Source organism: Eptesicus fuscus, chromosome 19 (assembly GCF_027574615.1).
Source record: "Eptesicus fuscus isolate TK198812 chromosome 19, DD_ASM_mEF_20220401, whole genome shotgun sequence".
NCBI classification, from domain to species: domain Eukaryota; kingdom Metazoa; phylum Chordata; class Mammalia; order Chiroptera; family Vespertilionidae; genus Eptesicus; species Eptesicus fuscus.
Genome location: NC_072491.1, coordinates 50,821,407 through 51,049,640, shown reverse-complemented (window position 1 = coordinate 51,049,640; position 228,234 = coordinate 50,821,407). Strand labels below are relative to the sequence as shown.

The 228,234-nt window shown below is 52.5% G+C and overlaps 1 protein-coding gene and 1 long non-coding RNA gene across 2 annotated transcripts; one reads left to right on the top strand and one right to left on the bottom strand.

Annotated features, from left to right (window-relative positions):
• Positions 1-28,720: 28,720 nt before the first annotated feature.
• PAG1 (phosphoprotein membrane anchor with glycosphingolipid microdomains 1) lies at positions 28,721-147,971 on the bottom strand. Its single transcript, XM_054708668.1, has 8 exons — positions 147,578-147,971; positions 78,727-78,816; positions 44,861-45,076; positions 44,075-44,126; positions 41,534-41,630; positions 35,448-36,034; positions 33,722-33,781; positions 28,721-29,628 (listed from the first exon to the last, which is right to left on the bottom strand). Exons 3-8 carry the CDS (start codon positions 44,980-44,982, stop codon positions 29,284-29,286), a joined length of 1,263 nt encoding a protein of 420 aa, XP_054564643.1. The 5' UTR covers positions 44,983-45,076; positions 78,727-78,816; positions 147,578-147,971; the 3' UTR covers positions 28,721-29,283.
• A 36,683-nt stretch (positions 147,972-184,654) lies between these two features.
• Positions 184,655-189,726, top strand: LOC129147199 (uncharacterized). Its single transcript, XR_008554534.1, has 3 exons — positions 184,655-184,675; positions 189,423-189,503; positions 189,594-189,726. It is a non-coding gene; the product is annotated as an uncharacterized LOC129147199 (long non-coding RNA).
• The last annotated feature ends 38,508 nt before the right edge of the window (positions 189,727-228,234 follow it).

The window sequence follows — 228,234 nt, the reverse complement described above, 5'->3', positions numbered from 1 at the left end:
AATTGGGGCAGTGGGACCCGGGACAGTGGTGCAGGTCGCTAAGCATTGTGGACTCTGTGCTCAAGGAGCTGGCATATGGGCCAGGGTACCCCGCAGAAACCATCCGGCGTAAGGGGTGGAGTGTGGGGGCCCTGACCAGAGTATGCAGGCAGTTCAAGGCCTACAGGCCATACGCACGAGTGCAGGAGAGGACACAGCGCTGTTACTGTGTGAAAGGCCCCTTTGCCCTACGCATGCGCGAGGCAATGACTCCGCAGTAGCAATATGCGTACTGCACTAGCGCACCGTTCTGGAACCTGCTTATGGTAATGTAGCATGAGCGTCGCGAATGGCACGAGGCCCCATTTATTTGAGCGTGTATAGAAGTTGCCACTGACCAGCCAGTTTTTGGCTGCTCTGTTCGTAATAACATGTCCCACCTACCTGCGGTCACCCGTGTGTTCTTCCAGTTTCCACGCTATGCTTTGAAGTGAGCTCATTCTCCCCCTCAGGCTGCCTCGCAGAGCCCAGGCCCGGCCCCACTCCCTGGCCGCTGGGCCCGAGAGGCTGTGCTCTGAAAAGGAGCAAGACTGGCCTCGATCAGGACCATTACGTGAAGGCCCGTGTCCCCGAGGAGGTTTGGCTGAGCGGGGCTGGGAGGGGTGAGAGGGACCTGGAAGGGCAGGGACCTGCAGGCTGCTGAGGACCCACCTCATGCCCTCAGGGGACACCAGTGGGAAGTAAAATCAAATAAACTGGTTCATCAGGAACCTAGCAATGTCTCCTGAGAGGGGCTCAGGACACAGCGTGCTCACAATATGGGCTCTGAAGTCGAACAATAGCTCTCAGTGTCAAGTCGGTGGGGAGGAGTTATTGCTGCTTCCCCGATGCTCCCTAAACATCACACATTGTTACCTCCCAAACCAGGGCCCCTCCACGGATGGTCCAATGTAACACCTCATCCCTGAAAACATCCGTCACTCATCCGATCCGTACCTGTCAGCCCGCCCCGTGCCTGGTTTTCGGCACTGGTGTGCAGCTGTGAGCAAAATGAACAACACTCGCCTCGGAGGGGAGGCGACCAGAACCCAAGAAAACAGGCCCCTCGCGGTGCCACAGAGGCAGTGGGTGCTGGGGTCTAGGGGCTGCCGTCCCAGCGCAAGGCCAAGAGGCGAAGGGTGAGTCCTCATCTCCCAAGCAGCCCTCAGGACGAAGCCGTGCAAGTCAGTCCCGCATCAGCCGCACCCCGAGGGGCGTTTCCTCCGAGAGCAGCGAGCTTCCCCTCTAACACGCACTGCCCTCTCTAACACGCACTGCCCTCTCTAACACGCACTGCCCTCTCTAACACGCACTGCCCTCTCTAACACGCACTGCCCTCTCTAACACGCACTGCCCTCTCTAACACACACTGCCCTCTCTAACACACACTGCCCTCTCTAACACACACTGCCTCTCTAACACGCACTGCCCTCTCTAACACACACTGCCCTCTCTAACACACACTGCCCTCTCTAACACGCACTGCCCTCTCTAACACGCACTGCCCTCTCTAACACGCACTGCCCTCTCTAACACGCACTGCCCTCTCTAACACGCACTGCCCTCTCTAACACGCACTGCCCTCTAACACGCACTGCCCTCTAACACACACTGCCCTCTCTAACACACACTGCCCTCTCTAACACACACTGCCCTCTCTAACACGCTCTGCCCTCTCTAACACGCACTGCCCTCTCTAACACGCACTGCCCTCTCTAACACGCACTGCCCTCTCTAACACACTCTGCCCTCTCTAACACACACTGCCCTCTCTAACACACACTGCCCTCTCTAACACGCACTGCCCTCTCTAACACACTCTGCCCTCTCTAACACGCACTGCCCTCTCTAACACGCACTGCCCTCTCTAACACACACTGCCCTCTCTAACACACACTGCCCTCTCTAACACGCACTGCCCTCTCTAACACGCACTGCCCTCTCTAACACACTCTGCCCTCTCTAACACACACTGCCCTCTCTAACACGCACTGCCCTCTCTAACACGCACTGCCCTCTCTAACACACACTGCCCTCTCTAACACACACTGCCTCTCTAACACTCACTGCCCTCTAACACACACTGCCCTCTCTAACACACACTGCCCTCTCTAACACACACTGCCCTCTCTAACACACACTGCCCTCTCTAACACGCACTGCCCTCTCTAACACGCACTGCCCTCTCTAACACGCACTGCCCTCTCTAACACGCACTGCCCTCTCTAACACGCACTGCCCTCTCTAACACGCACTGCCCTCTCTAACACACACTGCCCTCTCTAACACACACTGCCCTCTCTAACACACACTGCCCTCTCTAACACACACTGCCCTCTCTAACACACTCTGCCCTCTCTAACACACTCTGCCCTCTCTAACACGCACTGCCCTCTCTAACACGCACTGCCCTCTCTAACACACTCTGCCCTCTCTAACACACACTGCCCTCTCTAACACACACTGCCCTCTCTAACACGCACTGCCCTCTCTAACACACTCTGCCCTCTCTAACACGCACTGCCCTCTCTAACACACACTGCCCTCTCTAACACACACTGCCCTCTCTAACACGCACTGCCCTCTCTAACACGCACTGCCCTCTCTAACACACTCTGCCCTCTCTAACACACACTGCCCTCTCTAACACGCACTGCCCTCTCTAACACGCACTGCCCTCTCTAACACACACTGCCCTCTCTAACACGCACTGCCCTCTCTAACACACACTGCCCTCTCTAACACGCACTGCCCTCTCTAACACGCACTGCCCTCTCTAACACGCACTGCCCTCTCTAACACGCACTGCCCTCTCTAACACGCACTGCCCTCTCTAACACACACTGCCCTCTCTAACACACTCTGCCCTCTCTAACACACACTGCCCTCTCTAACACACACTGCCCTCTCTAACACGCACTGCCCTCTCTAACACGCACTGCCCTCTAACACACACTGCCCTCTCTAACACACACTGCCCTCTAACACGCACTGCCCTCTCTAACACACACTGCCCTCTCTAACACGCACTGCCCTCTCTAACACGCACTGCCCTCTCTAACACACTCTGCCCTCTCTAACACGCACTGCCCTCTCTAACACGCACTGCCCTCTCTAACACACACTGCCCTCTCTAACACGCACTGCCCTCTCTAACACGCACTGCCCTCTCTAACACGCACTGCCCTCTCTAACACACACTGCCCTCTCTAACACGCACTGCCCTCTCTAACACGCACTGCCCTCTCTAACACGCACTGCCCTCTCTAACACGCACTGCCCTCTCTAACACACTCTGCCCTCTCTAACACACACTGCCCTCTCTAACACACACTGCCCTCTCTAACACACACTGCCCTCTCTAACACGCACTGCCCTCTCTAACACGCACTGCCCTCTCTAACACGCACTGCCCTCTCTAACACGCACTGCCCTCTCTAACACGCACTGCCCTCTCTAACGCCCACTGCCCTCTCTAACACGCACTGCCCTCTCTAACACGCACTGCCCTCTCTAACACGCACTGCCCTCTCTAACACACTCTGCCCTCTCTAACACACTCTGCCCTCTCTAACACACACTGCCCTCTCTAACACACTCTGCCCTCTCTAACACGCACTGCCCTCTCTAACACGCACTGCCCTCTCTAACACGCACTGCCCTCTCTAACACGCACTGCCCTCTCTAACACGCACTGCCCTCTCTAACACGCACTGCCCTCTCTAACACGCACTGCCCTCTCTAACACACACTGCCCTCAGTACACATCCTCGGAATACTTGCCCGAGGGCGCGAGTTTGTGTGTGTGAGTAAAAAAATGACTACACTTTCTTTTTTAGGGAACACATATTTGCTATTTTGGGGGGTGTGTGTGTGTGCATAGGAGAGAGATTTTTGCCTTGTTGTTCCCTGGTCACTTTAATCTCATATTGGCTGATGGGGACACGGTCGCTGCTGCTTTGTCGCCCTGTAATCTCGGAGACTGTGTGCAGGAAGTCAGAAGTAACTTGCCGGGAAATTTCCTGCAGGAGCTGAGCAGACACATGCACAGCCTGGTGCCCTTTCCCTTTTCTCCCTGGGCGCCCGCCCACTCCGAGCACTCCACCTCCGGATTTTGCGGTGCCTGCCGCGGGCAAGTGCGATTGGCGGAGCACACCCCCCTCTCCCGGCCGCTACCCGCCCTCTCTCCCTCCCCCCCCGCCCTCCCCCCCCCCCATTTCCCCAGGCCTGAGCTGTGGGAGACCTTAAGTGGGAGCCAGATTTGGGCGCCACAGCTGGGAGTGAGGCTTTTGTTCCTCAACAAAAACAAGTGCCTGGGTGGCCGCCAGCGCCCAGCCGCCTGGCAGGCATCACGGAGCCCTCCGGGGGCATTTGTGACCTGTTACCAGAGACGCTCCTTCTGCTTCCAGATGATCCCAGGGAGACCGTGTGGCCACTCCTGTGCGCCAGCCGACCCTGCTCTGGCGAGGAGGAGGAGGTGCGCAGGGGCTGTTAGCTGCTAACCACGGATCCTCGCCTGCGCTGTCTGTCTTCTCTGTCCCAGAACTTCTGTTTGTCCTCTGCGACCACAGGCTGTCTTTCTGGCTGAAGCAAGTTAAAGGGTGGATTCATTTACTCCAGGAAGGAGAGCGAGGCGCTAACTGGCCTAAGGCAGCTCCTGTGATGTGTGGTGTCTGGTGATAAAGGCTTAGGAACCTTCTGCTGCAGGACTTGTTTGATTTTTGCTAAATTAGAACTCAGCAGCTCCAGGCCCTTATATACCCCAAGAAGACTCACAGGAGCAAACCAGTCACAAGCCAGGTAGATTAGGCATGCCTAGTCTCATTTCAGAAAGGACTATGCGCAGTTCAAAAACCTCAGAAGATTTAAATACTCCCCGATCCGTCCTGGAAAAACCACTTCCGTCTGGTGCTGGTGTCTAAGGGCCACGATTAAAAACGTGTCCCTTCCGCGTTAGGCTCAGGCCTGTTGGCATGCAGATGCTTTTGAGGAAATGGTGAGGTTCAAAGACAGTCGTGTCCACCTGAGTGTGAGTGAGTTTAATTACTTTCCTGAGAGCAGGTTTCCAAGAAGGAAAGAGACCAGTTGCAACTGAATTCCTGAAAAGAGCTGCAGAGCAACATGAGTGGCAGTGAATGCAGAAAAAAGAGAGTCCAAAAATAGAGGCTTGTTGCCTCATCATCCGGGGAAAGCCAGCTTTGGAAAGAGAGGGGGTTTGTTTGTTTTGTTTTTGCAGTTCTGTTCAAAGTTTCCGTGGCGATGGAAATGTTCGCCGTCCTCACTGTCCAGCGTGGCAGCCAAGAGCCGCGGTGCTGACGGAGCCCTTGAAAGGGGGGGTTAGTGTGACGGAGGCGCGGAATTTTCATCTTATTTCCTTTCAGTCGCCCGTGTGGCTAACGGCTCCTGTGCCGCAGTAGAGCACAGAATGCTTTGTTTCTCTCTGCTTTTCTTTTGATTGTACTCTCTCCTACTCCGGGCACATTAAAAGTAGCCACTGTGTAAAAATAACTTGGACATTAAAATAAAACGTCATATGCAATTAAAAACTCTGTCATAGCCCCATCAAAAAGGAGGGAGGGAGGGAGGGAGGGAGGGAGAGAGAGAGAGAGAGAGAGAGAGAAAGAGAGAGAGAGAGAAAGAGAGAGAGAGAGAGAGAGAGAGAGAGAGAGAGAGAGAGAGAGAGAGAGAGATTCTCAAATCTCAATCTTCTATCCAGCCTGGCTGGTTATATGCCACCTGATTAAAGGGAGTGATACTCATTTGTAAATGCATTTGGCAAATTTACCCTGTGATTGTTTCTATTATTTTACAAATTACAGACATTGAGACGAAGCCCTGTCATTTCCTAGCTTTCCTTTTATTCCTGCCCGGAGACTGGGCGGCCTGGCACCCTTCCACTGGGCTGTTTCCTTTGAATGCGGCATCTTCGTTATCGTGATTAACAAAGGCGTCTGCTGGGTCCCGTGATTACCGTCTGCTCCGAGAGGAGCTGATTTCAGCCCTGCTGTCTCTGAATCCCTCTGCTTTGCTGATCTCAAAGAAGTTCTCGACAGCAGACACCCAGCTATTCCTAAATGACATGTTTTTTTGTGTGTTCTTCCTTTGAATGTGTTATATGTTTAGTAATTTTATCATCGTCTGCAACTTTTTTCTCTTCTTTCAATTGTCTGATTCTAAATGCCTCCTTCACTCATTACTTAGAAGCCTGAATATATGCATGCCACTGGGTTTGGTAATTTGCTATTTTTAAGCTTCTTTCTGTTTTAATATTTCAGTGTTTCTTTTCCCTCGTGCTTATATCTCTTGAGGATTTACAACATTTTGTAAGCAGCCTTGATACTGTTACCAGCGAGATGATGAGACCTCGGTTCTTGTCTCCTTGAAGGAAAGATTTCCATCAAGAGACAAAGTGTAACGAAGTAAGAATTTATTGGCCGAAGCAAAAATACACTTAGGACAGTGAAACAAGGAAGGGCTCAGCATAGAAGAAGCAACGGGATGGCCAGGCCGGGCTGCTCTGGCTCACTGGGAGGTCAGAGAAAAGGGGGCCGTGGAGACAGGTTCAGGGGTGAGCCTGGGACGAGCTGCCGCTGCCCACTGCTCCCCTGGTTGCAAGTCTCAGGGAGTCCCTTAGAGGGAAGAAGGGGGAGGGGAACGGTGTGGGTGTGCTCCCCTCGGGGAGAGCGTGAGTGGGGTCCTTCGTCCTGAGTCTGTTTCTCTCTCTTGCAGGTGGAAATCTTTGGGGAGCTCTCAGGGGAGCGTCTTAATAGAATATTTATCAGCTTTGAGGCCTGGCACTGAGGGCTTAGGAGGGGTCGCAGGGATGTGGGGGCCTGGGAGAGGGTATGGGTGCTGAAGTGCAGACCTGTGCACCCTAATGACAGGGTGAGAGAATCTTCCGTGCGGCTCTCAGCAATGGCCTGGTCTCCACAAACCGCCCGGAGGTCAGTGAGCTGTTCGTATTTGTGGGGAGAAGAAAGTCAATGATTTCCTCCACACGCAGCTTTGCAACCTGCCCTGTGAAGTAACCCAGTGTCAGTGTGGACGAAAGGGGCCGCATGCTGACCTGACAAGCTCAGGGAAGGTCTGAAATTAAACTTCAACTAAACGCAGCGATGGTGGGTAGATACATTCTAGGCGGGTATCTTCCCTGACAAGGTCAACCTTTACCTTAACCGAGCCTATCTGTCTTTTTGCATCTATGATAACACACCCTTGAAATGCCCGGGTAACTTGTAACTTCCCTTTCTCTGGACCCCTTGGGGCACAACCTAATGTGCCTGGGCGCCAGGACAGATACCACAAATTCCTTCATTATCATGTTAATTGTTCCTGCACCCACCTAAGTATGTGTCCATCATTTTACTTTTTATCCAATCCCAGGGGTTTCCCCCACTTTGCTTTCTCCCGCCTCTCTAGTCAAGCGTCCTCAAACTACGGCCCGCGGGCCACATGCGGGTGTTTTTGCCATTTTGTTTTTTTACTTCAAAATAAGATATGTGCAGTGTGCATAGGAATTTGTTCATAGTTTTTTTTTTTTAAAACTATAGTCCGGCCCTCCGACGGTCTGAGGGACAGTGAACTGGCCCCCTGTTTAAAAAGTTTGAGGACCCTTGCATCTATCACCAATGGATTGCATGTAACCCACCTACGTCCCTTCCTTTGATGGCAATGTATAAACAGATGTAACCCGCCATTCTCCGGGGCATTATCCCAATCCATTGAGGTTCTGCTTCCCGGCAGTTGTTGACAGATGGGCTCAAATAAACTCACAAAAATTCTTTACAGGTTTGAATGTTCTTGTGTTAGCATCAGTTTCAGAGAGAACGTTCCCATCTCTGGGCCTCGTGTTTTCACACGTGGTGGGGCACTGTGGTGAGGAAACATTTGTTAGAAAGCGAGACTTCAGCACAAGAGGCTGGGGTATGTGGCCCAGCTCCGTCGAGCTCCGATTCTAGAGACTTCTCTGAATAAGCACCTCCCCAGTGAGACTCGGGCAGGGAAGGGTGACAACCAGAGGGGCCTGTGGCTCTTTTAATGAGAAGACACCTCCCTCCCACTTCCACACCCCAAAACCCTCCTGCTCCCGTGGCCCTCGCGCTAGGCTGGCTGTGGGTGACAGGCAATCCTGGGCAGGAAAGGGCTGTCATTCTCAGGCCCAGACAGAGAAGGGAGAAGAGGGTGGGGAGTGAGGTCCTGGGACTCAGGGCTGCTTTGCTCCCTGCCCCTGCCCAGGCCTGATGCTCAGAACTTCCTGGCAGCATCCCTGGCGGGAGGCCAAGGCAGACATGCTGGGGCTCCCGAGGCCTCAGGGGCCTGCGATCTGGGCAAGTGTGGGATTCTGACTTGCCGGCTGTGTGGGCCCCGCTGTGTGGGTGACCCTGTCCAGCTCCCTCCCTCCCGGGCCTTCACCCACCCCTTCCAAGGACTGAATGGGAACACAGCTGGGTTCCCCAAAAGTTCAGGTGTCAGGTCCAGCCTGACGATTGAACCGGGCTGAGGTAGGGAGGTGGGATTTGAGAAGAGAAAGAAAGACAGGACAGCGGGATTCGGGAGGTCCACAGCTCTCGAGAAGCTCTGGCAACTTTTATTAGTAATACAGTGCTTTTTATACATAAGACACTAAGCAGAGAATCACTCACAAGGAAAACATTCTTCGTTTCTCTAAAATCACTACTGGAGGGATAAGTTGAAGGACAGGTTTCTTGTTACAATAAATCTCACTAGTTGGATACATATTTCTTGGTAAGCCATGAAAGTAGCTCTTATCCTACTGATAGCAGTCATATAAACAAACCCTGGGAAAGCTCTGTAGGCAGGGGCTGCTCTCGTTATACTGATCAGTTGCCATCCAAACAGGCCTGGGAAATCTGTGCGGGTAGGTGCCAGCCTTGCTAGCCCCTACAGGTGCAAGGACCGTGTCAGCTTACAGCCCGTTCCCCACAGATCCCCCTTCTCTGTCTTTTAAGAGAAGTTCATGTAGTCCTATTTGCAGGGACCGGATGCTGGATCCAATGGTTCGGAAGCAGACTGGAATTAAACAGAGAATAACGAGAGCAAGGATAACAATAATTAACAGAGACCAGATAAATGACTGCAATCCATGAAAAGACATAAGGCTTAGGATTTTATCAAAAATATTCTGTGCCACTTCTCTAGGAGGCAACAGAGCAGAACCTGTATCATTAATAGCTTGAATCTCTCTATGTAATCTACTGATATCTGTTTTTTAGGCTACTAATAATAAAAGTAAAATTTAAATATCAATAACAAAGCTCTAATATTAAAACAATGCCAATGCAAAATTAAATTATATACATGTTATCATTTTTAAAACTTGAATGTTAAGAGCAAAACTATGGCTATTAAATAATAATAAAACAATAAGAGAGAAATCAAAACTATGGACATATTAATATTTTTAGCTACTAAATGAAAGAAAGTCTCTTTTGCTGCTGGTGTTCCTGGTGTATATTTACTTAGCGTCTTTTGTTTGCCTGCGTAAAACTTTGCAGAAGACTGGCAGCTAATAGATGCTAGCATGAGCAGGAACATGGTTGAAGAAGTAGCTTCAACTTCTTGCTTTTCCATAATCTGCTGCACTTCAGTTGTTAACTTCTTCAGATGACTCTATGTTGGTACCTCAGTCCCTTGCGTAGCTTTCAGTTTTTCTTCTTCCTCTGCTTTGCTGTTATTAGGGCAGTACTTAGTCCTTTCGAGTGAAGGGACACAGGAGCTTGTCTGAGTCCATTGTGGTGACACATGTAACGCTCTGGCACCCAAATTGGCTGCATTGCTCCTTCTGGAAAGATATAAAACACAACCTCTTCCCCTTTTTTGTTTTTTAGTAAATGATTGTAAGAGTATGAATGGTTCTTTCTACAATTGAGTGACATTCTTCTGCTAGATATGATTAGGTTTAAGTCCTTGGGGATTTACCCCTAAAGTTGGTATAGGAAGGTGGATAATATACTGAGAATATTGCTTCTAATAAAATATGGAAATTGTTATTGTTAAATAATATTTTAAAGGCTGAAAATTAAATGAAAAATTCTTGTAAATTAGTGTGCCTTATAGTAGCCGTTTTAATAATTTTTGCTATACTTACTATATAAGTACTATTACTATATGTTGATGGGCTTCGTAGTAAAATCTGTTAAGGTATAAATAAGAGCTTGTATTTCTACTGAAATATAAGGGGTTTGAAGGACCTTTGTTTTTTGCTCTGTGTTTTCTGCTGTAGTTTGAAGGTTGAGCCTATAGGCGACTAGCTAGCTATATTATAAGTACTTTTATAGTAAGTCTGACTACTAATTTACTTTTAAATTTAATATTTTAATAACAATCTTAGTTTACCCTGTAAATATTAATGGAAAGGATTATTTGTATCCCTGAGAAAGCCCTGAGCATTCCTGGTGTTAGGCTGGATTTAGATATAGGGCAGCTGCTGTTAGCCATGTCTCTGTTATCTGGATGCTGGGAGCTGGGCCAAGTCTCTGTTTGCTGCCTGGGTCCCAATCTGGGCTGGGCGTGGGAAGTGCGAAGCAGCCATGGGGCAGGAGACCTCCCTCAGAAGGGGCTAGAGTTCAGGCCCCTGCAATGTTGGGGGAGTGAGGTTCTGTGCCCCACCTCTGTTGACCCCCAAGTTCTCTCCTGATGGCCCCTCTGCGACTGTACCTGTCTTAGGTTGTTCCTCCCTTGAGGAATCTTACCCGTCATTGGCTAACCAGCCATCCTCCGGGGCCAAGCAGGGTGACGTGAGGTTCAGTTTTGTCTCCTTGGTAGCCTATGCCCCTATGGCCTCCATGCCCAGCACCTGCCTTGGGATCCCCTCGCCTGCTGGCGGGGCCCCGGCATTGATCATATATCTTGGGGAACCCAGGTTTCTTCTCTAGAGAGGGCCAAGCTCACGCCATTGGGAAAGAGACAGATCTATGGTACCAGCCACCATGAGGCTTCAACCTCATTATGAATAGAGAGCTCAGGCAACAGCTGAGGGCAATTACATTGTGAGAAGAGGGTCCCTCTTGGTAAAAAGAGCAAGAAGGGCCAATATAGAATGCTCAGGTGCCTTCCCAGGGGGCCCTCCACATAGTGGAAGGGATTAAATCCTTTTATGTCCTTTTAAATTGCTGCCAAACATTTAAAAAATTAGTTTGTAAATTTGTTTGGGATAAATGTATAATATGCTGTTGTAAAATATTAAAAAATTATAATGACAGCCCTACCTGGTTTAGCTCAGTGGATAGAGCGTTGGCCTGTGGACTAAAGGGTCCCAGGTTCAATTCCAGTCAAGGGCATGTACCTTGGTTGTGGGCACATCCCCAGTAGGGGGTGTGCAAGAGGCAGCTGATCAATGCTTCTCTCTCATCAATGTTTCTAACTCTCTATCCCTCTCCCTTAAAAAAAAAAAAAAAAAAAAAAAAAAAAAAAAAAAAAAATTATAATGACATTGTAGAATAATATGTAAGGATATACTTTGTTCTAGGTATGGTAATTTAATTTTAAATTGGCTGTTAATTTTTTTTTGTATAGACAAGGTCTTAGTAACTTTCTTAGAATACATAATTAAATTGCTTATAAAGACATTGGCTTTTCTTTAAGCTGAAACCCTTGATTATAATTTAATAAGCTAATATATTTAAGTAATTAAAGTAGGTATCTTTATTTAAAATAAAGTAAATTATATCTGATTTTATAAATTGTAAATGTTGCCCCGCCTCTAGCTTAATGTAGGTGGCTATATGAAGTTAGGTAGTAAATGGTGGCTTTTATTCTGTTTCTAGATTTTATTTGTATTTAATTATTTAAACACTAGATTCTTATGAAACTTAATTTATATGAGATCTTGATTATATTTTAAAAAGCTAATTTATAAAGTCTGATACTTTATTGGTCTGATCTAAAAGTATGGCTATATTTAAGAAATATATTGTTTTTGCCCTTCTTATAGGCGAAAACCTTTAAAATATTTAATATATATGTATAAGTAAAATATATTAATTTATATTTGATAAAGCTTTCTATGTGACTTTAAGTATCAATTGGCTTAATTAAATAAAAAAAAATTTCTTTTAAGAGAGAACAGACTTTTGAACATATCGGGGCCCTATGAGATGCTCAAAAGTCACTCTCAGTCTTGAAATAACTTGGAAAGATTAAACACATATATGTATATATTTATATATATGCTTTAAAAATTATATACCTAAATTATCTTAAAGAATATCAATTATATTTAAACTGGATTATAGAATAATCCTCTTTTTAAAATCAGACCAATAACTAATATATTTTAAATTCTTAATTATTAGAGAAAACATAGCATTTTATTTTCTCAAAAATATATTTTTATATATTAGGTAATATAATTACTATATTTATAATTTCTCCTAATTTAATCTGTACTTTGAACTTTTAGAGCTTGTAAATCAAATATTTTTAGTAGTTCTTAGATTGATGACACTTTTATATTTCTAAGAGAAATACAAGACATAATCAATTAATGGCTTTAATTCTGTCCTCTAGATTTTTCTTAAGAGGTAAATTTAAATTTTACTTTTTATTTGCTAGTAACTCTGCTGGGGGAAGGTCATCTACCCCTTCCTCTATTAATAAAGGGTATAGTTAGTTATCTGGGCTACTTAGATCTTTATAATTAATATATTATTTATATTTTAATAATTTCTGAGATTCAAATCCAATTCTAATTATTTTAAAGCATTTATTTTGAATAGATTCTATGACAGAGATAAATTTACTTATATTCTTGAAGGCTTTAAAAGTCAACCTTTTAACAAACTTTATTAGTATTTTAAAAACAGCTCTTTATTATGGAAATGCGAATCTTGTTGCTGGAATTAGCTTGAATTTCTTTTAAGAAGACTTTTTCGCCGTTTCTCTTAGGAAAAATAACCAGTTCTGGGTTTTTAATTTTCTATAGCTTTTGCAGAGAGATTCCAGCTGAAGACAATCTAAATGTCTGAAATCAGACTATGCGCGCATTCTGTCTTACAGCTAAGTTCTCTCCCCACCAGCACAGAAATTCCAGACACATTTCTAAATTTTTAAGGTTTTTTCATGGCGAGAAAGGAAACTTCAAATTTGTATACTGGGAGAGTGGGCATCCATATTGGATCGTCATGTGTCTCTCCCTTCCCCCACATCCTGCTTACTTTAGGGGAAGCATTAGTAACAGATCTGGCCGAATTTCTTTTTATGCTTAAAAGAAAGATAGATCTCAAATTTTTTCTTTCTTTTTGGCTTTCTGAAGTAATAACTCATACCTAATTTAGCCAAGATTCGCATTTCCCTGTAAGTTCTTTTATAATTCTTAAATGTAACTTTAAGTAATCTTATTGTAAGTAATCTTATTGCGGGAGAGCAGAAGCCTTGCCCTCTCCTGCCACTCCTGGTGTAATCCTTTTATAGTTAAACTGCTTCTACCTAGTAAAAGGCCAAACATCCCTTCAGGAGTAGGTCTATATACCCCTGTAGGGATGGCTTGTGGTCCCAATTCTGGAGTTAATACATATCGCTTTATGGATCCAAGGTCCACGCCGGCACTTCCAGGGGTTGCTCGGAATAACTCCTGTATCCGTTTTGCTCCTGGGGCAGGCTGGATGCTGCGCAGCCAGCTGGCCTTGAGGCGGCACAGGGGCAGGAGGGTAAACAGATAGTGCCTCCATTATTTGCTGGGGCTGAGCTGGCCCCTTTCTGGAGTTTCCTGACTGCTGCTGAGGCAAGGGATTTCCCTGGATATCTGTCTTAGATTTACACTCATTTGCCCAATGTTTTCCTCTTTTACATTTAGGGCACAGTCCAGGTTGTTTGAAACCTCTGCTATTTCCTTTATTAACCCTTTTATTAGAGGGACACTGCTTTGCCATGTGTCCTGTTCCTCCACAAGTGAAACACTTGTGTGTTTGACTTTTCCCTGTGCTGAACTGTTGCTGAAGAATTCCTTCAATGGTGGTTCCCTTTAATGCGGCCGCGATGGCAACTCCTTGTATATACGAGGGACCAATATCTGCACAAATGTGGATATAATCTGAGAGAGTCCCCTTTCTTTGATAGGGCCGTAATGCAGCTTGACAGGCAGTGTTAGCATTTTCATACGCCAACTGTTTGACTATTAACATGCCAGCCTCTCCATCCACCACTACTCGGCCAACAGCCTGTAATAGCCGAGAGACAAAATCCTGATACTTTTCATCTGGCCCTTGAATAATCTTTGAGAGCTCCTCTGTTTTCTGACCAGAGGTGGGAAGCTTTTTCCAGGCTCTGATCCCAGCTCTATTAATTTGCCCATAAGCTTCCAGGGGGCATTGAATTTGATTATGGGTATCAGCATAGGCTCCTTCTCCTACTAGCATTTTATAAGAAATATTAATCTGGGCTGCTCGATTACGAGCAGCTTGCTCCTTAGCCTTTTCATCATATTCTGATTTCCACAAGAGATAATCCCCTCCTGATAAACAAGCCTTGGCAATAGCTCTCCAATCATTAGGTGGGAGAGCCTCTGAGGCTATAGTTTCCAAGATGGTTAAAGCATAAGGAGAAGTGGGCCCATACTGAGCACAGGCTGTTTTTAACTCCTTCAGGGTTTTAAAAGGAAGCGGGTCATAAGTACGCTCACGCTGTCCCGTGTTAGGGTTCACCCGTTCCATAACGGGGAAGGTGTGAATGCCCAAATCCTCACCAGCCTTTCGTGCCTCCTGCAAAGCCATCTGGAGAGGGGAGAGTGGAACTGGCGCTGCACAGGGCAGCGGAGAGCGGCGGGAACGGCCCCCGCGGCTTCTCTTTTTCTTGCCAAGACACTAATCCTTTTAAAAATTGTTCTAACACATCCTCCATATCACTACCCTCTTCAGTTCCAGCAGAAAAATAATCTTCCTCCTCTTTTGCCTGAACAACACCTGTATCATCATCTTTTTTAGACCCCCTTTTTGTGCCAGTACAATGCTTCTCTTTCTTTCCTGGCTTAAGAGATGGTTGATTATGTTCATGCCTGGGATCTAAACAATCACGTATCAAATTCCATAAGGAAAATGCATCCTGAATGAATTTTAAAATATTTTTTATTTGCTTGTCATTAACTTTAGTTCCTTTACTGTTGAGCATAGACTTTAACATTTGCCCATAAAGGGCATTTTCTCTAGATTCTAACTGTCCCATGCTTTACTCCCGACTATCAAAAAAATGCTCCTCCCTTACCTTATCGAGTGCACTCTTTATCCGGAGGAGTTCCTCACCGTCTGCTTCCCAAGTCCTCAGGTCCCTGGTCGGGCGCCAATTTGTCAGGTCCAGCCTGACAATTGAACTGGGCTGAGGTAGGGAGGTGGGATTTGAGAAGAGAAAGAAAGACAGGACAGCGGGATTCGGGAGGTCCACAGCTCTCGAGAAGCTCTGGCAACTTTTATTAGTAATACAGTGCTTTTTATACATAAGACACTAAGCAGGGAATCACTCACAAGGAAAACATTCTTCGTTTCTCTAAAATCACTACTGGAGGGATAAGTTGAAGGACAGGTTTCTTGTTACAATAAATCTCACTAGTTGGATACATATTTCTTGGTAAGCCATGAAAGTAGCTCTTATCCTACTGATAGCAGTCATATAAACAAACCCTGGGAAAGCTCTGTAGGCAGGGGCTGCTCTCGTTATACTGATCAGTTGCCATCCAAACAGGCCTGGGAAATCTGTGCGGGTAGGTGCCAGCCTTGCTAGCCCCTACAGGTGCAAGGACCGTGTCAGCTTACAGCCCGTTCCCCACATTCAGGCAAAACTGGGAGATGGGAAGAGGGAAGGCTGGCGAAATGGAAAGAGGGTGGCACGAGAGACGCCTGGTGCGGCAGCGAGGAGGCAAAGGGCTGGCGCGGGCGAGGAGCAGGGGACAGGCGGGCGGGGCAGGAACCCAGTGGACGCGCTGCAGGGGTTGGGACTCGGCCTGGGAGAGGCTCTCCGGGTGGGAAGACGGGCTGTTGGGGCCTCTTAACTAGACCCTTGAAGATGAAGATGAGGGTGCAAGTCCGGCCAGGCCGCTTTCACAGCCGCATGCAGAATGGGGGGGTGAGACCAGAGGAGAGGACAGTGCAGACGCGAAAGCCTCAGAACGGGGACGGGGGACAGGGACGGGCGAAGGGGTCAGAGGCCCAGCCTCCCCGTGGTAAACAAACAAGTGCTGGGTGGCAGGGACAGCCTGGCGGCCTTAGTTACTGCCCCATTGTACACGTGAGAGGAACATGCAATAACCCGGCCTGGCACTGAAAGCCCTCAGCCTCCCTCTCCCCTCCTGCCGTGAACTCTGAAGGGCCTGATCAAGCCAGAGCTAAACGGGCTGTGAGCTCCTTTCCGGTTCACAAGTTCCAGGTCAGAGGGAACAGCTGAAAAGGCTTTACCCCAACAAACCTGCTCCTGCCCCCAGGAGGAGCGGGGGGGGGGTGGGGGGGTGGGGGGGGGTGGAGGGCTGCGGGTGGGCGGGGGGGGGCACTTATCTCCCCTCACCGTCTGCCCTGCTGACCCGGCAGGGTCCGCGCCCCGGGTCCTTCCGTGCTGCCCAGCCCAGCAGCAGGTCTGACAGCGGAACAGTAGTCCCGGCCTCTGGAGACGCTCCAGGGACAGAAAATTGGCAGGTTCCTCGCCGCGATTCCTCCTGCTCTTGGGCGAGAGGGCTCTGCTCAGGACCTGGCTGAGCTCTTGGCTAGGCGCCCGGGCAGTTACTGAGTTCAGGGAGCTTGCCAGACAGAGGCCGTTTGTCCGGCCAGAGACGTGAAGGGGCCGGTGAGCCGCCGTGTCACCCAGGCGCCTTCTGTCCATCCTGGGGGCCTCCTTTCTGACCGCTCACGGGTGTGCTCCATGTGGGAGCCTGGCCCCCCAAGGGTGGCCTGGGACCTGCCTCTCCCCCGTGTCCCATAGGCGCAAGGACAGTGTGCGTCTGTGTGTGCACACCTGTGCGCGTGTGCGTGCATGTGTGTGTGTGTGTGTGTGTGTGTGTGTGTGTGTGTGTGTGTGTGTCTTACTCAAACAGTTAAAAAACAAGAGGCAGAGGCTGAGGCAGGTTTCCAGGAAACAGACCGTTAGTCTAGACAGAGAACCCAGCCAACATAACTTATGAAATTGTGATTATCATTTTGTATTCAACCCCCCTTAAAAAAGAGCAAAACTGTGGGAAAAGCTATGAATAGGCACTAAGCTTTCAAATGACCAGCCAGTTTCAACTGCAGTGTTCTCATGGCATCAAGAGAGTTAAACGCCAAGGACTAGAGATGATTCTTTCTATTTAAAAAAACCTTTGTGCCAGTCTTTTAAAAAACCTACTTTTTTTACAATAGCAAAATCCACACACGCCACGCACCCTCCCCGTCCCAGCACTCTCCCCGTCCCAGCACCCTCCCCCGTCCCAGCACCCTCCCCGTCCCAGCACCCTCCCCGTCCCAGCACCCTCCCTGTCCCAGCACCCTCCCCGTCCCAGCACCCTCCCCGTCCCAGCACCCTCCCCCGTCCCAGCACCCTCCCCGTCGCAGCACCCTCCCCGTCGCAGCACCCTCCCTGTCCCAGCACCCTCCCCCGTCCCAGCACCCTCCCCCGTCCCAGCACCCTCCCCGTCCCAGCACCCTCCCCGTCCCAGCACTCTCCCCGTCCCAGCACTCTCCCCGTCCCAGCACCCTCCCCGTCCCAGCACTCTCCCCGTCCCAGCACCCTCCCCGTCCCAGCACCCTCCCCGTCCCAGCACCCTCCCCGTCCCAGCACCCTCCCCCGTCCCAGCACCCTCCCCCGTCCCAGCACCCTCCCCGTCCCAGCACCCTCCCCCGTCCCAGCACCCTCCCCGTCGCAGCACCCTCCCCGTCGCAGCACCCTCCCTGTCCCAGCACCCTCCCCCGTCCCAGCACTCTCCCCGTCCCAGCACTCTCCCCGTCCCAGCACCCTCCCCGTCCCAGCACTCTCCCCGTCCCAGCACTCTCCCCGTCCCAGCACTCTCCCCGTCCCAGCACCCTCCCCGTCCCAGCACCCTCCCCCGTCCCAGCACCCTCCCCGTCCCAGCACCCTCCCCCGTCCCAGCACCCTCCCCGTCGCAGCACCCTCCCCCGTCCCAGCACCCTCCCTGTCCCAGCACCCTCCCCGTCCCAGCACTCTCCCCGTCCCAGCACTCTCCCCGTCCCAGCACCCTCCCCGTCCCAGCACTCTCCCCGTCCCAGCACCCTCCCCGTCCCAGCACCCTCCCCGTCCCAGCACCCTCCCCGTCCCAGCACTCTCCCCGTCCCAGCACCCTCCCCGTCCCAGCACTCTCCCCGTCCCAGCACTCTCCCCATCCCAGCACCCTCCCCGTCCCAACACCCTCCCCGTCCCAGCACCCTCCCCGTCCCAGCACCCTCCCCCGTCCCAGCACCCTCCCCCATCCCAGCACCCACCCCGTCCCAGCACCCTCCCCCGTCCCAGCACCCTCCCCGTCGCAGCACCCTCCCCGTCGCAGCACCCTCCCTGTCCCAGCACCCTCCCCGTCCCAGCACTCTCCCCGTCCCAGCACTCTCCCCGTCCCAGCACCCTCCCCGTCCCAGCACTCTCCCCCGTCCCAGCACCCTCCCCCGTCCCAGCACTCTCCCCCGTCCCAGCACCCTCCCCGTCGCAGCACCCTCCCTGTCCCAGCACCCTCCCCCGTCCCAGCACCCTCCCCGTCCCAACACAGGCCATGTCTGCAGCACGGAGGCGGAGGCGGGACCGGACAGGACTGCGGGGTGCAAACAAGTCCCCCTTTCTCCGGGCAGCCGAGGGGCTGGGCATTGGCGGTTCCTCCTAATTCCATGGCGCTGGGCACAGGGGCGGGGCTGAGCAAACCCCGTGATCACCCACGTTTGAGGGGGCTTCCTCTTGGCTGGGGCTCCAGGGGTCCCTGAAGATCCTTGGTTTCTGTGGTTCCTACAAAGCCACCTTTGTCATCTGGGGAGTTAAACAAACTCTCAGTGTCCAGACCACACCCAACCCAACTCAGTCGGAACCTGCAGAGGTTGGACCTGGGCATCAGGACTCTTTTTGAGATTGGTTCCCAGGTGGTAAAATATACCCTAACATTTACCATTTTTTTTTTTTAGGGGACAGTTCAGGGTCATTAGGTACATGCACGAGTGCGCGACCATCCCCGCCATCCCTCCCCAGCACCTTTTCATTCTCCAGACAGAGACTTGGTCCCCACGGAGCCTCACCCCCTGCTCCTCCCCCGCCCGGGCCAGCACGCCCTGCCCTGCTTCCAGGGGTGTGCCTCTCCTGGGCCCCGCCCCGCCCCGCGGGGAGTCACACGGCGTGTCCTTTTGTGCCCGCCTGCTCGCTCTGCACCGGTCCTCGGGGTTTGCTCACCTGCTGCACATGTAAGAATCTGCTGCCTTCAGGGTGAGTAACGGTGTGTGGGTCACCCCGAACGCTCCTGCCGGGTCCCTGGAGAAGGGGCTCCTCTCACCCCTGTCGCTCGTGGGAGGTGAACACACTCGGAGCTGAATGGAGAGCCCGGGGTGCAGCCACGGCACCGTGAGGGGGAGACAGCGGAAGACATCGCTTCAAGCGAAACAAGGAGCCGATGCCAGCCAGACAGGAAGTGTCTCCAGGGCGGTGTCTGCATGGCACCGCCTCGGCCTGCAGGTGCCACCAGCCGGGTGCAGTGCGGCGGGTGTTGGTGGGAACCTGAGCCAGACCTTGAAGTGAGCAGACAACCCCTCGTGGGGTCCACGGTGAGGACCGCCATCAGTGCTGGTGAGCGGGCTGGTGGCCCCGCCACAGGGAAGGAGTCAATGTCAGGTGTGCGTGTGCTTGTGTTCAAGTGTGGATGTGTGCATGTATGCGTGTGCGTGTGCATGCATGTGTGCAAGTGTGTGTGCGTGTGTATTTAGATTTGTGCATGCATGTGCGCACAAGTGTGTATCTGTGCGTGTATACATGTGTGTATGTGCGTGCAAGCGTGCATTATGTAAGTATGTGTGTGCGTGTGTGCATGTGCCAGCACTTGTGTAGGGCCTGGCCAGGGGGAGGGGGGGAAGGACTTCAGAAGAGTCATGATGGTGATGACCCGGCATCTTTTCTGTTCCCACGAGAAGGCTCGGGGTCTCTGACGAAAGGAACAAAGAGAAGTGAGGGTGTTGCGGAGGCGGGGGCTAAGAGGTTGGGCACTTTCCTGTCTGTTATTTCATGTAATCCTTGGTCCCACTTTTTCAGGTGAGTAGGCGGAGGCAGACAGAGTTCTCTTGGCCTGACAAAGGCTGCGCGGTGGGTAAGTGCCACTGGGATCTGATTTCTGTCTTTGACCCAAAGCAAGCCGTGGACACCCGTTCCCCACGCCGCCGGGCCTCCCCAGGCCCTGCCTGCACCACAGACCGGCGCCTCACTCACTGACCGACCTCAGGAAACTCTCCCGGCCCTGGTGCACCTGCTCGGAGGCGGATGGATTAGCTGGACCTTCTGTTCATGGAGCATGACGGATTTTGTGGGGGCAGGTGGGGTAACCCAGACTCTGGACTGAGCTGGTTGGTGGGAACCTTCCCTCATCAGCCCCGGCACACCTAACGGCATGTCCTTTCCGAAGGCTGCGTGGAAAACTGCTCTCCCAGCGGCGGTTTCAGAGGGAGGAGGGGTCCCTGGCTTGGTGGTCAGTACTGCCGGGGAGCGGATGAAGATGCCGGCACCCAGCGCTCCCTGGCTCCCTGCTGTGGGTGGGGAGTGGAGCACCTGTGCTGGGGACCCAGAGAAGCAGCTGCACCGCCCTGATTTACACAGACATCTACTCTAGGGCCACGGGGGGGGGGGGGGGGGGGGGGGGGGCTGGGTTTTCCTCTTAAGGAACAGGGATCAGCCTGGGGGTGGGGCGTTGGTTAAATGACTCACTTTGATGTGGAGCTTTGCAGACTGAAGGAGACGCGCAGCCACGAGAAGAGAAGGAACCGGGCAGGCTCCAAGCTGCTGCCCTGCCGGCTTCTCTTGGCTGCAGAGGGCAGCCCCGAGGGCAGGCTCTCTCAGGCCTGGAAGCCCATTGATCTGTCCCACACAGTGTCAGGGAAGGTCCTGGACTCGGTGCGAGCAGAGCACGGATTTCACGGGCGCTCGCGTGCGGACCCTGGGAGGCCTGTGTCCGGAGAAGCAGTCGGGTGGAGCCTGCAGCTCCCGACATGCGGGGTTCGGTTCTGACTGCCTGTCAGTGGACGGTTACCTTCCTGAGGGCTGGCGGGAATGACTGCGGGGGGAACTGGAAAGACGGGGTGTGGGTCGTGGTTGGAGGGAAGAGAACGCTGCGGCGCTGAGACAGGAGGCGGAGGCCCTGGGCAGCCGTGGGCGTTCCACTCCACGTGGCGGCGTCTGCTGTGAACTTCAGCGAGGCCTGGCCTCAGCGGAGGCCCCCACGTGTGAGGGGACATGTGGTTTAGGAAGCGCGTGAAGGCCGGGCCCGGGATGCACCGGCTGCCGTGGTCCAGGGCGCAGTGGGACCCCTGGTGCCAAGGGATAGAAATCTTTGTACCAAGATGTAGATGGTCAGCATGTGGAAGTCACTGGATCCAAGCAGTTATGAAAGGAAAGAAGTGAGAGGCATCCAGGGATTAAAAACTATTTAGAAAAACAACACAAAACACTAACAGTGATTGCAATGGACAACAAAAATCTCAGAACCGAAAAGACTTCATTTTTAAAAGCTTCCCAGTAATTAATGAGGATGAGTAAGAGGAGAGAGTAAGGGATATATTTTTAGTGAGAAAAATTATTTTTACCTCAATTTAAAAGATGTGAATTGGTTTTTCTGGCCTGATCCGTTTCATTCCTGGCGTTCTTCCTTCCTGCTGGCTCCTGGGCTCTCTCCACATCACCGTGTCCACCCAGGACCCACTGGTCTCGCCACGCCACTGTGGAGGCTGATCACAGTGCACCCTCCCTCGCCCACGGGCGGGCGAAGGGAGCTAAGTCAGTGGGCGAGACGCTGCACTTTGGGGCGACCCTCCACGTCCAAGGAGCCCCTGATTTGGCTCACGTCAGGTTAGTCGTGTTTCCGTGGAAACGCCAGTTTTCCAATTTAGTATAATTGCTGAGTTCACTTCTCCTCCTGATTTGCAGCCGGTGGGAAGAAAGAATGCATCGGAATTAAACGGATCAGGCCCGCCAAACCCAACTCACGTTTTCTGAGCCTTGAACAGTGTGGAGCTGGGACCATCCGCTGGGGAAAGTTTGTGTGGAAACTGGCCACACGGTGGGAAAGGAAGCAGGGGCTTGAGGCCAAGGTGCCATGGCCTGGCCGTCCCAAGAGGCCCGGTGGGGTCTGCACGGTGACCCCTCACTTCCTGCGTGGACACAGCCCAGGGCAGCCCAGCAGCCTCCTCAGGCTCCGGAGCTGGCCTCCAGCTCAGCGCCTTCTCTGCGGAGTGTGGGAGCCCCGCCAGCACGCCTGGCCCGGCCAGGCCACCGGCACATCCTCCTGGCGTGGCGGCGAGTTGGTGGCTGAAATTCCAGACCCAGGTTATACACTACGGGCATATAAATGAGCCACTTAAAAAAATATATTTTTATTGATTTTAGAGAGGAAGGGAAAGGGAGAGAGAGAAACATCAATGATGAGAGAGAATCATTGATTGGCTGCCTCCTGCACGTCCCAAGCTGGGGATCAAGCCCTGACTGGGAATCGAACCGGGACCTCCTGGTTCACAGGTCGTGCGTGGCTCAACCACTGAGCCGTGCTGGCTGGGCTGCATGAGCCACCCTTGATCTTCTCAAAGACCAAATGAGTTTTAACAAGCTTTTTATATAAAACTGACCTTTATTGAAACAAAAAGAACAAAGGCAATTTGATAAGTGCCTTAATTACAATGTACCTGCTATTTACCTGTAATTATTCTTTATACACAGCGCGCATAAGGTCCATTACTTGTAAACAATAAGATATTAGGAGTTAACCCCAGCTTCTGGGGAACGTTCAGAATAAAACACTACAGGCAGAAACACAGGAAACAAACAACACTCAGTCCTCAGGTACCGTGATTGGCTGGATGGCCAGGCCTGGCCCAGAAGAGAGCTGTGAATATGCATGACATTGACACTCACTCCCAACATGACTAACAGTATTGCTATTGTTTAAGCCCTAAACAGAATACTTGGGTCAGTAAAAACAATACAACGTCAATTCCTGTAGCACCTTCTTCCAGAGTTCAAAGCATTGGCGTTCCTCCAGATTATCCCATCTGTCCCCATAACATCCCTATGAGGTAGGCAGTGGTTGGTAGCATTATCTCCATTTTGTACATGGAGAAACGGAGGCACAGAGAAGTTAATTCACTTGTTCAAGGTCACACAGTAAAGTCGATGCTGGAACAGAAACCATAGAGCCAAGAGCTCATCTCCAAAGCCAATGCTTCCCTCTCAATGATCCCCTCTGAGAATTTAATTCAACACCCCGATTCACTTTTCCAGGAAATAAAAAATGTGCATTTTTTTCTCCCATAAAAATTGTTGAAATAACATCGACAAGAAACACATGCTCTGGGGGTAGACGCTGACTGATGTACACTCTTCTAGAAAGAGTTTATGGAAGTCTTTTGTGAGGTCAGTTTTCCCGTTAGGAGGGGTTTCTCTTCCCAGCTAAAACAGTCAGAAGCCTTTAAATGAAACCGTTGAAAGTCTGTGTCCAGTGACCTACACGTTGTAGTTTAATTAGCCATATTATGCTACCCACAAGCCAGGCTGATTCCTGAGTTGATAAAGAAGAAAATACCTCCACAATAATGAAGTCTTTGAGCTGCCTCTCCTCTCTACCTGCTATGGCTCCCTCCGTAAGGGACTCCGTGGTGGACAGGGAGTCGGGATAATGCATTGTCCAGACACAGAAACACCAAGGGGGACGGGCGGGCAGCCTTGGCCGTGTCCGTTCAGTTTTTACTTCTGACCCTTGCCCTGCCCACCCCCAGAAGCAAGGATGTGGTTGCGACTCAGAAAAAAAAAATTAGAAAAAAATGTCAAAGTCAGACAAACTCTCTCAAATGCTTGTTGATGTTCACAAAGCTCGGCTTTCCTGCCGTTCTCTCTGCTCCTCGCCGAGCCCCAAGCCCTGCGGCAGCCCCACCCCGGGCCAGGGCGCTGCGGGAGCGGAGCGGGAGGGGCGTGTGCAAACAGGGCTGTAAGGGTGAGCGCGCTGCGGCGCCTGCAGTGCGGCAGGCTCGTCCGAACACAGACAGACTTGTCCAGGAATGTCCAAAGTCCTCAGGCAGACTCCGCCTGGGGTCAGCCTCCCCTACCTCTGTGAGGACCTGAAGTAAAAAAAATGCTCTTTAAGCTCAAGAAAGAGAAAAGAGTTTGTTTTAAACTCACGGTTTCTAACTTGTTGAGTTAAAAAACAACAACCAACCGAAGGACTTGTGTGCATGCATATAAGCACAACCAATGGACACAAGACACTGGGGGGTGGGGTGAGGGCATGTGACAGGGGTAGGGGAGGCTGCGGGAAGGTCAATGGGGGAAAAAAAGGAGATATATGTGCTACTATATGTAATACTTTAAACAATAAAATCAAATTAAAAACAAAAAACAAAAAAACAACAACAAACAAAAGCAGACATTGTGACCGGCAGTCAGAGCGCAGACCCCAGGGGCCAGGGCTGGTCTCTTTTCACCTTGTCTTATTCAGGGTGCTGAACTGGTATAGTGGTGGGCTTTTAAAGGTAAATATATAACGAGAACGAGCAGCTATCTGTTCTGTTAATTTGGGGAAAATTGCACTCCTGATTATCCATTTGGATAATTAACTATGGTGTTAAGTTCACTTAGAGTGAACTTCAAAAAATCAACACTAAACAGAACTATCCAAACTAAAGGTGGTGGATCTTAGGTGTCCAGACCCTCAGCCCCCGTGTCACCATTCACCTGGGCTTGGCCTGAGCCAGGCAATGCCAGTTTGCCTGGAAATGGCCGGGAACTCCAGTGTGATGCTGGGACGGGAGGGGAGCTCAAACTGGGTAGAACTGACAAAACACACAGGGTACACTCAGTTTGTTTTTAAAAATGATTACTCCTTACAAAAGCGGGTTTTTCCCCTTAAAATAGCCAGCGTCCCACCTTACAGGAACCTACTGGTCCACCACAGAGCTCGAGCTTCACGGGAACCCTGGAGACAGGCCTGTCCCAGTGCATTGTGGGGGCCGAGCTCACCAGGAGAGCACGGTCAGGGGAGCGTGTGTCTGCATTTGCGAGTTCAGGTTCACAAGAGACTGCAAAGGTTCCTCTCCGTGGCCCCTCAGTGCCAACCCGCTCAAGAGAGATGCGGGCAAGCGACCACCAGCATCTGCTTCCCCAGGTGCATCTGGGCGTTACCTGGCAGCCTGCGGGGCAGGAGACTGAGCTGGGGGGCTGTCTGCTATTGAAAATAGCTTCCCCGCTCATTTGTGAATTGAACAATTTGACCACGGCAGATACCTGTTGAGTAAGAGGAGGATTATGAAACCCATCGGGACCACCTAACAGACACTAAGTCACTTTTTGGGAAACTATTTTTATGAGGAAAAAAATGCATGAACAGTGAAATGCAAATTCCTATTTGTTCAGCTATATTTCAAAATTCTCCTGAACATAGGAGGCATATCAATACCACACCATTATTTAAAAGGTAACATCAAAAAATTTACTGTTGCCACTTTAACATACAGAAGTCTGAGGAATAACAATTACCAGCCTTTATAATCCAGTACACAAGGTGATCTGAGAGATGCAGAGCCCAATACATCAAAAAAAAAAAAAAAATAGCCATGTATATGTAAGTGGTGAGCGGGGGGGAAAAAGTAATCTAACTCATTAAGATAAATGATCACCAAATTAAAAGATTTGAAAAAATTGCCTTTTTAACAAAAATTGCATTTGTCATTTCATCTGGCATGACGAGGAGTCTGAACTACCATTTCCTGGTTAAATGAAAGAAAAGTCTGGAAAACCAACGAAATCCTTTTAAATATGGAGACGGGATGTAAACAGAGAGCAGTGGGAATATCTGTTCTCTCCGGGGCCATGATTTCATTTAGTTTCCTTTGGTCATTCCGGATGAAGACTCCATCATGGTTTTTATCATGGTTTCTGGACTGATCTCTTCGTCAAACGCTTTCTAAGTGTGAACACCTGCCCAGCGCCTTGGTCAGAAGCAGCCTAGCGAAGAAAAGGTACAACTCAGAGCGGAAGACGCCGCCGCAGGCCCAGGGAGGTCCAGGCCGCTGTGAATGCAGCCTCATGTGACATCACAGACACAGGTTCCCATTTTCACATCGATCGTTTATCAACAGCACACGTGACACGTTAACGCTGCCCGATCACACAGCGCAGTGAGCTTGCCAGGACTTCCGGGAAGTTACCACCGTACCCATGGCTTCCCGCCGAAGCTGGCCGGGCACCATCAGGGCCTGGCATCCCCGGGTCCTGCAGAGTCACGTTGACACAAGAAGCACTGAAAGCTGTCGCCAACTCCTTTACAAAGTCCTGGTGCAGTCTTGCACCGCAGCTGGGGTTCCAGCCCGGCCGTCAGCTCAGAGCAGTCGCCTCCCACAGCTCATGCACTGCGCCTGCGGATCCTGTGGTTTCTGAGGAAAGTGCAGGAAATGGCCCCCTGGAGCGGCTCTGCCCTGCGACCTGTGGGCCCCCTCACTGTGCCCGTCCTGGCTCTTGGAGCTTTGGGCCAAATCTCTTCTCCAACCCCTGTCTGAGTCACATGGACAATAGAACTACTTAAAGGACCACTGCTGTACAGCTGGAGGAACTATGGACTTGATTTAAAATCTGAATTCATTCATTAGAAAAATTAAATGAGGGCAACTTGAGAAGGTTTTCCTACTGTTATCAAGTGAAAGCTATTGGGGAATTGTTTCTGTCCTGCTTCTATGATGATAGTCTTCACACTGTAAAATAAACATTCAAAACACTAAATAGGATAATAGGATGTATCCTGATTAATTAAGCACCAGAACATATATATGAGATCTATATCTATATCTATATGTAGGTGTATATACATATATAGATATAGATATAGATATAGATCTCATATATATATAGATATAGATATATATCTCACATATATATGGTTTGTTACTGGTTAAAGTCAGTAAATGCTCCAATTAAAAAAATGAAAATCCACTATGAGAAACAGAGGTTGTGTTTTATGTCTTTGTGTTGACTACCTATTGCTAACTAGCTCTCAAGTCAAATGAACTCTTGGATTTTGAGAGCAAATAAATCAGTAATTTGCTTTTTCCCCCGAAGGAGAGCAGCACCTTCCAGAGTGTGCTAGAACAGTGCGATGTGGGGCGGGCAGGGGACACGGCATGTGGACACACCTACAGCACGGACCCAAACGTTTCACATCCAACAGGTGACACTTTCTGCTCACTGTATCTGAGAAATAGTCAAAGCAGCGGAAAAATTATTTTAAATGTAACAAATATCTGAACAAAGACAAAGATCCTATTTTTAGGCAAGATAAGTTTATAATTCTGATTTAGGAGATGAAAAGGTTTTCCTAAAAATTATTTTTATCTTTTTGTATAATTTTAACATAACCCAAGTTATTGTAATGCAATGCCTAATATGGATGCCAAAGTTGAATTTTAACGATACAGCAAATTTTTTTTGAGGATTGCCTTTCATACATTTAAACTGTAGCCTTTAAATATGAAAACCCTTTTGAAAGAAGTCATGGCTTTTGTCCAATTCAAAGGCTGTAGCACAGATTTTGCAACAAATACAGTAAGAGTGATGGGATTTATGAAATACTGAACTGTAAGGTGTAAGCAGTGACGACACACCAGTGACGAGCCCTCCCAGGTGCCCGCGGCCGCTGGACAGCCACCCCGTCGCTGTGCCCGGCCCACACTGTACGTCAGCGGGGTTCCTTTTAGAATGAAAAGGGAGCAAGTCCCACCGTTGGCCTCATAACCTCTACAGAGACGGTTACCTTCAAACCAGGCTGATCTCTCAACCTGAGTTACTGCAAACACCGAGCTTTGTAAAGCGAAGGGGAGAGAATCGGGCAGACACTGCTCCCCGGTGACAGCTCACCACGCCGCCTTCCCCGGGCCCGCCGCGGAGCAGCCCTGGGGAAGCGGCCCAGGCGCCCTCAGTCAGGCTTTGTTCTTCTTCCCCGTTTCACCATCTCAAATTTTTACACATTTCCCATCACAAACCACTGAAAACGACCATTTATGGTTATCCCACTGATTTCTGCGAGAGCTAGATGATTTTGACCAAGGGCTCCAAGTACCATTTGAAAAGTCTGAGTCTTTAAAAACCTTCAATGTTTTAAATACTTAGTTAGAAAAACGATAATGACGACAGTAAGTACCTAGCTTATGTGCTTTGTGGTGATTTTTCAAAATGAGAGTATAAATCATTGTACATAAAATCAAAATAGTTAATATACATTTTTTTCTGACACTTTCTAGAAATTAGGCATTAAACATAAAACATCTTATAAATTTAGATAACAAAAATAAATGTTTACATTTTAATCTCAGTTAGATTACCTTAGGGTGGCCGTGAACGTAAGGCCCGGCGCAGCTGGTGTGGCCGCACAGATCCTCAGAGACCCACGGTCAAGTCCACAGCCCTGCCAGGCGGCATCACGGCATCCAGCCGTGTGCGGAGGAATGGGCTCTGGGCTCCAACAAGTATGGAAGTACCACAGCATTCACCGCAAATACTGCAAAGGTTCTGAAGTTTCAAACACTGGGGGGTGGGGGGGGGAGAGGGGGGACATTTTGGCTAGAAAAATAAAATAAAGCATCTAAAAGTGACTTCAAGTCCTTTGGGAGAAGCTGCTGACGTGGCGTGCCCGGGTCAGAAGGCACGGAGACCCAAGACCCTTGAGGGCGTCCCCAGAAGACGCTGGGTGATCGTCGGTAGCAGTGACCACAGATCTGAAAACACCACCTGAAAACACCTGCATTGAAGGCAAAGGCCGAGCCCTGTGGGCGGTTTCCTTGGAAGGAGCCAGTAGAAAGGGGGAGATTTCAAGGGGACCAGAGCAGACGCCACAAGAGCAGAAGGGAACCTGGTTCTTCCGAACGGCGTATCCCCTGACGCTGGGACCCGTCAGGGTGTGGGAACAGGGGGACTTGTGCTGGGTGTGGCCGTGCCAGGCAGGCGGGTGCACCGGGCGCAGCCAGGTGTGCGCCTTCCTGTTCCGTCCTGGAGTCTTCACTGCCTTCGGCCAGGGAAGCAGCACGTGAGGCGGAGGGGACAGTGCCTGGTCGCCTGTCCCGGATCCGCGGACCGGGGCTGCTAGAGCCTGGTGACGTCCCGGCACTGCTGCAAGTCCCCGATGCTCTCGTAGTCGTTCTCCTTCGGGAAGGGGCCGCGCAGGCCGCTGGTCTCCAGGGGGGCCTTCTCGTCCTCTCTGCTCAGAGCCTGGATGGCCTCGTAGTCGGGCTCGGGCTCCTGGGGCCTCGCGGCCGGGCCCAGTGTGCCCGCGCCGCTGGGAGGCTGCTCGAAGTCTTTGACGGTCGCGTAGAGGTCATTGCAGGACGACGGGGACCTCCGGGCAGCTCCTGGGCTGCAGGTGTCGCTGGACTCGGGCACTTTGAGCGACTGCCCAGGTTTATTGACAGATGAGTACATGGCCGAGATCTAGAAGACAGAGGGCCAGTCAAATAGAAACCCTTCAAGCCGGACCGCCCCTCCCCGCTTTAGTGACAAACTGGAGACTGAGCACCCAGTGTGTGTGTCCCTTTAAGAACCGGTGTGGAGAGCCCGGATCAGATTCCCACCCCCAGCTCATTGAGATGTAACCGACATACAACGTGTGTCAGGTTAAGGGATACGACCCGACAATCTGATACACATCTATGTTGTGAAATGATTGCCACAATAAGGTTAGGGAATACCGCCATTACATGTCACCATTTTCTGGGTGTGGTGGTAACATTTAAGCTCTATTCTCTGAACAGTTCTGAGCACAGAACACACAGGAGGACAGACACAGCGTCCCAGGCTGGGCACCGCCTCCCAGCACTTGTTCATCTTGCAGTCAGTCAGACGTGTGTAGCCTTTCACCAATATCTCCCCACTTCCCATCTCTCCAGCCCCTGGCCACCACCAGCCCACTCTATTTCTGTGAGGTCAGCTTTCTTAGATGCCACATGTATTTGAGAACATAAAATATTTGCCTTTCCCTGTCTGGTAACTCCAGTTAGCAGATGCCCTCAAGGTCACAACTGGCAGGACTTCCTTCTTTTATGGCTGAACTAGAGGCCTGTTGCACGAAGATTTGTGCAAGAATAGGCCTTCCTTCCCCTGGCTTCGCTCCCCGGCCACCCGGGAGCCTGCAGTCTTCGCTCCCAGCCGGAGCACCGCTCCTGTAGCTCCCTCCGCCCCCTGTCCTCCCCCTCATAGCAGGTGTCCCACCCTGCCTGGCCGCTCCACACCTGTGTATGCAAATTAACCTGCCATCTTTGTTGGGTTAATTTGCATACTCACTCCTGATTGGCTGATGGGCTTCGCTGAGGTACGGTCAATTTGCATATTTCTCTTTTATTAGTATAGATAATATCCACTGTGTATGCCTACTTGGATATTCCACTTGAACACTTGACATGTATATCAAATCCACTTTTTCTTGTCCATTTGTCCGTAGATTGACACTGAGGTTGCTCCCAGGTCTCGGCTGTGTGACCAGCGCTGCAGGTCATGTGGGTGCAGATGCCTCCTGAGACAGTGATTTTACTTCCTTCAGACAAATGCCCAGAAATGGGTTCTTCAGTGTCTGGCACGCATTGCTAGAGAACAATTACACAGACTACCTTCAGGCAGACCAGCCACGTCAGCACAAGCCCATGAAGACCCGGCTCTCTTGGTCTGTGGCAGGCAGGAGAGGGTGTGGGCAGCCCGAGGCCCCTGGAGGGACGCAGTCTTTCTACATCGGAAGGCTCTCTCAGCTGAAAAGGGGCTCTACTGCTTTACAAAAAAGGCAGGAAGCACGCATGAGACGAGTGATTCTCACTCTGTGGGCACTGAACCAGCAGCCGCAGGATCCAGAAATTTACAAGAAAGGCAACTTCTGTGCCCAGAACCACGGAGGCAGAGACCTGGGGCCGGCCGGCCTGTCGCCCTAAGTGTGAGAGCCAGGAAGTGGGCCTGGCTCGCCTGGCCTGCACAGCGTGGCTGGAGTCGGGTCCCGGGCTCTGCTGGGCAGTGCACACACGTGTGTGTAAGAGTCTGGCCCATTCCTTTGGGTTTCACCACGTGCTGCTGGTTAAGCAAACACTCACAGAAACTTCAGTGAGAAATTCATTCTCATTTCCAACCAGCTAACCGAGGAACGGAGCTGGAGGTAATCAGTGATGGGAACTCTTTCCTATGTGAGGATCGGGCTGTCTTCCAAGCTGCTCAGTGTCCCTAACGTACCCACAGAGGCTCCAACAGTGAGAGCGACTTAGTTTGCATTGGTGATGGGAGCGCAGATGTGCAGATTAAGAGACGGTCTGGGCTATTATTTTGTGTTAGAAATTGTGGTTGGAAATAGAGATCCTTCCTTGGCCCCGTGACTGATTTATCCAAACACCCAGGAATAAGGAACATGCTTCCTGATTCCTGACAGGCGCTCGGCCTGCGCGTGCCGAGGGCTCTGCCGCCTCCACAGGGCCCCCGCGGGGGGATGGGGGTAGGGGGGAGCTCTGCAGGCCACGGGCCTCCGGGATGACCACGTCCTGCCTGGTCATCTGCTGAGGACAGCCCCACAGGCCTGGACGACCCGAAGGTTTAGGCACAGGAGCAGTCTTGGGTGGTCTGACTATTCTGACGACTGTTCACTGAACATTCTCACCTTAGAGGTTCTAATGGAAAAAGGACTCTCAGAATGAAGACACAATTTCTTTGAGTTTAGGAAGAATGAATACTAGTAAATCGTCTGCTTTTCATAGTGACTGCTAACACATGGAACTCTTCATCCAGAAAGTAGTCCCAGCCGGAATGTGGACAGCTTACAAAGGTGTAAGTCATGGGTGCCGGTGATGGGGGGCCAGCAAGCTCACCTTCATCTTCAGGGGTCACACAGGACAGACACAGCCTCTCCTGCGCTGTAAAGGCGACACCGACCCCTCCCCTCCAGCCCTGCTCCTCTCCTCCAGGTCCTTCCCCTGGAAGAAACTCTTCTAACCAATCACAGGCTCCTCCACTGACTTGGAACCTGATATCATCCCTGGACAGGAGCAGAGCATGCAGAGTGTCACTGTGAACTTCCTTATAAGAGTTTCTCACGTCTCCTAATATTCCTCTTGAATATCTGTCTTCTGTGACTATGGTTTCTATTTTGCATACTGGTTTCTCTTCGAGGCCTTAGCTTTGATTATTTTTCTCTTTAAAATGTATCTAGCTTTGCAATTTTTCTCTTTAAAATCTTTCATTTTCATTACTCAGTCTGTAGATTATGTTCTCATAATTTAAAATTTCACATGGTCTTGGTTTATTTTAATAGGATTCGCTTCCAGGTCTCTCCTACATTCTATTCTCTTGTCCCAAAGGGGGGCTCTGGCACAGGGTGGGAGATGCCGGAGGGAGGCCAGGGACCGCCCGCCCAGGCAGGAGGGGGCTGTGGGAGGGAGGCGGGACACGAAAGAACCGTTTGGAGGAGGCATGGAGGGACGTGGCTATTGGCTGCATCTGAGGACGATGAGGAGAAGGTATCAAGGATGACGCCCAGGTGTGGCTTGTGCAACCAGGTGGCCAGATGGCAGGTGCCTCCCCGGGGAGGGCCCTGAGGGTGGGCGGCATCACCCGGGCAAGCCTCTGATCCTGTCCCCGGGCCGCAGTGGCGGTGGCCCCATCCTCACGCAGACCGCTCAGGAGGCGCTGCCGGCGCTCGCCGCCACCCACACATGCAGACGGGACTCCCTGCGCCGGGTCCGAGGGCAGCCACCTGCGGCCGACGGACCGCGGAGGGCGCCCAGCTCTGAGCCAGGCGAGCTGGCCGTTACCACTCACGCTCCCCGCACCTTCAACCAGCGCGTCCTCGGCCGGAGCGGGGAGAACCTGCGAGCTGCCCTTGTTGGCGGCACCCCTGGCGCAGCCGGCCCGGAACTCACGCCAGAAGGGCCCTGCTCTCTGCCTGCAGCCCCCTCGCCGAGGCGGCTACCTCAGTCTCCCTGCTGGTCAACCCCCTCCACACCCCACCCCGTTCCAATTTCCTGTTTTTTCCAACTCACGATGGCCTTCCTCCTCGTGAGGACGTCGGAATGCCGACTAAACTCTCGTTCCTAAGTTCCTCTCTCGTTCCTCTTTCCTCCCCGCCCCCCGGTTTTCCTGACCCTCCTTTCCCACTCGGTCTCCTCTACTCAGGGACCTGCCCACCCACCTGCCAGTCCCTCCATCTGAGCCACTGCCAAGCCAGCACCCGGACCCAGCTCCCGCGGGTCGGAGAGCGCTCAGCCCCTCACGCGAAGGGTCAGCGACGTGGGTGCACCCAGGAGGGACTCTGGTCTGACTACAGGGGCTTCCTGGTGACTCAAGAGCTGTAACACTCCCCTGGCCTGTGTGACTCATCCCCTCACCAAGAGGTTCGATTCCGGGTCACGGCACATGCCCGGGCTGTGGGCTCGATCCCCAGAAGGGCGAGTGCAGGAGGCAGCGGATCGATGCACTCAGACCAATGATTTTTTCTTTCTCTCTCCCTCTCCCTTTCTCTCTAAACATCAATAAACTCTCTTTAGAAAGCTACAACACTCACCTCTTCGTCTGTGAGAGTCGGGTCTTCCTCGCGGGACTTGTACGACAGGGCACTGAACCTCTGTGAGAAAAACAGAAACGGGGGCGGTGGGTGGTGTGAGGTCGATGCCCGGCTTCCTCCTGTGTGCGCCGACGCCTCTTTCTATAAGAATGCTTTCAGATGACTTTTAGGAAATAAAGGAAAGTATGCAAAGCTCCAGAGGAATACACACATAAGAAGCCCATTTTGTGATGTTTCTGGATAGACAGTAGCAGATATTTCTTCCACTTTTGTATTGGAATCGGTGTCCGTGGAGGACTGGTCATCAGTGAAGAATTGATAATAAAAACACTGTTTCTTTATGGCATGCCTGGATTCTGAGTTCCTAAGTTTGCAGGCGTCACAGAAACATCCCCGCGCCGTCGGGACATCAGAGCCAGCGGAGAGGCAGCTGCGCCTGCGGCAGGCTCCCTCCCGGCTCCTCTCACACACACGTCCCCTCTCACGCACATTCTCCCCGATTTCAACAAACAGCCTTCAGTTCCCCGCCCTCCCCCACCGCCCTCCTCCACACGGCCTCACCGCTCATGTCCCAGCCCCCACAGCCCGGACCTCCTCGTACCCTGAACCACAGCCCACAGCCGCTCCACCCTCCCGACTCCTCCGGGGCCCCTCCCAGCGTCCGCCTCTCCGGGGCCCTTCCTCTCTGCTCCCCTGGCTCAGGCTCCAGAGCCAGCCTCCAGTCCCACCGGACCCTCAGCGCTCCCTGGTCCCGGGAACCCCACCCTCACGGACAAACACTTTACATTCGCGTCGTTCTCTTTGACCACGCAAAGGGCAAACGTGAGACTGTTTGTATTTCACGACTATGATCACTTCCGTAGGTGCTCTGACAGCGGGTTTCGTGGAAAACCTGCAAAGTGCAAACACTGCGGGGAATGACTTAGAGCCAGAGGTCACCTCTGACCATGAACTCCAGACGGGTCTAAAGCTACTCCTGACGGACTGACCCCTACGTGGCCTTCCTGCCAAAACCTACGAAGCAAGCTTGCTTTTTTCTGGGCAGAAAATAGTAATTAGATACCAGCTGCCTACGGAAGACCACGCCTGGTGAAATCCCACGGAAACAGGCGCATGCCCGCGGACCGTGCTCACACGCCAGGCCACAGAAGCACAGAAGCCGGCGGGCCGTGGCACTCAGAGCTCTGCTGAATAGCTGAACGGGAGGGGCGGGCCATTGTTCAGAAATTTTCACAGAACCTCTCTTACGGGGTTTTTATAAAAGCACAAAGTGAGTCGGACAGAACCAGCGGCGCCAGGAGTGGTCTCCCGTGCCTGCTCCTTGCTTTGAGGACTGGGACCCGAGAGGACAGAGGCCGCCTGGCCGCCGGAGGAGACGGCAGGCAGAGGGCGCGGACTGCGTGGCCAGGAGCGGGCCTCTCTCCTTCTTTCCCGGGTTCAAAAGGGAGAAAGCAGCACGCGGCCCCGATTCCACACGACGCAAACACGGGAAGACATTCAGGAGAGGGGCCCGGTGCTGGGGGAGAGAGCTCTTTCGTGAGCTTGCGTGTTCGGTGTTTCACCACCTGGAGGGAAGAGGGCCGACACAGCTCCCACCAACACAGCGCCCGTCCCTCCCTGCCCCGCACACGCGTGTGTGTGTGTGTGTGTGTGTGTGTGTGTGTGTGTGTCTCCCCGAACACGGCAGGAGGAGCCCAGCCCGACCCCGGCGGCCACAGGCGCTCACCTTGTCCGTCTCGCGGCTCCCCTCGGCGGCGCTCCGGTCCTGCGCCTGCAGGTTCTCGTTCTCATCCAGGAGTTTCGCGGGCACCGGCGGCGGGGCCTCCTCCTCCGCGTCCCGGGCGGGGCCCAGAGCGCTGTCTGCGTCCACACTCTGCCGACCCTTCTTGTTCCTGTCCACCGAGGCGTACTCCGCGAAGTCCGCTCTGCCCGGGGCCGGGGGCGCCCGCGGCTCCCTGGGCGCGGGGGCCGCCCTGGACCGGCCGCCGCCGCTGGGGGCTTTGCCCGGGGGCGCGGCCGCCTCCTTGATCTCCTTCACGGTCTCATACAGACAGTCCTCCACCATGTTCTCCTGGGACGAGCTGTCCTTGAGCACCTCGTAGGGCCCCTCGGCCCCCGCCCCCGGGTCCCCGTCCACGCCCCCGGCGCTGGCCAGCGTGTCCACGGAGCTGTCGGGGGGAATCTGGGGCAGCTCCCGGCTCTGGTGGCCCTTGGGCTTCCCCGAGCCGTCCTGGGCGTCCGGCGGGTCGGAGGCCGGGGCCAGCACCTCCTCGTAATGCTGCGCGCAGGTCCCGGCACTGCCTTCCGAGGCGACTGCAGCGGACGGAAAGGGGAGAAAGACGCCCCGAAATTACTATTATCTCAGGGAATCGCTGCCGTGCTTACTGGTGTGCGACTCGGGGCTGCAAGGCCCAGGCGCCCGCCTGTCAGTCCGCTGTCTTAGTTCACCACGTCCTCCCGACAACAGTCAGAGTCTGGGCTACCCACCTGGGTCTCCGGGACCTCCACCCCCTGGGTTACCCCTGGGGGACCCCGTAGGCAGAGGTCCTGTGCCAGAGGGTGACAGTGATGGTCACGGGCCACACTCTGAACGGTGGGCGCCCCAACGGCGGGCAGGTCTGGTGCCCGCTCTCCCTGGCCCTCCTGGCGCCCCCTTTTGTTCGGCAGAAGCGATGGGAATAACGGGGAAAAACACGCCATACACCAGTGTCACAGAGCGGCCTGCACACCAGGTCTCCTTCCCTCGCCCCATTTCCACCTCCACCTGGAAAACCCGGATGGGAACCTCGGAGGGAGGGCCCCAGGAGGGCCAGGAGCGGCGAGGTGCCACCCTCGGCACTGACCCAGCCGGGAAGGTCCCCAAATGCCACGTGTCCAGGGCAGTCTTGGTACACAGGCCTGAGGTGTGAGGGTTTGCACGTGGAAACACACACTCCCCTATGCATTCATACCCCACACCCATGCGTACTTATCGTGCGTGACTTCACCATCTCCCTTGCCATGTGCTTTATGTGATGTGTAGCCTTTTCACAGGTGCATGAGTGTGTGACTGACAATGTTAGCCTGTTTTTCTTTATGACGAGGCTGGGTGCTCTAGCTGGGCCCAGGGAGGCTCGGGCACGTGGCAGGCACCTCGCTATGCTGTCGCCTGAAACACTAGGTGAGAGAAGGAATGAATACAGCGCTCAGCTCATCTTGGAAAGAACACCCGTCTCTCGGGGGTTAGAAAGCATCCCTGTGGGGCTCCAGGGAAGTGAGGACGGACCCCAACCCTTGGACTCCCCACCCCCGTTCTAAAGGCTCTGCCGTCACCAGGGAGTTTCTGCCGTCCGGTGCAGGCGTCCGTGTCACGGGACGGATGGGCCTGGAGTGTGGCCTTGGTCAGTCCTGAGCGCCCAGGGAGTCCTGAGTGCCCGTGAGCCAGCACACTGGCCGCCACCCTCCGAGCTGGGCACTCTGCACCCGGGGCGCAAGACAGACAGACAGACACGCACACACACACACATGTGCACACACACGCACACATGTGCACACACATGTGCATTAACACACGCACACACACACACACGCACACACACAGTGGCTCTTGTCCATGAGAGGCAGGGGCGGGACAGTGGTCCCAAGGATGTGCCCAAGACTCAGATGCCAAGTTCAAACACAGCCCCTCAGTGCACTGACTGAGACCTCAGGGAAATGCCCAACCTGTGCAGGCAGAACAAAGGTCCCAAAGGGTCCTCGTCCCCATCCCTGCAGCCTGTGAGCAAGAGGGGTGATGGGGGAGGGGCTGAGCGAGAGGGGTGATGGGGGAGGGGCTGTGAGAGAGAGGGGTGATGGGGGAGGGGCTGTGAGGGAGAGGGGTGATGGGAAGGGGCTGAGAGAGAGGGGTGATGGGGGAGGGGCTGTGACGGAGAGAGGTGATGGGGGAGGGGCTGTGAGGGAGAGAGGTGATGGGGGAGGGGCTGTGAGGGAGAGGGGTGATGGGGGAGGGGCTGTGAGGGAGAGAGGTGATGAGGGAGGGGCTGTGAGGGAGAGAGGTGATGGGGGAGGGGCTGTGAGTGAGAGGGGTGATGGGGGAGGGGCTGTGAGGGAGAGGGGTGATGGGGGAGCGGCTGTGAGGGAGAGGGGTGATGGGGGAGGGGCTGTGAGGGAGAGGGGTGATGGGGGAGGGGCTGTGAGGGAGAGGGGCGATGGGGGAGGGGCTGTGAGGGAGAGGGGTGATGGGAAGGGGCTGAGAGAGAGGGGTGATGGGGGAGGGGCTGTGACGGAGAGAGGTGATGGGGGAGGGGCTGTGAGGGAGAGAGGTGATGGGGGAGGGGCTGTGAGGGAGAGGGGTGATGGGGGAGGGGCTGTGAGGGAGAGAGGTGATGGGGGAGGGGCTGTGAGGGAGAGAGGTGATGGGGGAGGGGCTGTGAGTGAGAGGGGTGATGGGGGAGGGGCTGTGAGGGAGAGGGGTGATGGGGGAGGGGCTGTGAGGGAGAGGGGTGATGGGGGAGGGGCTGTGAGGGAGAGGGGTGATAGGGGAGGGGCTGTGAGGGAGAGGGGTGATGGGGGAGGGGCTGTGAGGGAGAGAGGTGATGGGGGAGGGGCTGTGAGTGAGAGGGGTGATGGGGGAGGGGCTGTGAGGGAGAGGGGTGATGGGGGAGGGGCTGTGAGAGAGAGAGGTGATGGGGGAGGGGCTGTGAGGGAGAGAGGTGATGGGGGAGGGGCTGTGAGTGAGAGGGGTGATGGGGGAGGGGCTGTGAGGGAGAGGGGTGATGGGGGAGGGGCTGTGAGTGAGAGGGGTGATGGGGGAGGGGCTGTGAGGGAGAGAGGTGATGGGGGAGGGGCTGTGAGGGAGAGAGGTGATGGGGGAGGGGCTGTGAGTGAGAGGGGTGATGGGGGAGGGGCTGTGAGGGAGAGGGGTGATGGGGGAGGGGCTGTGAGGGAGAGGGGTGATGGGGGAGGGGCTGTGAGGGAGAGGGGTGATGGGGGAGGGGCTGTGAGGGAGAGGGGTGATGTGGGAGGGGCTGTGAGGGAGAGAGGTGATGGGGGAGGGGCTGTGAGAGAGAGGGGTGATGGGGGAGGGGCTGTGAGGGAGAGGGGTGATGGGGGAGGGGCAGTGAGAGAGAGAGAGGTGATGGGGGAGGGGCTGTGAGGGAGAGAGAGGTGATGGGGGAGGGGCTATGAGGGAGAGAGGTGATGGGGGAGGGGCTGTGAGGGAGAGAGGTGATGGGGGAGGGGCTGTGAGTGAGAGGGGTGATGGGGGAGGGGCTGTGAGGGAGAGGGGTGAGGGGGGAGGGGCTGTGAGGGAAAGGGGTGATGGGGGAGGGGCTGTGAGGGAGAGGGGTGATGGGGGAGGGGCTGAGAGAGAGAGGTGATGGGAGAGGGGCTGTGAGGGAGAGGGGTGATGGGGGAGGGGCTGTGAGGGAGAGAGGTGATGGGGGAGGGGCTGTGAGGGAGAGAGGTGATGGGGGAGGGGCTGTGAGGGAGAGGGGTGAGGGGGGAGGGGCTGTGAGGGAGAGGGGTGATGGGGGAGGGGCTGTGAGGGAGAGGGGTGATGGGGGAGGGGCTGAGAGAGAGGGGTGATGGGGGAGGGGCTGTGAGGGAGAGGGGTGATGGGGGAGGGGCTGTGAGGGAGAGAGGTGATGGGGGAGGGGCTGTGAGGGAGAGAGGTGATGGGGGAGGGGCTGTGAGGGAGAGAGGTGATGGGGGAGGGGCTGTGAGTGAGAGGGGTGATGGGGGAGGGGCTGTGAGGGAGAGGGGTGATGGGGGAGGGGCTGTGAGGGAGAGAGGTGATGGGGGAGGGGCAGTTAGGGAGAGGGGTGATGGGGGAGGGGCAGTGAGAGAGAGAGAGGTGATGGGGGAGGGGTTGTGAGGGAGAGGGGTGATGGGAGAGGGGCTGAGAGGGAGAGGGGTGATGGGGGAGGGGCAGTGTGAGAGAGAGAGAGGTGATGGGGGAGGGGCTGTGAGGGAGAGGGGTGATGGGGGAGGGGCTGTGAGGGAGAGGGGTGATGGGGGAGGGGCTGTGAGGGAGAGGGGTGATGGGGGAGGGGCTGTGAGGGAGAGGGGTGATGGGGGAGGGGCTGTGAGGGAGAGGGGTGAGGGGGGAGGGGCTGTGAGGGAAAGGGGTGATGGGGGAGGGGCTGTGAGGGAGAGGGGTGATGGGGGAGGGGCTGTGAGGGAGAGAGGTGATGGGGGAGGGGCTGTGAGGGAGAGAGGTGATGGGGGAGGGGCTGTGAGGGAGAGAGGTGATGGGGGAGGGGCTGTGAGGGAGAGGTGATGGGGGAGGGGCTGTGAGGGAGAGGGGTGATGGGGGAGGGGCTGTGACGGAGAGGGGTGAGGGGGAGGGGAGGTGAGAGAGAGGTGATGGGGGAGGGGCTGAGAGAGAGAGGTGATGGGGGAGGGGCTGTGAGGGAGAGAGGTGATGGGGGAGGGGCTGTGAGGGAGAGAGGTGATGGGGGAGGGGCTGTGAGGGAGAGGGGTGATGGGGGAGGGGCTGTGAGGGAGAGGGGTGATGGGGGAGGGGCTGTGACGGAGGGGGTGATGGGTGAGGGGCTGTGAGGGAGAGGGGTGAGGGGGAGGGGCTGTGAGGGAGAGGGGTGAGGGGGAGGGGCTGTGAGGGAGAGGGGTGATGGGGGAGGGGCTGTGAGGGAGAGGTGATGGGGGAGGGGCTGTGAGGGAGAGGGGTGATGGGGGAGGGGCTGTGACGGAGAGGGGTGATGGGGGAGGGGCTGAGAGAGAGGGGTGATGGGGGAGGGGCTGTGAGGGAGAGAGGTGATGGGGGAGGGGCTGAGAGAGAGGGGTGATGGGGGAGGGGCTGTGAGGGAGAGAGGTGATGGGGGAGGGGCTGTGAGGGAGAGAGGTGATGGGGGAGGGGCTGTGAGGGAGAGGTGATGGGGGAGGGGCTGTGAGGGAGAGGGGTGATGGGGGAGGGGCTGTGACGGAGAGGGGTGAGGGGGAGGGGAGGTGAGAGAGAGGTGATGGGGGAGGGGCTGAGAGAGAGAGGTGATGGGGGAGGGGCTGTGAGGGAGAGAGGTGATGGGGGAGGGGCTGTGAGGGAGAGAGGTGATGGGGGAGGGGCTGTGAGGGAGAGGGGTGATGGGGGAGGGGCTGTGAGGGAGAGGGGTGATGGGGGAGGGGCTGTGACGGAGGGGGTGATGGGTGAGGGGCTGTGAGGGAGAGGTGATGGGGGAGGGGCTGTGAGGGAGAGGTGATGGGGGAGGGGCTGTGAGGGAGAGAGGTGATGGGGGAGGGGCAGTGAGGGAGAGGTGATGGGGGAGGGGCTGTGAGGGAGAGGGGTGATGGGGGAGGGGCTGTGAGGGAGAGGGGTGATGGGGGAGGGGCTGTGAAGGGGAGGGGTGCGGGCACGGGTGGACCTAGGGACAGTGGAAGTAGCAGCTCAGCTGAGCGGGACAGAGCAGCCTGGGGTAGGCGGGCAGTGACATGACCAGGTCCCAGTGAGAGAGGCAGGCGGGACAGTGGGAACAGAGCCGTGGCCGAGGGAGAGGCAGGGAGGAGGAGCCCGCGGCCCCTCACCGTGCTGAGGATCTAAGTTACGGAAACCTGCGGTGCGGCCACCTGCTGCTCTGTGGGTGACCCTGCTGACGGCAAGGCTGCTCTCCCGGGAGCAGGAGGGCGCTGGGAGCAGCGACCTGCCAGCGGTGTTAGGGTGAGCGAGGCAGCAGTGCCGCCCCAGCCATCGGCACGCCCGAGCTTTCCATCCCTGTGAGACGACTTTTGCTAAAACTGGTGCAAAAAGTGAGCCTGTGAGCTACGCCTCTGGAGCCCTAGATCTTGGGGGATGGGTCCTGTGTGGCGGGTGTGAGGACTTACTGTCCCCGTTGGTGAGCGCGCCGTTCTGGTCGCTGCTGAGGGGCGCGTCCGTGGCCAGGCTGGTCACCGAGCGGCTGAACACCTCCTTGTCCGAAGGCTGCAAGAGAGACGCACCGCGGTCAGACCGCCCGGCCGAGGGGAGTCCCGCCCTTTTTCTAAAAACTGAAACATCAACAAAAGCCCCACCCACTACCTTGTTTAAATGAAGGGAAATTAAATAGACGTCAGTTGCTCATGTACTCGGCACACGTCTGGCGAGGGGCTCCCGGCCCCGCGTCCTGGTGGGAAATGCTGCTGGACGGGCTGGCCCAGCATCGCGGGGGTCCGGGGACCCTCCCACCTGCGGGTCTGCAGATGGGCCCAGGTGGGCGGTGAGGGGTCAGCGCCCTCGCTCCAGGTGAGGTGGGACCAGAAGCCCCCGCTGCCCGTCACAGTGGAGTCAGCACAGCCGCCCCCGGGCCCAGGGGCTATGAACACTGTTCTTCTGGGAGGCGAGCCCAGCCACGCAAAACACGGGAAAGCGCGCCCGCTGCCGTCACCTGAGGGCAGAGACCCCAGTTGCCTGGCAATGATCGCTAACGCCCTCAACCTCCGAGACTGCGCACACCCCGCCAGGTCCGCAGCCTCCCTGAGTCTCACTCTCGCCCTGGGAGGGAGGATGGTGTGGGGAGCGAAGGCTTTCTGCGGGGCTCGGCTGTGGAGGTGCACAGACCAACAGGCAGGCCGAGCAACGGCGATGGGTGGCCATCAAGTTGGGAGTTCACACATTTCTACAAATACCCAGCTGGCCTCACGTGGCGCCTGAGCCACGGCTCTCAGGTCTGCCCCTGCCCGTCACGGGACGTGTGGCCTGTGGGGGCCAGGAGGCCGCCCGGACCCGCTCCGGTCCCACCTGGAGCGCACTGGTGCGGAGGGCACCGGGAGCTGGCCCGCTGGCCTCGCACATCCGACTCCGACTGGGAGCCACACAACAGTGGAGTGCGAGTCGCTCACGCTGCGTCATGACCCCCAAGCCCGTGGGACTCAGCGTTCCACGCGGTGGAGGTGCCCAGGGGACGGGCACTGTGTGAGGTGGCCGGGACCGCGAACAGATGCCAGTGTCACAGGAGGGAGGTGCGCCTGAGCAGGTGTCAGGTGTGAGGGAGGGAGCCTCCCGGTAACAATCCACCCGGCGGAATGACCACCCCGGGGCTCTGCCCACCCCCCGCCTCTACTCTTCGCTGCCGGGAGAAAGGCCCACGGGAGCCGGACAACCAGAGGCGGAGAAGGGGTGGGACAAAGGCTGGGGTGTGCTGCGAACCCCAGGATGGCAGCGGGTGCACCAGGGCTCCCTGGAGGAGAGGGTCCCAGCAGCTCTGTGTCTGCCTGGGCGTTTGCCGGGCCGGCGGCAGAGCCTCGGTGAGCGCGGAGCCGCGTGCTGCCTGCAGGCCTTACGCCCTCTCCCCACCAGGCTGACTCCATGCGTGCTGCCTGCCGGTGAGGCCACGCCGGGACTGGGAGTGGGCTCTGCGTGGGCACCGCGTGGGGCTCAGGCAGGGCCTCTGCGAACACGAGGGTGGCCCGGCCCCCGCTGCTGGAATGACTCAGCGGGTCAAGAGCGCGGAACCCTCCTCTCTCTCTACAAGGACCAGGCCGCTCAGCCGCTCAGGCGGCTCCTCCCCAGGTCCGGAGCGCCTTCAGGGCTGGTCAGGACCCGAAAGACACCGAGGGCTGCCGCACCCCAGCGAGGCCAGGCCACGCCTGCAGTGCTGGGGCCCCCAGGCCCTCGTTAGCTTGGTGGCCAGCTGTTAGGGGGTGAACTGTATCCTCCCCAAATTCCTGTGGAGTCCCAGCCCCGATACCTTAGGAGTGACCCTATTTGGGAGCAGGGTCATTGCAGATGAAACCAGGTAAGAGGAGGTCTCACTGGAGTCTGTGCAAAGGGGGGCCTTGGACAGACAGGCGCACAGGGCAGGGAGGCACCATGTGATGAGGGAGGCCCCGCAAATGTCACGGACGGCCAGCAAGCCACCAGTGACATCCCCTCGGAGCCAACCGCTGACACCTTCTCCCCGGATCCCGGCCTCCGGAGCTCTGAGGCAGCAGACTTGACAGTTAAGCCACTCCATTTGTGGTCCTTCGTCACGACAGCCCTAGCGAACGACTGCGGCGGCTAGAGCGGGGCGGACGCAACAAAGAGACATCCCTGCCGCGGTCCCTGGCTCCCTCAGGACCTCTCCCCCAGGCCCCGCACAACTGCACCCGTGTCAGAACCCCCCGCAGCCTGGCCGCTTGCACAGGCCCCCGGCCGTGGTGGGTCTGCACCGGCAGGAAGGACCCGCCCCGGCAGCTGGAACTCAGGCTGTTCTTTCCGGAAGGAAATTGTAAGCTTGTAGGAACACGCTTAGATGAGCGGCTGGTGTTTGAAAACATGCACGTGTAGACCACACATGCATGGAGACACACATGCATGGAGACACACATAAAGATGCGATTACACACACATGTAGACACATGGGTGCACATGTGCACACACGCGCACACACATGCACTGGGGCTCACCACGTTCATCAGGTTCTCATGGTCTCCACTGTACTGTCTCGGCTTCTTTTCTCTGAAATGAAAAATAAGATGTCTCTGTGATATCAAACTCGCCATCTAAAATCAAACATGCACCCCCTTCCCATCCTAATGTCAGAACCAGTTTAACTGCCAAGGAAGCAAAGCCGGACAGGCGGGGGCGCGAGGGGGCGAAGGGGCGAGTCCCAGCAGGGTCCCCACGAGAGGACCGAGGCAGGATGCTGAGGAGAAACTGATCGTATCTGGAACGCTGGGTGCGCGATGCCTTAAAAAAAGAACCCCGACATCTCTCCTGTTCGCTCCGCGTGGAGGCTTTGCAGGCTCACACTGCAGTGGCCTCAGAAAGTAATCAAACAAAAGACACCCTTTGGCAGGTCAGGAAGGGCATGCTCTCAGGATGAGTCATGTGTACTTCCTTCCAGTCTGTGGAAAAGTCCGTAGAGTAAAAATAGAAGTTGTTTTTACTGGGACAGGCTAGGAAGCCATCAGTTCTAGCGCGCGTTTCCCACGGGTGTATAAGGCAACAGCGCCCTCTAGTGGGAGACTCAACAACTACAGAGGCCTGGGAGCAAAGGCCCACTTGGTCCTGGTCACCCTGTCCCAGCCCCGCAGGCCTGGGTCCCACTGGGCAGGCAGGAGGGGCTCCCGGGTTCGGAGAGTCCAGCTTTGCTTCTCTTGACAGAGCCACCAGGGTAGGAAGCCATGTCCAGACTCTTAAATGACTGGGTTGGGTCTCTTCTGAGGCTGTTGGAAGGGCGCGGCTCTCACCTGTGACAGCTGGAGCACAGGAAGACGAGGAAGGTGATGAGGAAGAACGTGGCGGCAGCTGCCAAACTTCCCCACAGGACAACCTGCAGGTGTCCGCCCAGCAGGCTCCCGGAGGGCCCCATGGCGGGAGCCGGAGGTGGCGCCGGCTGGCGAGTCGGTCAGTCCTCCAGACCTGGTGGCATCGGGCCGAGGGCGGTGCCCGCCGCAGAGACCGACCTGTTTGAAACAAGGTCTCAGGTGACGAGGCGCCAGCACCTGCTAACTAACCAGTCCTGCCGAGGAAGGCTTTGCAGAGTCAGGGTCAGGGAGGCGAGTGCTCTGGGCGCGGGACCTCCGTCCCCCTCTGTCCAGGCCTTCGTCTCCTCTCCTGCACATGCAGGCTGGGACCGTCCGCGCCTGCACGGGTGTGTGGCGTGGTGTCTGATCACGCCGGCACGCTGGCGGGTAGATTCCTTGGTGCCTTCATGTGCAGTAGGACCCAGTGCCCACAGCAAGCACACGTGTGCTGGATTCTCTGACTCCCCAGGCAAAGCATTCGTTCCATGGCGTTCCCCAACGTCTCCCCCCCCCCCGTCCCCCCAGCTCCTCTAACCTGCTTTTCTTCCAGAGGTTTGAGGCCAGTTCTGTCAAGGCCATAGGAGGTCTCTCATTCACCTCGAAAACAGTTGTCTATCTGTGTAGGTGGCTGCCTATGTTCAGGGCCAGCTCTCCCTGCGCTTCCCCAAACACCCCTACGCACAGCTCAGGTGAACGGGGGTCTGTGCTGAGGAACGCACCAGCGGGAAACAAGGCCATGAACATCTGGCCCAGCACAGGAGCCACGCCTCCGCGAAATGCATTCTTCATTAATCACTGCCGCTCCCCGCCCCCCCCCCCCCGCCCCGCTCCCCTAGCCCCCGCACGCCCCGCTCTGCTAGCCTCGCTCCGCACGCACTGCACACCCCGCTCCCCTAGGGCCCGCCCCCCCCCCCCCCCCCCCCCCCCCCCCCCCCCCCGCGCACGCCCCGCTCTGCTAGCCTCGCTCCGCACGCACTGCACACCCCGCTCCACTAGCCCCGTTTCCAGCCGAGGCAGGTGAGGGGCAGAGACGCTGAGTTCCCCTCCAGGTGTCAGGTGCTAACTGGCAGGTGAGGCGGAGGCCAGGCCTCTGACTCCAAAGCCTGGGTCCCAGCCACCTTGCTTCAAGTGCACATGATCAGAATCGTTTTCCCAGCTCTTGTCACAGGTTTTGGAAAAGCCTAGTATAATCAGATGAATGGTGCTCTCTCATCAGAGAGGTCTTATTTAAAGAACATTTGCTTTGCTCAATTCTAGAATACTCTCACAAGGAACAGCCTCTAACTTAATCTCAAGTTTCATGAATAAGGTAAACAGATATATATTTTTATCTTATAACTAGGGGCCCGGTGCACGAAATTCGTGCACTGAGGGGGCGGGGAGAGGGTCCCTCAGCTCAGCCTGCCCCATCTCACAGACTGGGAGCCCTCAGGGGATGTCCTGAGCCACAGTCTGGCCTCCCTCTGTGGGAGGTGACCGGGCTGATCAGGGGAAGGCGCCAGCCCCATCACCGCGCTGCTGCAGCCACTGCCAGTCACCACAGCCACTAAGGTGTTTTCATCAACACGGACTCCAGTCCCTTCACCACAAAAAAATGACAACTTTCTTAGGCATTTTCAAGATGTGTCTTTCATAGGATATGACATTTCTTTCTTTCTTTTTTTAAATCCTCACCTGAGGATATGTTTCCATTGATTTTTAGAGAGTGTGGAAGAGAGAGGGAGAGACAGAGAGAAACATCAATGTGAGAGGGACACTTAGATTGGTTGCCTCCTGCATGAGCCCTGACCTGGGCCCCAGTCAGGGAGGAGCCTGCAACCTAGGTACATGCCCTTGATCAGAATCGAACCCGGACCCTGTGGTCTGCAGGCCAAGGCTCTATCCACTGAGCCAAACCGGCTAGGACAGGATATGACATTACTTAGCCCTCCAGCAGCGGACCTTCATTTTTTTCCTCCAGGAGTGAGGTGGAAAAACCCTAGATCACCTTCTTGGATTCTTATTACCCAAGTTACCAAGAACACTGCAAGTGGCGGCGTACAGGGAGCTTAGCCAATGCGCGGTCAGAAAAGGTGTTTACGCTCAAACCGGTTTGGCTCAGTGGATAGAGTGTCGGCCTGCAGACTGAAGGGTCCCAGGTTTGATTCCTGTTAAGGGCATGTACCTTAGTTGGGGGCACATCCCCAGTGGGGGAGTGTGTAGGAGGCAGCTGATAGATGTTTCTCTCTCATTGATGTTTCTCACTGTCTATCCCTCTCTCCCCTCTTCTCTGTAAAAAATCAATAAGATATATTAAAAAAATAAAAGAAAAGAAAAGGTGTTTCCTCTGCAGCTCATGCGCAGAGGACCCCCTGCGTTGTGTCCACTGGGCTAGGGAGTGTGTCCCCACAGCCCGGGGGGGCACACCCCCCAGGCCAGCAGCCCTGCCTTGTGGGCAGCAGGCTGGGGGGTGTGGACCCGGGCCGCTGCTTGGCGCTGGAGCATGCACTAGCGGCCGCGGGGCAGGAACATCCGATTGGCACCTGCGCCCATAGGCCCGGAGTGGCGGGGGCGTTCTGGGACCCCGGCTGCTCAGGGCCTACGCGCAGGCCTACAGGCTAGGAGCGGCCTGGGTCCCGAGGATGTTCCTGGGACCCAGGCCACTCTGCGCCTGTGTATGCAAATCAACCCGCCATCTTTGTCAGGTTAATTTGCATACTCACTCCTGATTGGCTGGTGAGCGTAGCGGAGGCACGGTCAATTTGCATGTTTCTCTTTTATTATATAGGATAATGAGTCAAAAAACATATTTTCTTGAAAAAGACTGGCTGTTTCCGTTCTCACTGGCTTTGCTGGAGGAGCTGTCACCTATCTCGCCATCACTGGTGACCCCAGCAGCCAGCACTCGGCGGCCTGTGGCCACAGGAGCGCACAGAGAAACGGGAACTAAAGTCGTTTCCGCAAAGGCGGTTCAACGGGGCCAAATCTTCTCCAGGTGAACTATTTCCCACATATATATAAGGTTGAGGGTTAATAACAAAAAGCTGGAGAAAAAGAAAAAAAAAAAAACCCTCACTGCGTACACCTGCCATGTACACAGACAATTCTAGAAGACAAGGTGGCCGTGCTCCGCAGTCCTTGAATCAACAGGAACTCTCCCCGCCTCTCAGTACATAAACGCACCCTGTCCGGAGTAGGAGGGACTTCCTTCGACCCAGGTGGTTTGTAAACAATCCACACACGGTCACGGTCAGGTCACAGGTCATGGTCAGGTCACAGGCGGCCACAGAGCCCCGGCTCGGCTGCCCCGGGCAGCTCTAACGAATGGACATCCCCGCCCCGTCTCTTAGGATTTGTTGAAACAATGAACCAGTCACTTTAAACTCAGACTACAAATTGGCACCACAGTGAGTTACTAAGACACACTCAAGCAAGCACATGTCGCGGCAACCTAGGGATCCATGTGGGATAGTTCTACGCGTGGCTGAAAGCACGGCACAGGTGACCTGTATGCAGGCATGTGCTTGCTTCCTCCATCGCACGGCAGCGTTCACCGGTGTCTGCTAAGGAAGCGCAGGTTCTGAGAAAACAGTTGCTGTGTGAGTTAATGCAAAGCCAGGCATGGGTCCCGTGACAGCTGTGGGCCTCTAGCACCCGCTCACCTCTGTTCGATTCTCTCTTCTGTCGAGCTCTCTCCCCCAGGGGAGGCCGACGGAGTACAATGAAATGTGTGAGGTGCCGATGAGAACAGTGTAGGGAGGAGGAGGATCAAAGCTAGTAGAACGGGCTCCTGAATAAAGGTTGTAACTCAGAAAAAATGTGTCTGAGCTCCTGGCTACTCCCCTTCAACTAGAATTGGCTGCAAAGCTACCGACAGACACACTTTCCCCCCAAAAGTTCTCATTGTGGACAAAAATTTCAGTGAGGAGAATGATCATCATCTGATGCACGTTTCCTGGTCAGATACACTGTGATCGCCAAGGCCAACGTGCCTCCAGCTCCCAGGAGCCTCCCGCGCAGCTGGACAGGCCAGAGCTACACAGTCCAGGGGGTAGGAGTGGGGCGGGGCCAGCTGCCCTGGGAGGGGCCACACACAGGTGGCTCTGACCTCAGCACACCTCCAGGGGGATCATACTCTCTGGTCAGCGCCGCCGTAAATGTTGGAGGCTGACCTCCCACTGAGACAGACTGCCCTCCCCCAGGTGTGCAGATGCACTGACCCCCACCGTGCAGCTGGACTGACCCCCACGGTGTAGATGCACACGTGACTTCCTTGTTCTTCCTTCTTGGCGAGGAGGAGACTGAGGCCTCCTGTGAGTGGTCCAGGGCTCGTCCTAGAAGGCTCTGGCCTTTTCTCCACGGCTGGACCCCGTGTGTGTGTGTGTGTGTGTGTGTGTGTGTGGGAGGGGGGGTCGGGAGAGGGGAGACTCATGAGCTGAACGCAGCGCTCAGGGTCCTGCTTTTGGTTTGATCTGAGCCGTGCCGGGAACACTGTCCTTCCCACGCTGAAGGCTCTCCCAGGCTGAGCGGTAGAGGGAAGCGTAAGGAAACAGGAGGCGCGGTGTCCGGGGGGTCAGTTACCCGATAGGAAGGGCCTGCCCCAGGCCACACACTGTGCCCTTATCGACCAGGAGCCTCGTGGGAAAGACACTCCAAGGCCCGAGTCCGTGATACCCTTACTGCCCCAGGACCACGCTGTTTCCTGCCGGTGCCTCTACCAGGAAGGTACTTTCTGAGTCCCAGAACGAGTCCATCCCAGCAGAAATGTGCGAAGATTTGGGGCTCTCCCTCCTGATGTGCTCATGGTGATACTTCAGCCTGTCTCCCGTCTCATTCAATTACAGGCCATCATCTCCTCAAAGTACAAACACATCTGCGGTCAGACCACGTGTGTACACAGTCGCCAGGTGGGCACCGAGGCGGGAGTGTCAGGAAACAGAGGGCCAGTTTCCCAACTGTGCACAGCTCTCCTTGTTCTAGAACAGGCTCCCCATCGGCTCATCGCTGGACAGTCACGGCCGAGGCTACCATTTCACGCTAACGTGACATTGCTGTGAAGGAGGCAGCTCGCCCCCAACCCAGTTTTATGTAATCTCAGGCTACGGTGGGAACTCCTATTTGACCCCCGAGGTCAGTGCATTAAGTTGTAGGACTTCTGTGGGGGATCCTTTCAAAAACTGGCCTGGATAATGATTTTGGACTAAAATATTTTGGATGAAATTATTTTGGTCCGTACTTTATTATTCTTTCGTATCCATTCACTTTGTGATTTTAATCAATATGTGATTCAATCTGTAGAAAAACCGATGCCTTTTACTTTACAAGCAGGTTCATTTTAACCACAAGGTGGCGGTGTAACGCCATCCTCGGCCGGATCCTCAGGCTCCTGGGGAGACCTGGTTCTTGCTTGTTCTTGCTGCCTGTGCTGTATTGTATGCTTGTCTTTTTAATTGTCTCCATCAGCCTGGGCTGTCAGCCTCCAAAATCCACTTCTTCAGGAAGGAAAACAGACACCGGACAGAATTAAGGAGAGGTGCAGACCAACTGCAGCGACCTGCTTTTTAGCCAACCACTCTTGCAGGCAGGTGCTCTGACCCCAGGAATTCTGGGAGTGAATTTGGCGGAGTGGCGGTGGGAGCCGACACTCGGCTCCTTTGAAGCAGGTTTGGGCAGCCGTGACTCACTCCCCTGGCACAGCTGACCTGGTGGACCTGTAATTAGCGAGACAGAAACCGCCTCCACGGAGGCCTGGCGGATGGGCCCGGCCCCACGGGCACGCCTCCTTCCTGGTCCTCTCCGGGGTGGGTCCACGCGGTAAGATGACACGGAGCCACGGTTACCAAACACGTTTAGTGTGGCAAGGAGCAAGGTGCTGCTGAGCTCTGTCCTGGAGGCACACGGCCGCGCCCCAGGCCACGGCTCCACTGCCTCCCAACAGCACCCCCCCCCGCCCCCCCTCCCGCCCCCTCACAAGGGGCTCAGCTAGTATTTACATTCAGGCAGATTGCTCTTCCGATTAAGGCAAGCCTGCACACTGAACTTGGTGGCCAGGGCTGCTGTCAACATGGGAATCAGTCAAGCAAATGTCTACAACCCCCCTCGCCCCTCCCCCTCAAGGCACAAGATTTCCTGCCAAATAAGGTTGTTGAAATGTTCTCCCAACCCCCTCCTTCCCTGAGTGTGTGCGTGTGTGTGTGTGTGGGGGGGGGGGGGGCGTGGGGTGGTAGGGGGGGGGAATACCCGAGGAGGGGAGGGAGGTCAGGAGCCAGGGTCAGAGCTTCTCCTTCAGAGCTGCTTGCATCACTTACAACACCCCTGGGAGCCAGGCCCTGAGGCTTCTTTCTGCAGCAGCTTCAGGGAAACCGAGGCAGGACCTGCAGGCTCCCCGCCCCCAGGCCGGGCCTGCGCGGCAGCTGGAGGCAGAGGGCGCCGGCCTCTGTCCTGGGAGCAGGACATAAATCCTGCAGCCCTGTCAGCGTCCCCTGATGCTGCACAGACCCCACCACGGATCCACACAGGAAACGGCCCCTGGCCTGGGCGGGGGGAGGGGCCTGCGTGGCTGTCACTCGTCTTCAAAACCAGTGAACCGGCACCCAGACGCCACACAGTTGATCGCTGCCACGGCGTTCCCGCCTCAGAAAAGCTAATGGGTCAGCGACTTTGATGGGCAAGAGAGACTTCCCAGAGCGCTTTCCTCCTGTCCTGACCTAAAAACAACCCAAGTTTCCTATTTTGTTTTAATGGTAATCTCGATGGGGGGGGGGGGGGGGGGGTTAGGAAAAGGGAGGGTGGATTCCGAGGATCCCAGTTAAGGGGCTTCGTTCTGCCGAGGCAGGTCTAGCCCATGTCTCAGAGGCTGCGATGGGCTCCCGGCCCTCCTTCCTGCCCTGCCTGTCTTTCCTCTAAATGGAGGGCCCTCCGGGGCCGGGACGTGTCCACCCACGTCCCACCGGAGTCCCAGCACCCACGTCCCACCGGAGTCCCCGCACCCACGTCCCACCGGAGTCCCCGCACCCACGTGAGTGGGGAATTTTTGTTGAGCGAATACTTGTTTTTGTGGGAAGAATGACGAGTAGATTCCCAAGCTGCCTCTCAAAAGACAAGTTTAGTTAATAATTTAAAGGTAAGGGAGACAAGGAGAACACGAGAGATGAGACGTCAGGTTCAGGACTCAACCATAAGCCACGTGTGTCTGGAGGCCGACCGTGCTCTGGAACGGACACAGCGCCTGGCCTCTGCGTCCCGCGCCCAAAGCCACTGCCATCTCCCGGGAGGGTCAGCCCTCGGCATGTCCTTCTGTACGGGATCCCCCCAGCCTCAGGCTCCCAGCACTGGCCACCCGGGCCCCAAGCTGTGTTCCCCTGACTTCCCACAGGCCGTCTCAGGCCGTCTCCAGCCCCTGGGAGCCCCCACCCCCCCCCGCCCCGCCCCCGCCCCCAGGTCTTCAGAGATGGGAAGAATGAGAAGAAGCTCCTCCTTTCTCAGATGACGTTGAATCGCACAGGGACACGGCTGTAGACAGACCTCCATGGCCCCGCCTCCGGCCTGCCCGGGGCCCCTGCCTGCCTCCACTGCGTTCTCCCAGGGACCTGAGCAGGCCGCTGCACACAGTTCCGACTCAAAGGCTTGGAATTAGAAACACCGAGAAAACCTAAGTGAGTGGATACTGTGTGTCCGCTGCTCTCCCACCAGCCATGCTGCCTAATCCTCAGCCCCTCTGAGCGAGGTGCTGCTGCATCTATTTATGGATGAAGCTCACGGTCAAGTGCATTGTCTGGGGCCACCAGCCACAGGTGTCCTGACGCTTCTCTCTCCAGCAAACTGCCCGGCCCCCATGGAGGGATGGGGCCAGCCCAGCGTGCCCATAACCACCAGGTGCCCGGCCTGTGTGGGCCGCTCTCTCTCAGCCCACGTCCACCGTGGACCCCCCTTGAAGGGATGCCGATGCTCGGAGCCCTCGCCCCGTCGGCTTGGCGGGAGCCTGTGGGGTGTGGCGTGGTTACGGGGGTCGGCTTGGCGGGCGTCTGTGGGGTGTGGCGTGGTTACGGGGGTCGGCTTGGCGGGAGCCTGTGGGGTGTGGCGTGGTTACGGGGACAGGGCCGGATAGCCCCGCGGGGAAGCAATGCTTGGCACTGCGTTCACGTGGCTTCTGACTCGTGCGATTCAGCCGCCTTGTTTTCATAGCAGCAAAGACTTAACCCAGGACAAAGCAAACTTGCTTCTTTGCTGAGAAGTTCAGAAATGTACCATTTGGCGTAAATGCCTGTCAAATCCTTTACTCGTGGCTCATGATTCATCAAAGACCAGGTTTGTTTTAACACTCGGGTGGACTGCGGTCGGGTGGCCGGTGTCTGTGGCACCCCAGTTCGTTCTCCAAGCCCCTTCCCTCCCCACTGAGACTGCACATCCGAGGGGCTCATTCTGGGAAAAGGGAACTTGGACGGAGAGCGAGGTGGTGATTTAACCATCTGAGAGGAATGCTAGTGAGCAAGCCCTGGTCTCACGCCAGCGCCGAGGAGGCCAGTGCGCTGCAGGCCCCCGATGCCCACACAGAGGGCTGCACGCTGGCCACTCTCATTACCTGGCACTGAACCCTCCATGGCCATCTTTACGTCACATCTTTGCTGTGTCTTAAAAACATTATGAATTCTTTATACTCTAAAAGCGACAAAATGCTTTTCATTGGTTCCTAAAAACAGGATGGAAATGGTCAGAGAGCTTGGATGCTGGTGTTATTGGGGACAGCCTGGGGCTGGGAGAGGCCAGGGTGACCGCTGGCCAGACTAAGTCAGAACCTGAATTTGCAAGTAGGTTCTCAGGCTCACCCCGGGCTTTCTGCTGGGAGGGGTGCCGATCACTCACGGGGGACTCTCAGGGGTGACTCTCCAGCCTGCACAGCGAGGTCTGGAAGGTGTGCTGCGCGACCTCCGTAAAAATCAATGGAAAAATATCCTCGGGTGAGGATTAGCAACAACAACAAAAATGGGACATGGGAACTCAAGGAAATTTGGCCCAGGGAGTCAGGAGTGGGCGTTGAGTAGCTCTGGTTCTGAGAGCAGACTGTGACCTGTGTGTGGTGCCCCTAGAGGACGGGGTGTGTACTGCAGAGAAGCAATAGACGCACACTGTGGGAAACACAACTGGGGGAAACAACAGTGGGGTCTGGTCTTGAAAGGGTCACTTTAGTTATTTCTCAGGCCTCTAATACAGGAAAAGTTCAAGAAAAATATGCTTATGGAATGGAACAAGAAGGTGTGTTTTCAGGACCAAAAATTAATTTACTAAAATCTTGCTTCAATTCATTGGATTAAATAATCTAAGCCCAGTGGCTTCATTCCAGCTTCTTGTGAGCCATCCTATCTAATAAAAGTAATATGCAATTTGACCATTACTCCAACACAAGATGGTTGCCCCATGTGGTTAAAGATGGCTGCCCCCATGTGGACACAAGATGGCCGCCACAAGATGGCCAGCAGGGAAGGGTAGTTGGGAGGGATCAGGCCTGCAGGGGAGGGCAGTTAGGAGGGACCAGGCCTGCAGGGGAGGGCAGTTGTGGGCGATCAGTCCAGCAGGGGAGGGCAGTTGGGAGGGACCAGGCCTGCAAAGGAGGGCAGTTGGGAGGGACCAGGCCTGAAAAGGAGGGCAGTTGGGGGTGATCAAGCCTGCAAGGGAGGGCAGTTAGGGGTGACCAGGCCAGCAGAGGAGGGAAGTTGGGGGTGATCAAGCCTGCAGGGGAGGGCAGTTGCGGGGGGAACCAGGCTTGCAGGGGAGGGCAGTTAGGGGCAATTAGGCTGGCAGGGGAGCAGTTAGTCATCAATCAGGCTGGCAGGGGAGTGGTTTGGGGGTGATCAGGCTGCAGGCAGAAGTGGTTAGGGGCAATCAGCAAGGCAGGCAGGCAGGCGAGCAGTTGGGAGCCAGCAGTCCTCGATTGTGAGAGGGCAGTTGGACATCCCTCGAGGGGTTCCAGATTGGAGAGGGTGCAGGCTGGGCTGAGGGACACCCCCACCCGTGCACAAATTTCGTGCACTGGACCTCTAGTTATTTATAATGGTTATGTGATTCCTCAACATTAACTGTAGAAAATTACATTATTATACCTTAATTTAAAAGTGACCCAGTCTCTCTTACATTACTTTCCTTAGGCCTGTGCCCAAGCACTCGAAACCCTACTTCACCTTCCTGGGACCCTGCGCAGTGTGCCAGGAACACGCCAGGCTGGGAACGTGGTCCGTCAGCAGTCCTGATGCGCTGAGAGATGCGTAAGAACCATCTCACATGTTCTGTAACATCACTGATCTGTCCTTGATTCTGTTGCCAGGACCCATCTAGACACCAGTGAGGAAGGCTTCAGTCCCCCAAGATTTTGGTACAGTCTAGCTAATGCTCCCCAAGGACTGCACCCTACCACCGCGGTCATTCGAGAGGGCAGGTGTAGGGTGAAAGGTCAAGTCCCAACCTTTCATATTTCTCACAGAGCTGTGATCTGGCACCTTCCCCCCATTGGAGACTGGGCGTGGCTCTCAGATGCACTGAGGGGTGCCCTTCTCCCACTGCCAACAGGGACACTGTTCCCTCTGCACGTGGCTGACATGGTCCTGTTGTCATGAGTGAGGGGCTATCTATTTTTTTAATTTCTTTTTTACAAATATATTGATGAGATAGAGAGATACATAAATTTGCCGTTCCACCCACTTATACACTCATTGGTTGATTCTTGTATGTGCCCTGCCCGGGGATAGAACACAAAACCTTGGCGTATCAGGACCATGACTAGCCAGCCGAGCCAGGGTGAGACGCTGCGTTAGGCAGCAGCTGGACCCACTGACAAATGCCTGTCACAGAAAGGTGGCTGTTATAAAATACTAATAAGTAAACTGTCATGATGTGTTCACTTGCATTTTTTGGTAAAACTGTTAGTGGCATTGTTCTGTTGTGCAGTGCATAAAGCTGTGTGTGTCCGAGGGGTAAACTCGGAGATTTTAGTGCTTGGAAGGAGGTTTTTTTAAATCCCGACAAATTAGTTTGCTTTTTTAAAAAAATAGCAACTAAATTGTACATACAAAAATCATATTTTCTTTTCTCCTTCCTGCTCATATGCCGGGCTGGAAGCTCAAAGCTGTAATTATCCTTCAATTATAGCAATTACTGTAGTCTACATCTTTCTTCCTCTCTCTGCACCAACCCCAATTACAAGTGTTTGATTTCGTACATTTTGAAGAACCTTTCATAGAAGTCTTCATCATGGCAACATCGACGCTTCTTAGAATCAGGTTTTAGCCTCTCAGGACGCCTACCCTAACCTTCACCGCTCATTCCCGTGGGCTGGTCCTTCACAGATTTAAAAAGTTCTCCATGTGCTGATTAGGCTTCAGAGGAAGATACGATTTTCAAACAAGGAAAGGATGAGAAAAGGAAAAAGGAAGGCAGGCAGGAAAGTAAAGGATTTCCCACTGAATTGACCTTTGGGAGCAGATGTTCTGACGGCTCAGGGAACAATGAAAGAAGAATCCAGATGACGTGAGGCGAGTGCAAGGACTGAGATGATTAAAACCAAACCAACCTGCCTGGCTGGTGCGGCTCAGTGGTTGCATGTAAGCCCATGAACCAGGAGGTCACAGTTAGATTCCTGGTCAGGGAACATGCCCGGGGTTGCGGGCTTAATCCCCAGCAGGGGGCATGCAGGAGGCAGCTGATCCATGATTCTCTCTCATCATTGATGTTTCTATTCCTCTCTCCCTCTCCCTTCCTCTCTCTGAAATCAATAAAAAGAGATTAAAACAAACAAACCATACCCCAAAAAAACTTTATCATGAAGGCAGTGGAGAATTATTAAACTCCTTGGCATCAGACTAGGGTTTTCAAGCCTGGCTGAATGTTAGAGTCGCTTGGGAGACTTTTGACGATACACCGATGCCCAGGCCTAACCCCAGAAGTTGGCTGAATTGGGCCGGGTGGGGGGGGTCTGAACATGGATATTTGTAAAGTGTCTGCAGAGCATCTGAATAGATTGTGAGGGCTGGGAATCCCTCGGCTAGACTCTTCATTCATGCTTTAAACTCATCACTGGCCAATGCTGCTTATTTCTTACCAGAGGCCTGGTGCACAAAATTCATGTCAGGTAGGGTCCCTAGGCCTGGCTGGCGATCAGGGCGGATCAGGGCCTTCCGGCTGCCGGCTAGGACCTTCCTTCATTCTGTGCCGCCCCCTGGTGGTCAGCACATGTCATAGTGAGCGATCGGTCTCCCGGTCGAACTCCCATGGGGACAATTTGCATATTAGGCTTTTATATATATAGATAGTAACTGGAACACAGCATGGTCAGGATGTAACAGCATCAGATAGACACAACTCATTGTTCCTCTTGCTACACATATGGACGCTGGGAACCATGAAGCCAGGCTCTGTGCACAGGCTTATCCTTGGACCCTGGTCAACCAGGCATGTGTGGAGTCTATGTAAGAAGGCAGTCTGGGCTGGCGACAGCATGACTCAGTCTCAGAGCACGAGTTCTCTCACTGCCTGTGATATTATGCCGATGGATTTTTCTGTATTCCTCAAAATGTTATCTGAAAGATGTATGGGTAAACATAATTGATTATTTAAACTAAAATAGCATTACTTTAAAGTATTTTCAAATATAAAAATGTCAACACGAAGTGCAAAACAATCTCAGGTCTGTTATTGGTTCCCACGTCCCATGGTCTTTAGGTTGCATGTCAAAGCTGATCTAAAAATACATTCCTGTGTCTCCAAGTGTGTGGTGCTGAGTCAGGACAAGGCCCCCGAGCCCACTCAGGAAGCTAAGTCCCGTGAAAGGGTCATAGTCGTGGGGTTGTGTGATGCAGGAGGAGGTGCCAACTGGGAAACCTTCTTGTAAAAAATGGGAACTTGTAAAGAATGTTCTACAAATGAGCACACTTTTCTCTACGCTTTAGGCTTCTTAAGCTTCTCTCTTGATCTCCATTGCTTACATGGACACAATGCACTTTGTTCAGCTACATTTGACAAACATTATTATTTTTCACTTTTTAAAATATATTTTTATTGATTTCAGAAAGAAAGGGAAAGGGAGAGAGAAACAGCAATGATGAGAGAGAACCATTGACCAGCTGCCTCCTGCATGCCCCACACTGGGGATCAAGCCCGCAACCCAGGCATGTGCACTTGACCAGAATCGAACCCGGGACCCTTCAGTCCGAAGGCCAATGCTCTATCCACTGAGCCAAACCAGTTAGGGCAACAAACATTCATTGAAGGACTGCCATGGGCCTGGCGGGCCCAACCCCTCCAGCCTCTGCTGGTTCCATGGTCTCCTTGGCAATGACCTTTCAAACCCACGGGAGTCTTCTCTCTGCTCCTGAGCATATCCAGTGTGTCCTCACCTGTGTCTTTTATGCTGTGTATCTTCAGCTTATCACACAGCGGGTTCCTCTTTCCTTTTTTCTGTCCTCTTCAGACATCATGTTCCCAGAGAAGCTTTCACTGACCAACCACGCTAAGTCCTCCTGTCCACAGCCACACACCCTGAGTGTGTCTAGTCTCCTTAAAAGCCCTCCTGTCTGTCCCCAGCCCAGCCTGATCCCAGGACCCCTCTTCCTTTCTGTTCTCCCTACACGACAGCGTCTTAGTTAGCGGTCTACGGGTTTATGCAAGATGCCCTCTAGAATGTAACTTCTAGAATATAACTGAGTGAATGAATGCATTATTTTTGCAGTCTTACCAAGAATAGTTATGAATACAGTGTTGTGTTCTTTTTTAAAATTAATTTTTAGAGAGAGAGGAAAGGAGATGGAGAGAGAAACATCTATCACCTGCCTCCTGCATGCCCCCTACAGGGGATTGAGCCCATAATCCAGGCATGTGCCCTGACCAGGAATTGAACCAGCAACCTTTTTATTGGGACAATGCACAACCAACTGAGCCACACTGACCAGGGCATATAGTCTTGTATTATTAAGGTTGAAACTATAATGTTAATCTATATAAATAAAAATGTAAATGTTCGTTTGATCAAAATTTTAAATCTCCGAAAGTTCTTCACCGATTGCTTTGAAATTTTGATACAACGTTGCATTCAAATACGCACGTGTTTTTATATACCTTATACCTACTATTATATAAATGTCACACCTGTGACAGGTAAAAACATGCTTTTTTTGAAAAACAGCGCCATGTGTTGGACGTAAAAGCAACACACGCTATACTAAATATTTTCCGATTCCATTTCAATGTTGATAATGATTGAAGATTTGTGCTTAGAAATTGCGAACACAGTTCTCAATCAATTGGGAATGCCATCACCGAATCAATCTGCTGCTGCTTTGTTCGATGTAGAATTGCGTCGTGAACAAAATTATAACACGGGTGATCTTTTGTCGTATGTGCAATAAAATATTCCTAAGCTAACACTTGAGCAAAAAGGCATTTACGATCAAATAATGCAAACTGTCAATAACGGGGTTGGAGAAATCTTCTTCTTAGATGCACCAGGAGGAACTGGTAAAATGTTCCTAATTAGGTTGATTCTGGCAGCAATTCGATCCCAAAATGACATAGCCTTAGCTCTAGTGTCATCCGGAATAGCTGCGACATTGCTACCAGGTGGAAGAACTGCTCATTCCGCTTTGAAATTGCCATTGAACATACAAGTCATTGAAACTCCCACGTGCAACATTTCCAAAGCATCCGGCATGGCAAAAGTATTGCAGAAATGCAAACTTATTGTTTGGGATGAATGCACAATGGCGCACAAAAAATCACTCGAAGCTCTTGATCGATCATTGCAAGATTTGTGTGGAAACATCAGACCATTTGGGAATGCATTAATATTGCTTGCAGGAGATTTCAGGCAAACATTACCTGTAATTCCTCAATCGACACCAGCAGATGGAATAAATGCTTGCCTGAAATACTCTACTTTGTGGTGACGCGTAAAGACGTTAAAATTAACTACAAATATGCATGTCCAGCTGTAAAACGATTGATCAGCTGAGATATTCTCACATCAATTGCTGGAAATTGGGAACGGAAAGGTGCCGGTTGATCTGACCTCAGGATGAATTTCATTGCCTCATAACTTCTGCAATTTAGTGATGTCAAAAGAAGAATTGGGAAATCAAGATGGTGGCATAGGTTAAGCACCTAACCTGCAGCCTGGCACAACAATTTCAAGAATACAACTAAAGGTCAAAACGGACATCATCCAGAACCACAGGAAAGCTGGCTGACTGAAATGCCCACAACTAGAAGGAAAGAGAAAACCACAGGGAAAATCAGAGGAACCGTAGGAGCCTGAGGTATGGAGACATGGGCGGAGATATGGGCTCGCGCGCGAGCGAGGAGGACGGAACCGCAGAAGACAGTCACATACAAGTCCATCGACACTGTTGTGGAAGCAGATGAAGCGGTTAATTATCCAACAGAATTTTTGAATTCACTCGATCTGCCAGGGATGCCACCACACGTACTGCAATTGAAAATCGGCGTGCCAATTATCATGTTGTGAAATATCAACCAGCCAACGCTTTGCAACGGCACACGGCTTGCAGTACAAAAATTAATGAGCAACGTCATAGAAGCAACAATCTTCATAGGACCTTTCAAAGGTGAAGATGTCCTCATTCCTCACATTCCTATGATTCCAATGGATATGCCATTTCAATTTAAGAAATTGCAATTCCCAATTCGATTGGCGTTTGCAATCACCATCAACAAAGCTCAGGGCCAATCTTTAGAATTATGCGGTTTAGATCTAGACACGGATTGCTTCTCACATGGACAATTATATGTTGCGTGTTCTAGAGTGGGCAAACCAGACAATCTCTATATCTGCACAGACAATGGAACAACAAAAAATATTGTATACCCACAAGCATTGTGAAATTAAACATATTAGAAACGTGCGCTTTCTCTTTTCTTTCTTTTCCATTTAACCAGACTGAGCCACAGCAACGCGTGGCCGGGTACAGCTAGTAGATAATAAATGAGTATCTACATTGTAATTTTAACCTATATGCATGTGTTAGGATTTTAATTAGACCCACAGAGCCAGCCACTTTGGGGAGAAGCGATTTGCACGGCGTACCTCGCTGACCTCTGGCTGGCTGTCGGCTTCTGCCAGAAGCTTCTCTATTTGCAAATCTTGCAATCCTGGCTGTTCCTCTTGGCTCCCAGCAGGAAGCAGCTAGACATCACTGTCTGACTTTGCACTTCCAACCTTCTGTTGAGGTTTCTGTAGGTCACTTTATTGGGGGGGGGGGAGGGCGTTAGCACCATGTTTGTCGGCATAGGGTCCTCAGTGCACGTGGAAAAGGTTGAGGGTCTCTCGCACCCTTCATTCCATGCACGTCTGGCTTGGGACAGGTGTTATATTGCAAAGAGCAGCCACTCAGCGTTGCAGGATTTATTGCAGCCTGGGCGCTTGGTCAGTAATCCGACCCTGGCATCGTCATCACCCGATACCAACAGTGCTGGCTGCGAAGGCAGCTGTGATGTCTTGGGGACAAATCTGACTGACTGACAGACGGGATCGACAGTTGGACACGACCTCTATTTCCAGCTCTTCGAACCATGTTGACACCACACTCGGCCGGCCTCCCGGCTGTGTGTCTGTCTGCACGTTGGCTCTGCAGTGGCCCCAGGATTCCAGGGACCCATTCAGTGTGTGAAAGGATAGCTGATATCACCGTCAACATCCGCTACCTTCGTGTCATGTGAAACACGCATAGTTTAGTGCCCTGGCCCAGAAAAGGCACCCAAACACACTTAGTCCTTCTTTGCTTTCCTTGCTATTGTAAATATGTGTGTGTGTGTGTGTGTGTGTGTGTGTGTGTGTGTGTGTGTGTGTTTAAATTGATTTCAGAGAGAGGAAGGGAGAGGGAGAGAGAAATAGAAATATCAATGATATGGAGAGAAAATCATAGATAGACTGCCTCCTGCACACCCCCTCCTAGAGATAGAGCCCACAACCCGGGCATGTGCCCTTGACCGGAATCAAACCGTGACCTGGTTCATAGGTCGATGCTCAACCATTGAGCCACACAAGCAGGGCCCTTGCTGTGTGAACAAAACTTACTTTATTCAAACTTAAAGACGAGTCTGCACCTTTTAAAAACGCAATGTAGCCGAAGCATTCGAATGCACAGTGAATACCTGATGACTTCCAGTTCATTAGCGCTGTGCTGAATGCGGACGGTGACATGCCATCCCTCTCCGTCTCAGAATCGGCTGCTTCAAATGCCGGGAGCCCAGGACATACGGGGTTCTGCGCGACGGTGGATCTTGCTTTAACCAAATCCAGTATATATAAATCCGTATTTATAAAAGAGTGGTATTGTGAAATAATAGAAATGTTTTATGAAAAATGCTATTTTAAAAGGTGATTAATTCAAATTTGTTTAAAATGTATTCAAGTTCAAGTAAAAGTCTATTTGAAATTTCCAGGAATCTAAGTCATGCACAGTAGACAGTGACAAAGTAGACAGTCACAAAACCAACTCAGAACCAACAGGCACTTCTCAGCAAGGACCATCCGAGGCTGTTCCAACTCTCAGGTTGGGGCAAAGGGCCAGTGGGTGGTGGTGAGCCAGGTCGGGGCCCCCGAGCCACTCAGGACGCTCAGCGCGTGACCGGGGCACAGACCTGGGCTGTGTGACGCAGGAGGCGGCGCCCACTGTGACACCTTCTTCCCAAACATGGGATTCCGCCTCTCGATGTAACCACGGGCTTTATTTAACCTCTGCCCCTCGGCCTGCCCAGGCCCTGAGCTGCGTTCTCAGCACCGGGAGCTTGTGTGTGTCTGTGTGTCTGTCTGGACAGAAGACACAGCAGAGCCCATCTCTGTGTTCGGTGTGCATAACTGTCCATCTGGCGCCAATGAACCGTCACCGTGCCTACGTGAGGAGTGGAAGGGACAGGCCGTGGGGGGTCCACACGTCCGGGAAGACACCCAGGGCTCCCCTCTTCCCGGTGAGGTGACGGGATTTCTGTTCTCGGGTCAGTTTTCGGCCCTTTCTTACAGCGCAGCACGTTTCCTTGCTGGCGTCTTCTTTACATGCCGGGGCCCTTCTGCATGTGCTGCCCGAGCCTCTTCCCTGCACAGAGGCCTCCCCAGGGCTCCGCTCTGTGTGGATGGGGCCCTTCACTAACTGCACCAGCTCACATCCGGGTCCTCCCATGTACCTCCCTCTCAGCCCCGCCCCCACCCTCTCATCCGACACCCCAGCCTCTTGGCTCACTTTCAAACCCACCCTTAGCTGGTCCTTATCTCTGCACCCGAGACAGCCGCTAGTCCAAATCCCCAACATCTCCTGTCTTGGCGCCCTATTCACATGCTGCCCGCCGATCCCTTCTTCCTACCCCAGCCGGACGGGTCTTCTCAAAACAGTCTGATCACACCACGCCCTCTGCTTACAACCCTCTCATGGCTTCCCACTGCTGGAAGGACGCAGGAAGTGAGGTCAGATAAAGCAGCTGCTGCTTCCTTCAAGGTCTCCCTCATCCCTGCTCCATCCCACTCACCTCCTCCGCTCAGGGACCTCGCCCCCTTGCTGGTCCTGCCCCCACCGACCAGGGGCCTTCAGGGCAGTGTGTTTCTCTCCTCATCTTGCCACGTCCACTTAGCGTGAAGGCTTGACTCAAGCCTGCCATCCCTATGAGACTGTGTGAAAACCGAGCATAACACCACACCAGAGCTGGAAGCCGGAAGCCGGCAGACACTCCACTCGGCCATGGGCGGTCGTGTTTGGGTGGCCTCGCGGGATCCGGACAGGCTGCCTGGATCGGCTGTGCTGTTTTGTTGCCGTGGTCCGTTGTGAGGTCTGAGGTCCGATTTAAAGGAGGCCCATCTGCATTCTTTGTCTCTACAAAAGCCCGTTACTACAAATCATCACAGACTGTTTCAGTTGTCTAGCGTAACACCACTTAATCACTTTATGAACTTTCAAGTTCACAGTTATGCAAATCTAGAATAGCACAAAATACGAACGAATATGGACGTAAAGGAGCATGCTGTGTCATCTGATGTAGCCCTTTGATGGCAGACGGAAGAAAGACACTGATCGCAGCACACTAATCCCACAGCAGACGCACCCGGCTCAGAGCCCGGGCGCCCGGGACGGACCCGCCCTGTGGTTCGTCACCCGCATCCGCTGACCTCCACCCACTCGTCCACACACCTGGGAGCCTTCTCCACGTCCCGCACCCACGGCTCACACCAGCTGTTGTTATTACCGTATTTTTGTGTGATGCTTCTGAGGTTATCAAACATGTTCACAGCTTTTGCTTTTTGAGTAGCTACACCATCTCGTGAGAAACTCAAGGCAGGGCTCTTCTATTTGATGCATTTGAAATGACTACTGGTGTTTTACAAATGAGAGATGAAGTGGCTGCCCGAGACCCAGCCCAGCCAGGAACGCCTCCTACTCTAGATCTTACATTCTGTCCTCACTACACAGCGTGTTAGAAAGATGTGGTTCCACACGCAGTGAGGGCCTCGCCACGCCAGGAAGGCGGAGCCCACCGCGGCCACGGTCAGGGCTCGGCCACAGGGCCTGGCGGGGACTGCTCCGCCTCAGGCGGCCAGCTGGGCACCAACCACAGGGAAAGGGTTTCTCTTTCTCGGAGAAACACCACGTTTCTCATTTCCCCTAAAGACACGACCTGTTCAATGTGTCTTCTGATTTTCCTTACTCCGCCCGAAGCAAACCAGAGCAGAAAGCCAGGAGAAGTGATCGCCGCTCAGCGTGCTGGCTGTGGGGACAGCGCGGGGTGGGACTGTGGCAAACTACCATTCTCACCCCCCAATTCTCTTACAAGACGTGGCATTGCCTACAAGAAACAAAGTCCTAAGGTCTGAGAAGGTGAGGGGACAGGGGTCCATTAGTCAGTCAGCCTGTGAGTACGCGAGTGAATACTTCCTTTGTGTGACAGACACAGAACCGGTATTTATAGTGAACGAATCATCTAAAGTGTGAGGGATGAGAGGGTTATGCTCACTGAGTTTGTGGATTGGTTTCCTTTGAGCAGGGTTTCCAACCATGTTGAAGACGTGCTCAATATACAATGTGCAATATACTTTGCAGAAACAATATTAAAAATCTTAGAACGTCTAGGGATCTTTGAGATCTTGTCCAACACACTCATGCTTCATTTTTATTTGTTAAAAAAAAATCTTGGCAGTAATATAAGATACGTTGCAAGGATAAAACTCTCTTATCTTGGGTCCAGAAACCTGTATACAACTTCTAGTGTGGCAAACAAATGTAGAAAAGTATGGAATTCCCCCCTAAAGACGTCAGCCATAAATAGAGTCATCCCATTTAGAAAAGCAAGCCCAGATGGCCCACCAGTCTCAACAAACCCCGCTTCCCCTGCCAACACGCCTGCGTGCCGCAGAACCCTCTCGGCGCAGACAGACTCACCACGTCGGCAGCGCTGGCCACCATATGCTCAGACCGGGCTGGGGTGTTTCCCTGGCCCATAAAGCGTCACTTTAAAAACAAACGCCGAGTGTTCACAGACAGGGGCTCTTCAGGGGAAGGGGGACCCGCATGTGTGTGCTGGAGTGAACTAGGCCGTGATTATGGATGTGACCCCGGGCTGTGGGAACACAAGCGAGGCCACCGGCAGGCCTGGCTGCGATGGGCCGCCCAGAACGTTGTAACTCACAGGCCCTTTTCTTCCCGGAACCTACATTTCTGGGATTCGGTATTTGTGTGGTTGTTAATAAATAACGTGATGACTGCAAAGGTGATGGGACTGCCCTGTAGTTCCACGTGACTTTGTGTTATTACCGATGAAATCAGGCACTGAGGCTCACAGCGTTTCAGCAGCTACCGCCAGCCTTCCTTCCTCCTCCCCTGAGCCCTTCTCCCCCCTCCCCCCAGAGAGGAAGAAAGTGACAGCGATGGTCTCCACCACTCCTCCACGAGGCCCTTCTGTGCTCATGAACGGGACTGCGGGATAATGGGAAGTAAGCAGGTGGCCTCAGTTTTGGGGGGCCTTGGGGCTTCACAGGCTGGGGTGGGGACGCAGAGGTCCATCCCTTAAGGAGCGTCGAGGTTCACAGTTGTTGGAAGTGGTCACATCTTCAGTGCGGATCTGCAGGTTTCTGTACCACACATCCTCCAATAACCTCCGATGTTCTATTCATTCCAAAGAAGGTAGATTTCTTTGGACTCACCTCACACCGCCGATAGAGGTATCCTAGCTGCCAGATAAAGAAATCTCCACTGAACCCAACGTATGGGCTCCAAGAGCAATTTATGGGTTAACCTGGAACTACATGGGGCTTTGGCGGGTTTGGTGAAAATACTTATAACACGAGAGCGAAAGAAACCAATAAAGATTTATTAAGGCTTTCATTCTTTGTATAGGTTTAAAACAGGTTCTGCCCCATGAACAAGGCCTCTCGTATTTGTGGAGCTGCAGTATTGCCCTTTCTGGTCTCGGGGGCCCGTGTTGAGCTGACCCTTCACATTAATTAAGCGGTCTCTCTCCTGGACGGCCGTGAGGAGGGCGGGCGCCCTGCCGCACCCCTTCAGCCCGCCAGGCGATGCCTGGATTCTGTGCCCAGGTCCCCGGGCACGCCCGGCAGGAGCTTCCTGTCCCAGGACCCCTCGCCGCAGGGAAAGAACGTGAGCAGCACTCAGGGGACCATCTGCTGCTCCTTAAAAGTAGGCGACTAAGGACTGTGGCTGCAAATCTGATTTCTAACGGGAGGAAACCGAGCGTTTTTACTTACTGACCCCACTCTTTGCCAGGTCCCTTTTACCCGGAGCCTCACGGGGAAAGATCAAGTCACCCTTCACTTCCTCCTCGTAAAGTCGTTGTGAGGTCCAGGCAGGTGTGGAGGGTCACACCCTCGTACCCTCGCTCCTCGCACCCTGACCCTGCGGCCCTGCAGCAGGAGATGCCGTGTCTCTGCCCTGAGCGCTCCGCTGGCCTCGGGCTCACTGTCCCGGGCACCTGCTGACGGCCAGCTGACCACAGACACACACGCGAGGGCACCCGAGCCACAGGTGCGGGGCTGGGCCAGCCCACAGCACCGGGACCCACCGCACGGCTGTTGTTTTAAGCGGTGAAGCGGTGGGTGGGGCGGCTTGTTGGGCGGCCAAAGCTCCTGACACAAAGGCCTATCTTCCCGGACTGGAGAGGCGGGAAAGGGCGGCGCCCTGCCCGAGGTCACGCGGCAAAGCCACCGGGCTGTGGCAGCTCCCGTGGGCCATGCTGGTCGTCGCCACGGTGCCGGCTACTTTCGACATAAATGAAAAGGCTTGTGCGCGGTGCCGCCGCGCTCTGCTGGGTGTGGCGTTTCTCCTACATTCAGGAGAGTCACGGTTTCCATATTGTTTTTCACTAAGGAAACTGCATGTGACTGCTTTCATCTAAAAATGTGAAAAATGCATTTTTATTTTCTCCTTTGAAACCTTCCTCAATGTCCTAAGACAGAAGTAGTTTCCCACGTGTGGTGGATGGCAAAAATAACCACAGTAATTCCCTCCTCCCGTTACCCTGTGTACGTGGCCTCCCTGCACCATGTGTCCAGGGAGGAAGTCTAGTTCCTCACCCTGGAGTCCAGGCTGGACTTGACTTGCTCGGGCCCAGAGGCGTGGCAGGAGGGCGGGGAGCCGGGGCCCAGAGGCGTGGCAGGAGGGCGGGGCCCAGAGGCGTGGCAGGAGGGCGGGGAGCCAGTTCGGAGCTGAGCCTCAGGCTGTGGCCCGCCTCCGCTTCCCTGGGTAACCCAGCTCCCCACAGGCACCGCAAGGCCAGCCCCGTGAAGGGTGGAGACCACGTGACGACAGCTCCATCAGGGCCGTCCCAGCGAAGCCCCCGCCAGGTGAGAGCCCAGCCAAGGTCAGCAACGCCAAGTCCCTGCCGAGCTCTGTGGCACGTGGAGGCCTGGTTGACACCAGAGGGAATGCCCAGAGGAGTGCAGCCTAAATTGCCAACTACAAAGTCATGAGCTAAATAAATGGTCATGTTAGACCACCAAGCCTGTCAGGGAGCAAAAGATAATGGATACAGCCCTGGCGTGTTCTCAGTGGTGAGAGCATCGGCCCACACACAGAAGGGTTGCAGGTTCGATCCCCACCCCAGTCCAGGTGCAAGTGGAAGGCAACCACCAATGTGTCTCTCTCACCTCTCTCTCTTTCTCTCTCTCTCATTCTCTCTCCCCTCCCTCCCTGCCACTCTCTTTAAAAATCAATAGAAAAATTGTTCTTGGGTGAGGATTAATGAAAACAACTCTTCTGGCATTTTACAACCATCTTTGGAGTAGTATGCATATTTGCTAAGTGTTTATTGAATGAATGAATGAATAAAATATTAAATATCCAATTACAGTGAGATAGAATTGCCCTAACAGACCAGAACTCTGGCTTTTATTCTGAAGTGAATACATTCTATCTTTCCTGGCTGAGACGTGGCGTTAGCATAGAGCGGATGCTTACCTGGTGTGCTCCATACATGTAGCTCCCACTGATCCTGAGCGTGAACTAAAATATCCCCCAATTCCCAAGACAGAAGCCAAGCAAGCACTGGGGCACCGAGGCATGCGGGAGACTTTCCCTAAATCTTTTCAGAATCCAAAGTCTCCTGGCATCTGTGGCGTGGAGATGCAGGGTAAGGGACAGGCTTTTTTCTTTCTTAATATTGGCGAACTTCTTTCACTTTGAAGGTCTGCCCTCTTTAACTGCCCACAGCCACTCAAGCCACCCAGTCTCAGAGTGGGAGGATCCTGCCACAGAAGACTGCCCTGGGCATTCCCCGCCGTCCGCCAGGCTGCCAGGTCTCAGCCTAGCGGCACTGCAAGAGCCCCCAGGGAGGTTTAAAAAGCACCCCCAGAAACGGGCTTCATCAGTTTAGGGTACAACCTGCACATGGGGACTTTTAAAAGTCCTCGGAGTGACTTCATGGATAGTCAAACTTGAGAAGCACCATTCACCGCCCCCGCCTCCCCCAGTTTCCACCATCAAGTGGTTATTATTGAGGCTGATGTTCAGGCAGCCCTAAGGCAGGCTTCTTTCTTCTATGCCTCTCAGCAAAGCACAGCACCCAGATACTACAGCTAGGAAATACAAGAAATATAAACATAATCCAGAAAATAGCTTCTTATAATGGACAATGGCTGGCTCAAAAGGAATCAAAAAGGACCCCTGAAACTCATAAAATATTGCATGTCAATGGTAACTTAAAAATTTAAAAAAGAAATTAAGAAATAATTTTCAGATGAGTAACTTTTTCTGATGATTAACTCAGGAAGCATACTATAAACACGTGGTGGGGTCTTAGATGTCACAAGAACCTTAAACATAATTAGGTGTTCAAAATTTTATTGTCCTAAATTAAAATAACACTTAACACTATAAATTATCCTATCTAATAAAAGAGCAATATGCAAATTGACTGTCACTCCAACACACAAGATGGCTGCCCATGTGGTCAAAGATGGCTGCCCCCATGTGGACACAAGATGGCCGCCACAAGATGGCCAGCAGGGGAGGGCCGTTGGGAGGGATCAGGCCAGCAGGGGAGGGCAGTTGTGAGCGATCAGGCCAGCAGGGGAGGGCAGTTGGGAGGGACCAGGCCTGCAAGGGAAGGCAGTTGGGGGTGACCAGGCCAGCAGTGGAGGGAAGTTGGGGCAACCGGGCCTGCAGGGAAGGGCGGTTGAGGGGGACCCAGGCCTGCAGGGGAGAGCAGTTGTGGGGGGGGGGAGACCAGGCCTGTAGGGGAGGGCAGTTAGGCGTGACCAGGCCTGCAGGGGAGGGCAGTTAGGGGCAAACAGGCTGGCAGGGGAGCAGTTAGGCATCAATCAGGCTGGCAGGGGAGTGGTTAGGGGGTGATCAGGCTGTCAGGCAGAAGCGATTAGGGGCAATCAGGAAGGCAGGCAGGCGAGCAGTTGGGAGCCAGCAGTCCTGGATTGTGAGAGGGATCCCAGATTGGAGAGGGTACATGCTGGGCTGAGGGACACCTCCCGCCCCCCCCCCCCCACATGAATTTCGTGCACTGGGCCTCTAGTCCTATCTAATAATAGAGTAACATGTAAATTACCATCACTCCGCTACGCCCACGATTGGGCGGCAGGAGGCTGGGGGGCGGGACTCGGGGTGGCCTATCCGGCCATTGAGAGGCACGGATCCGCTGCCACTGAGGGGGCTACCCTGTGCCTCTGACCGGCCAGATCCGCGGCCGCTGAGGGGGCCTGCCGCAGACACCCAGCTGCGCCTCTCAACGGCAGGGTAGCCAGGTGTCCGCGGCAGCCCCCCTCAGTGGCCGTTGAGAGGCGCAGGGGGCGGGAGTCCCTCCCCCTGCGCCTCTCAACAGCAGGGTAGCCCCCTCAGCGGCCGCGGACCATCAAAAGTGGGGGAGTTGGGTGCCTGTCTGCTCCGGCACCAGGCCTTTCAGAAGCCTCCGGCTAGCCGGAGGCTTCTGAAAGGCCTGGTGCACCAGCAGACAGGCACCCAGCTCCACCGCGAAAAGCGAAAGCGTGTAGGGGACCCTGCATGTGCATGATTCAGTCATGCACTGGGCCTCTAGTATTAAATAAAAATTCAAACTAAATTGCATTTAAGCCTATCTAAAAGCATATTAACCTAAAACCTTTGTTTGAAAATGTACCTCATATGAACAATAACACTATCACAAATTAGGGGATAATTTAATACGATTTTGAGTTCAGATTCAGTGTGGATAATTTAAAAAATTATGGTCTTGTCTTCATGCATAAATGACTCTCACATGTCAACAATGTTATTTTCAGGGACTATTCTTTTTTGGCAGAGTTCACAAGTGCTGAGAAACGACTACCCTTATGCTATAAACTATGTAATCACGTAAAATGCGTTCGTGCCAAGGTTTCATCTTCAATGAATTCCATAGCTGCAATCACAAGCAGACCTCCCACGCATATTCGGAGTCAGAATTTTCCAAACCACAGAGTCCCCGAGGGAAAAATGTGGTTTGACCCCGATTTCACAGAAACGGAACGTGAAGCTTGTGGAGGTTCAACAGGTCAAGCAGGGCTCCCGACATCGATGGCCTGGGAACGGAGCCCGGGCCTCGGCGCCTGCGGCCTCGCCTCTCTGGATGGGCATGGGGGAGGGAGGGAGGGGGGTGGGGGGAGACGGACGCGGCTGGTGGTCTGCCCGGGCTCTGCCAGCCTCTGCTGCAGATGGCAGTGTTCACAGGTGACTGACTTCGGCATCAGCAGAAATCGTTATCGCTTTCTACTCCAATTCTTATTCCCAGACAGGCTGGAATCCATTTAATACTTTAGTTATAAATACAGTTACTGTGTTTTTTCTAGTCTGATATTAACTTTTACATGAGCATGGTACCTTTGTTAGAATTAGTGAACCAATATTGGTACATTTGTTATTCAGATTTCAAATTAATTCAGACTTCCTTCATTTTTGCCTGATGTCATTTTGCGGGGGGTGGGGGGTGGGTTGTTTCAGGAAGCCATTCAGGGCACCACATCATGTATAGTTCAGACTGTGTGTGTGTGTGTGTGTGTGAGAGAGAGAGAGAGAGAGAGAGAGAGAGAGAGAGAGAAAGAAAGAGAGAGAGAGAGAGAGAGAGAGAGAGAGAGAGGATATAAATATCTCAAATATGTTTCTTTTTTCCAGCCAATGAAGAGAAAAATCCTACACGTTACTGTTCTCATTTTCTCTAATACAAAACAAAAGGGCCTATGTGAATGAAGTGATCTGGAATTTCAATTATGAGTAAAACACTATGGATAAGAGGAAGGTTAGGTTTTTAAAAACTGACATTTGGAGGGACCTAGAAACAGGCCTCTGACGTGCGGATTAACAAGCACAGCATGAGGCAGAGCCGTGTGAGAATTCAGGGTAGTCAAAGGCAGTGACCACAGAACTACAGCAATGCAGAAGAAAGAAGTAATCTTGTGCAATTTGTCATCATTTACATTAGGCGAGTCAGCATTTTTAAAATCCATAGAAATGCAGTTAAGAGTTTTCTTGCCAATCCTATATAATAAAAGAGTAATATGCAAATTGACCCTAACGGTGGAACAACCGGTCGCTATGATGTGCACTGACCACCAGGGACAAGCTCCTGTGTTGAGCGTCTGCCCCCTGGTGGTCATTGCACTCCCACAGGGGGAGCGCCGCTCAGCCACAAGCTCCGTTGACGGTGCGCGTGCAGTGGTGGGGGTGGCGGGAGCCTCTCCCGCCTCCTCGGCAACGCTAAGGATGTCCAACATCCCCCGAGGGCTCCCGGGCTGCCAGAGGGATGTCTGACTGCCAGCTTAGGCCTGTTCCCCTGGGGAGTGGGCCTAAGCTGGCAGGTGGACATCCCCTGAGGGCTCCCGGACTGTGAGAGGGTGCAGGCTGGGCTGAGGAATGCCCCCCCACCAGTGCACAAATTTTTATGCACCAGGCCTCTAGTATTTGTATAAAACATTTTCCAAATGAGACTGATTCCTCTTACCCTGAAATAAATTGTTAGATTACAACAGAGAATGTTGAAGCGTTGCCTTCCCTCACAGACGTGCCAACGCCTGACTGCGTGCCGCTGTACTGTAAATAGGGAAATTCAAACGCTAAAACGTTCTCCAAGTTGCCAAACACAGTTCCCGGGCACCTCCTTGCTGATGAAAGTGAAAGCTAATTCACGAGTAGCGCTGCGCGCACACCAAGTAGCTTCGTGGAAAGACGTCCATTCATATGTTCCTTTGCCCTGAGTTCACACCCACTGAAACGCTTCCCTGGACCTCCCCTGACGTTTCACTGAAGACGCTGGATGGAGCTGAAGGCCTCAGTGGCAGCGCGCCAGTGGCCGCACCCCCACCGCCAGCCCCGGTGGGCTCCCCCGTCGCTTTGTCTGACTGCCCATCCCCAGGACATTTCTTCCGCCTCGAGGGACCCGACATTCTGCATCTGGCTTTGGGGAGTCACAGGAACATTCTGAGAAACCTGCCACAAGCAAATCCATTTGATTCTGTGTAACCTCTGTCTCCCAACATGCTTGGCCATAAGTGAGCCCTCTGTCCTCCTGTGGGGCATGCGGGGAGCTGCACCATGAACACGCGAGCACCCTGCGTGCTGGCTAAGGGCGCCCCGGGAGGCTGTGTCCACCCCCAGCGGGGGAGGGAGCACGGCACACGTGCATTCACGGACACGTCCCTGCAGTCGGACCACCACCGGCTCAGACCTTCGCAGGACCAGGATGGGAGGTCCAGGACCCGCCCCTGAAAAGGGTGTTGGAAAGGGCCAGCGACCTCCCTGGCCCCCGAGAGCTGCGGGTGCCCCACGCAGGCACGTGACGCAGCACAGCTCGCCCTGCGGCCTGGGCTGTGGTGAGCAGGCCCGGGGGCAGCACGCAGCCGGAACCTGCACCCACTCCGAGTGCACCACGCGTGTCCTGTGTGGGGACGGCAGGGTGTTCTAGACCCTGAAGGGACGTGCGCGTCAGGCAGATCTGGTGCGGTGCAGGGGGTGCCTGCGGTGGGACGCACAGAGCCCCGGCCCGACTCTGGCGCAGACGACCCAGTGCCGGTGTGTCCACGCGCACCAGCTGGGGGGCCCTCGCCCCAGAGCCCTCTCTGAGTGGCTGAACATTCGCCGAGGGCCCAGGCAGTGTTCGCCTTGAAGTCAGTGCCGTCTCAGGGTCCGTCCAACGGACCGGCGTCAGCAGTGGCCACTCGTTTCCCCTGTCGCTACACGTTCCTTTCATAACAGACACAGACGGCACATGACACTCGCTCCCCACTCCCAGACGCCAGGCCTGATGGCTACAGGATCCATGCCCCGATGTGAGAGGCACACGCTGGCTCAGCTGCCTGCGCGCTCCCCGCCGTGCTTCTGGGCGCACCACGGCCACGCGCTGTGGGAGCCAGGATGTCACCAACACAAGCGAAGGACTGGGCAGGGCCCAGTGGTCACTGTGGGCTCCAGCAGAAAGGAACAAGGCAGGACGGGCCGGCAGCCACTGCAAACTCACCAGGCCCCCGGAGCCCCGGCGCAGCGGCAAACACGCCCGGCTCCCCACCCCCCTCACCAGCCCTTAACCCGGGTGTTAAAAATCCTATCTAATAATAGACAAATATGCAAATTGACCGCACCTTCGCTACACACAAACCACGCCCACCAGCCAAGCCACGCCTACCAGCCAATCAGGACGAGTATGCAAATTACCCCAACAAAGATGGTGGCTAATTTGCATATCAAGACAGCGTCGAAAGAAGCCAAGAGCTGCAGAAGGGAGTAAAGCTTCGAAGAAGCAAGCAAGCCGGGGGGGGTGGGAGGAGAAGGGAGGAGCTAAGTCAGGGCCCGGGGGAAGGGAAAAGCAGGCGGGCTGGCGGAGAAGGCAGGGCGGGCGACAAGGGAGGAGCGGAGGCGGGGTAGAGTGCAGCAGGAAATCCTATTGCAGGATTTTTCCTGCAACGGGAACGCTAGTAATCAAATAAAAGCTGCTTCTAAGCCAGACCAGATAAATAATGAAACAGACTGGAACAATAAAGGGAAAGGTTCGGTAACACCTTGGTTAATTTTCCTTTGTGTGTGTGTGTGTTGTGTGTGTGTGTGTGTTTACTTGAAAATATCATCATGCAAATGTACTTTAAACATTTTTAAAGGGTTGTACAAGAACATCCTTAAGAAGTTGTCCAACACATGGTAAAAGCCTGAGCGTCGGACACACAGAGCAGCAGGTCTGACACAACTGGCACCGTGACGCAGCAATGACCCCCTTCGGGCAGGAGACATGGCTGACAGGTGTGGCCTGTGGCCCACGGTACCTGACAGCATCACACCGGGAATTATAGAAAAGTCACCATTTATGTGAATAATTCTTGTAAACATATGCAAGCAGGCTTTCCGAATGCAGTGAGACTGGGCGATGACACCCCTTTGAGCTTAGGGAGCCAGGCCTGGAGCGAGGCTGGGCTGGGCTGGGCTGGTGCACCTGCTCTGCAGTCCCACCTCTCCTGCCCGCTGGCTATGAGCATGGAGCCTGCGGCCCGACAGCAGCCTTTTCTGCTCCACTAAGCAACACACACGTGTGCACGTGCACACACATGCACAGGAGTCCCCAGGAACCTGGAGCCACCAGGCACTTCGGCGTCCTGTCCGCAGTTCCTGTGCTGGGAGGCGGGGGTGAAGGGCCAGCCGTGGTCTCCACTCCTGCTGGGGCAGTTTTCAGGCTGCGCAGGCTCTGAGCCTTCCAGGCCCCACTGGCTGTCTTTCATGTGCTAACCTCCTGGGCGTGGCACCCCCCACAGGGCGGGCCTCACCTGAAGGCAGTGCCTGGCTGGGAGTTTATAAAGTACTAGAGGCCTGGTGAACGAAATTCCTGCACTGGAGGGGGGGCTCCCTCAGCCCAGCCTGCCCCCTCTCACAATCTGGGAGCCCTCAGGGGATGTCCTACTGACGGCTTAGGCCTGCTCCCCATGGCCTCTGCGGGAGGCAACTGGGCTGATCAGGGGAAGGCGCCAGCCCCATCACCCCGCTGCTGCAGCCACTGCCAGACACCACAGCCGCCAAGGTGTTTTCATCAACACGAACTCCAGTCCCTTCACCGTGAAAAAATGACAACTTTCCTTAGGCATTTTCAAGATGTGTCTTTCATAGGATATGACATTTCTTTCTTTCTTTTTTTTATTCTCCCCTGAGGATATTTTTCCATTGATTTTTAGAGAGTGTGGAAGAGAGAGGGAGAGACAGAGAGAAACATCAATGTGAGAGGGACACTTCGATTGGTTGCCTCCTGCATGAGCCCTGACCTGGGCCCCAGCCAGGGAGGAGCTGGCAACCTAGGTACATGCCCTTGATCAGAATCAAACCCGGACCCTGCAGTCAGCAGGCTGAGGCTCTATCCACTGAGCAAAACCGGCTAGGGCAGGATATGACATTTCTTAGCCCTCCAGCAGCAGACCTTCGTTTTTTTCCTCTAGATCACCTTCTTGGATTCTTATTACCCAAGTTACCAAGAACACTGTGAGTGGCGTGCTGGGAGCTTTAGCCAATGAGCAGTCAGAAAAGGTGTTTCCTCTGCAGCTCATGCGCAGACGTGGGACTGCTGGAACGCCGCGGTGTGTCTGCTCTGGGCCTGCTCCAGCCGTGCCGTGGCAGTTTGGCCAGGCCCCCCTGTGTGTGTGTCCGCTCCGGGCCTGCGCCATCCATGGCTTGCCTCACCATACACGCAGTCCCCTCCCACCCATCTGCACGTGCAGTCTCCTCCTGAGCCGGTCGTAACTGTTACAGTGTCCCGGCTAATTTGCATATTACCTCTTTTTATATATAAATATTTCTTTTATATATATATATTTATATATATATATATATTTATATATATTAAATATTTATATATATATTTCTTTTTTTCTTTATTGATTAAGGTTTTACATATGTGTCCTTATCCCCCCATTGTCCCCCCACCCCTGCTCATGTCCTCACCCCCCTAATGTCTGTGTCCATTGGTTATGCTTATATATGCATGCATATAAGTCCTTTGGTTGAACTTTTACTCCCCACCCCATACCCTGCCTTCCTTCTGAGGTTTGACAGTCTGACCAATACTTCTCTGCCTCTGGATCTGTTTTTATTCATCAGTTTATGTTGTTCATTAGTTCATTATATTCCACAAATGAGTGAGATCATCTGTTATTTATCTTTCTCTGACTGGCTTATTTCGCTTAGCCTAATGCTCTACATCAAAGTAAAAAGCTTCTGCACAGCAAAAGAAACCATCAAAAAAACAACAAGAAAGCCCACTGCATGGGAGAGCATATTTGCCAATGTTATCTCTGACAAGGGTTTAATCTTCAACATTTACAGGGAACTTATACAACTAATAAAAGGAAGATAAACAATCCAAACAAAAAATGGGCAACGGACCTAAAGAGATACTTTTCAAAAGAAGACAGAAGAAAGGCCAAGAGACGCATGAAAACATGCTCAAAGTCACTAATCATCTGAGAGATGCAAATCAAAATGACAATGCGGTACCATCTCACACCTGTCAGAATGGCAATCAACAAACGACAAGTGTTGGCGAGGATGCGGAGAAAAAGGAACCCTCGTGCACTGCTGGTGGGAATGCAGACGGGTGCAGCCACTGTGGAGAACAGTATGGAGTTTCCTCAAAAAACTGAAAATGGAACTCCCATTTGACCCAGTGATCCCACTTCTAGGAATATATCCCAAGAAACTAGAAACACCAATTAGAAAGAATATATGCACCCCTATGTTAATAGCAGCACAATTCACCATAGCTAAGATTTGGGAACAGCCTAAGTGCGCATCAGCAGATGAGTGGATTAGAAAACTGTGGTACATCTACACAATGGAATACTGCGCTGCTGTAAAAAGGAAGAAACTCCTACCATGTGCAACAGCATGGATGGACCTGGAGAGCATTATGTAGTATCTCCACACGCCATGGTCGAATTCCCGCCACTGCAGGATTAAAGCAGGCACACTGCTACTACCTCGCAGACTTTTCTCAGGTTACTCAGTATAATGCAATGTGAAGAAAACGTCTCTTCAAGGAAACAATTTCCCCAAATCGGGACCCGCGTCTACACAATGAGAAGCTGGCAAAGGGTCTTTTTTAACCCTCTCAGCTGGCACACAGCTGCGGCGCCTGCGCCTTCTCCCTGCTCTGCTCTGGCCCGTGCAGTGTGCACAGAGCTGCCAGCCCTGTCAGCGAACAATGTCCTCTCTGTCAGAACAGAGGAGCCAGCCGCACGGCAAAACCCCCTCCGACGCCCCCCCTCTGCTCCCCGGGAAAGGACAGCCAGGCTGGAAGGATCCCCCTCCCCCATCTGAACTCCCTTCCAGCAAGCTAGGGACCCAGACATGGCAACGGTATGTCGACTGCCAACAGGGAAAGTCGACAAGTTTCCTTTCTTTTAAACTGGAGCATATATTTCTGTGTGTGTGTGAGTGTGTGTGTGTGTGTGTGCGCGCGCGCGCACACGCGCGTGCCTGGATAGCTTTATCAGGAGGAAGGAGGCGTTTCATCAGACATAATTCAGGGCTGAGCAAAAGCAGCTTTTAGCTCCAGACGGAGCAGCCCCAGGGGATGTCACAGAAATGACACAGCAATTTGTGCGAGAATATTGGCAGCTAACTCAGGATCGCTGGAGCTGACTCCGAATCCAGCTGCTTCTGCCCAGCCTTTATTCCCGCTGAGCTCACGATTCGTGAAGGAAGCGCCTGCAGTTACTGCTCCAAAAGTACAGTGTGACGCTCTCAGACTTCTCTTTGTGCATCTGCCTGTCTGCCGTCTGACACACACACACACACACACACACACACACACACACACACCTCCCCCTCCCCCCAAAAGCAGCATTAAAATATGATTTTCCCAGCCATTCACTGCATGGAGCAATTGTTAGTGACCGACGAAAGGCATTTTCATTAAAGAAGAGCATGGCTCTCTCACGTCTGTCAGAGTCACAAGTCTTAGTTGGTGTAAAACATTCGGGTGCGCGTTTCCCCCCCCCCTGTGACGTGACTACGGTCTGCATTTCATCTTAACCTCTGGAGGGAACCACCTAACTCTTGGCTCATAAAAGATCAAGTGCTATTTGTGTAGTCGAACCACACTGGCATTGGTTTGCATGGATCTCTAAGAACCGTCCCCTCCGCTCCCTTTTCCCACACAGGATGAGCCCAGCTCAGCGAGCCCCAGATTCTGACGGGTGCTCCTGGAAACAGTGCCGGCGGGCAGCCGCCCCCTGTGCCTCCTCTGCCTCCCACCCCAGGCGCCTCGCAGACTAAACAACAGGCCTTTGTGCGATCCCCCCGCGGCTGGCCAACGCTAACGGCGGCCGCTGCCTGGTACAGGGTGATGTTTACCTTGGAGAAAACTGTGTCCCTGCAACTCTTCGCAGCGCCGGCAGCGCCGTGGCCCTGAAATGCTGTGAGGGCTCCCTCTTCCTTGCTGGCCTGCAACCAAAGAGGGAGAGAGAGTCAGGGTAAGGCAGATGGCTCAAGAAGGGGGAAGACTCTTGTCCTGTTCACTGTAAATCTATGCCAAATGCTGGGCTTTCTATTCCTTCCTGCAAAGCGAGGAAAAGCTACGGGAGGAAATCAAAAGTCTTTTCCAAAATCACAGCCAAGTCAGTCTCTTCAAATACACACTCGCTCCCTCCATATGCCTCCCAGTTTCACGGCCTCTGTGCTACTGTAGTGACATCACATTCAGGTAACTTATCTGAGACCCAAGTCAGGGGCTTTATGCTTTGGGGGGAGGCGAGCTGGGCTTTCCTGGCAAAATGTCTTATTAAAAGGCGCGGCATGAGCCGTGGGACCCGAAGGACACGCAGGCCTCTTAGTCCCGAGTCGTTCCCCCGCCCTCCCACGGAGGACACGGGGAACAGGCGACAAGTGGACACCCCCAGGGGTGCCCTCCTTCACTGCCCTCCCGGCTCGTCGGGCCCCTCGGTCCACCTGCCATTGCGGCCCTGCTCTGTTCCCGGCGCCCAGCCTGTCCTCTGAGCCCCTCTCCTCTCCAGCTCTCGGCCTGTCCTCCAGCAAATGCCTGGCATGGAACGTGTGTTTCAGGTAAGACGCCATGATAGGTGCTGAGAAGGGAGCGGGGGGTGGGGGGGGGGGAGGGAGAGGGCGGAGATGGCAGAATGAATGAATGAATGAATGAATGGAAGTGTTTATATTCTAGAAGCATCTGGCCATTGACTCAGGCTCAGGACGTTTCCGTTATGTTAGCAGACTGAGGTGCAGCTCCTGAGTCGCAGTATCAAACACGGAGCCTTCTGGGCGCGCACCTGCGGCGCCTTTGTCCCGGGACCACAGGTGGCCGTGGCCCGCGGCCGGCCTCTCCCGTGCCGCTCAGCACCGCGTGGACCTGCGACTCTGCTGCTTCCCTGACGGCTACCAAGTGAGGGACGACCGCCTTCTGTGGGCCGATGCAGGCAGCTACTCGTTCTTTTCTGTTTTAATGCATCTAAATGCCAGACAAAACAGCTCCTCCCACCGCCAGCCATGCTCATTCAGAGGGCAGGGTCCTCACCAGCTCTCGGTGTGAAGAGCTTGCCAGACACAGGTCTTTCCCAAGTCATCTTTCATCTTCCCTTAGGTTACAAGTCACTCTCCTCAACCCCCTAACACACAGACGCTGACAGGTCAGCCTCCCTGAACCCCTAACACAGACGCTGACAGGTCAGCCTCCCCGAACCCCTAACACACAGACGCTGACAGGTCAGCTTCCCCGAACCCCTAACACACAGATACTGACAGGTCAGCTTCCTTGACCCCCAAACACACAGATACTGACAGGTCAGCCTCCCCAACCCCCAAACACACAGACGCTGACAGGTCAGCTTCCCCGACCCCCAAACACACAGATACTGACAGGTCAGCCTCCCCGACCCCCAAACACACAGACGCTGACAGGTCACCCTCCCCGAACCCCTAACACACAGACGCTGACAGGAGGATTCCATCTGAACACCTCCCTACTCCCCATGTCATCACGGTCAGTCCCAGAGAACTCTCCTGAATTCATTAGAAACATGAGCAACATTTGGTTACCTAGCCCGGTCAGTTTTTCCCAGTGGTTGGAGCATCAGCCCTCTGACTGAAGGGTCTCAGGTTTGATTCTCCAGACAAGGGCACATACCTCAGTTGCAGGCTTAATCCCTGGTTCCGGTCTGGGCACGTGCAGGAGGCAACCAATCGATGTGTCTCACATTAATGTTTTTTTCTATCTCTTTCTCTCCCGTTCTCTCCCCTGCCCCTCCCTCCCCTCCACTTTCTCTAAAGAAATCAATGGAAAAAAATATCCTAGGGTGAGGATAAAAAAAAAAAAAAAGATTTGGTTACCTAAATCAAGTTGCTGCAGCAGAAAAATAAAAAAATAAGAAGTTTTTTTAAAAAAAATGCCAAATCTTATTACTATGCATCAGCAATATGTTCACCTATGCTTTTGCTATTACTAGATAGGAATAGAGCCTGATTTAAGAATTGAATACATGATGGGACAGTTAATTTAGTAACATAAAAGTGGTATATAATTTTGCATTTTCAAAATTGCATTTCATAAATTAAAAATATTAATAGGAAACAAGGTAATGAAGACGTGTGGTACTGGCCTAGCATAGACATACGGATCGATGGAATGGAAAACAGCTTCCAGAAATAAGCCCATATACCTATGGCCAACGGATTTTTGACAAAGGTGCCAAGACTATTCAATGAGGAAAAATAGTCTTTTCAACAGAAGGTTCTGGGAGAAAGTTCTTCTGCCATTTGCAAAAGAATGAATTTGGACTCTTAAAAAAGTTACATAAAAATTTAATAAATTTGAGAACATTTAATCACAAAGGTATATGTGCTCCTATGTCCTTGCACCATTATTCACAGTAGCCAAGATATGAAAACAACTGAAGTGTCCTTTGATGGATGATTAAAGAAGATGTGGTACATACTAGTATATGGTATGGAATACTGCTCGGCTGTAAGAAAAGATGAAATACTGCCATTTGTGACAACATGGATGGACTTTGAGAATATCATGCTAAGAGAAATAAGTCAGTCAGAAAAAGTTAAGAACCATATGATTTCACTCCCATGTGGGATATAAAACTGAAACTCACGGACAGAGACAATAGTGTGGTGGTTACCAGAGGGAGGGGTGGGGAGGTAGTGAAGGGTAACATGGTGATGGAAGATGATCTGACTTTGGGTGCTGGGCACACAATGCAGTACACAGATGATGGATTACAGAAACGTACACTGAAACCGACATAACTTAAACCGATGCCACCCCAATAAACTTAATGTTTAAAAGTTAATATAAAGACCATATAAAGTAGAGACCATATAAAAATGTTACTCAAAATGGATCAAATAAGTTTAAGAGCTAAAACTAAAAACTCTTAGAAGAAAACATATGAGTAAATTTCATGAGCTCAGATTTGGAGTTTCGGATATGACACCAAAAGCACAAGCAACAAAAGGGAAACAGATACGCTGGACTTCATCAGAATCGAAAAGGCGTGTGCTCTAAAGCAGCGGTCGCCAACCTTTCAGACCTCAGGGACCACCAGCGGTCCGAGGACCACCGGCTGGCGACCGCTGCTCTAAAGGACACGGTGAGGAAAGTGCACACACAGGCGAGATCGTGAGGAAATATGGGAAGTCATGCCCAACAAAGGACGTTTATCTATAATACATAAAGAATTCTTGTAATAACAAGACAATCCAACCAAAAATAGGCAAAGGGTCAGAACAGACACTCCCCAGATATACAATGGCCAATAAGTACACGAAAAGATGCTCAGCATCATTAGTCCTCAAGGAAACGCCGACCAAAATCACAGCGAGATACCACTTCCTATGCACTAGGATGGCTGGAATAAAAAAGTCCAAGATGGTGACAAGTGTTGGTGAGGACGTGGGGAGATCAGAACCCTCATGCCCTGCTGATGGGAACTTGAAAACAGCCTGGTTGTTCCTCAAACAGTTCAACGTAGGAGTCACCTTTGGACCCTGTATTCCCACTCCTACCTGTATACCAAGAGAATGAAAGACATGTCCATACAAAAACGTAGACATGGATTCATAGCAGCACTATTCATAACAGCCCCAAAGTGCAAACAATACAAGTACCCACCAACTGGTGAACGGATAAATGAAATGTGGTATATCCACAGAAAAGAGTACCATTTCGCCATAAAATGAAGCATTCATACATGTCATAACAGCCCTAGCTGGTTTGGCTCAGTAGGTAGAGTGTCGGCCTGCGGACCAAAGGGTCTGGGTTCGATTCCGGTCAAGGGCACATATCTTGGTTGCAGACTCCTCCCTGGCCTAAAGGTGTGTGCTCGTGCAGGAGGCAACCAATTGATGTGTTTCTCTCACATCCATGTTTCTCTCTGTCTTTTCCTCTCTCTTCCACTCTCTAAAAATCAATGGAAAAATATCCTTGGGTAAGGATTAAAAACACACACACACAAAAAAACCCCAACAATATACATGTCATAACATGAACAACCCTTGAAAACATGCTGGGTGAAAGAATCCAGTCACAACCCCTACACACACGACAGGATCACATTCACTTGACATGTACCAGGGTGTTCCTGCCCCGTGACCAAGCTCAAGGGCCTCTCTGCCGATGCAGCAGCTCCTTGGGGAGAGCAGAGCGGACGTGTTCTCCCGGCCAGAAAGCCTGAGATCACAGCAGCGTTCCCCACCGGCTGCGTCACCTGCTGCCACCCAGGGGTCTCACATGCAACGAAGGCAAATCCAATTCCTTCCAGATGCTCCCCGCCTGCGTTTCTGCGATTTGATTGGTGGTGGCGCTCACACCCTCTCTGTCTCCGGCCATTGCAAGAATGCTGAGATGCTTTTGAAAGTTCCTCTCGGGGCTGGCACAGCTGCCCCCTCCCAGCCTCAGCCGCGATGTCCTGCCCAGGGAGGCCCAGCGCCGACGGGACAGGACTAGGGCCAGCAGTGGAGCCTTCTTCCAGGAAGCGAGCAGTTATGGACCGGTCCCTCTGGACACACTTACCAGCCAGTTATTAATCCAGCTCATTGTGCACATGTCCGCTTTGTCCAAATGACTGATGTTAGCAATTTAACACCCATAGGGTAAAAGAAGTCGAACACACCTATACACAAACGCACACGATTTCTTGTTAATTCTACGATGGGTTTAATAAATTGTCAACGCAATAGAGATGAACCTCAAAGCAGAGACATTTCCTTCCATTAAAATTTCAATACGCAGCCCTTCTGAGAATCGTGCAGGAAAATGACACTAAGCATGCTCACGGCACTGCCTTTAAAGGGGTGGTGGGACAGCGGGGTGGGCTGCGATGGGCCAGGAACCATTGGTTTCCTTCCCTCTCCTGCCTTCTCAACCCTCGGCTGCACTTCTCTGCGGCTGAGCTCCCGCCCCAGCTGCCGTCCTCACGGCCCAGCCTTCCGGCATTTCCTGTTAACAGTGCTTCCTGCGCCACCTCCTGCTTCATCTCTCTCAGCCCTGACAGCTGCAACCCTGACGCGTGCAAAGCAACAGTCCATTAAGAAAGAAGCGTTTTCCGGGGTTTCGCTTTTTCCTTATTGAGAACAGAAAAATGGAAGAAACGAGAAAGGACAGCCCGTGCGTGGGGTGCAAGGAGAGGCCACCATGGAGGTAAAATGAAGAAGGAAAAGGATTAAGCATCACAGTCATGGCACTGGCAACTAGCTGCCTGGAGTCCCTTTCAACGTGCGGCGAGGGAGAGACCCCTTCCAAGGAGACCCCTGCAGAACTAGTCCTTTCTGTCTGCCCTCAACAGGTGTTGCCATGGTAACTGGAGGTGAGAAAATTTATACAAAAGCACCATGGGAGGGGGGGAGGGGTAAGACAGGTGCAAAACTAACGTCAGACCGAAGAGGACCAGCAACCCAAGGCCTGCGGGCCACTGGTCAGGTGTTGGCGTGTGAACATGATGCTGCAGGGACAGGCGGCAGGAGTGACAGGAGCGTGGTCCCGACCCCTGTGAACAGTTTGGCTTTTGGGTGACTTTGGGGAGAGCTGCCGTTGTGTACTTTTCTGTCTGAAAAGTCTAGAAAGTGCAGGTCGAGCGGTGAATGCCTCCACTGCGCTTCTCCCTCCGGCAGGTGGTGACTTTGGTGACAATTTCTCTGATTTCTTCCTTCAGACGAGACGTGAGCCTCGCCTGCTGTGGATCAGTGAGCGGCGGATGGATGGCTCTCTCTTCCTGTGAACAATCAGCCGCACCTGCGGGCCTGGCGCGGGACAGCTTCGGAGCCGGCCGGGACCAGACCCCCTTCCGGGCCTCTGTCCACTGCTCAGGCTTAGTGCAGTAGGTAGGCCACAGAGTTAGCATCCCCACATATTCGCCTCATGAGTAACGACATAACAATGACCACTCCTGAAATGAAATTCTGCATGTTCGCACTGTAAGCTAGTCATTGGTGCCCCTCCTCACCGAAGGGCTCTCCCCCCCTCATTTATCCAGCTTTCCATTGACGTTCAAAGGACCCTCCACTCAGTCAGCAGCACAGGTTAGTTTATTAGGGAAACAAGTGTTTGAAGGACAGTGTGAAGGCTCAGTCTGAGACACATCGGTGTCCCCGGGGATGTGCGGCTTGGGCCAGCAGACGTCAGAGTGTTTGTGCAGATGAACTCACCTCCTCCCTAGGATCCGGAATCACCGGTTCCCCTTCAAAGGGTCGGCCTGAGGCTCAAACACGCTAATGAGTAAGACTGCGTTTTGTCCACAAACAGTAAAACACTAGCTGCTGTTGGAACTACTGCTGCCACTTGTCTTGCGAGCTTTCTGCTGTGTTCATGTTCCCGGCTGCACATGTCTGATGACATGTAGGCCACGGACTGTCACATGATGTCGCTGGCTCTGTCCTCGCCATCGTTTGAAGGTGCTTATCTGATTTGGACGCCGTTGTTTCCTGTTAGTTCCTTTTCTTGACACTGTTGTCTTCAGGTTGGCAGGTTAGTATCACAGGAGTGTGTGTGTGTGAGTGTGTGTGTGTGTGTGCACATGTGCAGAGAGGCTAAGGGAGGGAAGAGAGAGAGAAGGTCGCCAAGAAGGGAAAGGAGAGGAGAGGGCCTGGCAGGTGGAAGGAAGTCTCTCTCCGTTGCAGATGTCCTGCCCCTGAGAGCTCTTCTTCGAGCGCTGGATGGAGGTCCGGGGAGGAAGTTATGTGGCCTCCAACACTCTCCCGCCGGAGCCAGGGTCCCCGCACGGGGCTCCCTTTCTCCAATGATCAGGCCGCAGGGTCTGCCGATTGTGGCCGAAGAGGCGCAAGTCCTCTGATTCTCAAACCAAAACTCACAGACCGCTGGTCCAGGAAACACATACCCGTCTTTTTGGTCGGCTCCCTCTTTAAAACGCTGCTCTGTGCTTGTGAGAGTCCGCATTCCTGTGTCCCCACTTCACCCTGTCGCTCAGCCCTTTCCCTTCCTCCCCACGCTCTGCTCATCACCTTCCCTTGGTGGCCACGCCCCAGGTGCCGCCTCCTGACATCTGTTACAGCAAATGCCCGGTCCTGTTACAATGCACGCTTACTGAGCAGGTCACAGAACACAGGCAGGTATGTTATATTGAAAAGGGGCCCTCACCTTACTGCCCAACCCCTTCTCCCCTACAGGTGAACAGGGTGAGAGGTGAGTAAACACTTTTTTTAAAGGTCTGGGAAGATACAAAGATGAAGAGGCAATAGTTTTCTTTCTTTGTTATATATACACTAGAGGCACTCAGGGGGTCTCTTAGCCCAGCCTGCATGCTCTCACAATCCGGGACCCCTCGGGTAGGGTCCAGTCCCATCACAGCATGGCTCTGGTTCCCCGGGCCTGCGGGCTGGGGGCGCAGGGAGGGACCAAGAGGCCAGTCCAATCACAGCATGGCTCCGTTCCCATAGCTTCCTTCCACCGCTGCACTGTGGGCAGCCGGGACCCAGGACTGACTCCCGCCACGGGCCGCTGGGACCCAGGACTGACTTCCGCCGTGCTGGCTGGGACCCAGGACTGACTTACGCCGTGCTGGCTGGGACCCTAGCCTGGTGTTCGGTCCCAGCCAGCACGTCTGGACATTTAGGTTGTGACGGACCCTAGCTCTTTATATATTATAGAGGCCTGGTGCACGAAATTTGTGCACGGGGGTGGGAGGGTGTCCCTCACCCAGCCTGCACCCTCTCCAATCTGGGACCCCTCGAGGGATGTCCGACGGGCAGTCAGACATCCCTCTCACAATCCAGGACTGCTGGCTCCCAACTACTCGCCTGCCTGCCTTCCTGATTGCCCCTAACCGCTTCTGCCTGCCAGCCTGATCACCCTCTAACCACTCCCCTGCCAGCCTGATTGATGCCTAACTGCTCCCCTGGCAGCCTGTTTGCCCCCAACTTCCCTCCTCTGCTGGCCTGGTCACCCCTAACTGCCCTCTCCTGCAGGGTTGATCACCTCCAACTGCCCTCCCTTGCAGGCCTGATGCCTCCGAACTGCCCTCCCCTGCTGGCCATCTTGTGGTGGCCATCTTATGTCCACATGGGGGCAGGATCTTTGACCACATGGGGGCAGCTATATTGTGTATTGGAGTGATGGTCAATCTGCATATTACTCTTTTATTAGATAGGATAGAAGCCTGGTGCACGGGTGGGGGCTGGCTGGTTTGCCCTGAAGGGTGTCCTGGATCAGGGTGGGGGTTTCCTTCGGGTGTGGGGCGGCCTGAACGAGGGGCCTGTGGTGGTTTGCAGGCCAGCCACGCCCCTTGGCGACCCAAGCAGAGGCCCTCGTATCTGGAATTTATTTACCTTCTACAATTGAAACTTTGTATCCTGGAGCGGAGCCAAGCCTGCTGCTCCCTCTGGGGCAGCAGCCATTTCTGTTTGGATTTGTTTACCTTCTATAATTGAAACTTTGTAGCCTTGAGTGGAGGCTTAGGCCAGCCAGGGAAGGCGGAAAGCTTGGCTTCTTCTATCGCCTTGGAAACCCAAGCCTCCCTCCTACTTTCTCCGTGCCTGTAGCCATCTTGGTTGGGTTAATTTGCATACTCGCTCTGATTGGCTGGTGGGTGTGGCTTGTGGGCGTAGCAGAGTTAGGGTCAATTTGCATATTACTCTTTTATTAGGTAGGACTAGTGACCCAGAGTGCGAAATTGCACAAGACCCAGACCCATGGGAAATTGTGCAAGACCCGGGACTCCAGACCCCGCTACGCTGCGGGACTCCCCCGAGTCCCACTGGTGCCACAGGATGCAGCCCCTCCCACCCACGCGTGCCTTGCCTCGCACGCAGCCTCCTGGTGACCGGTCTTTGGTCGTTACAGCATTAGGGCCACTGGGTTTTTATAATATAGGTGATAGGCCCTGCCCTAGGCATTCTTCAGCACTTTCTTTGTATTCATTTCCTGCATCTTAGAGAACTTTCCATGCTAGCACATATGTGGAGGGCTGTCTTATTCCTTTTAACCACAGCGCGTTCAATGGTATGAATATACTAGACACCTGGGCATTTCCACGCCAGTGCAGACTTAGAGGGGGTGGTTTTCCTCTATTAGAAACAATGTTACAATGGCTACACTTGTATGCCTATCTCTGCTGCCCAAGCCAAGACCACGTGGAGCTACCAGAACTGGAAGACCCTTCCGACAGGTCCCGGAGGGACGGTGGCCCTGCCCACACCTCGGCCCGGAGTTCTAGCTCCAGAACTGAGACAATCAATGTCGGTGGTTCTCAGCCACAGCGTGTGGTCCTCTGTCACAGCAGCCACAGGAAACTGCCACAGGGGTGGGGTCCCACCTCTCAGCACCGCACCCGGCACCCCTCACCCAGCGGCCCCGCCCTCAGAATCCTCTACCTGTCCTAGGAGCACTACTGTCATCTCTCCAGTCCAAAGGCTCTCAGAGGCTTCCTACCTCCTTGCTTTTGAACACACTGGTTGCTCTACCTAAATCTACCCCCCGTCCCCCCAAGCTTTATCACTGCACGTAGCTCACGCCGGTACCTCCTTTAGGAGTGCTTTCTGGCATTCTCCTTCCCCATTTGCCTCCCCATGTAACTGACTGTCTTCATGCGTCCCTTCTGCGCACACGGAGAGTATCTACTGTTTATGCTCATTCGTGCCCTCTGCTCCGTGGTGACATGGCTGAGGGTAGAGCCGTTCCTTGTATCCTAGCAGCGTCCCTGCACGCAGAACGTCCAGACTGTCCGAAGCGCAGGGCTATGAGCCATAAGCGAGTCCCCGCAGGCTTTAGTCAGCGCCTCCTGCACAGCGAGGGGAAGCGTAGGGGGCCGGCTGGCTGCACGGGCCCAGGCTCACGCCTGACAGCGGCTGAGCGGGCCCGTCCACACGGGACTGCGGCTATTTGCAGTTTGTCGTTATTTTTATGCGATTCACATCAGGTACTGTCAAGTCTGGCAGACTGGAGGCGTGGAAGGGGGGCCAGGGGGAGGGGGTGACAGCTAAGGTGGGAGGGGTTTCCTATAAGAATGTTTTAAAATGGACTGTGATGATGGCTGCCAAACTGTGAACACGGGGAGCCACTGAGCTGAACACTTCCAGAGACTGACCTATAACTCAAGAAAGCTGTTTAAGAAAAAACATCACCGTTCACTCAGCCCAGCCCAGTCCGCCAGAATTGCGGTGAAAACACGTCTGCTTTTCAGGAGCCAAGCATCCACACAGGAAAGAAAATGAGCTGTGCACGAGTGAAAAGCAAGCCAGCAAAGGCCCACCCACCCCCGGCCAGTGCGGCAGCCCTCAGCAAGCGGCGGGCCGGCCCTCAGCAAGCGGCGGGCCGGGTGTGGCGTCGGCCCGGACTCTGCCGGCCCGAGGCCCAGACACAGCGCAGGAGTAGACCCAGAACGTGCCCTCTTGTCTCGAAGAACAGATTCTCTTCTCTGCGGGTCCTGTTCGAGATACACTTAGTTCAAAAACTGGGAGCACTAGGAGGGAACCGAGATAAAATGACAGCCCAGGAGGGAACTCTTACAATCTCCGAAGTTCAGGTGCTGGAGGGGTGTCAGTAAACAACTCTCTAGGGGTGCAGGATACACCCTGCTTTACTCCTTGCGCTGAGAGGTGTGCTCCCTTTTTACTGACGCCGTTTAGGAACAAACCTGATGCAATGGCGGGAATAACACAGCCCACGCGGCAAACCCTTCCCGACTGATGGCGCTGCCCCAGCCCCTTTGTGAGGACCCTGCTCTGGAGACAGGGTGCTGAGCTCACTGCGACCGCAGCCGCTGCCCATCACCCGGCCACGGGCTGTGAACCATCGGAGCGGGCGGCGGGCGGCGGGCGGCGGGCGGCGTCTGCGGGCCCTCCCCAGCGGGCACATGCGTAAGCTTCAGTTTTGAAAACGATCTCAGGGCTCAGTGTTTCTAGAGGGAGATTCACTGTAACCACACACAAGACTTTATCACGGGAGGGAGGAGGGAGTCCTCTCTGCAGCCTGCTCTCCCGGAGGCCCCACTCCAAAAATGAGACTCTGCCACTGAAATCTGATGACTAGCCAGAGTTCAACACATACTATAATTAAATGTAATTAGCCAAGATAAATTATAGACGGAACCATGCAAATATATGAAAAAAATACTCCCAGAATTCAATATGCAAGGATGCAATAAAGGAAGCCCACGTCTCTTACACACATTCACAGAGAAATATGCCAGGTGCTGCTTCTGAACGTGCAGGGGCCAGATGGCCTGCCTGGCCCCTGCACAGGGACCCCAGCCTCCGTGGCCAGGCCCTAGCCCCAGCCCTTGGCCCAGGCTCAGCTTCTGCCTGGGAGCGTCCCTCCCGGCTCCCCTGACCCCCCACTCCCCGTCCGTCCCGGCTCCCCTGCCCCCGTCCCTCCTGGCTCCCCTGGCCTCTGTCCCTCCTGGCTCTCCTGCCCCCGTCCCTCCCAACTCCTGGCTCCCCTGGCCCGTCCCTCCCGGCTCCCCTGGCCCCCGTCCCTCCCGGCTCCCCTGCCCTCTGTTCCTCCCGGCTCCCCTGCCCCCGTCCCTCCCGGCTCCCCTGGCCTCCGTCCCTCCCGGCTCCCCTGGCCCCCGTCCCTCCCGGCTCCCCTGGCCTCCATCCCTCCCGGCTCCCCTGGCCTCCATCCCTCCCGGCTCCCCTGGCCTCTGTAAGTCCCGAGAGTCCTTCTTTGTAAGGCTCGCTCTTTGCCTTTTGCCCAGTCCCTGACATCAAACACCACCAGCCTGCCCTACGTGGGGGTGAACCTTTTTTTCCTGACAGGGTTCAGCCAGATCACACTCTGGCCGCCCACCTCTTCATTTATTCCACTCAAGGGGGGACTCCCTGCTGGGCAGTGTGGGTGTGTGAGCTAGCCTCCAGGGCGCAGTTCCTCTGCTCTCTCTGGGCCATGAGTTCTTCCCTGACCCTCCGTCACCTGAGCTGACCCTCGGCCACAGAGAGGACCGTCCCCGCAGTGTGACCGCTTCACTCTGGGGTCCGTACCAGAGCAACCAGCCAACCTGCCCCAACCTGGCCCTCGCTAGGAATCAGGTGATATTGGGAGCCTCAACTGCCAATCCTTTTATCGTCTCTCATTTTTTTTCCAAACTGGGGAAGGTCCTGGGGGTATCATTACGGTGGTTTCATCGAAGACGCCAGCATCACTCACACATGCAAGTGTCCTTATGCTGACCAGGTGGCCTTCAAAGCGGATGTGAGCCTGTGCCTCCTCTCTCTGCCCGGCGTCGGGCCAGGTCTCGCAAGCCTTTGTCCCCCAGGTCTTCACTGCAGTGCCCAGCATATAGTAAAAGAAACTCAATAGTTTCAATCAGGAAGACATCATAATTTACCTAATAAAAGAGCGACATGCTAATTGACTGTACCTTCGTGACACCCACCAGCCAATCAGGAGTGAGTATGCAAATTAACCCAACAAAGATGGCGGGTTAATGTGCATGCACAGGCACCAAGTGGCTGGGGGCAGGGTTGGATGCTTGCCTTGTTGCCATGGCGATGACGCAGGCCTTCAGCACCACCCCAGCCACTCCTGGCCTCTGGGCAGCATGGGAAGGCAGAAAGGCAGCTCCGGGCTGGAGTGGAAAGGCTGCTCCGGCCAGAGCGAAGGCGGTGCCAGCAGCCAGGGAACGAAGGCCCATTCTTGTATGAATCTTCATTCGTGCATCAGGCCTCTAGTCCAATTATATGAAATGAAAACCAAAACAAAACAGGACTATGGCACTTGTGATCCCAGACACTGGTTGTGATTTTAACAATGCATTTTTGCTATAAAAATACATCCTCACCCAAGGATATGTTTTTATTGATTTTTTAGAGAGAGAAGAAAGGAGGGAGGGAGGGGGGGAGGGGGAGAGAGAGAGAGAGAGAGAGAGAGACAGAGAGAGAGAGAGAGAGAGAGAAGCACCCATGTGAGTGAGAAACATCGACTGCCTGCCTCCCGTATGCACCCTGACTGGGATTGAACCTGCACCCTTTTGGTGTATGGGACGATGCTCCAACCACCTGAGCCCCTGGTCAGGGCTGTCAAGGCGTTTTGGGGGTCACTTAGCAGCAGCGTTGGCATAAAGTTAACACAGGTGGGTGACCTGCAGCGTGAAGTAACTGCACGCTGAGCAAAAAGAATGAATAAACGATACCTTGAGGCTGACTGGTTTCCTCATCTGAACCCACAAGACCTCACTTCAGCCAACCCATCCTCACATTCCCAGCGCACGCAACGTCCTCACATTCCCAGCGCGGAACGTCCCAACATTCCCAGCGCTCAACGTCCCCACATTCACAGCGCGGAACGTCCCCACATTCCCAGCGCAGAACGTCCTCACATTCCCAGCGCTCAACGTCCCCACATTCACAGCGCGGAACGTCCCCACATTCACAGCGCTCAACGTCCCCACATTCACAGCGCTCAACGTCCCCACATTCACAGCGCGGAACGTCCCCACATTCACAGCGCGGAACGTCCCCACATTCACAGCGCGGAACGTCCCCACATTCACAGCGCGGAACGTCCCCACATTCACAGCGCGGAACGTCCCCACATTCACAGCGCGGAACGTCCCCACATTCACAGCGCTCAACGTCCCCACATTCACAGCGCGGAACGTCCCCACATTCACAGCGCGGAACGTCCCCACATTCACAGCGCGGAACGTCCCCACATTCACAGCGCGGAACGTCCCCACATTCACAGCGCGGAACGTCCCCACATTCACAGCGCGGAACGTCCCCACATTCACAGCGCGGAACGTCCCCGCATTCACAGCGCGGAACGTCCCCGCATTCACAGCGCTCAACGTCCCCGCATTCACAGCGCTCAACGTCCCCGCATTCACAGCGCTCAACGTCCCCACATTCACAGCGCTCAACGTCCCCACATTCACAGCGCTCAACGTCCCCACATTCACAGCGCGGAACGTCCCCACATTCACAGCGCTCAACGTCCCCACATTCACAGCGCTCAACGTCCCCACATTCACAGCGCTCAACGTCCCCACATTCACAGCGCAGAACTTCCCCACATTCACAGCGCGGAACGTCCCCACATTCACAGCGCGGAACGTCCCCACATTCACAGCGCTCAACGTCCCCACATTCACAGCGCAGAACGTCCCCACATTCACAGCGCGGAAAGTCCCCACATTCACAGCGCGGAACGTCCCCACATTCACAGCGCGGAACGTCCCCACATTCACAGCGCTCAACGTCCCCACATTCACAACACGGAACGTCCCCACATTCACAGCGCTCAACGTCCCCACATTCACAACACGGAACGTCCCCACATTCACAGCGCTCAACGTCCCCACATTCACAGCGCGGAACGTCCCCACATTCACAGCGCTCAACGTCCCCACATTCACAGCGCGGAACGTCCCCACATTCACAGCGCGGAACGTCCCCACATTCACAGCGCGGAACGTCCCCACATTCACAGCGCGGAACGTCCCCACATTCACAGCGCGGAACGTCCCCACATTCACAGCGCGGAACGTCCCCGCATTCACAGCGCGGAACGTCACCACATTCACAGCGCGGAACGTCCCCACATTCACAGCGCGGAACGTCCCCACATTCACAGCGCTCAACGTCCCCACATTCACAGCGCAGAACGTCCCCACATTCACAGCGCTCAACGTCCCCACATTCACAGCGCAGAACGTCCCCACATTCACAGCGCGGAACGTCCCCACATTCACAGCGCGGAACGTCCCCACATTCACAGCGCTCAACGTCCCCACATTCACAGCGCTCAACGTCCCCACATTCACAGCGCAGAACGTCCCCACATTCACAGCGCTCAACGTCCCCACATTCACAGCGCAGAACGTCCCCACATTCACAGCGCGGAACGTCCCCTCATTCACAGCGCGGAACGTCCCCACATTCACAGCGCTCAACGTCCCCACATTCACAGCGCGGAACGTCCCCACATTCACAGCGCTCAACGTCCCCACATTCACAGCGCGGAACGTCCCCACATTCACAGCGCTCAACGTCCCCACATTCACCGCGCTCAACGTCCCCACATTCACAGCGCGGAGCGTCCCCACATTCACAGCGCTCAACGTCCCCGCATTCACAGCGCGGAACGTCACCACATTCACAGCGCGGAACGTCCCCTCATTCACAGCGCGGAACGTCCCCACATTCACAGCGCGGAACGTCCCCACATTCACAGAGCGGAACGTCCCCACATTCACAGCGCTCAACGTCCCCACATTCACAGCGCGGAACGTCCCCACATTCACAGCGCTCAACGTCCCCGCATTCACAGCACTCAACGTCCCCACATTCACAGCGCGGAACGTCCCCACATTCACAGCGCGGAACGTCCCCACATTCACAGCGCGGAACGTCCCCGCATTCACAGCGCTCAACGTCCCCACATTCACAGCGCGGAACGTCACCACATTCACAGCGCTCAACGTCACTACAATCACAGCGCTCAACGTCACCGCATTCACAGCGCGGAACGTGCTTGCATTCACAGCGCGGAACGTCCTCACAATCACAGCGCTCAACGTCACCACATTCATAGCGCGGAACGTCCCCACATTCACAGCGCTCAACGTCCCCGCATTCACAGCACCCAACGTCCCCACATTCACAGCGCGGAACGTCCCCACATTCACAGAGCGGAACGTCCCCACATTCACACCGCGGAACGTCCCCACATTCACAGCGCTCAACGTCACCACATTCACAGCGCGGAACATCACCACATTCACAGCGCTCAACGTCACTACAATCACAGCGCTCAACGTCACCGCATTCACAGCGCGGAACGTGCTTGCATTCACAGCGCGGAACGTCCTCACAATCACAGCGCTCAACGTCCCCACATTCACAGCGCGGAACGTCTCCACATTCACAGCGCTCAACGTCACCACAATCACAGCGCTCAACGTCCCCACATTCACAGCGCTCAACGTCCCCACAATCAGCGCATGCAACATCACTACATTCATAGTGCGCGGAAGAGTGAATTACGTGGTGTATCCAGGTCTCATCCCCAGCGCAGATGGTAATTCATTCTGAGCCAAGTTCTTACCTACACCTTAAACCTAAATCATACATGCCACCTTAGCCTCTGCTCACATTTCCATGAAACAGCTCTGCATGAGCATAAAAAGCCACTCATGGGAAATGTTGCTGAGAAACAAGGATCCACTCATCTACGTATACGTCTGAGTGCCTTCCCATGAGAAGACAAAAGTAAGGTAAACGCAGAAAGATTACAATGACGTCAAAATAAGCACAGTGATGCAAAAGCTTTAGAGGCCAATTAATATGATAAACTACTAACTACTAATTTCCCTCCAATTTGATTGTTGGCTATCTTTTTTTTAACTTAAATATGCATTTATTGAGCGTTAACTGAATAACGATAGCAACAAACACGTGGCACAGACAAGCAGCAGGAACCACGCAGCAGCAATGCTGGTGACCATTGCTTCTCCAACGCCCTTCCCAGTTTCCAATGCGGTCACGCACTCTCTGTCTCCCATTAATGCGCCTGAGCAAACACTGTCAGACCCACTCCAGACTGGAGAAACGGAGGCTCAGAGAGGTCCGGTGATGTTCCTGAGGACCGCAGGGCTGGTCCAGACTGATGGCTGATGCCTGGCCGTGACTCATCCCTTTGGGGTTCAGGACACAGTTAGGGGGCACCTGGGAGGTAGCGGGCGGGGCTGCCTTGTGCCCTCTCCCGCGGGCCGTCCTATTTGACGAAGAGCCAGTCACCAACAAGCGGATGGCACGCTCAGTGGACTGCCTTTGTTTTACAGGTGGAGAAAAACAGAAATAAGTCTACGAATATTTTTCCTATAAAAGCAAAACTAGGGAAGACCACCTTAAATTAATACAGCTCAATCCTTTACTTTAGAAATTTTAAAAAATGTTTCACTGTTACTCTTCAATGCTCAAATCAGAATGACAGTGTTTCAATTAAAATTGAGACTCCAAATTAAAAACAGCCGTGGGCATTTTTCAATGAAGCCTTTAATCTTCTATCAGATAAATGAGAATTTAATCACATAAATGAGTCCACCTCACTCATGCACCAAGATGTCAGCATTCATCTCACGGAACAAGCTTAGACGTCAACATCCACAGCAGTTGTGACGAGAAGGCTGCTGGGAAAGAACCTTCTGGAAGGTCGTGCACCTGTGGTCACCCGGGTCTGAGGCCCCAGCACCACTCCGCAGTCCTCACCGCACATGTGAACCTGAGTCTGCCCTGTGGGAAGCGCACTGCCTCACGTGTCATGAAACCCAGGAGAGAGGAGCCGCGATCCTGAAGTGAAAAAGAGGGGCTCTCCCCTCAGCCTGGCCCTCACGCCGACTCCTGCGCAGTCAGTCCATGGAGGGAAGGCACTTTCCTTGCAGGAGGAAAACAGGACAGACTGGCAGGCGTGAGGTAGAGGAGCCGTGAGAAAAGCAGGTGCTGGTGTCCAACCTGCCAGTGGGCGCCTGGCCCCAGCCTCCCACGCCAGAACGTGACGGTACTTGTGCTCATTACAGACTTACACCCCCCACATCCACCTCCGAGGGCCCTCAGTCACCGGAGGTGAGTGAGGAGAGGAGAGATACAAAGAGCAGGTCACCCCCCTCTCCTTTGCCACCCCTTCTTTCCTGCACTAGGGCTCCCCATTCACCTCACCCTCACCTGGGACTTCCCATTCACCTCACCCTCACCTGGGACTTCCCATTCATCTCACACTCACCTGGGCCTTCCCATTCATCTCACACTCACCTGGGACTTCCCATTCATCTCACACTCACCTGGGCCTTCCCATTCATCTCACACTCACCTGGGACTTCCCATTCACCTCACACTCACCTGGGCCTTCCCATTCACCTCACACTCACCTGGGACTTCCCATTCACCTGACACTCACCTGGGCCTTCCCATTCACCTCACCCTCACCTGGGACTTCCCATTCACCTCACCCTCACCTGGGCCTTCCCATTCATCTCACACTCACCTGGCCTTCCCATTCATCTCACACTCACCTGGCCTTCCCATTCATCTCACACTCACCTGGGCCTTCCCATTCATCTCACACTCACCTGGGCCTTCCCATTCATCTCACACTCACCTGGGACTTCCCATTCACCCCACACTCACCTGGGCCTTCCCATTCACCTCACACTCACCTGGGACTTCCCATTCATCTCACACTCACCTGGGCCTTCCCATTCATCTCACACTCACCTGGGCCTTCCCATTCATCTCACACTCACCTGGGCCTTCCCATTCACCTCACACTCACCTGGGCCTTCCCATTCATCTCACACTCACTGGGCCTTCCCATTCACCTCACACTCACCTGGGCCTTCCCATTCATCTCACACTCACTGGGCCTTCCCATTCACCTCAAGACTTTTCTGGAGATAGGTCTATGCATACATTTGAAAACCTTACATTTTTTCCCGAAAAGTGTAAGTCACGGTGCCAATCTTAAGCTGGGTCTGATATTGGTGGATGCCGGGGTTTACTAACGCCCCCGTGAAGCATCATCCACAGCTTGACGACATTCTTCTCCAAAGTGAGTGCTGAGGGGTTGGATCCCTGAGAGATGCGATAGAGGAAATAGAAAAAGGAGAGTACAGAGAAGTCCTGATCTATACAAATCACTGTCAGGTACCCCTTAAAACGACCTGAACTTTTTTAAACCATCAGGACCCCAATTGCCATGCAAATGACTGGACGGGTTCATCTACTTATGCATTTCTCTGTGTCGGGTTAATTGAAAGTCTAAATTTTCTCTTCAACCCTCGACCTTCTTTGTTTTATTGTAGCTACACAAGATTTTGGCAACCCAGAAAAAAAAAAAAAAAAAAAAAAAACACAGAAGAGGCCTAATTTACAAAATAAGTTTATCCCAAAAGTCCATCTTCAAGGCTGACTTTACGCCACGGAACCCACTTTTTCACCAGAAAGAGAAAATGAAGGTGACTACATTCTTACGACAGATAGGTCATAACAGTTCCTACCAAGTTGACCAACTCTGTGGAAAACAGAGAAAGCGTCAATGTTAATGTTTGCTGCAGTGAGAAGTTTCCTTTCACCTTCCATTTCACAGAAACATTCCCAAAGTTGCCATCGGCGAAGCAATACTGTTTGTACCATTTTCAGTTATTATGTCAAATATGCATTTCCATGTTTCAAAACAGACTGCGAAACATGTCATTTAAAAAATGACACAGTAGTATATATTTTTATAGCCTTAGTCGCTTTCTCATTATTGAGGCAAATGGTTCCCAAATTTTCACTTTCAAAAAAATGTGCTGTCATGATTACTTGCATGGTGACTGCTGCCCCCTTTTCTCAATGCCGCCAAGTCACCGTCGCATCTGACAGGAAACATGGCATCTGAAGAAGAGCCCCTCATGGACCGAGCCCGAGGCCACTCTTCCCACACCTGGCAGGCGCGGCACCTGTGAGTGCCAAGGACAACCTCAGAACTCCCAACAGACAGTGACCACACGACCAGCGTCATGCCTCAAACATGGCGGTTATTATTACCATTACATCAAGGATCACTGCCACCACAATTTCATAGGCATCTACCGCCGGCCAGATGCTTCGCAAATATTATTTCTATTCGTTACAACTTCTACAAATTAGGGGTTATCGTCCCCATGGTAAACATGAAGGGGGCTGGAACACATGTTTTCCACACGGTCTCACCAGGGCCACACTTCTACACGAGTCTCCCCCTCCTCGTTCTGCCCCAAACTGCCGAGTCATTGGAAAAAGGTCGTTGGCTGAGGCTATCCACCTACAGGAATCTATTCATTGAAACGTGAACGTAATTTGTATGTGAGTCTGTGTAGTGGGACTTCACATGCCGCCCCCCAGCTCAGGTGGGAGGTCTGCTGCCCCCCGCCCCCAGCAGCCAGGACAGTGAAATAAACGCTGAGAGCAGCAGCTGCCTCCGCCGCAAGAGCAAGCCGAGCAGCGGGACACCGAGCCGATGACTTAGCTGAACGCCCATCACCGCTGACCTCCCCGCTCTCAGCATTTCAGCTATTCTGAAGTCGGATGGTGGGTGGCATTTTACTCTAAGTCAGAAAGTAAAAAGCCTCCTTAATTTGACATTAATTGAGCTACATCACTTCCTTACATGTCTGATCAAAATATAGCTTTGAAAGCCTACAGATAATCTAAATCTCAGGGAGAAGGCGGAGAAGCTTATTAGTGTGTTACATAATCATTAACCGAAGGAAAATATTAATCTTTCATGATCACTGTTGAGCGAGCATCGGGAACTATTATTCTTTGGATTATTTTGTATGAACAAACCCAAATCCTTATGTTACACAAAGGCTAATGTCTTTGCTCAGAAGATTAGAATTAATTTATGGCATCTGCTTTTGACTTAAGTACTATAAACATTGCCTTGTGGGCTGCTCCCACATAACTTTCCAGATAGAGAAACTGAAATTAAAGTACGATGCAAATATTTACTGGATAAAGCAAGCACCAAGAACAAAAGTACTCTGACACAGTGTCTTCTCATCCTCACTAATCCTTCTGTATTTCAAAGTTTATTTATTTTTACTGTGCTCGTGTGGGACTGTCATCAGTTACTATAACATAATTTTAAATTCATAAGAGAGAATTCAGAGCTAATAATGTCATGAACTTTAAAATAATATTCAAATAATACTGATGACATGAAAATGCATTTATCTGAGTATGTTCTTTGGATGAACCAGAAAAAAACGGAAATCTAATGTTACAGTTTTAACTCCCCAGCCCCTGCCAATGAGGCCCTGCAGAAGGACAGAGATTTAATTTTAAAACCTCAATGATGAATATTTTACAGTGGCAACTCAATCAATCACGTAGTTATGCTGTCGTCAGTGTATCCAAAAGAGCGGAAGCACAAATCTGACAATATTCTGACTCCTTAGCATTCCTACATTCCTGCTTGGAGGCAGGATCTAAAGGTGAGAAATGGACCCATCTCTCCGTGGCCCACTATGGAGACACAGCACGTCATTCCTCGCTGAATGTACTTATGGCAACTTCTGCGGGACTGTGAAAGCAGCTTCTGGCCCGCGTGCAGGGGGCGGAGAATAGGAGTGGTGAGCACCGGCTGTGTAAAAGCCTAGACTGCCGTCTTCATGATGTCCGTGTCCTCTGGGCGGTCAGGGGCCCACCCTGGGGCTGGGGACAGTCAGGCAGGAGGAATACGAAGAAAAGAGGCACCTTGGGCACAGGGGGTGCCATTAACGGGGAGGGACACTCAGCCGGCGGAGTCCAGTAGGGTGGGGAATAGACCCAGGAAGCACTTAGTTTGGTAAATATGGATTTCCAGGTGGGTGCGGGCATGGAGGTAAGACTTCTGGTGGGTGGCTAAATTCAGGAGTCAAGGTCTCAGGAGAAAGGTCGCAAGAAACGAGTAAGACCAGGGCATGCAAGCACTTTCTGTAACAAGCGAGAGGGTGACTATTTTGGGTTCCGAGGGCCCTATGATCCATCACAGCTAGTCCTTCCCGCCATTGTAGCGAACAGCAGCCACGTTCAACAGCAGCCACGCTCAACAGCTGGAGAACGAGCGTGCCTGGGTCCCAGTAGCACGTTATTGTCAAAGCAGGCGTCCGCGTGGGTCTGCGCGCAGGCCGCAGTCTGCCCCCGCAAGGACCACTGAAGCCGAGGGGGGCACAGGATCTCCGGGAAGGACATGTGGAAGGCAAATGAGAAGTTTGAAAACGTGGAATTCTGAATTTCTGTTCCGTTCAGTTAAACTCACACACTTTATACAAGGTTTGCAGTCAGAAAGGTGGTTCAAAACCCTGGCTCTGGTCTCACTGTGCGTGGAACGGGGCAAGTAGGTCACCTGTGAGCTCAGTCCGCTTGACCGCAACATGACAATCAGCTCTCAGAGGCCTGGTGCTACAGAGCAGTCATCTGGCGACCCGCCTCAGGTCAGGTGCTCCTCTCGCTCCTTTCCTACCCCGGCTCTCAGTCCTGCCCACACCCCGAGGTCAGGCTGAGGGCTGGGGGAGAGAGCGAGGCATTTTCCTGCACGTGGTGCACAGGAGGAGCCCGCTCGTGGTGGCCATTGTTACCATCGTCACCCCGAGGGCGGTCACACAGGTGACTGGGCTGAGGTTGGTCTCATCCCAGACACTTACCTTCGCTGAATCCCACCCCAGCTTTAAAACGGCTGCCAGATTCAGCAAAGTCAGCTATGCCCAGGGAGCTATGTTAGCGCCAGGGATGGAAAGACCAGGATGTACAGCCCAAGAAGTTATGCGTGGCCCCTGCTGCAGGGGTAAGTCAGGGTCCTTTCCTGGGGGCTACAGATACACACCAAAGCGTCCAGGACCCACTGGGGGAGGGGGCGGGTGCAGCTACCTGCAGTCCCAGGCACAGCTGTCCAAGCATGTGGCCTTCTGAGGGCATCTAGAACTGTGCTTACCTCTCCAAAGGCGCCTGCGGGCTGCCAACAGGCCTCACTACAGCACACTGACGCCCTTAAAAAGCCTTAGTACAGCCCTGGCTGGTGTCGCTCAGTGGATAGAGCCCCGGCCTGCAAACTGAAGGGTCCTCAATTCAGTTCCGGTCAAAGGTACATGCCTGGGTTGCGGGCTTGATCCCCAGTGGGGGCATGCAGGAGGCAGCCAATCAATGATTCCCTCTCATCTTTGATGTTTCTATCTCTCCCTCTCCCTTCCTCTCTGAAATCAATAAAAAAATTATGTATTTTCAAAAAGCCTTAGTATTTTTATAACCGCCCATTTTTTAAAAGAATAAAGGACTCGATCGTTAGTCTGAATTCAATGAGTAAATATCTGTGTTTCTGCCCCGAGCCCTGGCATTAGATCTGAACTCAAATTGCTGCTCATTAGCAGGAAGCCACGCTCCTCTCCCGCCGCTGCCCCAGGAGAACTCATCCTCCACTCAGACGTTCTGAACAGGTGGGGCCAGGGCCCTGCACGCCCAGCCCCGCTGAGCGCGGCGAGGAGCTGTGTCTTCGGTAGGTGGCGCTCACCCTACCCAACGGGTCTGCGACGGAGCAGCAGTGTTCCTCTCGGGGCTGATTATGTTTTAAGTGAATCACAGCAAGTTGATGGCAAAAGTAAAGAAGTGAGAATTCCTGCGGTTCCATTCAAGGACTACAATCCATCTTATATATAAAAAAAAAAAACACTTTAGAAGTTCTTGGGAGAGAAACCTACGGAACAAAATAACTTTCTCTTCAGAACTAGAGTTTGAGCGACTTCATAGACCTTAAAAAGACTTTTTCTTGTTGTTAATCCCCTCCCGAGGATATTTTTTTCCCCATTGATTTTAGAGAGAGTGGAAGGGAAGGAGGGAGGGGGAGAGAGAGAAACATCGATGTGAGAGAGACACATCGATTGGTTGCCTCCCCCCACACATGCCACCTGGGCCTGGGGGTCGAAACTGCAACCCAGGTACGTGCCCTGGACCAGGAATGGCACCTGCAACCCTTCGGTGAGAGGGCGGCGCTCTAACCACTGAGAACACCAGCCAGGGCCACAAAGCGCGTTGACGCACCCCCTGCTCACGTGACTTTCTGCCTTGCCCCGCTGGCGGCCAGGCCGGCTGGGCGGCTTCCCCACGTTGTCGGAACCCAGCACACAGGAGGTCCTTAACGCTTCCAGGCCACGGGCACACAAGAGGCTGCACCTCAAAGGTGAAATGAAAGACAACCAACACGAGCTGGCCTTCCTCCTGAAGGCGACTCCCGTCCACCTAACCAAGAGCTCGGGAGAGGAGCCAGCCGGATCCCGGCGTGCACCCCGGTCCTACGTGCCTCGTGTCCACACAGCCACGTGGGTAATTCTTAAATGCGTCCCTGTTCCTCTCTCAAAATCCCTCGTAAGCCATCGCTGGTGGGAAACCAGAGGGGAGCCCCGTGCCCAGTCACCCATCACGGTAACACGCAGAGCTGTGCCATCGCCGAGCCCGAGGTGCCGCCCCGGGAAGTGAGGGCGCCGCTGGGCCAGGCAGACATGCAGAGCGCGAAGCCCGGGGCCTCCACGGCGGCGGGGGTGGGGTGGGAGTGAGGGGGTGGAGAGGGGGGGCAGGAAAGGAAAGCGGGTTCCAGGCCGTGATGACGAAACGGCCTCCGCATGGGCACGAGGGGAAGATGCAGAGAACGGGACGGTGAGTCCTCCGGGACCCAGGCTGCTCCATCCCTGGGGGCACGGGAGGAGGCGGCTGAGGAGGGACCAAGGCCTGGAAGAGTAAATGACAAGAGGAGAGAAGACACAGTAGAGAGAGAGCCGGAGGGGTCCCTGAGCCCCCGGGAGGCCTTTCTGGGGAGGGGCACTGGGAGGGGCGCTGATGCCCAGCTCGAGTGCGGCCATGGGCACTCTGGTGGGAAGGATGACAGACGACCAAGCGAGAAGCGATTTAGTCTCATCACTTCAAAATGAGTTTATTTGATTCATTCACTTAAAAAGTAATTTATCTTAAAAGGAGACAGGAAACATGCACACATACACCACCAGAGAGAATACTGTGGAATCAGAGCGAGCTGGACCCGCTGCCCGGGGAGCTACTCAGCATACCTGAGCTCTCCCCAGGGTGCCCTCAGAGCGGGAAGCACCCGAGGGAGCACTCGTGCCCACTGCCCCGGGAAGAAAAGCCCCCCCCCCCCCCCCCGCCACCCCCGGGCTCCCTGCGAGGCGAGGCAAAGCCACACACAGGGCTTCGGTCCCAGGACCAGGCGTCCTCCGTGAGCAGCGGCGGGTCTCAGCGCTGGCCGCTGGCTGGAGCCGCCCCACGCTCCCCTCGCGCCACACTGCACGGAGGCCCGCGTGGAACGGCGCCTGGAGCCCAGAGTGACGCGGTGACCGCCGCTGGGACTGCCCTGCGTCTCAGGCAAGCACAGCAAGGCCCGCTTCCCGGCTCAGGAGGTTCCTCCGCCTCGGGACACGGACCGCTGGGCCCCAGGCAGCTTGGCCCACTGCGCCCGCACCACAGGCGCACGCTGCTCTGACTCCAGCCAGACGTGATCTTCGTTTATGAATAAATAAAACCCGCTCCTGGGAATCATTGACTGGAGAGGGAAAATCGATACCCATCCAGCAGGCGATGGGCTTGGGCTTTAAGGCTCTTTGTCCCCAGAGCGCACGGCAATCCGAGGAGTAAGCCCTCCTTTCTGCTTCCCACTAAAAGCTAAGTGAGGCCTTGTCCTCGGGTTATCAGGCCCCCTGCTCCTTTAGTAGCTGATACTTCCCGGGGAAGGAAAAGGAGAAGAGAGAAATGGGATGGATGGACCGATGGCGGCAAAACCTTGATCCTCTGTGAATACAGATCGTGAGCAATGAGAACTGACTGCGTAATTTACTCTCTTGTGTGTGCGAAACGTCATAACGAACGGTTTACAGGTGTGCATGCTTCCGGAAAACTCTATAGGCTAATGTCAACCGAGATGCCGGCAACGGCTCCCTTTTGGCAACGACGTCTTTGGGAAGCTTTTAGTCTTGCTTGGGAGTTTTGTATTTTCCAACTTTCTGCAGGGAATATGTCTATTGCTTTTGTAATCCAGAAAGCACACATAAAATAAATGAAGGGAGGATAGCAAAAAAAAAAAAAAAAAAAAAAAAGATAAAGGCAAAGATTCATCAGACTGATTACAATGATTCTGTTGACTATTGGCCTAGAGATAGCTAGGATTTACATCATCATGCTCATTAATATTCAACTCCTTCTTGCTACTCTTGGGCGTTTTTTCAGGGCACAAGCAGGTGGCTACCAGAATGTACTGGTTAAAAAATGCCAACAGCGTAGGCTGAAATCCGCACACGGAGCTCTGGATCTCCTTTCCACCTGGGCCTGTGCCCGTGCAGACAGGTGTCCGGAGCTCTGACAGGGCGGCACCTCTGATGACGGGGCCGCTCTGGAAAGCCATGGCGCTTCCTGCTCAGAACGGGTTGGAATTAAAAACCAATCCCAGCTCTGGCCAGAGTGGATCAGTGGTTAGAGTGTCAGCCCAAGCACCAAAGGGTCTCAGGTCCGATTCCCGGTCAAGGGAGTGTGGATTGCAGGTTTGATCCCCAGCCCCGGATGGGGTGCATTTGGGAGGCAACCAATCAATGTCTCTCTCTCACATCGATGTTTCTCTCTCTCGCCCCCGCCACCTCCTTCCACTCTCTCTAGAAATCAATAGAAAAAATATCCTTGGGTGAGGATTAACAATAAAAAAAGAATCCCATTATTTTCCTCTAGCTCCTCAAAGACAGGGCTCACTGCTAATTGTGTCAACTGTGGCCTCTCGGGAAACACTGTGTGTTGATGGGGATGGAGGTCCTGCCTCCCCAGATGTTCCTGATGCTGTCTGTCCTCAGTCATCGCGTGTCTTTCTGAAAAGTGCAACGAACAACCCTGGGAATTTGGAACTCACTTCCAAGACAGGCGCGCTAGGAGCCTGGAAATGGGTGGGTGGGTGATTTCAGTGCTGAGAACATCCTAAAAGTAGCTGCTGTCATCACCAAAGTTGGTGAGGATCCTGGCCGAATCTGTCTCCCGGTGGCGGTGAGTCACAGCCTGCAGCACCGGAGCGGCACTGACATCGGGGAAAGGCGAAGGGCCACCACTGGTTTTCGTGGCAAAACATTACTGTTGAGAGAAAAGCTCGTATATAAAACAGAGAGAAGCCCTAGCCGGTTTGGCTCAGTGGACAGAGTGTCGGCCTGAGGACTGAAGGGTCCCAGGTTCGATTCCGGTCAAGGGCACATGCCTGGGTTGCGGGCTTGATCCCCAGGAGGGAGTGTGCAGGAGGCAGCCGATAAATGATTCTCTATCATCATTGATGTTTCTATCTCTCTCTCCCTCTCCCTTCCTCCCTGAAAACAATAATAAATATATTAAAAATAAATAAATAAATACATAAATATCAGAGAGAACCCAGCTTGAGACCCCTCTTCACAAATGCTACCCTGTTTTCATTACAGTTTCGGAGATACACTCACTGAAGGACAGGCGAGCACCCTCGTGTTACTGCGTGCCAGGCAAGCATTGGATGTTGTAGGTGCAAAACCAGTCAGGTCTGAGAATCACCCTCCAGGCGGCGTGTGGAGGAGGGTCAGGCAGCCAGCGGGCAGTTAACTGCGGTGATCAGAGGCACAACCGATGACTGGGGAGGCAGCTGGATGGAGGGGGCTCTCGGGACCCATGGGAACGGACAGACCTTGAAGGGTGCACTGAGTTTATAAGAAAGCAGGGGCGAGAGCACTCTCGGGTGAGGACGGCACGTGCACAGACGGGAGGTGTTGGAAACCCACGCCACGTTCGTGCTAGTGAGACACGATGGAGGAGGGGCAGGAGGCAGGGCCCTGGGGGCGGCTCACACCCTGAAAGTGTGCACCGGAGTGGGCTGTCTGCGGGGAAGAGCTGTCTATCCGTACGAGTCCCTCCTGCCACAGACCCGGGAGCCGGGAAGGCCAGGACCACGCCGCACCGGGGGCGGAGGAGAGGAGGAGCGCGAAGGCCCACACTTTGAGCTGCAGTGAACGTCTGACCCCGCCACGGCCAGGCGCCTGGACGTTCGCACATCACCTTAACCCCAGAGGCTGCCGTGGACTGCAGGCAGAGGGCGCAAGGCTGGGTGGAGATTTCTGCTTGAGCGATGGGTCGCAGTGGGGCCGTTCGTTAACTGAGGCACTGACTCGGGGAGGAGGGGTTGGGGGTAAGGAGGGGACGGGGAGCGTGGGGAGAAGGCGGGTTCACTGTGCACATATTAATTCTGAGAGCTGCTTGGGAGCCACAAGTGAACATAATCAAATGTTTGGCAGAGAGCAAACTGAAAATTCCGGGTTAAATTATTTTTTAAGGCAGAAAAATATCCTCAGTAAAATGTAAGCAATCAGCCGTGCACAGAAAAGTAGCAGAGAATACAGGATTTGCAGACATTCCAGAGCGCGGGGCTTCCAGGACAGAATGCCCGAGGCCTGTTCCGAAACACGCGGACTCCAGTTCCCGCCTAACCCGGACTACGAGCCCATGAGGGACGCGGGAGGCGGGCAGCTGCGGCGGAGAGGGAAGCGCATGGAAACAGTGTTCAATCCGGGGATCGAGGCTCTTGCCTAAGGTGGGGAGGTCAGGGAAGGCGCTTCACGCGCTGACCGGAAGCCTGAGCTAGCTGCGAGCACAGGCTGTGCGTGGAGTCGGGTTCACTCTAGAAAGTCCTCTCGGATGGAATCCAAAATGACCGCGGGAGCTCCCTGCTCCCCCGAGGGGAAAGGGCTGCTCTGCGGAGAGAAGGAGCTCCTCAGCTCGGGGAAGGTTCACTCAGAAGACGGGCCTGTTGACGAGATTCCTTCTGGGAAGAGTGGGGACCCTCAGGCCAGATGCCCGCCTTCCCGTCCACGGGGGGAGTGGGTGACGCCGGACCGGGGACGGGCAGCAGGTCACGGTGCCGGAGGCCGGCACGTCGTTTAAAGCGGTGGCACAGTGCCTCAGAGTCTAGGGTTCCTCCTGCAGATCCACAGCCACGTAGTGAGCGAGTCGCTAAAATCAAACGCAGGGCGTCTCCGTGTGGACTTGTTCCTGTAGGTGGGATGAGTGTTTTCTGGATTTGGTTCTGCTCACAGATGACCCCAGGGGATTAGGAAATGTTGACACGAGTGCATTCTCAGCACCGATGAGGTCGCTAGCATCACTGACAGTCACAGGGAAACGCAGCCTCGTGAGTTTTGGTTGGTGGCGGCGGGGTGAGCACCGTTTGGAGCTGGAAATCCACGAGGCTACCCAGTTGTCGTCTCTGTCTCAAAGCCGAGGAAGGAGGCCGAGAGGGCGGGCACTTGGCCCGATTCCACGCGGGTGTTAGCAGTCCGAGACCGTGCCCATCGCTGACCGCCGGACACCGCGGTGCGGGCAGCGGGCCCGCGGGCATCTCGGTCTTGGTGGCAGAAGACACAGCACAAACTCAACACCGGACCACGGGTAGGTCCGTGAGACGTGTTGCTTTCCAAGCTGTGTGTCCGCAGTCCGACAGCTCGGAGTCCCGGTAAAGCACCGTACAAGGCGGCCAGGAGCACTTTCACACGCGGCTGGGCTGAGAGAGAACGGCCTCGCGGTGCGGGCAGACGGGACGGGGGACAACTTCAACACCGCGCCAGATGAAAACGGCCATCACTAGGGGCGGAATGATTCTCTTTTCATTTACTTACTGAAGTTCTGAGCAGTAAAGAAAGCAACTCACAGACAATTATTTAGTTAATGTTTTGCACTTGAATACTATAAAAGAAGAATGGTGGAAAACCACAGTTAGAACTTGCTCTTAAAACACTCACAGACTGTGTCTGACCCCCAGGTCCCCGCATGCAGGAACGCAGGACCATGGCATGGACCGCGTGCCCTCGATGGTTAGTAATTGTGCCCAAGCCTGGTCCTGACCCGCTGCCTCGTCCCTCCTCCTTCTCAGAGACCCTGACGGCAACTAAGGATGAACATGCCGCAAACACGGGCCCTCCGAGTTGTACAAGTGACACGGCTGAGAACAAAAGCAGCCGCCTGCGGGGGGAAGACGACAGCCCTGTCGGAGAAAGGGACCAGGCCCAGTGCCGCGAGCTGTGTGGTAGCCGTCACAGCAGATGGAGCCACGCTATGTTGTGTCTTCATCCTGAAACATGCTATGCTTTTGTGAGCATGGCTTCCTGTGCTCAAGATAACCCGTGTCACCTGCAGAACACTTCCTCCCAGAGGATGTGAGAGCCACGCCCGAGAAGCGTAATCTCAGACCTCAAGTCCGACTCTGTGGCCCATGGATCTAAGGCGCCTCCTCCAATATGCGAAGTGGGGGCACCAGGCATTGGGAGCACCCAGGCTGAACAGTCTCAGAAAAACAGCTGCTGTGGCAAGCAATACGTGTTCTTTCTTTTCTGGGTAAAGTTCAAAGGGGGAAAGGACCTATTTCATAGGAAGAAAGAAAAAGCAAAGTAATGCTAGATAGAAAGACCGAAGGGAGCCCTAGCTGGTTTGGCTCAATGGATAGAGCATCGGCCTGAGGACTGAAGGGTCCCAGCTTCTATTCTGGTCAAAGGCACATGCCTGGGTTGCAGGCTCAACCCCCAGTAGGGGGCGTGCCGGAGGCAGCCAATCAATGATTCTCTCTCATCATTGATGTTGCTATCTCTCCTTTTCCCTTCCTCTCTGAAATCAATAAAATATATTAAGAAGAAAAAAAAAAAAAGAAAGACCGAAGGGAGAGAGTGACGCTCACAGGAAGGTGCAACCCCTGCTTGACCTGCCACGTCGCCCTCTCCAGGGCTCCCACCACATCCCCTGACGCCTGCCCAGGTGGCCAGAGCCTGCGGGAGAAGCGAGGGAGATGACAGGCCAGGAGAGGAGGAAAGGGGTAAACGCCACATTCCCCACGGGTCCACTTGCTACAAAGAAAGGCAACGGAGATCCTCTCCTCTTTGCCTTTTTCAGGACCCCCCACCCCAACCCCACCAGGCAGAGCAATGAAGATCACACATGGAGGGTTCTGAGAGGTCTCCACCCCACCTGCACACCCACCACTTAGAAGCCAGGAAGACGCACTTCTAGCTCTGAACGAGGTCACCAGAAACCCGCGTGTGAGAACAGCACCTGGCCAAGGCGGAGAAACACGCTGAGATGCTGCAATGTTGCTAACGCTGTCTCCTGAACACTGACAGCCCCCCGGGCTGTCCAAACTTACAGACGGTGGGGAGCCGTTCAGGAGACCAAGGCCCCAGCAGACACAGTGCAGAGACGCGGGCCGTCCTCAATGTGTACAGCAGGGGGTAGAACAGAACGGAAGAGGCGGGGCCCTGCGCGGCGCCCTCCCTGCCCCAGCTCTCCTCGCCTCTCCCAGTGTGTGTTTGCTTGCTTTGTTAATGGGCTACACAACTCACACAGACATGGGTGCGGCACAAACCACTGGGTTTTCAACGGGGACGTGTGCTTATTAAGGGGAGTGGGTCCTGGGAGCTGGGTCCTCCCACGTGTCCCGGCTGGTCCTCCGCCCGTCGCATCCTTCTCAGTCTCTCTTTCCCGTGGCATCCGGTGGAGAAGCCGGCGGTAACCAGTGCTGAGCGCAGAGCTCCGGCACCGGGCTGGGAGTCTCGGTTTGAGGGCATTCCCTGACCTCCAGCTCACAACCACAACCGTCTCCAGACTTGACAGATGTCCCTTAGAGGGTAGCACCGCTCTCCAGGTGAGAATCACGGGCCTAACATGAATGGCGACTTAAATGTAAACTTTCGAATTGTGGAAAAAGACAGCCGTTTTGATGGGACTGTCAGAAAGGGCCCAGGGGGGAGGGACAGGTACCGAGCACCTGCTTCTTCTCGGGCCTGAGTGATGTCAATCATCCGATTTAATACTCAGACTCCCCGGGGACCCGCTGAAATCTGCATTTTAACAGATGATTCACACACATTGCAGGAAGAACGAACTGGCTTACCAAGCTGGTTCAACCCCACGTGACCAGGAGCCACAGGCGCCCCGTGGAAAGGTGCACTGACTCGCCTGGTGAGGCCCGGGGCTTCCCTGGCCTCTGCCTCCCCGCTCCGCTGGCCGTGCTGGCTTCCTGGGTCCCATCCAGCGGCCTCACACCTGGCTCCGCCCCCTGCAGTGCGGCTGGAGGCTGCAGACTCCACTTCGCAGGGACACTGCCACTCGGAGCCTAGCTCCCACCCCCACCCCCACCCCCACCTGCGTGCAGGCCAACGCAGCCTGCTTCCGAGAGCCCCTCCCTCCCACCTGCCTTGGGGGGCACCGAGGGCCCTCGACCAGCCTGCACAAGCCCACGTGCCCCCCAGGTCTATGCGGGTCACCAATGCAGAATGGAGACCCCTGCCCCTGCGGCTTTTAAGAAGGCTTAGCTTCCTGCTGCCACACACACTCGGGGTTTTACGTCTCTGTACCGCAGCAGCCGCCTTCCCTCCTGATAGCTGGTTTTATAAAGCAAGGGAACACCTTGGTATCCAACACCCCAGGATGAAGGCGGAGGCTGAGCCTAATGCACGCAGGTGTTGCTTCAATAACAGCTTTATTCCTAATTAACAGAGCGTGACATCTCCATCAACCTAGACACAAACTCCTGCCCCAGTAGTCACACATGAAATAACACAAAATACCCCGTTGGGACGCTCTGGTTCTTCTCTTTTAAGACCCGAATGGTTTGGAGGCTGTGGCCCGTCACCGTTCACCGTGATGACTGAGCCACCAGCAGTGAGCCGCCCGGCGTGCAGACCTCACACGCCCTCACGTCAGGGATGCTCACGAGAGTTCGTGGCGTCTGGGCTACCTGATGCTGGTGCTACAGATGGGGAGACTGAGGCTTGGAAAGGTTACGCTAACGCAGCCCAAGCATTCCTGACTCCTAACCCACCTCACTCACACACACCGTTTTGCATAACACACAGCTGTCGCCTAAGGGTGTGGCCATGTACAGTCCTCAGTGTATCTTGGCACACCTCCCCCCCCACACACACACGCACTCCCAAATCTTACATGTGTCTACTGAATCACGAGTGTGTAAACAAATGGTCTCCAACCCCATCTCTCACACAGACACCCTGGGTTAGATGTGACCATTTTCTAGAGCTGCGATCATTCTTTTAGCTGTTTCTCAGCTGAAGAAATCAATGAACGGAGCCCACCTGACATCGCTCTGCTAAACGGCGATGGCCATAACAAACCCGCCATCGGCCTGGGCACCTGAGAGCAACCTCTGGTGGGTGGGTGACCGGCCCCAGTCAGGAGAAGACGCTGGCAGTGACCACTCGCCTGGCCCCTTCCTTGGCCGAGGCCACAGCCCTCGGGTCAGGTGAGCACGTGTCCAAGGAAAGAGAACTGAACACAACCCTCCTCGCGTGGGCTCATTGCCGCGAGATATGAACAGACCAGCTTCCTTCTCTGCATCCCTTAACCCCACGATCCAGAGATAATGGCCCTGCCTCCTCCGCTCCCCCAGGACTCTATGGACACAGCGGTGTGTGCAGTGCGCCCTGCCAGGGGAGACACAGCGGTGTGTGCACTGGATCACACTGCTCGGTGGAGATCTGGATCCCACGTGTTTGCACATCTCAGGCCCGAGGTGCAGCCACGGCTGCCGCTCACCAGCCATCCCTGCAGCCTCCTCCTCTGAATGCTCCTTTGTGCTGGCTCCTGTGCTCAAACCTGGAGGGCACGTACTCCAAGCAGAAGGAAGAACAGCACTCTGAAAACTCTTCGACACTGTGAGTTGCCGCTGCTCTGCTGGCTCTTCCCTGCTGCTTTGAACTCGGCTACCTCCATGCGGCCCCCCGTCTGGCCACATTACAGACTTCCGATCAGGCTGGAGCCGTGCCTTTCGCGTGGGGAATTTTATTGTGGGGTTCCCCTGAGCAGACCACAGAAGGTGGTTAGGAAAGAGTATTCGATAACATTCAAATTCTACCACTTGCACCCCTCATATTTTCCAAAGGCTAGACTGACGGCGTGCCTTCCGTCAGACTGCACGGGGCAGGCATCTGTTTGACTCAGATCTGAATGCCAACTGGCATCCAGCCAACACGGGGTGACTTTTCTGGAAAAAAGATTAACTTCTCCAGGTATGAAATGACGAGCTCCATATTTTTCCACAACTGTTTATGTTTTTTATGCCTATTTAGAAGCCAGAAAGGAATGTGTTGGCTATTTTTTTAAAAGCACTATGATGAAGGCATGTTTTAAAAACATAAAAGTTGAGTTGAATCAATAACTCAAGTTTGGGAGTAAAGGTTTAAAAGAATGTGAAAATGTTGCTGAAAGCCAAACATTTAGATTAGCTGGAGACAGACAGGCCAGCGTGCCGGTGCCACTTCTCCATCAACCTCCAGGGAGGCCACCAAACCAGAGAGGGCGAGGTGGAGGCCCAAACCAGAGAGCGCCGAGGTGGAGGCCCAAACCAGAGAGCACTGAGGTGGAGGCCCAAACCAGAGAGCGCCGAGGGAGGAGGCCCAAACCAGAGAGCGTGGAGGGTGGAGGCCCAAACCAGAGAGCGCCGAGGTGGAGGCCCAAACCAGAGAGCGCCGAGGTGGAGGCCCAAACCAGAGAGCGTGGAGGGTGGAGGCCCAAACCAGAGAGCGCCGAGGTGGAGGCCCAAACCACAGAGCGTGGAGGGTGGAGGCCCAAACCAGAGAGCGCGGAGGGTGGAGGCCCAAACCAGAGAGTGGGGAGGGTGGAGGCCACCAAACCAGAGAGTGCGGAGGGTGGATGCCACCAAACCAGAGAGCGCCGAGGTGGAGGCCCAAACCAGAGAATGCCGAGGTGGAGGCCCAAACCAGAGAGCGCGGAGGGTGGAGGCCACCAAACCAGAGAGTGCGGAGGGTGGATGCCACCAAACCAGAGAGCGCCGAGGTGGAGGCCCAAACCAGAGAGCGTGGAGGGTGGAGGCCACCAAACCAGAGAGCGCGGAGGGTGGAGGCCACCAAACCAGAGAGCGCCGAGGTGGAGGCCCAAACCAGAGAGTGCGGAGGGTGGAGGCCCAAACCAGAGAGCGCGGAGGGTGGAGGCCCAAACCAGAGAGCGCGGAGGGTGGAGGCCCAAACCAGAGAGTGCGGAGGGTGGAGGCCCAAACCAGAGAGCGCGGAGGGTGGAGGCCCAAACCAGAGAGTGCGGAGGGTGGAGGCCCAAACCAGAGAGCGCCGAGGTGGAGGCCCAAACCAGAGAGCGCCGAGGGTGGAGGCCCAAACCAGAGAGCGCCGAGGTGGAGGCCCAAACCAGAGAGCGCCGAGGTGGAGGCCCAAACCAGAGAGCGCGGAGGGTGGAGGCCCAAACCAGAGAGCGCCGAGGTGGAGGCCCAAACCAGAGAGTGCGGAGGGTGGAGGCCCAAACCAGAGAGCGCCGAGGTGGAGGCCCAAACCAGAGAGCGCCGAGGTGGAGGCCCAAACCAGAGAGCGCGGAGGTGGAGGCCCAAACCAGAGAGCGCCGAGGTGGAGGCCCAAACCACAGAGCGTGGAGGGTGGAGGCCCAAACCAGAGAGCGCCGAGGGCGGAGGCCCAAACCAGAGAGCGCCGAGGTGGAGGCCCAAACCAGAGAGCGCGGAGGGCGGAGGCCCAAACCACAGAGCGCGGAGGGTGGAGGCCCAAACCAGAGAGCGCCGAGGTGGAGGCCCAAACCAGAGAGCGCCGAGGTGGAGGCCCAAACCACAGAGCGCGGAGGGTGGAGGCCCAAACCAGAGAGCGCGGAGGGTGGAGGCCCAAACCACAGAGCGCCGAGGTGGAGGCCCAAACCAGAGAGCGCCGAGGTGGAGGCCCAAACCAGAGAGCGCCGAGGTGGAGGCCCAAACCAGAGAGCGCGGAGGGTGGAGGCCCAAACCAGAGAGCGCCGAGGTGGAGGCCCAAACCAGAGAGCGCCGAGGTGGAGGCCCAAACCAGAGAGCGCGGAGGGTGGAGGCCCAAACCACAGAGCGCCGAGGTGGAGGCCCAAACCAGAGAGCGCGGAGGTGGAGGCCCAAACCAGAGAGCGCCGAGGGTGGAGGCCCAAACCAGAGAGCGCGGAGGGTGGAGGCCCAAACCAGAGAGCGCCAAGGTGGAGGCCCAAACCAGAGAGTGCGGAGGGTGGAGGCCCAAACCAGAGAGCGCGGAGGGTGGAGGCCCAAACCAGAGAGCGCCGAGGTGGAGGCCCAAACCAGAGAGCGCCGAGGTGAAGGCCCAAACCACAGAGCGCCAAGGTGGAGGCCCAAACCAGAGAGCGTGGAGGGTGGAGGCCCAAACCACAGAGCGCCGAGGGTGGAGGCCCAAACCAGAGAGCGCGGAGGGTGGAGGCCACACCCTCCAGAGAGAACACCGTCCTGTCATCTGGGTGCAAAGGGCGCCAGGAAAGACCAGGAAGATGAAGGAAGATACCGGTGCCCGCACCTGCCTGTCATGAGTTGGGTGAAGTGTCGGGTTTGAGGGAACCTGCACTGAGTCTGTGGGGTTGTTTGACATCAGCGTGTGAAGCCCTGAGAACAGAGCCGAGTGTGGTAAGTGAGATGCAAACTCTACCAGCACCACCTCGTGATTCCAAATCCTCAAAGAGCAGCGACTGAAGGAACCCATTCAACAGTCGCCCTGTGTGCCCCCGTTTGCCACAGTCCTCACCCTCCCTATCGTCTCCAGATGCTGCAGCTGAGGGGGTACTGTTAAAGCAGACCTCCAGGACAGGGGTAGTTTCCCCACCTCGCTACGAATTGCTGACTCGTGAGAGGGCTTTGCTAACTTAGGGCGCCCACCTGAGCTGTGACTCTTGCCCTGGGTAATGCTATGCTGGCTGTTACCTGCGTCCTCGCCTTTCCCTCCTGCTCAATTAGAGTTCACCGCTCAAGGCTTGTGCGGTCTTTCTGACCTCATTGGTGAGAATCTGCTGTGTACTGAAATGTTAGAACGAGTTCTCGGGACCACGGATCACTGTAGGCCAAGGGCGGAATCCTCTGACCGCCCTCCTCAGAACTCCAAGGCTTTCCGTCACGTTGGTCCTGCTTCTCCACCTCCTTTCTATTGGAGCCCTAATTACCAGCACCCTATACACACACACACACACACACACACACACACACACAGATACACACACACACACACACTCACACACAGACACACACAGAGACACACACAGACTCACAGACACACACACACAGACACACACACACAAAGACACACACAGACACACACACACAAAGACACACACACACAGACATACACACAAAGACACACACACACAGACACACACACACAAAGACACACACACACACAAAGACATACACACACAAAGACACACACAGAGACACACACACACAAACACACACACAGACACACACACACAACACACACACAAAGACACACACACACACACACACACACAAAGACACACACACACAAAGACACACACAGACACACACACACAAAGACATACACACACAGACACACACACAAAGACACACACACAGACAGAGACACACACAGACACACACACAAAGACACACACACACACATACACACACACAGACACACACACAAAGACACACACACAGACAGAGACACACACAGACACACACACACCCCTCAGCAGGACCCATAGTGTGCGTGTGGGGGGTGTCCTGCTGGGAGGGAGGAGGAGAGGAGGGAAGGAACAAGGACCCCGGGAATGTTTGGGGGCCTTCTCTGTCGGATCTCCTATCCCCCCCTACCCAGTAAAGAAGCAGAGAGGGGGAAGGAGACCAGAAACGTTCCAGGATTTCTGGAAACCCCGTCCAGCTTCCACTCCGCAACCCAGGGGGAAGTCAGGTCTGAGACAAGGATCAGTGTGAGGAGGAGGAGGGAAGAGACAGGACAGAGACACGTCCCCACACGTGCTCCGCGTGACTTCCTAACCCGTATCCACAAGCCCCCGCATCACAGATAACGGCGCGGTTGCTGAAGGAACAGGAAGGAGATGATACTGGAGCGTAGGAGGCAGTCAGAGCCCCTCCCACCACCCTCCCGTCCTCAGTCTGTAGCCTTCCTACACTCCGGTGCCCACTTCCCCTCCCGACCCTCCCACATGCACTGTGCACCTCCCATCCGAGTCCCTGCAGGGGGAGGGCACCCGCAGGGGGCTCCCCTGCCCAGCTGCCGTGCCACCCTCCCAGGCCTGGCCACACAGATGAAGCCGCACGCACTAACCTGGACCCATGACACCCGGGCCTGACATATTCTCCTGAGAGGGCACCGCATGGCGCACTCGGCAAACAGGACCCTCTCCTGGGAGGGCACTGCATGGCGCACTCGGCAAACAGGACCCTCTCCTGGGAGGGCACTGCATGGCGCACTCGGCAAACAGGACCCTCTCCTGGGAGGGCACTGCATGGCGCACTCGGCAAACAGGACCCTCTCCTGGGAGGGCACTGCATGGCGCACTCGGCAAACAGGACCCTCTCCTGGGAGGGCACTGCATGGCGCACTCGGCAAACAGGACCCTGTCCTGAGAGGGCACTGCATGGCGCACTCGGCAAACTGGACCCTCTCCTGGGAGGGCACTGCATGGCGCACTCGGCAAACAGGACCCTGTCCAGGGAGGGCACTGCACGGGCACACTCGGCAAACAGGACCCTGTCCAGGGAGGGCACTGCATGGCGCACTAGGCAAACAGGACCCTGTCCAAGGAGGGCACTGCATGGCACACTCGGCAAACAGGACCCTCTCCTGGGAGGGCACTGCACGGGCGCACTCGGCAAACTGGACCCTCTCCTGGGAGGGCACTGCATGGCGCACTCGGCAAACTGGACCCTCTCCTGGGAGGGCACTGCACGGGCACACTCGGCAAACAGGACCCTCTCCTGGGAGGGCACTGCATGGCGCTCTCGGCAAACAGGACCCTGTCCTGGGAGGGCACTGCATGGCGCTCTCGGCAAACAGGACCCTGTCCAGGGAGGGCACTGCATGGCACACTCGGCAAACAGGACCCTGTCCAGGGAGGGCACTGCATGGCGCACTAGGCAAACAGGACCCTGTCCAGGGAGGGCACTGCATGGCGCACTCGGCAAACTGGACCCTCTCCTGGGAGGGCACTGCACGGGCACACTCGGCAAACAGGACCCTCTCCTGGGAGGGCACTGCATGGCGCACTCGGCAAACAGGACCCTGTCCTGGGAGGGCACTGCATGGCGCACTCGGCAAACAGGACCCTGTCCTGGGAGGGCACTGCATGGCGCACTGGGCAAACAGGACCCTCTCCTGGGAGGGCACTGCATGGCGCACTCGGCAAACAGGACCCTCTCCTGGGAGGGCACTGCATGGCGCACTCGGCAAACAGGACCCTCTCCTGGGAGGGCACTGCATGGCGCACTCGGCAAACAGGACCCTCTCCTGGGAGGGCACTGCACGGGCGCACTCGGCAAACAGGACCCTGTCCTGGGAGGGCACTGCATGGCGCACTCGGCAAACAGGACCCTCTCCTGGGAGGGCACTGCATGGCGCACTCGGCAAACAGGACCCTCTCCTGGGAGGGCACTGCATGGCGCACTCGGCAAACAGGACCCTCTCCTGGGAGGGCACTGCATGGCGCACTCGGCAAACAGGACCCTCTCCTGGGAGGGCACTGCACGGGCGCACTCGGCAAACAGGACCCTGTCCAGGGAGGGCACTGCATGGCGCACTTGGCAAACAGGACCCTCTCCTGGGAGGGCACTGCATGGCGCACTCGGCAAACAGGACCCTCTCCTGGGAGGGCACTGCATGGCGCACTCGGCAAACAGGACCCTCTCCTGGGAGGGCACTGCATGGCGCACTCGGCAAACAGGACCCTCTCCTGAGAGGGCACTGCATGGCGCACTCGGCAAACAGGACCCTCTCCTGGGAGGGCACTGCATGGCGCACTCGGCAAACTGGACCCTCTCCTGGGAGGGCACTGCATGGCGCACTCGGCAAACAGGACCCTCTCCTGGGAGGGCACTGCATGGCGCACTCGGCAAACAGGACCCTCTCCTGGGAGGGCACTGCACGGGCGCACTCGGCAAACAGGACCCTGTCCTGGGAGGGCACTGCACGGCGCACTTGGCAAACAGGACCCTCTCCTGGGAGGGCACTGCATGGCGCACTCGGCAAACTGGACCCTGTCCTGGGAGGGCACTGCATGGCGCACTCGGCAAACTGGACCCTGTCCTGGGAGGGCACTGCATGGCGCACTCGGCAAACAGGACCCTGTCCTGGGAGGGCACTGCATGGCGCACTCGGCAAACTGGACCCTGTCCTGGGAGGGCACTGCACGGGCACACTCGGCAAACAGGACCCTCTCCTAAGAGGGCACTGCATGGCGCACTCGGCAAACTGGACCCTCTCCTGGGAGGGCACTGCACGGGCGCACTCGGCAAACAGGACCCTCTCCAGGGAGGGCACTGCATGGCGCTCTCGGCAAACAGGACCCTCTCCTGGGAGGGCACTGCATGGCGCACTCGGCAAACAGGACCCTCTCCTGGGAGGGCACTGCACGGGCGCACTCGGCAAACAGGACCCTGTCCAGGGAGGGCACTGCATGGCGCACTTGGCAAACAGGACCCTCTCCTGGGAGGGCACTGCATGGCGCACTCGGCAAACAGGACCCTCTCCTGGGAGGGCACTGCATGGCGCACTGGGCAAACAGGACCCTGTCCTGGGAGGGCACTGCATGGCACACTCGGCAAACAGGACCCTCTCCTGGGAGGGCACTGCACGGGCGCACTCGGCAAACAGGACCCTGTCCAGGGAGGGCACTGCATCGCGCACTCGGCAAACAGGACCCTCTCCTGGGAGGGCACTGCATGGCGCACTGGGCAAACAGGACCCTGTCCTGGGAGGGCACTGCACGGGCGCACTCGGCAAACAGGACCCTCTCCTGGGAGGGCACGGCACGGGCACACTCGGCAAACTGGACCCTGTCCTGGGAGGGCACTGCACGGGCGCACTCGGCAAACAGGACCCTGTCCTGGGAGGGCACTGCACGGGCGCACTCGGCAAACAGGACCCTGTCCTGGGAGGGCACTGCATGGCGCACTCGGCAAACTGGACCCTGTCCTGGGAGGGCACTGCATGGCGCACTCGGCAAACTGGACCCTGTCCTGGGAGGGCACTGTATGGCGCACTCGGCAAACAGGACCCTGTCCTGGGAGGGCACTGCATGGCGCACTCGGCAAACTGGACCCTGTCCTGGGAGGGCACTGCACGGGCACACTCGGCAAACAGGACCCTCTCCTGAGAGGGCACTGCATGGCGCACTCGGCAAACTGGACCCTCTCCTGGGAGGGCACTGCACGGGCGCACTCGGCAAACTGGACCCTCTCCTGGGAGGGCACTGCACGGGCGCACTCGGCAAACAGGACCCTGTCCAGGGAGGGCACTGCATGGCGCACTAGGCAAACAGGACCCTGTCCAGGGAGGGCACTGCATGGCGCACTCGGCAAACTGGACCCTCTCCTGAGAGGGCACTGCATGGCGCACTCGGCAAACAGGACCCTCTCCTGGGAGGGCACTGCATGGCGCACTCGGCAAACAGGACCCTCTCCTGGGAGGGCACTGCATGGCGCACTCGGCAAACAGGACCCTCTCCTGGGAGGGCACTGCATGGCGCACTCGGCAAACAGGACCCTCTCCTGGGAGGGCACTGCATGGCGCACTCGGCAAACAGGACCCTCTCCTGGGAGGGCACTGCACGGGCACACTCGGCAAACAGGACCCTCTCCTGGGAGGGCACTGCACGGGCACATTCGGCAAACTGGACCCTGTCCTGGGAGGGCACTGCATGGCGCACTCAGCAAACAGGACCCTCTCCTGGGAGGGCACTGCATGGCGCACTCGGCAAACAGGACCCTCTCCTGGGAGGGCACTGCATGGCGCACTCGGCAAACAGGACCCTCTCCTGGGAGGGCACTGCATGGCGCACTCGGCAAACAGGACCCTCTCCTGGGAGGGCACTGCACGGGCGCACTCGGCAAACAGGACCCTGTCCTGGGAGGGCACTGCATGGCGCACTCGGCAAACAGGACCCTCTCCTGGGAGGGCACTGCATGGTGCACTCGGCAAACAGGACCCTCTCCTGGGCGGGCACTGCATGGCACACTCGGCAAACAGGACCCTCTCCTGGGAGGGCACTGCATGGCGCACTCGGCAAACAGGACCCGCAGAAGCAGGAAGGCTCCTGAGCGTGTGGGAGCCCCTTTCAATGATCGGTTTCCGGCGTGAGCGCACCCCGTTTCTCCACTCAGCGCCAGGCCTCTGGGCTCATGTAGCTGCAGTGGGTCGTTTCTCAAGCTCTCGCCGAGATAAGGTGGCCGACACTCTTAATCTGTTTAGTAAAATCAACCGCAAAACTATTTGACTCTATTACTAAGGAGACCTTACACACAAACTGCTGGAAAGGAACGGAGGTCAGCCCACTTCCTGGCAACAGGAAGGTTCTGGGCCCCGGGCCCCGGGGAAGTGGGATGAGCACGAAGGCCGCGGGCCGCGAGACCACGGCGCCCGGCAGTGCACAGTCATAAACGGAGGCATGGGGAGATGAGCAGATATTCGGGTTCAGTGGGAAGACAAAACGCCTGAGATGAAACACTCGGGATGAAGAAAACCCCCAAGGTTAGAGACAGGCCCCCGGAGCGACGTCTGGAAACGCTCCCCACGGGGAGGGGTCCCCGGGGCGCGCGGCCCTTCCTCATCCTTCCTGGTTTTGTGGAGCTTGCTTCCCAGGCTCCCTCCTCACTGCAGGAGACACAGCCCGTTTCAGATGGCCTTGGGGCGCAGAGGAAAAGAGCCCTCGGCAGAGGGGGAGGCACCGGCAGAGATGTTGCTCCTCGTGAAAGGGAGCATTGAGAGCGGGCGCGGGAGAGAGCACGCCCGGCTCCGTCCTCTGCCGGCCTCCCCTCCCGGCCGCCAACACGGACGGCTGACCACACATCCAGGCTCCTCCGAGGCACCTGTCATCTGACAACAGCCTGACAGGACAGCGATTATCACCTCCCTTTTACAGACGAGGAAACCCAACTACAAGAGATGAGTTATTTGCTCAACGTTGCACGGCTGGTTGGGGACGGGGCAGGGGCGGGCGGGGGGGAGGGGGGGCAGACACACAGCAACACATGGCGCGGCCCAGGCACCGCGGCCGCCCTCCCTCTCGGCCGGTATTCTCGCCCGCACCCTCAGGCTCTCCTCTCCTCTCCACGGCCTCCCTTCCCCCCCAAAGGCCCGAGTGTCGCCCTCCCAGCAGCAGCTTTACAAGCTGAGTCGCCGCCGACCTGGTCAGGTGAGACCCTCGCCAGGTCTCGGCCTCTCCGACCTTCCCTTGAAGGGATAACCCGGACCAGCAGCGGACGGACAGGGAGTCCACAGGTGGGTCCCGGCAGCCTTTCCACCCTGGAATCTGACCCGCACGCACCATCTTCCACTCACAGACTCGGCCGGGGTTGCTCATCCTCCCGAGGGTCAGTCGTCCCTCAACCCTAACCCACTCTGTGCAAACAGGCCGCCTCCCTCAGCTCCGTGAGCAGGAAAAACCGACCAACTCCCGGTTATGATCTCGTCTGCAGCACGTTCTCCTCGGACGATGCTGGTCCTGGGAGCGTCCGCCCCTTCGGCCTGCGTGCTCTAAGGAAACCGTGCCGGGTCCCACGCCGTCCATCCATGTGAACAGCTTTCTAACGCTTTCCTCGGGCAAGCTGCCTTCTGCGGGGCCTTTCCTCCATCTCCTCCCTCAGCCCGGGACCAGGAGGCGCTCGGGCCGGGCCCCTGGGAGACGTGGGAGAAACACTGCCCCTCGCAGGGTGTACGCTGCCCCCTGGGTCCCCCGTGCCACTGCTCAGCTTCCCCAGCGGCGACTTCTTGAAACGCACAGTAAGGTCTCGGCCAGGACACCAGCAGTGACACACAGGCCTCCCTCCCCCATTTATCCGTCTTTCCTTCCTCTCAGCAGGGCCTCCTGCAGAGCCCATGTTTGAATTTGGTTCTGTCCAATCACCCACTTTTCCTTTCACAGATGACGCTTTGGGGGTCAAGTGTAAGAACTTTAACCTACCTCCAGGTCCCAAAGATCTGCTCCTCTATTTTCCCAAGTTTCGTCGTTTTGTTTTACACTGAAGTCCACGGCCCACTGGGAGTGAGCTTTTGTGAAAGATGCGAGACGGGTCAAGCTCGTTCTTTCTTTTCCGAACACGCGGCTGAGAGCCGCTCAGCAGTGCACGGGACGCCGGCCTTCCTGTGTCCCGGCTCCTGCGTCTTTGCCCAGACCAGCACCTCGTTCTGTGGCTTAGGAACCAGTCTCCGCAGCCCAGCGGGACTAAGGCCGCAGCCGGGAGGCTCTCACACTGATGACCCTCAGACTGGAAGCCAGAGACCCGGCACCAGCGGGAGGCGCCGCGAGAACCGCCTCCTTGCCCTGCCCAGCCTCCTGCCTGCACCGGGCCTGCGCCAGCCACCTCACCTCCTCGCCCGGCCTCCTCCGCCCATCCTCGACGGCTCCTCCAGGTTGCACAGGGACCCTCTCCGTTTCACACCGGAACGAGCCACGTCAGCCCCTTTCCCGTGTACAGCAATGCACATGCAGGTTCCGGGAATTACACGGGGGACGTCTTCAGGAACAGCTTGTATCTGGACATTTATCTCTTTGGCCAAACTTGGCAGGTTTGCAGCCATTCAGTTGGTTCTTCAAGTACTTTTCTAGCGCCTCCCCCTTCATCCCCCGCTCCTGGGCCTCCCGGGACGAGCGCTGGGGCCTGAGGGACAGCCCCGTCCCCGAGGCTGGTCCGGGCTTCCCTCTGTCCAGTCCAGGAGGGCGGCTTCTGCTGTCCTGCCCTCCAGGGCCGGGCTCCCTCGGCCCCTTCGCCCCACGCGCGGCCCATCCACTGATCTGTCTCTGTCTCTGCTGTGGTCCCCGGTTCTGACGTCCTTGCTGAGGTTTCCAGCTTCCCCCGGGCACCCGTATCTCTGTCCCCGCTCAGGAGCCGGCTGTGACGGCTACAGACACCTCTGGTCTCGCAGGGCTCGCCCTCACTGCGCTCTCTCTGGCTCCTGGTAAGAACCCGGACATTTGGGTGCATTATGACGAGACTCTCGGTCTTATGTCAGCCTCCGGTCTCCGCTGCCTTCCTTCCTCAGACCCGCTGGGCCCAGGGAGAGGCAGGCTGTGCCGGTGCCCAGGCTCCCATCGCACCTGGCGCTGGTCCATGTCCCAGGGGTGCCCTCCCCACCCCAGGTGTCCCCACTGACCCCCCACAGGTGCTGGGCCGCGAAGGGCAGCCTCCTCGTGTGGTTCCCGACTCAGGGTGGAGCTGGCGGACTTGGCTACCCCCCAGCAGACATCAGAGGCCTGGCTGTCCCCTCCTCAGCCTTCGGTGGCACCCCCAGTGGGCACGGCCTGGCAGGGCCTCGTCCCGGCTGCCCGTCAGCCTCAGCCGGCAGCGGGGCCACGTCTCCTGCCACACAGCAGGTGCCCCTTCTCTGGCCCTGGGCTCGGGAGGCCGGGCTGGTGTCACTGTCTGTCTGTTTCTGCTGGCGCATCCGGGCTGCCGGCTTCCGCACTCCAGGCGGGGACACGTGCGGCAAAGAGCAAAGCGGGCCGCGGGTCACGGTGCCGCCGAGGCCCACCCGCTCCGCCTCCTCCGCACCGTTCCGTCTTCTCGTGTTTGGTTCCCATCGAGGTCGGGGGACATGACAGGGACAGGCAGGTGATGGACGCCTCTGCCCAGAGCAGAAAGGCCTGTCCTTCCATTTTGAGGCTTGAGGTTAAAATTAGAAACCTTATCAAACATGGAAATCGCATATTACTATGTTGAAAAAGCGCCACCAAGTAGGAAAACATTACATGAAATGAGTTTCAAGTCCTTATGAAGTCGCCTGAAGGAAAACTATAAACTGTGCCACGGCAGAGAAAACCAGTCTGCAAAGAACATGTTTTAAATGTGCTCAAAGATACCTAAGTGATTTTAACTCTTTTTAAAAATATTTTTTTATTGACTTAAAGGAGAGAGAGACAGAGAGAGAGACAGAAACATCAATGATGAGAGAGAATCATTGATCGGCTGCCTCCTGCACGCCCCCCCACCAGGGATCAGCCCGCAACCCGGGCATCTGCCCTGACCAGGAATCGAACCGTGACCTCCTGGTTCATAGGTCAACGCTCAACCACTGAGCACACTGGCTGGGCGATTTTAATATTTTATGCCAAGATAATTTAAGAAAAAGAAAGGAAGGGACTTCTTCTGTGTGGGTGAGGTTTTGCAGTAAATGATCTGGGATACTGAGGTTTTTAGTTTTGCTCCTACTTCTGTAATTCTTTGAAGGCGTCTGTAACAAGGGCTTCACAGGTCTATATGTGATTACACTGCTTTGTCGGAAAGCCCTTCTCCCAAACAGCCCCTTGTAGGGTTTAAGAGGACTGATGCGTGGGAAGGGTGACAGTCAACGTTACAGGGAGGACGGGTCCCAACATTACACCCGTGTCCCTTTAACCAGCCCTTCATTGAGGCGACGTGAACAGAGGGCCAAGGCACAGCTACAACACACTGAGATGAAGTCTGTTTTCAACAGAATTCCTTTCTAGGGGGTTCAAGCTGAAAGGTTACCCTTACGAAGAAATGTTGTTGACGTGTCAGAATCAAGTAAGATTCAGCAAATAGTAAGAAATATGTAAATGAGAATAACCTTCAAATTGCTAAAGGCACTTTAAAACGCCCCAAGGCAGCTCCGAGTTGGGGTAACTGGGCCTTTATGTGGAGTCAGGGTTCTGAATGGACGCCATTTGCCAGGTGGAAGCCCCAGCGATACCCCAGAGTCGACTCTAAACTCGCCGCCTTATCGCTTCCCAGGCATCTTCTCCTCGTTGGGTGAACAGAAGGAGGCTGCATGGTACAGTGCTCCGTGGAATGTAAAATAAGGATTAACAAGCCATTCTGCAGATTTAGCAAAATTAAGCTCCATCAGCCAGCTTGACTCACAGCTAACCCTGCAGAAAGGATCCTAGGAAGAAAACTAACAGCCAAATGACAAGCAGCACAAAAATGAACCCACAGAAGCATCAAGATGATGAAAAGGTGCATTGTGCTCTGCGAGCAACCAGGACCAATCAAACAATGGCCCATTCTGCACTCGGGGTGCAAGGCCAAAGGCCTCTGGCCCCGCAGAGCCTGCCCCCGAGACAGAGCTCAGGGCCCTACCTGTCCCCACGGAGGAGAATTCATCCTGGGCAGAAATGAAGGGTGTGGAGCCACTTCCCCTGGTGTGAGCGGTGCGCCGAGCATCGAGCATCGCCACAGAGCGGGGTGGCAAAGCCGCTCCTCTGCAGAGACCCAGCAGACTGACTACCCTGGGGCTGTTTAGCCTGAGTCAGTCTTCACACACAAACTGAAGTGTTAATGCAGTCAGGTACACGTGAGTCTTCAAATGCTTAAAACTAAAGCATGCATTTTGGTCACTTATCTTTCTTTGTTTTATGATTTTAAAAATAATATAAAATTCTAATTCCTTTTACAAGTCATATTTTTTAATCTGGCTGGTTTATATGGGCTATTGAATAACAAGATTTTACCCTATTTAATAACAATTACATATTTTAACAAGAAGTTTGGGGCTGAGAGTTTTGTGAAAAGTTATCTAGTTTACTTTCCTATCCTCGGGCAGCATTACATTAAGGCAGTTCAGGCCCAAAGGAATGGTTTTTATTATCTCTGAGAGGGAAGAAGAAAAAGTACATATATGTGTATGTGACTGTGATTAAGTGTGTGAGTGTTTACTTAGGCTTATTTCCAAGTATCTATATCTCCTAATCTAAGAACAAATCATCAACATCTATCTTCTCTTAAAATGCTTAAATATAATTATTAAAAATACTAGAGCAATCTTAGCTGATTGCTCAGTGGTTAGAGCATTGGCCCACAGGCTAAAGGGTCATAGGTTCAATTTAGGTCAAGGGCATGTATCCTGGTTGCGGGCTCGATCCCTGGCGCTAGTCAGGACATGTGTGGGAAGCAACGAGTCAAGGTGTCTCTCACATTGATGTCTCTCTCTGTCTCTCCCCCTCCCTTCCACTCTCCCTAAAAATTAATGGAAAAATATCCGCAGGTGAGGATTAACAACAACAACAAAATTCTAGAGCAAGTGGTTAGCCATGTAACATTAGATCCTACCTCACCCCATACACAAACATCAGTTTCAGGTAAATGAAACATCTATATACATAAAAGCCTAAGCGACCTTACGACCAGTCAACCGCTCACTATGACATGCACTGACCATCAGGGGGCAGATACTCAACGTAGGAGCTGCCCCCTGGTGGTCAGTGTGCTCCCACAGCCAACCTCCCACTGTCCCTCCCCCCAGCCAGCCAGCCCCGATAGGCCCCTATCAGGACTGGGCAAGATGGCCCCGAATGCCCCCTATCGCCAGCCAGGCTGAGGGACCCCACACATGCACAAATTCGTATACTGGGCCTCTAGTTTATATATAAAAGGCAAAATGATAAAACTTTAAGAAAATATGTAATAATTCTTTCTTACAATCTTGGGGTCAGAGGATTTTCTGACAACACAAAAAGATAGAACCTCTCCTCTTTTACGTATATATATTTTATGTATAAAAACATGTGTTCTTTAAAAATATATTATTTTATACAAGACTACTAAATTGAACTACATTAAAGGTAAGCTGTTCTTTAAGAATATACTAAAAAAGCACAGAACTGTGCACTTTAGAAGGGAAAACTTTATGATATTTGAATTATATCCCAATAAAGCTGTGTTGTTTTTAAAGACATCCCATAAAAAAAAAAAAGAAAAAATGGATAAAAATACTAAGAGAAAATATCTGAACCACATAATAGCAATGGCATAGTATCTGGAATATGTAAAAACTCCTACATATCAACAAGAAGACTCAAACAGTCCAACAAGAACCGGCAAAAGGTAGAGGCTTCCACAAGCTGGCAGCGTGGCTCGTGTGCCGGAGGAGGCTCTGCTGCAGGTGCCCGGACGTGCAGATGCCCGGCTGTGCAGACGCCCGGATATGCAGGTGCCCGGCTGTGCAGGTGCCTGGACGAGCAGGTGCCCGGACGTGCAGGTGCCCGGATGTGCAGGTGCCCGGACGTGCAGGTGCCCAGCTGTGCAGGTACCCAGACATGCTGGCTGAGAGCCACAGTAAGATCCCACTTCTTACTCACCCGACGCAATTTAACCAACATAACAGCGTTAGGTTGCGGTGGGGATGAGGCTCATTGGACACTGTAACGTACTGCTGCTGGTCGAAGGAGAAATGGATGGGACTGTGTTAAAAAGTCTCTCGTTGCCCATTAAAGTGACTGTGGCATAACTGATGGTGAGCGATTCCATGCCCCATCATGGAGCTCAGAGCAAGGGTCCGCAGACGATGACTCACAAGCTAAGAATAGGATTTTACTTTTATAAAGAGTTGTAAAAAATAAATTAATTAATTAATTAAATAAATAAAAGTAAATAAGAAAGAAAAGAAAGAACAAGCAATAGAGATCACACCTGCTCCACAAAGTCTAAAGTATTTAGTGCCTGGTTCTTTACAGAGAAAGTTTGCTGACTCTTGTTTTAAAGGAAACCCTTCAGTATTCTTAGTACAGTGTTCCTAAGAGAACAGCGAGACAAACCCGAATGTCCCTCAGCAGGAGGCTGGCTAAGCCAGTGGTGGGATTTCCATACAGCAGGGTTCGGCTCAGCAATGGAAAAGTGCTACGGACTTCACTCTCACAGAGGACGTGTGCGAGAAGCCGTGTGGACACAGGCATCCAGGCCCGGGCTCCTAAGAAGACAGACCGACAGTCCGTGACGAAGCACATGTGGAGCTCACAGTCCTCAGGACCAGCCATCTCCTTAAACACGAAGATGCTTGTGTTGCCTGAATACCTCATTTTAAAATAAAAAACAAACTCCTCAATATCTACTATGGCAGAGGGCTTCCAATTGGGTGTGATTCCGCACACAGTTACATACCAACTCCTTCCTAAAGGGCCCCAAGCTGCCCGAGTGATTTGTAAGTGTAAGGCAAAAACCAAACAAACGAACAAACAAACGTAGCAAGCCCAAGTGGAACACTTGTTATGGCCGTTCAGTGAACGGCATCGAGGTATCACTGTTCATGATCTTGAATTCCCCAACCGCTTCTCTCCCAGAGAGCTCCGGGCTAAGCAAACGTTTCACAATCACTGGGGATTCCCGTCACTTCTCTTCGGGCCCTCCCTCCCCTGGGAGAGCCAGGAGCCCACGGGCTGGGAGGCAGGCAGAGCGGGGCACCTCATACAGAGCGTTTCCAAAGGCCTGAGGGGGGTCCCAAAGTCTAGAAATCAGTGACTCCACATCACAGATGGCTGCTGATATGAACTGGCAGCACGCACTACCTCTAGGCCACGTATGTCTACGTCCCAGACCTTACAGACGGATTCCTACAGCATCCCCACGTGCTCTCACCACACCACAGAGCCACGCTCTAAACTGCACTCAAACCTCCAGCCTTCTTTTCCTGTCAGGATTGCCCCGAAGTTCCTCCTTCACTCCCATGCAACTCCAGGTACAGACGGGGACATTTTACTTCCACAATATGTAGCCTTTGTCTTGTAGGCTCCACCCCAGAGGTGGCCTGAGCCCCGCACATCAACGGAGGGGTGAGACTGACCGCCGGCACCAAGTAATAACGCATCGGCCTGGGAACCTGTGCACCGCAGTGACCCCTGGACACGCAGCCCCATGGAGGCCGTGGGAGCCGCAGCCGTGACCCCTGGACACGCAGCCCCATGGAGGCCGGGGAAGCCACAGCCGTGACCCCTGGACACGCAGCCCCATGGAGGCCGGGGAAGCCACAGCCGTGACCCCTGGACACGCAGCCCCATGGAGGCCGTGGGAGCCGCAGCCATGACCCCTGGACACACAGCCCCATGGAGGCCGTGGGAGCTGCGAGTGAGAATCACCCCGGGAAGCGGTGTTCCCCTTCGTTCTGAAGCCTCCAAAGCCGCGATCTACACTGGGACGTCACGGTGGGGTCTGCAGACACAAGGGCCTGCCACCGCCGCGGGACATCGGGTTCAGGGGACATCCCTCCACCTGTCCGGGAAGCTCGTCCAAACACATCTGAGTCAGGTTCTTCACAGCTGAGTGCAGTGTGGGGCTGGCGCCGGGGTGATGCCACCTGTGCCCCCCCACGGCCCTCTGGGCCTCCTGCAGGGACGGACAGGGTGGCCGCGCAGGGCGGAGGACACCCCGCTCTGGGAGAGTTTCTTCTTGCCCTTTTTTCATGCTCTCCCCCTACATATTCCCTAGGGGGTTGGGGGTGTAAGAGCTGAAACCTGTTTTGTCAGAATTCATACATGTCAGGATGGGAGGGTGCTTGGAGAGGGTCTTAAAGAGGTAATTAAGTAGAATGAGGTCATAAAGGCAAGGCGGGCCCTAATTCACCGCGACAGGCGTCCTGAGGGGAGGGAGACCAGGACACACAGAGACGGGGTGGAGAGCAGCGGACATCCCTCTGCGCATCAAGGACAGAGGCCCGAGGACCCTGCCGAGCCTTCGCCTCCAGAGCGTGGGAAACCGGCGTGTGGGACCCAGCGCGCAGCCTGCGGCTTCTGTTCCGGGAGCCCTCACCAACGAACACAAGCAGCTGCCTGGACGTCAGGCCGGCAGCACCTCTCCGGTGGAATTAAGGCTTCCAGATAAATGCACCCAGCATCCTATCAACAGAAGAAAATAAAGCCGAACCTTCCTCGCACTTTCGGACGAGGGCAGGCAGGTGATTGACTGAAGCAAATGTGTTCTCAAGCAGCTTTTAAACAAGATTTCTAATTATCCGGGTGCTATTCCCTCCGCAACCCCCCGCCACCTCCTCAACGTCATTTTTGCAACTCTTGGTTCAAGAGGCTCTTAAGAAATAAATAATTCATGGCCACTGAAAGCACCCTAATTTCCTGTGAGGCCTAGCTTGGTTTTCTAGGCCTTTGGTTTTCTAGGCCTGTGGGTGATGGGGAAAAGCTATCCCTAACACTCTTAACTTCTCTATGGAAACAAGGCGACGGGAGACCCAGGAAGACCTGCGAGGCCACGTCTGTCCCCTGCACCTGGGTTCTCCCCCTGCGGCTTCACCTTCCCCTTTAAGGAACAAAACTGAACTTTCGTTCAGAGCAGAAGAGCCAGCAGAAGTAAGCATTCGTGGTTTGGTCCTGAGCTGGGAGGTCCTGGGCCGTGGACTTGAGAGAAGGGCCATGTTCACTCCTAAGACACGTGAGCCACAGAGGTTTTCTGACTTTGCAGGAGATCTTCCCATTTCCACACAGGCTGGGCGACCCACAAAAAGGAGCGGTGGCTCCCCAGCCATGACATTCACAACCGAAGTACAGTTGATGGGGCACAGGGCCACCGTGACTGCCTGGGATCTACTGATGGGAGCCCAGGCCAAGGGGGAGAGGGTGCCACGCCAGTGGGTGGGTGTAGGTGTCACTGACGAAGTAAACGGAGGGATGAGGAAGCTATCCAATCTCTTCCCACCCTTCCTCTTCTGACTTCCCTGTGCCTCCTTCCCCAAGGACACTGTCTACACGACAGATGGTGGGTAGGGGTCATGACCTCTAAACCAGTGGTTCTGCATCGCCGGGAAGTTTTCAAAAACCACGAAGGTCGAGGCCCCCAGAGCACGTCAGTCACAATCACGGGGGCGGGCCTTGGCATCATTGTGTATCCACGCGGCCAATGGGTGTTAGCTGGTTCCTGGCTCACGGGCCAGGATGGAGAACCAGGGCTGGGAAGGCAGCTGGAGAGAAAGAGGGAGAGAGACCAAGGGGACAGGGATGAGGGGTCCTCCAGCCCCAACAGAGGGAAAACACCAGCAGGGCACGGAGAGGGTGGGGGCTCTGGAAATGAGAAGGAACGTTCACTGTGCCACGAGGAGGCCCTGTGGGCTGTCAGCAGGAAACGTGGTAACGAGAAGCAATGTCTGCACACTCAGGAAGGCACTGGGCGAGAGGAGACAGGTGCAAAACCAAGATAGGGCGAGCACACGTCTTGCAAGCTGGGAGCTTGGAGAGAGAACGATGCTTGCGAAGAGGCTGTGAGACCCGAGAGGGCACTGTCGCTGCGGCTGGGGCAGGAGGTGGCCTGGACACCTGAGATGAAGTCCTGTTCCACGACCATGGCAACAAGTCAACGTCTTTAGACAGAAATGTTGGTGTCCCACTTGACGCAATTAAGAACTTTCAGTGTCACCCCAGGACCGGCACCTGAGTGCCCGTTAAAGCACCCGAACCACCACCCCTGCACTTGGCTGACTTCCGACTCACGCTCTTTAAGAACTTCTCACGGCCTTGGCGAGGTCCCAGCCCTCCTAAGGCACTTCTTAGTGTCCCTGTAAGCGCACCATTTTCCTCTGATGCTGGTGCCACAACATCTCTGTAGCTCCCTCCAATCTGCAGACATTGTGTCTCCTTGCTGGCACGTGGGTCCCCAACCTGTTGTGTTCTGCCTAAGGAACAGGGCCCAAGGGCGTGAGCACTCACATGCAAACAAAAGTGAATTCCACACATGGGTTGAAATATGCATTCCCCTTCTCGATGGGTGTGTAGCTACTTCGGAGTGTGTGGAAAGCAGCTAACACCCATGACCACAGTTACAGTCTTCGGAGTGCCACCAAGGAATGTGAAAATTAACTGGGAGGTGAAATTTATGGCGAAGACTAAGGAGGCCTGCTCAATACCACTGGGCAAATTACAGAACGCGGTCACGCCGACTTTTTAACAGTTTGGAACAAGTCTGAAATGTCTTGCTTTGAATGGGTGTCCTGCTTCTAATTTGTGAGCCCGTGCTGTTTTCTGCATGTCCTTACCTTCCTTGAATTCTAAATATCTTCATCTCAAGAGACTTTACTCTTGTGGGCTCTCTGCCTTGGTTCTTATCTCTTCCTATAGCTGCTCAGTCTCACAGCCCATGGTTTTGTGACGGGTGTGAAGGTCACCACGCACGTTTGGGGCTACCTAGAATGACAGCTACCATCGTTGCTGGAGGAATTTTCTTCAGGGACATCTTTTTTTTATTTTAATTTTTAAAATACGTTTTTATTGATTTTAGAGAGATGGAGAGAGAGATAGAAACATTGATGAAAGAGAAATATCGATCAGCTGCCTCCTGCACTCCCCCTACTAGGGATCAAAACCGGGCATGTGCCCCCAACTGGCAATCAAACTGGTGACCTCCTGGCGCATGGGATGATGCTCAGCCACTGAGCCACACTGGCTGGGCTCAAGGACATCTTTTTGACCCAACAAAACTCCTTCCGTCTCTTGGGGCCCTGGGCCTGGGGGCTGGAGGAGGTGAGAAGGCTACAGTGCAGCCTACAGCAGGGTGAAACCACAACCACAGGGCATGCGGGCCTGGGCCATCATCCACACCTGCCTCCTCCCACCCGGACAGGACAGCAGACCTGGCATTTGTGAAGTCGGATGGGAAGTTACTGATGTGAAAGGAAGACAAGTGCACCGATGGCTAAGTTGTATGAAGTGTGTAAGAGGGGGCGGGGGCGGGGGCGGGGAGGTGAGGAGAGGCAGAGGAGACCAGAGGGCAGAGGGCAGGAGCCAGGAAGAGGATGCGACGATTATTAGAAATGAAATACCTTGGGGTAAACTGGGACAGGTTCACAAACCTTTATCCACAATTTTGAAATGCAAAACTTCCTGAAAACAGAGTTTCTTTGTTCCTTTGCTAACAAATAAATTTGCTCCAAAAAATGGACCTGAATGGACATGAGGTTATTTGGTCTTTTTCTGTCCAACAAAATGTGAATATTCATCTCCTTCGCCACAGAAACTACTGTGTTTCCTGAATTCCGTGGGAGGGTTACCGAATGTCCAGTAAACACACCTATTACCTTTCTAAGAGCTGAATTCTCAAAGACATTTGGCCCCAAAGGGTTTGCTTTTGGCTGAAGGGACTGTTGAGCTGACACAATCCCCAAACAGGGAAACACTCTGGTTTTAATAATTTATTCTCTCCACACATCAGGCAGGTATTCGCCCGGCCTCTGCTTCTCACTCGTTTCTATAAGTTTATCTCCGTGGACAGATTCACCGGCAACAAAACAAGACAAAGCTGCAGAAGGCTTTTCCTATGCCGCACACGAAACGTGGCCCCGATGCTGCTGTAACCCCGTGGCCTTCCTCCTCTTCGTGTCCTGCCTGACCCATCCTGTGGCTCCAACAGCTCCCCACGCCCACGCCTCACCGCAGCGTGGCTGTGGCACAGGTTACGTGACAAATGTGACCGTGGTGCTGAGCTTCAGAAAGAAGGTAGCTAACTACATTTAAGTGTAAAAATTAATGTTCCAAGTGAAATGTCCACAGGTTTTCTAAAAGGCAGATCTATAGCGATGGAAATCCTATATGATAAAACCCTAATAAGCAAATTGACTAAATGGCAGAACGACCGGTCGCTATAATATGCACTGACTACCAGAGGCTGGGGGGGGGAGGGGTGGTCGGGGGAGAGGAAGGGGGAGACAGATGTTCAACGCAGGAGTTGCCCCCTCCTGCGTTGAGCGTCTTGCCCCACAAGAGGGAGGTGAGCGGCGCTGGTGGCAGGGGCCAGGGCTGGCCAATGGGTAGCCCCAGGCCGCCAGCCAAGGCAGGTGCCAGCTGGGGCCCCCCAATCGTCCCGCCCGCCGGTCACCCCACAGATGGCCCTGATCGGCCAGGCCTAGGGACCCTACCCTATATATTGGGAACAGTCTCTTAGATTTAAAAATAAAACCTGGCAAGGCTACTCTAACACTGAAAAAACAGGATGATGCAGCGATGGCATGCATGGACTCTGGCTTGCACATTTTGTGATCAGCCCTGATTCTGACACTTACACCTGTGTGACAAAGCCAATTACTTAACTTGTCTCTGCTTCAGTTTTTCCACCCATAAGATGGGGAAAATAGTACTACTGCCTCAGAAGGATCGTGTTATGTACTACTTTTTATAATCAGGGCAGAACAATGTAGCTGTCCATACAACAGCAAGATGCCTTTTACCTGTACGAAAAGTATGGTCACTGGTGCATGCAGCATCCAGATTGCAAGAGGGATGTCCGACTGCCGGTTTAGGCCCAACATCCCCCAAGGGGTCCCGGATTGCAAGAGGATGCAGGCTGGGCTGAGGGATTTCCCCCTCACCACCACCACCGTGCACGAATTTTGTGCACTGTTCCTCTAGTGTAGACATAAAAGAGAAAAAGACAGGAAAGTCAGTGTGGCCTGGGCTGCCTGTGGGCATCACAGTGCCACACATGGGTACAGCGGATCTTTTGGGGGTGATAGGAAAATCCTACGGCTGGGTTGTGCTGATAGTTCCACAATTCTGTACGTTTATTAAAAATCACATTAGAACCACAGCTCTAAAGAAAGCGTAAGACGGATGGAATTATACACTTAAAACGGGAGACCCATGGCATGTAAATTATACCTCAATGAAGATGTTAAAAAAAAATGAATATCCTAAATTTCTAAAGTAACACCCAGTTGTCAACACCGCCTGGTATTTTCCTGACATTTCAAATTAACACCAGTGGAAATGAGGAGGTGGGCAAGGAATGGGACCTATTAATGATTACAAGGAAAAATGAGCAATTTCACCCACAAATGACTAATATCACATCTGGACAGAGAACATGATTTCTTTCAGATATTCCCCCATATCTAGCCAATGAAATCTCAGTGATTTCTATTTAACATACTATGCAGGCCCTCTAATTACCTATTACCTTTCTAACAGCTGAATTCTCAAAGGGTTTATTGTATCAAGCAGCAGTATTTTATTTTCCAGTCATCTTGCAAAGAGTGTAAACTCCTGGGCTCTGGGGTTATGCCACAGTCTTCACTAGTGTGTATTCAGGACCTAGTAGGTGTTCAATAAACGAATGCATCGAGTGCAATGATTTCTTCGCCAGAGTCACCTGTCACATCTCCATTTGCTTAAACAGTATACAGCAAACTTAACCTTTTGCACTCGGATGTCAAGATTAAAATTACTCTTTGAATATATCAATAATTTGAAATATAAAAAAATCCAAATAAATAAGTTTATATGAAAAGAAACTCCAGTTTTTTATTCTACTGCCGCACTTTGTAAAATCTGGGGTATTTAAAAAATTAAATCCCGAGTAGAATAAAGGAATGGAGAAAAAAGCAAGCGAGTGCAAAGGGTTAACCGACATTCCCTACCTTCTAGATCAGGCTTCTCAACCTCAGCCCTCGGGGCCAGCCTCTTCCCCGGAGGCTGTTCTGTGCACAGAATGAAAGCAGCACCCCTGCCTCCCCACCGGTTGCCAGCTGCCTCCCCCTCCCCAGCTGTGACACCCAAAGATGCCTTCAGACAGGGCCCAGCATCCCCGGGGCACGTCGCCCTGGCTGAGAACCACAGCTCTGAAGAGAGTGTAAGGCCGATGGAACCAAACTGACGGGTTCACATCTCAGCGAAGCCTTGTTCCGCTTCCGGAAGCCAGTGAGACACCGAGAAAGGAAAAGCGTACGGCTAGCGAGTGGTGACTCTGTGACCACAGGCCTTGGCACACGACAGGGAGAGCTACAGGGAGAAATTGGTTCCTTCTCCTTGTAACTGTGAACATGCAAAAGGCTCGTTCTCAGCCAAGGCTGACCACTGTGAGGATGTGAGGAGCTGGGAAAAGACATAAGAGAAGGAAGGGCCCCGTGCCAAACAGCCCGGGGCTGCCAGACAGCGGAGGGAAACACTGGGCTGTTGTTATGAGTTGTATCCAGGAGAACAAGCTGGAAAATGCTATTGAATATTTGTTAAAAGAAAAGCTCTCTAATAATTCAGTTCCTGACCTGCTACTGTGAGCAAATAACTGAGCCCATTGGAAAGGTTAAGAACTGTGGTGGCAGAAACCATTACATTCAGCATCAGTTGAACACTTCAGTGTTTCATTTTCCTCTGCAGCCATCGAGTTGAGCAATCCTGTTTCAGACACCCCAGCCCAGAGCCTGAAAAGCTGTTACCCATATTGCATGCTTTTCACGAAACTCCACATTGTTGGTTTCAATTCTACTTTGGCGATATTGAGCATTTCACAATGAGGTTAAAGTTCAAGATGTATATTTTGGGCAGAGTGACTATCCTACCTTATAATAGAGAAACATGCAAATTGACCGCACCTCCGCTATGCCCATGATTGGGCCTGCGAGAGGCTGGGGGTGGGACTCCGGGTTGCCTATCCGGCCGTTGAAAAGACCAAGATGGCGGCGCCCAATCCTCTTAGTTCCGGGGGTCCGGGGCAGCGATCGCCACCCGGGGGGGCATGTCCGGGCCGAGCCTGGCACTCCCGGGGGTCCGGGGCGGCGATCGCCACCCCTGGGGGGCGTGTCGTGGCCGAGGCTGGTGCTTCCAGGGGTCCGGGGCGGCGATCGCCACCCGGGGGGGCGTGTCCGGGCCGAACCTGGTGCTCCTGGGGCTCCGGGGCGGCAATCGCCACGGGGGGGGGGGGGGGGGGGGCGTGTCGTGGCCGAGCCTGGTGCTCCCGGGGGTCCGGGGCAGCGATTGCCACCCGGGGGCGTGGCAGGACTCGCCCAGCCCCTCCCAGGGTCCCTGGGAACATTGCAGGCATGTGGTTGCTGAGACCCAGACCAGGCCTCTGGCCACAGATTCATAGCTTTGCAGAGACCTAGGGCAGGGATCTGCCTCATCTGCAGAGAGACAGAGGTTCTGCAGTGCCCCCAAGATGTGGGTTGGCCCAGCCAGGGATCAAGGGGCATGGAAGGACTCCTGGCAGAGGGGCAAGGACCCTCACCCCTGAGGCGGGGGTTGAGGGGTGGTGCCACCTCAGTGAAGGGGTGCTGCACTGCAGGGTACTGGACTGACTGATGTGATTCAGAGAAGCTCCCAGTGCTAATGGGCCTCGCTCAGGCGGCCTTCACACTTCAGAGGCAGTGACTACTGCTCCTGCCTTCACCCAAAAGCAAGCTCGGGACACCCTGCCCCATAGCAGAGCATGCCTAGGCAGTGAGTGGGAAGCCTTCCACCTGCTTCAGAGAAGGGGAGGCAGTAAAGAATGAGGGGAGAGGAAAGAATGTGGAGCATCCGCAATAAAGAGATACTTGAGAAAGAGGCTCGGAAGCCTGACTGGAAGGTTTGTTCTGTTTGCTGGACCGCTGCCCCTTAGGAAGCGCAAAGAGCATGGCTCTGAGGGCTTCCTGTGTGCTCTGAGGGCTTCCTGAGTCAAGTTCCACAGCCAACTGGAATTGGTATCAGTTTCCTGGTCTGTAAAATGGATGAAGCGTGTCCCGGTGTCTTCACTGAGCTTTGATGGCCAATTGAGATACTATATAAAGAAAATGAGGGAAGAAGTGAGAAAGAAAAGGAAGGATAAAAAATACAAAAGAAAGATTGAAAGGAACCTGTAAACCCATTGTCACTTAAGTAGGGAATATAGTCAGTAGTGTTGTAATGATGGTATGATGCCAGGTGGGTACTAGAAATATCGGGGAACACTTTGTAAAGTATATGATTGTCTAACCACTATTCTGTAACTAATATAAAACCTGAAACCAATACAAAATAATGTTGAATGTAAAGAAATGAAAATTGGAGTGAAATTTTTATAAATTTCAAAGTTTAAATAAAAGCTGTAAAGGAAGGAAGGGGAGAATAAAAAGTGTTTTTCATTTTGCCACTTCATTAAAAAGACAGTTGTCTTTATGTGGTGCTTTTATACTTTTCTAAGTCATTATCTCATTTTAATTTCCGGGCAACTTAAAGACAAGATAAGTATTCCCTCCACTATTCAAAGAAAGGAAATCTTGGTGTCTGGTCCTAATGATTCAATCGTCAAGCCCTTATTGTTCAGCAGGGTTATTAAAATTTTCTGTGCAGGGTCATATCTATACTACTAAAAGCCTTGGGGGTGATCAGGCCAGCAGGGGAGGGTATTTGGGGGCAATCAGGCCAGCAAGGAAGCAGTTAGGGGGCAATCAGGCAGGTAGGTGAGCGGTTAGGAGCCAGCAGTCCCGGATTGTGAGAAGGATGTCCAACTGCAGGATTAGGAATTGGGCCTAATCCTGCAGTTGGACATCCCCCGAGGGGTCCCATATTAGAGAGGGTGCAAGCTGGGCTGAGGGACACCCTCCCCAGTGCACGAATTTCGTGCACCGGGCCTCTAGTCCTATATAATAAAAGCCTAATATGCAAATTGCCCCCTCAACTGGGAGTTCGACCAGCAGTTCAGCTAGTGGGTGGGGCTAGCCGGTCAACCGCCTGCGGCCCCTCCCTCTGGCCAGCCCCGCCCCGGCTGGCAGCAGCAGCCCCAGCTGGCAGCTGCTAGGGACCCTACCTGTGCACGAATTTCATGCACTGGGCCTGCAGTTATATAATAAAGCAAAGAGAACATATTCTTGGCACTATCCAGATATCTAAATGTCTATCAAGATTCATAATACTTTACTCCAAAGCATCTTTATTTTTTTATTTAGAAAAACAAAGGAGTAGCCCTAGCTGGTTTGGCTCAGTGCATAGAGCATCAGCCTGCAGACTGAAGAGTCCTGGGTTCGATTACAGTCAAGGGCACATGCCTGGGTTGAGGGCTCAATCCCCAGTAGGGGGCATGCAGGAGGCAGCCGGTCAATGATTCTCTCTCATCATTAATGTTTCTATCTTTCTCCCTCTTCCTTCCTCTCTGAAATCAATAAAAATATATTTTAAAAATAATAAAATTTAAAAAGAAAAACAAAGGCGTATATTTCTAATCTCAATACCAACCATTTGGGCACTGCAAGCGACACCATGCTAGCTTCCAGGCATTTCTACATTTCTTATCGATCTGTTACATGGAAGAAAACGCTTCAGTAGACAGGTATGTGCCAACTCCTAACACTGGAAAAGGGAGCATATCTTTTTAAATTCTCTTTGTTAAAATGATTACATTTGTCTCCGTGTGCCTATTGGTAAACAGAAGCAGGTTTTGGACTCTGAAATATGAAGCATGTAATCCCTAAATCCACTAAGAGCTAAAATGCAAACGCTCCCTAGTCAATCAAGCCCTCACTGCACACATAATTATGATATTCAAATTAGATGACTAATTCAGACGTTCTCTCATGTCAAGTACACATAACACAGAAATGTCTGAATAAACTTCAATAGGAAGAAAAAAGGGCAGTTTAATTACTCTTTTTAGAGAGTGAGAACTCCTGTGACATAATATTAAAATACACACTCCTGGAGAGGTTAGTAGGAAACGCAGCTTAGGTTTTCATCTTGAGAGGAATGTCAGCACAGTGAGCCTCGACCGAACACCGCTGAGCCCTGGATGCTCATATTTGCTTTTGGATGAAATGGGGACACATGAGGCATGAAATGACCAAATTAATTTTCATTTTACTTCATTTGAGTTTCTTCACATATTATTATAAATACAAAATCATATCTAAAATACCACATTACTTTATATTGTTATTTCAATTGCATACACCTATACTGTGATCTCCCAGCCACACGGAGCGAGGCTACCACAATATACCATGTGTAAAGGTAATTACTACAACTCTGATGGTCCCCTAACATTTTTAAAAAACTGTAAAAAATGTGTGATTATTTTAAAAAGTCACACTAATAACAAAAAGTCAAACCACTGAATGTCACAAATGCATAAGCCCTTGTGGATTCAAATTTTCCTAATAAAGCTAAAATGCATAATTGGCGCCACGAAGCTTGAAATTGAGGTTTAAGGATAAGCGCTGGGTACCAGCATGTTGCCACTTGCTAGAAATTGCTTTCATCCGGAAACTGCCATTTAGTAAGGCTCGTAGGTGTTTTTTTGTGTGAAATAAATATAATATAAAAATACAGAAGCAAAAGATGAACTTAAAATAAATAAAATGTAGCATCATAAACTTTTCAGTCACAAAACTCAAGTTACATTTCATGCTTCTAATACTACTGTATATGAACAGCTAATCTCTGCTTCAACAGTAGCAACGTTATTTAAATCATAATTATAGAATATCAGGAGCCAAATACAAGTTATAAAACTAAAGTAAACCCTTCAGATTTGCCCTGTATCGCTTTACACTGTTTAAGAAAAAGGCAAATGCTTGAACTCGTTGGCATTAAGTGGGTAACGTGATAGCTGCTTTGGCAAGACAAAGCAAGCTCCACCACTTAATGTATTTGGAGAATTCGAGAATAATATCATAAAAGGAGAGCCGATAGATCAAACTTGATTGGGCTGGTTTTTATTTCATATACACGCACACACACACTTGCACATGCCATGCTTCTCACGCACAGCACCTATCACAACAACTAAAACATCAATTTCCCTTGTAGCACAAACAGCAAGTTTAGCTGCGATAATTTTGCAGTTCAGAATATGCAATCCTTTTATTTTATAACTCAGATGCTTTTTTAAAGCCTTTAAGATAATGACAAAAATAAGATGCTCATCGGTGAGAAGACTGTCCCCCAGTCTGACTTAATCACATACATTTGCGTAAGTAACCTCTGGCCCATCACAGGTAGATGCTGGTGCTTCGAGAAGGCTAATCACAACGTCTCTTAAATACTCCACCCCTGGTTTTTCTTGAGCAGCTGTTCACGCAGACACAGGCCTTGCGATGGGGTGGCAAGACCCTGAACTCGAAGTCAGATGCCCGTCGGGGGTCCCAGGAGCTCGGCCGCTCCGCTGTCGTCTCTGCGCAGTCACCTGAACCTGCCTCAGCTCCCTGGGTCAAATTAAAGGACCAGGTGGGCAAGGACTGAGAGGCATGGTGTCAGCTAAAACCCAGCCCCGCGCACCAGTCTGTCTATAACATCACGAGGCCGCTTTTTAAGGCAGTGAAAATGATAGGACACTGCGCTCAATCTACCCCAGATACACCAACAGGCCAAGACGCGCATTAATAACGATAAAAGGGTTGGTTCAAAGGTCCAAACCTCCAAGGACGCTATGGCCTGGGGAAGCCTTGTTCCCATAAACTGTCAAATATCGCCGTTTGCCACGTCCCCTCTCGGGGGCGCATGCACGCGTGCAGTGAGATGTGCCGGCTTCGGAGAACCAAGCATTTGGGGCACCGAGGAGGTGACTCTTGCATTCTTCCCAGTTTACCAAGTGCCCACTTTTCTCCATGAAAGAGAAAAAATGAGTGAAAAAACAAGAAATGGCAATTCTGTCCTATAAGCAGTTTGAGATAGTGATTGTGCTGCTCACTCCTTTCCTTTACCCCCACTCCCTCCCTCCTTCCACACAGTCTCAGGCACGGAAAGCCACCGGAGAAACTGCCATCACCTGTGGGGACAAAGCAAGGGAGCAGTCAACCCTCCCCTTTGCCCTGCCTGTCACTTCCACCCCCGCCCTCCGGGCACCGGCTTCCAGCCCATGGAGCCGCTCTGCCTGGGCTCCTGCGCTCGTGTCCACACACCTGGCAGAACCCCCTCTCAGTGAGCGTGACCCTCCCATCTCCTTTGCACCTGCGCATGCTCCCCGGCAGGGCACGTCTCAACAGCATCCCCCCCCCCCCCCGCCCCCAAGCGAGCCCATTTCCGCTCGGCCTGGGTCCTGAATTCCAGAGCCATAGGCTGGTGCCACCGCCTGGCTCAGCCCCTGCGCCCGTCCACACATCCGCAGGTGAATTCATCATCTTCCCCTGCAAACCGTGCCACCTCTGTGTTTGCGTCCAGGACCAAGGGCCCCTCTGTCCATCTAACTCCTCGAGCCAGAGGCCTGGGAGTCCCCCTAAAGTGGCCGCCCCTCTCCTTCCCCCCTGCCCACCAGTCTGAGTTCAGACCTTAACCCTGCATGGGGATTCAACAGCTTCGCTGCAGGCTTCTCTCTTCTGCACGGCCCCCTGCCGCCCTCCTCCCGCCCCCCCCCCCCCCCCCCCGCCCGCTCCCATTCTCTACAAAACACCCAGAGTGATCGTTCTAAAAGGACAACCATCGACGCCCCTTCCTGAAGTGGCTGCAGCCTCGCTCTGCATCTCCAGCCTCGCCCGCCACGCCACGCGCATCAGCCACATGGACCAGCTCTGGCACCTTCACGCCACTGTACTCGCTCCCTCGGTAAGAACAGTGCCCGCCAGCCACTCCCATCGCTGCCTGCTCCCCTCCGACCTGCCTTCCACCCTCAGCCAGCCCCAAAGCCTCAGGGAGAGCCCCTCGGGGCCAGGGACCCCGCAGAGCCAGCACTTCCCGCCCTGGTGCCCACCCAGCTCTGGTCTCTTCCCCTCCAGAGACCCAGGTTCCCAGGGCAGGGGGGACCTTCCTGTCTGAGGCCGCCTCGCCCAGCAGCACGCCTGGTGGCAGATCTGCAGAGAACATTTCCAGTGGGTTTTAGACTCTGTGTTTGCCTGTAGTCAGGGCTTTCCAAGAGCCCTGGGCTCCTTACACAGCATCTGAGCTCCATCCCCCAACTTTTTTTTTATTTTGCTCAGGAGCCAATATTCATTCAGTAAGTGATTCCTATCGCAGGGTTTGAGTTACTGTTGTTTGATTGGTATCATATTTTAGCGTATCTTGTGATGTCTCATGTACTCGCCCTCCTTGATTCTTTTAGGGCTGTAGAGTGACTACTTAGGGAAAATTCCGGACAGGTCTGGGGCTCCCCGTCCCGGCAACACCCTGCAGCCGTACCTGCCAGACACGTGTGTTCATTTACTGCAAAGGCCTCAGTCTCCCTGGGAATGACTGTTGGTTGTGACCTTTTTTCACTTACGTAACCCCCTCCTTTTTTTTAGTCACTTGAGAAAATCTCAGGCCTCTACACTTCTCCATTCCTTTAAGGAGAGTGACACAAGTATGTGACCCCAAACCCAGATAAACAGCTCAATTAGCACGGCCCTCCGGGGTGTCCCAGGACCAGCCACTGGCTTTGTGCTTCCTATTTCACAACACGCACCTCTGGGTTTCTTTTCTAAGCTCATGGCACGGACTGAGCTTAAACCCTTCCTCCACGGAGACAGGCGATGACGGTCAATGCCAGCTGCCGGCCGGGGGCAGGCCGGCGGGCACGGCCCTGTCCCAGGGGATGCAGGGACTCAGACAGTGGAGGACCACTTAGGAGCACAACTTAGGACACCCGTGAACAGTTTAACTGCCACGGAGACTCCACAGCCGGAGACAGCAGGTGCTGTGTAAGGAGCCCAGGGCTCTCGGGCAGCCCCGACTCCACCCTCGGCTCCACAACCCACTAGTGTGACCTCGCACAAGTGCGCTGACCTTTCTGGGCCTCAATTTCCACTTTTGCGAAAGAGGACAATAAAGTCACTGCTATACAAGGTTCACTCTGAGAATGAAAGTAAATGCTGAAGTAGAGTTCTTAGCACGACAGCCGGCCGGGTGAGTCCCGTGTCAGCGATCACTCCCGTTCTTATCCAGGGCACAGCCAGGGAGGCCTGGACATGCGGCAGATAAGTCACACTCGGAGCTGCCTGCCGCCCACACCCACCCTGTGCCCTCAGGCTCACAGTGCCCGGCCTGAGGGCCGCGCTGCCATGTGCACAGGAACTGCTGGCCTGTGTAATCAGAAACCTGTATAAAGCACCGCCCCCCCCCCCCCCCCCCCCGCCCACACACACACACACACACCAGCACAGAGCTCAGGGATGTCTGCAATGTCATCAGCTCCCGACTCCCTGAGCTCACAGTGCAGACAATCCAGAGTCGTAGGTGATGGGGGAGAGAGGGAGCGAGGCGTGCACTGATGTCCATGTGAAGAGAGCTGGCGCTCCCGTCCACGCTGACGCAGAGGAAGCGGCGCCGGAGAGAGAGTGGGACGTCTGAAGGTGGCCACAGAGAAGCCAACAAGGCGAGGACCAGACAAGAAAGAGCAGAGAACCACATGTACATTCTGAGGAGCTGGTTACAAGTCAGTGTGGGTCCGGCTGACGTGACAAAGGGGCCGGGGAGATTTTACTACAGAACCACCCAGAATAGAGGAGCATCGGAACCTAAGTGTTGACTGAGGAAAAGGGGTCTGCGAACTCCGAAGAGAAGGGGCAAGCAGAGAGCTGTGGCGAGCCTCAGCGGCTTCAGCCAGAGTTCTGGGCACCCCTGCGGCCGCGCGTCCCCAGCACACGGAGGCCTCCCCCTGAGCTCCCTCCCAGAGAGCTTGTATTTTATTTTGAGATATAATTGGTATTTAACATACGTGTATTAATTTCAGGCGTGCAACCTAATGCATGGATCTTGTATCTGCTGAGAAGTCACCACCACCACAAGTCTAGGTAACATCCACTCAGCTACAGAATCTCCTTTCTTGTGCTGAGAACCTGTGAGGGCGACTCTCTTAGCCACTTTCAGGCCTGCAACACAGCATCGCCAACTGCCGTCACCGCACGGAGAGTTTTGATTTCTGACAGAGAAAGCCGGCTCGGAACGTCTCTGGAAGTACTCCCAGGGGTGGGTCGCATCAGCTCAGAGGGGTAATTAATATTAGATCAGTCTGTGAGTGGTCTGTTGCCATGTGCCTCATACAGTAATTCAATTTTAATGCCTAGAAAAGAGAGGCAGTGTCGACCAAGGGCCAGAACATGATGTAGGATCTGGATGGTCAGGGAAGAAAGCCACGAAGCACGGGCCTGCCCACCAGGCCCAGCCGCGGGCGCTCAGGTGGGACGGCCAGCGGGCTGTGACCAGTTTCGACGCAGCGCTGCTCCCCCGGGCCCTGCCGCTGCTCCCAGACCAGGTGCAAAGGCCGAGAGGAAGCTTATTTAAGGGGAGGCGCAGCCACCTCAGTTCTGAACAAACAGTACAGAGTGCGGCACCGGCCAGGGCTCTCAGTCTGCCCTGGGAGTTCTCCGCTGGGACTGGTCTCGCCGGAGATGGCATGGCTGTTGGTGCATCGCTGCTTCCGTCGCGGTTTAGCCCACCTGGACCAGCGCAGCCCCATCTGCAGGCAGGAAACCAACCGGGGCCCCATCCTCCACTGTGAGTTGCAACCTCACACTCATTTTCTTTTCTTGACTTGCCCCACAGACCAAGAAGGAAGTAAAAAGCCACAGAGTCACTTCACACTGCAGGGAGCACCCCGCACCTGCTGGTACCTCGAGGGGCGAGTTACCAAACACAAATGATGATAATACCACAGCTCCCCGTCGCGGAGAACGAGGCTGTGATTGCTGTTCAGCACTTTGCATACTTTAATGTGCAACCTCAATGTCCTCACCGGTAAATTGAAGACAATATTGCACTTATTTCATTACGTTCTTGCGAGGATGAGAGGAGGGGAGATGGAGGCAGCTCTGGGCAAGTTGAGGCAGCCAGCTTTAGGACGACAGGGTTTGAAACGACAGACGCGGGCTAAGATCCCCACTCCGAGTTCTACTGCTTGATCTCCTGAGCTTCATTTCCCCATCTCTAAAGCGGACATGGAGTCACCTACCTCCGAGAGGAATTGTGGGAGACAGCGAGTCAGACTCCAGCCAGTCTGCTTCCCCGAGAGGCGTCTAGTAAATGCTTATACCCTCCCCTTGTTATACACGTGAACTGACTCTGTTCACCTGCGTCAGCCGTCATTCAGTGTCGTCCAAGGTGCCCATTTCCTCTCCTAAGACTGACCGCTCTACCCAGTTTCATGGGCCAGACACTGACTGGTTCAACAGCTTCACGTCTATAACTCATCGAATCCTCACCCAAGTCAATGAGGGAGGAGCTGCTGTCATCCCGTTTCACAGACGACGACACTGAGGCACAGAGTTTAGGTACCTGCCCCGCTCCGTCCTCCCCATAACAATGCAAGTGCTTGGGGTCCCAATCCTGGGTGTATCTCTTTCAGATATAAGCCATGGATGGTCTCACAACCACAGTGTGTTGACTAGACCAACTTTTCAACCTTTGAAATAATATTTTGTGTATTTTCTTAGAACTCTTCAAAGAAACTATATGTTTTTAAATGAAGTACCTATAACTAGTTCATCTTGTTCTATGCTAGAATACCATAAATAAATGTGCTTCTTTTTCTAAAGATTACCTAAATAAGTCTTACATTAAAATGTACCCATGAGTTTTGATTTAAACAATTATTATAAGTCCAAATTAAAAAATATAGATAGGTGGGTAGGTAGGTAGGTAGGTAGATAGATACTAGTGGATAGATATTAGGGCAGTATTAATGCTATCTGTTTGGTTAAACTAATGACTACTACATTAAATAATCTGAGTGGTCTCCTTATTGCTAATACGCACTGTCTTAGTCACCACAGTACTATATGGTACTTCAGAGTATCCTTTTACAAATGTGATCAACTCAAATATTAAACATCAATGATGAAGATCTACTGATCTGCTTAGAAGGAATCTCTAGGAAAGAGATGAGAAAGAAAGGTTAAAAAAGTCTATCCTTCAGAGTGCACAAGGCAGCTACCTCTAAATCATGCTCTTTGTTTATTAGGATAATTAAGCCCTTCGGTGCTCTTAACTTTCAGACTCCACACTTGTCTGGCAGGACCAATTTTCACTTTCTCTAAAACAAAGGGGAGTGTGCACAGGCCTCCGCGGGCTCTCTGGCAGTGCATGCTATTTTAAAACACGACTCTGTCTAATTCCTGGAGCTGCCTTGAAAAATATGCTGGGTTTCTGCTCGCTTGCTCCCTGTCAGGGGAAGACACGCCAACCTGAAGAGCGCGCTGAGTGTCTGTCAGGGTTTTCCTGAAACGCTGTTCAAGCTGGACCTCAGAACACATGCAGCGGGCGGCGCAGCTGCTGCCGGGAGCCAGGGCTGTCCCGCGGAGGCTTACATAAGAGGCGCAGGACGTCGGAGAGAACCCAAGTGTCATCTGTAAGCTGCTCCTCTGAGACTTGCTCACATTCTCAAAGGGCATGAAATCACAGAACACAGCAGATTTCCCATGTCATTCGCCTTACAGCACAAAACGCTGGGCTGACACACAAGCTGTTTTCCCCTTAAAAACCTGGGCTGTTCTGGAGACGCTGGCAACTTCTGCCGAGGGGAAGAGAGAAGTGGGGTGCGCGGGAAGCCTGGGGCTTAGCTCCCATCCCCAAAGACCCAGGGCACCCAGGGATATTACAGGAGGCTCCCCAGGAGTTAGGACAGAGGTGACCGGCCCCTGCGCCCCTCCCCCGCGCACACACCGCGGAGAAGCTGGGAATGTGCCCTGGGCAGCGGGCGCGGTGCCCGCGAGCACCTGTCCTCGCGCTGCACGTGTCCGGCTGGCACGGCCGCTGCGCCGCGGCCTCTCCCGCGTGTGTGTGTCCGCGTCTGGCACCCTGACCTCCCCAAGCTGGCGCCCGGCTAACAAGAGATGCCACCCCAGCTTCCCACACCACGAAGATGATAACAACCAACCTCGCCTCCGCACGGCTCCCTCCAACTTCGGAAACTGCAGTCAACTCGCGGGGACGCAGCGAACTGGGCGCCTTCTTGGGGACCGCGCTCGGCTGCGCGCGGCCGGTGGCCCCGCTCTGCACCAGCCGCCTCGGCTCCGCGGTGCCCGGCGGCGGCGGCGGCTGCACCGGGCCCGGGGGGCGCGCTCCGAGCCCCTGGTGTGCGTCTTCTGCTCCGAGGGAATCTCGGCTCCGCAGGGGACGCGGCCAGACAGAAGCCGAGGCGCTGCTGCTCGCAGAGCCGCCCGCCCGCTCCCAGGCTCGGTCACATCGCGAGCTCGCCAGCCGGCCCGGGCGGGCGAGGGGCGGGCGAGGGGCAGCGGGCACCGCAGTCCGCACTGGGCGCCGCGCCGCGGAGAATGACAGCGCCGGGGAGGAGCGGCCGGGAGGCGCGGGCGCGAATGCGCATGAGCCGGACCCGGGCGGCACGTCACCGGGGGGCGGGGCTACCAGGGGGTGGGGCTACCGGGGAGGGGAGGGGCTATCAAAGAGGGGCGGAGCTACAGGGAGGGAGGAGCGATCCGAGGATGGGAAAGGCAGGGGCGCGGGGCGCACCACTTGTGGCGTCCTGCCTGCTTGCCTCGGTTTTGGTGACCTTGAAACTGTGTGTTTGAACTTGTTTGTCTCCAGAGTCTGTTGTCCCTTAAAAGCACTCTAAGTGGTCCTTAGACCTGGGCAAGACCACAGAGGCCAATTTAACTCAAGATCTCACACCTATGGACGAAGACAGTGGCGGGCGAGGGCCTGGGGTGGAGTGGGAAAGGGGTGGAAGGGAGCTATGGGGGGCGGGGGGCGGAGAGGAACATCTGTAATAATCTGAACAATAAAGATTAAAAAAAAGAAGCTGGAATTTAGGGATGGGTGAAAAGGTGAAAGGATTAAGAGGTACAAATTGGTAGCTACAAAATAATCACAGGTTGTAAAATACAGCATAGGGAATAGAGTCAATAATATTGTAGTAACTATGTGTGGTGCCAGGTGGGTACTTGATTTATTGGGACGATCACTTAGTAAGTTACATAATATCTGATCACTGGGGTGCACACCCGAAACTAATATAATATTGTAGGTCAACTCTAATTGAAAAATAAAAATTATTTAAAGTAGAAAAAAGCTGGAATTTAGAATTCAATGGCCCTCTATTATGGCTGAACATAATAATAGCCTGGGAAGCTTGTTAAGAGCCCCTAAATCTTTGGGTGGGGCCCAGGTATCGGTAGGTTGTAAAATTTCCCAGGGGATACAGCAGAGCATCTGAAACAGTTCATGTGGCAGAACCTCCTGGGGATTTGCTTAAACTGCAGGTTCTGGTCAGCAGTTCTGAGTTTAAGGGGAGAGTCTTCATCTCCCACAGGCTCTCAGCCTGCACCCGCACTGAGGCCGGGACTGCCCCATCCTCGCTTCTGAAGTGAGCTCTGGAATCGGAGCAGAGCCTCTGAGCCTTGGTCTGTGGAAAATCACCTGAGTCGTTTTTCAAAAATGCAGAGCACGTGACCAGGCCCTACCCACAGTGGTTGCGATTCAGACTTGGGGCAAAGGTGGGGCTCTGGAATTCCATTGTAGATGAGTCTGTTGTAGGTGTTGTTGGCACCAAACTTCAGGATATGAGACCAGCCACCTGGACTTGGAATAGGCTTTTGCAGCGAGAAGAGCCGAGCCAGGTGTGGAACTTAGGCCAGGTCCGCATCCAACAGATGCTTTATCTGGCTAGCCAAAATTTTCTACAGCTATTATGCATTACTTAAGAAAGCATATGTTATATTAAACACATCCATTCATTATACGTATCATTAAAGGGAGTTGAGAGCTGGTTGGAGAAGAAGGCTGGTTAGGAGGGGAGGGACGGACTAGGGCTGTTGGCTGTCCTGTCGGACAGGGTACATTGCAGGGGGAAGGGGATGTAGGAGGAAACAAAGCTTAGACTCAGCCTGGAGCCTAGAAAGACGCCTTGGAGAAGAAGGGGCCAGGCTGGGCCTTCTCCTCACAGCACAGGGTGAAATGCAAGGTCCAAGAGCTTATGAATCCATGGCCCGTCACATACCTCACCTCACTGAAGTCTCACAGCCATCTTGCAACTTAGCTAAAAAGTTGTTATGCCCATTTTACAGATTTAAAAAAGATGGCTCTGCACATTAGTTGGCTTGTACAGACAGTGGAATTGAACAAGAGTACGCATCTGGATGTAAGGAGAACCGTGGCTCAGATCTTACAGAAGATCGTTTCTGCGTTTACTGTTCACATCCTTCAAGGCTGTGCCTATATTTTGAGTGAGAAAGGCTTTCATTCTTGTACGGAGGAAGAGTGTCTTCACCCTAGATTCGCAGCTCCACGAATTGGGAGGCACCGTGTCCTTCTAAGAGCATCGGGTCCTGCAGCCACAGCTTCCTCGCGCAGGCTTCTCCGAGAGGCTCTGAGAGTCAGGTGTTGTCGCCATCCTCATTTATCCTGGCCCAGAGAAGCCAAATGATGCAGACAAAAATCTGGGCCAAAAGCCCAGACAGAAACCTCAGGCCTCCGTCCTTTTCCTCTGCTCTCCCCTCCCCAGCCACCTACTGGAGACTCACACTGCCGAGTTTTCATACCAACAGTTGCCACTGTAAATGAGAACCAAATGTACTTCCCAGCCTCCCCTTGGTGCAGAAGCAGGGTGGCGGGAGTGGTAAACGCTGTGGCCTCTGCGGAGGAAAGCGGGTGTTGTCTCCGTGCAATCTCCGGATCGGGAGGCTGGCTGGGGATGCTGCACTGTGAGCTATGCCCTCCTCCCTTTATCTCTGCAGTCACCGCAAAGCTTCGGTTAGAACTGCTCTTCCGTGTGATTATGAAATTAAAAACGAATGAAAGAATGCCTAACTTAAAGAATCTCTGTAGACAAGGGAGCTGGGTCTGGAATTTTAATAGTTTTTAATAAGAAAAAAAATTTTTCAGAGTCAAAGAGAGTGTAATAGACCTGCCGGAACTTTTGGGAGAAGAATTGAGCCTGTTTGCTTAGGTATTAGAAACTCCAATGAGAATATTTACCTGTCCAGTATAGGAATTCATTTGCATGTTGACTTTAAGAGATCCATGACTGAATTATATAAACAGTGAATTAGTATGTCCCACTGCCGTTGTATTTTGAGCCACTATTATTTGCATTAAACACACAAAATGTGTTCTATTGGATTCATATTGACTGTGTCAATATTGACTGTGTCTGATTTTGAATTTGTTTCTCATTAGCCGCTATATTGTCTGGAAGAACAGCTACATTTTTCCCCCTCTGAGGTCTGTATTGCTTATGGGTCAGCAAAGCCTGCTCTTTGGCTGAGAATCTATAATAATAAAAGGGTAATATGCCAATCAGACCGGACAGCTGAACGACCTTCCCGATGAAGCCAGGGCTGCGAGGGCCGAGCCCCTTGCTTGAATTCCGTGCATCGGGCCTCTAGTTTCTTTATACAATTTCAAGTGTACAGAGTCTAGTAACTCAATGAACCCATTCTCTGCTCATTCAGGAAGCTGTGCCTAGCAGAGATTTTTATTAAACTCTTCCTGCTAATAGTCACTGGCTTATCACTGAGTGGAGAAGTTTGGCCCCTAACTTCTCCCTGTTTGTTAATTACATTTCTTCATCCATTTCACTCAAAGTGATTCTTCGACATGAAATCTTCCAACCTCTGCCTATTTGATAGTTATGCGTAACCCAGACAAGAGAACCTGTGGGGAGTCCGAGGTGGCTGGCAAGGCTGAGACCAAAGTGGAGACTGGGATTTGATTTCTCTGGGGGAAAAAACCACCATACATGTTCATACAGTTGTGCTTGGTTTTGGACATGGCTCACGACAAAGTTTGCCTTGTTGGAACACTTGCAGCTGCCCGTAACTTCTCTGGACCCCGTAACCAAACCCGCGGTGGGATGTGGGTGGGGTTGGGAGGGCAGGGAGATGGTATTGTCTTTTTCTCCTGGGAGACTTTTGAGCACTATTGGAAAGCTCGACTTCTCCTGCCCTAGCACAGGACACGTACAAAGTGCCTGAGTGGCAAATGGTCACTTCTACATTATTTGTTCTAAATACTTTGCTTAGAACTTACAGCAGTCAGTATCATACATGACCTGGGTTTTCAGGCCTGCTCCAAAATATGTTTCTTTAAAAATTATGTTTGTATTGATTTCAGAGAGGAAGGGAGAGGGAAAGAGAGCGAGAAACATCAATGATGACAGAGAATCATTGACCGGCTGCCTCCTGCACGCCCCCTAATAGGGATCAAGCCTGCAACCCGGGCATGTGCTCTTGACCGGAATCGAACCCAGCACTCTTCATTCTGCAGGCTGATGCTCTATCCACTGAGCCAAACCAGCTAGGGCCTAAATATGTTTAAAATCCCACAGATAAGTTATTCTAGTGACCACTGTAACTCCAAGCCTGAAAGCCAGAGGTGCTGAGGCAAGAGCAGGCTGGGGGTGGGAAAGGCAGGATTGGGGGCCCGAGGGGGAAGACGTGGCCTTGCTGGCGAGGAGCAGAGCTGCTGAGGGCTGGGCTCGGCCTCCGAGACGGGTGGGAGAAGTAGGGACTGTGACCAAGATGAGAAAGAGCCGTTGAAACTGTACCTGTGGCTCAGCACTTTCTATACTTAGAGTGTTAAGGCTCCTCCCATGCCTGACTTAATCTATAGGAAAGAATGATCAGGGATTCATACATAGATTACAAATCCCTTGTAAACAGATAAATGCTTTAAAAACGACTACATAAATGTACATTCAATACTAATCCACATGCATTGCCTACCGCTCCCTCCCAACCGAGTTGCCCACTAGCAGAAGGCAGCGGCTGGGGGAGGCCAGGGGCAAAGTGGGAACCACACAGAGTTGTCTGGCTTTCTCCCAGCATCTCCATCTGTCGCTGGAATCACATGGCTGCTGCTCTGATGACCTATTACAGAGTGACAGTAGCCTCAGCACATAGTAGGGCCCTAATAAATGTTGTTTGTCAGGGGAGCTTTCTTCTTCTCTCCCGGAATTGACCTGCAGCTGGACGTCTGCGGGTGCTCACTCCCACTGTCATGTGAGCATGGTCACTGTAGTGCTTGAGAGAGTGCTTTCCTTCCCCGCAGGCGGCTGAAGGGTGACTTCAGGGTTCCTCTGGGGACGGAGGTCGCATCGCAAAGGCTTTCAGGGGAGATCAAGACAAAGCTCGCTAATGTGACCCCGTGGTCTCACACTTCTGCCGAGGAGAAGGCAGGCTTGGACGTGGCCCTTCCAGATCTTTCTCCTGGAGGCAGAGATGATGCTGGGAAGAGAGGCAGTGCTGTGCTTACAGAAGTGAAGACAGAGAGCGCTTAAGGAAATGTCTCCACATCGCAGACAGGAATGGATGCGCCCACTCTCCTGTCATCCTGACCTCTGCACTCCTTACACTGGTACCTGAGTCATTGCCGTGGTCCGTGGCTGCCCGGCTGCCGTGGTGCTCCTGTGAGGGCGGAGCGTCCGCAGGCCTCCTGTTCATTCCGCCTTTATCATTGCCACGTGATGCGATCCTTGCAAACCTGAATTGTAAGTGAGCATCTGAGAAAGCTGTTACATCAATCACAAGTCATTTACCAGCTAACAAACCAGCATTCAGGTCGGAGGAGGGAGGATGTGTACCGCTAAGAGCGTCTCCTCCTCAGAGAAGCTGGTGGCGCAGCCGCTGAAGCTAGAGCTGTGAGAGGGTCCAGGGCCAGAGCGTTCTGCCGTTTCTGCCCGCGGTCCTCCACCTCCGTCTTCCATTCCCACCCGCTCTTCGCTCTTCGGCAAATGGACTTTCCTGCTCTCGGTCCCGTTTTTGCCGCGGCCTGGTCCGCACAGGGTCCGCCCTGCGGCGCGGGCATCACCACAGCAGCTATTCCACTCTCCCAGAATCGCCAGCACACCCCTCTGTCCCCACGAAGGGAAGCATTCCCTTTCGGCTGCACCCTTCCTTCCCCACTCCCCCAGGGAGGTCCCTTTCTGGAGAGGGCGGCTGGCCGAGGCCATGAGGCGCTGGCTGGTGAAGTGGCCACACACTTGGCCGGGGGCCAAGCCCCTGCTCTGAGCAGCAGCACAGCTCCTGGCACTTTCGATGTTACTTGTGAGGTGGGTGGTCAGACCCTCGGGGTCTCACCCACAGCCTTCGGGGAGGGGTCCAAGCGCCATCCTAGAGAAGCAGGGGACCTTGGCGATTTCACAGCAACTCATGACAGAGAAGAATTCCCAGAGGTAAAGCCGTAAAGTAAACCCTCGCGCCAAGATGTCTTGTAAAAGCAGCAGTTGGTTTTAGAAATAGCGAGCCCTGAATTCCACCGAAGAGCGCGTGGTATTTCCTGTTTCTGGAAAGTCCGAGGAAAATGAAGCTCTGTTTGACAGAGGGCGAGCAGAGCCAGATGTCGGCGCTGGCGGTGATCTGCGGGCCCAGTGCTCCCGGCGGTGTCTGTCACTCACACTCACTCCCGGGACAGCTGTCTGAGCCCTGGAGCTGCGTTCTCTGGCGGGAAAAGAAAGGCCGAGTAGAGGCGTGTTGTTTATGTATGCGAGGGGACTGCTGGGCCCGGGACGTTATTTTGGTTTGTAGAGCTAGTAACAGCAATTTAAAACATTATTTATATTCCTTTGACATACTTTGTCCAAATCACATATTCAAGGAATGTTCAGTATTCAACCAACGACAGTACCATTCTAAAGGGTTGTTTTTAAGAGCACTGTGAGCCCAGTTACAGGCAATCTGATAGTAGTTTTCTTTGTCCATATTAATTAGAATTTTTCTGAAAATCCAGGATTGGACTTTCTGATGAAAGGAGGCTTGGTTAATTGGGAGTGATTATTACTTGCTTTATCTTTCACTACAGCCCACCTTGAATCTCCTACTTTGTTCACAATGGTTTGCTCTTCATTGCTTCGTTTCCTTTTGTACTTTCTTAATTTTGCATTTCACTGTTGTTGTTTTTTAACTCAAGCTCTTCTCTCTCCTCTCTGTCCTGAAAATACCAGCCATACTCTGATGCCTGCTTCAGACCTCACCCCGTTCCAGCCTAAATGGCCGGCGCTGCGGGAGGACCCATGGGGCCGGCAGAAGAAGCCGGTGGCGGAATTCGGGGTGGCCGATTGCGTGGCTGCACCAGTTTTCTGCCAGCACCAGTTTTCCTCTGGCCACCCCCAGATCAGAGCACTTCCCGAGTCCCGCCCTCAGCCTTCGGGAGGCACTCCAATGGATCGGCGGGTGGCCAGAGGAAAACTGGTGCCGGCAGCCAGGTGAAGGAAAGTCTATTGCACGAAACTTTGTGCAACGGGCTTCTAGTATTTAATAAGCAGGTGAATAAAGCTCCTGGTTTTCAGTATTTGGCACAGTCTCGGGAACCTGGAAAGTGGTCCAATAACAACCAGTATCAATAATGCTTTCTCTGTGTGTCTCGTGTCGATAACTAATTTTCAGGAGACAGTGTGAGACCCCGCTTTCTCACTTTACAGATGAAGCCGAGGCACACGCAGCCAAGCAGCTCCTCCGAGGCCACAGGGCTGGCAGGAAGCAGGCCACCTCCACACGCTGCAGCCAGGGCCCGTGGCTCAGATCCACGCGCGCAGCCACTATTTGCTGCTGCTCGCTCGTAAATCAGCGTGAGGCCTCGCCATTGTTGTTCTCTTTCCTGTAAGTCCTTCCGACTCCGTGACACAGACACGGCCTCCGTTCCCTCAGGGGGTGTCCCAGGACCAGGACCAGCGCCGCCGCTCCTACCGCTAAAGCGCATTGCCCGGCCCCGCCATGTGCCCAGGGGTCGCGCCCCCCCCCTCCCCCCCGCGAGGAAACGTGGCAGGGAGAGCAGAAAGGCCGTCCCAGGGCTGTATTTCCATTTGGATTCCGGACTCTCCTTGCTGTGCAACCTTGACGATCTCAGAGCCTTCACTTCCTAAATTATAAAATGACACATTCAGACGGGCCCATTTCTGTGCGTTTCCCTACCTAGAATTTTACAGTAGTCACCCTACCCGAACTTCAGTGCTTACTGACACCTACTATGTGTCCTTTGCTGTGGGTATAAAGAGAATTGACTACAGAGAAGCCAGGATTCCAGCCACGAGTAACTTCAGTGAAGACACTGCGTAAAGAGCCAGGATGCCGGGGGCGCCTGCGTGAGCTGCGGAGCCCCGGGTTCAAGTGCGCCTTTCCTTCCCTGTCTGTGTAGCACCTTCAACACATGATCTGCTTGAACTTTAATTCCCTCGTCTGTAAAATGGGCTGGATAATATTTTCCTTATAAGATTTGGATCGTTGCCGAAACTCATAAATGTCATTGAAAGTCTTCAACAAATGCTTTGAGTAAATACATTACTAAAACGTATGCCAGCAGGAAAAAGATATCATGTGGTGAAAACTTAAAAAGTGTGCGTGGAATCATGGACTGATTGAATGTCCATGCTGTCTTCTAAATCAACTAAGAGGCTTTATTCCAAAATGCACTGTGAACTGGTTAAGGATTTAACATCTAGACCCCAAACCCAGTTTTACAGCGAGGGCCTCTAGTTCCTACCCCGGAAACGCCTCAGCTTGGCGGGTGTTTGTGCTCACAGGTGGAGGGCGGGGTGGGGAGCAGTCTCTGTGGAGGTGGCTGCTGGATGCAGGGTTGTCTGCTCTCTCAAACCCGAGTCCCGGGGAAGGCAGCGATGTGTACATAAGCAAAACAACAGCAAAAGGGTGTCTCCAGGAGTGGGCAGGTTGGGGTGGGGGTGGGGGCTCATCTGTCCCATTCCTGGCAATTTCCTCCCTGGAGAGGGGCTCCACCAGCTTGACCTGTCTGCTCTCCCTTCTCCCTGTACTGGTTCCCAGCGAGAGGGCAGGGCCTTCCCCAGCGGGTGAGGTCAGAGGCAGGGCCCGGCGGACAGCGCCCTGCTCTTCTCTTAGGCGTGTGCTGCCAGTAGGCAGCGAGGGCTCGGCCTCTGGGGTTTGGTTACAGAGACTGGTCTGCTCCCAAAGGTGGAGGTGCTGGGGAGCCCAGCATCCTCCCCCCGCAGTAGAGAGAGGGAACCCCTCATTCTAGAGCAGGGGCGGGGGAGGGGGGAACGGCTGTATTGTGATGCCTACTTGCCCATGGATGTGTCGAGTCAAATCCTCCAATAACATCCTTATCGGTAACGGACGTTCTATCGTGGCCTCCATCTGCCTAACTTCTCTACTTTTTAATGTATTTGGAATTCAAGGGAGGGAAAAGAGGCCTTGGTTACCGAGAGCCCTCCCTTCATATCAGGCTTTCAAGAAGTAGGAGACCCCACCCCCAGGCCTCTGGGTTCCCGCCATGGACTGGTTTCTGCTGAGTCCCCACAGCACCTGTGTTCATCGGCCCCTGTGGGTGCCCCCCGAGGGTGCTGTGGACTGGCACAGCGGATTCCCACATGGACGCTGAGTACCCTGGACTCGGGCAATGAGTGGGAAGAATTTAACTCAGTACTAATTTTATCCTCTGCATGTGAAATGGACTCTAAAGAGATGTCAATGAACACTCTCACACTCACAATTACAAACAGACAACTTTAATATATGACTTCGATGCTAATTATACTATTACTACCAGGCATCTGATAAGAATAAAATGCATATCAAAATCAAACACAGGTCTAGGCAACATGAGAAGCAAGCCACTTATTCAGTTTATAAGTAAAGGAAAAATGAAGGGGAAAGGGTGCCTTCTCTCACACGGCCCATTGCTGGTCCGGCGGGTGCAGGGGTGGGTGGCTCCTGGGTGTCCTGGCCAGGCCCGGACTCTGGTGTCCTCCTGACCGCCACGCGGCACGGCTCCCACTGACCCCTTCCCTCTGCAGGCCCCACAGGAGCGTCTGTTCAGCTCCATTCAGCACGTGGTTATTTGACTCCAACTTCCTATTTGCCACATTCGGTGTGCTGTTTGGGCAAAAGAGTAAAATGCTGGAAAACATGGATCTGCTCTCATGGAGAACAATGGAAAGAACCCAATTATATTTGTTAGTTAAATGTGTAGTTGTTAGCAAAGAAATATTTTCTCAAAATAAAAGTGCCATTATCTTAAATACATATATACACTCTTATTTTTATTGCTTTGTTTTTTATCACGGGAAAGAATCCTGAATGTCCATCGAGATGGATTCGTAAATTATTGTATGTCCATTCTATGAAATACTATGCAGTTAATTGATAAAATGAGGTGGATCTATATGAAGGGAATTGGGAAATGTAATGATGTATTGTTTAAAGAGTTATGTGTATGCTTCTGTTTTTGTAAAAGCAGCAATAGTAGCAATGGGATTTATATATATTCTGCATCTGCGGGTTTAAGGGAAGGACCAGGTAAGGGAGGCCATGCCAAATTTGTGACAGTGGCTTTCATCAGTTGGGCAAACTTTGAACTGAAATGCAGACAAGTAGCACCTTTAACTAAAAGCATTGAAACAAAGGCTGGTGAAAAAAATACACAATGTTAAGTAGACAAAAATCTAGATTTCATCTCAACTGATAACAATAAACAGGAGTATTATGGAGATGGAAGTTCAGGATGTTAACAATATTTGCCTCCGGGCAGAACAATGGCCATTATAAGTAAACTAGTAGCCCGTTTGCACGAAGATTCGTGCAATAGACCTTCATTCACCTGGCTGCCTGCACCAGTTTTCTGCCGGCACCGGGGACCCAGGCCTTGGCTGTGGCCACCGCCTTCTGCCTTTTTTCAGGGTCCGGGCTTGGCCCTGGGCGGTGGCCTTGGGCTCGGCTGCACCCAGAGTCCCTGCTACCAATTGCAGGAGCCGACCCCCAGTGGTCTCCTGCGATCGGTGCAGGCACCCCGCTGGTGCCCAAGGCCAGGAAAGCCTCGGGCCGCTTTCCCGGCCTTGGGCTCGGCCGCCCCCAGCGTCCTGCGACCCGATCACAGGAGCCGACCCCCAGTGGCCTCCTGCGATCGGCGCTGGCTCCGCCACACCCCAACGTCCCTGCAACGGTTTCCTGGTGGGCGTGGTTGATGGGCGTGGCTTGGTTGGTGGGCGTGGCTTGGGCGTAGCGAAGGTGCGGTCAATTTGCATATTTGTCTATTATAAGGTAAGATTTCTTCCCTCCCTCAGGACACTCTTCTGTACTTTCTGTATTTTCTACAGAAGCATGTATGAATGTAACAATCAGGGAAAAGTGAAACTTATAAAGAAGGTGTCTGTGCCCTTTGACTTGTTAATTTTACTCTTAAGTTTCTTTTTAAAAATAGAACATACTAGAAGAATCCAAATGAAATCATTTATTTTAAAGTAACTATAAGGCAAGACTATGTCCCTGTCCCAGGAACAGTGATCTAAAACAGCCTGTGGAACTCCTGTGGGATTTCCCAGCACATCCAGCATCGCTCCTACTGAACGAAGTTTGTCTTTCCGCTCATCTTGACGTGCTGACCACCCCCCAGTCATTCTGGATAAGACCTTCTCCATGCTAATTTGTGGTATCATGATGCAAACTCGTAGGAAAACCCCCGCATCTCTCAGAATTTCCCCTGTAGCTCTTAACTACTTAACAAGAGCATACTCTAAAGCCAATCCAAAAATAATAAATAGAATGCTTCTTATGTAGAAATTTATATTCTCCAATCTGAGGAGCTTAAAGCATAAGTAACTGATTACACGTGGCACGTGAAGTGTGAGAGTAACGTAGACAGTCTGTGTGCACACATGATTGATTGCCCACCATGGCTGTGGTCTCAGTTTGGGATGAGCGGCGGCAGACATAAGCAGGAATTACTCCAGGTGTGGCTGATGGTTGCCCATGAGGCATTGGGCCGGGCACCAGGAGGCAGGGATGGAGAGGAGGAAATACACAGGGAAGTGCAAGCTCAGTTCCTACCTGGGAAGCCTGTGCTGTTAAAAACTGGACGTGCACCAGGAAGACCGGAGATGGAGTGATGTCACTTCCATGTTCTCGAACATTCACATGTCAGTTAACTTCCGAGCAGTGAATCTCTGATTTGATCTTTGCTGAATGGAAAAAAGCAATAAAAAGCATGCAAGTGCTCTACAAAGTTATTGTGAGGATGAGAGGAGGTAATGTGCACAGAACTATATTTTTATGAAGTGTGAAGCTCAGTACACAGATTGGATGTATTAATAATCAAGGACATGCTTATATCCTTTGGGACACATAGTATAGTGCCTTCCACTTGGTTATCATCCATTAAATAGTTCTTAAAATTATCTGTGAGACAGGACATATTTATGATGAAACGATGCGTTCGTTTGGCAGGCATTTTCATTGAGAAACCCAGGCTCCCTGGTGATGTAAAACCAGATGATAGTTGTCACACTTTGCATAGGCACAGAGCGCTTAACCTCATGCAGTCCTATGGCGGGTAGAATACCGTGTGGTCACGTGACTTGGCTTCTACTGGGGCTGCGGTTCCTCATCTGTTCTGTCCTGGAGCACCAACTCATCGGTTCGGTGTGACTCGTTGGTTCAGTTATTTAGAACTCATTATGACAACAACTACTGAGAACTGATCATGTCTTAGACACACAGGAAGGTATCCGTGTGTGCTGATACCCCGGTGAGAAATGCAGACACACTCCTGACATTGTGGAGGTCACAGCAGCGTGTAGGAGCCAGGCAATCGTCAGGCGATCACACAAACCATTGTAACCATGACAATTGCTTAGAAAGAGAGACGTGTAATCCCACAGGAACCTGTACTTTCCATGTTTGATTTAGCCGGAGGGGTCGGGAGAGACTTCGGGCAGTGGCCAGAATGTGAAGAGAGAGGAGAACATTCCAGGCAGAGGCGACAGCTTGTGCAAAGGCCCTGGGGCAAGAGGGGGCTTGGCAGTGTGAGTAAGTGAAGGAAGGCCAAGTGGCTGAATTGCGGGGCTTGGGGCTGGGTCTGAGAGGTCCATGGGAGCTGAAACCAGGCCAGACTTGCAAGGAGACTGCGGTGTTTCCAGCAAGCCGTAGATCGCTAATTAACGGGTGCATCTTGAGCAGATTGGTATTTTGGAGAAAAGATGCTGCTCTCATTGTGTTGGGAAGGAGAGGCGAGAGGCGGGCTGGGGATGCTGCGCTAGTTTTTTTTTTATTACTGCTGAAACAAATGAGCATCAATTAAGCAGCTAAAACAGTGTCACAGCTTCCATAGCGGAGAGGCCCGGGCACAGCGTGGCTCCCCGGGGCTCTCCGTGTGGGTCTCACGAGGTAGGAGCCGTGGCAGCCCTGGAGCTGAGGCTCTCCGCAGGCTCATGGGCCGCTGGCAGGATCCCCGTCCTTCTCTCGTCTGTACCCGGCCTCTCCCGTCTTCCAGGCTGTCAGGCCCAGTCCTTCTGCGCCTCTAATCTCTGGCCCTTTCTCTTAGCCCCGCTCCTGCCTTCCGCGGGCCAGCAGCTCTGCCTCTGAGGGTTCATGTGACGGCCACGGGCGTCCCTGGACAGTCCAGGGTAACCCCACTGTCTTAAAGTCCAATTCATCGATAACCTTCAGTACATCTGCAAAGGCCCTTTTGCTGTGTAACGTACGGTAAGTTATTCACAGGTGTGCTATCAGGGCAAAGGTCATGGGGGCCAAAATTCTGGCTGCCAGGTGACAGGGGTGCAACGACTAGGTGAGCAGGAGAGGCTGGTTACCTGGACCAGAGCGGTGCTGAGGAGGCAGCAGAAACTGCATGCATTCAAGAACCTCGGGGATGAGGGAGGAGACGTGTAAAGGGACACTGAGGTCTCTCACTTGCACAGGCGGACGAATGGGGAGCTCACTCTCTCACAAGGCAGCTAGCCCCGGTTCTGGACAGTTCTCATCACATCTTTCCCTCCAGTCTCGGCGCCATCCCCAGCCTCTGCCCCGCGTTTTACGCCAACTCTGCCTCTTGTTTCTGCGCGGAGGCTGCCCTGTGGAGGCCCATCACCGGGACGCACACCAGTGAAGGACTGTCTGTCAGGCAGCTTGTCCCTGACCATGAATACTCAGCTGAATGGCCCATAGAAACCCACACCAATGGTCCCTGAATCGGAGAGGGAGAGTCCCAGCCTCAGAACGAACCAATGCTCACAGCTTGGAGTTCATTTTGATTTTTTTCACGCCACCATACATAGATTTTTCTGGTTCTTTGAGCAGTGGTACAGTACCCGCTTTTTCAATGGGATGCCATGGTTCATTTAACCTCTCGCTAGCGTTACATAGCGGTCTTCAGGTTTTGCTGTTATAAGCAATGCTCTAACCCACTGGAATGATATGTCTCTGGGACAACTCTCCACATGTGGAATTGCCGGATCAAAATTCACACACATTTAAAATTGTAATCTATATATATAAAACCCTAATATGCAAATACACCAAACGGCTGAACAACCCAGCAGCCAAACAACCGGTCGCTATGATGTGCGCTGACCACCAGGGGGTGTGTGCGGAGCATGGCGGGCATTGGCTGCGGCAGGATGGTGGAGCAGGTGAGTGGGGGTGCCAGACCAAGGCGGGGTGCTGGTCGCTGTCATCGGGGCGAGCCTCTGGTGGTGACTGAAAATTCTTTGCTCTTGCACGCCACGGACCTTCCCTGTGCCCACCGCAGCCTCACGGCCCACAGTTCGTCTCAAGGTGCACAAATTCATGCACTGGGCCCCTAGTTGTTATTATAAATCTCTCCTTCAGAATCCCTGTGGCAGTGTACGTCTTTCCCCACCTGGTCGAGGGAGGGCGTGACTTCAGAGAGAACCAAAGGAAGCCCTAGGGGGTGGGGGAGCCTGAGATGGCCGAGGCCGTCTGTCTGTCAGAGCAGTCTGTCTATCAGAGCAGTCTGGAAAATGTAAAATTTCACAACGAAACACGTGCCCTGTGCTTCCCGCCCGAGTTAGGTTCTGGGAGCAGAGTGACAGTCCTGGGTAATTCAGAGAATAGGAGCTGAGCCATTTTCTCAAGGATCCCTAGGCCCTTGGGAAGGATGAGCTCACGTAAAGCATTAAGGGAACGTGGGGGCTGGGGGGGGAGGCGGGGGTTGGGGAAGGTTTTTCATATGAGCTGTCATTTTGACGAGCAGGATTGGGGAGGGAAGAGTTTTGTGTCCATCATGAAACGGCCGCGGGCGTGCAGGAGGGTGAGTAGGCTTTGTAACTTGAGGCACAAGGTCCAGGCCACGAGGCTGGGAAGGCAGGCTCTCTGTGGGCGATGGGAAGGGGGCGCCATGGGTGGGATACACAGGAATTCATTCTCCTCACTAACGGTGCGCGGCTGCGGGGATGAGTTCAGACGCGAAATGGTGTCAAGGCCGGTGTCCTGTAGTTCCCCCAGCCTTTGTCTCGTGGTGACAAAACGGCTGCCTGCACCTCTGATCCCACATCCACATTCGTCCCCTGCCCCGGAGGACAGCGGCCCGCGCTGCTGCCGGAGCCGCTGGAGCGAGCAGGACAGAAGCCAGTGGTGAGGGCCGCGGCTGGGAACCAGACCCTCATCACAGACAGGAAACAGACAGCGGGAGATAACAGCACCCGCTCCGGGTGGGATTCTGAAGGCCTTCTCTCTGCTGGAATGTGGACTTGGCAGCCGGCCATTCCCCTTCCCGCATCGTTTACGAAGCGGCTGGGAGGCCTGCTCTTTCCCAGAGAACCCGGATCCGGGGCGTGGGGGCCGCTGTTTCAGAGTGACAGGCTGATCAGATGAGCACCCCTGCGCCCCCCTCCCCGCCCCCTGTGTTTACTCTGCAGCAGGAAGGACAAGGCCGTGCCATCTCTCTCATCTGCAAGGCCCCCTTCACTTCAAAGGAAGATGATAAACAGGAGCCTTGGCAGGATGTGAGGACGGAGACAAGCTGGAAGCCAACGTGAACGCCACGAGTTAGGAAGAATCATAGGCGTAAACAGAAAGCCCCCTTTTTTAGTAAAAAAAAAAAAAAAAAGCCATATTTAAACAGAAATGTGTAATTACTATCAGGTTCTTGTGGATTTCGAAACATTTAGTTACACTGTCAGTCAGCTTGGATGTGCCGTAGTTTTTGTGGTTCCACACAGTTTTCCTTAAATATACAATTATTTTTGTTCTCATCAAATCAGAGTAGCTGAGATCTGCTCAACACCCCATGTTGTTGGCCTATAAATTCACATTATTTCACTCTGATCGCTGATATGTGTGTGTTTATAGGGAAACAAACGGGCACAGAGGGCATCAGAAGAGGAAATCCGCTATGAATGCTGCTCAGGTCGGATATTAAAAGTATCCTGTCAAAACTTAAAGGGAGTGCTTGGAAATCACTGAACCGGCCTCATTAGTGTAACTACTATTCTCTTGTCAAACATCAACAGTATTCTTAGACGATTGCTTCTGATTTTTACCAAACACTCTCATAGAGCGATGGCTTCCTGGCTATGATTCCGTGTGTGAACATCAGCGGAAGGACTGAAAGTCTAGCTGCACTCCTGGGCACGCTTCGGGTCGTGCCACAGCCTGTGACGGAGTGGCTTGGCGTTGTCACTTAGGACACCTTCACCGTGCGAAATGTTATTTCCCGTTGCCATTCAGGTCAGTAAAAGGGCCGAAACGTTTCCCACTTTCGGCAGCACTCCCTGGACCTGGGGTACCAGCGAATCCCACTACGTTACTGTAAGCGCGGCACAGGCACACGGGGCGGGGGGGGGGGGGGGAGGCGCAACACAACGCTCAGCGGGGACAGACCACCGGTCACACACACACACACACACACACACACACACACACACACACACGGTGACAGACACTGAGTGGTTTCAAGGCCTCAGCACCATCCCCGCTCCCCCAGGACGCTGCGGGAGAGGAAGCAAATCTGTTCTCTCTTTGTTGTAAAGCGTCTCCCCACCCCTTTCCCTTCCCCCTTCTGCCCGGATGTGCCAATCTGGGCATTGCCCCTAAAGTGTCAGGCTGTTCACCTTCCTGTCCCCGGGAAGCAGGGGTGTGCACGCGTGGATTTGGGGTGCTGTCCAGGGAGAACACAGCAGGGGGAGCAGGAGGGGCCGCCGGCAGACCTGACACCTGGAGGAGAATGAGAAGCAAGGGGCATCTCAGCCCGGAGGACGGGCATGAGGACGGAGGACGGGCATGAGGACGGAGGACGGGATGAGGACGGAGGACGGGATGAGGACGGAGGACGGGCATGAGGACGGAGGACGGGATGAGGACGGGCGGGCGGGAAATCCCGGGACGCAGCTCCCCGTTGCAGAGCTCCCTGAGGCAGGAAGGGCGGCGGGGGGTCCCCACGGGGTGAGCCCCGGCATGACCGCTGGAGGCTGTCAACCATCTCTGCTCCGCGGGCTCCTCCCCGGGGCACCACACCAGAGGGTCCTCCTCACGCGCCTGCCCTGTCGCTCCCGCCCGGAAGCCTGCCGCAGCCCCCCGGGGCCACAGAAGGATGTGCACTGCACACCCCGGGCTGCGGACCTGGACATGGGCGTCTTCACACGCCGCTCTGTGGCCTCCCCGCTCTCCGTCCAGCCAGAGAGTCCCGTCCCCGAGGCCCAGCTGTGCCCGAGCTCTGCCCAGCGGGTCCTGCCCACCGGCCGCCCCTCCTCTGGCTCTCAGCATGCTCCCCACCTCCTCGTCTCCACGCAGACTCCCGAAGCATCTGACTAGCCGTCTACAGAGCACGTGCGCCCCCTGACACGGTGCACGTGGCTCCTGGCCTGGATTTCATTCCACTTGGCTTTGTCTTTCTTCAAAGATCTGGAGGACAGGAATGGTTCCGCTAGAACCGCGCTGGGCTCTTGGGCCTGGTCCTCGTCACTGGATAAACACTTAATTGAAAAGAAAGGAACTCAAATGTGGGCAAAGACGTGGTCAGGGGAGTGGACTGGGGACACAGATGGGATCGTCTAAGCAGCCGCAGAGGCCGTCTGCACACGTGTCCCTCAGCTCGCGCCTGCCTGCAGAGGCCAACGGTCCCCTTGCCGGGACTCAAGGCACACCCTGTCTACAAAGCTGAGGGGGGATGATTGAAGAAGAAGAAGGACAAGGAGGGGGAGGAGGAGGAGGAGGAGGAAGAGGAGGGGGAGGGGGAGGAGGAGGAGGAAGAGAGGGAGGAGGAGGAAGGAGGAGGAGGGGGAGAAGAGGAGGAGGAAGAGAGGGAGGAGGAGGAGGAGGAGGGGGAAGAGGAGGGGGGAGGGAGAGGAGGAGGGGAGGGGGGAAGGAGGAGGAGGAGGGAGAGGAAGAAGAGAAGGAGGAGGGAGAAGAGGAGGAGAGGAGGAGGGGAGAAGGAGGAGGAGGGGGGGAAGGAGGGGGGGAGGAGGGGAGAGGAGGAGAAGGAGGAGAAGGAGGAGAAGCAGAAGCAGGTGCAGCGTCCTGCGAGGCATTCCTCAGCGCTCAGCCCGGAAGGAGCGAGGACTCCGTGTGCCCCGTGTAACAAGCCTCCCCTGTGTTTCTCATGTGGAGCCAGGGCTCCCTCCCGGTTCCCGGTGAAGACTGGATGCCAAGGTTTCTCCTGCGTCCTCCTGATTACCTTGGGGTCTCCATCACCCAGCGGAGGGCCGGGTAGAGAGAGAAAACGGGCACAGCAGCGAGCAAAGAGGTGGGCGCCTCCCTGAGGCAGAGGGTAACGCCTCGACGTGGCAGAGAGCATTCCAGAGCCCAGGCACGGAGCGGGGTGAAGGGCAAAGCACCCGCAGGGGAGCCGCAGGGAGGCTCCTGGCTGTGCCGCCAGGTGGACTGGACTGTGTGGCCCCACAACAGACGTAAATCTCCTCATTGGCTTCACGTTAGCAAGTCTTTCTTGTGCACTCATTTTTGCAAGGGGCAAACCTCATTTCTATAGTTGAGACCCCCCTCCGCCCCAAAAAAGGCTAGACCGCGCCCCCCCCCCAAATAAAAAAAAGGCTAGACCTAGTTTCTGGCTGCAAAGTGGCCCTGCTTCCCGGAGAGCAGGTGTGCAAACACGCCTCAGGTAGCTTAGCGATGGCATGGAGGGTAGAATATGCATTTGAGCTTCCTTTGCCTTTGCGGTGAATTTTTCTGTAACTCCTGATGGCTTAACTCGCAAACTATATCCCAGATGTGTCAACTTCTCCCCATTGTTACTGCATAACCTTCATCCAAACCTCACTTGTGCCCCTGGGCCAGCACCAACCTCCTAACCCGTCCCCCTCACTCCCATTTTGTACCCTTGTGGTCCATGGTCCACATCCAGTGGGTCTTCACCTGCCTGAAAACCGCCCCCCCCCGCCCCGCCCTCCCCCTCCTCCCCCCCCCCTCCCCCCCCCCCCCGCCCCGGCTCTGGAGGCCCTCGAGTGGGAACTGAGGTCCTTCCGCGTCCAGCCCAGCCCACCTCTCCAAGGGTCCCTGCTCGCCATGCAGCCGCACCGCACTCCTCCCTGTCCCTGGAGCTGCCCTGCCTGGTCCCTCCTCAGGGCCTTTGCAGACACGGTCCCTTCTGCCTGGGACACTTTGTAGCCCGCCTCCCCATGGACAGCTCCCTCTCTTCATTCGGGTCTCAGCTCAGGTGCTGCCTCCTCACTGGAGCCCTCCCGGACTTGCAATCAAAGCTGTGACCCCCCTTCACCCACCCACTTCTCATGTCACCCGTTCAAGAGCTTCCTGGCACTCAGCAGCATGGAAAAGAGCCTTTCACTGTGCGTGAGTCTACGTGTGCCCTTCCCCAGGACATGGAGGCTCCCTGAGAGCAGAGAGCATGCTTGTCTCCTCACCACTCCACATCCGTGCCTGGCACAGGCCTCCTGTGTGCGTAGTCAACTATCAGTAAGTAGTGTGGGAGGGAGGGAGGGAGGGAGGGGGAGGGAGGGAGAGAAAGAGTGAGGGAGAGAGGGAGGAGGAGGGAGGGGAGAGAAAGGGAGGGAGGGGAGAGGGAGGGAGGGAGGGTGGGAAAGAGGGAGGGAGGAAAGGTGGGAGGGAAAGAGGGAGGGAGGGGGAGGGAGGGAGGGAGGGGAGAGGGAGAGAGGGAGGGAAAGAGGAAGGGAAGAGGGAGGGAGGGAGGGAAAGAGGGAGGGAAAGAGGGAGGGAGGGTGAGGGAGGGAGGGAGGGAGGAGGAGGAAGGGGAGAGGGAGGGAGGGAGGAGAGAGGGAGGGAGGGAGGGAAAGAGGAAGGGAAGAGGAAGGGAGGGAGGGAAAGAGGGAGGGAAAGAGTGAGGGAGGGAGGGGGAGGGAGGGAAAATCTGAGCTATGGGAAGAAAACCAGAAGACTGTGCTCAGCCGCGGGGAGGTCTTGGGGGAAGCAGGGTGCTCGCTGTGGAGGATGGTGTGGGAGGGGCTCCGGCAGGGCTGTGTCGCAGGCAGGGCCCGGGCCGGACAGAGGGGACGATGGGGCAGAACCACATTGGGCGGCGGGATGAATGGAATCGGAGGCAAAGGGAAGTCATTACGCCCCGAATAGTCATAAGCATGTTGCCTCAGGTGGCAAAGCGTTGAAATGGCACAGGGCACCTGGGAGCTAGAAGGTCTATTTATCATCTTATTCCAGTTTCAACAAATACGGGCCAATGCCCGCCCCGAGCCAGGCGGTGCTGAGAACACGGAGGCGGCGAGCAGTGGGCGTTGGTACTGAGGTGGCTGCCTTGCCTGGCTCCCGCTTCCCCGGGACCGCCGAGGGGTGGTTTCCATGTTGTGACACTCATTTCTCTCAGGAAGGGCCTCATGGGCTGCCTTCCTTTCCTTGCATGAAGTCCTTTGTGTGAAAGCACTTGGCTACCAGCAGGCGCTTCCCAGCCCGGGGGAGCAGGGGAGGGGGGGCCACGGTGACCTCTACGGCTCCGGGGGCCATGGGCCCCGATGCAGCCCGCTGCCCGGCTCCTGGCTCCTTTCTGCGATGAGATGCGCTGTCTTATGATCCCAGGGATCATTTCCCGCTGCAGCCGGGAAGCAAACGTGCTTGTCTGCCATCGCCCAGGTCCTCGCGTGAAGATGCTCCAAGCCCACGTGTTGCTGAGAGGAATGGCAGCGGAGCAGTCAATCACGTAGCGTCAGTCACTTAGCGTCAATCACTTAGCAGTCAATCACATTTGCCCAGAAGATACAAGAATTAAATTCCTGTCATTCAAAGAGCACTTACTCCTCCCGTCCCCCACGTGCTCCTCTCGCATCAGCATGGGTGGTCTCCACAGAGGCAGACCAAGAGCAATTTCTGGGCGCTCCTGAGGCGGCAGTGCGGTGGCCGAGGACGAGGGGGGGCGGGTCTTCCCTTCTGGGTTCCAACTAACAGTGAGACTCTTCCTTTCCCTATTTTAAGGAACATATTCAAATGCTTTCCAAAATGGGACCCATCTCCCTGTGTCAGCCCTAAACAGCTCAATCAGGCTTCCTGGGCATGTTTCTGTGGTCACATGACACTTTCTGTGCAATTAAAAAATGGTAATGTCTATTTCATGGACGTTCCAGGAGATATAGGCATTCCTTGGTCCATCTCCAGCAGAAAGCAAGACTCAGCCTGTATTTAGGGGGCAAGGACGATGGAGGGCGTGGTTCTGAGTTCTGGCTAGACTTCCAGGGCAATGAGCTGTACTGGGGAGCGCAGGTGGCGTAGGGGGCGGAGCCATCGAATAGGGACCCAGACAAGGGTTTTGCACTGAAGAAGGGAGACAAAGGAGCAGATCAAACTTAAGAGAACTAGGGGGTTAGCGTGCTACCTGGCTCAACGACTGACTGGGATTAACCTTTTGCACTCAGATATCGAGTGTGACTCGACACGGTTAGCATCGGTAGCTGCTCTTTTTATACTCTTTGAATGTATCAATAATTTGAAATATAAAAAAAATCCAAATAAATAAGTTTGTATGAAAAGAAACTCCAGTTTTTTATTCTACTGCCGCACTTTGTAAAATCTGGGGTATTTAAAAAATTAAATCCCGAGTAGAATAAAGGAATCGAGAAAAAAGCAAGCGAGTGCAAAGGGTTAAAATGTATCCAATCGGCCAGCTGAACTTGGACATTGAAGGCAACATAATAACCAAAACTAATACCTTGTGAGCTTTCTATGCAACCATTACTGCACTAAGCATTTTCAGAAGTTATCCTGCAAATTAACTCTCACAATTTCACGGCATAAGAACTAAGCTTATCATTATTTTATAGCAGAAACCAAGGCTTAGGAAACCTAAAGAGTATCAGGTGATGGACCCAGAGCCCAAACACGCCTGTTTGATGCCAACACTCCTTATCCACGTATTTCTCAAAGACATAATATGGTTTGGGATATGCATTCAATTTGAGAAACATAGAGAAGCACATACAAGAACGTTAAAATTAACCCTGCTTTTACCATGTAAAGACATCTCTATATATAAAAAGCCGGTGTCCACAATGACCAGGACGACCAAACGACCAGTCACCACGAGGTGGCATTGACCCCCTCTCGATCCCTCCATCCCTCACCGCCCCCCCGCCTGCAAGTGGGGGGGGGCAGGGTGGGACTGGGGACTGGCGAGCGGGCTGAATGGCTGACCACTTGGTCCCTGCCCCCAGCCCGCAGGCTCCAATGGATCAGCGATGGTGAACAGGGGAATCAGGGTGAATGGTGGGAGGACTGGAGTGGCTGTCAGGCTGTTGGGATCACCAGCTCATCCCCGACTGCTCGGGGGCTCAGGCCTGTGGGAAAGCGGGCGCCGGTGACTTCACCTTTATGCCCGTGTGCCGGGCCAGCTGCTGATAGAACGCGCTGCCCGCTCGGGGCCACTCACCCTGGGGGGGTAGGTCTTGGATGTGCCCCGTGCTTCTATCAGCGCCTCAGGCCCCAGCAGCAGCAGCAGTGGCAGTGGTGGTGGTGGCGGCGCCCACAAGAGCGCCCCGAGCGGGCCGCGCATTCCATCAGTGGCTGGCCCGGCACACGTGCATGGAGGTGAAGTCGCTGGCGCCCGCTTTCCCACAGGCCTGAGCCCCCACGCAGCCAGAGATGAGCTGGTGATCCCAACGGCCTGACAGCCCTGCGGCGAAGGCAGTGTTCGCCCTGGGGACTGGCGAACGGGCACAAGATGGAGGCTAGGCCTAGGGACCCTACCTGCACGATTGTGTGCCCTGGGCCTCTAGTATGACATAACCCTTCAGATAACTACCCTCCTATTAGCACTGTAGTATGTACAGGTCCTGGATATGTGTAGTTATTAGTTTAGCATACATAGCCTTTTACTAAATGCATAATCTCATATATAGTATTCGGCAACTTTTTATATTAAAAATACATTACAGCAAATCCTTTCAGAAAGCAATACCTTCCCGTATTCGTGCATCTTTTCCCACTGAGGAAAACAGTACGACAGAGTATGTATGTTTGTGTACATATATGCCTAAATATGTACATGTGATACATGCATATATATGTACACACATACACACAGCATATTTACATTTTTAAATGGACACTGCCAATAGGGAGTTATACTGATTTATATTTTTACCAGCATATGGTGTAAGATCTCCCTTTACTCACAACTTTGTGAAAACTGATTATTATTAATTTTAAACAATGTTGTGATTCTGATAGTGGGAACTATCTCATTTGTTTGCAATTTTTTGGTTGTCATTGAGGAACATTTCTTGCATATTTAATGACCTTAACATAAATATGTTTCCTCAATATGTCACATAAATATACCTTTTTTTTAGTTGACACCTGTGCCTACTGTGTGACATGGGAAGTAGGGTGGATAGAGTTGGGGGAAGAATGAACGTGGAGGTAGGTGTTGGTCCCATGGGAAGGGGACTTTGGGGTTACACTAGACTGTTTCATAGAGCTGTCCCTTAAATATTTCATGATCAAGGCCTTTGGAAAGAAATGCTTGTTTGAAATGGTAACAAAAGAATGTTTCAAAGCACCATGTTTAATCTCTGATCATTTACACTCTCTTATTTTGAAGTTTTTTCCACATCTAGATATCTGATTCCTAGTTTTTAAAACGGGGATAAAATTTCCTTTTCTTTTAAAAAGATATCTTGAACATTGAGAAAAAAAGACATGAGGACGCTTTGAAAACACATAATTACTCCTTAGCATGATAATTACTTCTATTTTCTTTTTGTTTGATCCCCAGGATGTCTCTCAGATCTGATGTAACCCATTTCAAACCCACCCACACACTCTTATAAAAACACTTTAAAGACCGTGACGATAACATCTCTCCACTCTCTGGGATTGCCATTAATTGCCTTTCAGGCATAAGGAAGGGTGTCTTACTCTAATGTCAAGATTGGGAATTGCGGAGTTGTCTTGTAGGTAAGGACCGGGAGTGGCAGAGTCTTATAAAGAAACGGAAAGCTCTGGAACGTTGCTTCCTTTTGATTCAGAAAAAAACCTAAACCTGTTGTCCTTCAGGGCATGACACAAACCACTTCCATTAATCGTGGTTTTCCCAATAAACATCCACATGGGTTCTCTTGACAATCTGACCTATTCCAATCCTGTGGGCTGCCCTCCATATGCCCGGAGGGCCTGTCAGAGTGGATATTATAAACCAGGTTTAAAAAATGCCCTTGGCTGTATTAGAACCGTTATCCACGATCCATTAGAGATGATCCCCAAATCTTTGTCTAACCAAATGCAGCTTTGCTAACCACTATACACGTTTAATAGCCAGCGGACTCCATTCATTGTAATTCAAGGTCATGCGTCTGCTGCGTCATAAATCGCACGTGCTGTTCTCCGTGTAATGCCAGCATAGCCTTTTGCTGTATCTTGCTGCCAAAACATTGCTACTCGAATTGATGCAGTTTTATTCCACACGTGGGCCCCGCTCTGTCACCGACAGAACGGAAGAAAGCATTGACCACCCCTGAGCCATCTCTCCAAATACCAGAACCTGCGATAACTAAAGCTCCAAGCCAACGGGCGATTCTTCACCGTCGTGCTCATCCCTGCGAACGCCTTTGCGCAGGCAGAGCAAACAAGGGCCGGACCGTGTGCAGTGGCTGGCCCAGGCTTTGTCTGCTCAGCGTTCCAAAGGACCCGTTGATGAGCCAGCCAGAGCATGCTTCACGGGACACCCCCCCTGGGCCCCCCGCAGCAGCGGCAGCCTGGTGGAAAGACACCATTTCCAGGACCTCAGAACGGCTGTCCTTAAACTGCCTGGAACAAAGGGTTCCATCACTGTCCGGGTGGCCTGTGCAGTGCGTGGATGTTTCCCTGGCTGTTTGTAGGACATCAGTCTTCTCCAGATGCTTGGATCGTGCCTGCCAAGTAGGTGCTCATTTCAAAGCGTCTCTAGCCACCCCAGTGGCTGATAGAGAGAAACGCTGCCAGGCACCCCTTTTTCTCTTACCTGACGCTTGAAACACAATATGATAAACACTGAGTGGCGAGATTATTATGATCTCTGAACACATAACAATCTGGCCACTCAGTGTGTGTGTGTGTGTGTGTGTGTGTGTGTGTGTGTGTGTGTATTAGAGGCCCGGTGCATGAATTCGTGCATGGGTGGGGTCCAGCCAGCCTGGCCAGGGGGAGGGGACATGGGCGGTTGGCCAGCCTGTCTGCTGATTGAACTCCTGGTCAAGGGGGCAATTTGCATATTAGCTTTTTATTATATAGGATATACACTGAGTGGCCAGATTATTATGTATTCAGAGATCATAATAAGCCCTAACTGGTTTGGCTCAGTGGATAGAGTGTCGGCCTGTGGACTGAAGGGTCCCAGGTTTGATTCTGGTCAAGGGCATGTATCTTGGTTGTGGGCACATCCCCAGTAGGGGGTGTGCAGGAGGCAGCTGATCGATGTTCCAACTCTCTATCCCTCTCCCTTCCTCTCTGTAAAAAATCAATAAAAAATATATATTTTTAAAAAGATCATAATAACCTGGCCACTCAGTGTATTTCGGCTGAGCTGTGTCTCCTGCTTTCTGTTTTCACATGCATGCTATCAGAGAGGGACACGGGAAGTCTAGGCAGCCCAGCCTGCACGGTTCTGAGACTAGAAATTAAGTTTCTAGCAGGAAACCACATGCACTTTGAGATCTGGTCCAACATGCAACCAAACCTCCTCCTCCCCCGGGTCCTGTAACTACAGTCATTACGCTCATTGACCAGAGCCGTGGGCTCTCCCCCCCGGTGGGGGACACGAGGCGGCTTTAGAGTGAAATGGACCGAGCACACGCCCTCCCGACATGCTCTCCCAACATTCACTTTCTCTGAGAAAAACCGAATTTTCTTTTTTATATCCTTCCTATGGATACAGAGTCAGATTTCATTGTTTCCTTAATTTAGCTTCTGTAGTCATATCAAAGATGCAATCCGGGAACGAATTCTCTAAAATACAAAGGGCTTACAGCCTTTTATTGTTCCTATGTTGAAATACACTAGAAGCACTGCTCAGGAGACCTCTGTCTGCTCACCTGGGAGAGCGGTGCAGTCATCATGGACGTAAGTACAGGGGAGACGTGGCTGCGTCTTCACTCGACTGTCCGGGGGGACGGTGAGAAGGGCTTGGGGCTGGGGCAGGGGATGGAGGGGGAATGCATGGGACTCGATGGAGGATTTCACGAGGACACTGGCCTGCTGAGTCAGAGTGGATGGCAGAGAGTGACCAGCAGGTTGGTTTCGGTTCGGTGGGAAATGGAACAGCGTGTTACAGGAGCGGAGGGTGGATAGGAGCTCCCTAAAGTCTGCTCTCTGCAGGTGGACGGACGGGGAGCCTCCACAGATGAAATCCCTTGGTCACTGTGTCGGGATGGGCAGAGGGAGAGGAGGAGGAGAAGCTCGAACAGGAGCCTGAAACAGAGGCGATAAAAATAGTGTTGGATAGAAAACTGCTGGGAGACGTTACAGAAAGTTGGTAGCTTACCAATTATGCCAAAACACAGCCAAAACAACTGCGCCGTGTCTCTAACACAGGGAAAAAGCATCCAAACCCAGCTGGAGCCTCATACAGACAAACCCGCCAACATGCTGACTGCGTTTCCCACATGTTAGCTATTTGTTTGAATACTACAGACACAAAACTGTTTTTCAAGAATTAGGTGTAATGGCTGCAGCAAGGGGGGGGGGGGGAGGAATGTAGATTTGATTTCGAAGTTGGTTTCAAATTAGTGGGGACACCAATGCAGTGTGGCCATGTATGACCAGGAGAGCCTAACCAGGAGAAAGAGGACACACACTAACATAGTTATGTGAGCCCACGGAAGGATGTCATTGCACAGGGTGGTAATTAAAAACACTGCCTTCGGCTTAGAAAATGTTATGTTTCCATAAAAGGGAAGCTTATTTAAATGTAATGAGTCAATAGAGGGCAAATCCAGTTACTTCACTTCCCAGCACCAATGCTGTTCTGGGAAGAAATCACTCTTTGGGTTCTTCTGGAAAAATGATCTTTCTCGAGCCTTCCCAGTAAGATTATGGGGAAAAGCTACGTGTTGAGGTTGTTAGCATGACAAAAGAGGAGTTGATGAGGCCCATTCATTGATTCACTTCACACATGTAAATTACACTCCAGTTCAGAAGTATGTGATAAATACTCAGACCTCTTTGAGGTCAGTTGCTGCATCCATCTTTCTATCCCTCACAGTACTTAGCACCAGTTTGTGAGTTTAATGAGTCTGGCAATGATGACTGTGGCTGAAGGGTTTAGAGAAGCCTCAGGGAGGAAGGAAAATTTTAACTGGTCCTTGAGCAGAGGGATAGTCTATCTAGAAATTAAAAGAGGTGAGGAGTTATAGCTGTTAATAAGTTTGGAAGTAAGATTTGTTTCCTAATCCACATGTGGACAGACTGACTTAGACCATTGATTCATCCATCCATCCCATTCATCCTCCCATCCATCCATCCATCCACCCATTTATCCATCCATCCATTCATCCATTCATCCATTCATCCATTCATCCATCCATCCATCCATCCATCCATCCATCCATCCATCCATCCATCCACCCATCCACCCATCTGTCCTCCCATCCATCCATCCATCCATCCATCCATCCATCCATCCATCCATCCATCCACCCATACATCTACCCATTCATCCACCCACTCATTCACCCATCCATTCATCCATCCATCTCTCCCTGCATGCATGCATGCAAGCATGCATCCATCCAAGAATTCATTTAGAACCCACTTTGTTCTAGGCATTGTGCCATATCCTAAACATGTGTTACAACATAAAATATTTAGTCTCCACCCTAATGAAACTTAGAATCCAGTGGGGAGAGACAAATAAGAAACAAACAGCTGAGTCAAGAAAGAAAAACAAAAGGAATCCAATCTTTTCTTGCGACGAGAACTCTTAAGATCTATGCTTTGGGCAACCTTTAAATATATAATACAGTATTGTCAACTGTAGTCACATTGCTGTACATCACAGCCCCAGGATGTACTTATAACTGGAAGTGTGTACCTTCGTTACAAAAAGTGTGTAACTGTGTACGTTGACAGATGTTAACTGGACTTATTGTGGTGATCCTTTCATAGTATATGCATATATCCGATTATTATGTTGTGCACCCGAAACTAACTTAGTGTTACATGAAAAAGAAAACATCCAGATTGCTCTGACAGGAGGCAATGAGAGGTGGGTGGACCGGGTGGTAGGGAAGGAAGTCCTTTGGTGGCTTCGGTGCAGGAAGGAGGGCTGAGCGGTGGTTGCATGTCCCAGGCAGAGGGGCCTGCCTGCCTGCAGACACCTTGAGATGGGAACCATCCCGGTTCTCTTGGGAGCCGAAGGGAAGGTTTGTAACTGAGTTTTTGAGATTTGGTTTTGAATGAAAATGAGATATCGAAGTGGAGCTCTAGAACAAGGAGGAAATTGACAGCCTAAGCGGGGGTGAAGCGGCACTGGTGATGCTCACTTAGTTCAGAAAGATGCCCTGGGCCACCCAGGGCTGGGGAGGCGGCAGCAAAGCCTGCACTCCGGAGGGAGGGGACAAATCAGAGGAGAGCGGCTCAAGGAGCAATCTGAGTCCGGTGGCGATAAGGTGCTACAAAGATGTCACAATATCGTGGGGGTGATAACGAGGCTTTAATAGGGAAGTCAGAGAAGGCGCTGGAGCAGCAGCAGCGGCACGGCCCAGTGAGAGCATTTGAAGAGAGCACGTGCAAAGGGCCTGCTCTGAGGGTCCGTGCAGCTTTCTTTCCCAGGCGGCACCAAGGCTGGGGAGCCTCGTGGCCTCTCTTCCCACAGCAGGCCCCCCGCGGGCCTCCCTGCCGCAGAGGCAGCCCATCGTGGGGAAGCCCGGGTCGTCCGGGCTTGCTGCCTCTCCTGTCTCTCCCGTCGTCACCCCTACCTCTCTGCACCGTTATGTGCAACCTCTCTTTGCACTCCAGCTGCCCCGCCTCCTCCTTCTTGAGATGGGCGCTGGAAGTTGGGAGGAGCCCCAAACCGCCACGCACAGGAAGCCAGTGTGGCCCCGCGGCCTGGCCCAGGAAATGGGGGCCTGCAATGTGAGTGTGGGCACGGTTCGCTGACGAGTGAGGGCACACCAACCACCGCCCCGAGTTCCTGCTGGGGCGCTGGGCCAGCGCCTGCTTCCTGACACGCGTGCAGATGTTTGGCTGAGAGCGTGAGCTCGCGGCGTGGGCCAATGCTAAGATCAGAGTGAAGCGGAGAACGGCTGTCAACGGCAGACGAGACGTGGCCGAGTTGCAATTACAGACGAGCTGAGATGTCCCCGACTTGCTCTCTAAGGAGAAACTAGGAGTATAAAATAGACAAACATGCCTTCTTTGTAGAAGTCAGTCACCCAAGAATCAGACTAATGGAGCGCCTATTATATACCACGCGCTCGGCTGATTATTCCTACAGGGGCCCTTGGCCCTAAGTCTAACTCTCCCCATTTTCCCGCAAGGGTGAGGGAACACTAGAAAGAAATGGAGCGGCGGTGTGAACGCAGGCCTTCTGCCCACAGGCCCTGGGCCGCCTCCTGAGGCGCCAGCCGCCTGCTCAGCCGCGTGGCCGCGTGGGGGGCAGCCTGGACCAGGCCAGAGCAGGGACGGCTACCCCGGTTAAGAGCATTAAAATCTCAGGGTAACTTTTGTTCTGGCCGCGTGAGCTTGGGCCAGTAACTTGCTTTCCTCAGCCTCAGTCTCGGGGTCTCTAAAATGGGAATGGTCATAAAGCCGGTCTCGCAGTTGCTGAAGGATTAAAGACGCTTCTCTATCAAGTCCCCAGCATCGTGCCCGGCACCCTTGGCACTCAATAAATGTGGGGCGAATGCAGGTGCCTGGCACACCCACCAGCTCGTCCCATCCGCCCAGAGTGGAGGGGTGGCCCCGCTGCAGCTGGCTGGCGGAGGGCAGGGGACACTGATGTCCCCAAGACGGGTGCCCCGCCGCTCCAGCCCTGTCCACGGTGCAGGAGCCGCCCGGGGGCCCTCATCACAGCACAGGCTTCCCTCCACCGAGCCTGGCGGCTGCAGGCAGAAGCAGAAATGCCAGGGGCCTGGGAGTGGCAGTGAGCATGACACTCGGTGTCTCAGGCGTATCCACAACCCAAGTCTCTTGTCAGAGAACATGGAGGTTCCGCCATTGAAGAGCCTCAGTTTGAATCAAAGTGCTGCCTTTTAGCAAAACCCCTGCCTCTTGTGTCTGCTGGGGCCTAAGGAGGACCATTTACATCAATACCTGCACCCCAGTCGGAACATTGCTCTGTGAGTGTTTGAATCGGGCTCTATTAAGAAGAAATTCATTCCTAATTTAATTTAAATGTGTGTGTGTGCGCGTGTTTACCCCATCAAATATCCTGCCTAAAATATTATGTAAAGAAAAGTTAAAAATAAGTGAGTCACGTGACTTTAGAAGTTGAAAAATAAACCAGAAAAGAACAAAGGGGAAGTGAACTGTTCTGAGTGCCCGGAAAGGCCTGTATGCAGACTCTCGCTTGCTTCTCTCCACATCAGCATGCAGCGCTCACTCATTAACAATCTCCTATCAGCACAGAGAACCGTGCAGAGCAACGGCCTAGAGGCCAGGATGGCCGTGGCCACATGTGCTTCGTGCCACTGGGCGCCCGCCCGCCCCCCGCCGGGCTGCTGCTTCCCTGTGTGCGGCTGAAAGGCCAGAATGGCTTGCTGCTTGTCCCTGCTGTGCTGGTGCCGGTCCAAAATCCCGCCCAGAGTTAGCGCCTGAGTCAGGTGCTTCGAGATGGAGAGGGGGCCCTCTCGCAGCCCGGGGTCACCCTCTCCTCCTGCCAGGATGCAGGACCCTGGGGCGATGAGCCCCTCCCCTCCTTCTCCTACAGGGCCACCATTTTCAGCCATGAATAGGCCACTGATTATTATTTTTTGTCTGAATAATGAATATGGAGAATGATCTCCCTCCGTTTTGATGCACAACAACAAAAATCAGATGCAATCTGGGGAGGCCACTGGAGGAGGCGTTACAAAACCTCTAAAAGGGACCAAGTTTAAAGTGATCATTTTACTGCTTCTTTTTTAAAATGATGATGCAGTTTTCTATTAATAGAGAGATACTATGAAATAGGCAAAGATCCTTCACGAACATTCCAGTTCATTCAGTAAAAATAGGGAAGTGTTTGGTGGAAGACAGCGGAACCGGAAGTCGGGCAGCTGGAGATGAGAATATGAAACTAGCTTTTTCAGCGTCCCAGCCTCTGCCCCCCCCCCCACCCCCCCCCCACCCCTTCACTCTTCAGCAGGCGAGTGAAGGAAGCGAGGAGGGGAGAGAATCGGCAAGGATCCGGCTGCCCGTGAACAGGGCGCCTGCTTTATGGTCAGGAGTGATTAATCTTTATGACCTTTCTCTTCACTATTGACTCACAACACTTGGGAAGTCAGGTCAGGCCTGCTGCTGTCAGTGGCTAAATCCCTCCGAACCCGGACCTACTTCTGGCTTCTAATGCCCAGGCGGCGACCCCAATCCAGCTTCCCTCCCTGGCCTCTGGGAAATGTACTTAACCCCAAGAGGAAATGCTACCCCGGGTCATTCTGGGACCTGAGCTTGGGACTGCTGTGCATTTGGGGGTGATTGTGGAGCTCGGGAGGTGAGGCCACATCCAGGCACCTCTGAGGGCATCAGGCTTTGCCAGGACAGCTTTCTGTGGTCGGCGGGGGATCCGGCAAGGAGGCGTCGGCAGCAGGTGCCTCAGAAAGGGGGAAGTTGGTAGGGCAGGAAGGGAGAGGCAGGTAACATTGAAGAAGAGAGATGCTCTCCGTTGATGGTTTCTTCTTACATCCGCAGAGGTTGGTCAGCAATGAGGAGGGGCAGTGCCTGGGTAACAACGCTGTGTCACAGTTAGCAGACGGTCTGGAGCAGAAGTCCTGTGACATCCACCCTCCACCCTTAGAAAGGGCATTCCCTTCCCCTGGGAAATGGCTTACGACAAAGCTGTTGGGTAATCCCAGGCTTAACGCCACACATTGCACATCCCCCCGGCCCAGCGCCTTCACTGCGGGATTGACAGCTCCACAAATGCACACATACATCTGTCTTCCCTCATCTGCAATGTCCACTTCTCTAAGGAGTGGAGAAGATTCATCGTAACATCATTAAATTAGTTAGAATGAAACCAAGAATAGGCCCCTTTGAACGTTAGAGAATGCACTTTCTCCCGTTAGGGGAGTAGCCGTTGAAAACCTCCCCCATTGCAGCCGTTTCCGAAATGTGGAGGGAAACGCAGCCGTTCCAAGACGAGCATGAACTGAATCGCCTCGAACAGGATGGACTAAACCGAATCAGAAATATGGTGGGTCACGTCGCAGTGACTACATGATTCTGTATGTGACTACACCATTCTTGTGTCTGGTTTTTAAATATATCACAGAGTTTTCACTGCAAGAGCAGGATGGGTGCTGTCGGACGTGTTTGGAGTTAAAGGAGATGTGCCTGGAAGATCGCATTCCCGTCCTTCGCACTCACTAGTAAGATCACTCTTAGTTATAGGGCGGACAGCCTGCTACAGGCTCTTAGGCTGCGGAAAAAGTCCCGTGTGTGTGTGTGTGTGTGTGTGTGTGTGTGTGTGTGTGTGTGTGTGTGATCATTCAGAATCATTCTGAAAAATAATTTCCCCATACAGTAACAGAGAGCATCTACACATGTAAACATTTTCCCAGTGGATTTATTTTAGGAAGTATGGTTTAAAGTGTTGGAAATGTAGACAACAACAATAACTAAAAAGATAATAGTTTTCAATTGTAGTTCACCATAATCCCCGTCTTAAGGAAATTTGGGGAACTGTAGCAGTAGTAGCAATACAACAGTGAGTCCTTTAATCTGCTCGTTTATTTAAAAAATCAAAGAGAAAGAGAAACTGGCAAGAATGAAAAGAGATATTCCCAAGATGTTGCTTATTGGAGCAATACTGTGAGCCAAATTCCCAAATAAAGAAATTCAAGTGTGTAAAAATAGACCACTAATTTTATAAAACACTTAGTTCTGCCAAGTTTTAGTCAAGAGAATTAGATTAACCCCCTCAATTTCATTCACATTGAACGTGACCAGGCCCTCGTAGGGAACACCGAGCCCCACTGCGATGGGATTACACAGACACAGCATCTGGTGGTCCAAGTGTGAGCGTCTCCCAGGCGGACGCGGGCATGAGAGCCCCAGGGCACCCGGGAGGGAGAGGCAGGTGATGGAGCTACGGCTCACGTCCATCAATGGTAACCATAAACAACTCCTCTTAGATACGGGGTTACCTCTTCTGAGGATGAAATGCCGCTTCTCTTATGAAACCATCTTTAAAATGTCTATGTTTATAAATGTTTTTATATAGATCTAGTGGGGGCATGCTCAACAAAATTTTGAGAGAGTTAAACAGTTCTGGTACCAGTTCATCAACAGAATTGAGCAGTAAATTATTGCACCGTGAAACCTCTGAAAGCACACTTTTCCTTTCTCATAACAGTGAACTTTGAAGGGAAAAAGCGTTTCCCGGGCAATGAAAAGAAACTTAAAGAATGCCGTTGGCGATTTGGTGTATAAAGTCACTCACACAGTCTCACTGACCCGACTCTGAAGACTACTTTTTACCTGCGTGAGCTTTTCCCGTCAGCTTTACAAACAGTGTGTGAACTCAGGTCTGGGGGAGAGACGAAGTGTGAGGGAAAATAACACGCGGCAGGACATTTAGCTAATGGAACAGCCGTTTATGTTTGCCCCTCATCTGGCTCAGTCTGTGAAGGCTGTCCTGGGCCCAGGAGCCGGGCCCGAGTGAGCCAGCGGCCCTGCCTGTGGCCAGGCGTCCACCCTGAGTCCGGTTTGGTTTCTCTCACTCATTTCTTTCCTGCTCTCTGGCTCCCATGGTGAATTCTTCCAAGGCAGGCAGACTAAGCCCATCTTCCTGTGGCTCAAGCACCTCCAGAAGCGAGATCCCCATTCGTCTCTGACCTCTCACAGCAGGGACAGGCCTCGCTCCAGAAGAGAAAAGCACGCGTAGAAAATAGACAGGCTTCTGGTGATTAAAAAGGAAAACCAGGTTAAAGATTTAATGAGGTTTGATCTTCCTAATCGGCCACACCGTTCTGTGAAGAGGAAAAATGGAGACGCCAGTGAGCCTCGCGTGCCAGATCCTCGGACTGGCAGGGGGGTTGCGGTTTACAGACCTTTCCCACAGATCGTCTCGGTTTAATTTGTTTGGCGCCTGTTTATTTTTCTGTCGGGTTTAGGTGTCTGCTGTGCTCTGCTGTGATCTGGAGCGCACGCTGGCTGCCGCGCCCAGGCCAGCAGGCGGCGAGATGATGGACGCGGGATGATGGATGTGGGATGATGGACGCGGGATGATGGATGTGGGATGATGGACGCGGGATGATGGATGTGGGATGATGGATGACAGACGGAGTGGCAGCCACGAGACTCCAGCTTCCCCACGCCCAGCACAGCTCAGAGCAGAGGGGCCCGCGTGGGGCTCTGCTGTCCGTAATTTGATTTCTTCTTATGCAAAACCATTTCCTGGGAGACAGTCGTCTTACTTAAGCTTAACTTTTAAAAGCAGTTCACCCTCGCCGCTGTTTCCCTTCAGCTCCCAGCGTGCATTCTTGCAGCAAAGCCTCTTTGCAGCCAACACCCGCAGAAATGCCCCGGAGCCGGGGTCTGCGTCGCGTTCCCAATGGCAGCCTCCGGATTGTTCAAACACCCAACTCCTGCCTGTTTGGTGAGGGCACCAGACTCTTTGCCCTTAGATTGTCTAATAAACAATGGCCACAGCCAACACAACAATGGCCATCCGGTGTGAATGAGTCAAAATTATACTTTTTTTTTTTTTTTTTTTGGTCAGGATGGCAAAAAATGTATTTTTTTTTTTTTGGTATGTCATGGAATTTTAGTAATTAGTGCATGTGTGCCATGAGATGAAAAAGGTTGAAAATTGCTGATCTACAAGGATTTGCTTTTGAAATATTGATAAAGGTCAAACCAAATGCTTCCCATGGCAAACATCTCATCTGTAAGATTCTAACAAGCATTTCCCCATCATTTCCGTGGCTGCCCGCTTGCTTCATCGTTTCCCGCCCGCCGCCCGGGCTCTGGCACAGGCTCCTCCGTGTGCCCGGCCGCGTCTCTCCTCCCGGGCCTCCACCTCCCGTCACGTTACCCGAAGCTCTATCTGAACGTGAAGAGACAAATGGAGAACTGGGGCAATTATAGGATTGATTTACGTGGAAAAACAACACACCAGCCCTTTGTCCTAGTTATCTGGACATTTCTGGCAGCATCTTTCTCCGCTTCGGGGCCTGGACGCCCGCCTGGCCTCCCTGGCGCAGACCTGGTCCCTGCCCCGGGGCTGTGAGCATCGCAGGGTCTACACTTGACCGCCTCGCTTCCTGCCGCGTCAGGGCGCGTCTATTCTAGCGCGGCTGCACCACGCCGGGAGGCTCGGCGGCTCTGAGGCGTGGCACTCACCCAGGCGGCCTGTCACACTGAGGCTGGTATTTTAAGCTCATAACTGATTTGGGGCCTGGCCCCCCAGTCCTGGGGGGCTGGAGCGGCTGCTGTTCTCACTCATGCACGCACTCATGCACACACTCATGCCCTCGCCGGTCATTTCTCAGTGCTTGCTCTGTGCGGGCCCTGGGATGGACAGGGACCACGTCCGGGCACCAGCACTTGAAGAGTCGGAAGACACATTAAACAGTCGTCAGTCGCTTGAACAATGACTCCATTGTGGGCAGAAGGACACACCCTCTAGAAGTTTCCAACCCACAGGAGCAGAAGCCACAAACCATTTATCTTGAACGTACTTTTCATGCTTATCTTGTTTTACTTCTCTCTTACAATCCCTGAAGGGAGAGATAAGCACGTTTCAAAGATGTTCGGTGTCTGGGAGTTCCGGGCAAGACAGTGCAAACAAATGAGGGCTTGGCAGGGCTGCGTCCGGTGCCTGCCAACCGCCCTCGGGGCAGGTGGCCGCAGCTGCTGCCCGAGGCTCAGGAAGGCCGGGAAGAAGCCTGCAGACGCCCTTTTTGTGCACCGATGACGGTCTCTGAGAGGTTTCCACGGCATCGGCATCGGTGCCTAATTCTTGTTGCTAATGCAGTTGCTGTGATCACACAGAGATCTAATTACTCGACATGACGAGTCATTAACAATCTCCTAAATCCATCTCGGTGTCTGCATGCCGGCATTCAGTGTAAGCTGATAGACCCAACGCGTCCATGCCTCTAAGGCTGCGATGGCAGGCTATGCTAAGAACTGGTTTTAGGAAATGTGCACTTGAAACCCGCATTTTGCAGAACACTGAAGGGTGAATCCTGCAAGACTCCTCTCAAGTGTAGCATCCTGCCTTCCTTCTCTCTTTCACAGCAGAGTTCTCTGATCCCCCTCACACCCTGTGTTCACGTAGCTACAGCAAAATGACACGCAGTTACACGCAGTCACCGCGAACTTCAGAGCGTTGGTTGGTGTTTGGTGATGGAAGAAGATCAAAGTGACTGATAGCAGCCCTTTTCATTTAGATTAACCACACTGAGACCAACCTCGGATCCATTTGCTGGAACAAATATTAGGGATAAGTACCTTATTATCATTACTTTTCATCAGAGAAGGGGAAAATAAACCTTGAATTGAGCCATAAAAAGACTCACTGTAAAGTACAAAGTTTTTGACATTATTCTTAATGCTGGTGTTGTTGTTGTTATTATTATTATTATTAATCCTCATCGGAGGATATTTTTCCATTGATTTTTTAGAGAGAGTGGAAGAGAGAGGGGAAGACAGAGTTGCCTCCTGCATGTGCCTGGATCAGGTCCCGGGCTGGGGAGGAGCCTGCAACTGAGGTATGTGCCCTTGACGGGAATCGAACCTGGGACCCTTCCATCTGCAGGCTGGCGCTCTATCCACTGAGCCAAACCGGCCAGGCCTGGTGTCGTCAGTGAACACGCTGTGTCAGGCACTGCTCCGCGCTAGGTGTTCCCCATCTCGTGGACCCCAGAGCCCACGGCGGGGTGCTGTCCTCGATGTGGGCGAGGAGCTGATGGGTGGAAGTGAAGTGCCGCTCGCATGTAAGGCTGAACTCGCATGGTGTCCGCGGAAGGGGGTGGCCCCAGGCGCAGTCGTCGGTGCTGGCAGGCATTCCTCATGGCCACGGCCAGGCGAAGGCCACGGCCTGTAGTGCGGAAGGCCGACCCCTGCCACGCACAGGGCAGCCCCAAACACAGACTCCCTGGTTCCCTATGTCCAGGAGCTGCGGTTCAGATGCCCAGGCAGCAGCCGCATGCGGTGCCCTGGTCACAGCACCTCGGGGGACAGATTCCACAGCAGCTGTGGGGTCTGCCGTGGGGTCCGCTGTGGGGACAGCCGTGGGGACAGCCATGGGGACAGCGGTGGGGACAGCTGTGGGGACAGCCGTGGGGACAGCCGTGGGGATAACTGTGGGGACAGCCGTGGGGATAACTGTGGGGACAGCCGTGGGGACAGCCGTGGGGATAACTGTGGGGACAGCTGTGGGGACAGCCGTGGGGATAACTGTGGGGACAGCCGTGGGGATAACCGTGGGGATAACTGTGGGGACAGCCGTGCGGATAACTGTGGGGATAACTGTGGGGACAGCCGTGGGGATAACTGTGGGGACAGCCGTGGGGACAGCCGTGGGGATAACTGTGGGGACAGCCGTGGGGATAACTGTGGGGACAGCCGTTGGGACAGCCGTGGGGATAACTGTGGGGACAGCCGTGGGGATAACTGTGGGGATAACCGTGGGGACAGCCGTGGGGATAACTGTGGGGACAGCCGTGGGGATAACTGTGGGGACAGCCGTGGGGATAACCGTGGGGATAACTGTGGGGACAGCCGTGGGGATAACTGTGGGGACAGCCGTGGGGATAACTGTGGGGACAGCCGTGGGGACAGCCGTGGGGATAACTGTGGGGACAGCCGTGGGGATAACTGTGGGGACAGCCGTGGGGACAGCCGTGGGGATAACTGTGGGGACAGCCGTGGGGATAACCGTGGGGATAACCGTGGGGACAGCCGTGGGGATAACTGTGGGGACAGCCGTGGGGATAACTGTGGGGACAGCCGTGGGGATAACCGTGGGGATAACTGTGGGGACAGCCGTGGGGATAACTGTGGGGACAGCCGTGGGGATAACTGTGGGGACAGCCGTGGGGATAACCGTGGGGACAGCCGTGGGGATAACCGTGGGGACAGCCGTGGGGATAACTGTGGGGACAGCCGTGGGGATAACTGTGGGGACAGCCGTGGGGATAACCGTGGGGATAACTGTGGGGACAGCCGTGGGGATAACTGTGGGGACAGCCGTGGGGACAGCCGTGGGGATAACCGTGGGGATAACTGTGGGGACAGCCGTGGGGATAACCGTGGGGATAACTGTGGGGACAGCCGTGGGGACAGCCGTGGGGATAACCGTGGGGATAACTGTGGGGACAGCCGTGGGGATAACTGTGGGGACAGCCGTGGGGATAACCGTGGGGACAGCCGTGGGGACAACCGTGGGGATAACTGTGGGGACAGCCGTGGGGATAACTGTGGGGACAGCCGTGGGGATAACTGTGGGGACAGCCGTGGGGATAACTGTGGGGATAACTGTGGGGACAGCCGTGGGGACAGCCGTGGGGATAACTGTGGGGACAGCCGTGGGGATAACTGTGGGGACAGCCGTGGGGATAACTGTGGGGACAGCCGTGCGGATAACTGTGGGGACAGCCGTGGGGACAGCCGTGGGGATAACTGTGGGGACAGCCGTGGGAATTTGGTGTCTCGCTTTACCAATGTTAAAATCTGGTCACCTTATCCTTGGGTCCCGCCAGGTGTGCTGTTCATTGTTTCAGCCCTAGTACCTCTTGTTCCTCCTCCTTCCATCCAGGCCAAGCCCGACTCCTGTCCTTTCCTACTCTCACCCTCTGGGCGACCCACGCATCTCCTACGGGTGACATCACATTTCTGTTCCCAGCGCTGCTATTCCCCAGGCCCTGGGCCATTCCTCACGGCCCACTTGGTTAGCCCCCCGCCAGCCCCCCGCTAGGCAGTCCTCGTAGCTCCGCAGAGCGAATCGCCTCCCAGTCCAGGAGCACCCAGCGTCATTGTCTCAGGAGGGTCTCCGCGCCTGAGGGCACGTGTTGCCGCGTGTATTTCTTTCACATCCTCCCAGAGGGAACGGTGCAAATACACCTCCCTGTCTCTCTCCATAGACAGCACTTACTCTCATTTCACCCATTTCCTCCTGCATGTAAGAAATGACACATGCAATCACACACATGCACGTAAAAGGTCATGGCTGAGGACTGGGTGTGCTTAAGGACTTAGCATGCGTAGGAGTAAGTCAGTCCTCGCTCCTGTCGCTTGTGATACCAGGAGGCGTGTCAATGCCTTGGCGTGACACCACCCTCAGTTATCGAGGCTCCAGCTGCCATCACTGTGCCCTTCTCTTAAACTCACATCTTAATAGAATTTTAAAATTCTGTCAAATGAACGAAACGTTGATTTTCTTCATCTTAACTTAATCCTAACTCTCTAATATTTATTTCTTCACAACCTCTTAAGTATTTTGTCCATGTGTAGTTGATTTTTATAAAAAACTAGAGGCCTGGTGCACGAAATTCGTGCACGGAGGGGGGTTGTCCCTCAGCCCAGCCTGTACCCTCTCCAATCTGGGACCCCTCAAGGGATGTCCGACTGCCGAGCTCCTTCAGTCGGGCCTAAATGGGCAGTCGGACATCCCTCTCACAATCCAGGACTGCTGGCTCCCAACTGCTTGCCTGCCTGCCTTCCTGATTGCCCCTAACCGCTTCTGCCTGCCAGCCTGATCACCCCCTAACCACTCTGCTGCCAGCCTGTTTGCCCCCAACTTCCCTCCTCTGCCGGCCTGGTTACCCCTAACTGCCCTCTCCTGCAGGATTGATCACCTCCAACTGCCCTCCCTTGCAGGCCTGGTCCTTCTCAACTGCCCTCCCTTGCAGGCCGGGTGCCTCCCAACTGCCCTCTCCTGCTGGCCATCTTGTGGTGGCGATCCTGTGTCCACATGGGGGCAGGATCTTTGACCACATGGGGGCAGCTATATTGTGTGTTGCAGTGATGATCAATCTGCATAGTACTCTTTTATTAGATAGGATAGAGGCCTGGTGCATGGGTGGGGGCTGACTGGTTTGCCCTGAATTCCCTTGGGGCGTGGGGCGGCCTGAGCGAGGGGCCTGTGGTGGTTTGCAGGCCGGCCACGCCCCCTGGCAACCCAAGCAGAGGCCCTGGTATCTGGAATTTATTTTCCTTCTACAATTGAAACTTTGTAGCCTGGAGCGGAGCCAAGCCTGGGGCTCCCTCCGAGCGGCCGGCAGCCATTTGTGTTGGGGTTATAATTGAAACTTTGTTGCCTTAAGCGGGTGGGCCCGGCCAGGGTGTGCGGAAAGCTTTGCTTCCCCTGTTGCCGGCGGCAACCCTGGCCTGCTCTCTCAAGCTCCATTCTGCCGCCATTTGTTTGAATTTGTTTACCTTCTATAATTGAAACTTTGTAGCTTGAGTGGAGGCTTAGGCCTGCAACGGCTGGCAGAAAGCTTGGCTTCCTCTGTTACCTAGGAAACCTTGCTCTCTATGGCTGTAGCCATCTTGGTTTGGGTTAATTTGCATACTCGCTCTGATTGGATGGTGGGCGTGGCTTGTGGGCGTGGCTTGTGGGTGTGTCGGAGGTATGGTCAATTTGCATATTTGTCTATCCTATCTAATAAAAGAGTAATATGCAAATTGACCATCACACACAAGATGGCCACCCCCAAGTGGATACAAGATGGCTGCCCCCAAGTGGATACAAGATGGCTGCCCCCAAGTGGACACAAGATGGCTGCCACAAGATGGCCAGCAGGGAGGGCAGTTAGGGGTGACCAGGCCAGCAGGGGAGGGCAATTGGGAGCCAGCAGTCCTGGATTGTGAGAGGGATGTCCGACCACCTGTTTAGGCCGGGATCCCCATGGATCCCCATGGGATCCCGGCCTAAACGGATGGTCAGACATCCCTCAAGAGGTCCCAGATTGGAGAGGGTGCAGGCTGGGCTGAGAGACACCCTCCCCCCCCATGCACAAATTTTGTGCACCGGGCCTCTAGTTATTATATAGGATAATATTGACTATGTAGTCCTTGTCATATATTTTATTCACTTAGAATCATTTCATAAATACATTTCCATGTTTCTCCCTAACTCTCAGTTATCATTTTAACAGCGCATACTGGCCCATCAGACTTCCTGCTGGTTCCTTCCTCTTTTGGTGGGCAATTTGTTTCTCATCATTCATGAGTTATCTATGATGTTTCTGAGGCCTAGTCTTCCTGCCATGGATGTGTGTGTGTGTGTGTGTGTGTGTGTTTTCATGTGTGTGTGTGTGTTTGTTGTGTGTGTGTGTGTGTGTGTGTATGTGTGTGTGTGTGTGTGTTTTCATCCTCTATTAAATACTGCCCCACTGCCCTTGGATTATTGCCTACTTGCTTGGTTTCAGACTACGGTGATTTATAAGTGCATGCTGTCATCAATTCACCGATCTGCCTTAGCTCAGATCAATGATTCTTGTCTGATTCTTCCAGCCTCTCTCCGATAGGTACATTCCTGGCTCCCTGTGGCTAGTGCTTCTGATCCAGCTGCTCAAAGACTCGATAGAGTGTGAGGTATGTGTGGCGGTCACTTCCCAGAATAATTGAAACTCTTTTAAAAACCACATATTTCCTTTCCTGAAACTATAGTAAATCTGCTCCTAGGATACCCACGGATTGCTTGATGATAATAATGAAAACAACAGCTGAGTATTGTTTTCAATTCTGGAAAAGATTTGGACAAGTCAACAGCAATCATAACGCTGCTCCATACCCCCTGACTGGGATGGACGGTGCTTCAGAGCAGATGTGGTCTGGGTCCAGGCTGCATCAGGTATGAAGCGCAAAGGCCTGCTGCCGCTCTTCACTTCAAGGAACACTGGATCCATCCAAGTTAAGTTTCAACACAGACACAGGTCAGGTTTCAGGACAGAAACTCAGAGACCAGCCAAAATAAGATAACATAGTTAGGTTTTGGGTAAATAGTCTACAGAAATGAATTTTATGTACTTGATGAAAGGGAAGGAAAAAACTCCATTCAGCAAGAAAGATAAAATATTGAGTAACAAGCATGAGATCTATATAAAGTGCATTTAAAAGCAATGGCTTTTCAATATAATGTCTTCGTTTTCGCTTTAAACTGGTCAGGGTTGATTTCTACTGCTTGCAACTCAGAACGGTGCGTCAAACACTTTGGCTTCACATCTTTCGATGAATCATTTATGAACGAATGTTGAGTAAACTTGTATCGAATGAATTATTGAACCTGGTTTCTGACTTCCAGGGGCACGCCATCTACGGAGGGAGAAGAGACTCGTAAATGTGACAAAGTCCTTTGGGGTTGGATGAATTATAAATGACTTTTTGAGGTGCTCACTGCACTTTGGTTGATGTCCTGTGTTGGTGTTGTCAGAGAAATACTGTAATGTGGGGTTGGCCCTTAGAGTTAGCACTTAGGGATTGCAGAGACATGTGAAATTATTTTAATTTTATGAGAAGGATAACAGTGCTCTTTCTTATTGATAAAGTGTTGTGTAGAAAATATAAATTAATTAAGCAAGAAACACACACACACCTGCCACAGTCTTTCTATTTTAAATTATAAGAGTTTTACTCTGACCCAGTTATCTGGGCATGATCTGGTCAGACCGGTTTTTTAATGACCATCGTTCATTCACAACTGCAGATAGAATTATGGAATGTCCAGTGGTCTCTAGTGATGCCATTCTACTGCAGCTGATGTTGCTGAGCTAGATCTTCATTGGTTGAAAATACAAAGGTATATGTTATTTACCAGTGGCCTGGTGCACGAAATTCTTTCACGGCGGAGGGGGAGGGGGGAGGTGTTTCTCAGCCCGGCCTGCACCCTCTCCAATCTGGGACGCCTCGAAGGATGTCCTACTACCGGTTTACAGGGATTGGGCCTAAACCGGCAGTCGGACATCTTTCTCACAATGTGGGACTGCTGTCTCCAGCCACTCACCTGCCTGCCTGCCTGCCTGATTGCCCCTAACCACTCTGCCTGCTGGGCTACAAGCCCCCAACTGCCCCCCGCCGCTGGCCTGCTCACCCCCAAATGCCCCCCTGCCAGCCTGATCACCTCCAACTGCCCCCCGTGCTGGCCTGCTTGCCCCCAACTGCCCCCACTGCTGGCCTGCTCACTCCAAACTGCCCCCCCCGCTGTCCTGGTCACCTCCAACTGACCCCCACTGATGGCCTGCTCACCCCCAACTGGCCCCCCTGCTGGTCTGCTTACCCCCAATGGCCCCTGCCATCCCATCCTGGCCTGATCATCCCATGGTGACCCAAGGTCCCAGCCCCTCCTTTTTTTCTTTTTCTTTTTTTTCAGTGCCTCCTTGAGCGGAGGCCAGGGCCGGCTGGAAGCAAATATCTAGGATTTATTTATCTTCTATAATTGAAACTTTGTAGCCTTAAGCAGAGGCCAGAGCCATCCAGGGAAGGAGGGAAGCTTGGCTTCCTCCATTGCCAGGGCAACCCAAGCCTCCTGCTTGCTCCAGCTCCGTGGCCTGCTGCCAACTTGGTTGGGTTAATTTGCATACTTGCTCCTGATTGGCCGGTGGGTGTGGCTTGGCATAGCGGAGTGATGCTTAATTTGCATGTTTCTCTTTTATTAGTGTAGAATGCATCAAGTAGCAAGTAAAACGGAACTGTTATAGATGGTATCATTCCCTTTTTTAAAGATAATTTAAAATAAAATGTATCAATTGATTTTATAGAAAGAGGAAGGGGGAAAGAGAGAGAAACATCTATATGTTGTTCCACTTATTTATGTATTGATTTGTTGATTCTTGTATGTGCCCTGACCAGAGACTGAACCCAGAACCTTAGCCTACCGGGACCACACTCTAACCAACTGAGCTACACGACCAGGGCCTGGTATCATTCTCTTTTAATTCCAGACAAATATTACCTTTCTATTCGTTGTACCTTTAAATACATACGCTGACAACGTTTTGTGAACTGGAGCAATCAGGGAAAATCTACTAGAAATGTGAGATTTGAGGTGTGTTATGACCCATGGCAGAGATTTAGGCAATGTGCCTAAGCAGAGAGAGGTCATTAATGATGGACTGGGCAAGGAATGTGGAAGAGCATCTGTATTTGGCACATAGGGTGGGAGTGAAATTCCAGCCTGCTGAGGAGTATTAAGATAACACAGTAACTGGAGAAGGGATTGGCGAGAATAAGGGCTGGGGAGAAGGGATTGCCATTGACCATGAGTGGAGGAGGAATGGAAAAAGGGGCTGGTGAGGAGGGACTGCCATGGACAATGAGTGCAGGAGGAGTGGAATAAGGTGGGGAGGAGGGACTGCCATGGACAATGAGTGGAGGAGGAGTGGAATAAGGGTGGGGAGGAGGGACTGCCATGGACAATGAGTGGAGGAGGAGTGGAATAAGGGCTGGGGAGGAGGGACTGCCATGGACAATGAGTGGAGGAGGAGTGGAATAAGGGTGGGGAGGAGGGACTGCCATGGACAATGAGTGGAGGAGGAGTGGAATAAGGTGGGGAGGAGGGACTGCTATGGACAATGAGTGGAGGAGGAGTGGAATAAGGTGGGGAGGAGGGACTGCCATGGACAATGAGTGGAGGAGGAGTGGAATAAGGTGGGGAGGAGGGACTGCCATGGACAATGAGTGGAGGAGGAGTGGAATAAGGGTTGAGGAGGAGGGACTGCCATGGACAATGAGTGGAGGAGGAGTGGAATAAGGGTTGAGGAGAGTGCCATGGACAATGAGTGGAGGAGGAGTGGAATAAGGGGGGGGAGGAGGGACTGCCATGGACAATGAGTGGAGGAGGAGTGAAATAAGGGTTGAGGAGAGTGCCATGGACAATGAGTGGAGGAGGAGTGGAATTAGGGTGGGGAGGAGGGACTGCCATGGACAATGAGTGGAGGAGGAGTGGAATAAGGGTGGGGAGGAGGGACTGCTATGGACAATGAGCAGAGGAGGAGTGGCTGTGGAACCTGGAAAGCTTGTTTGACAGCCACGTGCGTGAGAAGTGGAAGTGAAGGGCTCCTGGTCATGAAGAGCCGGGGGGGGGGGGGGGTGACCACAGGCATCGCCTCACGGGGCCACTGCACTTACCAGCTCACACGGTAACAGGAATGGGAAGAAGCAGGGAATTTTGAAGATATTATAAATCTTCAATTTATTTACAAAATTTAGAGATCAGACAGGGGAGTTAGGAGAAGCTGGACGAAGAGTTAGAGAACCAGTAGTCTGATGGTTTATTAACAGAGAGAAGCGCGGCCCCACGTGTGGAGGTGCAATCAGAGAGGGGAGTCAAGTTTACAGACAAGATGGCACATGTGGTGCTTTCAGGGACGGAGAAGATCTGAAACCCATCCTCACAGAGCGGATGGCTCGATGTGAAATGAATGGACCAATGAGGATGGAACGTAGGCCTCTGGGGAGGGGACATGGCTGAGCCATGGGAGAAAGAAGAAAGGAAAGGGGACCGAGAAGGGGCTGTCTGATAAAAGGGTGGAAAAGAGAGAGTGGGACCTGGACTTGGAGGGCTGAGCGAGGATGGATGAATAATGTCAAATGCTATGGCAGCATTTCGCAGATGCTGGGATCATTGCATTTATGTCCGAGTAAATGATCTGTTTATATGTAACAAATGTCCGAAGCAGTAATACGCATTTCATTTTATTTGCCATTTGTGTGGGCCAGGACTTGGGGTCCCTGAGCCGCGGAGTCCTGCTCTGAGGTCTCACAGGCTTGCAGACACGCTGGCTGAGGGGCAGTATCTGGGAGCTTGGCGGGCTGGAGGCTGTGCTTCTAAGAGGGCTGGCTCCCAGGAGGGGGACGTTGGCACTGGCTGTGGGCAGGAGGCCTCGGTTCTGCCCCCGGGATCCTTCTGGGGGCTCCTTCAGCATCCTGCAGCAGGGCCTCCTCCAGAGGGGGGACCCCAGGTGGCGGCAAGAGAAAACCAGTCCTTTATGACCTCAAAGTCATGCCCCATCATTCCTGCCTGTCCGGCTGCTCAGCCATGCCAGCCTGGCCAGTGCCCGGGGGGACCAGACGCCGGTGTGAACACCAGGGGTGAGGCTCCCGGAGGCTGCTGAGAGGTGGAGACCACGCCGTGCCTCCTCGGGTCGCCAATGAGGAACTCACCATTATTTGGCCTTTCCTGTGAACCACTGAGCTACAAGAAGTCAGACGGGAGATTTTCTGAAATAATGGAAATAAGCTGTCTTTTCTAAGGAAGTCTTCTCTTCTTCCCGGCCCATTAGACCTCATTGTCAATACCTGAGCGTGTAGCTTGGGCTGCAGAGTGGTGAAGTAACCGGGGAAACCCACAGGGTCAGTCACCACGCGCCGGGATTACCCTCCTTGAGGAGACACTGAGTGGACGGGGCGAGCGGTAGGGTGACGGGCGGCAGTCCCGGCCGGTGTTGAGTGCAGAGCCTGCTTTCCTGTCTTCCTTTAAAGCTGACAGTAGTCAGCTGTAAACATTGGTTTTTAAACATTTGCCTTGGTTTGTAAACATTTATTGTAATTTTATGGTTTTTCCTTTGTCGTTTTAAAGGCTCTTCCAATATGATAAATACACAAGGTCTCCATTAGTTAACGAATGCATCAATTAAATTACTCTTTGGGAGAATCAGATGGCATTTTCAAAATAGGCCCTGGTTCTCAAATTTGAGTGGGTGGCAGATTCTCCAGGAAGCTTGTTTATAAATGCAGACTCCCGGGCCAACCAGCAGAGACTAACTCGCCAGGCCTGGAATTGGGCTCTGGCATCAGAATTTTAAAGGATCGGAGATGGTGATTCTGAAACACGTGACTTGTGGGAAGACACAGACCTGCCTGCATGAAAGACTCAGGCTGCGTCATCTTTAACATGCAGCGTTTTGTGGAAGAAACTGGAGAGAATGAGAGGCTTCTGAGAAAATAGCTCTTAAAGGATGCAATTCAGGCAAATGGCCGAGGAAGCCTGGGCCTCCCTGTGGTTACCAGCGAGGGCCGGAGGGCGGAGGAAGGAAGGCGGTGAGCAAAGCAGAAGGGATGGGGAGGACTCTGACTCCGAGTGCACTGAGAGGATTAGTGTTGAACATGAAGCGCCCAGAACAGTGACAGCCACAGAGTGAACCTCCATACAACGCTGTTGACGATCGTGAGACTACGTTTTATCCTCCAGACGGACCGGAGCTTACATTGCTGCCTTGGAAACCCCGCTACAGAGCCTGTGAGTAGGAACTCGGTACTGACCTCAGAGCCTCCTCTGTTGATAGTTTTCATAGTTTGCTGCACACCGAAACGGAGAGTAAATGTACACAACTCTTATCCCAACGAGTCCAGACAACCTCAAAAGGCCCTTGGTTGCTGCAAGTTAAAACACACAAACAAGGCCACCTCCTGGGCTGCCCTGACCCAGAGGCGCCCATGAGGTGGTCTGAGCGGCCGAGCGTCACCACAGCTCTGGGCGGGGTCTGAGCTCAGGCGCCCGCGTGTCTGTCCCTTCCAGGCCGGGACGGAGGGTCTGTCGCAGCCTCTCTCCTGGCTGGAGAGGCCGCTCCTCCCTGTGCCTCCACGCCGAATGTCTGTGTCCAAATTTCTGCCTCCCATCGGGACACCAGTGGTACTGGAGAGGGCCCGCCCTGACGTCCCATCTTCGCTGGGTTAGCTCTGCAAGGACAGCCTCTCAATGAGGTTTGAGGACTGGGCGTTAGGACTTCAGCACATGGGTTTGGGGAGGGAAATGGTTTCACCCATAACAACCTCTTTCCCAAAGTCACCCTGCAAGGTCTCATTCTATTTACAGGCTTTGGGATTGGGATTGTGGGTTTCCAATGAGTAGGCTTAGAATAGGACACACACACACACACACACACACACACACACACACACACAGCAAGGATGGCCAAAGACTGCTCTCCCCACAGACTGCTTTTGTAATAAAACTTGTTTATTTGGTGTGCGGGGCGGGGGGGTGTTGCTGGCATTGGCACAGTGAGCAACATCAAGCAGAGAAGAATCTCGTCCTTGCCCTGGAGGGCTGCAGCCACCCCCTCCCCCAGGGGTAAACGCGGGGAGAGAAATGGAGTGACACCTCCCAGGGGTCTGCTGGTCCAGCGACCTCAGCTCAGGGTGTGACTGTGGGGCTGAGCGGGTGGGCCCGGAGCCGAGCTCCATACACAGAACCTGGTCATCTGTGTGGCTCCTCCCGTGCTCCTCGGGAAGGACTGGAGGTGGCTCAGCAGGAGGGGCTGCAGCAGACACAGCCGGGCCCTCGGAGCTGGTCCGGAGGTGGTTCCCTTGTTGACAGTCTTCAGTATCAGGGTCGGGGAGCTTCACTTTCCCAGTAACTCACACGACCAAGTTCCCTCTTGCTGTTGGTATTTTCTGTGGCTCGGACGCTGTAGCTCTTGTAACACGGCTGTAAGGCTGCACATCACTTTGTAAGTCGTCTCCAATCTCTTTGGGAACAAGATGGGATTTAACACAGTAAAGTGCTCAGAGGGAATTGGCTGCTTTCTGTGTTCTCCATAAGGAATGTACTTGTCTCAGTCAAGCTGCTTTCGAAAGCTTGAAACTAAACAGGAAATATGGGCTAAGGAGAGGCCAAGTAATGGAGAAAGCTAACTCATGTAATTTGGGTAGGGAGGTTTATTATTTTGGGTTTGTTTGTTTGTTTTTATGGGAGAGAGGACTTGTGGCCAGGGGAGTCCATTGTAGGTTTAATAGGAGGAAAGGCCTCAGATCCGAAGCTGCATGCATTTCATGCAATAAACTAAGACACAGAGTGAATGATGGTGCTTTATGGAATTCCTCTGGATCCTGACATTGCATCGTTTTTATACAGATACTAGAGGCCTGGTGCATGAAAATTCATGCACTGGAGCGGGGGGTCCCTCAGCCCCGCTTGCCCCCTCTCACAATCCAGGAGCCCTCAGGGACTGGAGGCAACCTGGCAATCAGGGGAAGGCGACGCCCCCATCACACCTCTGCTGCTGCCACTGCTGGCAGTGCAAGCCTCAGTCAGCCCTGGTTACCTGAGCCTCGGGCAGCCCTGGGCGGCTGGGCAGCCGCCATGCAAGGCTTGCCTGCTTCTTGGGCCAGCCCTGGGTGGCTGGGGGGCTGAGGGCAGGTCCGGCCACACTGTGCACCTGCGGCCACCCGCCCCCTCTCCCCCCAGCGGAGCTTAAAGGACTGGGGGACTCTGGCAGGGCTGAGGGGACTGGGCGCCGCCATCTTTGTGATGGTCAATTTGCATAATCCCTCTTTATTAGATAGGATAGCGTTTCTAGCATTGTCCTCAGCATTGCGCTTTCTCATCCAGCTCTCAAGTGGTACATGTCCTGCAATGACCCATCTCTTTTTCAGTTCTCTGACTTCCATCAGGGAACTGTTGCACTGCAGTTAAGATCCTGGATCTATGTCCCGTGTGTTTCTCTGTAAGTCTTTCGGAAGGTATGGAAAGGAAAGGCACGGATCTGAAAGCTAAAACTCAAAGCTCACACCTTATCAATCATATCATGCTCACATACACACATAGCACACACAAATACATAAACATGCGCACAAATATATAAACATGCGCACAAATACATACACACGAACCATGTCACTGATTGGCATGTGCTGTTTTAAAAGAGATAAAATCAAGCTTTATTCTTTCATTTAACTGAGTATTTTAATGTAAAATAATTATGTTTCAAACCAACATAATTACTTAAGAACTAGAGTACACCATTTCATTGTATGTAGCAAGGCATTGACATGGTCCTCTTCACTGACTATCAGTTTTTTTGTCGAATATAGAACTTTGTCATAAGTGGTACAGGCACAGGGTTTTGAGAAGGACCGAGTGTTTGTTGGGTGGTAACACCTGTGGCCATATATTCTGATTTGGCTGCAGCCTCAGCATATGTCCGTGCCTCTGAGCTCTGCTCCACCACTCAGGGCAGGGATGGTGCAGGCAGATCCGACCTGGCCCTACATCTCTGCCTTGACACTGAGTTGGAGGACCACGTTTGTCTTCCTAAGCCTCAGTTTCTTCGTCTGTAAAATGGGTGATACCCACTTTATTAGACCTTCAGGAGGATAAATTGAGATAATGTATGTGATAAATGTTAGGCATTGCTCTCATACCACTCACCTTGCAAGAACAAGTCAATGTTTAATTGAATAAAACGAAAGTGTTTAAAAATTAGACTTGGAGGGAATAGTGGGGACCAGCTCGCCAATAGGCTCTCCAGTAAACTCCCTTGACTTGGCTGCCGGCTTGGAGATTGCTGGTAAGGAGGGCCCACCCTCTGCTGGGACAGGTGGCTCCAGATGAGCAGTTTTAACTGCGGTGTCGCTCTGTGCATAAAACATTGACACCTGCCTCAGAGCTGACATTGCGAAAGGAGAGGGACTCACGGCCCCACAGGACCTGGGGCTGTACGCGAGCAAGGACCGTACTTCCCGTGGGAGAGAACGTGCAGCAGAGCCGTGATGTCGGCGTGAAATATCGCGTGCCGGGAGGCGTCCTTTAGAAAAGAGATGGGTCTTTGTGGAAAACAAAACGTGATCATGGTGTTTGCATGCAAGAAACCCTACGCTGTCTACACGCATCATTCTCATTGTAGCTGCTGTGGAGTGCAAGCTTCCAAAAATCAGTGGAGAAACTCCCTCATCTGGACTCTGCAACGGAGAAAAATGAAATTCAGGTACACATCACTTTAATGCATACCATGATGATGCCCAGATCTACGTAATAAGACTAGATGCAGGTTCAGACACATGACCCATCGTCACTGCGTTGTGTAGATTTGGCATCAAGAGCTACTGTTAACCCAAACCGTTAGCCTAATTGATGCTACATTTACCAGGCCCTGTCTGCATGAGAGTTCATTTCCCTAAGTCTTCCTGTGGCATTTGCCACTGCACTGTGACTGGACTTCAATGCAGTGGAACATTCCCTAGGCTCTGGCGGACATGAGGAAAGATGACAAGCTTTGGTTGGGAGAGGGAGAGGGTATGCGGAGCAGGTGGAGTAGCAAAGTCACTGGGGAGAGAAGGGAAGGAAGAAGTCTCTGAGTTAGGGATCTTCGGTTGATACATGAAAATAAACAGCCTGGACCGCCGTGCCGGGCGGGGGTATTCTGCCCGGGGCAGTTGGCAATGTGGGCGGTATTTTCGGACCACTCTAGTGAACTGGAGTAATGTTTTGTCATAAGCTGTTGGCACTTGTGGGTGGAAAGAAGCCAGGGATGGTGCCAACCACCCTCGCGACAAAGCATTTTCTGTCCCCAAATGTCAGTAGTGCTGAGACTGAGACCTGCAGTTGGAAGCCTGAATCACACCCCCTGACGTACATTTCCTCACTTGACACATCTCTGTAAGTTGCAGCGTAATAAAGCAATTTCTGTACCCTGTCAGCTTCGTTCAGATAGGGTTCTACTCCGATTCCATCGTTTAAAAAACAGTTGCTTTGCTAAATGTTACATGGAACTTAGGTTTTCACAGGGATAACTCTGTCCTCAACAAGCAGCGGCTGAGCTGTCTTCCTCTGCATGTGGCGGAGGGAGACAATGTGCAGACAGCAAGTCTGTAGACGCCTCCCGGTGCACACTCCCGGGGCCTCGTGCATTGCTCCCGGAGATTGCAGGAGCCGATCACGTGGGACCCAGCCGTCATGGTAATGGAAATTGCAAATGTAGGAGTCGTGGTAAAGACAACTAAAACGAGTGAAAAATTGGAGAAATGGATCGGGACTGGCACAAACCGCATGGCCAGGGGGGATTAAGGCTCGTGGGTTAAACATAGCAAAAGCAGCTCAGGAAACAGACCTGAAAGGAAGTCAGCCATCTTCAGACCCGAGACTAGACCACAGAATTCTCTGGTCCGGTCGGTTCTGACTGCGCAAGCACCAGACCTCAGTGCTGTCCAACAATGGACAGTCAGCTGGCCAGCGGGGTCGGCTGATCTGACAGGTGCAGCAGGATGCTCTGCTTTGGCGCAGGCCCGGCTTGGTGGGCTCAACCTGTCTTTACTGTGGGGGTGAGGTCGGCAGAGGAATTGGTTTTCACGGCAGAGGCCTGGGGAGACAACGGCAGGAGCACATGCGGGCTCTTGCTGATGGCATAGCTGCCATCGGCCCCTTGGTCAGAGCCCAGCGTCTGGAGATGGCAGGGCGTTCCCATGGAGACGGAGACCGTGGACATTCTCGCGAACACTGATGGGGCCCACCACACCGTCTAGAGCGGCGCCCAGATCTCCCGAAGAAATTCAACGTTTCTGTATTCCACTACAATATCGTACTTTTCATTCTCAGAGAGAGAAAGCGGTGCAGGTAGCGCGCAGTGTGGCTGGATTCCCGGCTGTGAATGTGACGCCCCTTCTCCCGCTGGTGTGAGAAGCTGGGCCCATCTCTTTCTGCAGAACCTCCGCTCCACCGTCTGCTGCATGCAGAGAGCTTACGCTCTGGGCTTACTCTTCCGCCTTCCACGAAGTGACGTGAAAACTTGTGTTTGCTAGGAAACCCTCCGTGGAAGGCAGGCACGATGGACTCATCGCTATTCGTGTAGCCTCACCCTTTTCCTGCAGTTCCTTGATGCAATTCAGAACATTTTGGGAATGGAGAAAGGATTTGACAGGTGCTTGAGGCCTTTCCTCATCTCTCTGTCCAAGGCGTACTACTCGAATTTGTTTAGCATGTTAGTAAATCCCTTAACCTTTCACCCCAGACTTAGAAAATGGGTTTGATGCTTTAATTCTGTTGCCGGTGGATCTACAACCACATCATAAGCTGCATCATGTTAGACCCTAGTTGTAAGGTGTTTTCAGAATTCTGATGATGGAAGCATAGTGAATAGGTACTGGAGAGAGCCATAGAAATGTGTTAACTGTGGCTCTGCTAATTTTGGCATAATGGAGTTAATTCCTACTGATGCAGGTGGTATATACTAGCAAAAGAGTGGAACCAGTAGCTGAAATTTTAAAAATATCCACTTAAAGTAAGCTTGTTCTCTCTCCTCTGTGAGATTGCCACCCTGATCTTTTATTTAACTGCCGACACATCTTTTAAGACTCTTGGTGTCTCCAGATGCTGTGACATGCACCGTCTGGAATTGAAAGAACTGTCCCAGAAGGAAGACTCTCCATTTCTAAAAGGGAGGCCAGTTGTGAAGGCCAGTCTTCGCTCCTCCACGCCCCCCATCACCTCCTGAATCGATCCTGAAAAGCAGGCACTACGTCACAGACTCCGCAGGTTACCGCGAGGGGAGGAAAGAGTTAGGCTGTTTCATTTACTAACCACGCCTGTGCGGTTATTGCAAGGAATGGATGTCCCGGAGAGCAGTGTCCACCTTGTGCCTGACCTCGCCCCCCGCCTGCTCTCTAGCACTTGGATATTAGGCCCCTCCCAAGGGATCTAACCCCAGAGGATGTCCGGGTCTCATCTGAGATCTCCACTCCTTTTGCTCTGACTTTGCAGAGGTTCATCTTGGAACCAGGTTAATTTCCTCCATCTCCCTTGGATTTATCTCCAGTCCCATTTCCAATACTGTTGAGGCACCAAAGGACCTTATCTGGGTTAAGACATTAAATTTCAGATGAGTACTAACTTCAAGAAAAGGAAAAATGTGGATGCAAATTCCAACATTGTCCACAGTAGTTATTCTATGAAAACAGCATTTATTAGAAGGCTTAAACAGATCATTGGCTAAGGAAGGCTTATTATTTTGCAAGATGGAAGTAGGTGAGGAATAGATAACAGTTAGTGGTAATATGGGTCAGCACTGTGAAATCATAGTGGTCTTCCATCAGAGGTATTTCCTGTCTACTGGGCAATAGGGGCAAGTTTGGTCAGAGAGCTATTATTTTACTAATTTTAACTACAGGGTTTCTTAATTTCAGGCAAGCTCTTGAATGTTCCTTCTCTTTAGAAGAACGGTGCTCTGCTTCACTACGTGTAATTATGTTGTCCTTTCCTAATGGCGCTGTTCCTGGTTCTTATTCAACACTTCCTTTTCCTTCGGATGCTTCTCCTGACTCCTTCCCACTCATACTACCCACATCCTTACTTTCTTGCTTAAATAAAAAGCTTGTAAGACTAACTAATGTACGGTGGCTTTTAAGGAAGCTTATTTTAAATGAATAGCCCATGGTTTTTTCTATTCACTTTTTCAAAAACATACAAGTAAAATCTGAGCCCACAATGTGATCACTACCATGGCCTGTTCTCTCTTCCTCTATGTTACCAAGGAGACAGGAGTAATAAAAAAAAATTATTTTTATTTTTTAAGTAAAAAAGTATGGGGTTAAAGCATGAATAGCAGTTGTTAAAATATAACATTAAGGAGATATAATTTTATGGAGAAATTAAAGCCAAAGAAATCTTTTCTCAAGAAAATCCTGAGAACTTGACAGAACTTATGTAGCCAATTAATTCTGAAATGTAGTCACAACTGGGCTCAGTGTTTTCTCTCCACTACAACCGATCATTTGGACTGAGTCTCATTTGCAAGCCATGCAAATTGCAGAAGTCTTAGAATGCCGATAACAGCCCGCTAGAGTTCATAATTGACTCAGAAGAGTGCATGTCAACTACCGACTCAGCCATAAAGCTCTGACCACACCTGGGCTTCCTTTGGATGACTTCCATCCATGAGTTGACAAAACTTGACCTTGGATGGTCACTGAAACTTGTTGGGACTATGGGCAACGGTGCTCACGTGCCAGTGCGACAGGCTCCATATTCGTGAACTCTCCTCCAATATGGCAAGAAGTGTTCTTTTAGAGTTTTCCACATTAATGATGATTGAACCCTTACAGACAGATTAGCTCTCACCATTGTAGTCCCAGGCGATGCCCTAGATTCTATCTTGGTGGGAATCTTAATGTGAAGCCAAGTCGCAAGACCAAGCCCCAACAATGGGTCACCTAGAAAGAACAAGCATGCCCATTTACTGTTATTATAGTTAAACTAGAGGCCCGTTGCACAAAGATTCATGCAATAGGCCTTCCTTCCCCTGGCCGCCGGCACTGGTTTTCCTCCAGCACCCAGGACCCAGGCCTTCGCTCTGGCGGCAGCGAAGAAGCCAAGCCTCTTCAGTCTTCAGTCTTCAGTCTTCAGTCTTCAGTCTTCAGTCATCTTCAGTCTTCAGTCTTCAGTCTTCAGTAGTCTTCAGTCATCTTCAGTCTTAGCTTGGGCCGGAGCCTTCAGTCTTCGCTCCGTGCCTGTGTATGCAAATTAACCTGCCATCTTTGTTGGGTTAATTTGCATACTCGCTCCTGATTGGCTGGTGGGCGTTGTGGAGGTATGATCAATTTGCATCTTTCTCTCTTATTAGTGTAGATTCAGCCCACAACCAGAAAACTACATTATACCTTCTGAAGGGTTCTGGAGCAACCCCAGCCACGGGCCCCCAGCTGGCTCCTGATTTGTCTGGGGAAGGGCATTTAACCTAGAGACTCCCATTTCTCTTTGGATGTAAAGTCATTAAGTAACTGACCCTGAAAGTACTGTAAGCAATCATGACATTTACATGGAGTTTATTAAGGTATGTGGCATTTGTTGACTACTAAGAAATATATTAGCATAATTTATCAATATCAAAGGTAAAAAAGGGGATAAACTTGATAGATGCTAAAGAGGCATTTAAAAGGATTCAAAATCAACTTCTGAACAACAGCACTTAGTTATTTTGGAATAGAGGGACTCTTTCTTAACATGACACAGAATATTATCAAGTTCAGAACAGGATTTTTCAATAGGCCAACTAAATATGTATGTGGAGAACCAAAGAATTTGATAGTGCACTTAGTATTTCCAAAACACCCACTGAAGTAGTCATCTGTAGAAAACAGAATGGTTGCATTTCTCACCCGTATTTCCACAGTTTATGCTGTTTCTGTTCTGAAGAACATATTGAATGGCAGCATTATAATTTTTTCACACTTAATGCCTCTCTTCGTCTTTATCTGGCTCTGCTTAAGCAGTAGCCAACCTCATTCTTAACAAAGGTACTTAGTGCCTAAGCAATTAGCATTCCCTTTCAAGTAAACAGCAAAACAACGATGGCCATTATCATTTGTATTTTCACTGGTCTGCCAATCTAGTAAGACAAAAAAGTAAATGAATATAGAAGAGATACAATTGTGAAATTTGAGGAGGTAAGATCATTTTATGCTAAGGACATGGCTGTTTACTTTGACAATGCAAGAAAGCAATAACAAAAAATCATTAGGTATGGTGAAAGAGCTCATTAAGGTGACTGATTATAAGAGAAATATACCAAATCATTCATTTTTCTATTTACCTGTAATAGCAAGTTTAAAAACATAATGGAGGAAAATCTCAATTACAATAGCAAACAAAATTATAAATCATCTTGGCATAAATCTAACCAAAAAGAAGGGCTTATATTAGTAAAGTTATGTATTTCTTTCCTTAAAGGCATAAGCGAAGATTGAATAAATGAAGGCATATACCATAATCCTGGATAATAAGACAAACAATGTTATAGATTATTAACTTCAACAAATTATTGGTATAAATCTATGTTTACCCAATTACAATATGGTCAATTTTTAGATCTATCTGGAAGAATTAAGTCGGGATAGATTAATTATATAAAATAATAAAACAATTAAAATTTGGGAGAAAGGATGGGAGGTCTTTCAAATAAGGTAGGAAATCTAGAAAAGTCAAAAAGAAAGGATAAAATATTTTTACTATAAAACGTTTATAATATTTTATGGCAAATTATGTCTTTGAAACAAAAATAATTTTTACAGTGCACATTGATAAAGGGTTAATATTTATAATATACAGAGAGCATTTATAAGAAAAAATAACCAAGTTTATAAGTAGGCAAAGCAAGTTATAAATGAACAATTCATAGAAAAGGAAATACAAGTGACTTGAACAGCATACATGTGTAAAGATGATCAATTTTAGCCATGAGATACTAATTCTTATTCATTCTTTTAGTCAAGTTTAAAGTGACAGCATCCAGTGCCTGCAAGGATATGGGTGAAATAGCATTAGCACAGACTTCTGGTGGAAATGTGGATTCTAACCCTTTTTTGGAGGAAGCAATCTGGTAAAGTCTAATCCCAGATACTACCCTTCAACCTAGAAATTCTACTTCTGTGAACATGGCATATAGAAACAAAGCCTTGATACCTTAGAATGCACCTCAGAAAAGTCTTTCCTGGGGGACTTTTTGTAGAAGGGCAGCAAAGCCAGTGACTGCTCATCAATAGGAATTAATTGAATATAGTGTGGAACATTTGTGTGTGGATTTTATGCAACGTGAGAAAGAATTAGTTAAACCTATACCCACCGAGGTAAATGTTCATTATTCAGTGAGAAAATTAAGATGCAGAGACATGCTTACAGAATGACTCTACTTCTGTAGGACCAAGTGGGTAAAAAGCTCCCATCTGAGCGCTTGGGTATGCAGATATTTGCCATGATTGTGTGAGCACTGATAAAGGGAAAGTGGGGGGGCGGGGCGGTCTTTACAGCTGCCCAAGGATCGGGTTCCAGTGGAATGAGAAGAAGGAAGGGAAGATGAGAAGTAAGAGTCTACAGTACATTGGAAAAGTAGATATGATTTAGGGAACATAAAATTCAATCTGCACTATTGGTTCACACTCTAAAAATTAAATATATAGTCAAACTGGAAGATAGCCTGAATGGATTAAAACATTGATTTGCCTAGGCCTGTTATTTTGAGGTACAGAAATTTTGAATAAGGAAAAAAAATTCAGTGAAAAAAGCCAGGAAAATGGAAATGACAATAAGGATGGGGAAATTGTTACAGCTTGTGAATTAAAATATGCCTGTGCTGATAGCTTCTTCAGAGCTAAGTTACCCCAGCTGACAGGCACAGTGAAGACAAAAGGGACTTGACCTCTGAAGGCCTCCTGGACTCTAAAATGCTGCTTGTTGCTACTCGGGATAAAAAAGGGCTCTGGCCCACTGAGACCCCAGAATCCGAGTGTCCCCCAGTCCCCACTGCACCTCTGACTCTTTTTGTTTGTTTCAGGGAAATAAACCAAGGTCTCGTTTTCAGAGAGGGGGTGTCGATCGTGTGGTGGGAGCCAGAGTGAGAACAATTCCTCAGGTACAAGTGGACATGGATCTGCTGGGGGGTCAAGTACCAGTTGCTGTGCCCCCCACCCTTTTGGAGAAGTATTGCCTTCTTGATTCCCATCCATGTGCTAGCATAGAGGTTCTGCACCCAGAGGAAGTCCATGTGATGCTGCCTCCCCACACCCATACCCTTCCCCCGCCCCGTCAGAGTGCCCACGGACGCCGCCATAGAAACGGGGCTGTGGGCCTTGCAGTTGGTAGTCAGGCACACGGCCATGCCTGTGTGCAGGTTGCTTTCATTTGGGACAGACACGTGTCTCCAAATCAGCTGGGTCTCGAGCTTTAGAGGGGTTGCAGGTCACTGATGGCCATGTTGGGCTAGTGCAAGGTGTCCAGCATTTGGGGAGAGAAAAAAGGGGGTGATGGGTGCCTTTCGTCAGCCTAAATTTGAACCCAACCAACGTAAACGGGTGATTTGAAAGATAGGCTGGTAACGTGTTTTCAAATAACCATCGCTCCTCTGACTTGTTTCGGCAAAGTCTTCCCAAAGTAAAGCAACGTCTCCCAATTTATCTTCCTTCTGAAAGATTCTAAATGCTTTTATATATTTCATGCTTTATGATATGCAGCTATATCTTACAGCCAAATTTTATGCCTTCCAAGCTCATACTCTTCATAAATATTTTAATTCAAATAGAGTAGATTTTGGCATTTTATGTTTTTTCCTGAGACCGAAAATATAACTATTAATCATTTCTGACTTTATTAGTGTTCTCTAAATATCACAAAGAAAAATTAATATTATAAATCTTGGCTTAGGTTGTGAATTTTTAAAATGGCTCTAGATTATATTTGATGAGGAACTTTTTAAATTGTCCAAAAATATTTGGAAAAATCGTTCATTTTATCTGAAAATTACATGTACAAGCGTGTATCTCTAACTAATGTATCTACCTGGTATTCTTTACACATCCTAACTGCCTGATTTATCAGCTGAGCCTTGTCACAACTGCTCACTTCAAATATCACTCTTGTTTTACCCATTAGAAATGCGAAGCCAAGAGAAAAGTGCAAATAAGAGAATCACAAAATGAAGAAAATGTTGTATTTTCCCCTCTTTTCCACTATGTCTGGGAGAGATGCACACTTAATTAGGTTCATAAATTCTGTTTCCCTCAGAAGGCCCAATACAGAAGAGAACTTGAACTCTAATAAAATAACTCAGTGTGAAATACTCCAAAATTTGCAAGATCATTCTAAATTTATTCTCCCTAGCAGAAAAGTGAATAAGAGAACCCACCTACAGGAAATTTTAATTTCCCTGAAGAGTGTGTGCGTGTGCGTGTGAGTGTGCGTGTGCGTGTGCGTGTGTGTGTGTGTGTGTGTGTGTGTGTGTGTGTGTGTTTTATGAAATGATTGAAAAGACTCTTTAGTAAAACAGTGGAGGTACTGCTTCTGGTTAATTGAACCATTGATTTTAGAAAGTGAATATAAACGTTTTTTCTTCCTTCTACTATTGCTGGCCATTTGGAATTTGCTTTTGGAAGGAAATATCAAGAGGCTGTGCTGAATGCTAAAGTTGCAATTATTTTCTGAGTCCCACCACATCTTTTTAACAAACAAAAAAAACTATATTAGAAATGTAATATGGTTTAGGAAAATTATAAAAAATAAATTGAACCCACTTCCATGAATTCTCAAATGGTAGTTCATTGGGAAATATATTTACTGATCAAACATTTTCAAAACTCTCCATGCTGTTGGATACAAGCTATGAAACACTTCAGTGTATGTCACGTTATTGCATCCTTCGGTATTTTAAGGGGACTAATTAGATGTCTTATTTCAGCCCCAAAGAGCTAGTTTCGTTTAGAAGCAATATTCTCACACCTGCCTGCCTCTCAACCTTACTGACTCTTAGTCCCATAAGATTTTTTCCCTACAGGTGACAATTCCTTTTTCTATTTCTCCAACTTTTCCTCAAATTAAGGTCTTAGTGAGAGTGGGGGGCGCCTTGGTGACTCAACACATCCACCTCTCTTCTTGGTTGAGTCACTCATGATCTTTTCTTATAAATATTCATTGGGCACCCACTCTTGGGTACCCTGTGTAGGGGATTCAAGATAGTTTCAAGGATTCAAAGGCAATTTCTTCATGAAATTTCCCCAAAAAGAGTTAGACACTAATACAGTATATAAAAACCATGTCCATGAATATTATACAGGCAAGAAAATGACAGGACATTAGACAGGGACAGGTGAAATCTTAAGAGCCAGAGGAGGGAGCAACTCAGCAGAGGGGTTAGGGGTGGTCTCCTGGAGGTCAAGGTCAATTGTGTCCCACACTAAAACAAACTGTGCATGTCCACAGATTCACACAGAAATCACAGTACTGCATTCCTCTTAGCTACTACCCAAATGCCCTCCTCCCCATAACCAAGCTGATGCTTTCAAACCATGACCCCGCTGCAGCCAGGTTTGCTCTCCCCTCTGTATGAATGGCTCCATCCAGATGCCACCTGGTCCCCTAATCATTACCATCACCAAAGGCTTTTCAAGTCTTGATTTCATTGGATCTCTCTCTCTCTCTCTCTCTCTCTCTCTCTCTCTCTCTCTCTCTCTCGACATTGTTGGCCATTTCTTTCCTTCTTGGCCTCCTGAATAGCACCCTCTCTTGATTCCATCACCCCTCTAAACATTGTTCTCAGGCTTCTTTGTTAGCTTGTCTTCCCCTAAACAACTTATTTAAAAGTTGATACACCTCAACTAACCAACATTGGGTGCAGGCTGCCCGTGGAAAGGGGGCTGGACTTGGGCAAGAGCCCTGCAGAGGAATCTGAGCATCCCATCACCGAGCTTAGGACAGGCACCCAATGTATCTATACAACTGTCACCCTTATCCCTCCTCCCCGCCAATAAGTGTGTTACTTCTCTTGCGTTTCTACATTTGTTGGATCGCTCTCCTATCCAATAAACCAGGTCAGATCCTAGAGGGCCAGTGAGTCTCCCACTTAGTCCTCCCTCACAGCTAATTCAAACCCAAATGGCCCCGTCCTCTATGCTGAAGTTTTCACTGCTCTGTTCCTCTGCCCCACCTTGTTGGTAGGGGCCTAGTGCAGACATTCCCTGTCAGGTAAACATCTGCAATAGTCTCTCAATTCCTACCACAGGCTCCTGTCTTCTGGTCTTGCCTCCCTCCACCTGTCCTCCACTTCACCTCCAAAGTGATATTTCTACAAGGCGATGCTAACCACATTGGTCTTCCGTGCTGTTACTGGCTCCCCACTGTCATCTGTGTGATGATTAAATTTCTCATCACGGCGTGAAATTTCTCCAGCTTCCTCCGGAGCCCGCAGTTCAGCCAAGAAATGCTTGCAGGCCTCCAAGGGCATCAGCTGTTTCCTACCTCCCTGCCTTCGGGTGATGCTCCTGCTGCCTGGAAGATTCCTCCATCTCACCATCTCACCCCCTTGTCACTGGAGCTGCCCATTCATCTTTCAGGTCTTTCCGGTTTGTTCATCCCTCTCGAGTCGTCCTGTTCTTTATCATGACCCCACAGTGCCCCAGCTTCCTGTAACTCCTAATTGCACTTTTTGTACCGGGGCTACCTGTCCTGCTTCTGTATTCTCCTGGAAGGCAGAGATTGCGTCTGATTTATTTCTGAGGAGCCTGGGAAAAAAGCACATTAATTAATGATGAAAGGAAGATTGGGAAATAGAAGGAGGGATCAGTGATTAACAAACAGTTTGAATCTAAAAACAAAACAAACTTGGTTTTGTGGCTTTTTTTCATGGATGCTCAACAGCCTCATAATAGAAGGGGAAGAGATAATAGGAAGGATTCAGGGTGACGGACAAAAAGGCTGGTCTAATGGAAGGGCAGGGGAAGGGCCTGCAGTCTGCTGCGTGGGCTGTGCCTGGAGGTGGCCCAGGAGCTGGAGGACAAAGTGGTGACAGCTCAACAGACCCTAGGGGGCCGATGAGTCTCCCAGGAGGCAGTGGGAAGAGAGGGAAAGGAAAATTATGGAGCTCAGAACTTTGGAGATGAGGCCATTTAGGCTGATGAGAAGGAACAATTCCCAGTCTTTAATGTAGGTGGTTGAAGGGGAGACTGAAAATCTTTGTGGCCAGGGGCTGACTGGGTTCTTTTACAGGGAACCCCATTCCCTGGCTTCCTTGGGCATCCTGGGCTGTGCCTGCTGTTCCAGGGTAATTATTAATAGCATTTCTCTCGATCACAAAAGTGTCCTGGTTTGCATGATAAATTATATAATCACTCTAGTTTTTATTAACTTGCAAAAACAGCATGCTACTACTTAGTGTGGCTGAGATAGCTTTCTGGACTTTGGGAGGAAAATTAGGCTTTCAGAATTAGAATTTAAACATAGCAGGGGATTAAAAATAGATATTGCAAGTTACCACAAGAAGATATTAATAATAATAATGGCATTTTAAATCATAACATATATCACAAATAGAAATTTAAAATTTTACATGGAGACATGAAATCTCTTAGGTTTACCATAGTATGGCTTCTACCTTTTTATGTTTTTAGAATAGAGTGCATTAATAAATTAGTATAGCTTGACACATGGCTAAATAATTTATACTTAAAGAGGAGTTCACCAACTTAGAGATATTTAAAATATAATTGCTGCATTGCATTGAGTAAAGAACACAGGGCAGCTAACATGGAGATAACCAATTTAATTGCCCAGAGATCTTTAAGCCCATTTTCTCACTGGTAGAAGGGGAGAATAGGAGTCATCGGACTTCTCAAAGGGTTGTGGTGAGGACCAGAGGAAATAATGGAAAATCCTTTTAAAACCTGTACAAATGGAGGTATACAACTGTCCTTTCTGAAAACAAAACAGAAGCAATCCTACCTAATAAAAGGGTAATATGCAAATAACCATCACTCCGCTACGCCCACAATTGGGCCGGCGGGAGGCTGGGGGGCGGGACTCAGGGTGGCCTATCTGGCCGTTGAGAGGCGTGGGGGGCAGGCCTAACAGGCCATTGAGAGGCGCCGGAGGCTTTTGGCCTGGTGCACAAGCGGACACCCAGCTCCCCTGCCATCGATTGCAGGGAGCTGCGGGTTTCTTCAGCCTGGTACACCAGTGGACCCCCTGCGATTGATCACCTGGGCAGGGAGCTGGGGGTCTGCTTTCGGCCTGGGCAGGAGTGGACCCCCTGTGATTGATTGTAGGGAGCTGGGGGTCCGCTCCTGCCCAAGAGGCTTTCGGTCTGGGCAGGCCTGGGCAGGGGCTGAGCTGGTGATCAGAGGGAGCTGGAGAGGCCTGCCCAGGCCTAAAGCTTCGGCCAGAGGCTTTATGCCTGGGCAGGGCCCAGCCCTCCATTGGTGTGAACTATAGAAGAAACACCTTTTCTGACCGCTCATTGGCTAAGCTTCCTATATGCCACTGGTAATATTCTTAGTAACTTGTGTAATAAGAATCCAAAAAGGTGATCTAGGGCTTTTCCACCACGCTTCTGGAGAAAAAAATGAAGGTCCGCTGCTGGAAGGCTAAGAAATGTCGTATCCTGCCCTAGCCGGTTTGACTCAGTGGATAATGCCTCAGCCTGCAGACAGCAGGGTCTGGGTTTGATTCTGATCAAAGGCATGCACCTAGGTTGCAGGCTCCTCCCTGGCTGGGGCCCAGATCGTGGCTCATGCAGGAGGCAACCAATCAAAGTGTTTCCCTTTCTCTTCCACATTCTCTAAAAGTCAATGGAAACATACCCTCAGGTGAGGATAAAAAATAAAGAAAGAAATGCATATCCTATGAAAGACACATCTTGAAAATGCCTAAAGAAAGTTGTCATTTTTTCTTGGTGAAGGGACTGGAGTCCGTGTTGATGAAAACATCTTGGTGGCTGTGGTGACTGACAGTGGCTGCAGCAGTGGGGTGATGGGGCCGGTGCCTTCTCCTGACCAGCCTGGTTGCCTCCCACAAAGCGAGGCCAGACTTCGGCTTAGGTACACTCCCTGTGGGGCGCGGGCCTAAGCCGTCAGTAGGACATCCCCTGAGGGCTCCCAGTATGTGAGAGGGGGCAGGTTGGGCTGAGGGACCCCCAACCCCCAGTGCACGAATTTCATGCACCGGACCCCTAGTCTATAACAATAAAAGCGTAATATGCTAATTAGGCTGGATGACCTTCTGGAGGACCTTCTGGACAAAGCTGGGGCTGTGAGGGAAGCCTGGGTCCCGGGTGCCAGAGGGAAGCCAGTGCCAGCAGCTGGGGGAAGGAAGGCCTACTCTGGCACGAATTTCATGCATCGGGCCTCTAGTACATAAATAATAAACAAATAAACGAACAAATAATAAAAAGAGATTCCAGGTGAGTTATTAACATTTTTAATCAACCTGAATATTTTTACATAAATATAGAGTTAGCAAATAAATTCATCACTGTTAATATATAAATGGATGAATTATTTGTGATTTAAAAGCTCCTTTCATAAAACAGAATGTAAAGTGACTACTGGGAAAACCACAGTTATTTGGTTAGAAATGTCTTCTCATTTTGCATGAAAAACAGAATAATTAGGAAACCAGAGGCCTATGAGAAAATGAGGTCGTTTCTGGAGGCAGAACTATCCAACTCATTCTTTTATAAGGTTTTTACCTACTAAACCTCGCCATCAGCAGGTCAACTGTCTTGTAGATTAGCTCGCGCCCACACATGGAGGTCAGCGACTGGTGAGAGCATCTGCGGTCCTCAGCCTCTCCCCGTCGAAGACCCAGGAAGATTCCTTAGTAAATCAGGAGTGAGATTAGGTCCTGGTGTAAAGAGAATGCACGCCACGGCCCTGGTTTCCCTGTAAAGAGGGAAGCAAATAATAAAAATTAATTGGAAAATCTTACTGGTGGTAAAGCAAGTAAGACTTTGTGGGTTTTGTTTGTTTGCTTGTTTTTTTTAGATTATGCCTGGGACTCTTTATTCTAAGTTCACAATTCCAAAGCAATGAATGAGGTAGGGGGAATCTCCACCCCCACTTTTTATAAGGGGAGAGGAGGTACAATGAGGTTAAGTGAGAAACCAGGGTAGGAAGATTCTAAAGATTCCCCCACCCGCCCAAAGCCTGGTGATTTAATCAGACACTAATCTAGGCAGTGCAGGGACGGGATGTCACAGTTGTAATTAAAGTCCCAAGTCAGTTGACCTTAAGACATAGAGATTATCCAGATGGGCCTGATCTAATCACATGAGCCTTTAAAAGGCAGGTTCAGAAATCTCCAGAGAATTAAATGTGAGAAGGACCCAGACTTGCTCTTGCAGCTTTGAAAACGGAGGGACCGTGTGAGTGCAGGCAGCCGCTCTGAGAAGAGGCAGGTCCTGGCTGAGAGCCAGCCAGGAAACAGGGGCCTCAGTCCCACCACTCGGAAATGGATTCTCCCTGGCCTCCACTGGGGAGAGCCCGGCTGGCCCACACCTGCATTTTGACCTCGTGAGACCCTGAGCAGACGGCCCAGACTTCGGCACGACAGAGCTGTGAGATAATAAATGGGTGTCCTTTCAAGTTGCTGAGTTTGGGCTATTTGTTACAGCAGAAATGGAAATCTGATGCGGAAACTCAGTCATAGAGAAAATAAGCAATGGACCTTAGATTTAATCCATTCAGCATAAAATAGTGTGATGCAAATGCATGTGAGCAAGACCAGGTTGATCTGAAGAAATTTCATTCATTCATTCAACTACCAAATATTTTTTGACTACCTTTTTGGGGCATGTTTATCTCCGTTGGAAATGTCTTCTCATTTCCAGCCTCAGAGGTGTTTTTTTTTTGTTTGTTTGTTTGTTTGTTTGTTTTTAAGTACTCCCTTATCTCAAAGAGCTCACAATGTAGGGTTGGGGGCAGACAAGCAAGTGGGTCAGGAAGTGCTGTGTCTCTTAAGTGCTGTAAGAGATAGTCTAGAGGTTATGGTGAAACAGATGCTTATAGCTGCCAGTGGTAGGCAGGATAGTGACCCCAATGATGTCCTTGTTAGGAATATATTATGTGACGTGGCAAGGAAACATTAAGAATGTGGATGGAGCCCTAGCTGGTTTGGCTCAGTGGATAGAGCATTGGCCTTCAGACTGAAAGGTCCCAGGTTCGATTCCGGTCAAGGGCACATGCCTGGGATGTGGGCTCAGTCCCCAGTGGGGGGAGTGCAGGAGACAGCCAATCAATGATTCCCTCTCATCATTGATGTTTCTATCTCTCTCTTCCTCTCCCTTCCTCATTGAAATCAATTAAAAAAAAAAAAAAAAAAAGACAGCGAGGGAATTGGGATTACCCAGGTACAACCAATGTATTCACCAGGACCCTTAAAAGTGAAGCGAGTGGTGGAAGAGGTCAGAGTGACTCGATGTGAAAAGGACTCGACAGGTCACTGCCAGCCCTGACGATGGAGGAGGGGGCCATAAGCCAACCCATGTGGGGGCAACTAGAAGCTGGAAAGGGCAACAAAACGGACTCCTCCTCTGAGTCTCCAGAAATGCCCCAGGCCCTGCCCACACCTTGATGTTAGCCCCTTTTGTTTGCACTTCTGACCTCCAGAATTATAAAATAAAAAGTTTGCATGGCTGTCAGCCAACCAATCCATGGGACTATGTTTAGCTGCGAGAGGAAGCTAGGCCAGTGCCTGAATTTCCCTGACGTGAGGTAAATTAGCGTGGGGTAGAGAGGGAGAGTGCAGTAGTGTTGGGCTGTTTTAGATAATAGTAAAGAGACAGTCTTTAAACAACACGAGCACATGGGAAAAGAAAATGAGAACATCCGTCATAAGAGAAAATATTGATAAACTTCATCAAATTACAAATTTTCGTTCTTATAAAAAATTTAAGAAAATGAAAAAAGTCTCAGACTGGGAGCAAATTTATGCAAACACACATCTGATACAGGACTAGTACCCAGACTCTAGGGAACTCTCAGAAGTAATAATAAGACAATACACTTAAAATGGGAAAAAATTCAAGAGATACTTTAGCAAAGAAGGAATACAAATGACCAATAAGCACATGACAGTATGCCTCGCATCACTGTCACTGGAGAGAGGCACAGGGAAGCCACAATGCGATGCCGCTATGGACCTAGAATGGCTCAAATGAAAACAAGTGATAATGTAAGTGGGAGCGAGGATTTGAGCAACTGTGATTCGCAGTCGTTGCTGGTGCAAAACAAAATGGTATCACCACTTCGGACTATGGTTTCTCAATTTCTTGTAAGTTGAACAAATACCACGTAGCCAAGCAATCCCACTTCTGCTTAACCAAGAAAAAAGATATATGTCTACACTAAGATCTGGATGTGAATGGTTATAGTGATTTATTCATAATTGCTGGAACTGGAGACAGACAATCCATCCACGAGTGCCTGGATAGGCACCCATGCAACACAATGCCAGTCAGTAATCCAAAGAAACGAATGGGCACGTGCAACGATATGGGTGAATCTCAAGAACATTATGGTGAGTGAAAGAAGCCTAGATTCAAATGACCATGTACCGTAGATGCCATATGACATTCTAGAAGAGGCAAAGCTGTAATGATGGAGAGCAGAGGGGTGGCTGCCAGGCCCTGGGGGTGGGGGAGGTGATTGCAAAGGGACATGAGGGAACTTTGGGGGATGATAAAAACATCATATACCTTGTCGGTGGTAACATAACTCTATAACTTTATAACATTTATAAAAGCTCACTGATCTGTACAGTTAAAGGGAAAAAATTTCTTGTATATGAAGTTACCTCCGCAAACTTGATTAAACTCCTCCCTCCCCCAAAAGAAAATAAGTACACGGTACATAGGAAAGGAGGGACTGGCCAACCTCCCAAACGCAGTTTCTCTCAGGAACATACAGGGCGACACCAGGGCAGAAACCCCCGCAGGTGCCACGCTTGCAAGGACTGCTCACGCACTGAAATTCAACGGTGGCCTGTTTCCTTGTGTGGTCTACTTAATCCGTGCAACACGTGCAAAAAGGATATTTTAATTAGATATAAGAATTCAGGGATGAGTTAAGATACCCTGAAAGCAAAACAGGAAACATTCTCATCATCTCCTTAAAGAGATGCGCTCAGATGAACCGCTTGATGCGCAGTGAACGGAATGTAGAGCATTACGCAATAGTTGCTGAACCGAGTGCAATTTATCTCGCTCAGCATTCAGGAGGAGACTTTTAAAGGGCTCTTCTGCTAAAAAGAGAAGCATTTCCATGCTTGTAAAGTGTGCGGAGCTCCCCAGAGAACAACACTAAGTGCCTGGTATTATTATTTCATGAGCGCGGGCCGCCTTCCACAGCCATTAGGGCTGTGCCGTTTATAACTCCTGGGACGGCCTCCACAAAGCGCATCTTCGGTGCGTGCGTTCGTCATCCCTTAGAAACACACACTCGTTTTGGGAAGGGCCATTTCAGAGACATGGGCATCGAACTCCCATGTTTCCTTATAAATAAATCACACAGTACATGCAAAGGGTAATCGCCAAGGTCCCACCCACATCAGAGAAGGCAACGAATGTGGGCAATCACTCGTGCCGTCGGAGACACGGAGAGGATCAGTGCCCACGGGGCTCAGGGTGGGGGGGGGGAGGGTGGTGCCTCCTGTCCCCCCAGGTGCTCAGACTCTCTGCCCAGGTTGTTCACTGAGAGAGACTTTGAAGGATTTTATCTTTGGACAGTTCTGTAGAGGCTATAATTTACAAGGAACTCTGATCCTTGCCTCTCGGCCCACAAAGGTGCCTGAAGATTATGCTCATAAAATCATTTGATTAGAAAATGTCCTTTGACTTCATTTATACATTTTGTAATCGAAGAGAGGGGACGCCAGTCCGGCTCTTTGTTACTAGCCTTCCCTGGCAGCGGTTTCATTTGGAAATGCAGTTGCCTCTGCTGCTTTAATACGCATTTCTGTCTCCTCCCTCGGGGGCTGTGGTCCTCGTCAACAGCCATAAACTGTAAGGATGTGACAGGATGTTTCATCTCGTTAAGATGTCACGCAGCCAGGATTCCTCCGTCCTCCGCCTTACATCCCATCTGCGCTCCACACGTATGACCTGTGAGGCCTTTGCTGCTTTGCGGATGCGTTGCATGTCCCCAGGGCGCAGAATTAAGTGGGTCCCATGCCTCGTAGTGCACACGAGGACCTCGCCTTCAGCATGCGTTTCCTCTGTTCCACTGTGGGAACGTTCTCTTTTCCCTCAGACCTTCCTGGATAAGGACTTGGCACGTTCACAGCGGAAACGTCCTTGATGTTCTGTGGGGACACTTCGGGTCTTTTGGGATTGCATCAGTCTTGAGGATAATTGGCTCCCATTTTTTAAGGAGTAGCGTTTACTCCTGCTAATTGTAGCGTTGCCTTAGGCTTGTGCTAGGGACCTGAAAGAGCTCTCCGGATAATGGTTGGGGTGGGGTTGTACTCTTTGCCAACTAAAGTATGTCTATAATTTTTGAATACTGCTCTCCATGAAAATTACAACAAAAAATATTAAAAATTTTTTAAATGTATTTTTGATAATCCTTGGCATTCATAAGTTGGTTTACACAAATGCATAGGTACCTGGGAGAGTTTGTATTAATTCCTCTAGAAAATATATTTACTGTATATGCCGTAGGATTTTCCAATCAAATAAATAACTATCCATGCTGTATTCATTTATAATTTTGCCTTCATAACTTCAAAAACTGAATTTTTAGCAAAAAGATAGTATTTCATTTTACTGGCTGCAATTATTGACTAGGAAAATATTCGAAAATATTTAGCACAAGTGGATTTTGAAAAAAAATCAAGGTTACCAGCTCTGCCCTCCTCCCCACGTTTTTATCCTTCGCAAATCACCTCAGTTCTCTCCAACCAGGAAATCAAGCAGATTCATCCTAGCTGGAGCATTTGTGTCCTAATTAATAGATCTACTTAATTAGAGTGGATCACATGGCAAGCGACGTGCTCCCTTAGTGATGCTAATAAAGGGATAGCAACATAACGCAGCCGGGTTTTCCCAGGATGATCATGCTAAGAAATGAATAGACGAAGTGGTGCCAAAGACAGAGCCGCACAGAACAGCGATCCTCAGGTCAAAGGTGCGTGCAAACCAGCGGGAGAACTTGGTGAAACCTGGATTCTGTCGCTCTTGGGAGGGGCCCGAGGTTGGTCATTTCAACCAGCTCTCAGGAGACGTGCCTGCTGCTGGCGTGAGAGGGAGCTTTGAACACAAGTTTATAGCATCAATCCATCACCGCGCGCTCTCTGTGTCAGTGCTGTGGGGTGGCACGTCGTCCCCGACACCTCGCAAAGAGGAGCTGCCTCCTTTGTTGAGCCCAAGGAAATGGGAACAATGCCCCGGGGTACAGACAGGCCTTCTAACCTGAACGCTGCCAGGTGGCCTCTGTCCCTGCTGTTCCGCCGCCGGAACCCTCCTGGATTGAGCTCAGGGAGAAGGTCTGGTGCTGATTTCACCCTGAGATGCATTGTTGGGTGATGGTGACAGTGGAATGTGTGGGCCTCCACGTGCTGTAGACGCAGTCAGAAAGGGCGATTCCCACAGGGGTGAGGGCATTAGGTGCTGCGCCAGGCTCTTTATGTGTGTGTGTGTGCCCATGTGTGTGCCCTCGTGTGTGCCCACGTGTGTGCCCATGTGTGTGCCCACGTGTGGACTTGCACCTGCGATGACTGGGATCATATTGCAGGGGCTTCTTCCATTTGTTCTCTAGACCATGGACGGAAGCTTTCATTTCCAATCTCATTGACCACAAAAATCTCCTTTGCAATACAATGAAATTAAAGAATTTTATTATCCTACTGAAATTTCGTAATCAAAACCTTTACATTGAATTTGTCCTTGTTTAACCTTAAAGTTATCTACATAAATTTTTTTTTTGGGGGGGGGGGTAAAGCAACACAATGAAACCAGTATACCTGTGAGAGCAAGTATTGGTTCAAGACGATAGTTTTCTCAGCAGCCATGTGCTTTTTTATTTTTAATTTGTTGGTTTTAGAGAAAGAGGAAGAGAGATACATCCACTTGTTGTTCCACTTATCTATGCATTCACTGTTGTCCCACTTATCTTATATGCGCCCTCACCAGGGATCGAGCCCGAAACCTTGGCGGACAGGGACGATGCTCTAACCACCCGACTACCCAGCCAGGGCCCCGGCAGCCCTGGTTTTGGAGACTTAGCTAAGATGCTGTGGCTGAGGAACCCGGCACCTCGTCCCCCACACTCCGGTCTCCTCTGCTTTGTTCTCCAGATGATGGATTTCCCAGGAAGAGCAGGGAGCCAGGAAAGACTGGGGATGGTGAACTACAAACCCCAGAGCTGCAGGACCCAGAAGGTTACTATCTGAAGACAGAACCGAAGGGATGTTTAACATTTCCTGAACACAATGAATGATGAGGGGCTGGCGAAAGAACACAAAGATTCCATTGCAAACACTCGTACGAGTGCTTCAGGATGCTCTTCTGTTTCTGTTTATTATCTGCATCTGGGCCATGAGTCCTTATAAATAAAACAGTACATGCAAAGGGCAATCGCCAAGGTCCCGCCCACACCAGAGATTCCCACGTTTCAGTCTGGGATGGGGTGTCGATAACCCATTTCCTTTTCGTCCGAGGCACTCAATTCTGCCTGTCTCACCCCCGCTGGGAGGTGTGGTCGTGGGACTGAGTCCTAGCTAACGGAACGTGGGGACAAATGTGTCCTGTGTTTCATTTCTAAAGCTGTCACGAAACACTCCCAGCCAGTCTACACGAGCTGTCCCCTCTCGTGGCCACCTGGAGAGGACAAGAGGCTGAGAGGAGAAGCCACGGTTGGAAGCCACTGTAGCCACAAATGACCACGGAGAACGTGATCTGGAAAGGAAACTCAACTCTGGGCTGTCAAGTCAGAGAAAACGGGACCTGCGTGGTTGGGAGGCGTTCATTCTGCACGTTGGGCTTGTTTGTAGGGCACTACGCCCGCCCTAAACAACACGGGTGGGAAAAGGACATTAACCGGGCCTGGTGTCCACTCTCTCCACGGCGCCGGGCGGGGACTGGTCCTCAGCGTGGCGTGCTGGCGGTTTGCCTTGCACCGCTAGCTGCGGCGTAAACATTCGCTGGAAAGAGTTGAATGTGGTGCTGCTCGCCCGGCCCTGCTCCTTTTCCTGAGACAGCGACGCAGAGGATGACGGCCCAAGAGCCCGCTTCCCGCTCGGCCCTGTGTCCGGACATCCCTGGCGCAATTCCATTTTTAAAACTCTGCCTGTACCTGCTGCAAAGTAGGGCTCTGAATGAACTCACCTGTCAATATATGTACTTTGTAACCATCTTGTGTTGAAATCTAAAGGGCACTGTTAGCCCTGGCCAGTGTGGCTCAGTTGGTTTTGCGTCATCCCGTGCACTGAAAGGTTGCGGGTTCAATTCCCAGCTGGGGCACATGCCCAGGTTGTGGGCTTGCCCCAGTGGGGGGCGTGCAGGAGGCAGCCGATCCATGTTTCTCACATTGGTGTTTCTCTCCCTTTCTCTCCTTTTCTTTCTCTCTGAAATAAAATTTAAAAAACATATTAAAGGGCATTTTAATTTCTCAGTAAGAAAAGGCTAACGTCACTTATCTGGGAATAATGTCCATTTCCTGGCTAGGAATCTGGAGAAAAGAATTCCTGATAAAACATACATTGGGTCCAGTGTTTATCTGCAAGGAATTTTCACTTTCTGGGAACTAAGAGGGAATCATCTCCGATAGTTATTTCTAAAATCTGTTGTTTACACTAAAAAGGTCACGGCAACCTGCGGTTCCTTCTGTTTGCGGGGACCACGCTCTAGGCTGGGTGGGTACTACCACCGGCCTTTTCCTTCGAAGACATGTTTTATACATCAAATCGTTTCCAGAAAATATGAAGTTTCTAGTTAACGGCATAGATACCTAAGTAGACAGCACACGGATACTTAGGTAGCAATGGCTCCTGCCTCTGGCTGACCTGTTCTTTAGACCGACAGGAGCTACTAATTGCACTTAGAACAACAGAGTAAAACCCGCAGTGTCAGCATAGACGAGATGCGCCGCCGCTTAAAGGAAAACGAACACCCCCTCTGGGACAGCCCGGAGCAGACGGCCTCGGCTCTCGGAGCTCCAGGACTCCTCAGCCAGGTGCTGCCCCGGCTCTGGCGCCTGTGTCCTTACCTGCCGTGCACAGGAGATGCTGGCATCAGGGCGGCCTTCCCTGGACAGGGTATGTGACAACTCGGTTCTTCCCGTGAATCAGGCCCCAAACCCTAGAGTCCCCTCGAGTTCTCTCATCCTCTCAGACCCCATGCCCAATCTCTCAGGAAGTCAGGAGGTTCCACCTTGAAACCGAATCCATCACCTGCCTGCGGGCCTGGCCACGCCCCCCTCAGCTCTGGCTCGGTTCCTGCAGATGCCTCCTCCCTGGTCTCCCTGCTCCAGCCCACACTCCTCTAACTGGTTTTCTTTCCAGTGCAACTCTTGCAACTTGCATCACCCTCAGTTAAATTCTGCAACGCCTTCCAAACTTGCGACAGTCCACGGTGACCTGTTGTGGTACAGGGTGTGGCTCCTAGGCCTCCCTGGCCCATCTTCTAGCACATTCCTCATTGCCTGCTCCATTCCGGCCACACCGGCTGTCCTGCTGCCCTTCCACATCCGCGACGCCCTTGCACCAGGTGCTGTTCCTGCTGCCTTACTGCTCCTCTCTCGTGTCTTCCACGAGGAATGAGAACTGCTGTGACGAATTGAACCCAAATTCTGTGAAGCCCCAAGTGGCCAGCTTCCCCCTCCTCTGAGGCGTGGGCAGGCCAGCCGCGCAGGGCTGCCCTATGCTGGCACTCTGGAGCCCGGCTAAGGGGGGTCTGCCACGCTCAGCACGCGGTTTCCAAGGTGCTGGGGAGGGTCCGCCCTCACAGCAAGCCGAAGGGGAGAAGTGGGCGCTCTGAGTGGTTCAGGCTGCACCTGCCCTCACCTCCATCAGGGTGCACGAAATGTGGTGCAGTGCGGGCCAGGGGAGCAGAACGTTCTGGTAGGCAGCTGAGCTCCTCGCCACACCCTAGGGACCAAAGGATTTCTCTGCCACTTCCTTTAGGTCTCTTCCTAAATATCACCTTCCCAGCGCCGCCTTCCAGTCATTATGCAGTACAGCACCCAGCCTGTCATCAGGGAGTTGAGGATCTGGATTACCAGGTGGGTCCTGACTCCGGGGACGTGTCCTCACAGGGGAGAGAAGGGAGGAGACATGGGACAGGCCCTGGAAGGAGGAGGCAGAGCCCGGAGTGGCAGCCACAGCCACGGGTCCTCCCCTAGAGCCTAATGACACCTTGATTTTGGACGTCTGGCCTCCAGACTGTGAGGCAATACATTTCTGTTGGTGCTAACCATCCGGTTTGTGGTCTTTTGTTCTGACAGCCCTGGAAACGCACATGCCTGCCTACTGTGAACTCTGGAGAGCAGAGGCTGTGTCTTGTTTGCTGCTGTAGTTTCCTGTGCCTCGCATGTAGTGAGCGCTCAGCCAGCATGTTGGATAACAGACAGTAGAGACAGGGACCTGGACCGCCAGCCCACTCAGAAGATGGAATTTCCTTCTTGGGCAGCTTTACAAGTCTGTGTGCAATCGTCTGCCCGGAGCACCTCCTCCGGTGGGTCCCCGCGGTGAGAGGCTAGTGTGTGGAGCTTAAGAACTGAAGCTCTGAACTGTGACATCCTGGTTAAAGCCCTGGCCATGGAGTCGCTGGAAAGTGTGGTATCAGACATGTTAATTAATATTCCTAAGCCTCAATTTCTGCATAAGATTGTTGGGAGGATTAAATTATATATTATTATATAATTATTTAATAATACATAATTAAATACATATCATAAATTATATAACATAATTACATAATATATAATTGATATTTACTAATATGTATAATATATGTATAGTAAGAATATTCCTAGTCTACTGTTTGACTATGTCAGCTTATAGTAAATCACTATTATAATAAAATTATAATTAGTTGAGATTAATTGAGAATAAACTAAAATTTTACAGACTCAATTATTCTGTAATTTTATATTCCTTTGAAATGAGATCCATCTATATATATAAAAGCCTAAGTGACTGTTCTACTGTTTAGCCAGTAGCTATGACATGCACTGACCACCAGGGGGCAGACACTCAACGCACAGGCATGGAAACATGGAACAGACTGATGAATCTCAGAGCGTAGGCGGGGGTGGGAAGAGATTAACCAAAGATACTAGAGGCCCAGTGCATGGATTCATGCACCAGTGGGGTCCCTCGGCCTGGCCTGCGGGGATTGGACTGAATCTGTGCACTGGGCCTCTGATATCCCCTGAGGTGTCCAGGATTGTGAGAGGGCGCAGGCCAGGCCGAGGGACCCCACAGGTGCACGAATCTGTCCACCGGGCCTCTTGTCTATTATAACATTTCTGTTCTAGGAATTTCAATCAAGTAAGCCCTTCTAAGCAGGAAATTGCCTACTACAGTTTAATATTTGCAGATTGACTTCTGTGGGCCACATGTAAGCCATGATGATTTATATTAAATATGTGATAATTGCTGGGAGGACCAACTTGTAAAATAAAATCAGTGCCATCTGAGCTTGTGGCCCCACCCACTGTCTCCAGGAGACTGGACACGCCCTTCAGCTTACTCTACTCAGCGAGATCTGTAGTCATGCTACCCGGTGAAAATCAATCATCGCTGTGCTGTTTATGTTGTGATTTAGTCTCAAATTTCACATGTTGATATTGTGATTCACCCAGGATGCAACTTCTCAAAAACATAATTATCATTTGCATAAATTAGCATAACATTGGAACACAGACAAAAGTTCATGAACTGCTCCATCAGCAATGAGAATGGAATAGAATAAAATAAACTAAACCTGATGGAAGAGCTCTGAGAAGCTGAGGGGCTGGATAAGAAAATCACAGGGTGGCGAGAGGGAGGGGCAAGGACAGGGATGTCTCTAGAAGCCCAGACAACGTTCTCAGTTTTATTGTTTTGCTCATCGGACATATTCACTCGACTTCTATAAATTCATTCTCAGTCTCAATCCCTTTAACTTCAGGTTTCTTCTAAGGTCTGTGTTTCTCACCTGCGAGGGCAAGAAGCCGGCCTTGGAGGCAGCGCGTAGCGTGTGCAGTGCCCTGGTGGAGGCGAGCTTGCCGCACGCCTCACACACGCCCCTCCCAGCCCCGGACCTCGCAGCTGTCTTTCTGTTCCCGGGCTCCTTTGACCTTGAGCCTGTGCCCCAGCCGCCTCTTTGTCCTAGGAAGGCACCTTCTCTACCTCGGCTTCTTCAGAGAGGCCTCCCCAGCCCCTGCCTGCGCAGCAGCCTGGTTTTAGTCTTTGTCCGACATTAACATTTTTCTTGGTGTGTGTGTGTGTGTGTGTGTGTGTGTGTGTCCCATTTATGGATGGATGAACTGGTCACCGCCTATTCCCTTAGAAAAGAAGCTCCGTGAAAACAAGGCCATGTCCGTACTGTCACGCTGCACACCTGGGCGGGAGCAGTTCTCAGGATCACCGAGTGGACGCTAGGAAATTCATATTTAATGTCATCAAGCCCACAGCTTCCTATGCATTTGTTTTATTGTTAGCTTCTCTTCTCAGTCCCAGATAATCCAGATTCTGAACTCAGCCTGAGATATTGCAGATTCTGCTTTCTGGAACTACAGAAGGATATTCCCCTCATGCACGCCACACATAGGCAGGCACCAACTGGTCCAGGCAGGTGGCCGCTGGGGTCTGAGGGTGTCCTTGGGAACACGTGGCAAGGGGATCCGGTTCCGTGAGTATTCCTTCTACCTTGACGTCCCCTTGGGCAAAACAGTGACAGAAGGGAGCCCCGGGCAGCCTTCTTCTGAGTGGCCCCGGCTCCGGGGGCCCAGGCAGAGTTGTGGGGAACACGCAGGGGAGCCAGCGGCCGGGGCTCCTGGGCTGGGACGGTGAGGGGAGCAGCGCTCGGCGGCTTTATCTTCTCAGACTCAGATGAAAAGCTGGGACCCTTCCCACAGTCTGGGAGGGAGACACAGAGCACAGTAAACAGCCCACTGGCCAGAGGGAGGCCCGGACTCCTCGCCTTCGTGTGGGAGAGGCCCTGCCTCAGACATTCCGGCCACGGGGGTTTAGAATGAAGCGCTACCTGCTTGTCCACATCCCTGTCTGACTGCGGCCCGGCCCTAGACGTTACACGGGCGTTTACCACGTGGCCCGGCCACTTCACTTCCCATATTTACCCAAGACGAAAACGCGCTCTCACAGGCCTATGTTCCAATGTCTCCAGCAACTTCACCGAAACCAGCTGAAAAGCAAAAACAAGAAAATGTTTGACAAACAAACAAACCCGCACACACAGACAGTAGCACAAAGGTTACCAGAGGGGAAGGGGCAGGGAGGATGAAGAGGGCAAAGGGGGTCAGATGTATGGTGATGGAGGGAGACTAGACTGTGGGTGGCGAGCACATGATGCAATACACAGATGAGGTACCATAGGATTGTACCCCTGAAACCTATATGATGTTATTAACCAATGTCACCCCCCTACATGCAATTAAAAGGAGGAATGTTTGGTGTTGGTTAATGGATAAACAAATTGTAGCATGTTCATACAATGAAATAGGCACAACAATAAAATACTCCACAGACATATCCGCTATCACGGATTAATCTTAAAAATACTATATTGAGTGAAAAAGCCAGGCGAAAAGTCTACATGGGGGATGGTTTCATTACTTTGTCTGTAAAGAGAAGCCCTAGAGTTACAGCAAGCAGACAATTTGTTATCAGGAGCTGAGACCCTGGGGGAGGGGCGGGAGGAGGTCCGCGTTTAATGAGAATGCGCAATTTTGGGGGTCTTGAAAATTCTCACTCTCCTGGTGGTGGATTTGCAATCATATGCATTTGTCTGAGCTCATCAAAGTGCACACAATTTCATTTTATATAAATCAGGCTCCCTGAGGCTGATCAGGTGTATACTGTGATAAATACATACGCATCCCCATGAATCCCCGGAATCTGATCCGGAGATGGAGGTGCCCCTCCCGTTGGAAGACGGGGAGAAGGAGGAGGCCAGGGACTTGCTCCCATTTGAAAGCACAGCCTCCGGATGTGGGTGACAGGGGCCCGGCTGCACCCTGAGCGGCTCTGGATGCGTCTCCTCATTCCACATGTGGGAATTACAAGCTCTTCTTTGTGTCCTTCAGTGGCATGTGTTCTGACCAGGATTTTTCCTTTGAAGTAGGACTGGGGGCAAGAGCGGGGGTGTGAGTCCTGCAGGGTTAGGGTCTTTCTATGACACAGGAAGTGGGGGTCAAGGCTGCTACGGTTGGGTGGGTCAGTTGTGATCTGAACATGATGCGCTTTGGCCTGACACGTCCCTTAGACGTTGAGGGCGTCCCCGTCATGAACCCTTTCTTCTCACGAGGTCCCAGTATCCGGTGATTTGGGGACAGCCTGTGTTTCATTACCAGGGTTGTAGGGCCATCCCTCTGATCTCTACACCCCGAAAAGTCGGGCAGGAAATCCTGTAATTGTGACCTTCATCAGGGTCAGGGCTATTAACAGATAGAATGCCTGTGGGTCTTTGAGCAACTGATTGCTTGAGTTTTGACTTCAATCAGACTGAGCTGAATAACAGATGACAAAGGACAAAGTCGGGTTCTGCCTGTTAAATTGATCCTTTGAACGATGTTCCTCTTTAACTCTCCCTGCTATATATCTATGCCTATTTAACCTAAGTTAAGTAGTTGCCAATTTGACAGGTGAAGGAAAGTGGAAAAGTCAACCCAGGGTAGACAAATGGTGTCCGCCCTACAGCGTGTTCCTTTCCTAGAAAGAAAGCTGTTCCCTCTACCTTATGGCAGCAGGCAAAGGCATGGCCATGGAAAGCAGAGAGAACTTCAGCTAAGGAAACCAAGCTGACGGGGGCTCCCTCTTCTGTGGAAGAAAAACATGAGAAGACACACCCTCTCCAGATTTCTTCTGTAGATTATAGGTTTCTGTAACGTGGGAAATACTTTGTGATTCTGGATTTTGAAAATGAAATTTTTCCTTTCAAGACTTCACTGTGTAGGGAAGAGTGTTATTCCTGTCCCAAACGGCCTAATTTGAAGGGAAAGGGCTATTTCTAACCATTACTGGATCCCAGAACAGCTTCCAAGACCCATCACCCCCAGTCCACACGTGCAAACTAGGCTGGTTCTGCCACCTAGTGACCATCTTGCTGAACTACACCATAGGGCCCTTCCTGGTTTGGTTGCCTCAGCCTGAGTTAATTTTAATGAATCATGTGATTAGTTTTGGACAAGTCCTTTCTTCTTCCCTATTATCCTTGTGACCTTGGTAAAATCATTTACTATTTCTGTGACTCAGTTTTTTCATCTGTTGAATGGGGATAAGGATCGACCTCCTGTGGTTTTCATGAGGCTCTTGGGAGATAATACATGGCAAAGGCTTCGCAGAGGGCCTGGCACAGGTCCGCCCTGGGTAAAGATTTGATGCTGTTGTTATATTTCTAACTGTAATTATGCAAGTCCAGAATGGCAAACAAAGATAGGCCAAAGCCCGGGAAACCGAGTTATGGGCCTTTGAGCATTTGAGGGTTTGTTAAGTGTGTGTTGTTTAAAGTTTGGAAGAGGGTCAGGTGTAGTCAGGCTTTCTGTAGGGGCCGACAAGTGCATTACTGCAATCACACGCATCTCACTTCAAGTCTGTCCTTGACGCGCATGGACGGTTCCCATCACAGCGGACAGATCACTTCTCCACATGCACTTTAATGCCTTCCTTCCTCTTTCTGGAATATTCTCCCTCACATCTGCACACTTCCCAGTCTTTAACTCCCAGTTCACATGGCTTCGCACACCCTCCTCCAGTGGTGTGAGGCCAAGTTCAGTCCCACGTGGCCTTAGCTCCAGTCTGGGTCCGAGGTGGATGCCGTGGGAATGGGGTGTGCAGCCACATGACTGACTGACTGGCCTCTGTGTCTGTGTCTCCCCGCCACACCCGAAGGTGCCCCACCGCAGCCTGCTGAATTGAAATGGAAGCTTAGCAAGTATCTTAGAGCAACCTTCAAGAAAAGCTGAGTGACCCCTAGCAGCTACTCTTGGACATTGACTCAATTGACCTCATGTTTTGGATTTAAAAAATTAAGTAATCTTATATAATAAAAGCCCAGCGACCGAAACGGCGGAACAACCAGAGACTAAAATGACCGCAGCTGCTCGCCCCAGCCAGCCCTGCCCCCCAGCGGGGCCCCCACCCCAA

What these genes read in the sequence shown, in the direction of transcription:
- PAG1 (XM_054708668.1), bottom strand. Translation starts at nt 44,982, where the DNA reads ATGGGGCCCTCCGGGAGCCTGCTGGGCGGACACCTGCAGGTTGTCCTG. An exon ending in ATGAGAACCTGATGAACGTG is followed by an intron (nt 41,631 to 44,074) that starts GTGAGCCCCAGT and finishes TCTCTCTTGCAG; the next exon opens with CCTTCGGACAAGGAGGTGTT. An exon ending in CGACTCTCACAGACGAAGAG is followed by an intron (nt 29,629 to 33,721) that starts GTGAGTGTTGTA and finishes TCTGTCTTCTAG; the next exon opens with ATCTCGGCCATGTACTCATC.